This window comes from Panthera tigris, chromosome A2 (assembly GCF_018350195.1).
Source record: "Panthera tigris isolate Pti1 chromosome A2, P.tigris_Pti1_mat1.1, whole genome shotgun sequence".
NCBI lineage: Eukaryota > Metazoa > Chordata > Mammalia > Carnivora > Felidae > Panthera > Panthera tigris.
The window spans coordinates 8,306,392-8,546,615 of NC_056661.1; the positions used below are offsets into that span (position 1 = coordinate 8,306,392).

Consider the following 240,224-nt stretch of genomic DNA (forward strand, 5'->3'; position numbering starts at 1 on the left):
AGGTTTTCGTGCGGACCTAAGTTCTCAGCTCCTTGGAGTAATTATCAAGGTATGCAAACGCTGGGTCATATGGAAGACTATGTTTAGTTTTATAAGAAACTGCCAAACCGTCTCCCCAAGTGTCTGCGCTCTTTTCCATTTATACGAACAGTGAAACAGAGTTCCTGTTGCTCCACATCCTCACCAGCATCTGGCGTTTTCCAAGTTGGACTTACACTATTCTAATAAGTGTACAGTCGTATGTCACTGTTGCTTTAATTTGCAATACCCTGAACATCTTTTCATATGCTTATTTACCATCTATAGATCTTTGGTGAGGTGTCTGTCCAGGCTTATCCATTTTTTAGTTGGGTTGTTCATTTTTTTTTTAATTGCTTTTTATTTGTTTTTGAGAGAGAGAGAGAGCGAGCATGTGTGCAATTGGGGGAGGGGCAGAGAGAGAGGGAGACACAGAATCCGAAGGAGGCTCCAGGCTCTGAGCTGTCAGCCCAGAGCCCAACGCGGGGCTCGAACTCACGGACCGTGAGATTGTGACCTGAGCTGAAGTCGGATGCTTAACCGACTGAGCCACCCAGGCGCCCTAAAGAATTAGACATTAAAAAAAAATTTTTTTTTTTTACATTTATTTTTGAGACAGAGAGAGACAGAGCATGAACGGGGGAGGGGCAGACAGAGAGGGAGACACAGAATCGGAAGCAGACTCCAGGCTCTGAGTCATCAGCCCAGAGCCCGACGCGGGGCTCGAACTCACGGACCGTGAGATTGTGACCTGAGCTGAAGTCGGATGCTTAACCGACTGAGCCACCCAGGCGCCCTACAGAATTAGACATTTTAAAATGAACAATTCAGGGGCACCTGGGTAGCTCAGTTGGCTAATCGTTGGACTCTTGATTTCAGCTCAGGTCATGATCTCATGGTTCATGAGTTTGAGCCCTGCATCAGGCTCTGCACTGGTGGTATGGAGCCTGCTGGGGATTCTCTCTCTCTCTGCCCTTCTTCCATTCGCGCTCTCTCTCTCTCAAAATAAACAAAAAAAAATAAATAAATAAAAGAAAAAGAAAATGAGCAACTCAGTGGTATTTAGTGCATTCACAATGTGTAAGCTCCGCGTCTATCTAGTTCCAAAATATTTTCATCATCCCCAAATAAAACCCTGAACCAATCAAGCAGGTATTCCCTCCCCCTTCTCCCAAGACCCTGGGCAATCTGCTTTCTGTCTGTATGGATTTGCCTATTCTGGGCATTTGCAACAGACTGTCTGATTTCTTTTATTTAGCACGGTTTCAAGGTTCACCCACCTCATAGCATGCATTAGAACTTCATTTCTTTTTGTGGATGAACATTCCATTGAATGTGTACACCACAGTCCATCCATTCATCTGTTAACAGACACTTGGACTGTTTCCAACTTTTAGCTTTGGTGAGTAGTGGCACAGCAATAAATATTTGTTTTCAAGTATTTGTTCAAGTACCTATTTTCTATTCCTTTGGGTTAGATACCTAGGATGTAGATGGTTTCTTAAGGTCACAAGACTGGAAGCTAAGGGTGTGAATACAGATAGGGGACCAAGTCCTGGGGTAGTTCGTTACCAAGAGGTGAGTGGGAAGAAGAGGAAGCTACAAGGGAGCCTGGGAAAGAGCAGCTATTGGCATGGGAAGAAACCCAGAAGTATATGAAGTGTGCGGTGCGTTGGAAGCCAAGTGAATACAATGTCTTTTTTTTTTTTTTTTAAATTTTTAATGTTTATTTAGTTTTGAGAGAGAGAGAGAATCCAAAGCAGTCTGCAGGTTCTGAGCTGTTAGCACAGAGCCCGACGCGGGGCTCGAACTCGTGAACCACTAGATCATGGTCTGAGTTGAAGTCAGACGCTCAACCGACTGAGCCACCCACCCAGGCGCCCCATGAATAGAATGTTCTAAGGAGGTAACGTGTCAACTGTTGCCAGAGGGTCAGGGAAAGTGAAGATGAGAATTGACTCCTGCGTTTAGCAACAGGCAGGTGCCTGTGAGCTTGAAGAGTCATTCCAGTGGAATAGGAAAGGCCTGAAAAGAGCAAATTTAATAGAAGTTAGAGAAGACCTAAATAAACAGATACACCATGTTCATGGATCAGAGGATGTAATATTAAGGTAACAATTCTCCCCAAATTGGCCTACAGATTCAATGCGATCCCACTCAAAATCCCAGCAGTTTTTGGTAGAAATTGACAGGCTGATTCTAAAATTACACAGAAATGCGAGGACCTAGAGTAACCAAAACAATTTTTAAAAAGGGCAAATTCGGAGGAGTACCTGATTTCAAGACTTATTATAAAGCTACACTTACCAAGACAGTGTGGTCTTAGCATAATGTAGACTTATCGATCAATAACAAAACCTGGGAATCCAGAATCAGACTCATGCTTCAACAGTGAATCGATTTTGACAAAAGTGCCACAGTAATTCAATGTGGGAGCAGACATTTCAGGACTGGGGCTGGGACAATTAGATATCCCTCCAGAAAACAATGAACTTCATTTTAACTCACGCCACACATGAAAATGAACGTAACACGTATCGCAGACCCTGAGCGTTAAAGGCATCAGTTTTATTTACACTGGGATCCCAACGTACAGCCACGAAGCACTGGTCTACGAAACTGTTCCCGATAGACATCTTGCCCTTAAAGCAGGACTCTAGCTCCTTCCTTGCCGCCATTCTCATGTCCTCATGGTCTCCCCTGCAGAGAAAGCTGCTCACGCTTTCACCTCTCAGGTCTATTTCTTCAGCTTCTATCCATTCTACCTCCAATTTCCTCCACCTCTCTCTACGTCTACCAACCTCACCCTACCGTAGGCCACCATCCATTCTACCCCGGGCCGTGGCAATGGCCTAAAGGGACTCATCACCTCCCGTCCTTCTTCCCCTTCAGCCCAGACTCCACCCTGCAGCATGAGTAACTGTGGGACTCTCTTGATTAAAGCCTTTCGAATACTTCCCCAACTTGGTCAGGGAAAAGCTAAAGAGCCTCACCGCAGGCTACGAGGCCCCGCCCAGCGTAGCTGTCGCTGATCTGCCCTCCTCAGCCAAATGGGCCTTCTTCTGTTCCAACGCTCTCTTCCTCCTCGGGGGCCTGGTACATCTTGTTCCCTCTACCTAGTGCCCTCCTCCTCCCGGCCCTTGCTCATCTTTTGCGACTTGGCATAAGCGCGTCTTTCTCCGAGAGGTCTAGCTGACTTGAGTGCTCAACTCCAGGAGGGTCCCGTTATGATCTCTGCGCTGTGGGCCTTTCTTCCGTTGCACTTAACATTTTCCTATCATGTATTAGCTGATCAATATGGGAGACGGTCACCTGAACTCACAGATTGTCCACATCACGACCAGGACACTGTCTGCTCAGCGTACCACTGGAGGCCAGGGACCAGCTCAGTGTTTAGTACATCAAGGACGTTTAAGAAACACCACCTGAGGGAACGAGACTGAAATTCAGACCCCACTTGCCCATTTCATGTGCATTATTCAACATCATGAGCTAAGGTTCAGAAAACTCCCAGGTGGCCTGCTTCCACAGATTCCTCATAAGGAATCTGTGGAGGGGAGTGTTGTTATTGTTTCCATCGTACAGGTGAAGAAAGGAAAGTGCAGAAGAGTCCAGTAAATGTTTCTGGCAACACCCAGCTACTACCAGTGGAGTCAGGTTTTGGGTCCAGGTCTTTTCGGACTCCAGCATTGAGATCTCACGGTCTACCCAATATTGCAAGTGTCGTGGGGAGCAGTATGGTGACCGGGATGGGTGGGGTATGGGCTGCCCCCGTTGCCAGGGCTGGACCAGCCTTGTCCTACTGGCCATGGCTGAAGATTACTGAACGGGGAGGATGAGAGGGGAGCCGGGTCCCCACTCTGAACTAGAGGGACCAGGTCCCTAGCTTCTGCTCCCAGCCTTCAGATACTAGTGCTTAACGTTCCTCAGCTCATTTCAGGTGTCTCCTTACTGTCATCCCACGTAGCCCCCGGGGTGAACATGAATTCAGAGTCTATTTTTCTAAATAAATTGGAAAACCGTACCAAAAAAAAAAAAAAAAAAGCAGCAATGAGCTAATGCAGCCATGATACACACTTAATTGGCAATCCATCTGCATTATTCTTTCAATTAAAAAATTTAGGGGCACCCGTGTGGCTTAGTCGATTCAGTGTCTGACTTCGACTCATGTCATGATCTCCTGATCTCCTGACTCATGAGTTTTGAGCCCTGTGTTGAGCTCTGTGCTGACAGCTCAGAGCCTGAAGCCTGCTTCAGATTCTGTGTCTCCCCCTCTCTCTGCCCCTCCCAAGCTCATGCTCTATCTCTATCAAAAATAAACATTAAAAAAAATTTTTTTTAATTAAAGTATCACATAGGGGGCGGCCGGAACACCACAATGATTTATCTGTACGTAGATGTAAATGCTAGGTATTCAATAGTGACTAAATTGGTAACATCTTTACCATTTATTTTATTTTAAATGTTTATCTTTGAGAGAGAGAGACAGACAGGCAAAGCACAAGCGGGGTAGGGGCAGAGAGAGGGAGACACACAGAATGTGAAGCAAGCAGGCTCCAGGTTCTGAGCTGTCAGCACAGAGCCGGATGTGGGGCTCGAATCCACACACCGTGAGGTAATGACCTGAGCTGAAGTCAAGAGTCCCACGCTTAACTGACTGAGCCATCCAGGTGCCCCACATCTTTGCCATTTAAATTGAGGGTAAGAAGGCAGACAATAAAAAGGGCACTCAAACATGAAGGAAAGAAAAAGGAGGCAGTGACCAAAAGGAGGTGAGGCTTGAGGTGATTCTGTCGGCTGAGACCTGAAGATTAAGAGCAGGCTTGAGGGAGGCAGGAACAAGGACAGGCTGTGGGCCCTGACTTAGGGGAGCACTTGACCACTCGGAGAACTGAAACAACTGGAGACCCTTTCAAAACACAGAGAAGAGGCCTAGAGGCTCAGGTCCTTCACACTAAGAACAAGGCTCTTTCATGTTTTGACTCCAACATCTTCCCAGGGACGCCTTCTCTGGCTGCTCCATTTAAAATTTCCACGACTCTCCACGTTTCCGTCCCAACACAATGTATTTTACTTATTTCTCTTGCCTCTCGCTTGCCTTCCTAGTTCCACAACGGTTGAGATCGTCTGTGCGGTGCCACAGCACTTGCGTCCTAGGACTCAGTAGTAGGTCAAAAATTATTTGCCAAACCAACAGTGCTAGGTAAGTTCTAAAAAAAAAAAAAAAAAAAAGGCCACGATCGAAGGCCACCTGGCTTTGCTGAACAGACCCCGCCATCCCCCAACCAGAAATAAAAAAAAAAAGCAGCTCCCAGACCCGCCCTTGGCCCCAGTCTAGCCTGCCCGCCTCCCGACCTTACGCACGGCCTCGGGTCTTCATCTGCGGGTCTCAAAGCCCCTCGGCCAACCCTTCCCTGCAGACCCCGCCGCCATTCCATCCCATCCCATCCCCCAACCCCCCGCCGCAGCCGCGGGAACCAACGCAGCCACCGCCGCAGTGGCGCCCGCTCTGCGCATGCTCGGCAGCGTGGGGACGCAGCGTGAGGACGAAGACGCCGGTGCGCATGAGCAAGACCTTCCCGGATTGAGTCGCGGGGGAACATCTGGAGCGCCAGCTTTCTCTGGTCCCGCCTACCTCCGCTAGGCCCCGAGCGGACGCGCACGCGCGCTGGGAGCGGAAGGGCGGACGGGCGCGCGCACGAGGCCGGGCGGGCGGCGGAAGCGAGAGAAGCCGACCGTAGGGGGGAGGGGAGCTGGCGAGTGCGCGCGCAGCGGGGGCGCGGGCGGCGTGGGGGGGCGGCCGAGGCGAGCGGGCGCGCGCGCGAGACTTACCCTCTCTCGGCGGCGGTGGCGGCGGCGGCTTCTTTGTTTCGTGAGGAGAGGCGAGGCGCCCACTCTGCCCCCGGCCCCGCGCGGAGGGGCGGGGGCGGCGCCGGGAAGGCGACGGCGCCGGCGGCTCTCGGTAAGGAACGCGGGCCGCGGGGGGAGCGTGGCGCGGGGCTTGGGAGGACGGTTTGAATGGAGCCGGGGCGCCGAGGGGGGAGGGGGCCGCCGGCGCCCACAGCGGGGCTGGGGTACGGCGGCGCCCGAGGGTCAAGAAGCCTGGCCGGCACCGCGCGCGCGGAGAAGGCCACAGTGTAGCGAGGCCGCGGCGGCTACAGCATCCGCGGGCCGTGGGGTGGGGGCCCGGGCCGCGTGGAGGCCGCGCGCGCGCTCTCGCCGGGGTCGCCGGACAAAGCTCTCCGCCTCCTCGGCGGGCCGGTGTCCCGGCCCCCAGTCGCCGTATCCGTCGCGGCAGCAACAATAGCATGGCGTTGGGGCTTCTCTGGCTACGTTGTAACGGGTCCGACCCAAATGTCTTTTGGGGGAGGTGGCGGCCGGGGCTCAGTAGGAAAAACCCCAAATGAGTCTAGTGTCGCCTGGAAACGAGCATTAGCATTAGCAGCCCCTTTGGGTTAGCCGACCTAAAATTTTATTTAAGAAAATCACGTAGTCTAGATTTTTCAAGGAAAAGTAAAGAACTCCCCCAACCTCTTGCAAGCGGCGACTTCAAAAATGTTTGCCCTAAAGTGGGGAGTCTAGAGCGAGTGAGGGAGGACGGGTAGAACTGTTTGCTCTTGAAAGCATTGTTTTTGTTTTGCATCCTTTCGCCTTCCTTCCAATTGATTTTCCAGATTAAGGCTTTTATTTAAAACGTGGGCCTTTCGGAGAGTGTTTTGTGGTGGTGTTGAAGACACGAGTCTTGGTTTTTTTTGCCCCCAGTGAATCCTTGGGGGAAAAGTAGGGAATACGTGCAAAAGTCACTTCCTAGGAATTTGAAACAAGTTTTCAATTTGAACTGACAGACCGGATTGGAGTTTGCTTAGGGTCGATGTCGGTCACTTAGCTGTGTGATCTTAGATAAATAGCTTAATCTCTCTGAACCTTTTAGTTTCCTCATTTGTGAAATGGGGATAATGCCACAAATAGAGTTGGTGAAAACCTGTAAAATGGTTTCTGATAAGTGGGAAGTGCTGTTGTTAATTGTCAGGCCCAATCTCCTTCATTTTTTTTTTTTTCCATGTTTGTTTATTTTAAGAGAGAAAAAGTGTGAGTGGGGAAGGGGAGAGAGAAGGAGAATCCCAAGCTGGCTCTGCAGAGCCTGAAGGTGGGGAGAGGGGGTTGGTCTCCACCTCAGCTGAGATGCTTAACAGACTGAGCCAACCCAGGCACCCCCTCCTCCTTCATTGTTGAGCAAATATTTGTTGAGTCCCTACTGGGTGTTAGATGGTTGGTGATTGGATGCCCTGAGGAGCCTCTCCAGTCTTGTAGGGGAACAGATGGTAAAGGTGGGAACAGCTCCCTGTGGCCTGTCATGGAATCCTCACTACCCTTCCTGTGCGAGGAACACAGTAGATGCACGGGGGAGCGATGGGGGCCAGAGATCATCGAGATTGTGTGGAAGAGGGGGCCTTTACTCAGAATCAGGGCCAGTGCATTTGAGCCCTTGGACCGGTCGTTGCTGTGCAGTGCTACACTCGCACATCACCTTGATCCTTTCTTGTGTAGCAGTTACCCCAGTTTGTAATTATTCATTCTTCTCTGAGGGCCATCAGAGCAGGGATCATGTCTGCTTGGTCTCCCAGAGTGTCCCCTGGGTCTGGCACATAGTAGGTCCTTAGGGAACATTTGTGGAGTGAATGAGGAGAGCCCCGGGGAGGATGGAGTGGATTTATGTGTGAAATGCTTGATGCAGGACTGGGGGTGGGTTGTAAGCAGTAAGCGTTCGTTGCCCGTGTTGGTTTAACAGGCCATTGTCGCCAGGGAATGAGGGTGTGGGGTGGTGGTCAGGACTGCTAGTTCTGGAATCAGACCTCCTGGATTCACACCTAGCTTTCTAAATCCTAGTTTGACCTCCAGCAAGGCATTTACCAGCAGGTCCCCCCACTTGTGAAACAGGTATGACAGCAATGCTGCCTCAAACAGTTGTCAGGGTTGAGAACATGACATGGGGAGCCGCTTCACACACTGCCGTCACTATAGGGAACACTCACTTCATTGGAGGTGATGTTGTTTGTTGTGTGTACGTGTTTATATATATGTAGACATATATATGTTGACTATCTAAAAAGTGAGCAACATAATTTAGAATCATTCTATATCCCAAGAAGCCCAGGTTTGATGAGCTGGTTATATATATATTGTAGTTTCTTTAAAATTGGTGCATACATACTTATGGCGATCATAAATGCTCCTCTCTGTGCCACATACCTTTGTCACACCTTATGGACCCTCAGAACACTGAGAGGTAGCCCTAGACCAGCCCCTTGTCTTCTCTGTTATGGGATGAGGTGTGTTGGGTGAGAACAGCATTCTGCCGGTGAAGCAACTGACATTTAGGGATATTTCTTCACCAAGGGTTCTAGTCAGCCTTGTGGGTTTGACTCCTGGCTTTGCCACTTTCCCTCTTGGTGCCTCAGAGAAACGGAGGTGACAGTTCCCAGCACTTAGTGAATCCTCAGATGTGCCAGCCAATTTTGGCCTCAGTTATTAAGGCTGCCGTCACACAGAGGGACCCATTCACACCCACCATAGACAGAACACAACATGAATGGCGCCCCCTGGAGTTGTGCAAGAAGTTCCCCAGCCTCACATTCCCCATTCGAACAAGTGGGCTTTGACAGCCTGCCACAAGCCAGGCCCTGACGGAGGCTGGGGATTCAGCCAGGAACAGGCAGACAAGGGCCCTGTTCTCATTCAGTCATATCTATCTCCTTATTTGCAAAGGGAGACAGTAATGGTACCCAGCTACTAGGATTGTTGCAAGGACTAAACAACGACAACTGTATAGTGCTCAGAACAGTGCCTGGCACATAGTGCTAAATAGTTGGTAGCTATTGTCACGTGTTAGGGTTCCTACAACACCCTGGCAGGTTGAGATACAGAATACATTTTTACCCTGTTGTGAGAGTTCTGTATGTTTTCAAAGTGGTTCAAAGGAATCAGCTCTTCTGTTTTGTCTTCCATCATTGAAAACTTGTAAGCGTGTGATTTCACCATAATGCGTTGGAAAGAGAGGCGTGTGCTCGGTGGCCTTGGTTTTGGAAGATATCAAGTGTTTGTTTCCCATCTCACATATTTCCTCATGACTTGTAACATTGATTGGAACACTTAAGAGAGAATTGAAGTTAAAAAAAATCAAATCAAAGGGATGTGCAAAACCTCCAGTAAAGGGGAGGTAACAGCTGCCAGAATCTTGGGGGGAAATGTCTGCGGGGGAGCACATCAGAATCAGGTCTGAGGCTAAATGGAGTTGCCATTGCTGTCACCCTTACGGAGATCATCCCTAAGAAGCATAAGGCTCATCGATATGATTGGTAGTATCTTAGTTGGAGTTTTTTGTTAACTGCATGCTGATGATACTAATTTTTCAGGACATGGATTTGATGGGTATGAGAAATTTGACCTCGAATCATCTTCATGTAAGGGAATTGGCCTTGAGGGTAGTGCCGGGTACCCAGCTGGGTTTGCTGAGCAGTTGGATTGCACAGGGCAGAAAGAACGGAAGGGATGCATCCATTTCCTTACAGTTCCCTCAGAGAAGGGGCTTTCTTTAGAAAAGAGGTAAGTGTTAGCACGGCATAAACCAGCCCAGGCCCCTTCGATGCCTTTGCGGCTAGACTGGTCTCCAGAGCTTTGCCTGGGGACTGTTACTTTGTTAAATGAAGCATGTCTTCATTTTCGCCTGTGGATACTTGTTACTGTCTGGGTTTTGCTCAGTGTGTGAGATAAAGGAGGACGGACCCCATTTTTAGTAGCAATGGGCTTTAAAATGGCTCCTTGGGATGGTTTAAGTTCTCGTTTCGCTGGTAAGTCATGCCCCACTGGCTCAGGAAGCAGGTGGCTGCGTGGCAGTTGCTGCCTTACCTGTTACAGAGGGGACGGGATTTGACGTGTGCCACCTTGATTTGCACCAAAAGTCCCAGTAAAGGGGCACGGTGGGTGGTGTCATTGTCTTAAAGGTGACGATGCAGCACAGGGGTCTGCTTGTTGGGCCCTGAGAGCTACATCTGGCCCTGATGACTGCTGGGTGTGCTTTTGGTCACAGCCTGGTCTGCTGTTGTGCTGAATGCCCGTGCCCACCTCCTGGGAACACGCTGTGGATATTCCTGCCTGTCAGAGTGCTTCCATTTGCCTGCACTTTGCACCCTTCCGGGCTGTCCTGCCTTTTGATACTTAGACTAAATTCGTTACTCAGGCTTTGGAGTCAGACAGACTTGAGGCAGGACTCTACTTCCTGTGTGATGTTGGACCAATGACTTAACCTCTCTGAGCAGAAAACCCTTGGTCCTCCCATAGCCTCCCCAGTTGGCACCTCCAGTCACCAGTATCGAACCAAAGGATGTGAGGTGAAATCCAGCCTGTCTGGGCTTTGCCAAACCTGGCTCAAGGCAGGGGCAGGCGGGGGGGGGGGGGGGGGGGGGAGGGGGTAGGGGGCGCCTTTTATATTTCAAAAGATATGTGCTGAGACCCTGTTGGTTACCTTGGTCACCACTGACTCCTTTCATTCTTTTACCCTTACATCTGTTCCATCACTGTGTCCAGAGAAATCTTCTAAAACCATCATCAGACCGTGTCACTGCCCTGCCCAGAACATTCCAGAGGGTTTCCCTTGAACCTAGAATAGACTCTTACCTCCTCACTGCTGCCCTTCAGGCCTGCGATCTGCTCTCCCCGCTCATCTCTGACTTCGTCTCCTGCCGCATCCCTCCTCTGCTCTAATCCAGCACAGTCCCGTCCCGGGGCCTTTGTACTTGTTGGTGGTCCCTTGCCCACCCACTGGATGGTTGGCCTCCCTTTCCGCTTCAGGTGTCTGCTTAGATGTATCCCCTCACTGAGCCCGTCCCTGGCCACTATGATTGAAAGAGTGATTCCTGCCAGCTTGATGGTTAACCCTGCTTATTTTTTTCACAGTGGAAGTTCATACCACTTCCACCCCCCCGTAACATCGTGTCATACTTATTTGTGTGCTCGCCTCTGTCACTCTGTTGTCAGTTCCACCAGGAACCGTCAGTTCCAACGAGGCAGGGATTTTGTTGGCTGCTGGATGCCCAGTACCTGGTACTTTGTTCAGCACAGAGTTGGTTCTCAGTCGATATTTGAGGTACCTGGCAGGGTCTGTCACAGGTAGAACTCCACAGGTATGGCCACCATGCCTCCCTGGCCATTCTTGCATTTTGTGTGCCGCTGTTATTGGGGGGACTTCTCTCCTGCCCTCTCCACAAGTTGTGTGTTGTGCTCTGTGTTGACTATACAGCAGGTACCACAAGAGACCCAGCAGCAGGTCATGACATCCACCCAGTGTGACTTGATCAGCCTTAAAAAGAGAAAAAGGAGAGAGTCTATCCATGTTTCACAGGGAACGTGGTCAGGACAGACTTGTAAAATTGGTTGGATTTACTTGATGTGTGTTTGCTGGGTCATGTCGTGACCGACGACCGTGGTCAAAAGAGTTTGACAAATGCCCGTCTAGTGGATAGATCGGAAAGTGTTTGTGTTCTCTCAGTGGAGACACTGCATCTTCCTGCTGGATTAGAGCATGAACTCCACAAGGGCAGAGAACCGGCCAGGTTGTCATCATGTCTTCACATCTTCTGGTGTGTTTTATTTAAAAAAAAATTTTTTTTAAATGTTTTTATTTATTTTTGAGACAGAGAGAGACAGAGCACGAGCAGGGGAGGGGCAGAGAGAGAGGGAGACACAGACTCCGAAGCAGGCTCCAGGCTCTGAGCTGTCAGCACAGAGCCCGACACGGGGCTCGAACTCACGGACCGTGAGATCATGACCCGAGCCAAAGTCAGACGCTGAACCGACTGAGCCACCCAGGTGCCCCTCTTCTGATGTGTTTTTAGATGAGGAGGTGCTCTTCAAAAAAGTTTTTTTTAATGTTTATTTATTTTTGAGAGAGAGTACCTGTACGGGGGAGAGTCAGAGAGAGAGAGAATCCTAAGCAGGCTCCACGCTCAGCGCAGAGCCCCACTCGGGGCTCGGTCTCAAGACCCTGAGATCATGACCTGAGCCAAAATCAGGAGTCAGATGCTCAACCGACTGAGCCACACAGGTGCCCCTGAATGAAAAATTTTTTAAAGGGAAGGAGGTGTGGATTCCAATGAATAAAATGATGCATAATTCCTAGTGTTAAAAATAGTACAGTAGACTCCCATATCCATGAGGCATACGTTCCAAGACACCCCGCCCCCAGTGATTGTCTGAAACCATGGATAGTACTGAACCCTATCTGTACTGTGTCTTCTTATACATGTATACTTACGGTAAAGTTTAATTTACAGTCGAGGCACTGTAAGTGATTAGCAACGTGAAAATTAATGACAGGAAACCTCATTTAAAGTGAATGGGGGAGACAGAAGGGGTAGCTCTCAAACCCCAACGCTTGTCATTGGTTGCAGACCCAACAGGAACACACCTACCTTGCAAGTCAAAGCTTGCAGGTCACAGTACTTGACTACCCCAGCTGAGGAAGAAAGGTTTCTCTTCTGCCCCAGCAACAGCCCAGCCAATGAGAGACTGTCACAACTCAGCCAGTGAAACACTACTACACTTCTACCTGCCCCTTTGCTTCTAGTTTATACCAGCCCTCCTGACGCCCCCCATTCCTTCCATAAAAGAGCGTTCTTCTTTGTTCCCTAGACTTGCTTATGGTTTTGCCATAGTTTGCTTGTCCGGATTGCAATTCCCTGCCACTCCCAAATAAACCCATTTTTGCTGGGAAGTTAACTGACAGTTTTATTTTTAAGGTAAACAACAACAACCGATAATAAAATGGAGCAATTGTGACAATGTACTGTGATAAAAGTGTGTCAGTGTGTTCTTTCTCAAAACACCTTATCATACTGTACTTACTGTTCTTGTGACCATGCGAGGTGATAAAATGCCTGTGTGATGAGATGAAGTGAGGTGAGTAATGTAGGCGTTGTGATGCACCGTTAAGCTACAATTGATTTTCTGGCAAAACCCAGCCCGGCGGGGTCAGGGGGGCGGGGGGTGCAGGGATCATCTGCTTGCAGACCACGATTGACCCTGGGTAACTGAAACTGGAAAGTGAAACCTGGATGGGGGGGTTTGAGGAGAGGAACTACTGTACTTAGTAACATACAGACTTGGTGTGTTTACGTTTTAGGTAGAACTGATAAGACATTGTAATTAATTACCATGACAGAGGTTTTTGTTTGTTTCTGAACTATATTCCTTTTTAAATGTAGGGCAAGGTTTTGCTACTTAATTATATTGCAAAGAAAATGCCCAACAGCCAGCTGTGGAACAGCCAATGTTGAGGAAGCACCGTCTCAGGAATAAGCTATCCATATGTTCCCTGAGACAGCGGATGCCTCGTCCCATACGTCCTTTCAGGTTCACAGACCAGTGCGCCCCACACCATCCGTTCGGGTGTGGACGCTTTGCTTAGTAGAGTATGGGGGGAAACCTCATTTTGTAGTTTTAATGTAACAAATAAAGCTGCTTTTGCTGAAAGGCATCCTGCCCAGCCTCCTTGATGAGTCTGAGAACCCTGCCATGGCTTGACCACAGTGTGTCTGCTGATGAGACACGTAAGGGAACAAATTTCTCTGTGCCCAAAAAGCAACGTAGCAGCTTTCCTGGGGCCAAACTTAAGGACAGTGCTCATTTCCAGGCAAGATGGGAGAAGAAAACCCACATACCATAATCCCAGCAAGCAGAGTTTAGAGGGTCCTTATCGCCTGTTAGCTGCCGTCTGTCTTGCTGCAGTGGGTGGCCACCACCATTCTTTTTACTAATTTTCTTTTTTCAATTTTAATTCCAGTATAGTTAACATACAGTGTTATATTAGTTTCAGGTGTATGACGTAGTGGTTGAAGTGGGGTGCCTGGGTGGCTCTGTCCGTTAAGCATCTGGCTCTTTGGCTCAGGTCATACTGTCACAGTTCGTGGGTTTGAGCCCTGCATCGGGCTCTGTGCTGGCAATGCAGAGCCTGCTTGAGAATCTCTCTCTGCCTCTCCCCAACTCCTGCATTCTCTGTCTCTCTCTCAAAATAAATAAAGTTAAAAAAAACAAGAATTACAAATTACTCAGTGTTGGGGCGCCTGGGTGGCTCAGTCGGTTAAGCGGCCGACTTCGGCTCAGGTCATGATCTCGCGGTCCGTGAGTTCGAGCCCCACGTCGGGCTCTGTGCTGACAGCTCAGAGCCTGGAGCCTATTTCAGATTCTGTGTCTCCCTCTCTCTGACCCTCCCCCGTGCATGCTCTGTCTCTCTCTGTCTCAAAAATAAATAAACGTTAAAAAAAATTAAAAAAAAAATTACTCAGTGTTCATCAGGGCAAGTATATTAATCTCCTTCACCTGTCCCACCCATCCCCCCACCCCCCCTCCCCTCGGTAACCACCACTTTGTTCCCTATAGTTAATGAGTCTGTTTTTTGGTTTGTCTCTTTTTCTCTTTCTTCATTTGTTTCGTGTCTTAAATTTCACATACGAGTGCAATCCTATGGTATTTGTCTTCATCTGACTGACTTCGCTTAGCATTATACTCTCTAGATCCATCCATGTTGTTGCAACCATGGGTCTTTTTTATAAGAGCAAAGCGAAGGGGGGTATGAAAGAAGAAGACCTACTTCTCAAGCAGTCTGGTTCCGCATTTGAACGTCAATAGATGTTTCTATTTTAAATGATGATTTTGATGAAGTTGAAAGTAGAAAAGAATGCAATCCTCAAATCCTTTCATCTCTTTTATTTCCACAAAGGCACCCCCCTGGCCATCTTCTTCTGGGTATTTATTTCCCAGGTCTTTTTCTGATCTAGGTAGGTTGGTTGGTTGGTTGGTTTTGGTGTTTTTTAAAAAGAACACATAGGATTGCAAAAGTAGTAGAAGGTTATTGTAAAAAAACAACAGCACACCGACACAAAAAACACCAGAGCTCTGTGATGTGGAAAGTGTCAGTTCCCCATCATACGCCTCCTGAGAGAGCTGCCGGCCGCTGCCAACCACAGTTTGGCACGTTTTCTTGGGACCGGTCTCTACGTGCAGATGAGCTCGCGTACGTTCTTCCTCTCAGCAGAGTGGGGCTTGGGCCAAGCACACCTTACGTTGGTGCCCCCTTCTTTCCTCTGCTTCATCGCGGACCTTCCTCCACATCCGTGTGCACGAAGCTACTTCATTCATGTTTGATAGCGTCTCGCTTCTGGGGCGTGGATAGTGTGGGGGTTCTGATTGTTCAGCACTTGGGGTGCTCAGAGAAATCAAGGTGATAAGACCGCGTCACTTCTAGACCCGTTGGCCCTGGGAACCCATTTTTTTTTCATCCTGTAACCTGTCGAATGTCTTAGCTTTCAGGGTTTTGATTCTTGCCCCGGAGTAGTTTTATCTGCCATCACATTCCTTTGGGCTGCCTGCCCAGATTCCCAGGTTCTGTTCCCTTCTCATGGAGCCCCCAGACGCACTTGACCCACAGGCCACACACGCTTAGGCTCCCAGAAATACGTGCTAGTGGTGGTACTGTTTGTCCCCTTGTGCTGCTTAGGTGTGGCTGACTGGTCTGAGATGGATTTCAGTGTTTGTGTTTAATTACCTTCTTTTTTCCAGCCCAGACACCAAGTGACTCATCACAGGGAGACTTGCAGGAGTCTGGTCTGAATGATGGAAGCCACCTGAAACCCTAGGACCATAGGACAACCTTGGGGACCCAAGGAATTTGCTGAAAATGCCAAATCCTCAGTTTACTGTATAGGAAAGGTGGAGGTGTTTGGTGATGAGGGAAGAAGGGGTGGGGAGAGGGCTGGGCTGGTCCTTGCCCTCAGATCCACCTCCCTTCTGAAATTTCTGGCCAAGCTTTCAGGCCCTCCTGAGCGGACACCACGCTGGATCGCAGTAGTGCCCTGTCCCATATCATACGCAGCTCCCTCGAGGGCCAGGCCCACCCCTGCCCTTTAAGAAGGGTTGGCTGGCCAAAAGGGGCTTGATGGCGGGTAACAACACCGCATTTGTGTCCGCGGGATCCGAGAGGGCAAGGGAGAATTTGCAGCAGCTCAGATCTTGCCTGTCGATTGCCAGGGCGGACCTCATCACTTGGGACAGCCGGTCTTTACACGGGGCCGCGCGGCCTTCAGGCAGCCAGTGTTCTTCCTCCGGTTCCGCAAAGCTGCCTTGTGCAACCTCTACTTCCTGGGTTTGTTCCTGAGCACTTCTGGACAGGAGCATCCTTTGAGGTTTGTCCTGCGGGGGAGGCTAAGTTTAGGAAGCACGTTCTCCAGAGCAGTTACTTACTCCGTGGCTTGGTTTACTCATGTCTTTATGAGAAGAGGAGGCCGCTGCTTCTGGGTCAGTAGTGACAAGCAGTAAGCGACCGCTCGGTGAATGTGGAGGCCCTGGATTTCGCCTGCAGTGCGGCATCACTTTCTGCCTGTACGAGCCTTGCTTGCGTTCACTCGAGGGATGCCGGCTGTGACCCCTGAGGGGGGGATTGGCCTCCGCACCAGCCTACGGAGGAGGAAACGGGCTGGTGGAGGTTAAGTCGCCCACTTAGGATCATGTGGTTGGCAAGTGGTAAAGTCCACACGCAGCCCTGCCTCCCCGCTCTGGCTGGGTCATCTTCCCTGTGGCTTCTTTGTGACTGGTAACATCCTCAGCAGTTGTAAATCCCTAGGGAGCGGAGCAAGTCACAGTCTCTCTGGAGTTGAAAATATCCCTTTCCTTCCTCTATCTCCGTGACCTTGAGATTGTAAAGGAAAACCGATTTCCTCTGCTCACAGCACTCTAACACCAAATGTACGGGTTTTCCACACCGAGCAAGTTTCTGCAGATACCAGCTGAGTGTCCTACACTTCAACTCTGACACTGATTACCCAAAGTTAGTGCAGACCTCAGAGGTTGGGGGCTCAGTCCCACAAGACTGCCCCCCCACTGCAGGCACCGGTCTCAAGGAGTGGGTCCCCAGGTTACCCGCACTTCTGTCCAACTTGGTTACAAATGGGGTTCCCATGACCCTCTTCTCAGGTTTAATTATTTGATATAATAGCTCACCAACCTTGAGCCATTTACCTATGTTTGCCAGTTTATTATAAAGGATATTGTAAAGGATAGGGATGAATAGCCGTATGAAGAAGTAAATAAACTGAGATCTAGAAGGATCCTGATCCCAGGAACTTCTGTCCCCATGGAGTAGGAATGCACCATCCTCCTAGCACATGGATGTGCTCACCAACCCATAAAGCTCTCCTAGCCTCTTAGAGTTTTTATGGATGCTTTATTATGTAGACGTGTATTAATTCACTTTCCAATTCCTCTCCCCTCTTTGGAGGATGGGGCTGAAGCTTCTAGTCATGGTTTGGTCTTTCTGGCAACCAGCCCCCATCCTGAAGCTATCCAGGAGCCACCCAGAGTCCCTTCATTAGAATAAAAGACCCTCCCATCCCTGAGGAAACCCTGAGGGTTTTAGTCAAAAACTGAAGGCAGAAACCAAATACATGTTTCTCACGATCTCAGGGAGACAAAAATTTTCTTGAACAGGACGCCAAAACCATTAGCCATGTAAGGACAAACCTGATAAATAAGACGCCATTAAAATAAGAACTTCTCTGGGCACTGGGTGTTGTATGTAAGCGATGAATCATGGGAATCTACCCCCCAAACCAAGAACACACTGTATACGCTGTATGTTAGCCAACTTGACAACAAATTATATTAAAATAAATAAAAAATGAAAAGGCAGAAAATAAACAAGAACTTCTCTGCGTCCCGAGACACCCTTAGGAGAATGCAAGCAAGGGTGAGACCCAGACTGGGAGAGGAACCACACATATCCCCAAGTGAAGCATTAGTGAGAACAGGGCCTCTGCAGAAGTGAGTATCTCCGTGGCCAGTCAGCATACAGAAAGGGATTCGATGCCATTGGTTGCAAGGGAAATGCCAAAGAAAATTATAAGATACGATTATACACTCACTGGAACAGTTACAAGTTACAGGGACCGACAGTGCCGAGCGCCAGCGTTGACAGAGAGGAGCTGGAACGCATTACCCTCTGCTGCGGGGATGGCGGTGTGTGGGACTGTGGTCCTGATTTGGAAAGCTGGCGATACTTACCAGAGCCAAATTTATGCCTTCCTCTGACTAACGGTTCCACTCCTGGGTCCCCAAGGAAAATGAATGCGTGCGTCTGCCAGATGACGTTGGTAGCAGCTTTAGTCGCGACAGCCCAAACCTGGCCGCACAGGGTCTGCGAATAGGAGAGTGGGCAGATGAAGAAGAACGAAGGACCACCGTCCCAGCAACGTGGGTGCCCCTCGCAGAAGAGTCAGAGGATACCACCGTGGGTTTTTCTTCCTTTTTTTTTTTTCCAGATGCAGTTCAGTAACGGGTGAAACCGAAGAGTGGTAGAGGCAGAGCAGTGTTTCCCTCTGGGTGGGGTGGTCTTCATGGGAGGGGCCCAGATGCCTTCGAGAATGTCGGAAGTGTTCGGTCTGATCTGGGATTCATCCAGCCATACGCCTAGGTGTGCTGACGCTCCGTGCGAGTGAATCCGATGCTCCCTCTTCACGCCCGGGACCAGAGAGCTGCTCCCGTTCCACTTTCCTGTCCTCTCCATCATGATGCTGGGGGCCTGTCGGTACGCGTCTGCGTGCAGACGCCAGCACCCTGATGGGGCGCACCAGGGTTTGGGGGGGCCCACCCCACTGTGCTACTCAGGAAGGTTTTGCATTGTGTCTGTACTTTTTGGGTTCCTTTTACTGTCACTCCCCACGTGTGTCTGAGCTTTCAGTCCAGAAATGAGTTGGCTGCCGGTGACTCCGTGCACTTACCTGCCTCATCGCAGCCTGACGCTTCAGAGGTGACAGCTTCTGAAGCAAATGCCATTTGTATTATTTTTATTACTTTATTTATTTATTAAGGATCATTTATTTTGAGAGAGAGCGCGTGCATGCGTACACACATGTGGGAGACAGGCAGAGAAAAGGGAGAATCCCAGACAGGCTCCACGCCGTCAGGACAGAGCTGGACTCGGAAATTGATCTCACAAACCATGACTGCATGACCTGAGCCGAATAAAAGACTCAGACTCTTAACCGAATGAGCCACCCAGGTGCCCTATTTTATTTTTTTAATGTTTTATTTGTTTTTGAGAAAGAGAGAGTATGAGCAGGGGAGGGGCAGAGAGAGAGGGGGAGACACAGAATCTGAAGCAGGCTCCAGGCTCCAAGCTGTCAGCACAGAGCCGACGTGGAGCTCAGACTCACAAACCGTAACCGTGAGATCGTGACCTGAGCTGAAGTTGGACACTTAACCGGTTGACTGAACCACCCAGGCGCCCCGCAAATGACATTTTTAAAAGCCCGTTGTGGGGGCTCCTGGGTTTCTCAGTTGGTGAAGCGTCTGACTCTTGATTTCGGCTCAGGTTATAATCTTAACGGTTTGTGGGTTTGAGTCCCGCATTGGGCTCTGTGCTGACAGCGCGGAGCCTGCTTGGGATTGTCTCTCTGCCTCTCCCCCCACAAATAAATAGACAAACTTAAAAACTAAAAAATAAAAAAAAATTTTTTTTAATCTGTATTTAATTTTGAGAGACAGAGTGCGAACGGGGGAGGAACAGAGAGAGAGGGAGACAGAATCCAAAGCAGGCTCCAGGCTCTGAGCTGTCAGCACAGCACGATGCGGGGCTTGAACTCACAAACGGCGAGTTCATGACTTGCGCTGAAGTCGGACGCTTAACCGACTGAGCCACCCATGTGTCCCTAAAAAAATTTTTTTTTAGGAATGAAAAAATACAGGGGCACCTGGGTGGCTTGGTCAGTTGAGTGTCCAACTTTGACTTAGGTCATGATCTCATGGTTCGTGGGATTGGTCCCACATCAGGCTCTGCACTCTTGGTGGGGAGCCTGCTTAGGATTCTCGCTCTCTCCTCCTTCTCTCTCTGACCCTCCCTCGCTTGTGCTTTCTCTCTCTCTCTCTCTCTCTCTCTCTCTCTCTCAAAGACGGAAACTTAAAAAAACAGATACATTTAAAAAAAAGTTTCTTCTGAAACCCTGTACTTCTCAAAGGTAGATGTTGCCATATTTTGGCACAAAATTATTATCTGATGTCCTCCAGCGTCTTCAGCAAACTTCATGTGTCTGCTGATGAAGTTAGTGCTTCTGAGGGTGGAGGTAATTAATGTCTAGAGGTACGCTGCATTTTGATGGGAAGAAGGTCTGACACTAAGTATCAACTACTTTTAGAAGAACCATCATTCCAAAGACACTCCCCAGTGTTTGCTCTTTGGCACATCTGCCTTTAGGTAAGCAGATGACATCATCCCTAGATGACGTTCCCTAGATTTTATTTTGCTGTTGGTTTCAGTTGGCTTGACTTAGAATAGAGACCTTCAGGGACCCCTGGGTGGCTCAGTCGGTTAAGCGTCTGACTTCAGCTCAGGTCACGATCTCATGGTCCATGAGTTTGAGCCCCGCATCGGGCTCTGTGCTGACAGCTCAGAGCCTGGAGCCTGCTTCGGATTCTGTGTCTCCCTCTCTCTCTCTGCTCCTCCCCTGTTCATGCTCTGTCTCTCTCTGTCTCAAAAATAAATAAACAAAAAAAAAAAAAAAAAAGAATAGAGACCTTCAGTTGAGAAAGCATCCGTGAGCTCCCAGATGCCACGGGACTCCTTTGAGTATTTTCGGGGCCGCTGTCTCTCTTGTCACCTCGCTGCAGTCTCTCTGGGCCTGAGAGGCCCTGTGGGCGCAAAGGGTCCAGAGGGGTGCCCTGAGGAGCCATCTTCCTTGACCCCGGCCGTGGCTATGTTCATGTCACTCAGGTGTCCACCTGTGAAGTATGACTGCAGGTGCGTCTTGCCCTAGACAAACCCTGGGCTGGAGGTTTCAGACTTGAGAATCAGCATTTTAGAAAACGATTGGGATACAGGTCAGCCACGTGGCAGAGCCTGGAGCGGCGTCTGGAGGTAACAGGATCCTAGTTCTGTAGCAGAAGGTAGGACTGTTCACACATGTCTGAATCAGGTCTGATTTTGCTTCTAAATGAATTTGTCTCTATTTAAAAAAAAAAAAAATTTTTTTTTTTCTTAACGTTTATTCATTTTTGTGAGACAGAACAGAGCGTGAGCAGGCCAGGTGCAGAGAGAGACGGAGACAGAATCCGAAGCAGGCTCCAGGCTCTGAGCTGTCAGCACAGTGCCCAACGTGAGGCTCGAACTCACTAACCTTGAGATCATGACCTGAGCCGAAGTCAGATTCTTAACTGACTGAGCCACCCAGGCGCTCCACATTTGTCTCTATTTTTTAAAAGTTTGATTCTCCCCGTCTCTGGGCTTACGGGATTTTGGATTTGTGAGGAAGGGATTGTGAGCACTTTCTTGAGCAATTGGGTCTGTTCCTAGTCAGGCTGGTGCGCTGGTCACTGGTCCATGCCCTGCCAAAGTTTCTGATTCTCTCTGCTCTGATTATTTAGCCATGAAACTGGGACAAAGACGTTTTGGCTTTTGATCGATTACCCAGGAAAATATGCCCATCTTTCAAATGAAAACTTTACTTTGTTTTAATCAAGAGAATTAAAAATGTTCTTAGACTTCTTAACAAAACTTATCCTTAGAACCAGAAGAGCCCAGTAAAGTTTCGGGACAAAGAGAGTCACTCCCAACACCAGAAAAGTCTACAGAAACAAAGCCCACATTTGAGACATGCCAACAAGAGAGGGGCTTTTAAATAACTCAGTATGTGGCAGAATGAGAGAACACAGCAGAAATCCACTAGAAATCCTTTTGAAGACTATTACATGTTAAAGGTGGTCCTGGGTAGAATTCTATGAAGAGAAGCGTGCCTAGCATGTGCTGAGTAATACTGTTGAGGATGTGTGCGCCTGCGTGTGGAACAGTCTAGAAGGGAGGCAGTGAAGTGTGGTGGGAGTCCCGGCAGCCACATGAGGGCAGCTGTCTGCCCTGGCCGACTCAGCTCCATCCTTACGGCTCTGGTGGTGGCCCACGTCTCTGAGGAAACCCCCAGCCCCTTCTTCCCACCCCCACCCCCGTCACCCTGCCTGGCTCGGATAAGGAGGGCTTGGTTGCTCGTTGCTCTCTGCAGGGCTGGTAAGCACTTCACCTCTGCGTGTCTGGTGTGGTGCTGGGAGATTTTAAGTTCTTGTGATCTTGTGTTTTCTACCTTTCAGCTCTGAAGATGTATTCCTCTATCATCATGAAAGAAGTTCTTAAATTGAAGAGAATTGTATTTAAGGCTATATGTAACTATACAACAGATGAAGGGTTACCTGAACCTAGAACCCTTACTGTTGAAAACCGGATGAAATTTACCAGCTCGTGGCCCTGTCTTAGCAAGCATAATTAATCACCTTACCACCATCATTAGATTTTTTTTTCCCCCTTAGCATGTGTTTGGATCTCGTCGTGGCTCTGGGTCGTAGTTCTGAGCATCAATTTTCAGATTATGGAAACTTTCGATGGACTTTAGACACGTGAATATCACTGTGGAAGTATCTGAGCTATCAGAGCGCCTTTATTTGTGTAATAGTTTAAATGAACCTACATGTTAAACTTGTATTCATTTAATTTAAAAGGGACTTGGTCTCACCGCCTTAAATGGGAAACCGGCATCACTTGCCATGAATATTTGGTTTTGTTGAGTGTCCCAAGGCCCAGGTGGATACTGTCGCCAACAGAGGCTTTGAGTCTTAGTCTTGCTCTCCCTTTTTGTCAAATCGGAAGATGGCAGGTGTTAGGCGTGAAGGGTGTATCGGCACCACCCTGAGATGTTCTCTTTGCTGTGATCAGAATAACAGCAAGGGAAGTGAATCCCCAGGTGGGGCAGTGGCTGTATACCTCCACCTCCGGAGTCCCATTCCTCGGGGGAGACTGTGATCTGATTTTGTATGCCCGATGTATTATCTCCTCTGAGAAGAAGGGAGGAGAAAGGTCCGGGTGGTGGGGGTTGCCCGTCAAAGGTGACAGCTCCCTGTCAGATTGGTGCTGCTTACGATACTACGTGTGGCCCTCCCTTGCCAGCTCTGACTCTCCCTGGTGGTGGCTACGACCCCAGACTGACCAAGACTTCTTTCTAGCAGGAGACCACTGTCTGCAGCTCCTGTGAAGATGTCCACTCCAGACCCACCGCTGGGCGGAACTCCTCGGCCAGGCCCTTCCCCGGGCCCGGGCCCCTCCCCTGGAGCCATGTTGGGCCCTAGCCCAGGCCCCTCGCCGGGCTCTGCACACAGCATGATGGGGCCCAGTCCGGGGCCTCCCTCAGCAGGACACCCCATCCCGACCCAGGGGCCTGGAGGGTACCCTCAGGACAACATGCATCAGATGCACAAGGTAGGGAGCCCGGGCCCACTGCCCGATTGGCTGGGTCTGCGTGATCAGCCGTGCATCCTGGCTTCTGCTGCCAGCCCGCAGCCTTCCCACCGTGTGTCTCCCACGCCCAGCATTCCACGTGGGAAACGCGCTAACACTGCTCCAGGGTTGTCTTTCGTTAATGAATAAAAAGTGCCCAGCTCCTTAAAAAGTAGCTGTGTCACTTGGTTTCCCGCACTCACCTGTGTAACTTATGAAGCAGAGCAGTGGGTGCCCCTTGTCCCTACTCGATCCTGCACTTGGGCGCCACTCACTGTCATAACGACTTACTTGAACTGATCAGGGACTTTTTTGCCAATGGGGTGTAAAAAAAGCCTCCCAACACAAATAGTTTTTCTTTCTCCCTGTGTTCCTGGGTGGTGGTTGGGGAAGCGAGGAAACATCCTCTTATATGTATTAGCATCTAAAGGAAAAGGTGATGTGTTCAAGTCTCAGAAACCACAGGAGACCCTCGCGGAATATGCAGAGTGTGTGGCCTGGAGGTCAGGGTTCTGTGTTGACCCCCATAGCCTTCCTACCAGGGCCATCCATGTGTTTGTACCCCATTCCACTTAATCTCCCCCCCCCCCACCGCTGCCCCACCCATTAGGTGTAGGTGGTTATTGTGCCCATTTTACAGATGAGGAAGTAGGCTCTCAGAGAAATGGTCCCTCACTGTGTCCATGGCAGAGCCATCTTGTCCCTCTGGGTCCTCCCTGCCTTCCCCATCTCCTACACGTTTTTTATTTTTATTTTTTTTTTAATGTTTATTTATTTTGAGAGGAAGAGACAGTGTGAGCAGGGGAGGGGCAGGGAGAGAGGGAGACATAGAATCCGAAGCAATTCCAGGCTCTGAGATGTCAGCTTAGAGCCCGACATGGGGCTTGAACTCATGAACCCCAAGATCATGACTGAGCCAAAGTCGGACGCTCAACCTACTGAGCCACCCAGGTGCCCCTCCCACACATTTCTGGCAACAGTATCTTTCTTGTCACTTCCTGGGAAGCTGTTGGTGAACCAGCCCCCTCCCTCCCCTCACTGATTTAGTCTGGCTTCTCCAGCACAGCCTCCTCTTTCCCTCTCTGCCCATTTTGTTTTTTTTTTTCTCTTATCACTGGCACACACCCCACACCTACCATTTGTCCTGCACAGTGTTAGGAGCCAGGGCCCAGGGGTAGCGGGACACTCCTCGTCTGCGGAGAAGTTCGCTTCCCGAGGGCTGCACCCTCTTCCTGCGTATGAAGCTGCTCCTCGTGGTCCCAGCCAAGCACCCTCTCTTCCTCCCATCTTCCTTCTCTCATGGCACACACTGGGTTGTAGTCAGCTGGGCCACCCATTAGACTGTTCCCAGAGACCGGGATATTTGGGCCAGTCAGGGCCTAGCAGTGTCCTGGAAGGGTCCCGGAAGATGTCCCCTTCACCAGCTATTGCAATAGGGGAAGTACTTAGTGCTGAGGGAAAATGGGCATCATCGCTCCACAGAGGACCGATGTGCCTCTCAGGAGGGATGGAACCATGCCACAGACAGCTTTCCTCCCAACTAGTAGGCTGGAGGCTGATCTCAGATCAGCGAGGACACCTAGTGTAGTGTAACCATACTTATAGGCAGAAATTTCTCTTTGTCCCTCTGACTTACAGTCTCCCAAGGAAGAGGGTTCCTGATCCAAAGACTTGTCACCAGGTCTCCTTGTGACAATTAATGGGGAGCTTGGTGTCCCAGTCATAAACAGCTCCTCACCAGGAGCTCATGTCCTTTCCTCATGGGATTTTGGCCATCTGAAACTGTCTCCTGGCGTCCTGATCCATCTGTCCCTTCGCCTCCAGACCTCTAGCCGCCTAAGTGGTCAGCCATCGCTGTGTGACATTGCTTCATGCATCTACTTGGCACTTAGTGTAGGTATCAGGACCGTAGCTTGGACCTAAGCTGCTTGGTCACGTTGGCGATTCAGTATATACCATGGCGACCTTGGGTGGACATTTTCAGTGGCACTGAACTTCTCTCGGGTGGCCCTTTGCCTCCTGCCTCTTCCTGTTCCCTCTCGCTGATCTTGCCTTTTCATCGTCCCCTCTTACAGCCAATGGAGTCCATGCACGAGAAGGGCATGTCGGATGATCCCCGCTACAACCAGATGAAGGGAATGGGGATGCGGTCGGGGGCCCACGCAGGGATGGGGCCCCCGCCAAGCCCCATGGACCAGCACTCCCAAGGTACCGTTTGATTACTCTTCTTTCCTTGTATGTGTTGTCCCCCTGGGTGCCCTGAGGTCATTTTTCTAGTTGGGTCTCCCGTAGGCACAAACAGGGTAGACCTGGGACAGTTCAGCCCTTGGGAGACTGTTGGGCTTGGGGTTGGGCTTGGCTGGTGCCCGTCTCAGGCCAGTCTGTCTTTGAGCAGCCCCGGGAGTGGGGACGCCAAAGGGGTGGATACATGTGAAGCACTGGAGGTTAGATGGGGGCTGAGCAGAGTGGGCGCCTCGGGCTGGCAGCTCCCAAGCTACCCAGGAGCATATTAAGGATACACCTTCCCGGGCTCCACTTTAGCTTCTGCGACAGAATCTTGGGGTGGGGGTGGGGCTCTGCTTTAACAAGCCTTCCAGGTGGTTTTTCTGAACAGGGCAGCTTGAGAATTGATGGAGTATGTGATTTCCTCTTATCGGTGGGAAGCTCATTGCGCCCAGGGGCTCTACATGGGGGTCAGAGGAGCATTCTGTCCTAGCTGAGGGGCAGGGGGCGGGCCTGAGGGAGGCCTGGATCTGTGTAACATCCCAGCATTGACCCTTGGCGACTTGCTGAAAGCTGAGCCAACACCAAACCAGTTGTGCCGGCCGCTGGTCAGGCTGCCAGCGCGTGTCCTCTCTCTGGGCACTTGTCATTTGAATCACAGGAGTAGAGTCCCTTGGCCACCCCCGTCTCGAGATAGGAGCTGGTGTCAGCGCAGCCAAAAGGTTGCCGTCTTTGCCTTAGACGTCCTAGAATGTGTGTTGCCGAGTGACCACTTGGATCCACGTGGCCCCACAGGTTACCCCTCCCCTCTGGGTGGCTCCGAGCACGCCTCCAGTCCGGTTCCAGCCAGCGGCCCATCCTCAGGCCCACAGATGTCCTCTGGGCCAGGAGGGGCCCCGCTGGACGGCGCCGATCCCCAGGCTTTGGGACAGCAGAACCGGGGCCCGACTCCGTTTAACCAGAACCAGCTGCATCAGCTCAGAGCCCAGATCATGGCCTACAAGATGCTGGCCAGGGGCCAGCCCCTCCCCGACCACCTGCAGATGGCGGTGCAGGGGAAGCGGCCGATGCCCGGGATGCAGCAGCAGATGCCAACGCTACCTCCACCCTCTGTGTCCGCAACGGGACCCGGCCCCGGCCCCGGCCCCGGCCCCGGGCCAGGTCCAGGACCAGCACCTCCAAATTACAGCCGGCCTCACGGTAAGACCCACCGTCCACAGCGCTCGGGGTAGGGAGGGGACTGAGCGAACCGACCGGGATGGACACCGGTGTCAGCCGACCTGGGCCGTGCTGCCCGCGTGCGTCCCCCCAGAGACAGCGCGGCGTCAGCACTCGGCGCTCGGGCAAGCGGGGCTGCCAGCGCGATGCAAGTTCCTCCCGCCGCCTCTCCGCTCTCCTCCCCCCACCCCGACCTCTCGTCCACACTGAGGGGCTGTTGTTGGCTGTGTCCCCTGGAGCCAGGACTGCCCGTGCGGGTGGATGCGGGCATAAACACAGGATGCCTTTTATTCTCTTGTTTCTCCCCGTGTGCAGGTATGGGAGGGCCCAACATGCCCCCCCCAGGACCCTCAGGTGTGCCCCCTGGGATGCCAGGTCAGCCCCCCGGAGGGCCTCCCAAGCCTTGGCCTGAAGGTAAGTTTCCTCTGTCTTGGTGGCGTGCCTGTTCCCTGCTCTTCACGAGCTTGCGCCATGCAGAACCCGAGAGGGGACTGAGAACAAGTCCTTGCCTTTTAGTTTTCTTTGTTTTAAATATATATATTTTTATAGTTTATTTATTTATTTTGAGAGAGAGCATGAGTGGGGGAGGGACAGAGAGAGAGAGAGAAAGAGAGAATCCCAAGCCAGCTCCATGCTGACAGCATGTGGGGCTCAAACTCACAAACCAGGAGGTCATGACCTGAGCTGAAGTCAAACACTTAAATCACTGAGCCACCCAGGCGCCCCAAGTCCTTGCTTCTCTCTGCCTTCTTGGGTCTATCTGTCCCTGGTCCGTTCCCAGAGGTTTAAGTTTGGTTCCACTGCATGATTCCCACCCCACCTTGTCCTGTGGGTCGTGGTGATCCTGGGCTGTCTTTACCAAGAAGAGAAGGGTACTGATGAGCGAGTCCATTGTATGACTGCAGCGAGGCTGTGGGGCGGCATTGCTGTAGCCATGAATACCAGCCTTCAGAATTTGGGCCTCCGAGCCTGGAGGCCACGTGTGACCCCCTGGCCTCCTGAGAATATCCCCCAGTGCTGTGGGAGGCAGGCAGGGTGACAGGGTGGCTCAGGGTTCCATTTCTTCTGTGCGCAGTCTCTGTGTTTTGTGTAAAACGTGGTCTTAAGTATTGGAGAGGCACATCTGTTGGGATGAAGCATGGGCAAAACCGACTCATTCCTCATCCTCTCGAAGGACGAGGTTTAGTGATGGGCACTGAAGAGCTAATTGCCTCAGTAGGCTTCCTTTGGCACCGGATGACAGTCCGGGAACCTCTGGTCCTAGGAGGCCATACGCGGCAAGACCAAACCTGTGAGCGGTGCTTGAGCAGGCGTGCCTTCGGGAAGGGGCACATACGCTGAGATCTAGAGGAAGCAGGAGGGAGTGAGACCCCTGAACAGGAAGCAGCGTGGCAGCCTGCACGGGCTTAGTCAGCCACAGGGACGAGCTTGTCACCGGGGCAGGGAGTGCCCGGCAGGCTCTTCATTTACCCCTGGAATCAAGCCAGAATTCAAAGCTCTGTCATCGCCGCTTGACCCCTCTTTCCCCCACCGCCCCCAGGACCCATGGCGAATGCTGCTGCCCCCACGAGCACACCTCAGAAGCTGATCCCCCCACAGCCCACGGGCCGCCCCTCACCAGCGCCCCCTGCCGTCCCGCCCGCCGCCTCCCCGGTGATGCCGCCCCAGACACAGTCGCCGGGGCAGCCTGCCCAGCCTGCCCCCATGGTGCCCTTGCACCAGAAGCAGAGCCGCATCACCCCCATCCAGAAGCCTCGGGGCCTGGACCCTGTGGAGATCCTGCAGGAGCGGGAGTACAGGTGAGGGAGCGGCTGCCTGGGGCCCCTCACTCGGGGCGGCCCTGATGCGTGTCAGTTTGGCTCACTGTTCTGAAAGCAGTGAGGTATGTGACCAGAGAGCTGTCACCAGCTGCCTGGTTCTCTGTATAAGTACATATCCTTCCAGAGAAATCTGGTGAATGCCTGGGCAGCCCTGTGGTCCCAGGTACTCCATGGCGTGCACACCGTTCCTCCGTGGGAGCATAGCTTAGATCATTCTCTGTTTGTACAAAGTGAGCTTTTCTTTCTTTCTCTCTTTTTAAGTTTATTTATTTTGAGAGAGAGTGAGTGTGTGCTTTGTGGGGGGTGGGTGGCAGAGAGAGAGGGAGAGAGAGTCCCAAGCAGGCCCCACACTGTCATTGCAGAGCTTGATGTGGGGCTTGAACTCAGGAACTGTGAGATCATGACCTGAGCCAAAATCAAGGGTCAGACACTTAGCCGACTGAGCCTCCCAGGTGCCCCAGTGAGGTTTCCTTTTTTGCACGCATAGTATCTACCTGGGGGCTATACCATAATTTATTCAGCTGTAATAAGGGATGTCAGGTTGTTTTGAATCCCCGCCCCCAATCTTTTGTTAAAATAGTACTGTATGCACATGTGTCAGAATAAATCCATAAAACGGCCATTGCTTGGGTATGGGGGACACATGCAGGGAAATTTTCCGAGAGTCTGCAAAATGGCCCTCTGCAGAGGCTGTCCCAGTAGGTGTGGGAATGGAAGTGCCCGTTTCTCCTTGCTGTTGTTCGGCTCATGAACACTCCACAAGCAACCGGTCAAGCTTTGTGATGGGCCCTTCCCAAACATCACTAGTTGTTGGCTGCTTTGCCAAGGCCTTCTGGGTGCCAGGGGCTGGCTGCGGTGCCAGGCACACAGCAGGTCTGAATCACTCTGTCCCATACTGCTGGGGCACCTCAGATTTGCCTCCTGAGCACCCTGTACCTCCCTCCCCCTTTTTTCCATTGCATTGATAACTTATTCAGGGCTGGCCTCCCTTGACGAATGTAAGCTCCATGAGGGAGGGCTGGGCCTCGTTCGCCGTAATCCCCAGATGTATCAGGAAATCTTTGCCCAGTAACAGTCTCCAGAATGCCTCCCCAGCTGTGATGTGCTCCGGAGCTCCCACCCCTGTACCCAGGCACCTCCCCTCCAGCTGCATTTAGACAGCTTAAACGTGGCCTTTCCGGATGTCCTCCTGTCCCTCCCTCCACCGTTTCCTTCCAGTCTCTGTTCCACGCACCTGGCAGCAGCTCATTGGGCCAGACCCTGCAGCCCCTTGACTATCGCTCGCCCTCCCTCACCCTCCGTGTCTTCATCTCAGCTTTCCTCCTCCGTCCCAGGAACTGGTGGCCTTCTTCACACTGTGGACGCAGCCACCTGGTCTGCCCCACCTATACACCCTCAGTGGTGCAGTCTGTTTGCCACACGGCAGTGTGAAGTCTCTTCTAAGTGACTTCTTTAGATCTCTTCCCCAGGTTCAAATCTGCGATTAGTGTCCCATTGCCCATCCAGGAAGCGCCTTTTTGTTTTTAGTCCCTGCCCGAGGCTTTGTCCTTGCCTATTCCACTCTCCCTGTTCCTCTTTCTGTTGAGTAAGTTAGACTCATTACTGCTCCAGGGCCTTTACAGAGGCTGGGCTTGATTCTTTGGCTAATTTAGGCCTAATTGCTGAGGTCACCTGCCCAAAGTGGCCCTGTCCACCTCCCTCACTTCCAGCTCCCTTCTCAGAGTACATGGTACTCTCTGGAATCAGTGTAAACATTTTTAACTGCTTTATGGCCTGTCTTGTTGATAAGCTTGTGAGCTCTATGAGAATAACAAATATCCCTGTTAGTCTTGTTTAGTGCTAAGGTCTAACACCTGGGTCAGTCCCTGGCACACAGTAGGTGCTTAATAAATATGCGAAACACTGCGAAGGGGGATTATCGCATTTGAACTTTAAGACCAAGCCTGTAGGGTTGCTCTGCGCATTCTCCCTAGGTGAATTAGAGACCCAGGGCTGGGGTAGAGACGCTGGTCTGCCTCCATAAGCCGCTCACACTGCTGGGATGTCAGAAGGCAGGTGTGCCCTGTCGGGTTCTGGTTTCTGTGCCTGTCTTCTTTATGTGTTGTGCGCTGTGGCTGGCATCCTTTATTGAGCTATTTCTTGTCTCATCACCGGGATCTGCCTTCCTTGAGAGGTAGGTTCTCCTGAAGCTCCACCTTTAAAGAGAGGGAACAGAGGAGCTCCCGTGAATAGACAAGATCTCTCATCACTGCTCTTTTCTTCTGTCTCTGTATCCCAGGCTGCAGGCTCGAATCGCACACCGAATTCAGGAACTTGAAAACCTTCCCGGGTCCCTGGCCGGGGATTTGCGAACCAAAGCGACCATTGAGCTCAAGGCCCTCAGGCTGCTGAACTTCCAGAGGCAGGTGGGCACAGGTGCAGGCCTGCTGCTTGAGGAAAAGGGCCTTTTCTCCTATTTGCCAGGCAGTTATTAAATGCGCCTTGACGTTGAGAGCAGCAGTGTCCTTGCGTCCTCATTAGCTGGCTGCGCATCTCTCCTCTCGTGCCGTGTACAGCGGTGGGACAGTAGCCATTCTTGGGATGAGTAGTTGTGCGTCTTCCCTAAGACACCACATCGCATTTTGAAACAGTAGACTTAAAAATGGGCCTGTTTCTGAGGGTGCTTTAATTTTGAATGACCCGTAAGAAGTATTTTCTGTGGGATTGACGATAGGCGAAGCTGGAGACCTCTGAAGGTGTGAGAGAACCTTCTGCTGGGTGTCCAAAAGCAGTTGTCTCCTGACCTGTGCTTGCGCTACCCATGGGCCCCCTCCAGATGGCATTTAGCAAGGATCCTTCCGGAAATCCAGAGTAGCGTTCTGTCTAGCTTGGGATGTGTAGTTACTCGTGGACCTGACGGAGTTGTGTGCGTCTTGTCTTCCTCAAGCTGCGACAGGAGGTGGTGGTGTGCATGAGGAGGGACACCGCCCTGGAGACGGCCCTCAATGCCAAGGCCTACAAGCGCAGCAAGCGTCAGTCCCTGCGAGAGGCCCGCATCACCGAGAAGCTGGAGAAGCAGCAGAAGATCGAGCAGGAGCGCAAGCGCCGGCAGAAGCACCAGGTGCGGGGGCCCCACCCAGCGCGAGGCTCGGCTGAGCTTGCACGCTGTGGAGTCTCGTTTGGTTTGTGTCTGAGCGTGCTGCCTGTTTGTCTTTTCTGCTCGCCGTAACGGTATTCTGGGCACCGAGAGTATGTCCGTGGACAAAACCAAATGGCAGTGGGAGGACGGGCCATAATCACATATACCACGTTGGGAGGTGGTGGAATATGAGGAGGCGCAAAGCAGGGGTGGATGGAGGGTGACGGAGGGGCTGTTTACACAGTGTGGATCTGAGTGGAGACCTGAGGGAGGGTAGCCACAGGGACATGTGGGCAAGCAACTTTGCAGATCCAGGAGAAGATGCAAAGGCCCTGGGGCTGGAATGTGCCCTGTGTTCTCTGACCAGCAGGGATCCCAGTGTGGGGAGAAGGGGAGGATGGGGAGGTGACGGGCAGAGCTTCTGGGCCGAGGGCACAACTTGGGCCTTTGCTCTGAGTGAGGGGGGAGCCGTGGAGGGTCCTGAGCAGAGGAGGCCGTGATCTGACTTTACTTTCACAAGACCAGTCAGGAAGACCAAATCTGTCTGGAGTAGGATGTGGGGATGATTCTGTTTATTTGCTCATTTCCTTTTTTTTTTTTTTTTTTTTTTTTGGTAAGTTTTTAAAATTTTATTTTGAGAGAGAGTGAGAGAGAGAGTGGGAGAGGGGCAGAGAAGGAGAGAGAATCCCAAGCAGGCTCCATACTGCCATTGCAGAGTGCAACACAGGGCCTGAACCCATAAACCACAAGCTCATGAGCTGAGCTGAAATCAGGAGTCGGATGCTTAACCGAATGAGCCACCCAGGCGCCCCATTTGCTCATTTATATTTTCTAAAGGTCTTTACTCCCTATCTAATACTGGTAACCACTGTTAGCAAGGGTTTTTGGTATATATCATTCCAGGTAGCTTTCTTGTGCGTGCACAGAATAATTAGAAGTAAAGTAGCCACCTGTAAACAAATACGTACACACGTTCTGTCTTTAATTATTGTGGAAGCGTGATTTTTAACACGTATGTTGTGTTCCTCAGTGTGTCCAGCATCCAGTAACTTCTGCAACCATTTTCCTGTTCGGGCACAGGTAGCATGTTCTCAACCTTCCAGTGTTAAAGAGAACGCTAAACTGGGCATTCTTGTATTTGAATTCTGTTGGCCAATGTCTGCTCGTTTTCCTTAAAGTAAATTCCTGGCAGTGGAATAATTGGTTGGAGGGTCAGAGCGTTTCGAAGTGGTTACGTTCAGTGCCAGGTGGCTCCAGCAAGGCGGCTTGCCCTGTTGTACACGAGGGAGGGCCCTTCCCACCGGTCACCGGCATGGAGTGTTTCCTTATCCAGAGAACGCCGAACCGCATAGGCAGACGGTGTCCTGGTACTGTTTTGGTTATGTCCTCTTGGTTTTAAACCAACTGCCTTTAAAGTTTTGTCTCGGCTGGGGCAACACTGTAGTGAGCCTGTGGAATAGCCAGTCCTCTTTTCTGTGTGTGTTCCTGCAGGAATACCTCAACAGCATTCTGCAGCATGCCAAGGATTTCAAAGAATATCACAGATCGGTCACAGGCAAAATCCAGAAACTCACGAAGGCCGTGGCCACGTACCACGCCAACACGGAGAGGGAACAGAAGAAGGAAAACGAAAGGATTGAGAAAGAGAGAATGCGGAGGCTCATGGTAAAGTCCTGCCTTCGTGACGTCGTGTCCCTTTGTGTGTGCTTTGGGTGTGACAGACACCAGGGATCGATGACCCTGTGTTCTGCTGAGGCGGTTGACTGCTCGAGTTAGCGTTGGGACAGAGAGAAAGAACGGGCTTGGGTTTGGGCCTCCAAGAGACCTGGTCTGAGACCTTTGCCTCTTCATTCCACCAGTGATCAGAAGACCTTAGGCTGGCTAGCTTGTGGCTCTGTGTTCTGCCCAGAAAAGGGAGGGGGCACTGACTCCAGGTTCGAGAGTGACCGATGTGATCCCTGTCCTCCGTCCCACCCTTTGTGTCTGGCTATTCAGAGGCGATTCTCCAGCTGGGCAGATATTGGCAGGCCCTGCTCTAGGCACATGGCCACAGGAGTAAGAAGCGTGCAGTCCCTACCCTCACGGCTGCCCCCACTGGCCCTAGAGAGGCAGGTGCCCAGGCGGAACCAACTAGATGATTTTGGATGGTGTGAAGTACACTGACAAGAAAGAGGCGGGACGAGGGAGTGGGGGTTTATGGGGTGTTCTGGGAGGGTGGCATGACTCCCTGGACGAAGTGCCTCCCAGGGATAGAGGAACCAAGGTTAAGAGCCTGAAGTGGCAGAAAGCCAAGTGCGAGGCACAGCAGGCAGCCCTTAGAATAGCGTGGTGAGGGCATGAGTGATGCCAGAGTCCCTAGGGCAGTCCTGTTGGGCCTTGCAGGCCATGAGGAAGGCTTTAGATTTAATTCTGAGCATGAGTGGGAGCCACAGGAGGCTATAAACTGGGGGTGACATGATCAGGTTTATTATCAGAAAGCCAGGAGGGGCTTGCTGCACGCGTCTGTGATGGTAAAATGGCCCAGACCAGAAAGAGTGTTGGATTTGGGGTGTATCTGTGGACACAGGGGCCAAGACTTGCTGTTGGCCTTTTCAGATGACCTCTGGCAGAAGCATGTCTGTCTAGCAGGCCCCCTCAGGGTCCGCCCTGGGTAGAGGTTGAGGAAATACTGATGGGGGAGTCGATAGCTACGTGGAGGGTGTGTATGCAGCACGGCCGTGGTGGAGGCCCAACACTCCCTTAGTGCGGGCTGGTGGCCGGTTAGCAACCCCCAGTGGCCTTCTTGACCCCGGGTTCCCTGCCGTGGGCGCTAATGGACGAGCATGTGTCACTTGCAAGCAAACGCCATAACCTTGCCGTTCTGCAGGCTGAAGATGAGGAGGGCTACCGCAAGCTCATCGACCAGAAAAAGGACAAACGCCTGGCCTACCTCTTGCAGCAGACGGACGAGTACGTGGCGAACCTCACAGAGCTGGTGCGGCAGCACAAGGCTGCCCAGGTCGCCAAGGAGAAAAAGAAGAAAAAGAAAAAGAAGGTGTGCTGGGACCCCGCCCCGTGCCTGCCCTCCTGATGGGACCCGAGCAGCTGTCTTGGTGCGGGTGCCGCTGCCTCCCCAGGCAGGGAGTGACCATGTCTCCCTCTTTACTTCCAGAAGGCAGAAAACGCAGAAGGACAGACGCCTGCAATCGGACCTGATGGCGAGGTGAGGAATCAGGGGCTTCCTGGAAATGCCAGCCCAGCCCTGGGAGCTTCGATCTATTTCCTCCTTTACATTTTTATAGCTGTTTAAAGCTCACCAGAGCTCTGTGACAGTGGTAAGAATCCACATCTGTCCCCTGCCACGTCCCACCCCTCCTCAACCCCACCCCCAGGAGGGTACGTGGTTAACTCCTGGGTGTGTTTGCTTCCAGACTTTTTTCCTTTGCACATGCCATTGTTTTTCAGTGTTCACTCTCTCATAATTACAGGCCACAGGATTCCTGCCTACTCCTCACCTGGGTTCCCTGTTTCCACACACCACTTTTTCCAAAACCGTTTGGGAGATGCAGACAGGACAGCCCTTTACCCCGCACTATATTTCCTAAAAACAAGGTCTGTCTTTTCCATGGATGCAATAATACTATGATTAGATCCACAGCTCTTATTAAGGTTTGGCCAGCTGTCCCTTTAGTGTCCTTCACGACGACTCCGTGGCCGAGCGTCTCATTCAGTGACGGTCTGTCTGGTCTCCTTTGATCTTGAACAGCTCCTCACTTCTTAGCCTTTTCTGACCTTGGCATTTCTGAAGAGAACAAGCCAAGTATTTCCTATAAAGGCTTTTAGTTTGGGTTTGACTTGCTATTTCTCTTTTGGCTAGATTCAGGTTATGTGTTCTTGGCAACAAGACCCAGAAGTGACGCTGTGTTCTTCTCCGTGCGTCACGTCGAGAGTGCATGGCGTAGACTTCTTCAGTCACTGGTGACATTGACCTTGATCCCTTGGTGTCTGCCAGGGCATCTCTGCTGAAAAGTTACTGTTTCTCATTTTGTGATTATTAAGTACCTTCTGGGGAGGTACTGGAGGCTCTTTAAACATATTTTAACTCCTCAAACTTCTACCCACTAGCTTCTGTATCCATTAATGACCTCCGCCTATATCCGTTTTTGCCACGATGGTTACGTTATGGTGATTTCCTGCTCCCCCCATCCACCCTGATTTCTTCTGCATTTTGTAGATGACTTTCTACAGGAAGGAAAAGCTTTTTGTCTTCTTTCCCCTGTGGCTCTTGGAACAGTTTGCCAACCCCTTGTACCAACTCATAGGATTCTGTTTTAGTTTAATCCTTACGGTCATTATCTTGAAGTTCAAATTGTTTGAATTTGGGCCAGTAGGAGCCCCTTCAGATTGGCTCACGTATCTTTTGAGGGCTTCCTTACTTCTTGCACACTGAAATGGCCCAAGTTCATCTTCTGCTTTCTCTGCCCAAACCCTGGAAGTCAGTCATTTCTCCACGGTGCCTTGGTTCTTTTTACCAGAGAAGAATATGTAAAAAAACAAGATCTCTCTTTCTTTCTCTGTCTCCATTTCTGTTTATTCTATACGTAAGTAAGGTAAGTTGGCAAGCCCTACGCCCAAGTGTGGCTTGAACTCACGATCCTGAGATCAAGAGTCACATGCTCTACTAACTAACTGAGCCAGCTAGGCGGCCATCAAGATCTCTCTTTAGATGTGATTATTGGTACAGGTTGTCATTGCTTCTAGGCCCTCTTAGCAAAAAGATCTAGGAAATCAGTTTATATCTGCATCACTAGTTCTATATATTCAGAACCTTCAGTTCACATGGATACTTCTGTGTGTATCCTTCTCTCTTTCCATACCGTAACAGCCTGAAACCTGGCTTCCATTAGCCATGCTATATTTCCTTATTTGCTCAGTCTTAGAACATACAGGAAGTAATTCAGAATTGCTAACTTGCACCCTTCTGCAAAGGAAGCCTCCTGGCTACTTTAGTTTGTGTTTGGAGCTATTCAGCCTGAAATTGTGTGCTTCAAATACTGCATTTGAAAGTTACTTGGAGGGGGCGTCTGAGTGGCTTGGTCAGTTGAGCATCAAACTCGATATCGGCTCAGGTCATGATCCCAGGGTCATGAGATCAAGCCCCATGTTGGGCTCCGCGTTGGTCTTGGAGCCTGCTTGAGATTCTCTCCCTCCCTCTCTCCTCCGCTCTCCCTCTCTCTCCTGCTCTACGCCACCCCACCCTGAAAGTTACTTGGATTAGTTTTTCTCTGTGCTCCCATTAGTGTGGGTTCCTCCATCCTTGTTGGTTTTACTTATTTACTCATCATTTATTTCGTATGTGAAACGTGACTAGCCTGCTTCTAAAAGTCAGAACTGGGCAAAGTGGCCCACTCAGGGAGGGGCTGCTGTCCCCACGCACCGTTTTTTCTACCACATTCCTACCCGCCTCCCAAAAGCAGCCATTCTCACTCAGTACTCTCATTTGGGAGAAGGACGTTTCAAAGGGACAGACGTAAATAAGAGGCGTTTCCTTTCCCACCGCCCGCCCCCACGCCCTCCTCACTCCCACCTCCCAGAGGAAAAGTGTGAGTAAGCGTCGGGGTGTTGGCTCTGGGGCCTTTTCTGTATGTGAGCCACCAGATGGTTTTCTTTTTCCAGCTTTGCATTCTGTCTCTGACGTCTTCCCACATTAGCTCACACACGCTCTCCTTATTCTTTGCAGTGTTGCCGAAATGTAGTATTTCTCGCAGAAAATACCTAAATGGTTTGATGAGAAGCGGAAGCCCCTGTGGCACCTGCTCTCACGAGCCTGCATGTTGAGCCCTGGTTGGTCTTCCCTGCACTTCCAGGAATCTTTATGCCTGTGTCCTTTTTTGGGTTGTTGTAAGACCACTTGGGGCAATCTGGACATTAAGCTAGACTCTTTCCATTTAGCACAGTATCTTGGGCCACTGTCCATATCAGGCCATTCATTCTGTTTTAATTTTATCATTTCGATGTATTGGAATCTCATTCAGCTTTCAGACTGGTAGTTTAGTTCGCTTCCTATTCGTAACTGTCTGGAAGGTCCTGCACTGCTTGGTCTTGATGTACCACCCCCTGCTCCTTCCCTACTGGTGGCTCTTTCCCATGTTCCCTTACTCCTGTGGCACACGCTGTTGTGAAGAGCCTTCTTGTACGGTACCTTCTGATGCTCTCTCCTGGGCAGCTTGGCCTGCCCTTACAAAACACCATGGCCTGGCTGGCTTAAATAGCAGACTTATGTTCTCACGGTTCTAGAGGCTGTAAATCCAAGATCAAAGTGCAGCAAGGTCGGTTCCTGGTGGGGCTCTCTTCCTGGCTTATAGATGGCTGCCTTCTTGCTGTGTCCCCATATGAGGCGAGAGAGCAAGCTTTGCTGTCTCTTACGGGGGCACTGTCCCATCCTGAAGGTCCCACCCTTGTGACCTCAGTGAACCCTCATTACCCCCCAAAGGCCACATCTCCATGTAGAGCCACACTGGAAAGTTGGGGCTTCAGCATTCGAATTCTTGGGGGCAAGGTGGGGGGGACACCATTCAGTCCATAGCAGATGCATACCTTTTCCTGTAGGCCAGATTCCTGATGGGAGTGACTGGCAATGAACACAGATACGTATTTACTTCATGAGATTCCTATCTTAAATGTTATATTGAAATTTTGAGAATGTGGGCTGGCATTTTACTACAGCAGAAAGCCTTCGTAAGGCCATGTGGGGCATTCAGGGGAAAAAGTCCTAGGGCAGAAGAGTGCAGTAAAGGGAGTTCTGTTGGGTAACCTGTGGCCGTGCCTCCTATTTGCTTACAGTAGCATCACTCAGTGGTGACCGTGACTTGTGCTTGATCTCAGCCAGTGGTTCTCAGCCTCGGCACATGTGAATTGCCTGGGAGCTTTTTAAAAAGGCCCAGAGCAGTTGAATCAGAATTTGGGGGTAGGGAGAAGTGCAGGCGTCAGCCCTGTTAGCCACTCCTGGGGAGCATTTGGGGGGTGAAAGCCACTGATTGGGACTGATGCAGGCAGTCTGCAGAGCCTATTCATGTGACAGGTGGTTACTGTCACCTTCCATGGCGGGCAGCTTTGAGGGGGAGATTGGTCGCAGTCTCTACCTAGGAAGCTCATCTCTACCTAGAGTGTGGGCCATGTTGACGGTGAGTGTGACACTTAGAGGGGCCGAGGGGGCGGGGATCAGTTCCTGGAAGATGCAAACGAAAGTTTAAACAAGAACCTCCTCCTCCTCTTGGAGGTTTTCTCCAGGAAATTCTAAGGAGCAAATGGAGGGGGGAAATGTTCTTCCAATGTTGACATCTCAAAATGAGAAACTGAGAAATTCCGTATTTGTTGGTAAGAGGAAGGTAGTTGTTTTGTGTTTCAAATATTCTAGTTAGCTGTTTAACAGAAAAGGATGAGGATATTTGAGGAGGTCTACAAAGGGAGTATCAGTTGAAAGAATCAAGGGCCAGAAGAATGTGAATAATGTGGTCATTTGTGTATAAAGGGAGAGAAATGAATCGTTGTGTCTTCTGCACGGAATCGGTCTGTAAGGGTGCATGGGAAACAGACACCGGTAGGCACCTGCGCAGAGAGCTGTCAGATGGGGCCTGGGGGCGGAGAATGGGGGCGGGGGCGGGTCCGCACCTCGTACCCTTGTGGATTTTGAACTACGTGAATGTATTAACGTATCTGAAAATGAAATACCGTGAGGAAGCAGCAGTCATCCGGTGATTCTGTGTTATTACTGGATTATTAATATGTCATTAATCCATTTTCACAACCAGTGGCCATGTTTGGTGCCATTTTGGGGGGCATGGAGTTGGGAGGGCGCTTCCCCAGTTGGCCCTAGTTGGCAGAAGCCTGAGGTACGGATACCACAGAATCTCCGGTTACACATGTGACTCTTTTTCAGCCTCTGGATGAGACCAGCCAAATGAGTGACCTCCCGGTGAAAGTTATCCACGTCGAGAGCGGGAAGATCCTCACGGGCACAGATGCCCCCAAAGCAGGGCAGCTAGAGGCCTGGCTTGAGATGAACCCCGGGTGAGTGGGGCCTCACTTTCAGATGCAGCCAGGGGTCCTGAGCTGGCCTCGTTCCAGGGGCACTCGCAGCTGGGGGGTGATTTGGCTTTCCTTTAGGAACAAGCCAGTTTGTTGAGGAAAGTAAATCCTATGGGTTCTGGGGAGATGTATATTAAATCTTGACTGTTTTTTCTAGGTATGAAGTAGCTCCAAGATCTGATAGTGAAGAAAGTGGCTCAGAAGAAGAGGAGGAGGTAAGAGTCCATTTCCTGGCCGTCGTGGCTCTCGGTGCTTTGTTGTGGTAACTTCCACACCTTGGGCATCCGTCACCCCTTTGCATCGTGATCGTTTCCTGCTCTGGGTGGGCACCGCGTGGGGCAGGAAGCAGGCCCAGGGCAGCTGAGGCCCCAGTCTTGGCTGAAATTTGGGGCTTTAGAGCTGCACTTTCTAGTAGGGTAGCCCCTAGCCACATGTGACTCTTTCAATCTTAAATTAATCAAATTAAATAGAATTTAAAACTCCCATCCTCAACTGTACCAGCTGCCTTTCAAGTGCTCGACATTTGAAGCTCCGCCCTCCAGAAAGATCCGTGCGAAGTTGTGGTCATTAGATCGTGTACGTTATCGCCCATTATAATTCCTTCTTTGGAAACATAAATGGTTGCATTTATTGTGTGAATTCTCTGAGTCATTTAATTATGCCATGTTGAGGTGATATTTCCTTGGTTGCCAAAGCTGTAAACGGAGAGCCTCATTCCTCTCTCCGTTCCAGATTGCCTCCTTGGGAAGGATAACTCAGGGAACGGTTTCATAAGGGGGCGTCTCCATCATTAGCATCCAGATGGGGACTCTCTGTCACTCCCCCTTCACTTGTGGCTTAAAGTGTCTTAAAAGGCTTTTTTCAGGGCCTTAAAAAGCTTTGCCACCTTTTCACAGGCGTTTCTTTGATTGCTGTTACAGTGGAGCATTTTGTTCAAGTTAACTAACCGTTCTGATATTTTCTGTGAATGTTTTGCATTGTTTGCCCATTTCTAATCAGTTACGAGTGGTTTTTTTGCTGATTTTTAAAGTGCTCTTCAGATATTTCCCCCAACCTGAAATCCGCATAGTATTCACCTATAATCTTTTGTTTTGTCCTGTTTTTACTCTCCTTCTTGCCACTTGAGGTATCTGGGGTTTATTGTGTGTAGGGCCTGGGACAGCGCTCCCTCCCTACCCTTAAGAGGAATGCTGCAATTCAGTGATTTGTAGTAAATTTATAGACTTGTGTATTCACTACCACACACCAATCTTAGAATGTCCTATAATCCACAAAATCCCCTTCCTCCTGGTTTACAGTTTGTTCTGACTACTTCCTACAGCTCTAGGAAACTGCTGATTGACTTTCTGTCTCTGTAGATTTTGCCTTTTCTGCATATTTCATATAAATGGAGTCCAGTAACATGTAGCATTTTGTATCTGGCTTCTTTCAGCTAAAATGTTTTTGAGGCTCATCCACGTTGTTTGTGTATCAAGAGGTCATTGCTGTTTATTCCTGAGTTCTGTTCCCTTGTATGGTGAACCCCACTTTATCCACTCACCAACCGATGAGCATTTGTGTTGTTTCCGTTTTTTGCTGTTATGAGTAATGTTGCTATAAACACTTCATACGTTTCCATACGTGTCTTTGTGCGGACATATGGTTTCATTTCTCTTGGTAGATACCTGGGAGTGGGATTGCTGGGTCATATGGTAAGTTTATGTTTGCCTTTCTGAGAAACTGCCAAACTGTTTTCTGAAGTGGTTATACCATTTCACCGGTTCCAGTTTCTCCATATTCTCGTCCACAGTTGGTGTTATCTGTCCTTTCGATTATATCCATCCTGGTGGGTGTATAGCAGTATCTCACTGTGGCCTTAATTTGCATTTTCCTAGTAACTAATAACGTTGAGCATTTTTTCATATGTTTATGCACCATTCATGTATCTTCTTTGGTTGAACGTCTATTCACATTTCTTGCCCGTTATTAATTTGTTGTTTGTTGTCTCATCATTGAATTGAATTCTTTATAAGAATTCTTTAGGGGCGCCTGGGTGGCTCAGTCGGTTGAGCGGCCGACTTCGGCTCAGGTCATGATCTCGCAGTCCGTGAGTTCGAGCCCTGCGCCGGGCTCTGTGCTGACAGCTCGGAGCCTGGAGCCTGTTTCAGATTCTGTGTCTGTGTCTCCCTCTCTCTGACCCTCCCCTGTTCATGCTCTGTCTCTCCCTGTCTCAAAAATAAATTAAGAAAAAAACAAACGTTAATAAAAAAAAATTTTTTTTTAAATTGTTAAGTAATTCCTAGTTTCACTTTAAAAAAAAAAAGAATTCTTTATATATTCTTGGTACATGTTCCTTATCAAATATGTAATTTACAATATCTTCTGCCAGTTCCCTAGTCAGTTTGCCTTTTTTTTTTTTTTTTTTTTAAGTTTATTTGTTTTGAGAGAGACAGAGCGTGAGCAGGGTACGGGCAGAGAGACAGGAGAGAAAGAATCCACTGTCTGCGTAGAGCCTGATGTGGGCTCAAACTCACAAACCGTGAGATCATGACCTGAGCCAAAACCAAGATTGAAATGCTTAACCAAGACTGAGCCACCCAGACACTCCAGTTTGCCTCCCCCCACCCCCAGTAGTGTTTCTTCAGATGCAAAAATGTTTTAATTTTAATGAAATCCAGTTTATCAAATTTTTTTGTTCGTGCATTGGTGTTTTGGTGTTACATCTAAGAACTCTCTGAAGTCACAAAGACTTTTCTTCTATGTTTTCTTCTAAAAGTTTTGTAATTAAGGCTCTTACATTTAAGGTCATGGTTGAATTGACTGCCACCTGTGGTCTGAGATACAGGTCTAGATTTTTTTTTTTTTGCGTATGGATATCCATTTTATCTAGCACCATTTGATGAAACGACCACTCTTTTCTTCTTTGGTTAGTCTGTGGGAAATCAGTTGACGATAAATTAAGGGTTTTTCTGCCTCTCATTTCTTTTCTATCAATCTTCATGTCTTTGTGTGACTACCACTTTACCTTGATGATTGTAGCTTATAGTAAGTGTTATTCCTTCACTTTTGTGACTTCGATTGTCTATTCTAGATCCTTTAGGTTCCTATATAAATTTTAGGGTCAGCTCATCAGTTACTACAAAAATGCTTGCTAGTTTTTTTTTGTTTTGTTTTGTTTTGTTTTAATAAAATTATCCTGGATTTTTTAAGTTTGTTTATTTATTATAAGAGAGACAGAGACAGCACAAGTGGAGGAGTAACAGAGAGAAAGGGAGAGAGAATCCCAAGCAGGCTCCACAGTGCCAGCGCAGAGCCTGATGCAGGGCTCAATCATGAAGCTGTGAGATCATGACCTGAGCTGAAACCAAGAGTCAGACGTTTAACCAACTGAGCCACCCGGGCACCCAGGGGATTTTTTTTTTTTTTTTAAGTTTATTTAGTTTGAGAGAGACCGTGGACGTGCACGTGACCAGAGGTGGGGCTGAGAGAAAGGGAGAGAGAGAATCCCGAGCAGCAGAGTCCAAAGCAATGCTTAACCCCAGGAACTGTGAGGTTATGAGCTGTCAGCACAGAGCCTTATGGGGGGCTCAAACTCACGAACTGTGAGATCATGATCTGAGCTGAAGTCGGATGCTTAACCAACTGAGCCGCCCAGGCGTGCCCCATTTTGTCTCATATTTTTTAACTTTTAAGTTGATTGTCTGATTTTCGTTTCTTACCTATTAATATGATTTATTATGTAAGTTAATTTTTAGATAGTATACCAAACTTGCTTCCCTAGGATAAGTCCTACTTTGTCCTGTTGTATAATCTTTCCTGTGTATCGCAGTGTGGCTACTATTTTGTTGAGGACTTACGGGTCTATATTCATGTGTGACATTTTTGTCTCGCTTTGTAGTTAACATTGGCCTCAGAATGGATTGAAAAATGTTCTCCTGTACTTTCTGGAAGAGTTCATGAAAGTTTGGTATCCTTAATCTTAACATATTTGGTAGAATCACTGCTGAAGCCATCTGGACTTGGCCTTTTCATTGTGAGAAGATTTTTATTTACTGATACAGTTAGCTATTGAAGATTTTTTTTTTCCCCAAATTTTTCAATTTCTTGACTCAGTTTCAGAAATTTATGTCCTTATCGTATTTCTGTGGTTTCATAGTGATCTCTTTTTCATTGCTCATTTTGGTGATTCAGTAATTTGTCTTTCATTTTTTGGTAGTCAAAGTTTAGTTTACTCATTTGAGACTTGTTTTCCTGGTGTACTTGTTTAAAGTTACATTCCCTTTAGGCACTGCTGAAACTACAGCCCGTAAATTTTGATATGTTGTTTCTGTTTTTATTCAGTTCAAAATATTTCCTAATTTCCCTTGTGATTTTTTTTTTTTTTTTTTTTTTTACCATTAGGTCTTTTTTTTTTTTTTTTTTTAATTTTTTTTAATGTTTTTATTTATTTTTGTGACCGAGAGAGACAGAGCATGAGCAGGGGAGGGGCAGAGAGAGAGGGAGACACAGAATCTGAAGCAGGCTCCAGGCTCTGAACTGTCAGCACAGAGCTGGATGCAGGGCTGGAACTCACGAACCATGAGATCATGACCTGAGCCGAGGTTGGATCCTTAACTGACTGAGCCACTCAGGTGCCGCAAGAGTTTTTCTGTTTTTGTTCTCTAGTTTAATTTTCTCGTGGTAGGAGCGCACACCTGGGTGGTTCAGTCATTTGAGTGTCTGACTCTTGATTTCGGCTCGGGTCATGATCCCAGGGTTGTGAGATCAAGTCCCGTGTCAGACTCCATGCTGAGTGTGGAGCTGCTTAGGATTCTCTCTCCCTCTGCTCCTCTCCCCTGCTTGTGTGCATGCATGAGCCGCCCCCCAACCCCGATAAATACATAATAATAAAATAAAGTAATTTTCTCATGGTGTAAGATTACTTTGTATGATTTTTCTTTCAAATTTACAGAGACTCATTTTATGGCTCAGCATCCTATGGAATGTTTCATGTTCACTTGAAAAAGGATTCTGCATTTTTTTGGGTGTAGTGCTCCGTAAATGAGAGTTCAGTTGGTGGATAGTGTTGTTCAGGTCCCGTATATCCTTGCTGACTTTTGTTTAGTTGTTATGATGTTGTTGAGGACGAAATGGGAAAATCTCTGTTTTTGTTGAATTGTTCTCCTTTAAATTCTGTCAGATTTGCTTCATGTATTTTCATGTTCTATTGATAGATATGCTTAGTTGTTCTGTCTTCCTGATATATGTGATATTTTATCATTATTGAATATCTGTCCTTGTCCCCAGTAATATTTGTTTTGAAGTCTGTTTTGTCCAATGTTAGTATAGTCCCTCCAACTTTCTTATGGTTACTGCTTGTTTGTGTGGTCTATAGTTTTCCATTCTTTTACTTTAAACCTGTCTGTTCATTTGAATCTGAAAGAGCAGGTAGCTAGATCTTGCTTTTTAGATCTAGTGTGACAGTGCCTGCCTTTTGATTGAACCTTAGACTAGTCACATTTAATGTAATTATCAATATGACTGTGTTTACATTTGCCATTTGGCTATTTCTTTTCTTGGTCTTAGGTCTTTTTGTGTTCCTCTGTGCCTCTTTTTGCTGCCTTTTGTGTTCAATATTTTTTATTGTACTGTTTAATTTCTTGTGTAGACTTCAGTTGTCACTGTACCTTTTTAGTTATTTGTTTTGTAGTAGCCCTGGGGATTACAATATGCATCTTAATTTATCATAGTATGTTTCAGATTAATACCATCTCCATTCTGGTAAAATAGAGAAATTTACGTTCCAATGTAGCTCTGTTTGCTACCCTTCCTTCCTGCTCTGTTGTCACATATGTTACACCTGCATATGCTCTAAACCCTACAATGCAGGCTTCTAATTCATACTGCATGGAATCTTATGATTTGGTCTGAATAAGTTAGTAGAGAAGAAATAAAGGAAAATGTATTTATAGAGTCTTTTTATATTGATCCATGTGTTTACCATTTTTAATGCTCTTTATTTCTTGGGGTTTGAGTTACAGTCTGTTAGCAACAAATTCCCTCAGCCTTGGTAGATCTGGGAGTATGATTTCTGAAGCTTTGACTTTGGAAGGATAGTTTAGTTGGACACAGATTTCTTTGTTGACAGCCTTTTTCCTTGTGCATGTGTCATTGCACTGCTTTCTGGTCTCTCTCAAATGAGAATTTAACCACTAATTGTAATGACGCTCCTCTGTACTTGATGGTTCATTTTTCTCTTTCTTGCTTTCAGTATTGTTTGTCTTTGGCTTTTTTTTAGCAGATTGATGGTGAACTCTCTTTATATTTATTCTCTTTAGTGTTTGTTCAGCTTCTTGGCTGGGTAGTTTCCACGGAAATCTTTAGTAAAAGGCGAAAGATTTATACAGTCTGAAGAGAAACCAGAGTATTGGCTGGGTAGTTTTGTGTTTTTCATCAAATTTGGGGCTTGCTGTCTTTTATTGAGATTCTGTATTTGTTGACTTATTGTGCTTAAAGATGGTTTCCCATGGTTCTTTGAACATATTTGTAATAATAATTGCTTCACAGATTATATGCTAAATTCAACATCTGGGGAAAGAGACAGGTTCATTTGCTTTTTCACTGAATACTGTAATCACCCTTTCCTCTTTCGCTTGTCTTCTAATGTTTAGTGGAAACCTATGTTTAGCTACGCTGTATTCTGACTCCCACCCCTGGGTGGTGGTTTTTGGTGGTGGTGTTTGTTTAGTAACTTACTTGGGCTAAATCTGTGAAATTCTTGCTCTGGTGGCGTGTGCTACCTTTGGTGTCTCTGCTCAGTTTATTTTTTTGTTTTCTCATTTTCATTTTTAATTCTGGCTTTCTAGGAATAGGCCATGTTTCTTTGTAACTTAGTAGTTATCCAGTGATTGGGCAGTGATTGTGCTCGGACCTCTTGAGCCAATAATACAGCTTCTGTCTCTGGCAGATGGATAGAATGTATAAAGGAACACATTCCAGGTTCAGGCCGTTTTCAGGTCCACCCTGGCTTTTACTTTCTGTGAGGTCCTTTTGCATTTTCTGTGCACCTGGTCACGGGCTCAGCCCGTGATGCGCTTTCCCAACCAAAGTAGAAAAGCTGGCAAACAACCCCACTTTATTTCAGCAGTGCCAGTGGCTGGTAGGGGCAGTGCCCACTGCTACGAAATGACCGCGTCCCCATCAGACTCAGCTGCCGGTGCTGTTGGCCTGGCCGCCCTGGCAGAACCTTCAACGTGGAGCCAGGGGACGGAGAGATGGAAGCGGACCCAAGTGAGAATGCTACCGTCTCCCACTCTTCTTACCCGACGTTCAGCGGTTTCTCAAGCATTAATACTTCTCAGGCCCCCAGAGCTCCGAAATGGTTGCTCTTGCCAATTTTGTTCGGCTTTGAAGATGGGTTTCCAGGAGCGAATTTGTAGACTTCCTCCCTGAGACTTAGCTGGAGGTCCCACCCCATTTTAATTCCAGACATAGTATGTCAGCTAGGAAAAGTCTGTACCAATTATGATTTTTTTTTTTTACCCAAAATGTTTGTGCTATTATCACCTGTTCATTATTCCGAGTGATTTATAAAGTTATTTTGCATTCTCCAGGGGACATCCCATGGGATTTTGATTGGAATTAATTAGTAGTTTCATCACAGATACCTTTTAGTTTTATCGCAGTCCCATTGTACATCAAGACAATTATCTACTGGCACTTTGTCTGATTTACCAGGGAATACAAGAATGGTTTCACATGGGGAAGTACATTCGTGTGTGTTTTGTCAATATGTCACACAAAATCCCTTAATCACGTCCTCCGTAAAGGCTGAAAAATCCCAGTAATGAAGAGTAACTGATTTATTATTATACCTAACTTATAAGTTCATAGAAAACCGCTTGGTAAACTAGGATGCCTATTATCAACAGCGTTATTTGACCTAGCGCAGACGTTTTAGCCATGTCGATAAAGCCTAAAGTAAGTCAGGAGCAATAATGTCGAAAATTTGCTATCGAGTGTTTAATACTTAGAAAAATCCAAGAGAAGCAAATCAGAAATGGCTTTGAGTATCAGGTCGGGCAAGGAATAAGCTTGGTAGTATGCATTTTGTGATGGGAAGGCACGGTGCAGGAGGAATCTACTCTACTAGTAACAAGAATCCAGAGTCCCTTGAGGTAGCCTTAAAGAGAAGTGTCTGTATTCTGCTAGGAAAACTGAAAATCATAGCACTGAGGAGAAGAGCAAAGAGGAGGCACGACACATTCTGGGATAGTAAGAGGGCATGGAAACAGCGCCTGCTCCCAAAAGCATTCTCCCCCTGGGAGCCCTCTGCCTGTCCCTGTGGGGTGGCCTGAGGTGACGTGGGCTTGTGTCTTGGTAGGAGGAGGAAGAGGAACAGCCGCAGCCAGCACAGCCTCCCACCCTGCCTGTTGAGGAGAAGAAGAAGATTCCAGATCCAGACAGCGATGACGTCTCGGAGGTAGACGCCCGGCACATCATTGAGTAAGGCATCCCTCCCCAGCCTCCTACTCTGCCAGCCCCCTTTTCAGGGTGGCAGCAGAGGGCTGTCAGGACTCCCGCCTCTCTACGGACGGCCCTCCCTGCTGTCCAGCCCGCAGACAGCAGACATTAGGGACTGTAAACAGACCAAGTGGATTTACTTCGGATTTCAGTCACTTTCATAGGCGTTGAATAGTCAGTCTGTCCGTTGACATGGTTCATCTTGTGCTTAAGAGGTAGTTAGTTATACAACAACAGCCACCTCAGGCTGGGTCCCCAGGCCGCCCTCCCCACCCCACCCCACCCCCTCCCTGGAGGAGACTGTTTCCAGCGTCGTGTGTCTTCGGAGACAGTTCGTGCAGCAGCAAGCAAAATGTGTGCATGTGTTTCTTTTTACTGGTACACGTGTATCTATCCAGGCCCGCTTTTCTGCCCCTGGCTTTTTTCACCGAAAGTTTTCTCTCGGAGGTGACGCTGTGTCTGTACGCAGTGTCGTCAGTGACGTTGTGTGTTACATCTTCGTGCGTTAGCCCGTCCCTAGTGGCGCGCATTCATGTTATTTCTCATCTTTTGCCCTTAGAGGCACAAGTACAGTTAATATATCAATGTAGTTGTTGCTTATGGTACGCAATTAATGGATGCTTTTGAAAAGAAACTGAGAACTGAGAGTTGTGTACGCTCTAAATATGACAGACATTCATCTAGAGCAAACATGCAGTCCTTTGAAATCCTTAGAGAAGTAGGGAAAAGCCCACTAAGCTCACTGACAGATTCTTAAGGAGATAGAAAACCAGAAACCACAGCACACTATAAAACAGTGTGACAGAAGTCGGATCACGTGTGTCTGTCACATTCATAAAATGTAATAGTTTAAAGTCACTTTTTAGGAGCATCTGGGTGGCTCAGTCGATTGAGCCTCTGACTCTTGATTTTGGCTCAGGTCATGATCTCACGGTTTGTGAGTTCGAGCCCCGCGATGGACTCCGCGCTGACCGTGCGGAGCCTGATTGGGATTCACTGTCTCCCCCTCTCTCTCCCCCTCTCTTCCCGTCTCTCCCTCTCTATCTGCTCTTCCCCCGCACATGCGTGTGCTTACGTGCACTCTCTTGCCCTCTCTAAATAAAAAATAAAGTCACTTTTTAAAAGAATTCCAGGTTAGATCATAAAACAGCCGCAGTGTAAATGATTCTGGTCTTGTGTGAGGCTGTTCAGTGTGCGCTTTCATTTTAGCCTCACGAGCGCTCAGTAGAGAGAATGGGCTGGAGGACGGGCCTCTGGCTGAATGATGCACTCTTTCTGTGACGTGGCAGTGACTTGATTCCTGTTCCGGGAATGTGGGGTCGGGACCCACGGCCCCTGAGCCCAGTCTTGGGCCCCCCTGGATTAGTAGTTGCTGCCTGGCCCTCCCCCAGACTGTCTGGCTGCACTTGGGCTTATGTGATGGCTGTCAGGCCGTGGGTCTTTGGGCAGGAAGCATGTCGTCACAGGTGGGAATGTGTGTCCTCACGGTGTTTCCATCTTAACTCCCAGGAATGCCAAGCAAGATGTTGATGACGAGTACGGTGTGTCCCAGGCCCTGGCACGGGGCCTGCAGTCCTATTACGCCGTGGCCCATGCTGTCACCGAGAGAGTGGATAAGCAGTCGGCGCTCATGGTCAATGGTGTCCTTAAACAGTACCAGGTAAGGTCGGAGGGGCACATCCACACGGCACTCCTGGGGTTTCCAGGGTGTGGGTGGCTGCCGAAGTCACATTCCAGTCTTTGTCTCTGGACATTCGCTCTTCCCCTCTGAACCTCCGTTTTCCTGATCTGTTAGCCTAGCCTCCAGAAGGAGTTGAAATTGTGCAATAAATCTGGATCTGCTGGGTGCTTAATGTATGCCGGGCAGAACAGGAGGCTGCTATCTGTTCTCTTCTAAGCGCTAAACAACCCTATTTAGTGCATGCTTCCATCTCCGCATTTGGCGGACGTGGGGGGCAACCGAAGAACAGAGAGGTGCAGTGATTCTGCAGAATCACACAACTCGGGAGTGGCCAAGCCAGGACGGGCCCAGGCGTGGGCGCACGGGTGCTCAGCGCGTGTTCCCCGGAGCCCTGCAGTGAGGCAGTGAGGGCAGGGAGCTTCAGTGTCGGGAGCCGGTAGCCCTGCTTTCTGTTGGCCGTTCCAGGTAGGAACTTACCTGTTCGGATGTGGACCAGAAAAAGAGATTTTATAGACACATATCACCGGCAGGGCAACCCTGTGATTTTGCAGGAGTGATTGCTGAGGATAAGGATAAGAAAGGACTGGGCTGATTGACAGCGAAATACCAAAAATCCCGATGACCACGGGTGGTTCGTGGCCAGGACAGACTTGTGCCTGGCCGTGCTGAGTCTCTGAAGCGCGGGGAATGCTCTCGTACCCGACTCGGGCTTCAGTCCCGGCCGCTTGCCTCTCTCCATGCAGATCAAAGGCCTGGAGTGGCTGGTGTCTCTGTACAACAACAATCTGAACGGCATCCTGGCTGACGAGATGGGCCTGGGGAAGACCATCCAGACCATCGCCCTCATCACGTACCTCATGGAGCACAAGCGGATCAATGGGCCCTTTCTCATCATAGTACCTCTCTCGTAAGTGCTCTCGTCCCTGGGGAGTCTGGGAGGGTCCAGCGGGAAGGCCACGCGGCTCGGGTTCACGTCACCTCATGGCTTCTTGAAAGACCCCGTCTCCAAATACAGACCCATTCTGAGGGGACTTGGGGGGTGGGGCACACAACTTAGCACCCGGCATCCTTCTTCTGGTTTCCAGGGGCAGGATGGGAGAAGGGTGGGTGATGGAGGGCCCGCCTGTCATCCCTATTGGGGCAGCTCTCACAAGATGACCTTGGAGTGCTCTTCAAGTCCACCAACCAGCACATTGCACACAAGGTGTTGCGGGAGCCAGACCGGCTCCCGCTAGCAGAGCGGAGGAGAGCCATTTGAGGAAATATCACTACCTCTTTCTCCCCGGGGCACGGGGCCCTCTGGTCCACCTCCCTTCCTGGCTGTGGCAACCCCGGCACTTAGTGTGGTAGGCTCTGGGTCCTCCAACCGAGTCCCGAAAAGGCTCTCACTCACCACCTCTTGGCACTGCTGACCTCCTCCTCCCGGCAGGCAGCCATGTGGGGCCAAGATTCACCAGCTGCCCTGGGCGTCCGTCTTCCTAGGTCAGCACTGCCACAGCGTGGTTCACCTGCCCCAGAGCTTTTCGAGAAGTCCTGGGGCTGGTTCTCATTGACCCCAGCTCCGGTTTCGTGTCCTGCACCAAACCAGTCCCAGGCCAGGGGACGGTCCACCCTGATGTGGCCAGGCATCTGTGTACGCGCTTGGCCTGGCCCTGGAGGGAAACCCCCTGCCTTCCGCCAGCACTCAGCAGTGACCGCTTCGTCCTCGAATCGGCTGTCCGGGCTGAGCGCTCAGGCCGATCCCACAGGAAATACCCTCCCGCTTTGAAGGTGGCCAGGCTGCCAGAGGCCACGTAGCCACGGCTGGGGGTCCCAGAACTCTCCCAGCATCTGCTTGGGCAGGTTTATTTCTTCCTCCTGCTTTCCCTTCCTCGTCCTCGTGTGAATTTGGCTGTGCTGCTGGAACAGAGCTGCGCAGAAGGAGAACTGTTCGCGGCGGCAGAAGGGCCCAGGCTGAGGACGGATGGCCTTGCCTCCCTCTCCCCCGCGGTCAGACCCAACCTCTCAGCTTTCTGTTGCATTTCTCCATGTGCCGTCTCTCGGCCCACCAGGGACTGAAGTCCCCCCCTTTTGGGCCCCTCCCCCCAAGGGGTAAGGTGTGAGCTCATCTCTACCAGAGTGGTTCACCCCTGCGTGCTGTCCTATAACGTGGGTGTTTCGTTTTCATTTTAAAATTACTTCATTTATAAATAGTTGCAAAATCAGAATAAAGATTTTCTGTATGCCTTTCACCCAGCTTCCCAAATCTTTGCAGCTCCAGGGCAGTTCTAAAGGCAGCACTGGTCACGAATCTAGAGACCTCATTCACGTGTTGTCTAATGTCCCCACCGACGGCCCCTTTCTGGTCCAGGCTCCTACTTTTGTTGTCGTGTCTCCGCGACGTGTCTGTGACATTTCTGCAGTCCGTCTTCATCCTCGATGATGTCGACACTTGAATTCTGCTTGGGCGTTAGTAGGCTGTCCCTCAGACTTTGTTTGTGTTGGATGCCTGGCCCTGAAAGTCTGGTAAGAATCCCCGAGAAGGGATGCTGTGCCCTTCCTGGGGCCATGTTTCAGGAGGCACGAGAGATTGAGAGGCCCGGTCAAGGGAGAGGATAACTTTGGTCTCTGTTATGTGGTGCCTGCTGGTTTCCCCGTGTGATCCTAGGAGTTTTCCTTTGTAATTCAGAAGTCCCTGGTGGGGAGGCATTTAGAGTCCATGGAAGTGTCCCATTTCTCATCACACTTTGCCCAGAGATTTCTGCATCCATCAGATGAGTCTGGCTTGAGACACCTACCCCAGCAGGAAGGGCTGATGGTGGTTTTCTTTCCAGTGCACCTCCCACACTGTGGGAGATCCACCGTAAGGAAGAACTGTACCTTCTCCATGTACTTACTGATGTATATAACTTTTTTTTTTAATTTTTTAAAATGTTTATTTATTTTTGAGAGATAGAACGTGAGCAGGGGAGGGGCAGAAAGAGAGGGAGACACAGAATCTGAAGCAGGCTCCAGGCTCTGAGCTGTCCGTACAGAGCCCAATACCGGGCTCAAACTCACGAACCATGAGATTGTGACCTGAGCCGGCCACTTAACCAACTAAGCCACCCAGGCGCCCCTGTTTTCTGTAACTCTTACCTGAAACTGGCAGAATGGAGACTTTATTTTCTTGGTCAGATTATTCCAGATTTGGCCTGTGGAGACCCTTCAGGTTGGTTCCCGTTTCCTTCCGACATGTCCCGGTCACTGTGTCATGCTTGGTATTGGCTTGAGAATCGTTTTAGCTTTCGAGAAAAGTTGTAGAGGTACTACTGAGAGCTCTGCGTGCCCTCCCCCGGTTACCCTGTTGTGAATAACATCTCACGTGACTGGTACGTTTGTCACAACTCAGGAGCTGGCACTGGCACATTACTGTTAACTCCAGCGTTTACGCCCCTCTCTCTACTTTTCTCCTGGCATCTGGCTGCTGTTCTAGGACCCCACACTGCAGTCAGCCTTCTCAGAGCCTTGGCCTTCTGTGGCCAGCAGGCACTTCTCACATTCCATGTTTCTGTTCGTCTTGACGGTTTCAAGGAGGACAAGCCTGGTGTTTTGTAGGATGTCCCTGAATCTGTCTGTCTGGTGATTTTTTTCATGCTTGGACAGGATGCTCGGTTTGGGGGCTAAAGAACACAGGGGTAAAGTGCCCCTGTTGTGACATCATATCAGGGGCAGTTACTGTCACTGTGCCTTGTACTGGTGATGTTGACCTTGACCACCAGGTTGAGGTCCTGTTGGTCATGTGTCGACACTGTGAAGTTACACTTTCTTCCCCCTTCCATATTGTATTCTGGAATAGTCACTGAGCTCAGTGCCCATATAAACGAGCAATTAAGCTCCACCTCTTTGAGGGAGAAATAGTTCTGTAAATTCTTTAGAATTCTTATGTACAGAGGAAGTATTTCTTCTCCCCATTTAGTTTATTTAATCATTTTAACCACCTTTTTTTTTTTTTTAGCATTATTTATTTATTTTGAGAGAGAGAGCGGCAGAGGGGCAGAGAGCAAGAGGGAGAGAAAAAATCCCAAGCAGGCTCTGCACTGTTAGCACCAAGCCCAACGTGGGGCACTATCTCACAGACTGAAATCATGATCTGAGCAGAGATCAGGTGTCAGATGCTTGACCGACTGAGCCACCCGGGGGCCCCTATTTAATCGTTTTACGTCAGTGTGGACTCATGGGTACCGAGTTTAGACCTTGGTCTGTACAGCAGTAGTAGTTTATCTTGTGGCTCGGATCATTCCAGCTTTGACCGCGGGGAGCTTTCAGTTGGGGCTACCGTGTCCCTTTGATAGGCCCCCATCATTGGGGGGTATCGAGGCACCTAGTTGTTTTTGGTACCCAAAGGTGCCCCCAGCTCAACTTGTATACTTCCTGCCTAAGGCCTAGAATCGGCCATTTTTTCTAAGAGGCCCCGGTGTCTCTTCTTAGAGGTCAGTATTAGAGACGAAGAGCTGGGTGCTGGGTGTGCCTGGTGCCCCCGAAGTGTCGTCGCTGGCGGGCCCTGTCAGCGCACAGCTCTGGGCGATAAATATACGCGTTTATCTAACGTGATTTCTGTGTCTGGTCACGTCCAACGGCTGTCTCTGCCTCAGCCACAGAGCTCTTTCTGGGCTTTCTTACTTGTTCATCTGCAGTGTACGTGGATGGCTGTGTGTGCACGTACAGCAGTTTCCAGGTAGTTCGTCTGTGCGAAGCAGCTTTACCGATTGGAGTACCGTGTTTAGATCCAGTTCCTTTTGTCTTGCGGCACAGTTTCCTGTCAAAATAACTTTTCCCAAGGTTCTTTAAGTTGGCTTCAGCGAAGGGACGCTGTGTGTTGATCTTCAGGCTTTTTACACCCACGTCCCACCCAGACAAGTGCCTGGTCGTTGGAATGACCTCTCCTCTGGGCCAGAAGAGCTCCTTTTGCCCTAGGGAGCTGTTTTAGACATTGAGCGTCCAGCTGTCACATCTACCCACTGAGACAAACGAGTTTCCTCGTCCTGCCTCCCTCTCGATCTCTGTCTCCCAGCCTGTCTCCTCAGTCTTCCCTGCCCCCAGCTCTCTTGGGTCTTCCCCCCCCCCCACTGCACACGTTCCCCACACCTCAAGTTTTGGCCCTCAGCTTCTTTCTTGGTGCCTTGACTGTACACCATTGCTCCATACAGTAGAATCCAGACTTGAGAGACTGGACCAGGGCAGTCTTGCTGATCCTCGGTAAGGGGTAACCTAGAGCCAAGCCATCTGAGGCAGGCCCAGTGGCCCCAAGATGCCAGGACCCACGCTTTGACAGTTTTTTTTGCTCAGGACTTTTGCTTCTAGCCTTCTTACCTCGTGGTTGCAAAATGGCTGCACTGCCTCTGTCATTTCATATGGGTTCCCAGGGTGGTGGACAGGGCAAAGGGCAGCTGACTGTGTCCACCACCACCACCCCCACCCCCCCCGCTTCTCCTCCCTCCTTTGAGTACTTTCCCCAACAGAATCTTGAACTTCATCTCATTGGCTCCAACTAGGTCCTCCCTGTTGGCCCTAGTTGCTGAGGAGCCTGGGAGCTAGGGGTTTACGATGAAGACGGTACCACCCTCAGTGGAGCTTCTTGCAGTGGAGAGCTGGCTGAGCCACAAGCAGTCTCTGCCACTCGGCCTCTGAGTCCTGTCTTTACAAACCAACCAGACTAGACTTTCTGAGTAAATTCCCTTTCTCGCCGGAAATTGTATATCCCAGTGTTTCCCAGGGAACCCACCCACCCCCTATGAACTTGGCTTTATTATTGTCGTCACCCTCCTGAGGCTCTGTCTCACCGTCCCCGGTGAATCGTGCCTCCTCATCTACCCGCCAGCCACCCCCATGCCTGCTCACGGCTGCTTCTTCTCTCTCCCCACTCTTCCTGGCCTTGCTCCTCCCATGAAGGAGCAGACGAGAGTCTGTGTTGCTGCCCTGCACCCAGCCCTTCACCCGAGGCCGGCACACTCTCCCCATCTCCGTTGTCTCCTGCTGGGCAGGAACCTGCAGGGGCCGCCATTTTCATTTCAAGGTGCACAAAGAACGTGTGGTGTCTCCCGTGCTCCCCGGTGTCCGGAACACACTCTCCAGCACGGCTCTGAGCCTGAAATGAGCCACTGTGGGTCTGCGGTTTTCCTGGGAGCCGGCTCACGACGCGTGGCATGTTCTCATAGGGGCCTGGGACTCCACAGCAGTGACAGGACTGGTTCCCAGGTTCAACTCCTGGGTCTGGCCTCCTGCAGCCACTGGTTTCAGCCCGGGGCCGCTCTAGGCTCCTCCTACCCAGGGCATCACCGCCTCGTCCCCCACGCAGTCGGTTACTTGGCCAGCTTGAGCATCACGGCCAAGTCGGCCTCGTGCCCCAGCGAACATTGGCTTAGACGGGAGCTGTTGATGAATGAATTAGCACCTGACTGTCCCTTCCTTATTTCCATCAGCACATTGTCAAACTGGGCATACGAATTTGACAAGTGGGCCCCCTCCGTGGTGAAGGTGTCCTACAAGGTACGTCACAGCCTGAAGAGATGGACGTGGATGAGGGCAGCGGAGGGGTGGGAAGGGCAGGGGAGGGGTGGGGGAGGACAGGGGAGGGCAGTCCACTTGCATGACTCACAGGGTGCGTATGCCCACGTTTTTCTGTGCTGTACACACGGGACCATGCTATTCGTGAGGGGTTTGGATCGTCTATTTCACGGTGATGCTTCTTTTTAAGTGATGCCGTGGACTCAACATGTGGCATCCGGTGACATCAGCACATTCACTGCAAGATTTTGTTCTTGTCGCCCCGGCTTTGGTTAAAACCCATTCACGTAGAAAGACTCAATGAGTGTACTGTGGTCTGTGGGACATGGGACTTGTTCACCCCGCGAGGAAGACACTCATTGTGCCTGTTGTGTCAGTGGGGAAACTGAAGCAGAGAGGGCAGCCCGGTTGTGTCCTTGGCTGCCAGGCTCCTAGGTCCAGGCTCTTCACCCTGTGCTGGGAGGCTCTGGGCCACATGATGTGGAGGAGGGGGTCCCGACACCAGGAACAGTGTGGGCAGGGGGAACTTGGTGCATTTAAGGAGCTAAGAATCGTTCTGCTGGCAAGAACTTCTGGGACCCAACAAAGCTCCGTCAACCTGGAACGTGAGCCTGGAGAAAGCACCGTGTCTACATCCTGGGGCCCTGGTCACAGGCTCATTTTGGAGTTTGGAGCTGGGGAGGGGCAGGGCAGGTCTGCTAACCGGGGAGAGGGCTGGAGCTATGTGTCTGGGAGTGCTCACGGCGCCCGCACGAGCACGAAAGGCCCTGGTTTCCAGCTTCAAGGCCTCAGAGGAGGCCTGGGAAGAGGAGGGAGCTGATGGGCCACTGAGCAGGGGGCAGGTATAGCGCAGGTGACAAGTTGGAGGACAGGCCCCACAGCCTTGCCCGGCGCCCTTCTGTGGCAGCCCCGGCGAGGTAGGTGTCAGCCGCCGTGGCCTCAGGAGGCTGAGACGTGCGTGCCTTCTCTCCCTCGCAGGGTTCTCCAGCAGCCAGGCGTGCTTTCGTCCCCCAGCTCCGAAGTGGCAAGTTCAACGTCTTGCTGACGACTTACGAGTACATCATTAAAGACAAGCACATCCTTGCAAAGGTAGTATGTCCTTGTGTAAAACACACCAAGCCCCAGACAGTCATGTGATGTCAGGGAGCACCTGATCCAGGGTTGTCGTGTGTGTGTCATGCAAACTAGCTTCTAAGAACTTCTGCCCAAAGAGCTTACTCACATAGGGTATCTCCTGACCCGTCACCAGTCCTGTCCTCATTGTGCCTGGCAGGGTAAGGGTGAGGCCAGCCTTGTCTCTGCCTGGGTCTGGTGGCCGTGGCCTTCCATCCCGGGTGGCTATGCCACCCCCACCGTGGCCCTCAGGACCCCAGCCCACAAAGCAACTATGATTTTGGCATTCAGGGCTGAGGACTCGTGCTCCGTCGGTCTCGGGCTGGCACGTGTTTGCTGGGGGTTGTGCAGGACTGGAAGCCTCTTGAGTGACACTGTTGTGAAGGCAGCTGTAGTCAGGCCATCGGTGGATCACTGAGACCATACCCTGACCCGGGTATAAAACACACATGGTCCCTTGCCTACAAAAAGGTCACTTTTCCTGGTTTGGAGGCTGAAGATGATGCAGGTGTTCTGACCACTAACCATCCAGCACAGGTTAGGTCGAATGATCGAATTTTTGACTCAGGGATGGAGGTGTTCACAGGTCACCTGTCGGGACTTTGTCGCTGTGACGATTCGGGTGCTCCATACCCATCTCCGGTGTACAGATGAGGGGACTGGGGTCCATGAGCAGGCTCTTCCCCTCGTGCCTGTGGTGCAGGCCACCCCTTCCAACCCTGCAAAGCCTGGCCCGTCCCAAGCCTGAGAAAGTCCTTACCTGGCAGCGGCATTAATGGATGTCAAGGCCAAGTGACGGGGACTCCTCCTGGGAGACGGCTCCCTTTCCCCTGCCCCTGTCAGCTCTGCCCTGTTCAGTCCGGTCACCTGACACGCATCGCCTGTCTCAGGCGTCACTGTGTCCACGGGAGGGCGGAGCTGAAGCACGGAGCAGTTGGGAGTCTCGTCACGGTGTCCTGCAGACTCAGGCTCACCGTGAGGCTGGACATCGAGCCAGTGTCTGTCGGTCCTGTGGTCACCAGCAGGCTCTGGGAGCTCCCATTCTGAACTTACCTGTACTAGTACTGCCTTGAGAGGCACAGCCTGGTGGTTGGAAAATGTACCCACTTCTGAGCCACATCCCCTGTAGACCCCCCCCCCACCCCCAGCCCAGGGCCCTCTAATCGGCGAGAGGTGTGTTATTTGTAGTATTTTTCTGTGCTGCGTCCAAGCATATGTAATCTGGGGGGAAACCAGAGTACCTTCCTGCAAAGTGCGTCGTTCGCCGGACAGCGGGTCATGGGCATGTCTTCTGTGTGTCTGCACCGCCTGCTTCACGGAGGCCCTGTTACGTGGCTGTCGCTTGTCAGGGGAACTTGTTACGCCCATGTTCTTCACTTAAATCTGCTGTTCCGGCTGGAGGCTTGCCTGAGAGTTGGGACATTCTTGCTAAGCTAGGGGCGACCCTGCTGTTTCCCATCCCCCCCCCCCCCCACACACACACACACACACAACCTCCTACTCTGGGGCCCCACAGATCCGTTGGAAGTACATGATCGTTGATGAAGGCCACCGCATGAAGAACCACCACTGCAAGCTGACGCAGGTCCTCAACACGCACTACGTGGCCCCCCGCCGCCTGCTGCTGACGGGCACGCCGCTGCAGAACAAGCTGCCCGAGCTCTGGGCGCTCCTCAACTTCCTGCTGCCCACCATCTTCAAGAGCTGCAGCACCTTCGAGCAGTGGTTCAACGCGCCCTTTGCCATGACTGGGGAAAAGGTGTGTGTGTGTAGTTGGCTCCGTGCTGGCGGTAGGTAAGGCAGGGAGGGGGGCCGTGGTCATGGGAACTTTGCCCAAGTGGACAGTCCCAGGCTCGGCTGGCTTCTCTCACGTGTCCACTGAGTGCCCACAGCGGGCCAGGCTTGCGCTGGATGCCAGGGCGGGAGGCCATGTCTTCATGGGGCAAAGCGGCCCCGGTGCCGAAACTGAAGGGCGGAGATCGTGAGAGTGAACTCTGGGGAGTCGCTTGGGGATTTCCTGACCCTGTGCCTCAGGTCCAGGGTGGGGACAGCAAGGAATATGGCCCTGGGGTAGCTGTGGCGCTGGGTCCACGTCCCAGGGGTCCTGCTGGTCCTTCTAGAGAGTTCAGATTTCACCCCAAGGGTAGCAGCAGGCTCAGAAGATTTTAGTTAAAACAGCAACACAGTCAGATTCTGTATACTTTGTTTTTAACAAGCGCTGTGATTAACGCCTCTCGATGTCTATATGGCTGTCAGCCTTCAGGCTGTCAGCCTGAAGACCAGACATTGGCCCGAGGAGCCAGGTGTTTATTGCTTGATGAAGTCTCCAAGCCGGCTCCCAGTGCAAGCCTCCTGTGCTGTTGGGGTTTGAGGGGGGCTTATGGGCAGGTCATGTTTTCTGTCGAATGAAGCTGCATGGCTAGAACCTGGTAACTGAGGAATGGGACACAATTGCAGAGGTTGGAGGTTAATGAGGAGTGTTACTGCCCTCGGTGGCTGGGCTCCCTGGGGCCACCAGTGTTTCTGGCCCGCCAGCTGGTTCCCAGTCCTGAGGGTCTCCATGGGCAGGTCCAGGTCAGCTGGGGCCACCTTACTGTCATCCATGAGGCCCCCTCTCCCTGGCTCCAGTGGAGACAGAAGCCCTTCTGAAGGAGAGACTGTGGCTTTTCCAGGAGGAGCCCCCAGTTTTCAGACCCCCAGGACCCTCATTCCAAGCATATGGCTCTTGTTTCATTTATTTTCAAGGTTAGCAGCAGTTCTAGAACTCTACCATGAGGTTATCAGGGGGCCCAAGAAAGATAACTTTAAGTCTGGTCTATTTGACTTTTTTATTTTTATTTTTTATGTTTATTATTTTTGAGAGAGAGCATGCTCGCGCATGAGTTGGGGAGGCAGAGAGAGAGGGAAACACAGAATCCGAAGCAGGCTACAGGCTCTGAGCTGTTGGCACAGAGCCTGATGCAGGGCTCAAACTCACAAGTTGTAAGATCATGACCTGAGCTGAAGTTGGGCACTTAACCCACTCAGCCACCCAGGTGCCCCTTTTTAAAAAAAAATTTTTTTAACATTTATTTATTTTTGAGAGACAAAGAGAGACAGCACGAGTGGGGAAGGGGCAGAGAGAGAAGGAGACAGAGAATCTGAAGCAGGCTCCAAGCTGCGCAGGGCTCAAACTCATGAACCATGAGATCATGACTTGAGCCGAAGTCAGATGCTTAACCAACTGAGCCAGCCAATTTTTGAGAGTTGAATTTGTTAGCATCGTAGCAGACACCTTGGGAGAGCAGCATTTCTTTACCTCCGTCCCTGCTATGCTGAAATAAGAGAGGATTTAGGGCTTGCAGCAACAGAGCCCCCCCAAGAGGATCATTCGTTTTACAGCAAATGTTCTGTAAATGTGGTTCTGTCCCACTTTCCTTGGGATATGTTGGCGGGTCTCCAGACACATGAGTTTCTATTTGTGGGGAAGCAGCCTGGTGTGCTGTGTGTTTCTTTTCCTAGTAAGGCCTATGGGGTGTGGTTCCCTGGAGCCTTGGTTTCTACACACTAGGAATTCCGTGGAAGGTCCCAGATCCTTACACTTTTCTAAAGGAAGGGGGTGCCCCACCACGCCCCTTAAAGCATAAGGCATCCTGAAATAGGTGCTGAGGGCAAGGTGACTCTAGATGGCCCTGTGCACCCCCCTCACCCCATCCCCACCCCTTTCCTTTGGAGGTAACCTCGGTTTGCTTGTCTCATGGGGGTGCCAGGTGGACCTGAACGAGGAGGAAACCATTCTCATCATCCGTCGTCTCCACAAAGTGCTGCGGCCCTTCCTGCTCCGGCGGCTCAAGAAGGAAGTCGAGGCCCAGTTGCCCGAAAAGGTAACAGATAGTTTTGAGTGGACAGAGCCATGGTGCAGTGTCATGCCAGGGGTTTTTCGGCGTAGGACCGGTCAGGTGGCACTCAGGTGATCATGGCCCTGGTCTCGCTTCGGCATTGTAGTGTCCATGGGGTGTGAGGACAGCCACTCACTCACACATGCTGGGTCTGCAGAGTGGAGGCGGGTGTGGATCAGAGCGGGGAGGCCGCCTGGCATCTGTGGATCAGACGCCTGGGCAGGTCCTGTGCCATCACATCCTGCGGTGCTTAGAGGCTGTGGGCTGCTCATGAACCCGCTCACCCCGCAGGATGGCTCTGGCTTCTTGCTCAGGGTCCCAGTCCCCCAGCTGTCCCCCTAGACACCCTCTCCTCCCCCCCGGTGGGACATGCATTACTTGCCCTTGGTTTTCTGGTGGACTGGAGAGAAGCTTTGGGAAAGTAGTCAAGTTGCCCCTTCTGGGTCAGCACGTCCTGTGTTTCTCTGTCCCGCTGTACCTACCACAGCCTGTCTCTCCTTGTTCCCCAGCTGTGGGGACTCCTCACCGTCATCCACTTATGCCCTCATTTGAGCACGTATCCTGGGGCCAGGTTGTCTCTGAGAGGTTCAGAGGCCAGTGATGGGCTCAGGCTGGGCGTTAGGCTCAGAGGTTCTGAGCTCTGACTGGTGACGTGTGTCCCCTGCAGGTGGAATATGTCATCAAGTGTGACATGTCTGCGCTCCAGCGTGTGCTCTACCGGCACATGCAGGCCAAAGGGGTGCTGCTCACCGATGGCTCCGAGAAGGACAAGAAGGTTAGCCATGGGCCCCTCCCCTTCCCCACCTGGAAGCCCAAGGCAGGTGGGTTGGGGCCAGGCCAGGTGTTTGGGGCTTGAGCACATTGTCACCACCTGAGCCTTCTGTCTCCTTGGAGTTTACCACTGAGATCAAGACCTTGTCTGGTGGTGATCTGAAGGGCGTCAGATAGCTGCAGTTTAAATCATACCTGGTGGGAACAGGCATGCTCAGTAAGGCCCAATGGCCCATTTCCAGGGATTCCCCCAAGACCCTCCCAGTGTGTCACTATCTGATGTCCTCTGCTTATGAAATGCTGGCCTGCCGCAGATACATCTGTCAACAGGGTGGAGCCCCGTGCTAGTTATACCGTTCCAGTGAGCCTCCCCTTTCCAGCTGGGAAAGAACTGGCTTAACAGCCATGGCCACTGAGCCCCTTCACCTTGGCAGTAAAAGCATTTGGGGTGATGTGAAGTTTGAAGTGGATGGGGTCTGGGCAAGCTGCTACCTTCTGGGACCCCACCCGCCCCAGCTCCCCTCATAAGGACAGAAATTCCCTCCTGGGTCCCTTGATTCTGCTCCCGATGCCTCCCCATTGGCCTACCTCCCCATTTCTTCCTTTCCATGTTTTCTTTGGGCCCTTTCTCACCTGAGCAGTTGCAGCAGATACCCAAGCCCTGCATCCTTCTCTCTGTAGCACGGGTCTTCCCAGGTCGTCAGGGCCCATCTGGCTGCAGCCCCTTAGAGATTCCCGAGTCCCCCAACCAAGAAAAATGTTTGTCATTCAGCCTCAGCTCTTTGCCAGTCTTCCTTCCCTTCTGTCCTCCCAGCCTTTCCAGTGTGCCAGGCAATCTCTTCCCCTGGCGCTGGCTCTGGGCCCTCTGTGCCTCCCCGGGAGCTAGCCCCCTGCTCCCTCCCGACTGCTCCGCCACAAGCCATACCTCCCCTAAAGTGCCCCCTTCTGGAGTCCTTCTCCCCCCCACCCCCCCCACCCCACCCCCCCCACCCCCCCCCCCCGTCCCCGCAATCTGCTCCAGGGACAAGGCCCAACATGGGAGCTTTTCTTCTGCCTTCCCAGGGCAAAGGTGGCACCAAGACCCTGATGAACACCATCATGCAGCTCAGGAAGATCTGCAACCACCCGTACATGTTCCAGCACATCGAGGTGAGGCCCTTCTCCAGGGATGGCAGGCCTTCCGTCCTCCAAGCCGCATCTGTCTGGGCTGAGCCCCTCCGCACACAGAGTTAGCCTTAATGTTTATTTATTGTTGAAAGAGAGACTGAGAGTGTGTGAGTTGGGGAGGAGCAGAGAGAGGGAGACACAGAATCCAAAGCAGGCTCCAGGCTCTGAGTTGTTGGCACAGAGCCCGACTTGGGGCTCAAATCACGAACCGTGAGGTCATGACCTGACTGGAAGTCAGACACTGAACCGACTGAGCCACCCAGGTGCCCCTCCCTGAAGCTTTTTAAAAGATACTTTATAATACTTTGAGTAGGTAATGTCTGTACTTACCTTGCTGTTGATTTTCTGTGTGTAAGTGCTTATTGTAAACAATCCAAACAACGTAGGAAAACGTGATAGAAATGAAAGCTCCAGAAAGCCTAACCCCAGATAGCTGCAGAAAGCATTCAGAGACTCATCTTTGTGGTTACTTTCCCAAATAATCCTGGTAGGGTCCCTCTGCCTCTGCTGGTTGGCATACTAGCTTTTGCCGCTCAGTGATGTGGGAGGGGCCATTCCTGTTTGGAACGTTGAGAGCAGCCTCCCTTTTCGTGAAGTCTCTGGGTCAGAACTTTTTGGGGCCACGGTACCCTTTGAGAGTCTGGATTCTTCTGAATTGCACACGTGTGTCTGTACTCACTGGCATAAGGTCTCAGGATCTTTGCAAACCCCCTGATGCCCCTGGGATTCCATTTCTCTGCTCCAAGAATGGTCTCAGGCGTACATTTTGGTGGTTAACGGTGCTGTCCTGTGACTTACTTTTCTTTGGAGGAGCCTGAGGAAAGGGATGTTGGTGGGATGCAAAAGCAGTGTACAGCGTCTGGGTGTGGCCTCAGAGCCACTGTGGGTGACCTCTGTGCACCAGTGTGAGGGCTCGGAGGTGTGGGGCCTCTTCCTGCCCTGCCCTGACCTATCTCTCATTCTGTTGCAGGAGTCCTTCTCCGAGCACTTGGGGTTTACCGGTGGCATCGTGCAAGGGTGAGAAGCTTCCCAGTGAAGGGGGTGGGCACACGGTCCACATGCGGGTCTTTTGCACTTCTTTGGTTGGCTTTATCGCTCCTGTGACCTTTGTCCAATTTCAGAGGCACCGTGTTCGTGGCAGTAAATTTAGGAAATGTAGACAAGCCCAAAGAAGGGGCTGAAAATCCTCCATACCTTGAGAGTAGGTCACCATTAATCGTATGAGGTAGAGCTGGCTTCCCGGGCCCACCGTGCCACATCCGGGCTCTGGGACCCTTGACAGCCTTATTAACCACTCTGAGCCTACGCTCCGTCTGCTAAGAGAAATGGTATTTGATCCACCTTGTCACGGGAGTGTTTTCTCCAGCGTTGTTCATGAAGTCCAACCCAGGCTTCGTTAAGCCCAGGTGTGGCTGTGGGTTCTACGTCTGGATCTCAACGTTGCAAATAGCTTTGCTGTGGAGCTAAAGCCACCATCATTTCTCTGGGCTAGTAAACTGCTGTGAAGAACAAAGGCATCAAAATAAAAGATGAAAACGTTCTTTAGCTATGTGTCTTTTGTACCAAATTGCATAATTGGGGTGTCACAGAGTTGACTTCAGGTCCTGGCCCTGGCATATCCTCAGCCATGTCTCGCTGTCCCCCTGGCCTCAGTCTGCACAGCTGTAGACCAGGGGTTGTTGGCTGGAGTGAATGAGAAAAGCGGCATTGGCCCTGAACCCTGCATGGGGTGCGGTGTGGGCACTCTCCAGTGTGAGCCTTTGCTCTTGGAGGTTCTCTCAAGGAATGGGGAGGAGGCCTAGCTTCCTGCTGTCCCAGCACGATTGCTGATCGCGTCTCTTCTCATTCTTAAAAGTGTCTGAGTTGGACGACAGTCATGTGCTCACCCTTGATCAAGTCTGGCCTGAGCATATTTTAGTTGGGTTGAAATGGCTTTGTGGAAACTCCTCAGGGGTGAGTGGGTCTACTTAGGAAGCCACTTCTGTGCCCATGATCGTGATGACCAGCCTGCCTAGGCGCTCAGGTCAGCCTGAAGATGGGAGCCGTCTCCTGTCTGCAAAGCACCGCTGTTAACATTATGTGCGTTCTTTCCCCGCTCCCTCCGCTCCCCAGGCTGGACCTGTACCGCGCCTCGGGGAAGTTTGAGCTTCTTGATAGGATTCTTCCCAAACTCCGTGCCACCAACCACAAAGTGCTGCTGTTCTGTCAGATGACCTCCCTCATGACGATCATGGAAGATTATTTTGCATATCGCGGCTTTAAATACCTCAGGCTCGACGGTAAGTGTGACCGAGAGAGACGCTTTTTGAGGGGACTCATTATCTGCAGCTGCCAAAGCTTCTGGCTTGTACCCCGTCCCTTACAAGGCAGAGCAGGGCCTGGAGCTTGGGTCTAGCATCAGGAGTGAGCCTGCCACGTTCAGTGGTGCAGGCCTGTGGGACTGGTTGGCAGAGGAGGTTGGCCAGCCTGGGTCTGACACCCCGTTCTCCCGAACACGAGGCTCCTGCTCTGCGCACTACACATCTGGGTCCGGTGTTCACAGGGTTTTACGCAACAGCCGTGTTTTGGTTAGAAGCAGCAGAAATCGTATCCCGTGGGCATGAGGAAGAAGTATTCGGGGGTTATGTTTGCTTCGGTCACGGCTGGACCCACGTGTCTAGAAGATACTGATGAGCTTTTCTCAGGCTCTTGGCTCCACTGTCCTCCATCTTGGCTTCCTGCTCAGGCATCCTGTCCAGGCTCCCCTGATGCTCTTTCAGCAAAGTCCTCAATGGTCCCCAACAAAGGGTGCAGCCCATCTTTTCCCTCAGAGGTCCAGGGGCTGGCTCTCATTAGGTTGTTGTGAGCCACATGCCCCTCTCTCCAGTGCCACGTGGTTGTAGAGCTGTCACCGGTCAGGCCTGGAGCCCACGCCGGAGCCACGTGCACTGAGAGTAGCAGGCGAGGGAGAGCGGGAAGCTGGGGATGCAGGATGACAGCAAGTTCTTCTGGGAATAGTGCTTGTCTGAGACCCTTGTGCTCTCATGGCCTTTATCCCAGCCCACGGGAGCTCCAGAGCGGGGGTGGGTGCTCAGTGAGATGGTGACAGCATGCTGGACGTGTGGTCTGACGCTTGTCAGGTGGCCAGGAAGGCCCCGGTCTCTGTGCGACTGCGGGAGCACTCGGGCTCCTGAGAAAAGTGAGCTTGGGGAGCCGCTGGGTGGAACACAGTTAGGCAGGTTGCTTCTTTCCCACAGCTTCTCGGAGCTTGTATTGAAGCTCATTGCCAGGTGCGTCTGCCTGACAGGATGCCCCAAACTTCTGGGCCTTCATTTTGTCTATTGCCGTGCAGCTGGTGGAACTGTGGTTTCACACACCACAGACCTGTGGTCGCTGGCTGGTCGCCCATCGGTCTCTGCCCTCCCCGCCCCCACGCACGGCCTGCCTTTCACACCTGTCATGCCTTCCTTCAGTCTGGTCTTGGGAGTTCCGTCCAGGGCCACCTTTACAAACACAAATGACAGCATGTCTCCCTGTGCCCCTGACAACAGGACAGCCCGGCCTCTCCAGCCGCCTCACCCGTCCTTCACGGGCCAGGCCTTTGTGAACCCTGGTCCCTGTCTGTGTTGCTAAGTCAACCCTCAGAGGAGGGGCTGTAGGTAGAGAGCATATTCCCACCCGCCACGGCATCTGTTCATTTGCTCCGTTTCTTTCCTTCCCCGTGGTGAGGAGGGGACTTTTGTCTGTCGGCCACAACTGCACAGTACCCACGTGGTCACGGACAGAAGCTCTGGCAAAGAACAGATAAGAGGTGGGGGCTCAGCAACACGTTGTGAGATGGAGTCTTCCACCGTCAGCGGTGAGAGTGAAGGTGCCGGGGGGGCCCTTCTGCCCTGGGGCCTGCCCCGTCCCTGCTCCAGGCCTTGCCTGTTCCCCCGGAAAAGGGCAGCTGGGGGCACGTCTGGAGCCCAGGCTCCTGTGGGCATCGGGCCTCCATGCTATGTGTCGTGATGTGTAGGTAAGCAGCTAGAAGCACTGGATATTCATTTCATCACCGAAAATGACTCCTGATTTTGCCACGGGCCCCTTGGCTCTGAGCTGGCAGCAGGCCAAGCAATTTCGGTGCCCCTGTGCTATTCATGGTGCTGAGGATCGTGTCTTGGCTGGTCACACCTGAGTCCCTAGGGCTCCGTGAAGAGGGAAAGCCATTCCCGCCTGGAGGGAAGAAGCCCTGTTATGAGGCACCTGTGTGCTTGCCTGTAGCAGGTTCTCCTTGTGAACAGAGAAGCCCCTTGTAGTGAGATCGAGGCGGGCGCCAGCCCTCTGGCCGGTCACCCGTTCCAGGCTCTGTGCTTCGGCACCCACCTGGTTCAGTGCTCATACTGGGCTCATTTTACTCCCAGGTGACACAGCAACCCATTGGTGCTCACTTTCCCGAACCTCTCGCTAATCGCACTGATGCCTATGTGTTGAGCAATTACGGCGCTGACCCAGGAGGCCTCTGGGGGACGTGCGCAGGCACTATCCCTGCGCTCCAAAGCAGGTGTCTCCCCTGTCTCCTCTCCATCACCTCCCTTCCCCGCGCGGTCGCCCCTGCTGACCCCATTCTCCCCGTGCCCTGCAGGAACGACGAAAGCAGAGGACCGGGGCATGCTGCTGAAAACCTTCAACGAGCCGGGCTCCGAGTACTTCATCTTCCTGCTCAGCACGCGGGCCGGGGGGCTCGGGCTGAACCTCCAGTCAGCTGACACTGTGATCATTTTCGACAGTGACTGGAACCCTCACCAGGTACGAGTGGGCTAGCGCCCCGGCAGGGAGGGGACTCGAGGCTGCACGGAGACCCTGCTTGCCGCGAGTGGCTGCGGCCCCCACAGCTCCTGAGGCTTTTTTACAGAAACTCAGAGGGTATTTTTCTCTGTTTCTCAAAACATAGAAATTTCTTTGATTTTGGAAAAAACGTACTCCGTTGCAGTTAAAAAAAAAATCCTGAATTTTTGGAAATACGTAAAGAAAGCAGAAAATAAACCCAGTCTTATCAGCTGTCGGTAATTGCTGCTTTTTTAGTGATGCAAGCCTTCCAGGCTGCGTTCTGTGTGAAGTCTCACACAGTTGTGCTCTTAAAAACATTTGGGGGGCGCCTGGGTGGCGCAGTCGGTTGGGCGTCCGACTTCAGCCAGGTCACGATCTCGCAGTCCGTGAGTTCGAGCCCCGCGTCAGGCTCTGGGCTGATGGCTCAGAGCCTGGAGCCTGTTTCCGATTCTGTGTCTCCCTCTCTCTCTGCCCCTCCCCCGTTCATGCTCTGTCTCTCTCTGTCCCAAAAATAAATAAATGTTGAAAAAAAAAAAAAAAAAAAACATTTGGGGCCTCTGTGTATGCTGCTGCTTTTCTTTCTTTTTTTTTTTAATTTTTTTTAACGTGTATTTATTTTTGAGAGACAGAACATGAATGGGGGAGGAGCAGAGAGAGAGACACACACACACACACACACACACACACACACACACACACACAGAATCCAAAACAGGCTCCAGGCTCCGAGCTGTCAGCACAGAGCCTGACGCGGGGCTCAAACCCGCAAACTGTGAGATCACCTCCTGAGCTGAAGCTGGATGCTTAACTGACTAAGCCGCCCAGGCGCCCCTCTTCTTTCTTATCCATATGCCCTCTACGGGGCTCCACGACACCAGCTACAGAGAAACAGGGTGTTACAGATAACAGCAGTTTTTAATTTTTCCCAATGTTTCATTATAAAAGTGATCATTTTTTAATGCAGATATCAATAACGCGAAATAACAGTCCTTTTTTCCTCCTCCCACCAGTCTCAGCATATGCCAACATGTACCCGTATGCACACAGGCACGTTCGGCTTTTGACACAAAACACAGCATGTTCTAGCACGTGCTTTAGCAGCTGGTGTGTTCTCCTCTCGGTGCGAGCACACTGGGAGGCCACACAGCCGTGTGCTCAGCTGCCAGGTGTCCGGCCATATGGTGGCCCTGAGACTTTACTCAGACCGCACTTGGCAGGTGTCTGGGTGTTTCTCAGCGTGACCACTTAGGGAGCCCTGTTGTCCCTCTCCTGGAGTATTTGTATGAGGACTCACTGGCCAGTCTACCCTCAGTGGTGGGATTGCTTGGCCCGTGGCCATGATCTCTTTATCTTCTATTCACTTGTGCCACAGTGGCCTCCAGAAGGCTGCCCTAGGTTTCTCCGGTCCCCCCCTCCCCCCACAGGGTACGAGCGTGTCCTTCCCCACAGCCTAGGGGCACTAGTCAGCAGTGTGGGAATTCTAGCCCATCTGATGGGCCGATGCTCTGGTTAGTTACTAGCGACCCTTTCTACCATCAGCCTGGGGCGTACTTCTCACCAAGACCTCAGCGACCAGCCAATTTCCTGAGAGGTGGTTGGGGCGTGTGCTGCCCCCATCAGCAGGCAGATAGTGGGCAGAGGTCCCCCTGGAGCCCTGTCCTCTGCCACACTAGGGGCATCAGAAGCCACTAAACTTCCTACAGGGCCTAGGGCACATGATCTAGTGCTTACCCTGCGGGGAAGCATACTGGCCGAGCCAGGGGCATTCCTGTCTGCCCCACCCCCCACCCCCGGGCCAGGCGTGGCCTCCGTCAACCCCATGGGGTATGATTCTTGACCGTAGGCCCACATCCCTCTGGCCCAGATGCAGGACTTCACGGGAACCCTCCTGATTTGGGGCTGGGGGTGATGATACAGAAGTGTTGGCAGCCACGGCTACCACTTGATCAGAGCTTCACTGTGCGTCACGCTCTGGGCTGAGCGCCCAGTGCCATTTAGCTCCTCTCCCCACACGACAGCCAGGAGAAGGGCCCGTGTCAGCAGAGTGAGTCCTGAGGCTCATAGAGGTGGGGCCTCGGCCTGGGCTGCACATAAGGGAAGTAGCAGGGCCCGCAGCCAAACCAGGCACTGCCAAGATGCTGTCCTGCTTCGGTCATGTCCTGTGCATGGTGTCCTTAATGCATACGGCCACGCCATGCACGGGGCCCTCCCGGGGTAGGTGAGGGGTCCTGTGTCAGCTGTGACATGAGCTGCTTGGGAATATGACCATCCACGACTTGTCCTCCAATTGGCGCCTTCCACCTGAAGACCCGTAGAGTCCCAGTAAGGTGGGTAGGGGCGATCCCGGGGTGACGTCATCCCGGCCCAGTCTTCACGTTGCGTTCCTGGGCTCCCAGCTCGAGAAGCTGCTGGTTGGGGCAGGCAGGCAGGAGAAGGCAGGCACATGAGAACCGGAAAGCCTTTCCCGGTGGCGCCGCGAGGTTGACTTCGTCTTAAAACGGCGTGTAGCTGGATCGGGACTGACCCACGTCTCTTCCTCTAGGACCTGCAAGCCCAGGACCGCGCCCACCGCATCGGGCAGCAGAACGAGGTGCGAGTGCTCCGTCTCTGCACGGTCAACAGCGTGGAAGAGAAGATTCTGGCCGCAGCCAAATACAAGCTCAATGTCGACCAGAAGGTGATCCAGGCCGGCATGTTTGACCAGAAGTCCTCCAGCCATGAGAGGCGCGCCTTCCTGCAGGCCATCCTGGAGCACGAGGAGCAGGACGAGGTGAGGGCAGCGCCGGCCCCGACCCCCTCCCCGGCGTGAGTGGTGGACGCATGAGCGGCTTTCATTTTTGTTTTTTTACCTTTTTTGCACTCTTTTTTTTTTTGCATCCCTTTGGAGTAAAGGGAGTGTGGGCTGAAAGGAAAGAGGATGAGTACTTGCTTTTTCTTTGAAGTGGTTTTTTTTTCTAAACTACTGGTGAAAGGCGCCGGATTGACAGCCCTGGAGCCTGAAGTCCTCTATTTATCCACAGAGCAGACACTGCAGCACGGGCAGCGGCAGTGCCAGCTTCGCCCACACTGCCCCTCCGCCAGCGGGCGTCAACCCCGACCTGGAGGAGCCACCTCTAAAGGTGAGAGGGGTAGTTCAGTCTCCACGCCCATCCGGTCCTCGGCTTCCCGGCTGAGACGGCCAGCAAGGGCCCTGACCCCACGGAGCGTGCGTGTGCGTGTGCGTGTGTGCCTCTCGCTGCCGCGTGGGTCCCCATCCACCGCAGCCGGACCGGGACCGCCAGCTCGTTGCCCGTGGCCTGCCGCCGCCCAGCCCGGCCTCTCCGCACCCGAACTAAATGTGTGCCACCTTCTAGGAAGAAGACGAGGTGCCCGACGACGAGACGGTGAACCAGATGATTGCCCGGCACGAGGAGGAGTTTGACCTGTTCATGGTAAGCGCCGCGCGGAGGCAGAGGCACTGTTCCCGCCTCACGGGCTCACAGGGTGCCCTGCGGCTTCACGCACCCCACCCTGTCAACACGAGATCGAGCAAAACGTCTCGGTGACGGTGGTGTCCCCTGCGGGTAACGGAGCCAGGGGCGTTTCACGAGGTGGCCGCACACTGCCTCCTAAGTGACCCATTTTTCTTCTGTGGCTTCCAAGGAGTGTTGCAGCAGTGGTGGTGCGCGCGCACACATGCGCACACACGCGCGCACACACACACACACACACACACACAAACACAGGGTCCCCTTTGGATCCTCAGTACTGCAGAATGCGTGTCCTCCTGAGTCCTTTGCCCTTGAGGCTCCCTTTCAGAGGGAGTTGACACTGTCCCAGGCCAGTGGTCAGTCACAGGTGCTCCTGAGCCCTGGGTAGAGAGCACTGGTCAGCATGGAATCAGAGTGTGGGCCCTCAGCCTCTCTTCTGCCGTCTGTTCTGGAATTTTCTGCCTCAAGCCGGAGCTCCTAGCAAGGGTCTACTATCAGCACCGGGGCGGCCTGGCCGTTGCAAACTCCAGAGCCTCTGTTGAGCTGCCTTGTAGCATCTGTGTCAGGCAGAGAGGCCTCCCCTTGCCACGTGCCCTTTGTATGCACGCAGCTCTCCTCATGCTCACGCCTCTCTCCCTCTGTCCCCTTGCCCCGCGTCCCCCAGCGCATGGACCTGGACCGCAGGCGTGAGGAGGCCCGAAACCCCAAGCGGAAGCCGCGCCTGATGGAGGAGGATGAGCTCCCCTCGTGGATCATCAAGGACGATGCCGAGGTAGAGCGTCTGACCTGCGAGGAGGAAGAGGAGAAAATGTTTGGCCGAGGCTCCCGCCACCGCAAGGAGGTGGACTACAGCGACTCGCTGACCGAGAAGCAGTGGCTCAAGGTACATGCTGGAGAGGGCCAGTTGGGGACGGGGTCGGGGGAGCAGAGGCTAGCTGCTGTACCGTGGGCCTCATCCAGAACCCGAGTGGGCTCCCTTCCGGCCCCTCTTGGTTTTCATTAGTGACGGTGATGCCTCTGGTGTGGGGTCAGCTCGTTCGGTTCCTCCAGACCCGCACAGGAGAGAGCGCCCACGTGGCCCCGAGGCAGCTCGGGACTCACCACTTAGGCGTAACTGGCCTCGGCTCTGCGTGGTCTTCAGGGGTCACTCCCCCATCAGTGGGAAAGGCAGCGACGAGTTAGTGATCGAAATGCCCTGCCACACGGTAGGGAGTGCCAGCCGGGATCAGACAACCTCACTTTGGGCACTTTGCCTCCCAGAGCTGGACTCCTCACCCGGCTGTGGTGGAGGGAGGAAGCAGGTCCCTACCCAGGCTCAGCATCACAGCTGCTCACAAGTGACATGGTCATGGTTTTCAGCAGACGCGCCTGGGTCCCTGGCAGCAGCAGGTGTAGGCGGCTGAGTCGGGGCCTCGGGTCTGGTCGGCCCACTGTGCCAGCACAGGTGGCAACGGAGTTGTGGTGACAGGTCAGGCCTTTCCCCAGGCTCGGGGCTCTGAGTGCAGAAGTGATGGCTGGGAATCTGGCCATGGAGTTTGACAAAAATGCCCATGAAGCAACACTTCCCAGGAAAGCAGGTGGGGGGCGTTCAGGTTGCCTTGTTGATTGGCACACCCCGGGATAAATGATACTGCCTTGCCAGGTCTCCAGTTGCACTCCCTGGGGTTCCTCCTGGTTAACTATGGGCCCCAGTGGTTCCTCAGTGCATGAGGTCCAGCAGCCCTGGCCCCATCCAAGAAGCTCAGAACCACCCAGACTAGTGAGCTTGCCCGCTGAGCTGTGCTCAAGAGGGGACCACTGAAACATGCTGGGGAACCAGGCGACCCTCGGGTGGGGCAGGTGGCTTGTCCTGCTCCTCACCCTTCAGCCCCGAGCTCCAGGGACGAGAAGAGAACCCCAGTTGATGGAGCATAGGCCCAAACACAGACCTGTACGACTCCCATGGTCGTACACTCCCACGGTTGAGACACGGGTGCCCTTTAAAAAACAGTTGCCCGTGGGCTAGTATCATTTTTTTTTAATGTTTATTCTTGAGAGACAGAGACAGGGTGTGAGTGGGGGAGGGGCAGAAAGAGGGAGACCCAGAATCCCAAGCAGGCTCCAGGCTTTGAGCTGCCAGCACAGAGCCCGACGTGGGGCTCAAACTACAAACTGTGAGATCATGACCTGAGCCAAAATCAGATGCTTAACCGACTGAGCCACCCAGGCGCCCCTATCGATTCACTTCTTTTTTTTTTTTAATGTTTGTTTTTGAAAGAGAGAGAGACAGAGACAGAGCATGAGTAGGGGAGGGGCAGAGAGAGAGAGGAAGACACAGAATCCGAAGCAGGCTCCAGGCTCTGAGCTGTTAACACAGAGCCTGACATAGGGCTCGAACTCATGGACTGTGAGATCACGACCTGAGCCTAAGTCAGACACTTAACCGACTGAGCCACCCAGGTGCCCCTTTTTTTGTTTTTTTTGAAAATAGAATTCATATACCACTAAGCTCACTTAAGCTATTCCGAGTTGTGCAGTGGTCACCACGGGTCAGCTTAAGAACATTCTTGTCACCTCAGAAAGAAGCCCCATCCTCTTCAGCTACCCTTCTGTCCCTTTATTCCCACTAGCTCTTGCTCTGGACGTTTCGTATAAATGGAGCAACGTGCTATCCTTTGGCGTCTGGCTTCTTCCAGCACACAGACTCTTTCCAAGGTTTATCCATGCGGTAGCCAGTATCATTCCTTTCCAAGGCCGAGCAGCATTCTGTTGGACAGATAGGCCACACGGTGGTGATGTCTCTGTTCGTGCAGACACTTGGCCTGTTTCCACCCCTTGGCTATCGTGAACAACGCTGCTGTGAACGTTGGTGGACAAGACTTTGTGAGGAAACACGTTGTGATTTCTCTCACATAGATATCTAGAAATAGAATCGCTGAGTCAGATGGTAATTTTGTGTTTAGTCTTTTGAGGAGCTGTCAGACTGTTTTCCAAAGCGGCTGAGCCGTTTTGCTTTCCCACCGGCAGCATGTGACAGATCCCGTTTCTGCATAACCCTACCTATATTTGTCACCTGCCCTTTTGATTGCAGTCATTCTGGTGGTTCTGAAGTGGTAACTTCGTTGTGGTCTTTATTTGCATTTTCTTGGTGCCCAGTGGGGTAGGACATCTCCTGATGTGCTTGTGGGCCATTTGCGGATCTTCTTCAAAAGTCATTTCATCAGATGTATGGTTTGCAGGTATTTTTTCCTATTCTGCGGTTTATTGTTTCACTTTCTCGATGGCGTCCTTTGAAGCACAAACGTTTTTAATTCTGACGACGTCCAGCGTATCTATTTTTCTCCTGCTTGTGCTGCGGTATGGTGTCTGAGAGTCCACTGAGAAATGCAGGAGCACAAAGATTCACCCCTGTGTTTTATTTCAAGGGGTTTTAGAATTTCAGCTTTTACACGTGGGCCCATGGCCCTTTCCGAGCAGTTCTTGTTTAGGGTGTGAGGTAGGGATCCAACTCCATTCTTTTACAAGTGGACAGCCAATTGTTCCAGCCCCATTTGTCGAGAAGGTGATGCTTTCCCTACAAAGCGTGTGCCTTTTTGTATGTCATACCCGTTAAGAATTTGCATTAATAAAACAAAAAACAAAACACGTTTGCCCCAAACAAGTACTCTCTTTTCTTAGTGCTGGCCCTTTAACTGGCCTCACTTTTCTGGCAGCCGCTCTGGTGCCACATGTACCAAAACTCTTCAGAATGTTGCTGGCATGTACCCTTCTGACCTGCGTGTCCGGGCCTCAGGACCAGAGACCCTAGTCTTGCGTCCCTAGGGTGGCTGCGACAGTGACCACAAACTGGGTCACTTAAAACTACAGCAGTGTATTCTCTGACGGTTCTGGAGGCTTAGAGACTGAAGTCAAGGTGTCAGTAAGACCCTTTTTCCTCTGAAGGTTCTAGGGGAGGCCCCTTCCTTGCCTCCTCCAGCTTGCTGTGGCTCCTTGGCCTGTGGCCCCATCGTTCGAGTCCACCATCTTCCGTGGCCTCTCCCCCGTGTGTCTTTGTGTCCTTTCCTGTCTCTCTCGGGGACATTCTCATTGGAGTTCTGGGCCCACCCTGACACAGGATGATTTCATTCTGCTCTTTAAGTAATTACATCTTTAAACATCCTATTTCAACATAAGATCACGTTCTGAAGTTGGACACGGACATGAACTTCGGGGAACACTGTTCCACCCTCCGCACCCACCCTGGGCTCCCAGGACATGCCCTCCCCCGTGCCAACCTTGCAGTGGCTCCTGCCTGCCACGTGCTCTTCCAGCTGTTCCTTTGGCCTGGATGCCTTACCCACCCCCTCCCTTCAGATCTCAGCCTGGTGCTACCTCCTCTGAGGTGCGCCCTTGACCCCCGACCTGGGCACGTCTGCCCCACCATCAGAGCACCACTCACCCTCCTTCTTGGCAGTCGACACGCTTTGTGCCACGCTTGCAAGATATTTGTCTGCTTACGCTCTCTCCTCTGTGAGGGGTTTTTTCCCCGCTGTGTCCTCAGCTCATGGTCCTGTGTCCTGCTCACGGTCACAGCTGACACGTGTGAGGAGACGACCAGCACATCCCTGTGAGTCCCGCCCCCACTCCCTTTCCTGATTCCGGGCTCCCCTGGAAACGTGGCTTCTTAGTTCTTTACTTGCGGGGATAAAATGTGCAAGTTGGTTATTACCTTTGAGAAGTATGAAGTTGGTATTGTTTGAAAGTTAATATCGTTCAGATACAGCCTCTTCTGCTCAGCACTTCCACTTCCACGAATCCATGTACAAGCCACACAGCTGTCAGTCGTGGCATTGGTTACACTGGCACCCCTCCCCCAAACAGAAACCCCCTAAACGCCCAAGAACAGGGGATGTTTAAACGAGGGTGTGTCGTACAATGGAATAAGCAGACATTGAAAATTACGTTGCAGAAAAACGGCAGGAAATACACCCAGGATCTAGTAAGGAAAAACATGAGTCCCGTTGTGGTATGTGGATGTGACCGTAGCTCTGTCCCCAGTCCCGCACGTGTTCGTGGGAAGAGCCGGGAGCATCCTGAAGGCGGCTGGCAACGCTGGCTGCACGCAGCGTGAATGTACCTGATGCCAGTGAACCGCACGCTTAAAAATAGTTACAGCGGTCAGTTTTCTGTTCTGTATGTTTTGCCAGATTTTGAGAAAAATGCAGAGGGTCTAGTGCCACTGTGGGTGGAGGGATTCCAGGGTTCAAGTCTTCAGTCTCCATTCAGTGAGGATATGCCTCTAATTGCTAAAGAAATGCGACTGTCTGTTTGTTAAGGACAGGCGGGCGCCAGGGCACACGGAGGCACACAGGCCTGCCCTGGTCCCCCGGGGCCCGTCGAGAGCCCCTGTGAGCGTCCCGCCCAGCTGTGCCCCGCGGGTCTGCGCCGCGGCCTTTGCCTGTCGACCTCGGTGCTGGCTGTCCTATTTTACCACTATTGACCCTGAAGGCCATCGAGGAAGGCACGCTGGAGGAGATCGAAGAGGAGGTCCGGCAGAAGAAATCCTCTCGGAAGCGCAAGCGGGACGGCGACGCCGGCTCCTCCACCCCGACCACCAGCACCCGCAGCCGCGACAAGGACGATGACAGCAAGAAGCAGAAGAAGCGCGGGCGGCCACCCGCCGAGAAGCTCTCCCCCAACCCTCCCAACCTCACCAAGAAGATGAAGAAGATCGTAGATGCCGTGATCAAGTACAAGGACAGGTAAGTCGGGGAGCATGGCGGGCGGGCCTTGGGGGTCCTCGGAGGTGCCTCCAAGCCGGTCGTCGGGTCAGTCCCTCCACGAGCACCGGCTGCCTGTCCTTGTCCCGGGACCCTGCCCTCCTGAAACATACTGTCTGCAAGAGGGAAGCACACGGTGTCAGCTCGTGGTGGGGAGGTAGAGGTAGAGACACCTTTTCAGGGAAGGTGACATTTGAGGGCAGCCCTGAGGAAGGGAGGTCTGGGATGAGTGCTCCAACAGAGGCAAGAGCCGGTGGAGAGGCCTCAAGAGGCCAGGGGTGAGCGAGGTGGAGAGGCAGGGGTCTGTGCTGTGATGGGCACCGATCGCACGGATGGCGGACGATGGCGAGGAGGTCCGAGGGGCGAGAGCACGGAACAGGCAGCTTTGTTTCTCTAGACTTTCCACCGTCTCCCCACACTTGTGTGACCAGCAAGCCTGGTTTTCGTTCTGGCCCTCTTGGTCTGGGCCGTCACGGGTGGGCTACACGTTGAGAAGACAGACCGGGTTCCACTCGAGGAACACACACACACCAGATTCAAGACTGCGGCAGATCCATTTGTGGATCACAAGTACCATATAAATAGCAAAATAACGTCCTCCCAGGCCCTTCAAGGGAACAGGTGCACATTCTGCCAGCTCGAGGCAGGTCGTGTGGACTGACAAGAGGTGGCTACGGGTACGAGGCCTGTGCCTTGCTCAGGACTCAGGTGGTTCTGCTCCCCTTTCTGGCCCAGACCGGCCAGTACGGCTGTTCCAGTAACGGGAAGGTTGTCCAGCTTGACTTTATAGTAACACTTGGCACTTAGTCGTTACGCGAAGTAAGGATAAGCTGTAATCTGTAGGAGGGAAACGTGTCAGGGTGTAAGCCGTCAGCATATCATTTGGAGAGGCTCTTACCAAGTGTGAAATTTTGGGGGGTGGTGATGTTATAATACCCAAACAAAAGATACAAGTTGCCTTTCAAAAAAGAGTCACTGCCCCTCTCCTGCTGGTGTGCACGCACACGCTCTCCCTTAAAATAAGTAAGACAAACTTTAAATAAATAATAAGAATAAAAAAGAATTCTTTATTATTAAGAGGAACAAATGGCTGAGAAAGGCCTATTGAAGTTCAGCCACTCATTCTCAAAACATAGCTGCGGTATTGAGAAGAAAATGCTGAGCTAATTTGCAGGCTTCACCTTTGAGGCAAATGCCACACAAAAAACATAGAAGACTCACAATTATTTAAAATACGGAATATGCAGGGGTCACCTGGGCTCAGTTGGTTGAGTGTCCACCTCTTGATTTCGGCTCGGGTCATGATCCCAAGGTCGTGGGATCCAGCCCCACGATAAAACATGGAGTGTGCGAAAATCAGTGAAAATTATAGACCCCAGTGTTTTCTTCCCAATGATCTTCTTGCGAGGGAGTCTTAAAATTGTCAAAATGAAGAAGAGCCTTGAAGGTTAGGGGGCAAGGATGGACTTCTGAGAAAGTCCTGCTGATCTTTTGGATATCCAAATGGAGAAGATGAACTTTGACCCTGCCCCACACTTTACCCGTATGTTAACTTGAAATGGATACCAGACGTGAACGTGAAAGGGAAAACAGTTCTCGAGGAAGGCGCGGATGAACGTCTTCCTGGCCTCGACGTAGGCGTAGACTTCCTGAACGGACACAGGCACTGCTGTCCGTAGAAGACTCATAAATTCGGCTTCACTGAAACTAAGAACATTGGTTCATCCGAGGACGCCCTCACAAAGTCAGTGGGTGCTCCCGCAGGCTGAAATCTTAAAATGGGCAAGAGTCGCAGACGGACTCCTGGAAGAAGACATCCCAGTGACCCGTGAGCGTGTGAAAAGGTGGTCGGGATCAGTGCACAATGTCGAGGGAGCACACGGGAAAACCAGAGGCGCTTCTTTCTGTAGGCTCACCGGAATGGCCAGAACCGCGTTAAGAGCCGGCAAGGACGTGGAGTAGTTGTACCTACGTGCCGCTTCCGGGGGTGGACGGCGCTTTGGCCGTAAACCTTCTCACCCAGAGATCGTTGAGCCACGCATGTCACCAAAAGACACATACAAGCACATGTGCGTAGCAGCCTGGATCGTGACCGCCTCAAACAAAACAGCCTGGTGTCCATCCGTAGGAAAACTCTCTCAGTGGTGGCCTAATCAAAGAGCAGAATTCCAAAAACCCCCGGACAGACATTCTGACGCTCCCTGGGAGAATCTTCTAGTCATTTTGTTTGAGTGAAAGAAGCCAGACGCCGACCGATACCTACTGTATGCTTCCAGTTATGGGAAGTTCAGAAGCTGACCCATGGTGATGGGTATCGAACAGTGGTTACCTCAAGACGTGAAAACATTACACATTCAAGATAGGTGTGCTTTCCTGTATTGTGTCACGCCTTGGTTTAAAAGAAAAAAAAAAGATACTTGGAAGCAGCCAAAAACGTGTCCGTTTTTTCAGTCATCCTGTGACCTTCTGAGCATCCTTCTTCGTTGTGTATCATGTGAGAAAAGAGGAAGTGGTTCCCCCGGCTGCTGCCAACAGTTGTCTTTCCACATCTGCAAGAGTTTTTCTTGCACGTGCGAGATTGAGTGATTAGTCAGCCATGACACTAAACCCGGCTCTGAGGGCTCAGTGATCCCTTGTTGAGACTGTTCTCTTGCAGGCGGCTGAGATCCTGGTGGGGACTCCGGGATCCAGTTTGATGAAAGGCCCCGGCTCTGGAATCCCAGAGCTGCACTCCCAGTCGACCTGATACCCGCGTGGCAGGGCGCCCCGGTGGAGGCCTTGGTGCGGGGTTCACACTTAACCCCGCGTCTTCCCGCAGCAGATGGCGTCACAGGACTGGGAAGAGACGTGGGGGAGTTGCAAGTGACCTGGTACACATGGTGGGTAAAGGAATCCTCCCCGTGCTGACATTGAGAAACCTTTGGTTCACGATTGGAGCACGTCCATCGACCTGCTGCTTTGCTGTGGTCACACAGAAGATCAAGCAGGGCACTCGGAGACTCGGGAAAATAGTCTCATTTTCTTGCTGAAAAAGTTACTTCATCGCAAATACTTTCAAAGATGATGTTTGGGTAAAAGGCTGACCTGTTTAATGGATGTTTTTGACGTTCATTAACACAGAGTTTGAAACCCTGGGGAAAACAACAGTATGGTTCCCCTGCGTTGAGACAATTGGGTGAGAAGTGAGACCACTCTCACCCCGGACACCAGCCGCGGAGCTCAGGGATCCAGGACTACCCTGAGGCTGGCCAACTCTCTAGGCGGACCCTGAACTCTCTGAAAGCTGTTAAACTCACAGATTCAGTTTGTTACAGTGAAAGGACAAAGATTGACATGGGGGCCAGAGTCCCAGAGAGTTCTGTGTGCGGGTTTTCCAGCCACCCTCTCCCCCGAGAGTCGCTGACAGCAGATTTCTCCTGGCGGCATTAAGAGACAAGACACGCAGGGCGCTGCCAGCCAAGGAACCCTTAACGTCTAGAGTTTTTATTGGAACTTGTTCATAGACACGACTGACCACCCACGTGACTGGCCTCAGGCTCCAGGCCCTCTGTGGTTTGAGCTGACACCACACTGACCCATCGCCACTACCCTAAATCACATTCTTAGACTCTCTGGGCCCGAGGACCCCAGGTAAACAAAGGCAGCCCATCAGGCAGGACATTTCAAGGGCTGAGAGTTCACCTCCCAGGAGCCTAGGGCAAAAACCAGGCCTCTCTTCGGACCAGGTGAAATTCTTAGGGCACGCTTGTCAGGCACCTGGAAGGTTCTGAGGGACCAGCTACTGTGCCACACCAAAAAGAATAAGAACGGAATAAATTTGGAAGTAGCCTAACACACGCTTTCTTGTCTCAGACTGCCAACATAACTCCTTTCCAGAAGGGACCATGAAAGATTTGTATTAAAAATTATTTTTTATTTATTTTATTTTTTTTTACTTTCCAGAACTTTTTAATTAGCTAAATTCTATACTTGAGTTAAACACGAAGCCTGAGGACAGAACGAATCGTTAACAGCTTGGTTCCTCCCGGGCACCAAAGAATAATTACAGGACGTTGTCAGCCTTTGGATTCGCCGTGTCCCGAGTCTGCCTCGGCGGGCAGGAGGCCCTGGTGCTGCGGTTTCCCCCCCAGCGCCTGTGGGAGCCGGGGCCACGTCTCCACGCAGCCATGTGACGGCAGCGGTTCTTCTGCACCTCTGCTGCTGTGTGTGAGCAGGGTCACCCTTCTGTTCGTTGGCGTCACTCCAGATGTTGCTTTTGATTACCTACTTCGAGGTCTCCCCCAGGTGTATTTAAACACCAGTGCGATCACATTTGACATTACCTTTGTGCTTCTGCCCTCATCTACCAAAGGTAACCTCCTGATCGAGAAACTTTCGGTCCCTTCGCACCTGTTCCCACTAGGGCTGCCACACCCGTCCCTCCCAAGGCCCCTGTGTCCAGTGTGGCCTGAAGAGGTGTGCCACAGAAGCAGAGCCTGAAGATACGTAGGGGCCTGCACCTCTTCCAGGGGAAGAGGAAGAAAAGAGTGTCCTAGGCAAAGGGGACAGGAGACGCCATACACAGGAGTCCTGAGGCCAAGGGCATGGGCATCCTATGTCTAGAGGAAGCCAAGGAAGGCAAGGGAGCTATAATGGGCCGCTCCCATGTTTAGGACCCCACAGGGTCCCTTCTCCTTGGTGCTTGAAAATCTCAAACTGCATCAGGGAACCCTGTAATTAACAGCCAGAATTGGAACCAGAATTAAGAACGTAAGTTGGAGGGGCACCCGCGTGGCTCAGTCTGTTGAGCGTCCAACTTCAGCTCAGGTCATGATCTCACGGTTTGTGAGTTCGAGCCCCACGTCAGGCTCACTGCTCTCAGCACGGGTCCTGCTTCAGTTCCTCTATCCCGTCTCTCTCTACCTCCTCACCTGTGCTGTCTCTCTCTCAAAAATAAACAAACGTTAAAAAAAGAACATTGGAGGTAGGGGTTTTCGCTCTAAAATCCAAACATGCAGGGGCACCTGGGTGGCTCAGTTTGTTGAGCGTTCGACTTCGGCTCAGGTCATGATCTTGCGGTTTTGTGAGTTTGAGCCCCTCATCAGGCTCCGTGCTGACAGTTCAGAGTCTGGAGCCTGCTTCAGATTCTGTGTGTCTCTCTCTTTCTGCCCCCCTCCCCAGTCACGCTGTCTCTTTCTCTCAGAAATAATAAAAACATTAGAAAATGTTCGCAAAAAATAAGATCAAATAAGAACAGATGAGCTAGGCACAGGTTCCCGGTCAGGTTGGGACCTTGTCGTGGGGCTCGTGTGCTGCCAGTTGATGTCTCCATCCCTTAATCTTTCAGAGGGCATCAGCAGAAGCGAGCCAGGGTATCTGGGCACTGTCTCCAAATGCTGGTCAGCAGGTGTGTGCTCTGGAGTGTGTACTTGGTGCCTTGGGGGAGGTTTTAGAGAACTGCATCTGCCGGAAGGAGCCATTTAAGCAGGCAGGCTCCAGAGGACCCTCCATAGAACCTGTGCTCCCCACGGGGGTTTTGAGCTTGACCTTTACCAGCGATAGGGCAGAGTCACAACTGCTGTAAAGATCACATGCCGAGCAGCGGAGGTGTCAGTGCCAGGTTTCCTGAACTTGACCATACTGATGTCACAGAAGAGAACATCTTTGTTCTTCGGAGATCCTTGCAAGTTACTCACGATGGCTCAGAAAGATGGTGCATGTCTAGAGGCTTCCCCAGCTGAACCTCCCATGGCTGAACCCCGCTGAGCAGCCCCTCTGGACCCCCTTCCCCCTCTACCCTGCCAAGAGGCAGCAACCCTAAACGGGCCAGAGGGCTTGAAGGTCACAGAGATCTGGGTTCCTCATCCATGTCCATGTCTCCATTTCCGAGTCCGCAGCACAGAAGGGGAATCCCCTAAATGGGATTATAGAGACCCCGAGAGAGACGTCGCGGGCCAGCCATGCCGCCCGTAGACCAGCCCCGAATCCATGTCCATGGTGAAGGGCCCCGGCCAGAGCCGGGGCAGCAGCAGCCTCAGCCTGGGCCTGGCAGCCACTGCGCAAAACCTGCAGTCACGTCCCCCGTGCCCTCGCAGGAGCCCTGCACCTCCCTGATTAGAATCAAAGAGAAGATGGCTTTCAGAGTTGAAAGGTTTGTACCTTTGATTTGCAAGAAAACCGGGCAGTGTAACAAGCCCCAGAGAAGGTTGTCACCCCCGAAGCGTCCCCCCAGGAGAGGTGACTGCAGGTGGCAGCAAGCCCCTCAAGATAGTCCCCTTGTGGCAGAAGAGAGGGTAGCAGACAGCCCTTTGTCTGGAGTCCAGGCTCAGAATGGGTGTGCCCCAGGAGAAGCCAGCCCTCTGCCCGTGGGTCCAAGTCTGGGGTCAGCACTTCTATCTGGCCCCCAGCCCAGAGCCTGTCGTGAGAAATGCTGAGGTGAGATGTCTTCCGAAAAGTACTGATCCCCGTCATCAGGGCCCAGGCCAGGCTGCGGGCCCAGTGGGGGCTCTGAGCCACGGGAGGATCAGCCCAGGCAGCTCTGCCGCGTTGTGCCGAGTCTGCCGCGTGCAGTTGCACCTGCCCCATTTGTCAGCCTGCCGATTCCGTCTGAGGCTTCACTCCCTGCTGGTGAGTGGTCAGAAATGGAGCACACCAAAGAAAAGAAAACGGCGCAGCGGTCTTAGAAGGCTCTTGAAACTAGAATTACAGGCGCGCCTGGGTGGCTCAGTCGGTTAAACGTCTGACTCTTGATGTCAGCTCCGGCCATGATCTCTCAACAGTGAGATCAAGCCCCAAGTCAGGCTCTGTGCTGAGCACGGAGGCTGCTCGGAATTCTCTCTTTCTCTCTGTCTCTGTCCTATGTGGCTCGCATGTGCGCACGCATACATCGGTCTCTCTTTCTCTCTGAAAATAAACTTAAAAAAAAAAGTAGAGAGGCGCCTGGGTGGCTCAGTTGGTTAAGCGTCTGAGTCTTCGTATTGGCTCAGGTCATGATCTTAGTTTGTGGGATCGAGCCCCACGTCAGGCTCCACTCTGACAGTGTGGAGCCTGCTTGGGATCCTCTCTCTCCCTCCCCGCCCCTCCCCCACGTGCGCACACACCACTCTCTCTCGGCACAAATAAACATTAAAATATTAAAAAAAAAAAAAAAACAGAATTACATATAAGCTCAAAAAAGGACAGGACTCAAAAAACTGGACTCCAGAAATAAGTAGATCGGGGTGAACCAGTCCCACCCTCTGCTTCCCTCAGAATCCCATGTCAGATCCTTCTTTCTTTTTTTTCTTTTTTCTTTTTTTTTTTTTTTTTAAGTTTATCAGAGCAAGCTGAGGAAGAGCAGAGAGAGGGAGCGAGGGAGACTCCCAGGCAGGCTCCACACTGTCAGTATGGAGCCTGATGTGGGGCCTGTGTGAGATCCTTCTAAAGTGCTCATGCATTTCAGCAATGTGCTCCTTCTCTATGCAGGGAAAATAATAAAGAAATGGTCTTGGGGAGCCTGGGTGGCTCAGTCGGTTAAGCAGCTGACTTCAGCTCAGGTCACGATCTCGCAGTTTATGAGTCTGAGCCCCACGTCCAGCTCCTTGCAGACAGCTCAGAGCCTGGAGCCCATTCTGTGTCCTCCCCTGCTTGCGCTCTGTCTCTCTCTGTCTCTTAAAAATGAATAGGTGTTAAAAAGAAAAAATTAAAAACATGAGATACAGGTTTCATCAAACTATATTAAAAGACGTGTGCCCCCAGGTATGTCGTTGGCTCATTTGAAACTGTGGGCTCATCAGACACTTAATCAGCATCATAACCTATAGCCAGTCTTGGCCTTGGCACGTGCACCCTGAAATAAAGCTTCCCCCGGTTCTGGCTACTGGGAGAGCGTGGAGGGCACAGGACCGATGGCCTGTAGACCATTGTTCTCAGTGGACTCGTTGCTGAACATCATTTCCTTTCGTTGGTGCTGGAATCAGAATCACTTGTGTGCCACGCGGCCCTAAGACCCAACGCTCAGGTTACCCTTTCGGGGGGTACACGCGGCAAGTGGAGGCTCTTCATAAACTTTTGTAGTGTGGCAACAGACTGAACCTAGAAAGCGACTCGACTGATCAAGTAAATGAATACGTTCAAATCATTCCACTTTCAAATTTTGTTTATGGAATACCTTTTTTTCCCTTAATGTTTATTTATTTTGAAAGAGATCGAATTCCATGCAGGCTTCTCCACCCCACGCAGGCTCAACACAGAGTCCAATATGGGGCTCAGTCTGAAGAACCATGAGATACGACCTGAGCCAAAACCAAAAGTCAGACGTTTAACTGACTGAGTCACCCAGGCGTCCCTGTGGAATACCTTCTGAATTGTCTACAATTCAGAATACCCATGAATTGTCAACAGCTAAATCAGTTCTGATTTTTTTTTTTAATTAAAAAAAAAAAACTTTTTAAGGTGTATATATTGTGAGAGAAAGAACACTCACGAGCTGGGAAGGGGCAGAGAGAGAGAGAATCCCAAGCAGTCCCCGAGCTGTCTGTGCAGAGCCCAACGTGGGTCTTGAACTCATGAACTGGGAGACCATGGCCTGAGCCAGAAGCAAGAGTCGGACACTCAAACAACAGTCACCCAGATGCCCCTGCAGCTAAATCAGTTTTGAAACACCTGAGCTCCTCTTATCCAGGACCTTGTAGGCTCGGTTAATTGATGGAGGGTCCAAAGAGAACATGGTCCCGGGGCTTAAAGATGTCACAGGAAAATGGTCTGAACTCGACTCTGGGAAGGCAGGCAGGGCTGAGGGACAGAGAGGGAGTACTTCCTGGCAGATCAGGAACACTTCTGTACTGGACTAGAAGGATCTACCTTGGGTACCACCTTTGGTTAATTGCTTGTGAAGTCTGGCCCACCAACTGTATGTGTATCACCTGTGAATTAGGAATGCTATTTTTAGATTTGGAAAATTTCAAAAAAGAATATTATTCCATGACATACAATTCTATGAAATTCAAATTTCATCGTTCATAACAGAAGTGGTGGTGGAACACAGCCAAAGCTCACTTTTCTGCGTGTTGTCTGTGGCCACTTTTGTGCAACAGTGGCAGGAACTGAGTAGTTGTGACAGAGACGGCATGGCCCACAAAACCTAAAAGATTTATACCCAGTGGGTGGGTTGCAGAAAAAGTTTGCTGACCCATGATTTTCAGCAGCGTATGGGAAAGGGTGGGAGAAGTCCCCGACTTAGTCCGGGGGGGGCGTGTGCCCAAGCCCTGCCTGCCACCAGCTCTCACAGCCTCTCTGGTGTTTCAGTCTGTTAGGGATATGGATGGATGATGTCTTTGATGCAGAGAGGTCGCGGTTCTATCCTTTTGGGGGGCAGTGGTGTTCCCGGTAGTTGCTGCCAGTCTTTTCCGGAACAGGGAGGTGTATAGATGACGGTGTTGGGGCGACGAAACACTCTTATTCCGAGCTGACCTTCGTCATAGCCGAGTTTGAACCCTGCTCCTCGGCCCTGAGGCTTTCACCCCAGTCTGTTTCTTTCATTCGGCTAACATTGAGTTCCTGCTGTGTACCAGGCTTCGTTCCAGGTGCCAGAGATAGAGCAGCAAATAAAACGGCGAGGTCACTGCCCTCATGGCCCGTGTTCTAGTTCAGCGAGGACACAGACACACAGGATCTGGTAGGGTGGAATGACCACTGCTCCGGGTGACTGGCTTCATCTCTAATTCTGTAAAAGGGTTGAATTGTCTGGCGAGCCTGGGTGGCTCAGTCGGTTAAGCGTCTGACTCTTGGTTCAGCTCGGGTCATGATCTTGCAGTTCTGAGTTCGAGCCACACATCGGGCTCTGTGTTGACAGCGCAGAGCCTGCTTGGGATTCTCTCTCTCCCCCTCTCTCTGCCCCTCCCCTGCTCAATCTCTCTGTCTCTCTCAAAATAAATAAACTTTAAAAAAAAAGAAAGGAAAGAAAGAAAAACATTGAATTGTCAGCGTTTCTAGAAGAAGACGCAATACCTGTGTGACAGGGCAAGAGAAACACCAAGTGCAAAAGGAAGTATTAGTAAGTCGGAATTTGATTGAAAGTTAGGTCCATTCACCAAAAGACACCATCGAGAGAATAAGAAGACACGTCACAGACTGGAAAAGGTGTTTGCGGTGAACCTGTCCAGCAAAGGCCGCTCTGGGGGAGGAGAAAGACGTGAACAGGCAGTGCCGGAGAGAGGTTGCCGGTGACCGTTCCGCCCGTGAAAGGGTGCCCGGCCTCACTGCCCGTCAAGGGACCGTGAGTTAAAACCACAGGGAGATACCGGTTCACAGCCGGGTTGTAGAAGAGCCATGCCGAGGAGGGCTGACCGTGAGCACAGCAGACAGGATGACAACAGCCCATCTGCTGCTGAAAAAGGCAGCGGGGGGCCCGTCCCCCCACCCGTATCTCGTGAAGCTGAATGCCCCCTACCCTGCTGTCAGGCACTTCCGGCTCCAGGCGTATTCCCCACAGAAGTGCAAGGCAGACACTCGGACGTGAGTGTCTGCAGCCACCTGCTTCATGATCCCCAGAACCGCCACCGCCCAGGTCCTGGCCAGCAGCACATAGACAGGCGGACCGTGTGGCACGTGCCAGAGGGACAAATCTGACAGCGATGAGGGAGGCGGCCAGAACTGGGAGCTTACCATGCGAGATCCCGTAACAGCAAGTTCAAGAAGAGGTCAAGCCCACCCAGGTCCCAAGGGTCTGGCAGCCTGGCACACCTGAAGATCTGTGCCTCTGTCTTACGTCTCCATCATTCTTTTCCTTTTTTTTTTTTTTTTTTTTTTTTTAGTTTGTTTATTTTGGGAGGGAGAGTGGGGGAGGGGTGGAGAGAATCCAAGCAGGCTCCGCGCTGCCAGCACAGAGCCCCATGCAGGATTCGAACCCACGAACTGAGAGATCATGACCCGAGCTGAAATCAGAGTCGGATGCTTAAACGACTGAGCCACCCAGGCGCCCCTCCGTCATTCTTTTTTATTACACTATATGAGGGGACCTGGGTGCGGGTCAGAGAACTGAGGGCTGCAGCTGGGTCTCCCTGGGAGCGGTGGCTTTGATGATTCTGAGGAGGTGGAGAGAAAGACGCTGATGTTAGAGGCCACGGACAGCCCACACTGGAGGGACAAGCTGCCACCAGAAGGACTTTGGGTTTTATGCTCGGGGAGGTAGGCAGCCGTGACTTGTCTACCTCTAATGCAGACGTGAGGAAGGCTCTTGGCCCCAAGCCTGCCGCCGCAGTCATGGTGGCAGGGCAGGGGTCTCCAGAGGACTCCTGAGGATAAAAAATGACATCTCGGGGCTTTGTGGATTTCCAAAAGGTCTTTACTATTCGAGAGAGGGTGGCTTTAAAAGTCCCCCGTCGTCCTGGTGCGCTGTCCCTCTGTCACATGCTCCCAATCCCAGGCCATCCGCACTCAGAGCTCACTGCACCAGAGAAACGTTAGGCAGGGTGGCCAAGCGGACCTTTATCCTCAGTGACGCCATTATTCTAGAGGTTTGTAAGACGGCCCCGTTGCTCGCTGTCCTTTCCTTTCTCCAGCTGTTTCTTAGCCCGGCGGAGGAGAGAGGGTTTTATTACAAAACTTTTTTGCACTGTATTCCAGCACTAGAGTCCTGCTTCGTGAGCTCCTTCGAGGGCCGCGCGCGTGTCAAGGCTCAGCCACCATGCCACCAGTGAGCACGTGTGGCCGACGGAGCCCAGCCCTCACGCCCCGTGCGGCACAGTCTCCACACCCAGTAGCGCGCTGCAGAGTGAATCTTGCGGGTCAATTGGCGTCTCTAAAAAGTGAAATGGAGAAAACCTCAGTCTGTCTCGCTGAGGAAGGGAGTCCCTTGTGCGAGAGAAATGCCGTTAGTGTGTCTGACCGTTCTGTCGGCATGAGGAGGAGGAGCTCTTAGGAGGTTACGGGGGAGATCGCGGGATGCGTGCAGGTTGGTGGGCGGTGGGCTGCGGCTCAGGTCTGCCTGGCCCAAGGAGAGCGCCCGGGGCCTCCTGATACCTCCTGGCGTTTTTGGAGTTGATGCGAACAAGCTCCCGTTCTCTGTGGCCAAACCACCCCCGGCCATTTCCAGGAGAGGGGAAGCCTGCGACTCCAGGCAGGGGCCCACGGCCTGGGAACGACGGCCCGCGGGTGGCTTGCCCTCCCCTATCTGTGACCCGCTGGACCCAGTATGGGGCAGGACGTGGCTAAACGCTCAGCCCGGAAGGAAGGGGGAGGCTGGCACTCACTGAGCGCAGGCATCCCCGCTTGGCACAACCTGAAGGACGGGCTGGAAGGCGGAGGCCCGAGGCGGGCTGCGTCTGGGCACGGCTTGCCGAACCTCCCACCTCCACGTGCTCGTTGCAGCAGTTGGAATAACAGTTTAGGGAGAACGTGTATGTCAAGTGCCCGGCCCAGAGCAAGGACCAAATGTCCGGTGTCTAGAGTACAAAAGGTGCAGGGACTGGATTCCAGCTCCTGTCTGTCGGGCCTGCACCTCGGGAGACCTCAGCCGCGGGAGGCGGGCCAGGCACTCATGAGGCACAGGAACCCCAAATGGGCAAAAAGCTTCCAGAATCCCGGCCTCAGGGAGGCTGTCTTGGCAAAGCTGCTGCTTTTCTTTTTTTTTTAACGTTAGATTTATTTTTGAGCGAGAGAGCCAGAGTGTGGGTGGGGGAGGGGCAGAGAGAAGGAGACACAGAGTCTGAAGCAGGCTTCAGGTTCTGAGTTGTCAGCACAGAGCCCGACGCGGGGCTCGAACTCACAAACCGCGAGATCATGACCTGAGCTGAAGTCGGACGTCCAACCGACTGAGTCCCCCAGGCACCCCAAACAAAGCCACTGCTCAACGCAGTTGTGATGTTGGGAGCATCCAGCAGCAAAACTCAAAACGCAATCGTGCTGGTACTACTGACTTCCAGAATAGTAAACAAAAAGGAGAACGGGGTGCGTTCAGTATGTGCAGACAGCAGGCTGGAGAGGGTGGGCTGCTCTGTCCTTCTAGAACTCTCTTGAAAAGAAGAGAGGAAGTGCTCATGAGGAGGCCACAGTTGCCAGGAGCCAAAGGGCCTCAGCCTGCCGGCAGCACTGAGACCCGGTCGTCCATCTCACAGAGGTGACTTTGAAAAAGCCAAGTTGCTAAGCAGTTGGAAAGGAGCCCAGGCCAGGGGCCAGACACTTGGGCGGTGGGACCCAGATGAAACCACAGCCAGCGTGTGTAGGGTCCTAGGTGATGAGAGAGGACCTGCAGAGCAGGGCCTCGACCAGGTCACCGGCTCCCTGGGTCCCACGAGGCAGGGTCCCTGTCCTCCAGGGCTGACAGAGCAGAAGGGGAGACTGAGTTCCTGAGAGTTGACTTCTCCCATCTGCCAGTCCTTGACGTGCCTGCTCCCTCCCTCCTCAGGCAGGCCCCAGGAGTGCTGTCCCTCCGAGCTCCTGTCCCCAGACAGAGCCAGGCGTGGGCATGGCACAGCCTGGTGGCCGAGTGCATGGCTCCCCCAAAGGCGAGGCCCAGGAGACCAGTGTGAGACCCCACCACGCCTCAGGGCCGCTCGGGACGCGGCTTTCCTCTGCTCCCCTGTGGAAAACCAGCGCTTTCCCAATAGCAAGCACCAGTAAACTGCTTTTGTCTTCTGTTAGCGTCTTTCCAGGGGGCATCTTTCTTTTCCACGGGTTTTTGCTAAATTCTCTGAAGTTCACTGCAACATAAGCAGATTTTTGTATCATACATAATTATAATTGTGATTCTGCCTCTTTCGAGTGCCAAGGCTTTTACGGTATTTGGCGACATTCCCTCCAGGGGCAGGGAGGATTGGGGTGAGGGCAGAGGCTGGATTCAGATGCATCCCCGGCCTCTCTGTGCATGGTCGCCTCTCGAGAGAATGTTTCAGAACTCACAGGAAATCACTCCTGCACGCATCGACCCTCTCACCCTTTTTGTCCTCAAACAATGGGCGCTGGCCAAGTGGGGGCTCTCCCAGCAGGCGGGGCCTGTGAGTGACGCCCGCTGTGTCCCTCCTTGCAGTAGTAGTGGACGTCAGCTCAGCGAGGTGTTCATCCAGCTGCCGTCCCGCAAGGAACTGCCCGAGTACTACGAGCTCATCCGCAAGCCTGTGGACTTCAAGAAGATAAAGGTAACCCTGGCGTGGGATGTGGGAACTGGGGTTTCTCTGCAGGGATGTGCCTACATTAGTGTTTGGGGGTCTGACCCGGTACCTTCCATGGGCACCCCCCTCTGGGAGCTACGAGGAGTGTGTGAGACATGACCAGGAGCAAACTGGGCAGAACCCAGACCGTCTGACCGGGGACCCAGTCACGGGCTCTTGGGGTTCCTCGTGGCCTCAAGAGACCCGTAGTGCAGGTTGGGGGAGAGGGTCCCACGGTCGTGTTGGTGGGCAGCCAGCGTTTGAGGCTCCTTCGGGATCACCCACGGCCTGGGCTTTGGCCAGGCAGCTCTTGTGTTCAGTGGGCCTGAGCGTCCAAGTCTAAACAGAGTCACCCGGAAGACTGGGCCGTGACCGCGTGAGGCAGAGGGACTCCCAGCCCCAGGGTCCCTGGGCACAAGGCAGATTCCCAAGGTAAGGCTGCTTCTCGAACCCTGCCCGCAGGAGCGCATCCGCAACCACAAGTATCGCAGCCTCAATGACCTGGAGAAGGACGTCATGCTGCTGTGCCAGAACGCTCAGACCTTCAACCTGGAGGGCTCCCTGGTGAGGAGGCGCCTGGGGCCGAGGGCAGCCGCTCCTAGCTTTGGCCACCTTCACAGCTAGGCCCCAAGCCAGCCTGCCCCTCGCTCCATTTTGAATTGACTGATTTAAAAAAAAAAAAAAAAAAAATTCTTGGGGAGCCTGGGTGGGTCAGTCAGTTAAACGTCTGACTCTTGATCTGGGTTCAGGTCTTGATCTCACAGTTTGTGAGTAAGAGCCCCACATTGGGCTCTGTGCTGACAGCATGGAGACTGCTTGGTATTCTCTTTCTCCCTCTTTCTCTGCCCTTCTTTGACTTGTGCTCGTGAGCTCGCTCTCTCTCTCTCTCTCTCTCTCTCTCTCTCTTGCTCTCAAAATAAATAAAAACTTTTAAAAAATTCCCAACAACTTTGAATATTTTGCCAATTATAAAAGCAATGTAGGGGTGCTTGGGTGGCTCAATCATTTAAGCGTCCAACTCTGGATTTTGGCTCAGGTCATGATCTCATAGTTTTTGAGTTCGAGCCCCAAGTCGGGCTCTGCCCTGACAGTGTGGAGCCTACTTATGATTCATTCTCTCTCTCTCTCTCTCTCTGCTCCTCCCCTGCTCTTGCACTCTCTCTCTCTCAAAATAAATAAACGTTAAAAAAAAAAAAAAGGCAATGTATTCCTTACTAAAAGGGGCAAAGAGAATAACAAGCAGATCGGAGGAAATAAACTCAGTCCCATCCATCCAGGATGACCCTATGAGCAATCCAGTGTACATGTTAAATTTTATTTTGAATTCGCTAGGGACTCCCTTGAAAGGAATTGTGTAGATACGTTCTTTCCTGCAATGAGATTAACATACACATACAACCTCACGTTAGCAAACTGTTCCTAAGTGTGTCTAGGGTAGATGCCTCCTGGAAAAGGGATTTTACACTCCTCTAAGTTTGGGGGAAACACTGCCTTAGACAAGGGACATGTGTTTCCAGCAACTTGAAAAGCAAATGCTCTCTGGGATTCTTCAGAGGGAGGAAGGAACCTGTAGCCGTTCCTAAACTAACACACCCACCCTTTTCTCCGGGGCCATTTCATAGGCCTCCTGTTCTCTCAGGAACTGATTGGGAAAGGGTTACTGAGATGACACTCTACCCTGTACAGGCTGTCCTTGCCAGAGGGCAGGGCCCGTGGCCCCAGCTCACTCAAACCCCACGTCTCCTTCCAGATCTACGAAGATTCCATCGTCCTACAGTCGGTGTTCACCAGTGTGCGGCAGAAAATTGAAAAAGAGGACGACAGCGAGGGCGAGGAGAGCGAGGAGGAGGAGGAGGGCGAGGAGGAAGGCTCCGAGTCTGAGTGTGAGTCCCCGCGGTGGGTGCTGTGGCAAGCCCACGTCACAGCCAGGCAGCCCCCGGCCGCCCCTGGCTCGGCTTGCCGTTCTCTCCCCAGCTCACGTCTGTCTTTCTTTTCCCCCCCACTTTCTGGTCCCCCCCCCCCCCCCCCCAGCCCGCTCTGTCAAAGTGAAGATCAAGCTCGGCCGGAAGGAGAAGGCACAGGATAGGCTGAAGGGGGGCCGACGGCGACCGAGCCGCGGATCCCGGGCCAAGCCGGTGGTGAGCGATGATGACAGTGAAGAGGAGCAGGAGGAGGTGAGCCCCCGGAGCCCCGGCCTGAGCAGGAGCAGGTAGCCAGTGGCAGCTGGGTCTTGGGAGATGCGTCCCCATGCCAGATCCAAGACCTCTGGCACGGCCTTGGGAGGGTCAGTGCTCTAATAGCCCTCCCCACGGATGGGAAGGCTGAGGCTTAGGATCGTACATGGCACATAGCTCGAGACCCAAGTCTGTGCGACTTGGGCAGCGTTGCCTCTCCAGGACACCAGGGCCGCCATGCTGAGGCCAGCGGTGCCGGGTTTGTATCGGGGGCGGGGTCAGGAGACGCTGGGGTTGAAGATGCCACCAGACTGTCCCCCGTCTGTCTCTCTGAGCAGACACAGCACCCTCGGTAGCGGAGGCTTTTGGCAGGCCCTTGCCCTGTGTAATCTATGGGGAACACCCCGAGGCCTCCGCCCGTGGCTCCGTTCCGGCCTATGTAGGATGATCTCCCAAGAATGGTAGTGGATAAAAACAAAAACAAAAATGCCATGATCTGAAATTACAAGACCCGTGAGCGCTGCCGCGAGTGGAATGTCGGTGCCGCGTTCCCTCTGCATTGGGGAGAAGCTACGGGAGCATCCAGCCCACGGTGGGCATTTTTGTGGGCATGGGGGGGTGGCAGACCCACCCGCTGGGTTCAGATACGCTTTGCCCTCTGGCTGTGGCCGGGATGTTCGGCCCTTCCCCGCACTGGGACCTGGGATGTTCGCTTCACTTTTGAGCCTCAGTTTCCACTTTCACAAAGCGGGGAGGTCAGGAGGATTACGTGGTGCTTGGCCCAGCGAAACCGCCTCAGGGCCCTTTTCATCGTTGCTATTTTTCTCATGCCATTTTCAAGGATAGCAGCAAAAACTGCTACCTCGGGAGTAAATCTGACTGTGGACATACATGATGACCTTATGAGGAGGACATTAGTGGTGTCCTGAACATGGAGGGCTGGCCTGTGTTTCTGGAGAAGAGGGTCTGGGCTGTGAAGCTCCCCATCTGCCCAGCCGGATCCAGCAAAGCGTTTTGTGGCCCTTGCCAAGCTGTTTAAACCGTTCACACAGAAGAGCAGACCTCTTACGTAACCAAGGTGGTTTTGATGCCACAGGTCGGGGGCACAGGGATAGGCACACGGTGGTGGGAGGAAGCAGAGAAGGCCCAGCGAGCCTCCCAGATCTCGAGGAAGAGTCGATGGAGGCGCGGGGGCCAGTCCTTGGGAGCAAATGACATTGAGATTTGGCCGTGGCAGTGGGGGTGAAGCCAAAGGCTGCCCCGCCTCTGGCCTCACACCCAGCCAAGGCTGTTCAGTTCCCGAACGTGCTTAGAGCCCAGGTAGGCCCCGGGGAGGGGACAGGTGCCCTCGGCTGCAGGGCTGACTTGTGCTCTCTCCTCCTGTCCCCCTCCAGGACCGCTCAGGAAGTGGCAGCGAGGAAGACTGAGTCCCAACATTCCAGAGTCTCGACCCCGGGCCCCTGGTTCCAGAGCCGAGGCGGCGTAGCCCTTAGCAGTAACGGGTAGCAGCAGATGTAGTTTCAGACTTGGGGGAAACTGTATAAACGAAAATCTTCCATATTTATACGGCAGAGAAGATGTAGGACTGTTTGTGTCTGGCCCCGTCCCGGCATCAGTAGCGTTTGTAACAGCATTAACTGTTTAAAACAAGAAAAAAAAAAAAAGAATTATGAATTGGGGAACACGCGACACCTGGTTGTCTTTCCTTTCCCGGCAGTACTGTTGCGGCCGCAGTTTGGAATCACTGTAGTTTAAGCCGTGGATGCATGTTTTTGTAGCCGTCCACTCCTTGTACTGTATTTTATCGGACAGGTCAGACTCGCTGGGGCCGGGGTCCGCAGGCCCGGCGGGGGTATGTCAGTGTCACTGGATGTCAAACAGTAATAAATTAAACAGATGAGAAAACTCACAGCCTTGCCTTCCGGTGGACTCATTCCCTGCTCCCTGCATGGTGGTGAATGCCTTGGGGGCGGGGGGGGTGGTGGGAGGGCGCCTCGCCTCGGCCAGGGCCCTGTCCTCCCATCACCAGATCCCACAGGACCCACTCCACAGGGAGGACACCGAGGCCCAAGCGGAGGAGAAGGACTTGCGCAGTCCTCATACCATCAGATCTGCAGCTCAGGCTCCCGGAGCAGACAGCTCAGGGCCTTCCCTCCCCGCCTGCAGCCAGGGTGGGGCCGGCAAGACAGCCATGTAAACGGGCAGGTGCCACACAGAGGCCCGGGCTGTTACCTGGGAAGTCCAGGGCATTGTGGGAGCCCAGATCATCAAAGAGAGCTCCCAAGTCCAGAACTTACGTTGTTCTTTTCTATGCTTTTTGTCTCTTGATTAAGATCCTCTCTTCATGAGTCATTGCCATCGCATTTGCCTCTCGTTCTTCGAACACTGTTCCCTTCAGTTCCTTGAACATGTTTATAATGGCTGCTTTGAAGCCCAACATCTGGACGCCCTCAGAGAAACGTTCTGTTGACCATTTTCCTCAGTGTAAGTCATGCGATTTTTTTTTTGTTCAAAATGGACATTTTATTTGTACTTATTTTTTGTTTTTAAAATTTTTTTAATGTTTGTTTTTGAGAGACAGAGTGTGAGCGGGGGAAGGGCAGGGAGAGAGGGAGACACAGAATCTGAAGCAGGCTCCAGGCTCTGAGCTGTGGGCACGGAGCCCTACGCAGGGTTCGAACCCACCAACGGTGAGATCATGATCCGAGCGGAAGTCGGACACTTAACCGACTGAGCCACCCAGGTGCCCCCAAAATGGACGTTTTAAATAATATATTGTTAACAATTCGGAGTCATTCCCTCTTCCCCCATGAAGAATTTCGGTGGTGACAGCTCTACTTTCTTTGTTCAGTGATTAACTGATCTAACCCTGGAGAGTGTTTCCCCCACATCGTGTAGTTGCTGATGTATCTGCTCAGGTTTGGGTTTTGGTTTTGAAGCAGGTTTCCTCTAGCAGGCCTCTAGCAGGCCCCTGGTTCGGCCTCGCTTCCAGATTAGCCAGAGACAGCCACCTGAGAGTCACTGAGGCTCCGTGCTGGTGGCCCTGTATATATTCGGCAGCTTGCAGGCTGGACCTGCTTCGGCTTCCTGCCGCGCTCTCTTAGGGTCTCTCAGCGCATGCGCGCAGCCTCGCACCTGCAGGCAGCTTTCTGGACCCTTGCAGTATGTGGAGCCGTCACTGGCTGCCTCATTCACCAGGCCGCTCAACCGCTGCCCAGTTTGCCAGTCTGTGGCAACCACGATCCCAACCTCAGGCTGGTTAGGAGAACTTGGCCTTTCCCATTCATCCCACAAGGAGAATCCTACCTATTTCCAATCTGCTGCTGTTCATTTCCAAGGCCGGGCGGTGACTTTCAGGTCCTGGCCTGGCTGGCAGGAAGCAGCCGCAGGCAAAAAGTATCCCAGCCTCCCATCGCTCTCACCTGCCATTCCGATTTTCCTGAATAAACACTTTTTTTTAAAGACAATTTTTTAAAGTTTATTTATTTTGAGAGAGAGCAAGCATGTATGGGGGAGGGGCAGCGAGAAAATCCGAAGCAGGCTCTTTGCACTGTCAGCACAGAGCCCGACACGGGGCTCAGTCCCGTGACTTGCAAGATCATGACCGAAGCCGAAATCAAGAAGAGTCTGACGCTTCACCGACTAAACTACTCAGGCACCCCAATAAACACTTTTTCATTTGTTGAATGCGTTTGATCAATCTCAAGGATCCTGAAATGGTTGTCTGTGCGAACCCTGTCTAGTTTCATTGTTGCTTTTAGGGCGTGCATTTGCCAGGATCTTCCCTCCCCATCGGTTTGGAAGTCCACATTTTTTTCGTTTGTTGTAATGACTTTGCCTTTATTTCAATAGATGTGAATTTATTTTAGTGCTTGCAGAAAGTCACCTCACCACACTCTCGATTTCAGGATGTTCAGGATGAGGCCAGTTTAAAAATGAGTCCTCTGAGGAGAGCAAAAAGTACAAGTGGAACTTTGGTATGACAAAATGTCGTATGATCCATGAATTGGTATAATATAACTTGTTGGTGAAAGACACCAAGATGCAAAATAATACTGAATTACTGGGCACAAGTGTATACATCTCGTGCAGAGTCTAGAGTTGGGGCCTCACAGTGTTGGAAAACCCATCCACCTGTGTTGTTCCTCTAGCAACAACCAGACATATGTCCAAGGTCACCTCGTGGCCCAAGATGGCTGCTGGTACTCCATCTATCCATTCCACCTTCCAGCCACCAGTAAGGAAGCAAGGGGAAAGAGAAGGCCCCACCCCGCCCCTTAGAGACCCAGTTTGGAAACTGACATATCACTCTCTTATGCCCTTTGGCCACAACATAGTCATGTGGCCACACAAAGCCACACAGTAAGCTGAGAAATGCAGCCTTGCTTCTGGTACCTACGTGCCCAGCTAAAGTTAAGGACACGCAGTTTGCTCACTGCCTGCTGGATGGTGGTTATGCCCAGGTTTCAGATGAGAAAACAGGCACAGAGAAGGGAAGTACGTATTTGCCCCGAGGCTGCACTGCCAGCCCTGGAAGCAGTGTTGTCAGGCCATACCCCCCTGCCTCCCAGGTCTGATGGTTGTGGGTTTGAATCCTGGCCCTGCCACTCCCAGGCTGTGTGGCCTTGGGCAGCATTCAGCACTTTCTGAGCCCACTGGGAGATAAGAAACCAAAAGGTACTTGGGAGGGTTCTACTTCCTTCTTCAGGCATTCCTCCATTTTCTATGGTGACAACAAAAAGGAAGATAATTTTTTAAGTGAAAAAAGTGGGGGCGCCTGGGTGGCTCAGTGGTTAAGCATCCGACTTCAGTTTAGGTCATGATCTCATAGTTCACGAGTTCGAGCCCCACGTTTGGCTCAGCACTGACAGCTCAGAGCCTGGAGCCTGCTTCGGATTCTGTGTCTCCCTCTCTTTCTGCCCCTCCCCGACTTGTGCTGTTACTTTCTGTCTCTCAAAAATAAATATTAAAAAAATGTTTTTGTTTTCTTGTTTTTTTTGGGTTTTTTTTGTTTTTTTTTTAATAGAGAAGAAGAGTATAGACCTGGAGCACCCGGCTGGCTCCATCAGTGGAGCGTGTGGCTCTTGATCTCAGGGTCATGAGTTCCAGCACCATATTGGGCATAGTGTTCACTTTTAAAAATAATAAAATTAAAAAAAAAAAAAAAAAAAAAGGTGGGATGTAGACTCCCATAGGTGACAGAAGGCCACAAACCTCTCCCACCCCACGTGCACTTCTAGAACCTTGCAACTCCCCCATTCGATTTCATTGGATACGGAGTCTAATTCTCCTCCCCTGGAATTTGGCTTGGGACCTGCTGGTCACCCGCAGAGTGCAACGCAAGTGACACAGGGCACCACAGCTCCGCCCTGTTTGCTGGAAGGCTCCCTCCAAGGTGCCAGCTGCCTGGAGGCTGAGGAAGCCAAAACAAGCTGATGCCGAGAGACCCCCCTAAGATCTGCACAATGAGGGGCGCCTGGGTGGCTCAATCGGTTGAGCATCCGACTTCGGCTCAGGTCGGGATCTCGCGGTTCGTGAGTTCAGATTCTGTGTCTTCCTCTCTCTGCCCCCTCTCTGCTCACGCTCTGTCTCTCAAAAAGGAATCAACGTTAAAATTTTTTTTTGTTTTAAATAAAAGATCTGCACAACGAGAAGGAAGAGGTGCCTGGCCAACCCCCGGGTTCTCAGGCTCCAGCCCCTAGCTCTGTACGCCTGCCCAGCTGAGCCCTTCCCCCACTCCTGGCACATGGAAACCCTGAGAGAGAATAAAAAGGATTGGGTTTTTTTAGGCACTGAGCTGTGGGGTGATTTCTTAGGCAGCAGCAATAACTGGAACATCCTGAAACAAGTTTTCAGAGGACACGGGTCTAATTAACCCGGACAGATCTTTAGAGCATTCCTCTGAACCGAGTTACTGCCACGTGAATGTTTAGAGAAAGTTCTCTCAGGATGCACCCCAAGCACACGATGTCCGGAACAGCTGTTAACTCCCGGGACCGGGGACAAGACAATGGAGTTGGGAGCTTCTCCAAGCTGATGAGGTTCTGGACACCTGTCCATTATAAGAACCATTTCTTTCTTTTCTTTTTTTAATGTTTATTTCTGAGAGAGAGACAGAGCACACGCAGGGGAGAGGCGGGGGGGGGGGGGGGGGAGTACACAGAATCCGAAGCAGGCCCCAGGCTCTGAGCTGTCAGCCCCGAGCCCGACACGGGGTTCGAACCCACGGGTCAAGATCATGACCTGAGCCGAAGTCGGATGCTTAACTGACCGAGCCACCCCGGCGCCCCAAGAACCATGTCTTAATTCCTCACCAATGTTTAACTCAACAGAAGATTTCTAGGTTATGTCATGGTCTCGAAGATTTCTACTGCAACCAGGCCATTCATTTTTGGGGGGAACGTTAATATTTATGAAGTGGCCAAGGCCCACATGATCATGTTCCTCCCACACCTGACTGCCCCCCTTCTCAAGTGGCCCCAGTGGCCCCCATCAGACCATCTCAGCTGTCATCCCTTTCCCTGAGGCTCCACCACCCGGCCAGTGTCCCAGCTCGGGCCATTCTCCTAAGTAACTTCAATCTACTCACCTTGCCCTTTGTCCACCCCCGGCCCCCACCTCGAGCTGCAGCCACCATCACGGGTGTGATCAGCTCCTCCCTGATTCCCTGGCTTCCACTCTCTCCCTGCCAGGCTGTCCTTCCCACATGGCCAGAGGCGTCTAAACTCTCAACTCCTAGGTGCATGTGAGCCCCAGATCCTCTGAGCTGGCAACTCTCCAGCCATAAGCACTTTAAACCTCAGCCACCCTGAAATTTTACACCACACGCTCACTGGTGTTTGCCCAAGCGCTTTCTTCCCATAATGGCCCACCTGGCAAATCTCCTTCCTCTGAGCCTCATCTCAAATGTTGCTTTCCTGCCCCTTCTTGCCTTCCTTGATATCCTGGGAGAGGAAGCAAATAGACCCTCCTGAAGAGAATCCTAAAAATCGTTTCTTTCCCAGAGGGCCCGGGTAGCTCAGTCAGTTAAGCATGACTCTTGGTTTTGGCTCAGGTCATGATCCCACGGTTCGTGGGTTTGACTGTTTGTGGGTTCGAGCCCCATGTCTGGCTCTGCACTGGCAGTGCAGCCTCTGTGCTTGAGATTCTCTCTCTCTCCCCCTCGCTGTCTCTGCCCCTTCCCGGCTTATGCGCACGCACTCTCCCTCTCTCTCTCAGAATAAATTTGAAAAACGTTGGTAAAAAATAAAGATAAAAAACAGTGATGAAATACTTTATTTATTTATTTATTTTCATTATTTGGCCTAGCCAATTGGCAACGGTTTGTTAAATGCTAACACACAGTGTTGGCAAGGCGGTGGGCAGGCAGGCTGACATCAGTGCAGCGATAACCTGGATACGGCTTTCCGAAAAGCAAGTAGACAAGATGACTCAAAATATTTATACTCCGTTCTCAGGAATTTCCCTTAAGGAAATCATTAGGGATACAGTCCGTAGAGAACAGGTATCCTTTCCATGGGTTTGGTGGGAATAAAAGTGCTCAACAAGGCAACATCAACACCCATTAGGGTTTATCCAGAAGATACTGAATAGCCATTAAACATATTATGGGCATGAGAAAGGGCTTATATATGATACAAGGAGGGGGAAATGGGCTATAAATGGTATTGTCCAATAAAATTTGAGTTAGGGGCGCCCGGGTGGCTCGGTCAGTTAAGCGTCTGACCCTTGATTTCAGCTCAGATCACGATCTCCGGGTCCATGAGATCGAGCCCCGCATCGGGCTCTGTGCTGACAGTGCAGAGCCTGCTTGGAATTCTGTCTCTCCCTCTTTTTCTGCCCCTCCCTCACTCTGTCTCTCAAAATAAATGAATTTGAGGGATAGAGAGAGTCAGAGTGTGAGTGGGGGAGGGGCAGGGAGCGAGGGAGACACAGAACCCAAAGCAGGCTCCAGGCTCTGAGCTGTCAGCACAGAGCCTGATGTGAGGCTTGAACTCCCTGACTGTGAGATCATGACCTGAGCTGAAGTCAGATGCTTAATCGACTAAGCCACCCAGGTGCCCCTAAGCATTTTTTTTTTTTTTAAAGAATTTGAGTTAAGTCTATCGTCTTATTAATTGTATTGTACTAATGTTAATGTCCATAGTCAATAAAGTACTATGGTTATGTAAGAATATGTAAGATTATCTACCATTGGGAAAGGCTGGGGGAAAGGTCCATGGGACCTCTCTGTACCATTTTGCAACTTCTGTGAATCTATCATTATTTGAGAATAAGAGCCTAAAAAATTGTCTCATGATGAAACCTGGTTATATGTTGCTGTAACAAACATTCTCATCGTCTAATTGGGATCTATCAACAAAGGGTGACTTCTTTTCTTTACATACTACAGGGTCGTATAATGGTAGTTACCCAGGGACCCAGAAACCTGGAGGCTCTGACTTGACAGGCGCCTCCATAGTCACCAAGGCAGGAAAATGAAACTTAGAGCATCTCCCTGAAGGTGACACTTCTGCCTAATGTCTTTGGCTGAATCAAGTCATATGGCCACCTATAGCTTCACTCAGGGACAAAAGGAGCAATCATTTTGGGGCCTAGAAGAACAAGTTTAGTGAGTACCACAATGTACATAGGAAACCATCTCGGGGCGCCTGGGTGGCTCAGTCGGTTAAGCGTCCGACTTCAGCTCAGGTCATGATCTCACAGTCCGTGAGTTCGAGCCCTGCATCGGGCTCTGTGCTGACTGCTCGGCCCCTGGAGCCTGTTTCAGATTCTGTGTCTCCCTCTCTCTCTGCTCCTTCCCCATTCATGCTATATATCTGTCTCTCAAAAATAAATAAACGTTAAAAATTGTTTTTGAGAAAAACAAAAGAATCTCGGGGGCCTGGGTGGCTCATTTGATTGAGTGTCCAACTCTTGGTTTTGGCTCAAGTCATAATCTCACAGTTCTGAGTTCGAGTCCTGCATCGGGCTCTACTCTGATAAGGCAGAGCCTGCCTGGGATTCTCTCTCCCTCTTTCTCTCTGCCCCTCCCCCACTTGTGCTGTCTCTTTCAGAATAAACTTTACAAAAATAAGTAAATACAAAATAAAAAATAATCCCATTTCATAAAGATATACATTACACATATATAAAATAGATTACAGGAATAAATAATACACACGGTGATGACCTTGAGTTGTTTGCGGACGTCTCTTCTTGGTAATTTCTATGTTTTTCTGTTTTCTACTTTCTAAAGTTTTTACATTTAAGCATGTGCTGTAATCCAAGATCATAATGGAAATAAATAAAATTTAGATCAACCTCAGAGAAATAGTCTAAGTAGGAGACAATGAGGATGAGAATTTGAGGAAGTAACTCGGTGGTGGTTTTTCTAGCCCCAGGCGTTTGTTATTCAGTCTGAGTCTCATTGACATTTTATCCAGTGGGATTCTTGTTTACAAATGACATAAACCAGCCTGGGTGGTTTTTGAATCAAAAGGACCATGGGGGCTGGATTCCTAGCCTGGCTCTGGAGTCAAAGTCTTGGGTGTGAGGATAGGATTGGCCGATTCCAGGTCACATGCTCGTGTTCCTGTGCAAGCGATGCTGGGAAAGCTCATAGCTATCCTTTAGAATTTCTTTCTTTTTTTAATTAATTTTTTTTTAATGTTTATTTATTTTTGAGACAGAGAGAGACAGAACATGAACGGGGGAGGGTCAGAGAGAGGGGGAGACACAGAATCTGAAGCAGGCTCCAGGCTCCGAGCTGTCAGCACAGAACCCGACGCGGGGCTCGAACTCACAAACCACGAGATCACGACCTGAGCCGAAGTCAGATGCTTAACCGACTGAGCCACCCAGGTGCCCCAGAGCATGCGACTCTTGATCTCAGGCTCGTGAGGTTGAGCCCCACATTGGGTGTAAATAAACTTTAAAAATAAAAATAAAAAGGTGGTCCTGAAGCTGACCTCCGTTGGCTTTCTTCTCAACCGTTCTCAGTATGTGGCTTTCACCTTCATGCAGGTGGGACAGCGGCTAACACCTCCAGGCACTGCCGTAACATCCAGACAGGAGGAGAAGAAGGTGGAAAAGTCAACAGCCAAAGAAAGCATTTCTCCTTTCAAGGATTGTGTTTTTACAGGAGCAGGCATTTCCACCTGCTTCACTGATTCCAACTGGGGCTCAGGGCTACCAGCAACAGCAAGGGAGTCTGGATCAGTATAGCCTGGGTACATCACAGCCTGAAATGGGAGCGGGATTTTATAGAAATAAACAAAGGAAAGGGATGTAAAATGGTGCAGCTGCTGCAGAAAACCATATGGAGTTTCTTCAAACAATTAAAAATAGAATAACCGGGTGCCTGGCTGGCTCAGTCAGAAGAGCGTGTGACTCTTGATCTTGGGGTTGTGAGTTCGAGCCCCGCATTGGATGTAGAGATTACTTAAATAAATAGAAGTTAAAAAAAAAATGAGGGGCGCCTGGCTGGCTCAGTCGGTTAAGCCTCCGACTTCGGCTCCGGTCATGATCTCACCATTTGTGGGTTCGAGCCCCCGCAACGGGCTCTCTGCTGTCAGGGCCTGCTTGGAGTCCTCTGTCTCCCGCTCTCTCTGCCCCTCCCCCCTCTCAAAAATAAACATTAACAAAAAAGAAGAAGGGAAAGAAAAGGCACTGTAGTTGCAGGCAGCTAGAAGTATCCATTTTCCCTGCAAACAGGTGTGATGTACCCCCTCACCTCTGTGACGCAAGACCATGAGTTGCAGTCAGTTCAGCCAAGGAGCACAGAGCTCCGATTCCAGGCCGTCAGGCCCCTGACTGTTGTAACATGCAGAATGGGAAGGGCAGGCACAGGTCTGCGGGGCCCCTGGAGGGCTTCTCCCGGGGGCTTTTTCTCCCTGGATTCCCATGGGTTCCTGGCAGCCAGGGTAGGGGCGGCCTGAAAGACAGGGCTGGGAGGCCGAGTTGCCCTTGACTTAGACCCCGAGGCCAAGGCTCACCCTGGCTGACGCAAGAAGCTGTAGGAGCCAAGGTCTCATCCGTGGCTTAGAGGAGATTTTCATAATGTGGGTTGTTTTTTTTTTCTCATTTATTTATTTTCCTCCCTCCTTTCCTTTCCTCTTTCCTTTCTATTTTTATTTTAATTTTTCTTCTCCTTTCTAATTTTTCATCACGGCAAAATACACATAACATAAAATTCCCCACCTGAACCATTTTTTTAAAGGTTATTTATTTATTTTGAGAGAGAGAGAGAGAGAGAGAGAGAGAGAGAGACCGTGAGCAGGGGAGAGGCAGAGAAAGAGGGAGAATCTGAAGCAGGCTCTGTGATGCCAGCGCAGAGCCTACGCGGGGCTCGAACTCACGAAACCGTGCCGTCATGATCTGAAATCAAGAGTCGCACACTGACTGAGCCACCCAGCGCCCTCTCCCCCCCCCATCTTAACCATCTTAAGTGCACGGTTTGGTGGCCGGTGTTATATAATCATGACCATATCCACCTTCAAAACATTCCCAAACTGAAATGCTGTCCTCATTAAACACTGCCTCCTGGTAACCACCATTTTCTTTCTATCTCTATAAATCTGGCCCCTCCAGGGACCTCCTCTAGATGGAACTGTACAGTATTTGTCTTTCCGTGACTGCTCTGTTTCACCTTTTCCTGAATCGCCTAAGTGGTGCTACATCGATATGACGCATCCTGGTAAGACGTCGAGCATCACAGGACACGGTGAAAGACACTTTCCCACCTGCCTCCTCAGATCGGGACCTAGGGGTATGTGCCTCCCAAGGACGTTGGGACCCCGGTGGCGTCTCAAACTAAATGTAAACAGAATCTGACGGTCATCCCCTCCGTGGCCGGACCGTGGTCCAGCCTGATCTGATCATTGCTCATCGCTGCGCTTGAGTCTCCTAGTTCCCGCTCTGTCCCCCCCACAGCAGCCAACAGGCGCCTGGGAGCACCCAAGTCCTGCCCCTCCTCTGCTCAGAACCCTCCGTGGCTCCGACTTTTGGGGTAAATGCCAGCGTCCTCCCCACTGCCCACAAGGCCTTGCACAACCTGTCCCCATCACCTCTTCTCACTCACTCTAACCCAGCCACACTGGCCTCCCTTCTGGAATGTTCTAACCTCGGTCCTACCTCAAGTACCTTCTACCTGCTAATCCCTCTGCCCACATCGCCCTTCCTTTGGCCAGGTCCTTTTTGTTATTCAGGCCTTCGCTTAAAAGCCCCCATCCTCAGAGAAGCCTCTTTCCTTTTCCCATCTAAGCTCAGCCCATTGGTGTGAGGGACACTGCTAATATTATCTATCTTGCTCTAGGTGGTGGTTACACAGATGAGTACCTATGAAATAAGTCTCTGAAGGGGTGGGGGGAGGCACCTGGGTGACTCAGTCAGTTGAGGGCTCGACTCCCGGTTCGGCTCAGGCCATGATCTCACAGTTTGTGAGTTCGAGTCCCGCATCAGGCTCCGCTCCAACAGCAAGGATTCTCTCTCTAGCCCCCCTCGGTGTTCTCTCTCTCTAAAAAATAAAATGAGGGGCTCCTGGGTGACTCAGTCGGTCAAGCGTCCGACTTCGGCTCAGGTCATGATCGCACGGTTTGTGGGTTCAAGCCCCGCATTGGGCTCCGTGCCGACAGTTCGGAGCCTGGAGCCTGCTTTGGATTCTGTGTCTCCCCCTCTCTCTGCCCATCCCCTGCTCATACTCTGCCTCTCTCTGTCTCTCAAAAATAAATAAATGTTAAAAAAATTTTTTTTTATTTTTTATTTTATTTATTTATTTATTTTTTAACGTTTATTTATTTTTGAGACAGAGAGAGACAGAGCATGAACAGGGGAGGGGCAGAGAGAGAGGGAGACAGAATCCGAAACAGGCTCCAGGCTCTGAGCTGTCAGCACAGAGCCCAATGCGGGGCTCGAACTCACAGACTGTGAGATCATGACCTGAGCTGAAGTCGGACGCTTAACCGACCGAGCCACCCAGGTGCCCCCCCAAAAAAAATTTTTTTTAATTAAATGAACTTAAAAAAAAAAAAACTAAAGCCATGTACAACTCTAAAAAAAAAAAATCTATGGAGCTGTACACATAAGGTTTGTGGACCACATTGCATGTATATTTTATCTCCATGCAAAAAAGTCATAGGGGTGCCTGGGTGGCTCAGTTGGTTAGGCAGCTGACTTCAGCTCAGGTCATGATCTCACGGTCTGCGGGTTCGAGTCCCGCAATGGGCTCTGCGCTGGCAGCTCAAAGCCTGGAGCCTGCTTCGGATTCTGTCTCCCTCTCTCTCTGCCCCTCCCCTGCTTGCTCTCTGTCTCTTTCTCAAATTAAAAAAAAAATAATAATTAATTAAAAAAAAAGAGTCATAAAAATAGACACTTCCCACACTAGCCACTCTTGTTTCATATTATCCTCTCGTGTTTTGAATCTGGTTATCCCAAACCATCTCACTGATTTGTTTCATGCTATCTCCTGCCCTGGAACTTCAGCTCCAGGAGGGGTGAAGTCTTGTCTCCCTGGGGTCCTCAGCACCATAGAACGTTCCTGGGACACAGTAGACACTCAGGAAATTTTTGTTGAATGAGGAATAAAGACAAGGAAACAGAGACCCAGAAAGTGATTTGTCCAAGGTCCTAGAATTTGGCCCGGCCAGATTTCCCATACCTCTGAAGCTTTTCCAGCGTCTTCCAGATATTTCAAAATTCAGAAAACTCCCCATGTGCGGGCAGGCTGTAAGCAATGCATTTCACATGGCTGTATTTCATGAAACGTGACAAGGTGCAGACTCTGAATGACCAAACCTTGCATTTCAGGATTCGTGTGGATGACGAACTGGTGTGAGTTAAATATAAAATATTACCTAAGAGGCATAATCCCCACTCATTCCCGCTCTCCCTGCCCCCACCTCACCTCTTGCCCAGGCCTCTCTCCCACCCTGTCCCATGACCGAATTAATGAATCATCTGCCCAAATTACCACGTTAAGCATGCATCTCTCAGCTCTGTGGCCTCAAATGCTTCTCACTGCCCTGGAAATAGTTTCCTTCATTTGAAGGGCATGCCAAGGCCTCTCGGGTGTCCATCCTCATCTTCTTTCAGCCTTCCAGGGTTCCACACGTGTGCCCTGCCCTTCAGCCCACCTTTCCCTGTCCCCACCTCAGTGCCTCTCCTGCCATGCACAGTTGGGCAGTTTGAGGTTCAAAGAACAATTGAGCGGAACGTACAGAGATTTCCCACATACCTCTGCCCCCCTACAGTCACGGCCTCCCCACCATCAACATCCCCACCAGAGTGGTGCATTCGTTACAATGGAGGAACCCACGCTGACACGTCATTGTCACCCAGCGTCCATAGTTGACATTACGGTTCACTTTCCATGTTGTACGATGTCTGAATCTGGACAAAGGTATGACATGTAGCCACCGTTACGGTAGAACATGGAATCATTCCACGGCCCTAAAAAAACCTCTGGCCTCCGCCCATTCACCTTGCACCCCCCAACCCCCCCACCCCCAGATCCCTGGCAACCACTCATCGCTTTACATGCCCATAGATCTGCCCTTTCCAGAATGTGACACACACAGTTGCAAGTGTGGAATAGCTTGTTAATACGCATTTATGGTTCCTGCAGGTCTTTTCATGGCTTGAAAGCTCATTTCTTCTTAGTATGGATATTCCATTGGCTGGATGTGTCATGGTTTATTTATTCATTTACCTGCTGAAGGATATCTTGGTTGCTCCCAGGTTTGGGCTGTTATGAATAAAGCTGCTATAAACATCCGCATGCAGGGTTTTTAAAAAAAATTTTTTAACATTTATTTATTATTGAGACAGAGAGAGAGCTTGAGCGGGGAAGAGCAGAGAGAGAGAGAGAGAGAGAGAGAGAGAGACAGAATCCAAAGCAGGCCCCGGGCTCCGAGCTGTCAGCACAGAGCCCAACACGGGGCTCGAACTCGTGAACCCCGAGATCATAACCTGAGCTGAAGTTGGCCCCTCAACCGACTGAGCCACCCAGACGCCCCACCGACTGAAGTTCTCATGTCATTTGGGTACATAGCAAAGAGTGATTTCTGGATCATAGTAAGAGTGTGTTTACTTTCGTAAGGAATTGCCAAACTCTCTTCCGTGCCTCACCACCAGTGACACACCACGGTTCCAATTTCTCCACATCCTCACCAATGCTTGTGCTTTTCTGGTTTTGGATTTTGACATTTTTTTAAAAAGGTTTATTCATTTTTGAGAAGGAGAGGGCAAGCAGGGGAGGGGTGGTGGGGCGAGGGGGGGACACAGGATCTGAAGCAGGCTCTGCGCTGATAGCAGAGAGCCTGACACGGGGCTCGAACTCATGAACCGTGACATCAGGACCTGAGCCAAAGTGGGATGCCTCACTGACTGAGCCACCCAGGTGCTCCCTTTTGTTCGATTGTTAATCGGGTCCTTTCGTTGTTGAGTTGTAGGGGGTCTTTACGTATTTTGGATGCTAAACCCTTATCAGATGCAGGATGTGCAAAATATTTGCTCCCATTCCATAGGTTGTCTTTTCATTCTCTTGAGCGTGTCCTCCGATGCGCGGTAGTTTTTGATTTTTCTGAGATCTTTTCTAAAGATTTTTCTTTTACTGCCCGTGCTTTTGGTGTCGCGTGCAAGAGATCATTGCCAAGTCTACTGGCATGAAAGTTTACTTCTATTTTTTCTTCTAATAGTTTCATAGCTTTAGCTCTTCCTTTTACACCTTTGCTCCAGTCTGAGTTCATTTTTGTATGTGGTGAAAGTAAGAAGTGTCCAACTTTATCACTGTGCACATGGCTATCCAGTTTTCCCAACACCATTTGTTCAAAACACTGCCCTTACCTTATTGAATGGTCTTGGCACCCTTACGAAAAATCATTTGACCGGACCTGCGTGGTTTATTTTGGGCTCTGTATCCTAGTCCATTGGTCTATGTCCGTCTTTATGCCAACACCACACCGGTTTTGTTGTTGTTTTTTGTCTTAAGTTTCTTTCTTTATTTTGAGATAGTACGAGCAGGGGAGGGGCAAAGACAAAGGGAGAGAGAATCCCAAACAGGCTCCGCACTGTCAGCTCGGAGCCTGATGCGGGGCTCAAACTCATGAACCGTGAGATCATGACCTGAGCCGGGATCAGGAGTCAGACTTTTAACCAGCTTGAGCCACCCAGGCGCCCCAATACCACACTATTTTGATTACCGTGGCCTGAAGGGAAAGGAAGGGAACAAGAGAAGAAGGAAAAATGATGTAGTTGTAACAGAAAAAAAAGCAAATCCATATATGGTGCTTATTTTGTGCCAAGCGTGGTTCTAATCAATCACTTTATACATCTATGTATTACTAATTTATTTAATTGTCAAAACAACCCTATGAGCTAGTCCTGAATGGAGGCTCCTGTAAGTGGAAGCAGAGAAATTAAACAGCATGACTCCATTCTTAAGGCAATATATGACCATGGCCATGTGTGTGGCAGGGACAGAGTGGCCTTGCGATTTCCACGGGGAAGGTCAAAGAGAGACCTTGTCCAGGCCTAGGCACCCCCGAAATGTTCTTTACAGAGCTTTCATGGCCCTTTTCCACGCCTGCCCTTACATCTATGTAGAATTAGCTTTGAAGACATTAAGCCAAGTCCCTTCCCAGGAGAGAGCTCCTTCCTGGTAAATTTTTTCAGCCCTGATGGGGAGAAAGGGCCTCCAACCACCAGGTGAATAAGAGAAAGCTGGGCTCAAAACCAGAAACTGGGCTTGTTAGGTGTTGTAACTGTTTTGAAGGGAAAGAAAACTTAGTTTTATTTATTTGACAAAAAAAAAAAAAAGTAGCATGTGGTCTTAGGAACGGAATTTGATGATGACATTCATAAATGTGGCAAAAACTCCCAGAACCTGCCCATCCTTACAAATTTTCCCAGGTGATTGTTAATTATCTCAATTGACACTCCCCGCCCCCCCCCCCGCCCCCCCATGGAACCTGCCATGTAAGGGAAGCAAGCATGATTTCCTCTCCTTTCCTCGTTGGAAAAGCTAATTTATTCACCCAGGGTCTGATTCCCAAGCTGGAGCTCCAGACTGCTCTTTCTTACTCTGGATTAATCACGCGTTTCCTTCTGAGGTTTCAATCGTCCCCTTTCTGCCTCCTCTCATGGGTTTCCCCATAAGCCTGCTGAGAGGTTAGTTCACCCTCCCAGGATCAATGTGTAAAACCCCAGAGAATTCTGCTCATTCCTGGAGGACCCTTCCAAGACTGCCAGACCCTTAATGGGGTTCAGGCAAGATTCTCACATGTGCCTTTTTGGCAAGGGGCTGCTGGCATCTCACCCAAAAGAGACTCGATTCTTAAAAGCAGCTCTCCATCAGCCCTCTGTGATTAAGGCAATCAGGTTCAACTCTGCAAGCTGTTTGGTTTTGATTTTGCTTCGGGGAGAGGAAGCAGCCTGGTTGTTCGAGTCCTTCTCCTAAAAGAATAAATCAATATTTATGTCCAGACCCCGACTGGATCAATGATTTTAGAGATGTTTTTGCTCATATTGATCCAAACGCTGGATTCACTGGATCAGTTGGGGGCTGTAGTTTTGTGAAGATTTTATTTAAATTCCTCACTGATGAGTATTTTGAAGAACACTCCGTTAACATCTCTATACGATTCCTAGAAAGGCAAAGGCAAGTAGGGAAAGGCGACGGTAAAGTTTCCGATACGTCCCGTTTTCCCTTTGGAGGCACAGGGGGCGATGGTCATTAGCCTATTAGACGATTCGGGAGCGAGGTTTGGAAAAGACTGGAATCCGACTCAGGGCTTCACGGGTTAACAGCCCTTGTAACATCGGCCGTTCGAAACTCCTCCTCTCGAAACTCCTCCTCCCGCAGTGAGGTGAAGATATTCGAAAATCACCCCACTGCAAACTCCTCCCCCTGCGAGGAAACTCACATTGAAATGCTGCAAATGACTGGGGCCCCGCAGGCAGTCGCCGCCGGGCCGCGCCAAACCCGGGTTTCCTGTGCGGACTTTGCGGACCCAGACTCGGGCCGGTGTTTTACGGGCGGAGGCTTGGGAGCATGAGGGCCGCGGGCTGGGGGCTGAACTGGGCCGCCGCCCTGTTCCTCGCAGCGGTGGGGACGGCAGGTAAGGCTGGCTCCAGGCGCCCGCGTGCGGTGCGATGACCCCCCAGAACTTGGGGAGCCCCTTGGTAATTTGCGGGAAGGATGCGAAAAATGCCCCCATCCTTTACGACTTGTGGGAAAATGGCACGAAGTCCTTCCCAAACGGCTGGAGGGAGCGCTGAGGGTTGCGAGGGTTTGGGGATGTGGGGGAGTCAGGAGAAGCGGGGTGAGGTTTTCCCCACAAGTCTCCGCCAGAAGGGGGGACCCCCCTTATCTTCCCTCAGACCGGGACACGGGGCTCTCCAGCCCTAGGGAGGCAGGGACCCCCCCCTCCCCCCGAGCTGTTGTAGGGAGAGGACTAGCAGAAGCCCTGGGGTCCCTGCGGGCGCCCCTTTGCGCCCGCCCGCGGACAAGTACCCAGGCGCCCCAGGCAGCTTCGTATTGCGCTAGGGAGGCTCCGGACCGCGGAGCCGGACGCTGCGATGCCTCGCGGGCGCTACACGCGCGCTTCTGCCGGTGGCCACCGCCTCCAGCCCCGCCTCCGGCTTCGAGGGCCAGTCCCCAAGCTCCCATTGGGCGCGATTGGAACAGGCGAGCCTCGAGCCACTCCCCTCGGCCAATGGGAGTCGGCGGATGCGGCGGGGCGGGGCGGGGCTGGGACGAGGGCTGGGCGGGGCTCGAGGTGCGGCTTGGGACGCGCGAAGCACCTGGTTCCGTGAGGCGGCCGAAGGAGTTCCCTCGCGTCCGTCCAGCGCTCCTGTCACAAAGGCGACGCGTCCCGGGCCCCCGGAGTCGCCTCCGTGAGCATGGGCAAGGCGCCTACCGCGCTCCTGGGCCGCCTTCGCGCAGCCCAAGGTTTCCTTCGAGATCTGGCCCGAGCCCATTTCGTCCCCGTGGCCGCCGTCGCTGCCCCTGCCCGAGTTCACATCCGTGTCCCCAGGCCACCCCTCAGGGCCTACCTCCTTCCCTGGTTGAACCGTTGCCTCAGAAATGCCCGCCCCTCTTCGGTCGGAAGCGGAGACCTTCCACCCGGGCGGGGATCGGGAGGCGCCGACATCGGATGGATCCCTCAGGGTGGCCCTGTTTGTTTCGAAGCTCTGAAGGGGGGGTTCGACGACTTTTTTCCTCTTCGGGGGTTTCAGGGGCGTTGAGATTTAGTGAAGAGACTGGTTGGTGCCTGCTCCTGAGTTACCCGGTGGCTTTAAATGAACTGCCGGAGGCATCTGACCTCGCCCTGGATATTAGATAAGTGATCTTTTTCCTACTTAGAACCGGAGCAGCCCCTAAAAGAATCGGGGCTGCCTAGTAACGGGATTGCCGGAAACTTTTCCACGGATGGGGCGGTGGCTTTGCGTGGGGCGCTTTGAACTCTTGGAATTCCTGCCCGTGACGCATCAGTTTTGGCTGAGAGGCGAGGAAGGGAGTTGATGCCATACAGCTGAGGATTATTGAGATAATTCTGCCACCCAGTTGTGTGAAGAGGAGGGAGTGTGGCTTGTCAAGAGGCACTTGGTTTGGCCTGTGTTTCAAACGCTGATGGGCTTCATCCCTAGGAGGAAATGATGGCAGTGATGTCTTGAGCAAGATGGGTTGCTTACTTTAGTTTTCTCTCTCACCGAGTGGCTGAGGATCTGATGTAATCTGTGTTCGCCAGGAGGCTCTGAGACCCGAGGGGTTCCCCAGACTCCTGGGAGCCAGCAGTTCCTCTGCTCTGGTGTTAACCTGATGATGTATATTTGTGGCAGCCCTGTTTTGCGCCAGCTCGCTCCTTAGCGGTCTTTAAAGCATTTTGGGGAGGTGGCAGGGGATAAAATTTCTTGTCCCGTTTCCTTGAAAATGGAAGTCCTTGGAATCCGAGCTGCATGCGTTCACTTAGCTGGGTCAAAATCCGTTATCTGCGGAGTATCAAGTATGCCCAGGGCACACCCCAATTCAGAAAAAATAGAGCATCCTGCGAAGAGTTGTCTCTGCCTTGGCAACATGCCCCCCGGGGGGATTCAGTGGTCATTGCTGGTCATGCTTTTCTTCTTGGACAACACTGGCAAAAAGGGAGATTTTTTTGAGACTGCAAAGCTTCAAGGGGAACTACCTGGCTCATTGTGTCTTTCCAGGATATTTCTGCTCTTATCTGTAGGGTTCCTTCCCCGGTAAGATCCAATTCTAGATAGCTTTGTTGCTCAGTGCTTTGATGGCCCTCACATCCCGTGTTAAGTACATTAATAGAGTCCACACTTTACCCGGCTGTCAAGCAAGTGACATTTGTTGCTAAGACACTGTGGAACTTACCAGCAATGAACAACCACAGAAACAGGCTACCCCACCCCGAAGGAGCTGACTGCAAAATCTTCCATCGAGATCACCCCTGAGGAAAATGCCTTGAGATCACCTAGTTTGGAAAAGAGCCCTTGGTAAATTGATTTCTTGTTCATTTTCAGCTGAGTCCGTTAGCTCTGGCCATTTTTTTTTTCCACGGAAATGGTTCTGTCTGTAGTTTTGATGGCCCTCAACAACAGCTACCTTCGGTAGCATGGGAAAGAAAACATCGAAAGCATTTTACCACCTCATTTGTGTGCTGGTGAAAAAGCAGAAATGTGTATTCTCCTTTTCTGTTTCGATAACCTTGTTCCTGGCTTGTCACTCGTGACAGGAGAGATTTAAAGGCTATTTAGAGATTTGAGCGTGGGGGCCGGGGGCCGGCAGGGGTACGGGTGGGTGTGGTTCTTGTGCAACCCTAGCAGAGAGGAGTTCAGGGGTGGGGTGCTCCAGGTTGCTTTTACTGAAATTAGATGAAACTGACCAGGAAAACCAAGCCTTGATTGGGCAACAGGGAGGAAGCAAGAAAACCCTGTGGTTTCTTTGGGTGATGGTGCTTTAAATTGGACTGGTTCTGGAGCGCCTGTGTGGCTCAGTCGGTTAAGCGGCTGACTTCAGCTCGGGTCAAGAGCTCGCGGTCCGTGGGTTTGAGCCCCGTGTCGGGCTCTTGTGCTGGCAGCTCGGGACCTGGAGCCTGCTTTGGATTCTGGGTCTCCCTGTCTCTCTGCCCCTCCTCCCTTGCTCTCCCTTGCTCTCCCTTGCTCTCTCTTGCTCTCTCTCTCTCTCAAAAAAAAAAAAAAAAAAGAAAAAATCAACATTTAAATTGGACTGGTTCTGACCCTTTGCCAGGATGGTGTTTTCTGCTGTGGGGACACCCATCTGATGGGGTGTCCCTCGGTGCTCCCTGTTCCTGATCCCCGTCCCCACCAGCAATGCTACTACTACTATTTCCAGTCTTTCCTGTAGCACGTTCTGGTGGTAAAATAGAGCTTTGTGCAAAGGTTGGCAGGCCAGAGCCGTGGATTAGTGGTAATGGAAGTTGTGAGCCCCTAGGGGAGGAGGGGATGACAGAAGCTTCTCCTCCACCATCCTCACTGCGAGTGCCCCTGGCCTGAACTTCCTTTTTAATTTTTTCTGAGTCCTGGAATTCCAATCACTCTTTTACCCACCCTGTGTGCCAGCAGCGAGCAGTGAGTCATATCCCGTTGTGGGTACAACTACGATTCAGCTATGAGTCAGTGCAGTGTGGGGCGTACTGTAGAGGCAGGTCTGAGAGACTCCTCCTGTTCAGGTCACTCTTTGGACAATTCGATTCTCAGGATGTGTAACCACAGCAGATCCCAAAGCTCAAGGCATTCTCTTCTCTCTTACTTTCTGTCTTCTACTCGTTCTCCATGACACCTGGGGGCTCTGCAGCATGGCCACCTCAAGCGTGGCCTTCTTGTAATTCAGTTACCAGGTTCTTTGATTTTTTTTTTTTTTTTCTAAGAGCTTCTTAGATTTCTCTATTGGTATCCCCTCTATTCTCCTTTCAACCCCGCCCTCAATTTTCTCCTAGTGTCATCTGACTGGTTTCCTAACCTCTGGCAGAAGCACTGGACTTGAACTTTGAAGACCCAGAGTTTGTTGGCTTTTTTACTTATTTATTTATTATTAAAAAATTTGTTTCTAAATTTTTGAGAGAGAGCGGGAACAGGGAAGGGGCAGAGAGAGAGGGAGACACAGAATACAAAGCAGGCTCCAGGCTCTGAGCTGTCAGCACAGAATCTGACGTGGGGCTCGAACCCATGAACCGTGAGATCATATTCTGAGCCAAAGTCAGACTCTTAACTGACTGAGCCTCCCAGGTGCCCCCCAAATTTTATTTATTTATTTGTTTTTAAATTTATTTATTTTGAGGGGGCAGGGAGAGAAAGAGAGAGTGAGTGAGTATGAGTGGGGGAGAGGGAGAGAAAGAATCCCAAGCAGGCTCCACACTGTCAGCACGGAGCCCGACGCAGGGCTCGAACCCACGAGCCGTGAGATCATGACCTGAGCCAAAATCAAGAGCTGGATGCTTAACTGACTGAGCCAGCCAGGTGCCCCGGAAGGTGGTTTTTTAAAACTGGGTCCCAAAGTCCCTAGCCCCCAGAGCCCTCAGGCCAGGTTCAAGATTGGGTTCAAACCTAGCTGAAATATTCGAGGGGGTCTGGAGGTCTCTGGGCTTATCTACTCCCATTGGAATGACCAAAGATAACAAAAGGCACTTGGGAAGGTTAGAGAATTAGCGTAACTAGCATGAAAGTCAGGCGTGTGCAGCGACTGGCATTGCAATTATTTCACTTAATTATTTTTTCTTACCTCTTAAAAAATCTCAAAAATAAAGCATTCCTTGAAGAAAAATGACGCTGAAGTGAATTGGCCACTATTCCCTATGCAGAAGCACAGATAAGATTCTGTTTCTCAAAAAAAAAAAAAAAAAGGACCATACTGAACTATTACAAACTATTCTGAACCTTGTTTTTCTCCCCCCCAGTTAACAAAATACGGGCACCTGGTGGCTCAGTATGTTAAGTGTCCAACTTCAGCTCGGTTCATGATATCGCAGTTCATGAGATCGATCCCTTCGTCAGACTCTCTGCTGTCAGCATACAGCCTGCTTCAGATCCTCTGTTTCCCTCTCTCTCTGTCCCTCCCCCACTTGCACATGTTCTCTCTCTTTTTTTCTCTTCTAGGGGCACCGGGCTGGTTCAGTCGATGGAGCCTGTGCGGTCTTGGGATTGTGGGTTCCAGCCCCACCATGTTGGGTGTAGAAATGGCTTAAAAATGAAATCTTACAGGGGTACCTGGGTTGTTCAGTCAGTTGAGTGTCTGACTCTTCATCTCAGCTCAGGTCTTGATCTCAGGGTTATGAGTTCAAGCCCCACATTGGGCTCTGTGCTGACAGCTCATAGCCTGGATCCTGCCTTGGATTCTGTGTCTCCCTCTTTCTCTGCACCCTCCCCCCCTTACACTCTCTCCTCTCTCTCTCTCTCTCTCTCTCTCTCTCTCTCTCTCAAAAGTAAATAAGCACTAAAAAAAAAAAAAAAAAGATAAAACAGATGTTCCAATCAGATATGATGGAAAGTCAGGCAAAATAAATACAAATAAGTTATCAAGAACACTATTTGAATTGTGGTTTCATGTGCCCAACTGTTAATGATTAACCCAGCCTTGGGGTGCCTGGCTGGCTCAGTCTGTGGAGCACGCAACTCTTCATCTCGGGGTTGTGGGTTCAAGCCCCATGTTGGGTGTAGAGATTAGTTAAAAACCTTTAAACAATCAAAAAACTGTACAACATGACTTGAGATTTTAAATCTAAGTAGGAAACCATCATGAATAAGATTTATTTATTTAAAAAATTTTTAAATGTTTATTTAAAGAGACAGAGTGTGAGTTGGGGAGGGGCAGAAAGAGAGGGAAGCACAGAATCCAGAGCAGGCTCCAGGCTCTGAGCTGTCAGTAGGGGCTCAAAGCTATAAACTGCGAGATCATGACCTGAGCTGAAGTTGGACACTTAACTGACTGAGCCTCCCAGGTGCCCCTATGTATGTATGTATGTATGTATGTATGTATGTAGCTAGCTAGCTAACTTGCTAGCTAGCTAGCTTGAGAGGGGGATTGAGGGGCAATGGGAGAGAGAGAAAAAAATCCCAAGCAGGCTCCACACTCACTGTGTAGCCCTGTCCCACAAACCTGGGCTCATAACCCGAGCCGAAATCAGGAGTCAGATGCTCAGCCGACTAAGCCAGCCAGGCACCCCAATTATTATTATTTTTTAAGTAGGCTTCACCCCTAGCATGGGAGCCTGACTCAGGGCTTCAAACTCACAACCCTGAGAGCAAGACCTGAGCCGAGGGGCCCTTGGGTGGCTCCACTGGTTAAGCATCTGACTCTTGGTTTTGGCCCAAGTCATGATCTCACAGTTTGTGTTTGAGTCCCACTGTGGGCTCTGAGCTAACAGCTCGGAGCCTGCTTGAGATTCTTTCTCTTTCTCTCTCTCTCTCTCTCTCTCTCTCTCTCTCTCTCTCTCTCTCTCTCTCTCTCTCCCCTCCCTCCCTCCCTCCCTCCCTCCCCTGCTTGTGTGTGGGCGCACAAGTGCTCTCTCTCTCTCTCAAAATAGAGACAGAGAAAGAGAAAGAAAGAAAAAGAGAGAAAGAAAAGAAAAAAGACAAAGACCTGAGCTGAGATTGAGTCTTGATAGTTTGAAAACCTCTTAGTGACATAAATTTGGATCCTTACTCTCAAAGGAATGTGAAGATTTAAAGTTACAAATAGACCAAGGAAACTGGTAGTTACCACACCTCTATCTATATTGAAGTAGATTAAAAGACATTCTAGGGGCACCTGGGTGGCTCAGCTGGTCGGCTCAGGTCATGATCTCCTGGTTCATGAATCAAGCCTGGCATCGGGCTCTGTGCTGACAGTGCGGAGCCTGCTTGGGATTCTCTGTCTGCTCCCCCAACCCAAAAAAATAAATAAACTTTAATGATTTCTCAGAATTTTGTCTCTTTTTATTTCCTCCCTACCTACTAGAGAAGGCCCCTCATTTTTCCTTCAGCTTGATGATTTAATAGTGTCAATTTTCTTCATTACTGTTTCCAGCACAGGTTTGTAATATGCTTTATTCGTGTGCAGGGAAGGATTTTTTCCCCTACCTTAATGGACCCATACCATTATGTCAAGTTTTACACATTGTTGGCAGGCCGCTCTTCTAGATCCATTCTTTGCAGCTTCCACTATACTTTTGGTTTATGAAATTTGTTGTGTGTGTTCTGTTTCCTGGGAAGGATCGGATTCATTCCTCAGCTGGCAGGAAATAGACACACACAGGTGACGTCGTCAGTTTCTGGTTCTGGCACTGAATGGTGTTTTCTCTTCCCTTCTCTCTCAGTGGGGGACAAATGTGGGAGAAACGAGTTCCAGTGCCAAGATGGAAAGTGCATCTCCTACAAGTGGGTTTGTGACGGGAGCGCCGAGTGCCTGGATGCCTCAGATGAGTCCCAGGAGACCTGCAGTGAGTCCCCTTTTCGAGTAACACGCTTCCTGCCCTTTTTGATGACAGTGGGTGACAGATGAGGTGGAAATCAGTCCGCAGATTGATGTGTTCAACCATGAATTGGGACTTGGGAGAAGAATTATTTCTGGAACTTAACTTTAACAACTTAAAAAAAAAAAAAAAGTGAAATTTACATAAGATAAAATTAACCATTTTAAAGTGACTAGTTCAGTTGTATTGATACAGTCACAATGCTATACAACCACCACCTCTGTCTCCTTCCAAACCTTTCCATCACTTCACGTCTGATTTTTTTTAACAAGCTCCGTCAGATACCCTTCATTTTGACCCAGAAAGGTGGGCGTGGCACCCTCCTTTTGAAAACTGTTTTTCCTCTGCAAAGCGGGGGCTGGTGAGGCAGACCGGGCTTCCCTTAGAGTGAAGGCTCGATCCCGTTTCTCCCACAGTGTCTGTCACCTGCAAGCCGGGGGACTTCAGCTGTGGGGGCCGTGTCAACCGCTGCATCCCTGAGTCCTGGAGATGTGACGGCCAGGTGGACTGCGAGAATGGCTCGGACGAGCAAGGCTGTCGTAAGTGTGTTCCTTCCCCTGCCCGCCCCTACCCCTCTGACCTAACCGGAGCCGCGGATAGGCTGCTCTTCACCTGGCTCTGTCTCTTGGGGTCTCATGCCAACCCCCCTCACACTGTACGAACCCCACCTTGCCCAAGGGGCATTGCAGCGGATAGTGATGGCATCACGTCTACGGTCATCCGCACATACAGCGAGGCTGTCTTGCCCGGTGTCTCCCCCAACCACATGGCACACGCTCTGGTGAGTCGCCGTGACCACCACCAGCCACGCTGGGAGGCTGAGTGCACAGTAGGTCCTGCCTGGCCGAGACCTGATCACCCAGCTAACCATTGACGAGAAGAAAAAAAGCTTCACCAAGTTGAGGGTTCTGCCAAGAAACAAGGGGGGAGCGCACTTTGGAGAGCTGGGTGCCTGTCCTGACTCTTTCATGTTAGTTGGTTAGTTTTTAAACTATCATTTTGGGGCACCTGGGGGGCTCAGTCGGTCAAGTGTCCTACTTCAGCTCAGGTCATGATCTCACAGTCCGTGAGTTCGAGTCCCGATTCAAGCTCTGCACTGACACCTCAGAACCTGGAGCCTGCTTCACATTCTGTGTCTCCCTCTCTCTCTGCCCTTCCCGTTTGCCCTCTGTCTCTCTCTCAAAAGTAAAAACATAAAAAAAAATTTAAAAAAAAACTGTATTGTTTCTTGTTTTAGATGTATTTGTTTATTTTGAGAGAGAAAGAGAACAAGCAGGGGAGGAGCAGAGAGAGAGGAAGAGAGAATCCCAAGCAGGCTCCACACTATTAAGCATGGAACCGGATGCGGGGCTCATACTCTTGATCCCCTGAGATCATGACCTGAGCCGAAATCAAGAGTCAGATGCCTAACTGACTGAGCCACCCAGACACCCCTTTGTTTTTATTTTTTTTTAATGGAGCAAGGTTCCATTAAATAACAAAGATAATGTCAGATCTTCAAGTTCAGAAAATGTAAAAATCCAGGATATTAAAAAAAAAAACAAAAAACAGCACATGAGTGTTCACATACATTTACTTTTTTTAAAAGATTTTATTTTTAGGGTGCCTGGATGGCTCAGTAAGTCAAGTGTCCGACTTGGACTCAGGTCATGATCTCACCGTTGGGTTCCTGAGTTTCAGGCCACCCCCCCGGCCTGGGGCTCTGTGCTGACAGCTCAGAGCCTGGAGCCTGCTCTGTGTCTCCCAGTCTCTCTGCCCCTTCCCCACTCGTGCTCTGTCTCTCTCAAACATTAAAAAAAAAATTTTTTTTTAATAATCTCTACACCTAGGGTGGGGCTCGAACTTACAGCCCTGAGATCCAGAGTCACAGGCTCCACCTACTGAGCCAGCCAAGCGTCCCCACATACATTTACAACCCTCCCGGGGTTCGGTGTCCTCATCTGTGGAATGGGCTGCTACTGAGGAGGAGAGGCTCTCTGGTGACCCCGTTGTCTTTTCCCATCCCCCTCCTTCCCCTGCAGTGCCCAAGACGTGTGCCCAGGATGAGTTCCGCTGCCAGGACGGGAAGTGCATCTCCCTGGAGTTCGTCTGTGATTCGGACCGCGACTGCTTAGACGGGTCCGATGAGGCGTCCTGCCCCGTGCCCACCTGCAGCCCCGCCCACTTCCAGTGCAACAACTCCGCCTGCATCCCCGAGCTGTGGGCGTGCGACGGCGACCCGGACTGCAAGGACGGCTCAGATGAGTGGCCGCAGCGATGCGGGGGCCGCAACACGTCAGCCCCACAAGGGGACGACAACCCCTGCTCGGCGCTGGAGTTTCACTGCCACAGTGGCGAGTGCATCCACTCGAGCTGGCGGTGTGACGGCGGCCCTGACTGCAAGGACAAGTCTGACGAGGAGAACTGCGGTAGGGGCGCCATCGGGGGTGGGTCCTCTGACCTGTCCCTGTGTTCCCCCCTGGTGTGGGACGGGTGGGCCTTTCGGTGGTTAAACAGTTTCAGATCACACAGCAAGAAAGTCCATCTCGTTTCATGTTTCTTCCAGTGTTACTGATCACCTGGAGAAGAGAGCATCCCTAAAAGGAGGCGTTTTTTTTTTTTTTTTTTAATTTTTTAAGTTTATTTATTCATTTTGCAAGGGGTGGGGGAGGGGCAGAGAGAAAGCAGGTGAGAGAGAATCCCGAGCAGGCAACACATGGCTTGAACTCACAAACCGCGAGGTTGTGACCTAAGCAGAGATCAAGGGTCAGACGCTTAACCCAACTAAGTGAGCCCCCCAGGACCCCCAGGAGACTCTGTCTTTAACACTTACACAATAAGCTCTTTTTCCTACAAGGGAGCAAGCTGCATGTTGCAGTATTATTTTGGTCCAGAAAGGATTCTGGGCTCCAGGCCTGGCTGGTGACCCCCAAGCTTTGTGACCCTTGGCCAGGGACCTAACCTCACTGCATTGTGTTCTCCTCCCCAGTAGAATGGGGCAAAGGCCTTGGACTTTGCAGGTTTCGGTTGGAGTCCAGTGCGTCCCAATAGAACTCTCTGTGGTGGTGGAGACGTCCCACGTCTGTGCTGACCAGAGCAGTCCTTGCCTCCCAGTGGAGCTTGTGTGACCAGAGAGTGGAGTTTTTTGTTTTATTTCACTTTAATGAATTGAAAGTTAAGTTGCCACACGTGGTGAGCGGCTCCCGTGTAGGAGACCGTGCAGATGAAAGGTGTGTGGCCCAGGCCCCGTGTCCGTGCTTCCTTGTCATAAAACTAGCGACGTAGAGCTCCTGTGAATCTAGACCAGGGTTTCATGTTCCTATTTCTTGGTATCTTTGCCCAGGTGCGCTCTCCCTAGTGGTAATCTCTGGGGAGATGTAATTAGACTTTTAAAAAGTTGCTTGAAAAAAATCTTAAATTATTTTAAAGTTTATCGATTTATTTTGAGAGAGAGAGAGTGGGAGGGGGGCAGAATGAGAGGGAAAGAGAGAATCCCAAGCCGGTTCCTCACTGTCAACACAGAGTTCGACACAGGGCTCGATCTCACGACCCGTGAAATCATGACCTGAGCAGAAACCGAGAGTAGGATGCTTAACCGACTGAGCTGCCCAGGTGCCCGTATTTATTATTAATTTGTTTACTTACTTAATTTTTTAAATTTACATCCAAGTTAGTTAGCATATAGTGCAATAATGATTTCAGGAGTAGATTCTGGTGATTGATCCCCTAAGTACAGCACCCAGCGCTCATCCCAACAAGTGTCCTCCTTAATGCCCCTTACCCATTTAGCCCATCCCCCCACGCAAACCCCTCCAGCATCCCTCAGTTTGTTCTCTGTGTTTAAGAGTCTCCTATTTATTTTTTTAAAGTAACCTCTGCACCCAACGTAGGTCCCAAATTCATGACCCCAAGATCAAGAGTCACATGCTGGTCTGACTGAGCCCTCCAGGCACCGCTAAATGGCACGTTCTTATTTATTTTTTATTTACTTATTTTTTGAATGTTTATTTTTGAGAGAGAGCTGGAGCATGAGTGGGGGAAGGGCAGAGAGAGCGAGCGAGAGAGAGACAGAGAATGAATCCCAAGCAGGCTCCATGCTGACAGCGCAGAGCCCAACACAGGACTTGATCTCATGAACTGTGAAATCATGATCTGAGCTGAATGAAATCAGGAGTTGGACGCTTAACGGACTGAACCACCCAGGCTACCCTAAAAGTCACATTTTAAAATAATGGATGACTTTGTACATGATCTGTACTAAAATTTTTTTTAATGTTTGTTTATTTGTGAGAGAGATGGCATGTGAGCAGAGAGGGGGCATGAGATGGAGACAGAGAATCCAAAGTAGGCTCAGTGCTGTCGGCACAGAGCCCATTTTAGGCCTCAAACCGTGGACCTTTGAGATCATGACCTGAGCTGAAGTTGGATGGTTAACTGACTGAGCCACCCAGGCGCCCCCGTACTAAAACTTAACACAGACTAACTTAATTCTCAACTTGTGAGCAGGCTTCCCCCGCTCTTTACAGATGGGGAAACTGAGGCCCAGAAAGGCTGAGTAACCAGTGCCTTGGTCCCTTGCAGAAACAAAAAATTTGTCTTTTTCCCCACATGTCTTGTAAACTCTGGAGCTGTTTTGCAGTGATGGGCCGTGTTGTACTTGGTGATGCTGATAGCATTGGTCATAATTTGTCCTGCCTCTGTCTAGATTGGGAACATGCCATTGCTTTTCTGCTGAGAGTGGCCTGTTGGCTCTTCCAGCATTGTAATAAGTTACGTGTCCTTGGGGCGCCTGGCTGGCTCAGTTGGTAGAGTGTGGGACTCTTGATCTCAGGTTGTGAGTTCGAGCCCCACGTTGGGGGTAGAGATTACTTAAAAATAAAATTGGAAAAAACCAATTATGTGTTCTGAAAAAACGAGTATGTGGAAAGAGTGGAGAGGACTCCCAGAAAACTCACTGGTTGCGTAAGGGTGCTCCCCACCCCACTTTCCTATTTTCCAAACGTTGCTCTGTGACTTCGGTAATATTTTTCCGGGATTCTTCTTCATTGAGGAAAACAGTACTTGCTGCCATGAAAGAAGCTTTAAAACTACATTGGCGGGGCGCCTGGGTGGCTCAGTCGGTTAAGCGTCCGACTTCAGCTCAGGTCATGATCTCGCGGTCCATGAGTTCGAGCCCCGCGTCAGGCTCTGGGCTGATGGCTCAGAGCCTGGAGCTTGCTTCCAATTCTGTGTCTCTCTCTCTCTCTGCCCCTCCCCCGTTCATGCTCTCTCTCTGTCTCAAAAATAAATAAAACGTTAAAAAAAAAATTAAAAAAAAAAAAATAAAACTACATTGGCAGGGGCACCTGGGGGGCTCAGTTGGTTAAGCATCCAACTCTTTATCTTGGCTCAGGTCATGATCTCACAGGTTTGTGCGTTCGAGCCTCGCATCGGGCTCCATGCTGACAGCATGGAACCTGCTAGGGATTCTCTCTCTTTTCTCTCTCTCTGGCCCTGCCCTGCTTGCTCGTGCTCTCTTTCTCAAAATAAATAAATGAACTTAAAAAAAAATTAAATAAACATTTATAAATAAATAAATCTACATTGCCTAAAATTTTGAATATGAAGACCAGTGTTCCTGGGGTGAGAAGCAGGTAAAATGACGAGGCACTGTCTCCTGCTCATGGAGGTCGTAGAGTGTGTTTTTTCACCGCTAATATCTTTCCTGTTACAGGCTGTCTCTGATGCCCAAGGCAGCCAGGAAATTTCTGTTTTGTTGTTTTTTTTTTTTTTTTTAATGTTTATTCATTTTTGAGACAGAGCATGAACGGGGGGGGGGGAGGGGGGTGCAGAGAGAGAGGGAGACACAGAATTGGAAGCAGGCTCCAGGCTCTGAGCCATCAGCCCAGAGCCCGACGCTCCAGGCTCTGAGCCATCAGCCCAGAGCTGACGCGGGGCTTGAACTCACGGACCGTGAGATCGTGACCTGAGCTGAAGTCGGACGCTTAACCGACTGAGCCACCCAGGCGCCCCAGGAAATTTCTGTTTTAAAGGTGGTAGTTGAGGGGCGCCCGGGGGGCTCAGTCAGTTAAGCGACCGACTTCGGCTCAGGTCATGACCTCGCAGTTTGTGAGTTCGAGCCCCGCATCAGGCTCTGTGCTGACCGCTCAGAGCCCGGAGCCTGCTTTGGATTCTGTGTCTCCCTCTCTCTCTGACCCTCCCCCACTCACACTCTGTCTCTGTCTGTCTCTCTCTCGAGAATAAACATTAAAAAAAAAATTAAGACAAAACAATAAAGGTGGTAATTTATTTTGTCTTCGCGGTTCCCTTGAGAAAAACCAACATGTGCCCTGTCTTTCCCAGCTGTCGCCACGTGCCGGCCTGATGAGTTCCAGTGCTCGGATGGGACCTGTATCCATGGCAGCCGGCAGTGCGACCGGGAGTATGACTGTAAGGACATGAGCGACGAGCTTGGCTGCGTCAATGGTGAGCTCCTCTCGGGTCAGCCCTGCGTGCGCTGTGCGTCCTCGGGCAACTTACTCAACCCCCCTGAACTTCACTTCCATTTACCTGAAAACATGTATGTTATGAAATCACCTGCTTCAGGACTGTGAGATTTAACGAGGTCAAAGTGTGCAGAGCTCCTGTCTTTGAGCTCAGGGGTAACACGGTACAGTTCGATGTTAAGCACTTTCCTGAGCTTGCGGTGGAGGGATTCCCCTCCTGGGAATGACCCCCGAGAAACTCGCACCTGTAATCAGAGATGGGCTCAGGATCACGCAGAGCAGCACTGGCCTAACAGCAAAATACTAGAAGCAACCCAGGTGTTCATCAGCAGAGTTAATTTAAAAAATTGTTTTAAACTGTGGTGAGACACGTGTAACACAAGGATACTAGTGGGCTTATTTTGTTGTTGTTCTTAATTTTTTTTTAATGTTTATTTATTTATTTTTGAGAGAGAGACAGAGCATGAGCAGGGGAGGAACAGAGAGAGAGGGAGACACAGAATCCGAAACAGGCTCCAGGCTCCGAGCTGTCAGCACAGAGCCCGACGCGGGGCTTGAACTCACAAACCGTGAGATCATGACCTGAGCTGAAGCTGGATGCTCAACTGACTGAGCCACCCAGGCACCTCCTGTTTGTTTTTGTTTTTGTTTTTTTAAGGGCGTGCACACGCACAAGCAGGGGAGGGGCAGACAGAAGGAGAGACAGAATCCCAAGCAGGCTCTGCGCCATCAGTGCAGAGCCTGATGCAGGGCTTGAACTCACGAACCGTGAGGTCATGACCTGAGCCAAAACCAAGAGTCGGATACTTAACCGACTCCGCCACCCGGGCGCCCCAATGAACAATATTTTAAACACTGTATCCTTGTGGGGCGCCCGGGTGGCGGAGTCAGTTAAGTGTCCAACTCTTGATCTTAAGTCTTGATGGAGAAAAAAATATTTTTAATTATAGTACTTAGAGACTGAAACAAACTTTTGTGAACAAGAAGTTAAATTCTGATAATGGACTTTTTAAAAATTGTGTTGGGGTGCTTGGGTGGCTCACGTGGGTGCCTGGGTGGCTCACGTGTACGATTTCAGCTCAGGTCATGAGCTCATGGTTCGTGAGTTCGAGCCCCGCATTGAGTTCCCTACTGTCAGTGTGGAGTCCGCTTTGGAGTTTTGGATCCTCTGTCACCCTCTCCCTTTGTCCCTCCCCCAATTGCACGCACACGTGTGCGCGCTCCCTCTCTCTGTCTCTCTCAAACTAGCTAACTGAATAAAAATTGTAGTCACCTGCGTATAACAAATTTTGCCTTCGTCACCATTTTTAACGGTTTATTTCTGTGACACTGATTACATCATGTTTTATTTATGAATACATTTACATATAATCTCGTATAAATGAACTATCATGTTAATAAAGAGTAGTAAGCGGGCTCTTGCAGCTCAGAAGCACCTGACTCCCTTCTCTGGCTCTTAGTGACGCTGTGCGAGGGGCCCAACAAGTTCAAGTGCCACAGCGGCGAATGCATCACCCTGGACAAAGTGTGCAACTCGGTCCGGGACTGTCGGGACTGGTCGGACGAGCCTCTGAAGGAGTGCGGTGAGCCGAGGGATGCAGGTGGCTCTTGAACTTGTGGGGAGCCGGAGTGGGACTCAGACATGGATACTTTGGGGCTGCAAGGCTCCTGCCCAGCCGTGCCCGTGAGTGCTTTAGCTCCGGGGCAACACGGACGTGGGGGTCCTTGGGGATAAGTGGCTTTGTTTCCAAGCCTGTGTTCACATCTGTAGGATGGGACAGTGATGGTTCACATACCCTGCTGGGGGGTGGCTGATGGGATGCTTGTAAAGTTTCAGCAGTGCTCCGTGAACCATAACTATGTAAATATTTTGGACTTTACCAGCTGTAAGGTCTGTCACAGCTATTCAGCGGGGTGTTACAGCAGGAAAACGGCATACGGATGTACACGCACGCGCACTTGAATGCGTGTGGCCGTGCTCCAAGAAAACCTTATTATGGACACCGATGTTTGGATTTCACAGACCTTTTATGTGGCACAAAATGCTGGTTATCTTCGGATTCTTATTTTTCTTTTCAACCATTTAAAAACCGTAAAAACTGTCCTTAGCTTTCGGGCAAGAACAGATGGTGGGTTGGCTTTGGCCGAAGCCCTGTGAAAAGCGCCAGGTCGTGGATGCTGGACCTTAAGCGCCCTGAGTCCGGTCCAGCACTGTTGGGCAAGTGATTTAGCCTCGCCTGGGCCTCAGTTTCCACAACTGTAGTTGAGCTATCTATAGGGCTGTTGGGAGTTCGTATATGCAACCGTGGAACACAGTTTTTATTTTTTTATAATCAAGAACGTTTTGAAATGTGGTTGACAAAAAAATAACGTTTAGATTTACCTTCTTAACCAGTTTTAGGGGTAAAATTCAGCAGTGTTAGTACATTCGCGTGGTCCTACAGCCCTCACCGCCATCCATCTTGAGAACTTCCTCATCTTCCCAAACTGGGCCTCTGTGCCGGTGAAACACTGACTCCCCGCCCTCTCCCCCAGCCCCTACCCCCCCCCCCCATCTACTTCCTGTCTCTGACTTTGACTCCACTAAGGACCTCCTAGGAGTGAATCCTCCAGTGTTTGTCCATCTGTGCCTGGCGTATTTCAGCGGAATGTCCTCCAGGTTCATCCGTGGCATTGCACGTGACAGTGGTGATTTTAAGACCTTTTAGGGGACTTGGTAGTTCACTGGCCTCCACGTCATTGTGGTGATTACGATAAGGCTGATGAGATAGCGCAGGGAGGCTGATGACCTGAGCGTGACCGGTCTGTGTCCCTCCTGTCTCAGAGACCGACGAGTGTCTGGACAACAGGGGCGGCTGCTCCCACATCTGCAACGACCTCAAGATCGGCTATGAGTGCTCGTGCCCCGAGGGCTTCCAGCTGGTGGACCAGCGAAGATGTGAAGGTGATTCCCGAGCCGCCTCGGCCCTTTCCCCTCGGGTGGTGGCCCAACCCTCTGTGCCTCAGTTTCCCCCTCTGTTAAGTGGGCACGAAAGCGGTCCTGACCTCACAGGCCTGTTGGGAGGATTTGATGAGGTGCCAAATGCAGGGGCCATTCTAGCACAGGCTTGGCCCCTGAGGAGCACCCTGGCCTTGCCTTTGGGGATTAATAATTAAGAAAGAAATCTCGGCTGACGCAGCCTTTGCTCTGCTTGGCTGCACACCTGAGGTGAACGGGGAGGTCAGGGTCACTGCTGGAGAGGACACTTGGCTATTTCAGTGTGTTCGTTTCTGAACCTGATGGTCACCAAGACCCTGCCACTGGGAGGGATGGCTTTCGGTGGGAGCCCTCACTCCCGTCAGCACCCCATGAGGAAGACGCCCCAAACCCCTTTCTGTGTCCCGGCTTGCAGATATCGATGAGTGTCGGGATCCCGACGTGTGCAGCCAGCTCTGCGTGAACCTCGAGGGCAGCTACAAGTGCGAGTGCGAGGCGGGTTTCCAGCTGGACCCCCTCACCAAGGCCTGCAAGGCTGTGGGTGAGCCGGGGGCGGGGGCGGAGACGGCGCCGGGAGCAGATGCGGTGGCGGGTTTCATCATGTGAACTTTGCATACACTCCAAAGACCCGGGCAGACCGTGTGCCCTCTGGCAGAGGGATGAGCGGCCCAGTTAGGAACTCGCTGGGAGGCTGCCCGCACATGTCCAGCTTCTCTGGGGACACAGGTCAATTGCACAGGGAATGGTTTGCGGCCCCCAGCCCGGCCAATGGCTTTAGGGGACAAGAGGTGAAAAGCAATGGCCCTATGAAGGGCCCGCTCCCCCTCCAGCTGTTTTGGGAGGTCTTTTTGTTTTTTGTTTTTCTTAGAGCTAGAGCATGAGTGGTAGGAGGGGGAGAGGGAGAGGGAGAGAGAGAGAGAGAGAGAAAAGGAATTTTAAGCAGGCTCCATGCAGAGCCAGACATGGGGCTCAATCCCACAACCCTGGGATCATGACCTGAGCCCAAACCAAGAGCTGGATGCTCAACTGTGACTGAGCCACCCACGCACCCCTTGCTGAAATATTTTAGATCGCCTTCCGTTTCCTCAAGGATCTGTTTTAACCTTGAAGTTTTTCTCCCCTGTTGTCATCCCTTTGTGACCGTTCCTTGGGCTCCCTCTGTCACACCCCTGTGTGTTTCCTGGTTCTGGGGAAAACTGGGGACAGAGATCATAAAACCCTCTAGGATTTGAGATATTACTTTCATTCCAACCTGTAGGGCCAGTGTCTATCCAGATCCTTCCCAGGGGTAGGCGTGGTGTTGTGGGGAGGGGTCCTGAGTGAGGTCCGTTGTTCCCGTGGTCAGCTCATTGGTGAATGTCAGTGTCATGGTTACAGCACAGCCACCAGAGTCCGGACAACGTGGGTTTGAGTCCCAGCTCTGCCGTTTACTAGTTGGTGTGACCTTGGGCTAGTCCCCTCCCCTCTGAGCTCTGATCCCCTTCTGTATAAAGGGACTTTGACAACACCCCCGGCCTCCTAGGAGCGTGAGGATCAGTGAGGGAAAACGTGATATGAACAGCACTGAGCAGAATTTCCTGCCCTAAGGAATCCCTGTGGACACATTAACTTATCATTTCTTCATATTTATGTTCCAAAATGTAAAATGCTGGGGACCCAGTGTTTTATTTATTTTTTAAAGTTTATTTATTTTGAGAGAAAGAGAGAGAGTGCATGAGCAGGGGAGGGGCAGAGAGAGAGAGAGAGAGAGAGAGAGAGAGAGAGAGAGAGAATCCCAAGCAGGCTCCAGGCCCTGCACTGTCAGCACAGAGCCAGATGCGGGTCTCGAACTCACACACTTTGAGATCGTGACCTGAGCCAAAGTCAGACGCTTAACTGACTGAGTCACCCAGATGTGGGACCCAGTGTTTTAAAATGTAGGTTTTGTTATCATTCGAGCATGGTGAGGCCAGCAGATCAGGAGACGACCCCACTGGAAAGATTGGTGGTTACAGTTCCCAAGAGGAGGGGGCGTGGCAGCCCCAGGGGCCATACGGGGAAGCGCCAGGTTGCTCCGAGGGAGAGTGAGAGGGGGCACACGTGGGCTGGAGCCTCTTGTGGTTTCCTCAGGCATGAGGTGAGGCAGGGTGAGCAGGCTCACGACTGGCTGGACGGGAGAATCCCAGCAGGCTCTGGGGCCGGGGCACTGCTCGTGCTGTCTGGTGTCTGTCCCAGGGTGACCCGGGCAGGCGGGTGGATAGTGGCCCAGAGTGCGAGAGCCCAGTAGAGGGGGTGGCAGGTGTGGGCTGGCTCGTTTGCACTTGAGGCGGGTTGTGAACAGTCCCTAGGAGCTGGCTGGCCCTGGGAGGGGCTGTCCCTTCTGCTCTGCAAGGCCCAGGATGTCAGGGCCTCAGAACCACATGGTTAATACACTAGGGGGGCCTTTTCCGCCCCATCCTGGGTGTCTTCTCTGGTTCAGTCAGACCCCAAAGGGTGACAAGCGGGAATCGGGGGGTCCTTCTGCTCCCCTGAGCGTCCTTCCTGTGTTCCCAGGCACTATCGCCTACCTGTTTTTCACCAACCGCCACGAGGTGAGGAAGATGACCCTGGACCGCAGCGAATACACCAGCCTTATCCCAAACTTGAAGAACGTGGTCGCCCTGGACACCGAGGTGGCCAGCAACAGAATATACTGGTCCGACCTGTCCCAAAGGAAGATCTACAGGTGAGCCTTGGAGCCACACCCAGCGCTCAACCCCCGGTGGCGCGGGGGCCCCTCTCACTGACGCTCTCCTTCCCCTGCTCCTCCCCCTCAGTACCCAAATCGACAGAGCCCCCGGCTTCTCCTCCTATGACACCGTCGTCAGCGAGGACCTCCAGGCCCCCGATGGGCTGGCGGTGGACTGGATCCACAGCAACATATACTGGACAGACTCCATCCTGGGCACCGTCTCCGTGGCCGACACCAAGGGTGTGAAGAGAAAGACGCTCTTCAAGGAGAAAGGCTCTAAGCCACGTGCCATCGTGGTGGATCCCGTTCACGGGTGGGTGCTGCTAAAGCCGAGGGCCACGGAAGGAATGGAGAACACGGGCGGGGTTCAAGAACTGGTCAGGGCTCCAACCGGGGGAAGGCGTGTGCCCGAGCTGGACTGTCCCCAGCCACAGCGGCTCCTGCTCTCAGGAAAAAGCAGGACCTGAACAGTCGCCCTTCCCCCACCCACCCTTTGGGAGCCAGGGGCCGATCCCTCTTGAGGTTCGCTGTGGTCCCCGAGATGGGAGCGGGCCCTGGAAAGCTGTGCCCTCAGGACAAGAGCCCCAAAACCAGAAGTTAGAATATGGATTTTTTTTTAAGTTTATTTATTTACTTTGAGAGAGATGGTGTGAGCAGGAGAGGGGTGGAGAGAGAGGGAGAGAGAGAGAATCCCAAGCAGGCTCCATGCTGTCAGCACAGAGCCCGATGCGGGGGCTCAAACTCACAAGATCATGAGATCAAGACCTGAGCCGAAACCAAGAGTCAGACGCTTAACCGACTGAGCCACCCGGGCGCCCCAAAGTAGGGATGTTTAAAATGGTATTCAAAATTAGTACTTATTTAAATCCCGATTTGGGATTTTATGGCCGAGTATCCTGTGCCTGGGTAGGAAAGGTCAGAACAGTCAGCTCTGATGGTAGTTTTGGGGAGGACGTCACGGGGAGTGAAGGTCGCCACGCCTCGGAGCCCCCGGGAGGGTGTTTGCAGGGCCCGCGGCTGACTCAGCAGCTCGGGGCCCACTTGGGGGGTACCTGTGTCCCCGCCCCGTGTACTGCGCCTGTTACACCACACCTGCTGGGCGTGGAATTGCACAATTCTGGAAGGGCAGCCTGGCGGCAACAATCAGAGGAAAGGGGAACTCGGGAGAGAAGCACGAATCAGGTGGGCTAGAGCTGGGGTGCAGGTGGGCCTGGGTCCCCACTGAACAAAACATTTGTTCTCGTTTGGCGGAGGGCCACTCGGTTGAGTGACTTTATTCCCGCGGCTTTCAGAAAGAGAGAGACTCCCGGAGAAAACCCCTTAGATACAAGTCGTGGTGCGTGCGTGCGTGTGCGTGCGTGTGCCGTCTGCTCTTGTGTTTCTTTCCCCCCGCAAATAGCCACACGTGATCACACAGTGTTCATCTGGCTTTTTCGTTTGGCGTATGGGGTTCATTCCCTGTTGGCTTGTTGAGCCACGGTTTCCTGGTACCCAGTGTGTGGAAATTTAGTTATTTTTCCCCCTTACCTCACACAAAGGCTGCAGATACCTTTGAATACCTTTGAATGTGAGTCACTGCAGTTTACCTGCAGGACTTGTAGATTCTAGATTCTTCATTCCGGAAGTTGGATTACCAGCTCCGGGGGGTACGGGCGTGGATAGAGCAGCCAATTGTCGTTCACCTGGATTGTGAAACCGACCCTCCGTCCAGAAGGGCACCCGAAGACTCCTTTCCCTCACTGTCGGCAGCAGGTTTTCACTCTTGCCAGTCATTGTGGGGAGACTGCTGGTACGTTTGTCTGCTTGTGAGTTCGAGCATCTCTTCAGAGGCTCAAAAGCCATCGGAGATCCGCTTCTAAGTGTAGATGGGAAAGCAGCGAACGCAGGCACGTGCGCAGGGATTTGTAGCCCCACGTTCGCAGCTGCCAGGGTATGGGCCCCCCCGGCGGACGAAGGAGAACTAAATGTGGCCCGTCCACCCAATGGCATTTTAGTCTCAAAAAGGAAGTAAATTCTGGCACCAGGGATGAACCTTGGGGACATTATGCTAAGTGCGAGAAGCCAGACACAAAAGGACACATAGTATAGGATTCTACTTCCAGGGGGTCCCTAGAGGAGTCCCATTCATAGAGTCAGAAAGCCGAGTGGTGGGTGCGGGGGGCTGGGGGAGGTGGAGGCGGCATTTAATGGGGTCAGAGTTTCAGTTTGGGAAAGTGGGAAAGTTCCGGGGATGGCTGGCGGGGATGGCTGCGTGGCGGTCTATGTGTACTTAATGCCACTGGCTGGATACTTAAAAACGATCAAGATGGTTTGGGGCGCCTGGGTGGCTCAGTCGGTTGAGTGTCCGATTTCAGCTCAGGTCATGATCTCACGGTTCACGGGTTCGAGCCCCGCGTCGGGCTCTGGGCTGATGGCTCGGAGCCTGGAGCCTGTTTCGGATTCTGTGTCTCCCTCTCTCTCTGCCCCTCCCCCACTCATGCTCTGTCTCTCTCTGGCTCTCAAAAACAAACATGATAAATAACAATCAAGATGGTTTATGTGGCGTATATTTTGCCACAATTAAAAAAATCGTTTTAAAGCAAAAAAAAAAAAATTATAAAATTAAAAATGTATAAAAGCCTTCAGAAAGGCTGAAGGGTATACATTACGGGTCCCGGTCCTGACGTTGGAATCAAAGTCTCCCTTTGTTCTTGAAGGTTCTAAATCCTGCCAGGTCTCCCTATGTTGCAGGCACTAGGGTAGCAGAAGAACCAGTCCAAGGTCTCCTTGGGGGGGCTTCTTACAATTCCTGGCCTGCTGCTCCAGATGGAGGCCGCTCTTCGGGGCACGCTGGGCGCCTCCCCCACTGACCTTCTCCTGTTCATGCTACTCTCCCACCAGCTTCATGTACTGGACGGATTGGGGAACCCCCGCTGAGATCAAGAAGGGGGGTCTGAACGGCGTCGATGTTTACTCGCTAGTGACGGAGGACATCCAGTGGCCCAATGGCATCACCCTGGGTATGTCCTTGGGACCGTGGTCCCTGGGGTCCACACGGCCCCGGAATGGGGTTGTCACTCATACATGGTGGTGGGTTGTTGGGGCTACTTTTCTGGGCACATCTCTGCCGGGTCCTTGGGGGTGCTCCTTCCTGCGGGGTGTGGAGTGGCCAGGCCCGGGCCCCTTGGGCGTCGACGTGTGACCTCTCCTTGTCCACTGTGGGTTCTAGATCTTTCTGGTGGCCGCCTCTACTGGGTTGACTCCAAGCTCCACTCCATCTCGAGCATCGATGTCAACGGCGGGAACCGCAAGACCGTTTTGGAGGATGAGAAAAAGCTGGCACACCCCTTCTCCTTGGCCATCTTTGAGGTGGGGGCTGGAAGCAAGTGGTTGCTCCTTGGGCGCCTGAGGGGATTCACATCCAAGTCCCGGTTACTGAGCACGACTGACATAGGAGGCATAAGCGCTCGGGCTAATGGGTCAGCCCACATTGGCTAGTTCATCCAAGCCAGGACTAACTTAGAAGACTGTCTGTGGCTGTGAAAAGGTCTTAGATCTGGAGTTATTTCTATTTTCTTCTCATCAAAAGAGTCAAAGATTTGTTGCTTGGTTTTTGGGTTTTTTTTTTTTATGTTCATTTTTTCTTTGAGACAGAGATCACAAATGGGGGAGGGACAGAAAGAGAGGTTGAGAGAGAGAATCTCGAGCAAGCTCCATGCTGTCAGCACAGAGCCTGACGCAGGGCTAGATCCCACAAACCATGAGACCGTGACCCGAGCCGAAATCAACAGACGCTTAACTGAGTCACCCAGGGGCCCCCCACGTTGCTTTTTTTTCTTTTCTTTTTTTTTTCTTAAGTAAACTCTACCCCCAGTGCGGGGCTCGAACTCACGACTCTGAGATCAAGAGTCACACACTCTCTCAACAGCCCTCCGAGCACGCCCTCTCCAAAAGAGTCTTAGAGTAGGAATTCTCCCTTGGAGGCCATCTTGCCTCCCAGGGGACATTTGGCACTTTCTGAAGACTTTGCTTGTTGCACTTGAGCGGGGGTTACTAGTTCCTAGTGGATAGAGGCTGGTGACCACCCTTCAAAGAGAAGAGGGGACCAGCCAAAGTGGGTTGTCTGGCCCGAGTAGCGCCACAGCGGAGAACGGCTCTGAGGCAATGTTGCTATATTCGTACACCCGTGTTCAAGCAGCAGGATCCACAACAGCCCAGAGGTGGAAGCGACCTGGGTCCCATCAGAGCTGATCTGCTAAACAAGATGTATATCTATACACTGGAATGTGATTCAGCCTGAAAAAGGAAGGAAATTCTAACACATGCTCCAACACGGACGAGCCTTGAGGGAACTAAGCCAGACACAAAAGGACAGATGCTGTAGAATTCCATTTTTTTTTTTTAAACTTTTTAAAGTGCGCATGCGGGCGAGCAAAGGAGGGGCAGAGAGGGAGGGAGACCGAATCCCAAGGCGGCTCGAACCTCAGATGTGGGGCTGGAACTCATGAACCGTGAGATCATGACCTGAACTGAAATCCAGAGTCAGAGGCTTAACCAGCTGAGCCACCCATGTGCCCCTGTAGAATTCCACTTACATGAGGTCCCTAGAGGAGTCCCATCTATAGAGACAGGAAGTAGATGGGGGGGGGGGCTGGGGGAGGGGGGGGAGTCAGTATTTCATGGGGACAGAGTCTCAGTTTGGGAAGATGAGAAAGTTTGGGGCATGGGTGGTGGGGAGGGCTGCACAACCATGTGAATGTATTTCATGCTACTGAACACACTGAAAAAGGGTTAAGATGGTCAGTTTTGTGTGTATTTTCTACATTTAAACTTTTTGGGTTTTTAAAAATGTTTTTATTTATTTTTGAGAGAGAGTGTGAGCAGGGGAGGGTCAGAGCGAGAGGGAGACACAGAATCTGAAACAGGCTCCAGGCTCTGAGCTGTCAGCAGACAAACTGTGAGACCGTGACCTGGGCCGAAGTCGTCGGACCCCCAAGCCGACTGAGCCACCCAAGCGCCCCACAATTAGAACTTTTTTATTTTGTAAAAAAATTTTTTAATGTTTATTTTTGAAAGAGAGAGAGAGAGAGGGGGGCAGACAAAGCATGAGCAGGGGAGGGGAGAGAGAGAGGGAGACCCAGAATCCGAAGCAGGCTCCAGGCTCCGGTCAGCACAGAGCCTGACCTGGGGCTCAAACTCACGAACCGTGAGATCACGACCTGAGCCGAAGTCAGACGCTCAACTGACTGAGCCACGCAGGTGCCCCAAAACTTTTTTTGAAGAAAAAATAAACGAGGCTAGTACCACCTAGTGCTGCTTCTTCCCGGAGACTCGTGTGCCCTCTGCCCATGGTTAATGGGATCTGCCATCTCTTTTCATGCCCACGTAGGATAAAGTATTTTGGACGGACATCATCAATGAAGCCATTTTCAGTGCCAACCGCCTCACAGGCTCAGACATTAGTCTGCTAGCAGAAAACCTGTTGTCCCCGGAGGACATTGTCCTTTTCCACAACCTCACACAGCCAAGAGGTAAAGACGGGGTGACTGCCTCCCCCCTCCGCTTCCCTGCTGTTATTTCTGGAACTTTCCAGAATTTTCTAATCTTGTTCTCACCCTGACTCCCTGCCTCTTCCGCCTCAGGGGTGAACTGGTGTGAGAGGACGGCCCTCCGCAACGGTGGCTGCCAGTACCTGTGTCTCCCGGCCCCACAGATCAACCCCCACTCACCCAAGTTCACCTGTGCCTGCCCGGATGGCATGCTGCTGGCCAAGGACATGAGGAGCTGCCTCATAGGTAGGGGCACCAGCCTGGGCACGAGTCCTGCTTCCGCCACCCTTGTGTCTGTAACACTCGTGAATCTCCCGTTTGGAGTACAACCAATGATGGAGTAACAACACCGTTATTAGCGGGTTTCAATTTTCACTACGTTGTTTTTCTTTGTGGCCAACGGCACGCACTTCCTCTCCATTGTCACGAGCAGCACAGTTATCAGAGGGGCACTTGGGCCGCGGGGCACTCAGGAAATGTTTCTTCTTTCAGAGCCCGAACCTGTCGTGACCCCCCAGGCGACCTCCACGGTCACGGTCAGGCCAACGGTGCGCTCCACAGCCATGAGGACGACAGTGCGCCCCCCAACCGCGGAGCCAAAGCACACAGCCGGCCCGTGGTCCGTGGCCAGCCCTGAGTTCACCACGCCTGAGATGGTGACAGTGTCCCACCAAGGTAGACGTCGGGACTACCCTGGGCCCTGGTTTAACAGCTCGGGCATCTCGATGGGCCAAGGAAATCTTGGTGAAGGGATGGAGTGGGCTTAGCTTTCGCCCCTGCACTTTCTGACCTGGCCTGTGCCTCGCGGAAGCCTCCGTTCCCCTCTCTGTTAAATGGGGCTGATAACAGTGCCCGCCAACCCCCCCTAAGGCGTGTGAAGGCTTTGGGTGCGTGGTGGCGGCTTATCCCAGAGGCCTCCAGGCACAAGGACCTGAAACATTATCGAGGCCCCTTTGATGACCTGTTTTCAGGCACTTGCCCAACAGGGCCAGGGTGAGGCGGTGAGGTACTCCCTTGGGCACCATCTGAGGGCGTACCAAAAGCCCAGCACTTAATATTTTACTACATTATTTTTTTTTAGTATTTTTTTACTGTTTATTTTCGAGAGAGCGAGCGAGCGCACTCATGACAGAGCATGAGCAGGGGAGTGGCAGAGAGAGAGGGAGACACAAAATTGGAAGCAGGCTCCAGGCTCTGAGCTGTCAGCACAGAACCTGAATGCAGGGCTTGAACCTGTGAACTGTGAGATCATGACCTGAGCCAAAATCCGATGCTTAACCTACTGGGCCACCCAGGTGCCTCTTTAATGTTTATTTTTGGGAGAGAGAGAGAGAATGAGCAGGGGAGGGGCAGAGAGAGGGACAGACAGAGGATCCAAAGCAGGCTCTGAGCTGACAACAGAGGGCCCAATGGGGGGCTTGAACCCACAAACCGTGAGATCCTGACCTGAGCCAAAATCAGATGCTTAACCGACTGAGCCACCCAGGTGCCCAACTACATTAAAAAAAAAAAAAAATCACCAAACTGTGGGCCGTGGGCCAAACACTTGGTTTTGTAAATATAGTTTGATCAGAGCCAGGGTCTCAAAGAGGCAAGTGTAGAGTCAGATCCTGTCTTCCTAAAAATGTGATCCTTTGTCATGGGATCTCGGCCTTAATTTTTATTAAACAGAAACCAAAAAACACCACACACATTAGGATGTTACTTGATTACTAAAGTCTTTTTGGTGAGAGGCAGGGGGGAGGCTCTAAGTTTTTGCTTGTGGGTAGTGCCTCGTTGTCCTCACCCTACCAGTCTCAAGGTCAGAGCTGGGCTCTCAGTGAAATCAGTGGAAGACTTGCCATTCATCTCTTTGGCCACCAGAGGGCCCCTGTCCCGGAGTTCAATCAGCTAGAAAATGGAGCCCCTAGACTTTTTTTTGGCCAGAAAAAAAAGGGAGGCATCAGCAAGTTTCAGACATTTTCCCCCACTCAGAGTAGCTAAAGCCCCTGTGCAACCATAAACAAGGTAAAGCGGGGACTGCTGTGGTCAAGGGAGGCCGGGAAACCTTTTTGCTTGGGGGTGCCCCTGCTTGAAAACCCATTTCCCAGACAGGCCCGTCTAGGGCGTCTCGATTTTGGTGAATGAGTCCTTTTAAGGGAAAAACTTCTCAAAGATCTTGCTGCTGCCTTATTTATTTATTTTAATAAATTATTTATTTATTTATTTACTTTGAGGGAGGGGGAGGTGCAAAGAGAGAAGGAGAGAGAATCCCAGGCAGGCTCTGTGCTCAGTCTCATGAACCATGAGGCCATGACCTGAGCCGAGATCAAGAGTCGGATGCTTAACCGACTGAGCCACCCGGGCACCCCACCTTAAGTTATTTTTGTTAAAAGTTTTCTTAAATCTGAGCCGATGTCAAAGTAGAAAGTCCATGCACCCAGGTGGGGTTGACTTTAACTGGTGACCTACGTACATGTGGCCCAGGTGTGGTCTTTCAGTCTTCCCAGCCTGTTTGCCTGCTTGAAGGACTTTAAACTTTGATTTGCACGGGGCCCTAACAGGGCTCAGGTGCACATTCATGGTTGCGTAACGAGGTCTCCCCCAATATTTATTAACTGGGGACAGTTGAGACAGGACTAGGGCGCTTCGGCGCGATCCAAGCCAGGCACTGGGGTTGCTGCACGATATGGAGTCACGTGGTGGCCGCTGCCCCACCCAGAACGGTCTCATTTCCATCAAATGCAGACCCAGGGTGAAAAATTCCACCAGCGGCCTCACCAACTGTTGAGAACGTACCTGCAGGCTTTTGCCTCCCAGACCGTTGGCCCCTTTCCCAGAGCCTCGTAACACCTGGCTGAAGGGCCCTCTTAAATCCGCTCCATAACCGTGTCTGCTAATGAATAAGGCCCCAGCGTGGTGCCTCCCAAACCCGGGAGTCCCTCCGAGTCGCTTTGAGCTTTTAAGGACGCCGAGCAGCACCAGGCGTTTTTCTCGCGCGTGTCGGCGGCCGCACACCTGCCGCGTTTTCCGTGGCCCTCGCTGTGGATCCGAACCTCACTTTCTCCCCTCTCCCGAGCAGCCCTGGGCGACGCTGCCAGCAGAGGAGACGAGGAGAGACCGAGGAGCGTGGGGGCCCTGTACGTCATCCTCCCCATCGGTAAGCCCATCGGGCCCGCCCCACTTCCCGGCTCCCCGCCGGAGGACCGCCCTGCCCAGCCAGCCGGTCCGGTCCACCCGTACGCCCAGGATGGGGGCGCCCCCCCCCCCCCCGCCCACGTGCCCTGTTCATCACTGCGGCCCCCTTTGTAGCTCCATTCACTCAACAAATCCGGTCGAGCTCCTGCTATAAGGCCGCTTCTGGGCCGTGGGGCCGCAGCTGTCCCCGCCGCTGGGTCAGCTGCGGGAAGGGGGCTGCAGGGAAGGCCTCCCGCCACCGGAGGGGCGCCTCCTGGCAAACGGTGCTCTTGTAGGGGGAGTTTGGGGGGTTCTACACCCCCCCATCCCTGTCCATCGTAACTCCGTTAGCATCACACCTGATTTTCCTTTTCTAAGGAAATCCTTCTGAGGTGTCCCTTCCCCACCCCCAGCCCACTCACAGGACCTGCACTTTAGTGCCCAGTGGCCGTCTGGCTCTGAGTTGACAGGTGGCAGTGGGACCCTTGCCTCCCGAACAAGGCCCCCACCCTGTGTCCTCCCAGCAGAGCCTGAGGCTGTCCCACGCCCTGGGCAGTGGCCAGGGTTTTTGTTTGTTTTTTGTTTTTTTTTTTACAAACCTGGGCTGGGTGAGCCCTTGGCTGTCCCCTGGATCTGGGAGGGGCAGGGCGCACCACCCGGGGGTCCCCTCATAAACAAGGCAGAGAGCACCCAGGTGGGAGAAGAGAATGAGTTTGGCCGTGTCCATAGAGAACAGTCCCATTTCTGAAAGAGCCCTGTGTGTGGTGACTCAGAAGCACCTGGAAGAATCGACTGCGGTCGGGTATTTCCGGGGCGAGCCAGTCACAGCGGGCTTCGAGTTGGAGATTGGTCATGTGTATGGATAGGTTCCCCACCCCCACCCCACCCCCCCGACCCCGCAGTGGACAAGTATGGCTTGAAATTGGAACAAAAAAGCCCTATAGAAGTCCGAAGCCGGGAGTTTGCAGGCGGCATCACTTGGGGACGTAGGGCTCTGGGGCCACCTGCTGACCGGGCTGGCCACCTCGCCCTGCAGTGCTGCTCATCCTCCTGGGCTTCGGGACCTTCCTTCTCTGGAAGAACTGGCGGCTGAAAAGCATCAACAGCATCAACTTTGACAACCCCGTGTACCAGAAGACCACGGAGGACGAGGTCCACATCTGCTGCAGCCAGGACGGCTACACCTACCCTTCGGTGGGTGCCCTGCGCCGCCCCGGAGGCCCCCTTCCTCCCTGCAAGGCTGTGAGGTCCTCCGGGATGCTCCCGTGGTGGGGGACCGGCAGGGGGACAGGGGATCGGGGGAGGAAAGAAAACGAGAAAGCCAGTGGGGGCTGGGAGGGAGGGAGGGAGGGAGTGCGATTTTAGATAAGGCGGCTGGGGCAGGTCTCCCTGTGCAGGGACAGCCCTCGAGCAGGCTGGTGTGCTTGAGGAACGCAGAGGTGGCCGGAGCGGGGACTTGGGGGCTGTCGAGGGAGGAGCCGAGTGACAGGGACCATGGCAGACGGAGCAGGGCCTTGTGGGCCATGGGGAGGATTCTGGCTTTGCTCTTAGAAGGTAGGAGCCACGAAGGGTTCTGAGCAGAGGAGGGACTTGACCTGGCTCAGGGCTCACAGGCGCCCTCCCCTGGCTGTGGGAGGAAAGACCGAGCCCCAGGTCGGGAGCCCAGAGCCCGGGGTGGAACCCGGTGTGCTGGTTCAGGCCCTCGATGGGCCTGGCTGGCCGCGGGGTGGGGCCGGGAGGGAGCGAGGCATAGGTGGCCTCTTGCCATGTTTACCGAATGTGGGACTGATCGCTTCCGGCGTTTATCTTTCTGTTGACAGAGACAGATGGTCAGCCTGGAGGACGATGTGGCCTGAGCCGCCGCCTCGAGTCCCGTGCTTCCCCGGAACCTGCTGCCCGACGCGGGCAGGAAGAACACTTTCTCCCAGGACCCTTGACCCGCGCCACACCCTTCCTCCTGGTCCCTGCAAAGAAAGAAGTGACCGAAAGCACTGTTGGTGGCCACAGCCTCAGCGCCGGCAGCCGCTTGGCCTGCCTGCCAGAGCTTTGTTTTATATATTTATTCTTCTGGGAGGCAGAACGGGCTTCCGACGCCGCACACGCAACGGGTTGGGGTTGGGTTTTTTTTCTTTCTTTCTTTCTTTCTCTAGGAATAGCGGAGAAGAGCAGGCCAAAGGAGCTGGGAGGACATCTCTGTCCCCTCCAGGGACCGCTCACTTCTCCCCCCGCCTCCCGACGCACTGACGGAGGAGCACGGGGAGAGGCGGTACATGGCTTTGAACCGCGAGAGCAGGCGCTACCCCCGAGGTCCTGGGTAGCTGTCGGACCCCCGCCTCTCTAGCCCGAGCCCCCAAACTCAGGAGTAAGTGCGTTCACCCCTGCCTTGCTGGACGGCCAGAGTTAGCTTTTGCTCTGCTCCCCCCAGATCTGGATCAAACTAGGGTTTCCCCAGCGAGGTTCATGCCCTCCCTTGACACCAGGACTCTGGCGTCGCTGTGGCTCTGGCCAAGTGCAGCATCCCGGTGGGGGGGGGGGGTGGGCACTGAGGCCCCCCCCTCCATTCCCCGAAACCGTGACAGCTCCCAGAGAGAGCCCGAGCCACCGATCGTCCTTAATATTTATTAAGTGCCTGAGCTACCCGTTACCCGAGGCGCGAAGGCAGCGGCCGCCAACCTCTAAGAGCACCCGTCGCTCTGGGTGTGGCTGTCTGGACCCCAGCTCCTTCCAGGTCCCCTTGCACTTTTTTCGTTCGGGGCCGTATCCTGCGTCAAGTCGACGTTCTTACTATTTTGCACTGGTTTCTGTTCCGGGTGGGAGGGGTCCGTGCGGATGAGCCTGCTGTCTGGGGCCTCCCTCCCCTGCCCCCCCAGCACATCAAAGTCACAATCACGACTCTCCGGCTCGTGTGGCCGCTTCCGTGCAGATGCCCCTGGGCCGTTAATTTCCCCCCCCAGAAGACGGTTCGCTTTAGCCCTGCAAGGCATCCCCTGGATGCCCCTTGGCCATTTTTATGGGACTTCGGAAACCAAACTTTCTGATCCTATCACACATGTCACACGACCAAAGAAAGAAGTGCGAGCCTCTTGTGGATTCCTGCCTAAAGTCCAGGGAATGTCCACGTTCACTGCATGACCACTAAGCACTGCGTCCTACTCTGCAGGAAACTGTGAAAGCCTTTTCTCCTTCGGAAGCATGTAAATAAACTGCTGTACAGATGCGGGGGTGGGGGGGGCGCTTTTTGTTACGTTTGCACTTTGTATATTCGTTAGACATTTATCACTTATATATATGAAACAGAGATCTATTTATTTTTGCAAACCCTGGTTGCTGCATCTGTGACCCCTCTGGGGGCTCTGCATTGGGGGGAAGTTGTCTCTGAGACGCCTCTTAACTTTTGTACAAAGATGATTCGTGCGGGCTTCGCGCGAAGCCCTTCAGGAGAAATGGGTCTGTGTCGGGTTGTTTTGGGGGATGGGTACCGCTTTTTACAACCACTGTATAGAACGTTTTTATAGCCTGAATGTCTTACTGTGATCGATTAAATTTCTTAAACGAACCGCTTGGCTCCTCCTGGAATGCTCTTTCTCCCCCCCTTGTCTGGGCTCCTCCATCTGGACGTGGGCCGGACTTTCCCAGGAGGCGGTTCTGGAAAGGGAACATTCCCGAGAGCTCAGGACAGGCTGCGGGCTCCGGGGCGCTTCCCCGAGTTGGGATTTTTTGCTAAGTCTGCACGCTCGTCGCACTGAACTACATCTACTGGGCGGCTGCGATACAGGCGAGGGCCTTTTTATTTTATCCACTGCAGTGGCAAAGAGAAGAGTCTGCCCTCAAGGAGCTGACAGCTTAGAAGGGGAAATGGAGGCTGACGACGACATTAGTTTGGAAGGATGTTAAACAGGGCAACAGGGAGAGAGAAGTGACTGGCAGGGAGAAGATTCCCTTAGGGGGGAGTCCGGGGAAGGATTCTCTCAGGAGGTGACGTTTGAGCTGAATCCAGAAGCACAAACGAGGGGAAGAGTGTCCGGGGCCGAGACCTTCGCACTTCGCTCAATCAACACGAGTGATTTGGAAGGAAGCTTCCCTTCACACCCGTGGGCTCCGGGGGTGGTTTGGTGTAAGTTTTCTTACAGGAGGAGACAAAGGCTAAACACCACCTAATTAGTTGCTAAGATACAAACCAAGAGGGGGCGGGCGGCTCAATCCCTTAAGCCTCTGACTTCAGCTCAGGTCATGATCTCATGGTCTGTGAGTTCAAGCCCCGCGTCAGGCCCCGTGCTGACAGCTCAGAGCCCGGAGCCTGCTTCGGATTCTGTGTCTCCTTCTCTCTCTGTTCCAACCCCCGCCCATGCTCTCTCTCAAACATATTTTTAAAAATTTAAAAAGATGTAAAGCAAGAGATTTCATAACACAAATCCAAATAATCGTGAGTTCCGGCGAATCTGCCCTCAAATTCCACTGTGGCGACATCTGGCTAGAGCTGTGGGCGTCCAGGTACACGCACCCCCATTCTCTCGTGCACCCAGGCTTTCCCGGCGTCTGGACCCGGAGGCAGGTAGGGCCCCTGTCCCTGAACATCGCAAGTCAAACCACAGTCTAGACGTAGCAGCTGGGGTACAGTCAGGAGCACAGCAGGTCAATGGATGGAACTTAATCCCGGGAACCAAGTATAACAGATCAAATGGGGCAAACCGTAATGACAGGCCACCTCGCGCGATCAGGGTTCCGGTCCAGGTCCCTAGAGGAGTCCCATCCGTAGAGACAGGAAGTAGATGGTGGGAGCCAGGGGCTGGGGAGTTAGTGTCTCATGGGGACAGAGCTTGAGAAGAGCTGAAAGTTCTGGAGACGCATGGTGGGGATGCCAGCCATGGTAACATACTTGATGCCCCTGAATTGGACACTTAAACAGGGGTAAGATGGCAAATTTGATGTTTATATGTATTGGGACGCCATTTAAAATAATACTAAACGATCATTGTTTTTTTGAAGATGGAATTGGGAGGGCGCCTGGGCGGCTCAGTCAGTTGAGCCTCTGACTCTTGATTTCAGCTCAGGTCACGATCCCGGGGTGGTGGGATCGAGCCCCATGTCAGGCTCCATGCTGAGCACGGAGCCTGCTTAAGATTCTTTCTCTCTCTCTCTCTCTCTCTCTCCCTCTGCCCCTCTACCCCACTAGCGCTCTTGAGCTCTCTCTAAAATTTAAAAATAAAGACCAAACAGGAGAACAATGAGATAGCCAGAAATGAGCAACAGTGTAAGGTGGGGCTGGTGTTACTGGAACCCAGGAGGGAAGCTGGTGGGAGCGTCCCAGGAGACGCTGTCTACGGCAGAAAAAGGGGGTCGGCGTCTCCCCTCCTCCCGGCGCCCTCTCCCACCAGCGCCCCCCACTGGCTGAACTCAGCAGGGCCTCGGGATCGGGGTTCCCTGTCTCACAGGGCAAAGGGAAGGCCGGCAGGAACGGGCTGGGAGCAGGCGACCCAGTTGAGCCGGGAAGGAGAACACCCTGGGTCGGGCCACCTAGGTGGAGACGGGTGACCTTGGGCCCATTAGAGCCTCAGTTTCCCCAGTTGAAACTGGGGTCAATGCTAACCCCCCACCTCCCAGGCTCGGGCCGTGTAGGGGGCTCTGCGCATGCCTGCAGGACACCGGGAGCGGCAGGGACTGTTATCTTTTCTGTGTCCACAGGGTGGCACTTCCTTCCTTCCTTCCGCCTTTTGTCTTGGGAAGGTTCCAAAATGCCTCTGGGGGTGAAAACTGAACAGACCGCACAGGAAGCGTCGGGGCCGCACACGGACGGTCGATAATTGGTTGATTGACTGAGTTCATGCTCAGCCGCGTGGCAAACGGGACAAATGAACATAAATGGCTTGGCGAAAGGAAGGGGCGTGGAGGTGGCCCGAGGATGCAGCGGGGGGTGGGGGGTGGGGGTCCCGGGCCAAGGGCACACGTGAGAGTGGCCAGAGGTGATGGCAGTTTCTGGTGTCTGGCTCAGGCCAGCCGTTTTCTGTTGAAACAGGACCAGTGACTAAAATCCTTCCCGGGCGCTCCCACCGCATCGCCGAATGTGGCACAGGCACGTGGGACTCGGAGCTTCACGACAAGAGCATACCCTTCTTGTGGGGACATGCTCCTTGGTGTGGCCCTCTGAGGAGAGGACAGTATCAAGCGCCCATTTTACAGATGGGAAAGGGGAGGTTCGGGTCACCGAACTCGGGGGGTCGGGGAGGGGGGACCCAGATGCCACGCCCACGCTTGCCTCTCCCTACTGGCTGCGAGGAGCGGGGGGGGGGCGGCGACGGGGGGACGGATTCCCTGCGCTCAGAACAGGGTCCCCCGTTGGAAGGCCCCAAGTAAGACTGCCCTGGTGCCAGCTCCCTGGTCTGCGGGCTCAGTGCCACCGGGGTGCGGGGTCTGCAGGGGCGAGACGCCTTCTGCAGCTGGGGGTGGTCAACCCCAGCACAGGGTAGAGGGGGCTGGCCGTCCTGTCCTCCCGGCTCTGGGCGCTCAGTAGCTCTGACCAGGACAGGGTCGGGGGTGGGAGGAAGCTGCTCAGCTAAGCTTATACCCCAACCCGTGTCCTCTGCTGCACCCCCCCCCCCCCCAGCCCAAACCACAGCTGCCTGTGGTGAGTCAGGCTGGAGCCTGCGGGGCTGAGCCCAGGTCCATGGGGGAGAGGGGAGAGGGGAGGGCTGCCCTCCCCCTGCAGCCTCCCCCGCCGTGGGAGTCAGTGCCCCGTTCCCTGCCCCAGGAAGTGAATTCCCGGATGTAGGGATGAAGGAGAGGCCGAGGGCTCCGACTGTGGCGAGCCCCGGTCACATCATCCACCCTGCCCAGCAGGGCAGCCGAGTGGGGTGGAGGGGTTGGAGGCGGGGCCGCCCCTGGGACTCCTGGCTCCTACCCAGCCTCCCCTCCAGGCAGTTCAGGTTTCAGCTCTGCTTCCTGCCCTGGGTGGAGGGGCTCCCTCCCACCCGAGCCCCGCCCTCCCAGGCCCAGCTGCTCTGCTTCCCCCAGCCTCTGCTCCCACGCCGCGCCGGATGGAGCGGGGAGCTTGGGGCGGACAGCAAGACTAGCCCCCTAGAGACGCTGGGCTACTGCAAGGTGGCCTGTGTTAAGAGGCTGTCGTCAGGCTCCCTTTTCCTGAGCCCCGACTCTGGGGTCCTGCCTGGAACCTGAAGAGTCTCTCCAGCTCTTACTGTGGACTGCAGGCCCTGCACGATCAAGCAACCGCTTCCCTTCTCCCAACCCCATGCGATCGACCGAGCCCCTGCCTCAACGTTCGGGCCTCCCAGTTCCCCCAGTTCTTTTTGCACTTGTTCCCTCTGCCCGGATCACTGTCTCCACACTTTTGTCCCCCGGGGGGGCTCAGGTCTGGGCTCCAATGACACCGCCTCACCAGGGCCTCCTACAGAGCCTCCCCCAAGAGCAACAGTATCACGAACTGAAAGTTGAAGTTAAGTACACAAACTCTGGATCCAGTTCAAACCCTGGCTCTACCATTCATTGGCTGTGAAAACATATACAAATAACTTGACCTCTCTGTGCCTCGGTTTCCTCCTCCGTGACACAGTAAGTCTTGGCCTCCACTGGAGTGTGGCTCCCTGATGGGGGGCCCGGCAGGTCACAGACGCCCAGTCCACATTTCTGAGTCAATTGGACAGGCTGCCGGGAGCTTGGGACCACCCAGGCCCAATGAGGGCCACACATAGTGTCCCCAAGACCCCAAGGATTGCCATGACGATGCCCTGCAGCCAGTCCTCCCAGATGGTCCCCAGCCAGTCCAGAAAGATCAGATCACGGCTTCACATCCAACAACCGAGGTTCAAATACAGCCTTGGACACCTGTTCCCTGGGCACACGCACTCGCCCACCCCGTTGATCTATAAACTAGGAACAGGTCTGACCATAGCTCACACCAGGATGGGGCATGGGGGACCCTGGGTGGGCCGACCTGCCCATGGCGACCAAGGCCTGCCGATGCCGGGTGGGGACCCTCGAGGGCAGCCAGCCTTAGGGCTTTACCGCCTTAGCTCGCACTCAGCATTTCCCTGGCTGTTCTCCCCGGAAACCAATTACAAGCCAGGTCAGCTGGGCATTCCGGTATGTGACACACCGCCACCTATCACTAGTGACTTAGAACTCTGGCCTCCCGGCTCCACCAACATAGACATGAGTCCCAGTCCTTGCTTGGCCTCTTTCAACCTTGAATAAGGGGCAACCACCCCAGAGGCTGTTTCTCATCTGAAAAGCCAAGATGCTCTCCCATGGACCCGATAGCCCCACTGTGGGGGGTTCAGGTTCCACGGGTGACTTTGGGCAAGTGACTGGACCATGCCATGCCTGTTTCGCCATCTGTAAGATAAATATTCCTTACTGGTTTGTGCTGGTGCGGGGCCCGTGCTGGCCCTGGGGGGTTGGGTGCAGGAGGGGGAAGGGGGTCAAGCCTCAGCAGTATTTTTTTTTTTTTTTTAGGTTTATTCATTTTTGAAAGACAGCGAGAGACAGAGTGCAAACAGGGGAGGGGCAGAGAGAGAGGCAGATACAGAACCGGAGGCAGGCTCCGGGCTGTCAGCACAGAGCTCGATGCGGGGCTCGAACCCACAAACCGTGAGATCATGACCCGAGCCAAAGTCAGAAGCCCAACCAACCGAGCCACCCAGGCGCCCCAAGCCTCAGCTCTAAAGGCGCAAGACCAGTGACCTGGCTCCCCACTCCCTGGTCCTGGGGACCCGAATCTCGCTTCCAACTCAACTGGGTTGGGCCCAGCACCCGACATGCCTGCCACCGGCCTCCAGGACTCAAGAGCTGGTGACCACCGCTGCCTGGGCGGCTCTCGGAGGGAGAACAGGCAGAGACGGGGGTAGGGGTGCAGACCGGAGGCTGTGGGCCTGAGGCTGTCCTGCTGGCTGTCCCAGGCCTCCTGCCAGCGCTGGGCAGTGAGTCAGAGCCCAGGCATGCGGAGGGCCCGGGCCTCTCCAGGCCCCTGTGAGCTCAGGCACTTCCCTGAACCCGCCCGCCAGGCCACGTTCCTTACCCACTTGCTCACTCCTTCGGCCAGTCCCTGGGGCTGCCTGGGGAGACAGACGTACACAGCCGCTCCGAGCCTGGGTTCGTGCGGCCTCCCTGAAGGGACCTTCTTCCTCTTGGAGAAACTGAGCTCCAAGCAGGCCAACACCTCCTTGGCCCCCTCCCAGAACGAAGAGCGATTGCTTAGAGAGGGAGAGGAGGCCCACGGAGGGCTTTAGGGCCTGGGCCAGGGGCGCCGATAGGCCTGGTCGGTAACAACGTCCTGCCCCGCTGCACCTGCTTTCTCTCCCAGGCAGGCCAAGGTTTGATGGGCTGCAGGTTTGTTTGATTAACCGCGAGGCTGCAAGCCTCATTGCCTGCCCCCCGGCTCTCGGCTGGGCTGGGTCTATTCTAGCATGCTCTCGGGGGCCCACCCGGGCAGACAGTGCTCCTGGCAACACCTCCACCCCACCCCCACCCCCACCCCCGCCCCGCCCCGCCCGGGCGCAGGTGAGCAGGCCGAGGCCAGCTGCGTCAGTAGGAAAGGCCACCAAGGTGACAACAGCTACTCGGCCGACCAAGTGTGGACGCCTGGCCGGTTCTTGGCTGAAGCCGCAGGGCTGGGGGGCTGCCTGGTGCGTGCTCCACGTTTGTTGTGATGGAGGGGGCGGGGGGAGGAGGGGAGAGTCCTCCTGGCAATCAGGGGGTGGGGACCGGAAAGCTGCTGGATGTCCCGGAATGTCCAGGGCAGCCGGCACCACACAGAATGACTAGCCCTGAGGTCACTAGGGCCGAGGTGGGAAAACCCCGGTTGAGTTCAAGTCTTCTGCCCTTTGGGGGCCGATGGTACAAACAGGAGGCTCTGTGCCCATTTCATACCGTAAAAGACCCTACCGATCTTGCAAACGAAGACCGCTCAGGAAGACTTATAGGAACGTTTACTTGAACATGTAAAGCCGAGCCCTTGGCAGGAAAGCAGGGCCTCTGAGGTTCTGGGAATCTTTGTGAACCGAATGAACTGGTCCTTCTCCCTACAGCCCAATAGGCAGGCATCCTTGCCCGAGAACCTCCAAGGGTGACCTGAATGGACTCTTTCTAGTGCCCATGATGGGCTCAGATGCTGCTAGAACTTACTGCTTACTGTTCCCTCTGCCTAGAACGCATCCTCCCTGATGAAAACAACACTTACTGTACCATTGCACTTCCTAGAAACAATTCAGTGATACGGAGGTGCAGGAAAACCTACTGACAAGGCTGTACCCAGAAGGCAGCCTGCGAGGTTCAAGGAAAACCTACTTCCCCTTGTCTACCAGGCAGCCAGGCTGGCCCTCAGCTTCCCACTCTTCCTTTATATATATTATATAATAAATTATATATATATATATATATAAATTTTGGTAAATGCTTATGCTTTTTTTTAACGTTTATTTTTGAGAGAGAGAGAGAGTGTGCATGCACATGTGAGCAGAGGAGGGGCAGAGAGAGAGGGAGATGCAGAATCCGAAGCAGGGTCCAGGTTCTGAGCTGTCAGCACAGAGCCCGACGCGGGGCTCGAACTCATGAACTTGGAGATCGTGACCCGAGCAGAAGTTGGATGCTCAACTGACTGAGCCACCCAGGGGCCTCACATTTTGTTTTGAGAGAGAGAGAGAGAGAGAGAGACAGACAGACAGACAGACAGAGAGCGCGCACGCACAGGGGAGAGGGGCAGAGGGAGAGAATCAAGTAGGCTCCATGCTCAGTGCAGAATCCGATGCAGGGCTCGATCCTGCGACCCTGGGAGCACGACTTGAGCCGAAACGAAGAGTTGGATACTCAACCGACTGAGCCACCCAGGAGCCCCCATGAGCTTCCCATTCTCAGTGGTACCCCAAATCAGAGGATGGGGGCTAGGTGAACGCAGACTGGCCTGGGTCGTGCGCTGCCATCAGTTAGGATTTCCTTTAGCTGTCCGTGATAAAAAAAGTAACAATGGCACACACGAGGTAATTTAGTCCCCCCCCACCCCCACGTAGAGTCCGGTGCGGATACCCAGTTCCACCGTCGTCAGGGGACCAGGCTCCCATCACCCCTAGAGGACTGTATCCCTCCTCACATGTGTCAACGGGACTGGCAGGGCTCCAGTCAGCACTTCCAATTCCAGAAAAGAGAGGGGAGGGGAAAGAAAGGGTATATTCCCTTGCCTTTTAGGGATCCTTCTAGAAGTCTCACACATTTCCGCTTATATTTCATTGGCCGGTACTTAGCTGCAAGGGAGGCTGAGAAATGCTTTGCTCGGGAAGCTACAAGGGCTCCCTTACTTAGGGGGAGGGGGGCCCAGGATCAGGGAGGCGGCCCGCGGGCTCCGATACACAACCCACCCCCCTCCCCGAATCTCTTCCTCATCGACTCCTTGTCCTTTCTGGTCCTGGCACAAAAGTCGCCCCTGTCTCTGTCCCCTCCCCGGCCAGGGTCCCGTAGCAGTCCTGACCCTCTCTAGCTCAAGGGTGGCGTCCGCCCCGACTTGACTCCTTCCTTGGCCGAAGGGATCCTCGTCCCCTCCGTCTGTGTCTTGGGCACCCGGCACGGTTCCGGGCGCACGGTGGCACTCGAGGATGGGCCCTGAGCGAATCCCAGGCGACAGAGCCCTGGGACCTGTCCTCGTATGCCGCGGCGCCATTCGCACAGTGTCGTCACAGATGTGAAGCAGCAGCCTGAAGTCCCGTTAGTTCTCTAGGGTTACTCGGCCAGGGCCAGTCCAGCCACTGAGGCCGCGGTCAGGGGCCAAAAGAAATCTGGTCAAAAACGCGTCTCTGGAGAAACATTTAATTTTCAGCTCCTCTCCCCGCTGAGGCACCGACCACCCACCACACTGACTCGTGCCGTGTGCGGACGCGTCCTTGAGGCTCCGGGCTACCAGTCCGTGTCTACCAAGTTCCAGAGATAGTCGCTGATGAACTTCTTGGAGAGCTGGGTGCTGTCCAGCTGGACAGGCTGGGCGACGCTGGGGCCGTGATGAACTGGGGGAGATGTAAGGAAACCTGACGTACGCAGCCCTCCCCGGGACCCCGTGAAGAAGTTGGAAGGTATTTAGAGACCGAGGGGCGCCTGCGTCTCAGTCGGTTCAGTGCCCAGCTTCGGCTCAGGTCATGATCTCATGGCGCATGAGTTCGAGCCCCGCGTCGGACTCTGTGCTGACAGCTCAGGGCCTGGAGCCTGATTCCAATTCTGTGTCTCTCTCTCTCCCTCCCTGCCCCTCCCCTGCTCACGCTCTTTCTCTCTCAAGAATAAACATTAAAAAAAAAAAAATTAAAAAGAGAAAAAGATATTTAGAGACTGAGGGGCGCCTGTGGCTCAGTGGGTTTTAAGCATCCCACTCTTGGTTTCGGCTCAGGTCATGACCTTGCGGTTTGTGGGTTCGAGCCCCACGTCAGGCTCTGAAAGTGCAGAGCCTGCTTGGGATTTTCTCTCTCACCGCCCCTCCCCGACTCACTCTCATGCTCGCTCTCTCTCAAAAATAAACTTAAATTGAGAGACAGAGCATGAACAGGGGAGGGGAAGAGAGAGAGGGAGACACAGAATCCGAGGCAGGCTCCAGGCTCTGAGCTGTCAGCCCAGAGCCCGACGCGGGGCTCGAACTCACAAACCGTGAGATCGTGACCTGAGCCGAAGTCGGCCGCTTAACCGACTGAGCCACCCAGGCGCCCCTTTTTATTTTCTTTAATGTTTATTTTTTGAGACGGAGAGAGACGGAGCACGGGCGGGGGAGGGGCAGAGAGCGAGGCGGACACAGAATCCGAAGCACCTCATTGGCCAGTTGTGAAGTGTGCAGCTCAGTGGCATTCGGTGCACACACGTTGTTGTGCAGCCCTCCCCACCGTCCGTCTCCAGAACATTCCCAGAGCCCGAAACTGTGTCCTCGTTAAACACTGACTCTCCTCCCCTCCCCTCCCCCAGCCCCTGGCACCTGCCATCTACTTCCCGTCTCTACGGATTTCACTCCTCTAGAGACCTCTTGTAAGTGGGATCAGACAGTAGTTCGCTCTTTGTGTCTGGCTTATTTCACTTAACATCATGTCTTCTAGATGGCCAGAATTTCCTTCCTTTTTTTAAAAAAGGAAGGAAATTTAAATGTAACTAATTTATTAATATTACTTATTATTGTTTACTTTATTATTTAATCTATTCATTTCAATTTAACTAATTCATTTCAATTTAACTAATTTATTTAAATTTATTTTATTGAAAAATTCTAATATTTATTTATTTTTGAGAGAGACAGAGACAGAGCATAAGCAGGGAGGGGCAGAGAAAGAAGGAGACAGGATCCGAAGCAGGGGCCAGGCTCTGAGCTGTCAGCACAGAGTCTGATGTGGGGCTCGAGCCCACGAACCTGAGATCGTGACCTGAGCTGAAGTTGGACACTTAACTGACTGAGCCACCCGGGCGCCCCCATTTTTTTTTAATTTTAGAGACAGCGATAGAGAGCGAGCACAAGCAGGGAGAGAGGCAGAGGGAGAGAGAATCCTAAGCAGGCTCCAGGCTCAGCACAGAGTCCAACACGGGGCTCGATCCCACGACCCTGGGATCGTGACCTGGGTTGAAATCAAGAGTCGGTTGCTCAACAGACTGAGCCACCCAGGCGCCCCTCCTTCCGTCTTAAGGCCGAATACTATTTTCTTGCACGGATATACCACATTTTGCTTATCTGGCGCTTTGCTGATAATTGGCGTGCTTCCACCTTTCGGCCACTGTGACCACCGCAGTCACGAACACAAGGGTGCAACCCAGAAGGGGGACTGCCGGGTCATATGGTGATCCTACGCTTCATTTCTGAGGACCTGCCAGACTTTTCCACGGCGGCCCAGCCCTTCACAAGGCCGCCGGCAGCACACCGGGCTCCGCGTTCTCTGCAAAAGGATACTGCCTTTGACCATCCCTGGCTCACACTCATAGTCCCACTCAATTTTACTAATCTGGCGATAAAGCTGAGCCACATACCTGTATGAGAACATGAGAGAGAGAGAGAGAGAGAGATTAAGTTACCCCAGCGTAGACTCCAACTCAGGGCCGCGGGACGACCCACGTGCACACAGGGCAGGCACCACCACACGCACTGGCGGGACCTACACGGCCGAAGGGATGGTGACAGTCGTGTCTTCGTCAACTTCCCTCTCCTGCCTCTCGAGACTGGCCTCGGTCTCCTTGAGCTCCTCCAGCTCTGTGGTGAGCTGAGTAAAGCAGGCAGTTAAGGTCACCTCGCTCTGGAAGGGGGGCCGCCGTGGGCCCAGGGCTCCGAGCTGGGTTCCCAGCACGACCCAACGGGCACCCCGGCGGTGAGCCCGAGGCCCGGCCGTCCGCGCACGCAAGCAAGGATATAGGAGGCTGGCCTTCAGACGGGTGTCCTCCTCGCCGGCCTTCCGGAGCTCAGCTTCGAGCTGCTGCAACTCGGCGCCCCCCTGGTGCGCCCGCTCCTTCGCATCCAGAAGGCTCTGGGCCACTTCTTCTTCTGCGGCCAGGATCTCTACGGGGCGGGGCGGGAGAGAGAAGGCTGAGACCCTTCGAGGAGGTCTCTCCAGGGTCTGGCCTTGCCCCAGAAGAGCCCGAGGCCTCCACCGCGACCGTCCTCACTTCCCCGTCTACAGCTCCCCAACCCATCGGTCCTATTTCCAAAAGCCCACGTTCTGGTGGTCCACCGAGACCTTGCAAAAGTGCTTCCATTTCACCAAAACACATGTGGAGCCTCCACAAAACCCCACAAAGGAACGAATGAGTGAAAGCATCTTCTTCTTCCTTGACAGCCTCCTTTCTTCCGACTCTTCGACCCACCTTGTACTTTTCTCTCCGCTCTGGCCACAAAGACACCTCACCATTCTGCAAACATGCCCATTTTTCACAGGCCCGGCCTCCACCGGCCCGTCCTCTCTGAGATGCCCTTATGCTCCCACCCTTCGGGCGCTCGGAGACCCAGCCTTCGAGACCTGCTGGGTAATACACAACCGGGCAGCTGGCGTCTTACACTCCCCGTATATCGCCAGCGCCTAATCAGAATAAACATGCTTTGACCAAAACATCCAGAAAGATCAAAAACACCCTAGCAAGGTTACCGTGTTCCTTCCCATAGAGCTGGAGGAACCTGCCGACTCAGGGAAGGCACAGATGGAAACACTTCCCAAAGGGCAGGCGTTTAAGTGTTTACAAACTTACATTGAGTTAATTTTTAATCAAGGTATTACACGTATATGGCTGTGAAAATTTAAACACACACAGGCCCCCCCCCCCCCCAGCCTCCCCACGCCTCTGAAGCAGCCACTTCCAAATCATCACTGTTTTCTCTGGCATTGACGTTCGTGTTTCTAAATAATTTGCTTATGCTGCTATTTCTTGATTTGTCTGTTTTAAACAGTGCCTGCTGATTTCCTGTTAGGATAGCCGAGGGTCTGGCTTTCTTCTGCAGCCTTCCTGCCCCTTCTCCCCACACCCTCCCCACAGACAACCTTGTTTCCTTGGATTCTTCCCTGGGAGTGCCCTCTTCCCCGGGGGCACTGTCACAAAGTACCATTACCTGAGCATGTGCTGAGTGCTGCAGGATAGCCCTGGAGCCCCTGTTCAGTATGTTCTCAAAACCCTCTGAGGGAGGTGGCTTAACCCCTGCCCCCATGGAGAGATGAAGGACAGAAGCCTGAAGATATTAAAGTGACTTGTCCACAGGCACATAGCTCTGAAGCCTGGATCTGAACTGGAGCCCTTTAACTCAAAGTCCCGGCTCCCTGGAACACGGACTCTTGTCTCCCTGGCCCCAAATCCATTCATTCTGCTGAAGCCCACGCAGGCAGGGTAATAATGATCTTCTCCCCAAACCAATCAATGGAGGGGGAGTGAATGGAGTGGGGAGGAGAGAGAGGAGGAGGAGAGAAGGAGAAGACTCTGGCTGGGGCATCCATCACACTTAGAACAACCTCCAAACTCCCGGGGTTGGGGGCGTTCACTGCCTATAGGGTCTGGCTACAGCTCATCTTCCACTTTCTCCTGGGTGTCCAAGTTCACTCCTACCTGGCGACCTTTGCCTTTGCAGTTACCTCTGCCAGGAACACTCTCCCCCCCACCCCCAAGCCATCCCCTGCCTAGCTCCTAGATCATTTCAGTCCCAAGCCAGACAGCACGGCCACATAAAACATAACTGTAGAAAGACTTAAAAAAAAAAAAAAAAAAGAAAGAAAAACAAAAACCTGGCACCGAAACCACTATGGAAAACTGGATGAGTCTCTCAAAAAACGAAATATCAAACTGCCATGTGATCTAGCATGGGAAATACAAAATAGAAAAATACACAAAGAAAATACAAATTTTCTGGGAAAATACAAAAACTGGAAGCAGGGACCCAAAGAGGTATTTGTACACCCATGTTCATGTGTTCATGGTGGCATTAGTTACAACAGCCAGACCCTGTTCATGGTGGCATTAGTTACAACAGCCAGGGTCTGGAAGCAACCCAAGTGTCCATCAGTGGAGGAATGGACAAAAAAATGAGGTATGTCCGGACTATGGAATTATTCATCCCTAAAAAGGAAGGAAATTCGGGGCACCTGGGTGGCTCAATTGGTTGAGCGTCCGACTTTGGCTCAGGTCACGATCTCAATGTCCGTGAGTTTGAGCCCTGCATCGTTTGAGCCCTGCATCGGGCTGGCTGCTGTCCGTGCGGAGCAGAGCGAGCTTTGGATCCTCTGTCGCCCCCTCTCTGCCCCTCCCCAACTTGCACTCCCTCCAATTTATTTAATCCTCACCATAGCCCTGGATCCCTCCCAAACCTCCTTGGATTTCCGCTAAAATATCATCTTTTCAGAAAGTTTTCGCTGACTCATCCCAAAGCATCACCCCTCCCTCCTATACAACCTAGTTTCCTAGCCCACCATCTCCTGACATATCTATTTTTCTTTCTTTCTTTTTAAAAAATGTTTGTTTATTTTTGAGTGGGAGAGGTGGGGCGGGGACAGGGGGCCAGAGGATCCAAAGGGGTTCTGCACTGACAGCGGAGAGCCCGATGGGGGGCTCGAACTCACGACCAGGGCGAACTGAGCCGAAGTCAGATGCCAAACCAACTGAGCCACCCAGGTGCCCCTCCATTTTTCTTGTTCATCGCCTGACCACCCCACCACTAGCATACCAACCCTTTAAGGGATTGTCTGTTCTGTTCTCTGCTTCCAACCCGGGGCTGGCACTATGCCTGGCACACAGCAGGTGCTCAGTAAAACAGCTGAACCTCAGTAAGTGGGGATGCTGGGATTAAAGCCCAGCGCTTTGACTCCGGAGCCCCAGTTCGAACCTTGAGTCCCCCAGCTCCTGCTCGTGGACCGCTCGGAATTTGCCAGTTCCTGCCAGCTCCTATATTCACCACTAACTCTCTGGGAGGTGGCTGCCATCCTGAAGTCCATTTCACGGGTGGGGAAACTGAGGCCCAGAGCGGGCAGCGCCCAAGGGAGAACAGGGGAGGGATGGGGGCGCCCAGGAGGGAGGGTTTCGTCAAGGCGGACCTCCCGCCCCCTCCCATCACACGAGCCCGGGTCCCGGCCGCCCCCGGCCCCAGCCCTGACCTCGCAGCCGTTGTTCGGCGCTGTCTTGCGTCTCCAGCAGCCGTTCCACCACCTGCTCGTGGCGCCCCAGCAGCCGCCGTTGCTGCGCCTCCGCGCGGTTGGCGCCCAACAGGCTCAGCAGCCCCTGGCTCACCTCCTCCATGTCGCGGAAGGCCGCCATGACTACGCCAGGGCCAATCCCGCGCAAATTTAACTGCCCTCATTGCCCGCCCCTTCCCCGGAGAGCCCTGTTCCCATTAGCTTGATCTTACGTCAGTCATCAGAGAATGGGTGGGACTTAGCTTCAGGTCTGGCCCAGTGCGCCTGCGCCAGCTCCTCCGTCCGTCTCAGACAATGGCCAATGGGCCGCAGGGAGCGGGGGTGTGTGCCTGCGGGAGTTCTGCGTGTTGCGCCTGCGCAGGTCGGAAAGCGCCTGGCTGATAATGAAGCTGTTTATGAGTCCTTAGCTGCAGAGACCGTACTGCAGCCGGGGCGGGGTTCTAGGGGCGAAGCGTTGGACTGCATTTCGTTCTATAGTGCGTGCGTGGGATACTCACAATAAACATAATAAATAAGTAAATTTCCTGAGAGGCTACATAGCAAAATGGAGCCTGCAACTAGATTTATCGGATTCGAATCCCACTTACTAGCTTTGTTACCTTGGGCAAATGACTTCATCTCTTTGTGCCTCAGTTTCCTTCTCAGGAAGATGAGGGTCACGATGGTGCCCACTTAAGAGTTGGCGCGAGGAATAAGTGAGGACGGTGCCTGGTATTCAGTAAGCAGTATATTAAGGCGTTAAATAAAACATACGTAGAACACTAGCAGGTAAGGCACTTAGCCTAACTGGGACCAAACACAGCCTAACTGGGACCAAACACCATACTGTGTGAAGGGTTAGGGTAGAGAAAAGACAAGCTGCACATTTATGTGGCAAGTTCCTCAAACTGAGGTAAAGAAATCAATTCAACAGGTCATGACCAGCATTTTCTACAAAATACAATGGGGGAAAAAATCTGTGCACTGTGTACTGAAAGTTAACTATTGTTTTGGGAAACTCCAAAATTCGCATTTGTGCACTGGGCGTGGCAGATTATATTTGCAAAAAATGGCTACAGAAATAGTTCCAACCTTGCCACTCCCCGTCGAGAGGCAGACTCCCATCCTCCTCCTTTTGAACCTCAGCAGGACTTTGTGCAACAAATAAAATGTGGCAGAAAGGACACTGTGTGAATTACTACAAGCCTTGATCAGAAACTAGGATACGGTCTCTGCCTGGGGCTAGCTTGTACTCTCTTTTGCTCTCTCTTAATTTTGGGATACTTTCTCAGAGCCCAGCTGCTGTGTTGTGAGGAAGCCGAGGTGAGTCTCACAGATAAGGTCACAGCAGAAGACAGAATCCAACCATCAGACAGGTGAGTGAGGGAATATTGAAATCATTCCAGTCCGCAGCCTCCCAGCCATCCCAGCTGACACCGAGAGGGGCAGGATCCTGCTGAAACCAAAGATCTGTGAGCAAGATCAACGCCATTGTTGGGGCACCTGGGTGGCTTTGTCTGTAAAGCGTCCCACTTTGCCCCAGGTCATGATCTCAAGGTTCGTGAGTTCAAACCCCATGTCAGGCTTTGCGCTGACAGTGCAGAGCCTGCTTAGGATTCTCTCTCCCTCTCCCTCTCCCTCTCTCTCTCTCTGCCTCTCCCCCACTTGTGTGCTCTCTCTCAGAGTGAATAAACTTGAAAAAAAAAAAAAAGATCAATGCCATTGTTTAAAGGCAGTACATTTGAGAATTATATGTTACGCAGCCATAACACCTGGATCACTGGGTCACATGTGAAATTTCTGTCTTTATGGAGGTCACACAAAAGATATCAGAGGCCACTGATCTAATAGCAAGACCGCACCGTAAGCAAGGAAATGAATGAACGGGGTCACTTTAGATACGAACAGGTGCTTTGAAGGCACTCGAACAGGGTCCGGGATGGCGTCACTAGGGTTTGAGGCGGGGAAGGAAGTGACTTCAGGTCAGGTGGTCAGGGACGGACTCCCTGGGCAGGGGCCATATGAACCATGAACCAGGATCTGAGTGATGAAAAGCTGTTGGGAAACCAGCGTCAGGCAGAAGAAAGAATATGCAAAGGGCAGGGTAGTGGGGAAATTTTTAATTTGTTTAAGGAATAGTGAGGAGGTCCAAGTGGCTGGAGAAGAGTAGGAAGAGGGTTTCGGGGGGCCCTGAAACTCTATTCAGGTGTAACAGGAAGCATTAAGTAGGATTTGCCAACGGGCTGCAGGTTATAAGGAAATTTATTTCTATCTGCCATTTCCTTCTGCCTTTGTTTCCCACATCAGTGCTAGTGGCCAAGAGGGGAAGGGACAGGCACGGAAGTGAGGGGCTCCATGAAGCGAAAGGTTTAGGGGAGTTCTCAGCAGCTGGGGAAAGGGCCCGTGGAACTATCGAAAAGATGGGCGCTTGGCTGTGAGTCTGTAGAGATGTTTAGGCTGGGAATAAAAGCCAGTTGCCGGGATGCAGCCGAGAGTAGATGATACCACCCTGGAACAGAATAATGAGGAGGAGGGTCCAAGGACCAAGCTCGGAGACCCCCCAACTGTAGAAATTACAGAAAAGAGGGGGAAGCCAGGAAAACAGAGAAGGCACAGCCAGGGAGTTAGGAGAGAAGCTACCACAGAGCAGTCAGGTCCCCAACCACAGGCCTGGGGCCACCTTCCTCCTCAGAGCATACTTTCATGAAATGGTTTTTGCAAAGCAACCCCCCCTCCCCCTCAAGGGCTGTTTTTATATTTTTACAGTGGTCCGGCTGGGGACAGCCTTCGGACGAATATATTTATGTAGTCTCGCCCAGGTCACAGATCCCTTTGAAATCAGACAAAAGCAAGGAGACAGGCTCTTCCTCGAGAAACACACCCAACATCCATGCGCTTTTTGGATTTAGTGCATATTTTGGGTTTGGGACCCCAGAAGGCCAGCCCCAGGTTTTTAGGTGAGGAATCTAACTGCCCAGCCTGTCTCGTGGAGTCGCTAACAGATGTAGAAATGAGGACACTCTTGCAGAACTATCAGTGCGTGTGGGCATGGAGCTGGGTCCCCTGGGTCCCCAGAGACAGCAATGGTGGCCAGCGATGCTCACTCTTCCCTTGGCTGAGCATTCGTGCTAAGATTGGGGACAGGGGCTCGGGTGCTCTGAGCCTACAGGTGGTGAATTACTTAACAACGCAGAGTGAAATAAAGAGAAGACGTCAGGGCTTCCGTAGATTACCCGTGACCTTGGCAAGCTCTTACCCTTTTCTAAACCCTGGGCTAAGGATAGCTCTCTCAGCTGGGGTGGGATGAGAGAGTTCCCCTCTGGAGAACTGAGGAGTAAGAGACCTTTAGCTCAGAAACATACAACGTCGTGTAAATTTCTGGGACTTGCAAAACCTTCTGAAAGCCACCCATGATCTCCTGGTGGAACAGTCTAGAGGAAAAACAGAGGAAGACGTGTAAGGAGAGCACTTGGGAGGAGTGAGGGGAGGGACCCAGGGATGGGCAGGGAGGGTGCCCCACCTCGTTTTGTTGCTGGTGACACAGGGATATTGTTTGCCAAAAGCCATAAAGCCGTACGCTTTTTTTTTTTTTAATTTATTTATTTGTTTTGAGAGAGACAGAGACAGTGCCAGCAGGGGAGGGGCAGAGAGAGAGAGGGAGAGAGAGGGAGAATCCCAAGCAGACGCGGGGCTCGAACTCACAAAACTGACATCATGACGTGAGCTGAAACCAAGAGTCAGACGCTCAACAGACCGAGCCACTCGGGTGCCCCAATTTTTTTTCAAGGGCGATTTTGTTGATCTTAAATTTGTTCATTTATTTTGAGAGAACACGAGCAGGGGAGGGGCAGAGAGAGAGGGAGCAAGAATCCAAACTAGGCTCCACACTGCCAACACCTAGCCTGATGTGGGGCTCAAACTCTCAAACCCCAGAGATCCTGACCTGAGCCAAAGTCAGACGCTTAACCGACAGAGCCTCCCAGGCGCCCCAAGCTATACACTTTTGTACACGATTTGGGCACGAAATGTACGTATACGATACCTCGATAAAAAATCAAACGGCAAAACAAAAACTTAAAGATCCAACCTATTAGAAAAAGGTTTGGCAGGAGATAACCCCAAAGTGTTGACGGCAACAGGTATTTCAGCCGAGGGGGACCCTGGCACCTTCCACCGTGCCAAACATTTCTGTAGTTTTAGAATTTTGCCTTTTACAATTACTATGGATTGTTTTGCCACAAGGAAAACAATGAGTAAAGATTTTTTCTGAAGTCTTCACGGTGGGTGTCCATTAAAACTTCTTGTAACAGTGGCAATGCATTGGATTTCTGCAGCTCAATACAATGGCCGCCAGACGCTTGTGGCTATTGGGCACAGATTTACTATAACTCATTTATATTTCAATGGAAATAGACACATGCAGACACATTTATGTTTAAATGGAAATAGGGGCGCCTGGGTGGCTCGGTGGGTTAAGGGTCCGATGGTTGATTTCCGTTCAGGTCATGATCTCACAGTTCATAGGTTCAAGCTCTACATCAAGCTCTGCGCTGACAGTGTGGAGCCTGCTTGGGATTCCTTCTCTCTCTCCCTCTCTCTGCCCCTCCCCTGCTTGCTCTCTGTCTCAAAATAAAAAAACTTTAAATAAATAAATGGAAATAGCCACTTGGGACAGTGCCTGTGTAGTGCAAAGAAAAGGGAATTTACTGTGACTTTCCTGTTGCCTTGAACACTAAAATGAACCCCTTTCTTTCTTTTTATGTTTATTTTTTGAGACAGAGAGAAACAGAGCATGAGTGGGGGTGGGACAGAGAGAGGAAGGCACAGAATCTGAAGCAGGCTCCAGGCTCTGAGCTGTCAGCACAGAGCCCAACACGGGGCTCGAACCCACAAACCGTGAGGTCACGACCTGAGCCGAAGTTGGACGCTTAACCAACTGGGCCACCCAGGCGCCCCTATTACTTATTTATTTTTAAATATTTAAATGTTTCTTTTTTCTTGAGAGAGAGAAAGCACGACTGGGGAAGGGGCAGAGAGAGAGGGAGACAGAGGGTCTCAAGCAGGCTCTCCACTGACAGCACAGAGCCCGATGTGGGGCTTGATCTCACCAACCTTTGAGATCATGACCTGAGCTGAAGTCAGACGCTTAACTGAGCCACCCAGGTGCCCCTCTTATTTATTTGAGAGAGAGCACAAGCAGGGGAGAAGGGTAGAGGGAGAGGATCATAAGTAGGCACCACGCTTAGCGCAGAGCCCGACTCAAGGCTCAAACTCTCAAACTGTGAGATCGTGACCTGAGCCGAAACCAAGAGTCAGATGCTCAACCAACTGAGTCACCCAGGTGCCCCTAAAAAGCGATCTATTTTAAAGCTTAAAGAGGATTCCCTGGGAATGCAAGCTGGTGCAGCCACTCTGGAAAACAGTCTGGAGGTTCCTCAAAAAACTAAAAATAGAACTATCCTATGACCCAGCCATTGCGCTACGAGGCATTTATCCACGAGATACAGGTGTGCTTGTTTCGAAGGGACACATGGCATCCTAATGTTTACAGCAGCACTATCAACAATAGCCCAAGTATGGAAAGAGCCCAAATGTCCATCGATGGATGAATAGATAAAGATGTGGTATATATGTGCAATGGAATATTACTCGGCAACCAAAAAGAATGAAATCTTGCCATTTGCCACTACGTGGATGGAACCGGAGGGTATTATGCTAAGTGAAATTAGTCAGAGAAAGACAAAAATCATATGACTTCACTCCTATGAGGACTTTAAGAGACAAAACAGATGAACAGAAGGGAAGGGAAACAAAAATAAGATAAAAACGGAGGGGGACAAAACAGAAGAGACTCATAAATACGGAGAACAAACTGAGGGTGACGGGAGGGTTTGTGGGAGGGGGGATGGGATAAATGGGTCAGGGGCACTAAGGAATCTACTCCTGAAATCATTGTCGCACCAGATGCTAACTAATTTGGATGTAAATTAAAAAAATAAGAAATAAAAAAAAAAAAAAAAAAAAAAAAACTTAAAGAGGAATGCAGTGAACCAAAGACCAGACACTGATGCGTGGATATTATCATAAAGTAGCTTTATTAAATTCCTTTACCTTCTAAAAAACGATTATAAAAAGGAATACTTCATTTAAGTGTAATACTGTCTTTATGGACGTACCGTGGTCGGGAAGTGAAGTTAAAGGTCATGAATACACGTGACAGGAGAACAGGGGACAGAGGCGGGATGTCCCTGTAGCCTAGCATACCAAGCCCAATGGGTATGGGGAGAGGGGAGAAGGGAAAGCAGGGATAAATATGGACTTATCTGGGGAGCGGCGTCGATGAGCTGCTTCTAGGAGCTTCGCTTGACCATACCGCTGGCTCCGGGGCCAGACGCACAGGTACACAACTTGTGTCCCGCTTCTCAAAGCTGCCCAAAGTTGTGGCCTTCTGTCAGACACCAGCAGTTGTCCCCAGTAGGCTTTGGTTTTGTTTTCTCTCCAGTTGGCACACACACGCACACGCACACACGCACACGCACACACGCACAATCTAGGGTGTCTCCTTCAACCATCCAAACCCTTTTGTCTTAGGTACCTCCCTTCAGTCAAAATCAAAGCAAGCCAGACTCCATCAAGCCAAGAAACCTACTTCTGTAGGTGAGAAGCCAGCGCTTTGCTTTACCGAATGACCACGAGCAAGCGCTCATGGGCCGAGCGGACAGAACCGGACAAGAGAGGACAGGACACCTATCAGCCAGGGATCTTACTCCCTGTCATGAGGCACTTAACTTCTCAAGGCTCGGAACCCCTCCCCCCCCCTTTTATTGTTGTTGTTGTTGTTGTTGTTCACAAAAGGAAGGAACTGGAAAGAAAACTATGTGGAGATTCTGAGGACAACACAGGCCATGAAGGAAACTGCGTGTGTCTGGCGAGCCCTATTTCCAGCAGGCTCTGTTCCAGGCAGCTCCGGAAAGCCTATAGGTTGTTGGGGGAAAAAAAAAAAAAACCCACACAACCCCCCCCCCCCCCCCCCCCCCCCCCCCCCCCCCCCGCTGGCCCTTGTTTGGTTTTCGGCAAAGCCCTGTCTCTTTAAGTTTGCACTGGGAGCCCTCAGGGGGGCAGCCAACTTTTAATTGTGTGCACATGGGGTTTCTGGAGCTTGCCCTGTGTGCTGCCAGCAAGTACATGTCCTGTTTTGTCTTTTTTTTTCCCCCTTTGCGGAGAGAAATTGTGGAGTCTGGGGAGGATGAGGACGGCCTGCTACCAGGGTTCTAAGCCCGGGGACTCAAACAGCTGCTCTGGGAACCGGATTCATTTCCTGAGTCCCCAGGTCTGAAGGATTTTCTAGGAAAATTAATATTTGCCAGGGCCTCCACGCGTGGAGGGGACGGATTTCTGGGTGATCTCTCGATGTCTCGGCTGCGGGGTCCTGAGCCGCCCCGCCGCCCCCCCCCCCCCCCACTTGACTGAGGGTGACACAGGCAGTGGCAGTGAGACAGCAGAACAAAAAGGACTGAGCTCCCTGCCCTGGGTGACAAGGACAGAATCTGTTTTGCGAAGAGACCAGAAGACAGTTCCCCCCCCACCCAAGAAAGCTGTCTGGGGAGGGCAGGGTGGGGGGAAGGGGGTAGTGGACAAAACACTATTATATACCAGACAATTAAATGTGGGGCGTGCGAGGGGGGCGTTAAGCCACTCCGGACGTGACCCGTGCGTAACAACATTCAGGATTAAAATGAAACTATGCGATTCCAGTGACTTTCAGATCTGGCAACAAGTAATACGATTCCCGCCCCCCCCCCCCCCAATGATTCAAAAATACAGTATTTTTCCCTTTCGCCCTCCTCCGTCCGTAATTGTCAGTTGATTGTTCTCAACGTTCTTCATAAACCCACGCCCCGGCCTCGGCCGCTGGCGCCAATTTATGTAAGAATTTAGCTCCGGTCTGCACCGTGGCTGCTTTGAACTGGTGTACCAGGAAAAACACGCTATAAAGCTGGAGTCATGTTGCTGTTGGGGGCTCCTCCTGGGAAGCAGAAGAAAATCCCACTTGCCTTTGTGACTCGGGCCTCGGTGGGTATGGGGGGGGGGGTGCTGGCGAGGGAGGAAGGAGCAGACGAGGGAGGAGGGACGGTTCGCTCTGGGGCTGGCTGGCCCTCCCCCCGGGCCTCCCTCCCGGCTACTCTTCGGCAGAGGATGACGCAGGACTTTCGTCATCTGACATCGGGGCAAACTGAAACAAGAAGCAGAATTCCTTTTGTTTGGCATCGTTTCAGATGCCTACAAGGCGCCAACTTTGTTGGCTGGCCCTGTGGCTGAGATGAGCGGACAAGGGGAGACTTGGTCCCTTGGCCTCAAGGAGGTGACGTTCAGAGAAGCACACGAATGCAGAGGAGGATTTTCATCACAGATAAGGGGTGGAAGGGAATGAAAGTAGAGAGCAGGCAGGCAGGGACGGGGACTTGCAGGGCGCAGTGATGTGGAGCACTCCGGCACAGGAAACCGCAAATGCAAAGGCCCTGAGGCAGGAGCAGCGGCTACTGGCCAAGCAGACTGAGCAAAGAGGGAGAGGAAGGAGAGTGGGGCGTGGTGAGGGTAGTCACGCAGGGCTTGGTGGGCTTTGGGGATGACTTTGGCCTTTTCTCCAAGTAGGGTGACAGCCACAGAGGGCTGTACCCTCACTTGGGTGTTCACGGTGACCTCCGGCTGCTGTGGGGAGAACAGACTGGAGGTGGCAGTGAGGGCGGGAGCCGGGGCACCAGGGTGGAAGCCAGTGGCAGTGGTCCAGATGGATGGTGGTGGATGACTGGGGCTTGTCCCCCAGGGATCCCTGGGAGCAGGACCGCACATCACCCAACAGGACATCGCCTGCTCCTATCATCCCCATCTTCCAGGTGAGGAAACTGAGGCCCAGAGCTCTTCCCCAGGTGACGCCCTGAGCGCCACAACGGAGTCCCAGGTGTCCTGACACCCTGGGGAATGAAGCTGGAAAAGCCTAAAGTCTCAGGGAGAATCTGGAAGTCACGTGGGAGACAGATGGCTGTTTGGGGGATCACTGCGCTCAACAGCCACCGTGCCACCCTCGAACCGGGCCCCAGACACGCCTCAGGGAGGCCAAGTGTGAGGCAGGAGTGAGGAGGAGGGAGCGGTGAGTGTCCCGCCCAAGGTCTGGAGTCAGAGGGACTCCAGGGCCTCCACCCCTTCTGACCTGTGAGACCTTGGGCCAGGGATGTAACCATGCTAAGCCTCAGCTTCCCCACCTGAAAAATGGAAATAATAACTACTTTATGCAGCAGAATCAGGCTATTGTGGAGGGTTCAAGAAGTCATGCCTGAGAGGCATTCAGAGGACAGACCATCAGACTGGAGAGCTCGTCTCTTCCATCAGACACTCACGCTACACTAAGTATCAAAGTTATCTTCCTGTTAGGCTTTCAGAGAGTGTGTTGCTAACAGGCATGATTTCTTAAAAACCCTGGCTCGTGTGGTCACATAAGGAAAATGCCAAGTTAGACCCCAATTGGGTTTCTTTACAGTGAGACATCTCAAGGCCTTTGACACGCTTCAAATAAAAACCAAAGTCCTCACCGTGGCCCACAAGGTCCTGCGTGATCTCTGGTGTCCCCTCCCTGCTCTCCCCGCCTCCCACTGAGGCCCTCGATGCTCCTCAAACACACCAGGCATGCTCCCGCCTCAGGGCCTTTGCACGGGCTGTTCCATCTGCCTGGACAGCCACACGACTCGCTCCGTCACTTCCTCAATAGCTCCCCATCTCTCAATGCCCCTCTAACCTTGTTTTAGATTTCTTTCCGGCAGTTACCATCACCTGGCTCTGATACGTCGTCTTGTGTATTGTGTATCTGACTACGACGCCTGCTCTGTGAGGGCAGAAACGGTTTCCTGTTTGGTTCAGGGCTATGACTGCCAGGGCCTAAAGCAGGATGTGTCATGCGATAGGTGCTCTGTAAGTATTTCTCGAATGAGTGAATGGGGATTAAGAGCATGCATTTGGCTCGAGACAGATCCGGGTTCGAATGCTGTTACTTGGTCTCCGCTGTCCGCACCTCATTTCCTCATGGGGGCACCAGGGAGGTTCACCAAGCAGATGACTCTTAAGTCCTTGGCACGGGCCCCAGACAGCGTCAGCCCTTTGTAACCGCTTGTGCCTTCCCAAAGCCCCCCACCGGCCACAGCGTCCAGGGGTTGGCACTTACCGAGCACTTGATGTTCATGCGGGAGTAGAGCATGGATGCAATTTCACTCTGCCCCGCGTCCAAGGCCACCATCAAAGCTGTGCTCCCGTCCTGTAAAGATCCACTGCTATGATGAGGCCCCGAGCTGTGCTCCTGCCCTCCCTGGGGTGCCCCTGGGTGGGGACTCACGCGGTCAGTGAGCGAGATGTCGCAGCTGGGCACAGCCAGCAGGAGCCCCGTGATCTCCTTGTGGCCGTGCTCACAGGCGCACATCAGGGCCGTGGAACCGTCATCATCCTGGACGTTGACGTCTGCTTCACAGGCCAGCAGGGCTTTGACCACATCCACCCGCCCGTGGCTGACCGCCAGCATGAGGGCCGTCTGCCCCGCCTGGGTAGGGCAAGGAATAGGCTTAAGGACCATGTCATCCCGGGCATCCTTGCTCTGGAACCTTCCATGGTTCCCGAGTACTGTGATGTTAACAGGATCTCTACTTGCTGGCCTCCTTCTAGATCTCAAACAATCCCTCCCACCACCGGGCCTTTGCACTGGCCGGTCCCCTCCTCCTCCTGCTGTCTCCTTCTCATCCCTCACATCTCGGCTTAAATGTTTCCTCTCTTGGGAGATGCTATTTGCCTACCCATCCCAAACCCCAACTAAAGCAGGTTCCTAGCTCCTGGGTGTAAATATATGTAAAAATTTATTGAGCTAAGATGTCTATGCTTTTCTGTATGTCAGCTAAGCCTCAGTAAAAATCAAATCAATGTTGGGGCGCCTGGGTGGCTCAGTCAATGAAGCGCCCGACTCTGGCTCAGGTCGTCACCTCACGGTTTGTGAGTTCGAGCCCCGCGTTGGGCTCTGTGCTGACAGCTCGGAGCCTGGAGCCTGCTTTGGATTCTGTGTCTCCCTCTCTCTCTCTGCCCCTCCCCTGCCCGTGCTCTCTCTTTCTCTCAAAGACAAATAAACATTAAAAATTAAAATAAAAAATCCATGTTCATTAGCGGATGAGTAGAAAAAGAAACTGTAGTATACCCATACTAAAGAATATTAGCCTTAGGAAGAAACGGAGTACTGATGCGCACTGCCCCGTGATGAACCTTGGAAATATTATGCTCAGTGAAAGGAGCCAGACGCAAAAGAACACATACTATGCGATTCTATTTATGCAAAATATCCAGAATTGGTAAATCCGTAGAGATAGAAAGCAGACCGGTGGTTTCCAGGAGCAGGGGGAGGGAGATGGGAAGTGACAGCTCACGGTGCAGTGTTTCCTTTGGGGGATGATAAGAATGTTCCGGAAGTAGATAGAGGTGATGGTTGTACAACATTGCGAATGCACTAAACGCCAATGGATTGTGTACTTTAAAAGGGATAGTCTTTTTTTTAATGTTTATTTATTTTGGAGAGAGAGAGAGAGAGAGTGTGAGCAGGGGAGGGTCAGAGAGAGAGGGGGACACAGAATCTGAAGCAGGCTCCAGGCTCTGAGCCATCAGCACAGAGCCCGATGTGGGGCTCGAACTCACAAATCGTGAGATCGTGACCTGAGCCGAAGTCAGATGCTTCACTGACTGAGCCGCCCAGGTGCGCCCCCCTCTTTTTTTTGAAGTAAACTCTACCCCCAACGTAGGGCTCAAACTCACGACCCCAAGATCAAGTCACATGCTCTGCCCACTGAGTCAGCCAGGCGCCCCTAAAAGGGATAACCTCGTGTGAATTCCACCTCAGGTAAAATAAGTAAACCACGGAAATTTTGTTTTTAAAGAAAAGCTAAATCAATAAAAAAGCAAGCAGGGTCTGCTGTCGTTCTGCCCCACGACAGCGCCCTGTTCCTCTCCTTACTGTATTCAGGCTGTTGCAAATCCCTCCCTTTCTTGCTGTCCCCATGGAGCCCTGGCTACTCCCTCTGCCCAGACACCGGTCCTCACTCCAGTCACCTCCATGCTCTCCCGACTTCTGCTCCCCAACATGCAGCCGAAGGGACGTTTTAAATCAGAAAGCCGGCCGTGCCACTGCTGTGGTTAAATGCCCCCGGTGGCTTTCTGCAGCCCCCGAGTCCAAATCCGCCCCAAGCCTCTGTGCTGCCTGGAACGCTCGCAGTTCCCAGAGCTCCAGGCTGGCTAGGGGGCTTCAGGAGGGCGGGCTCTGTGCCTGCCTGTCCACCATTTAGGTCCCCGGCGCCCAGCAGCCGCCCAATGAATTACCAAGCAGGATGTGGGATGGCGTCGCTTTAAGAAAGGTGGAGGATCCCTCCCACACACCCTGCCCCGTCTCTGCCGCAAGGCCCCGTATCAGAGGCAGCCTGGCAGGCAGGTCGTTAAGGATGGGGTTCTAGACCTAGATCTGGGTTCAAATCCCACCTCCTCTAGTCCGACCTTGAGGAAATGAGCGCTTCTCTGAGCCCCAGTGTCCTTGTCCTGTGGAGGGGGGATTCTCCCCCCTGGGCACGGAATGAGACCAAGTCTGGGCTTGGTGCACAGCCAGGACTTAGTGAGCGGGAAGGGCCGCCTGGGTCTGCGGCACTGAGGGGTCTTAATACCTGGCTGGCTTTGGCATTGACATCTCCGAGCCGGAAGAGCTGCAACACGGTCTCGAGGTCATCCTGGGTCTTCAGAGTGGCCAGGGCAGTGAGCATGATGGGGCTGTAGCCAGCGCGGTTCTGCTTGTCCACCTGGCAGACACCTGGCAGGGGCGGGGGGAGTGGCAAGGAGGACATGAGCCATCAGACCCCACTGATCCCGGCCAGGCCTGCCTCAAAACCAGGGGCGGGTCCGTGAGACACAGGCAACACCCCCCCACCCCCCCACAGTCCAGCTGTGCCCGGATTCCTCCCTTTTTCCAGGCCGAGAGCCCCATCCCACCCCACGGTCTCCCCCCTCCACCGTGCCACCCCATTAGATGAGGGACTTCTAGGAGGGGGACTGCGTCTCCTCCATCAGACGGGCTGGGTGGTGTCTCCTCTACCGGACAGGGAAGACAGCGTCTCCCCCATCAGACCGTGAGACCAGGGTAGCTGCCGGGGCCCCCCTTGCTCGCCCGGGGCCCCCTCGTCCTGCTCCACGGGCTCACCGCTGTCCAGCAGCTGCCGCACCACGGGGAAGTTGGCGTGGGACACGGAGTAGTGTAGAGCGGTGTTGCCATTGCCGTCGGCGATGTTGACCACGTAGTCCAGCAGCCGCGCCGACATGGCCCGGAAGGTGACCAGGTGGCGCCGCACCAGCTCAGGGTGGGCGTCGCTGCGGCAGGCCAGACGCAGCCACTCCTGTAGCACCGTGGTGTAGGCCACTTTCTGGACACGGGGGGCGGGGAGGAGAGGGGTCTGAGGGCAGTGGCGGCCCGCTCCCCACCGCCCCCAGACGGAGTCCCAGGATGGGAGGGCGCACGTGGACACCCGGACCCAGAGCCTGAAGGACAAGTGGGGACAACCCTCCCCAGGTGAGCCCCCTGGGCTAGAAAGCACGCGCCCCCAGCCGGGACAAGGACCCTAATGGGAAGTACGGACGCTCCGGTCCCAGATGTGCCCCCGAGGAGGGCGTGAGCGTCTCTATCCCGGGTACGTGGTCTTTAGAGGCAGGTACGGACACCCATAAAGAGAAATGCGGCAGCGCCTCCCTTCAAGCCCCCCAAAGAACAGGAACCAGAGGCCAGGAGTGCTAGCAGGGGACCGTCCTCGGCCCCTCCCCCGACCCTGGCCCCTCTTCAAGGCCCGTGACTCGAGTACCAACCCCCACAACCCCCCTAGCTCTCGACTTGGATTCTGGCGTCCCCTTGAAGCAGGTACCGGGAGACCATGCAGATGGGGAGAAGCTGGGGTGGGGGTGGAGGGGCCCCGGGACCCCATCGTACCAGCTCCCGCTCACTGAGGGCATTGGGGTTGTCCAGATACTTTTCCAGGGCCAGGCAGGCTGAGATGAGGTCGGGGCTTAGTTCCATCCTGCCAGGGACAGACAAGAGGGGAGTTTGTCTTGGGAGCACTCACCTCAGCCTCCTAGGTGACCCCAGACATGGGGAGCATGCAGATCCCAAGAGGAAGTCGACAAACAGGCTAAAGTTTATTCCAAGTGGGCAGTGGTGGATAGAAAATCCTCTCCCCAGGGCAGATTTTTCCCCAGTGGGGGGGGGGGGGGGGGGAGAAAAAAGACACAAACAGGACAGGCAGGTGGCACATCTGTCCCAAAGAGAGTGGGGTGCTTTAGCACAAACTTTGCCTGTCCCTTAAATTCTAACCCCCAACAGCCCAAATGACCCCTATCAGGCCCTTTATCAAAGCCTGCAGACCTTCAGATGACCGGGAGAAAATGCTTGTTCACTAATTCAGACTAAGGTGTGCATGACCGATGGGAGGTTCCCTCAGACGGCACGAATGGTGAAATCTGAGGCAGAGGTCACCCACCTTGCCCTGAGTCCCCCCTCCTCCCCCAAGAAAACTGACCGGATCTCCTCCTCTGCATTCGCTCCTGACACCCCCTCCTCCACCAGCACATGCTGAGGCTCCCGAGACGGCTGGCACTCCTCCTGGCTGGTCTTGGCCACCGCTGTCCCCGAGGGCCTGAGCTGGGGGGCTTCGGCCACACTTGGAACCCTCTCCTCTGGTCCCGCGGCCTCGTTCTCTGTGCTCTCGTTGTCTGAGAAGTTCTCTGCTGTGCTGGAGTCCTCCGAGGAGGACTCGTATCTGCGAAGGAAGGATGGGCGGAGTGGGGGAGACATCACAGGACGGAACAGGACGTGGCAGGGGAGGGGCACAGGGCTCTGACTACTGGGCCGCTCTGGGCCTTGGTTTCCCCATCTGTTAAATGGGAATAGTGGCAGTAACAACCTCCCGGGGTCGCAGGGATGTGCCCTACAGCACCAGACCTGGCACACAGTGGGCACTCAACAGACACTAGCTCTGACTGTGATCGTGCTTGGGGTGGGTCAGGGAGAAACACTGCTTGTCACCTTCTACTCCTCGGTACCTCTTCCCCCTTTACCCCTTACACAAGGGCTTCAGACCCTCACCCCTGCAGACAGGACCCAGTTGTGCTACTTGCTGCCTCTGGACAGAGTCTAAACTTTTGGGCCTGGCATTCGAGGCCCCAAATCATCCCTGTCTCTACCACGTCCTATGCGTCTTGCTTTTTTTTTTTTTTTTTAGTTTAATTTGAAAGAGAGATAGAGAGCAAGCAGGGGAGGGGGCCGAGAGAGAGGGAGACAGAATCCCAAGCAGGCTCTGTGCTGTCGGGGTAGGGCCCAACGGGGGGGGGGGGGGGGGTCTCAAACTCATGAACCGTGAGATCGTGACCCGAGCCCAAGTCAAGAGTCGGATGCTTAGCAACGGAGCCACCCAGGCACCCCACCTCCTGCTTCTCAGGCACAGTCACTGCTTCCTCCCACCTCTGAGCCTTTATCCAGGGTGTGCCCACCCGCAAGAGTGCCTCCCAGCCCCCACTCTTCACTTTGCTAGCACCCTCGGCCCCGCCTTCAGTGACTTCCCCGAGGACATCATACCGCTCTAAGGGTCCCCACCCCCTATCAGGGCTCCAACCGCACAGGTGTGGGAACTGCCCGAGGCCCCAGTGGATTGGGAGCACCACTGGGGCAGGATGCAGAGTCCAGCACTGGAGCAGCGTGGAGTAGCGTGGAGTAGCGTGGAGTAGCGTGGAGTGGCGTGGAGTAGCGGTTACAGCACAGGCTCGGAAGCCTGGCCACCCGGCAGACACGCGGTCGCTGTGTGAGCTCCAGCAAGGCATTCGGCCTCCAGGGGCCTCAGGGTCCCCAGCCGTCTATCCGCCGTGGTTAAAGGAGGGTAAGGGGCCTAGACCAGGGTGCGTGCGCTCTCGGAGGAACAGGAGGGGAGGAGCTGAGGGAGGGCAGGGGTGTGGGGCGGGCGCTCCTCTCACCCGCCGTTGACCCCCACAAACTGCAGGCTCCTCCGGTGGGCTGGGGGGTCCGCGGGCTCTTCTTTGCGCTTCATGATGGACCGCACGCCAGCCGGGGGCTCGCCTGGGGGGACGGGCGGTGCCTTAAGAATCTCCCGCAGCCAGACCCTGTGCCCTGGGGCCTCCAGTGCCCCGTCCCCAGCGACGGCCACCGTCACTCACCTGCGCCCCCCGCCTCCGCGGACTCGCACGAGGCTGCCTGCCGGGCGGGCTCCGAGTCGGCAGCTTCGTGGGCGAGCGCTGCGCCTGCCTTCTTCTCAGGCTGTGCCAGGGACGAGGCCGCCACCCCTGGGGGCGACGAGGGTGACTCCGCAGGAGCCTGTGGGAGACCTGGAGGGGCAGGGAAAGAGGTGTCACTGAGGATAACAGGGGAATAACGGTGGCCTCCACGGGGTCACACGCCCCGTGGGCTAATGCTGGTGTTGCCTGGTCAAATCCTCCCAGTCCGGGAGATCCGGATCGTCAGAGATGAGGAAACTGAGGCACAGAGGGTTGCCTGAGGTCACCCAGGGAACGAGCGGTAGAATCTGACTCCGACACTGGCCTCTTGCCGGTGCTGGTAGCTGGTCAGGGACACAGAAGATGCTGTCACTCTGCAATCCTGGCTTGTGACCCCCCCCCCCCCCGCAGTCTTGGTAGGAACCCGAATCTCCCAGGAACAAGCTGTGTGACCTCAGGTAAGTCACTTAACCTCCCTGCGCCTCGGAAGAATGACATTTCCTCCACCATGGCGTCGTTGTGCAGACTGAAGACAGTAATTTGGGGCGAAGGGGTTTAGAACAACGCCTGTATAGTGCTCGAGGGTCATTTGTTAATCCAAGAGAGTTGTAAACACTATTTCGATAAGATTTAAAAAAAGTTTCAATGTTTATTTATCGTTGAGAGAGAGAATTAGTGAGGGAGGAGCAGAGAGAGAGGGAGACCCAGAATCCGAAGCAGGCTCCAGGCTCCGAGCTGCCAGCACAGAGCCCAATGCAGGGCTCGAACCCACAAACCACGAGATCGTGACCTGAGACGAAGTCGGGTGCTTAACAGACTCAGCCACCCAGGCGCCCTTTAAGTGTTTTATTTATTATTTATTTTCGAGAAAGACCAAGAGGGTGCGAGCAGGAGAGGGACAAAGAGGGAGGGAGAATCTCAAGTAGGCTCTGCACGGTCAGCACAGAACCCGATGTGGGGCTCGAACTCAGGAAACGGGGATCACGGTCTGAGCTGAAACTAAGAGTCAGATGCTTAACTAAGCCACTGGGGCGCCCCAAGATTTATTATCATTTTAATGAAAGCAAGGCTGTGTTATGGATGTCACAGCTCCTTTCTTCTGACCTTTAAGCAGGAAACAGACACTTCAACCATCAGGAAAAAGAAACAATACAGGTCATTAGAAAATAAAAATTAAAACCCCATCTAGACTGATTTTCAGTTCAGGAAGATTAAAATATTCTGGAAATGAGTGATGGCGACAGTTACATACCAGCGTGAGCGTGCTTAGGGCCACTGAACTGGACAGTTGGCTTATTTATTTATTTAAATGCTTATTTATTTATTTTGAGAGGGAGGGAGGCAGAGAGAGAGAAAAGGAGCAGGGGAGGGACGGAAAAAGAATCCCAAGCAGGCGATCTCATGACCATGAGGTCACCACCTGAGCCAAAATCAAGAGTCTGACCCTTAACCGACTGAGCCACCCAGGTGCCCCTGCACTGGACACTTTAAAATGGGTAAGATGGTAAGTTTTATATTACACATATGTTATCACAATTTAAAAAAAAACAACAAAACCCACGCAGGTTGGCCAGAGGACAAAGGTGACTCTGTGGGCCCTCAGTCCCAAGGGTGCCCAACTGGCCATCTGGGGGTGGGGGTGGCAGGGAGATCCAGGCCTGGGTCACCAGCCTAGAGCCAAGCAGGAAGAAAAGTGCCACTTTGGGGGTGCGTGGGTGGCTCGGTTGAGTGCCCGACTCCTGATTTCCGCTCAGGTCACAATCCCAGGGTTGTGGGATCAAGCCCCGAGTTGGGCTCCTCACTGAGCATGGAGGCTGCTTGCTTGGGATTCATTCTCTCTCTCTCTCTCTCTCTCTCTCTCTCTCTCTTCCTCTGCCCACTCCCCTGTGTGCACACACGCGCGTGCTCTCTCTCAAATAAAAAAATAATTAAAATATTAAATTACATTAAATTTAAAAAGTTTTTAATTTTTTTAATGTTTTATTTATTTTTGAGAAAGAGAGAGAGAGAGAGCATGAGCAGGGGAAGGGCAGAGACAGGAAGACACAGAATCCGAAGCAGGCTCCAGGCTCTGAGGTGACAGCACAGAGCCCGACATGGGGCTCGAACTCACAAGCCGTGAGATCATGACCTGAGCCAAAGTCGACGCTTAACCGACTGAGCTACCCAGGCACCCCTAAATATTTTTTAACAAAGTGCCACGTTGAGCATCCCCATCTCACAACAGGCTCAGGTCCCCCCAGGCCAGATGGCTTTCCTGTCACCACTTCCCCAGGTTGTCCCCTTGCTACCACAGGTCATGGGCTCTACAGACCAATTCCTTCTAATTCCCTTTAACAGCTAAAATTTTTTTGGACAGTAACTACCTCCTCAAGTCCCTAACACTCCACTGGATTTAAGAACAGAGAGTAAATAGTCAGCACAAGCAACACGGAGACCCGATGAGACACTCGGCCACAAACGTGTCTGGTGGCACCCCAGCCCAGGGTGTGGCCAGGCCAGGCCGATTCCGGAGTCATGGCCTGAACCCCTGTGGGGAACCGAAGCGCACCTCTAGGTTTTTATGTGAATCTCCTGATTTCTTTTTTTAAGCTCTATCAACACATTCATATCAAACAAACAAACACACTACGTGGCGAAGCGGGATGGGTCAGGAGGCAGATGGGTCAGATCCCAATGTCAATGTCTGCCCCAAACTCAGGACTCCTCGTTTAAATACCAGGGAGGGTCGAAAGATCAGGGGAAACAACTTTCTGCTCAGTGAAATGAGCCAGTCACCAGAGCACAGATATTGTATGATTCCATTGATGTGAGGTCCTTAGAGGAGTCACGTTCACAGAGACAGGAAGTAGATGGGGGGTGGGGGGGGGGCAGGGGCTGGGGGAGGGGGTGGGGAGTTAGCGTTCCACGGGGACAGAGTTTCAGTTTGGGAGGATGGAAAGGTTCTGGAGACGGGTGGCGTGGAGGGCTGCACAACAGTGTGAATGAGCTTAATGCCACTGAACTGGACGCTTAAAAATGGGTAAGATGGTAAGTTTCACATTAAGTGCATTTTACCACAACGTTTTTCAAAGTGTTAAAAAAAAAAAAAAGGGAAAAAGGAAATAGAGCAGCACCATAGCCCATCTTGCCCCAAGGAGAAAGCAGGTCCTGCTTCCAAAAGCTTGCCTGGCTCCTTCTCGCATGAGGAGTTCAAAGTCAGACGCTGCAATGCTAACGTAACAATAACAATAATAAAACTGATCATATTTATTATTGTTCTTCCACTAAGCAACGGGGCAAAATGATACCACAATTTATACGGAAGAACTGAAACCCATGACCAGCTAAGACAACTTTACAAAAAGGGGCAAAGACGGGGAACCTGGCTGAGGAGAGAGTAATACATTCCAAATGGCCAAACAGCCACAATGGCCCAAACAGCAGGCACTGCTGAGGGAAGAAATGGGCCAATGGAACAGAGGAGAGAAGGCCCTAGCTGCGGGAGCTGGGGTTAAGTAAAAGGGGTTTCCGCAAATTAGCGGGGAAGGTGGCCTCTGTGGTGTGATGCTGGGAAAAAAGCAGCTTACTCGACCCAAGAAAAATCAAGCTGGATCCCTACCTCACACCTTAACACATGAACTCTGAAGGATCAATGTAGCTACAGGGAGAAGATATAACAGAATACCGGAGGCCTCAGAAGGAGAAAGATTCCTTTCAAAATTCCTCAAAGCACGCGGGGCACCTGGGTGGCTCCGTCGGTTAAACATCCCACTTCAGCTCAGGTCGCGATCCCATGGTTCATGAGTTCGAGCCCTGCGTCGGGTTCTGTACTGACAGCTCAGCCTGCTTCAGTTTGTCTCCCTCTCTCTCTGCCTCTCCCCGGCTGGCACTGTTTCTCTCTCAAAAATAAACAGTAAACTTTAAAAAAACTTTTTTTAAAATACAAAATATTAAAAAAAGAAAAATATGATGGGTTTAATCCCTCATGAAGATTTCTATCAGATTAAAAAAAAAACCACCGTAGACAAAGTTAAATGACAGAAGAATACACACTGTGGGAAGATATTCATAATGCCAAAAATGAGCAAGGGTCATCTTCTAGAACAAGAGTCAATAAACTTTTTCTGTGAGGGGCCAGACAATAAATATTCTCAGTTCCGTGGGCCATAAGGTCTCAATGGGGAAAGCGGCTCTGGACAGTATGTAAACGAATGGGTGTGGCTGTGTTCTGATACATTTGAATTTCATATAATTTTGCTCATGTCTATCTTCTTTTTATATTGTTCAACCATTTAAAAACATAAAAACCGGGGGCGCCTGGGTGGCTCACTCGGTTAAGCATCCGACTCTTGATTTCGGCTCAGGTCGTGATCTTGAGGTTCGTGAGTTCAAGCCCCTCACCGGGCTCTGTGCTGACAGTGCGGAGCCTGCTTGGAATTCTCTCTCCCCCCTCTCTCTGCCCTTCCCCCACTGTGTGCATGCGTGCACGAGCACATGCTCTCTCTCTCAAAATAAATAAACATTAAAAATAAGTAAGTAAATAACAACATAAAAACCTTTCTTCGCTTGTGAGCCTATAAAAACAGGCAACGGGCTGGATTTGGCCCAAAGGCCATAGTTTGCCAACCCCTATTCTGGAATATGCCAGGACCTTCTGAAAACTACCCAAGGAAAAGCGGACAAAGGCTACAAATAAGTGACTCACCAGAGGAATCTTATATTAAACATGTATGGTGATGCCCAATCTCACCAAAAATCAAGGAAATGCACATTAAAACAAGGAGATACCATTCTGCACCAGCGTCGATGTGCAAAAATTAGAGAAAATTCCATCTGGGGAAGTGGGCACCTCAGATCCAAGCGTGGCTGGTGAGAATGGACAGGGAGAGCTTTTCCAGAAAGGATCAGACAAACCTTGGAGTGAAGTTGTGAATTCCCTGTGATTCAGCAACCCCAGGGGCCCACCGAGGGGGTATCGGGTAAGAAAAGTGTCGCACACACCTCGGGCAGACGGCTGTGTGGTCATTCCAAGTGACAAACCAGGTTTATAAACATCAGGGGGGAGAGTTCAAAAATAGTGCACAGAGAGAGAAAAAAAAAAAAAGAAACAGCAAGATTTTTTCTTCTGAAATCACAATACCATTTTAGGAAATTAAACATGCCCAGAGCATATTTTTCAAGGACACTGAAATGTCTAAATAAGCTTCTGGAAGGTGGATTGCAAGGAATGATATTTAATGGGCTGGGGTGTGTGTGTGTGAATGGCATAGGGCAGCAGTTGGCGAACTACGGACTGTGGGCACGATTTTTGCATTTTTAAATGGAAAAACAAAGAAGAATGCTATTTGGGACATGTGAAAATTACACGAAACTGAATATCCTACGACCATGCTTGTTCCTTTATATATTGTCCACGCTTACATGCTTACAAAGGCAGAACGGGGGCACTAAACTCATCAAAATGTATACATTTAAATATGCAACATTTTTTTTTGGTATATTAAGCGCATTTCAATAAAGCTTAAAAAAAAAAGAAAGAAAAGAGCAGAATTGAGTCATTGCAACAAAGATCATGTAGCCCATAGAGCCGAAGCTATTTATCTGCCCTCAGCACCGAGGGTGGAAGAAGGTGGAAAAAACATCAAGTAACACAAGAGAGCTGGCATGCACAGACCAGCGGAGATGGTCGCTGTGAGCTGAAAAATTACATTGACTCAGTTTGGGCCTCTTTAAGGCCACAAGACATTTTTAAAAATTTAAATCACTCACCCACCCAGTGTGGGAAGGGAGTGAGGCCACAGGGGAATAAAGCAATTTGGCAACAGACATCACGGTCCTCAAAAATGCTCTTCTGGAAACCTGTCCTGAGAAAACAGAAGACGAAAGGGGTTTCTGCAAAAGGACATCTTTGTGGCATCAATGACAGTAGAGACTGATGTGGCGGTTAAATAAATACTGCATCCCAGGACTTTTTTTTTTTTTTTTTTTGGAGAGAGAGAGAGCGAGAGAGAGAGAGAGAGAGAGAGAGAGAGCGAGAGAGCGAGCAGGGGAGGGGCAGACACACACACACACACACACACACACACACACACACACACACAAACCAAAGCAGACTCCAGGCTCTTTGCTGTCAGCACAAAGCTGACACAGGGCTCGAACTCACAAACCGTGAGATCATGACCTGAGCTGAAGTCGGATGAGCCACCCAGGTGCCCTAGGCCAGGAATTTTTAATAACAGGAAGCAATGCCCTGGGATAATGTTAAATCAAAGAAACCAAGGGCGGAGTTTAAAACCTAGCTTCCTGAACAGTGGGCAGCCACCCCGTGCCTCAGTTTTCCCCATCTGTAAAATGGGGATTAAAAACACCACCCACCTCATATGGGTGTGCTGGGGACACAGATGAATTAAAATATGAAGAATGTCAAAAAACGCCCTGGCCCATAGGAAGGCTACCTAAAGGCTCTTAAAAATCAAATAATGCAGGGTGCCTGCGTGGCTCAGTTGGTTGTGTCCAACTTCGGCTCAGGTCACGATCTCATGGTTCGTGGGTTCGAGCCCTGTGTCAGGCTCTGTGAAGATCCTGCTTGGGATTCTCTCTCTTGCCTTTCCTCTGCTCTTTCTCTCTCTCAAAAATAAAACAAAAATTAAAAAATAATAAAAATAAAATAATGCGAGACAACAAATTCTATCAGCTCCCTGTTGCCAGACCTAAAAAAAAAAAAAAACCAACATATTATCTTCTGCATGAAAAAATTCGGAAGGAACGAAGCAGAAGTGCTAACAACAGCTGGGTCTGGGCGGTGGTGGGTTTATGGGGGTTTTGTTTAGTGTGCCAGATTTTTCTGGACTTTCCCAACTTTCCACAAAGAATATGAATTGCTGTCACAGGGGTAGGTTTCCAACAAACGCAAAGGAAATTTCAAGGCCTCGGAGACCCCACGCACACACATGCCCTCCTGCCCCTTCTCCCACCGATCTCTCTGGAAGGTGGGGGGATGGGACTTTGTGAGGTCTCCAGGCCTCTGCCTGCACCACCCACTCTTGCCAGCCTGAGGGGAAGGCAGCTTCTCACCCTCCCCACCCTTCCGCCCCAGGGAGGGAATTCTAGATGGCGGAGAATTTGGGCTCCTCCCTACCTCCTCCCCCAGGGAGTCCTCCCAGACCTACCCATCAAGCTGGCGGACCTAAACACGTGGTCCAAACACTTGTCAAGTCCTGTACTATCTAATTGCATTTTTCATATTGCTCCTCCCCAGTCTACAAGTTCTACTGGGCCCCCCTCTGATGCTTAGGGACCTCTGGACCGCCCATCTCCAGCCTCATCCTACTCCAACATGTTCAAGATCTTTTTAATGTTGTTGTTGTTGTTTTTTTAACATTCATTTATTTTTGAGAGAGAGGGAGACAGAGTGCAAGCAGAGGGGGGCGGGCAGAGAGAGAGACACACACACACAGAATCCCAAGCAGGCTCCAGGCTCCGAGCTGTCAGCACAGAGCCTGATGTGGGGCTCGAACTCATGAACCGTGGGTGAGATCATGACCTGAACCGAAGTCGGACGCTTCCCCGACTGAGCCACCCAGCCAGCTCCCGGCTTGTTCAATATCTTGATGTCCTCAGGCCCCTCCTCGCCTCAGGACCTTAGCCCCTGCTGGGAACACTCTTCTTCCCACCCCGGTGCCATGTGGCTGATCCTTCTCGTTCACATCTTGGTTCGAAGGGCCAACAGCTAAGCCTTGAGCACCTACTATGTACTTGGTGCCACACGGTGATAGGAACTCACACATATAAACCTCACACGGATCTGGTGACACTGGGTTGTCAGGACCCCAGATTTGCACATGAGGCACAGACAGGTCAAATAACTTGCTCCAGGGCACAGAGCTAGGGGGCAGGGAAATCAGAATTGGAACCGAGATCACCACCCCATCTAACTGCTGCCTACCCCAGGCCCGTCTTATTTGCTTCTAACACGTATTCCCTGAAACGGTATTTCACTTTTTTATCACGGGGCTTCACTTGTTTATTGCAGGGGTTCTGTCTGTCTGGTTCACTGCTGCATCCCCGGTGCCTGGAAGAGTCTGGCACAAAGCAAGCATTCAATAAAAGTCTGCTAGAGGAGAAGACGTTGAAATGAACCGGCACACTCCAGTTCTGCCCAAGCAAAGCAGAGACGGGGCTGGCTGCGGCAAGGAGTTAAGTGAGACACAAGGAAGGACTTTTGGGGGCAGCCGCCCGCATAGAGTGGGAACATCACTACGTCTGTGTGTCCTGCAGGCAAGAAGCCCCACGGCTGCCCAAGGTGGCACGTCTGGAATGGAGGTTGCCTCCCAGAAATCCCAAGGCTGAGCCGGGCAGGGCCTTTGGCTGGGGGCCAGAATCAAAGCGCTGGGTGTTTGTGATGGACGCAGAACAGAGAAGTGGTGTCCAGAGCTGGCCAGGAACAACATGGAAAAGCAAGAAAACACAGCTGGGTCCCCACCCTCCAGTTTGCGCCCTCGGGTCCCTCCACGGGGCTCTGACATTCGAGGCTGGGTTGGGGACCTGAGCGGCACCTTCGAGCCCTGCTGTAGGTTCGGGCTGACCTTGGTTTAGGTCTTGGCTCAGCCACTGCCTAGCTGTGTGACACCGGGCAAGTATAGCTTTTTTCTGAGCCTCAGTTTCCCCGGCTATAAACAGAATTGGCCTGAAAATTATCAACAAGCATTGATTGAGTGTTCACTGCGTGCATCAATTCGCAAGAGTCCCTAGAGGTAGGAGACTAGCGTTATGTCACTTTACAGATAAGGAAGCTGAGGCCTCCAGAGGTGAAGTCCCTCACCCAGGGCTACATCAAGAAGTAGAACTTGAACCCAGGTTGCTTGGGATATTAAAGCCCACATTCCATGAATGAAACGCTTACCATAGCACCTGGCATCAGGCTAGTGTTTGATACAGAACAGTTGTCATGATTATGAATCATTCCGACAGCTTCCGCCAGAAACCTAAGGGTGGCAGCGATGGGGCAGCTGCCATTTTGCACAACCCACATCCCCATTCCTGGCATGAGGACTCAGCACTTTCTCCAGGGGACATCCCTTTTGCTCCCTCAGAGGCCGCAGGACTTGGGTGGGGCTCCTCTACCCCCAGCATCTGGGGCTGGGCAGTGAAGGACACAGCGACTGGCACAGCGATGGGCACATGACTGCTGCCAGTCCCTGAGGGGTACCCTTGGGATTTTTTATTAGCACTATTCAGACTGAGAGGTTCCCCTTCCACTGAGATGAAAGGACAGATGCTTGGAGTCGTGGGGCCACCTGCACTCTGCTAAGAAAGAAGGCCCCAAAGTGCACGGAAGAAGAGAGTCAGAGATTCTGGATGATATTTGAGCACCTAGATCCAGCTATGCCTGAAGCTGTCACTAAGTTACACAAACAGTACATTTCCTTTTCATTGCTTAAACTGGTCTGAAGTTGGTTTCTGCCCTTTACCGAATAAATTGGGAGAGCTTTTGGGCCCAGCAAACCAACACCCTTGGGGGCCCTCCCTCAAGTACCTCCTGTCGTCTGGATACTTACAACGTCCTAGCCAGGAACACACGCACTTAACAGATACCCAATTTCTCTGCATGGTTCCCCACAGCACAGAGTCGGCAGCACAACTGTCCCGTTTTTTTTCCAGAGGACGAGACAGAGGCTCTGAGAGCCGGAGTGGTTGGTCTGATGGAAGGCCAGGGCCGGGGCTGGACCCCGGGCTTCACAGGAACAAAGAAGGCCTCTCCGCCATCCTCCCCTGTCTGCCGTGGCTCACCTGCTGGGTCACTGCAGCTGCGCTCCGTGATGCTGATCTTCTTCACCAGGTGAACGTTGCCGGCGGGCGCAGCAGATGTTGGGAACGCGGTCTCTACCAGCTCGTGGCTACGGAACACGGCAGGGCTCTCCACCCCTCCAGACGGTGCCAGGGACCGCAGCCCTGTTCCATAGGGCTCCAGACTCTGGGCCCGCTGGGCGGGGGTTCCGGCAGCCGTGCTGGCCACCACCTCCACCTCCCGCGGCCCCTCTACCACCCGGACAGTGTCCACTCGGATCGGGCTGTCCGGTGGTGGCCTGGCCTGGGGCTGGGGGTCCGCGTGCCGGGCCTGAGCGGCCTGCAGCTCGTGCAGCGCTTTCTTGAGCTGGGTCTCCAGCACCGTGACCTTAGCGGCGAGGGCTGCCTCGCCGTCAGGCACACCCAAGTCCCGCTCTCGGACCCAGGTGCCCACGCTCCTGGTCTCGAGCGTCACTGGATCTTCGGGGGGCTCTGGGAGGTCCAGGCAGAGCTCGCTGCGGCCCCGGGCCCCCGTGGGATGGCCCAGGAATTTCTGGCTCTTGAGCTGCACCGTGAGCTGCCGTTTCTCCTCCTGCAGCACGGATAGCTTCACCTGGAGCACGGGGATCAGCTTCACCTGCTCCTCCAGCTGCCGCAGCTTCCGCAGGGCACCCGCCATCTGTTCCCGCACGTGGGCCAGGTGCCCGGCGCTAGGAGGCACGGGTGTGGACAGTCCTGAGCTCCGTGGCGTCGGGGGTGGCAGCCCCACGCCCACCAATGAGCTGGTGGAGCCTGCTGCGCTGGGGGTCAGGGAGCCCAGGCCGGTGGGCGCAGCTGCCTGGTCCTCCAGGCGGCGTCGGGCATCCAGCAGCGTGCGCTCCACGCGCGGGTTGAAGCCGGCGCGGGTCTCTAGGGCACCGTACTGCGGGTAGAAGCCGCGGCCGCAGTAGGAATAGGCCGAGTGGCGGCTGTCCCCGCTGGCATTAGAGCACAGAGACTCGGTGGAGGTCCACCAGGAGCCAGGACCTCGGGGCAGGGAGCTGAGGCGGGGCCGGCGCTGCACGGCCACGCGCCGAAGCGTGTGGCCTTTCTCGATGTCATCCACATACTTGAGAAAGTCCAGGTCGAGGCGGTAGCCATAGGGCGTCTCCACAGAGTACGGTGGGTCAGGCTCCCTGGCAGGGAAGGCGGGTGGGGAGGCTGGCCCAGGGGTCCCTGGGGTGTGAAGAAAGACCAGGGACTCTGAACACCGCTGTCCCCTCCTCAGGGGGGAGACTCATGTCCCCAGGAGAGTCCAGGTTTATTTGCCCTAGGGACAGGAGCCCACTGGGTGCTTAATAATGACTCCAGTCTCAGGGCAAGGCCCTGTCACTCTCTCCGAAACCTGCAGGGTAGGGCTGTGCCTACTCCCTCCACCCCCCTCCCCCACAGGGACCCATCTCCCTACTCACACCAGCCCCCTTCCCTGAAAGTCTGTCCCCTCCCCATCAGACCCTCCAGGGTAGAGCCAAACGGTCCTTATTCAGGCCCTTGGGGCAGGGCTGTGTTTTACCCTCAACCACTCCACCCCCACCACCTCCTGCAAGGTTGGGCCTCATCATCTCCCAGACCCCAGGGCAGGGCCCTCTCTTCCTGAGCCCCCTGACCTGGGAAGGGAGCTGGCACGTGCAGGACTTGGGCCATCCTCTGGTCTGCAGAAGCTCCTCAAGAGTCACTTGGGGTCTGTGACTCAGATCACCTGCAGCTTGGGCTGAGGCTTACCTGGGAGGAGGGGTATTGGAGCTTGGAGTCAGGAGGAGTCTGCAGGGGGAGGGGGGGAGGGGGCCACCCCCCCCTCCACAGCTGCCCCCCTCCCAACACTCCCTCTTCCCCAAGTCCGGGACCCTCTCCTAGGAACACACCCGGCCTGGCTGTGGAAAGGGGTGGGGGGCCCCCACGGCCTGGAACAAAGAAACCAAACCTCACAGCCTGCCTGCACATCTGTCCAGCCCCTGGACAGGCTCCAGCTGTTCCCACAGCCCCGCCTCCACAAGGCCCTGGGCCGGGGGGCCCCAAGCCCGACAGGCCCCACCCTTCCTGCACCCCTCCTCTCAGTCCAGGCCAGAAGCTGGCTACAGGGACAGATAGGGGCTGAGATGGGCAGGGGGTTGGGGGACAGGCTTCCTGAGTGCAGGAAAGCCCTCCTGCAAGAATCCAAGGACACAGAGACACAGGGGCAGAGGAGAGATGAAGCCGAGGGTAGGGGACCCCAAAGGAGAGCTGGGTCAGGCCAGCCAGGGTAGGGGGGCAGGGAAAGTTAGGGGGAGGCAGTGAGGAGCAAAGCCTTTCCTCTTTATGGAAACAATTTTCTCTAAAAATAAACAGTTTCGCTGCCGGGCTACACGAGAACTTCCTGCCCCCCCAGGATGCGTCCGGCTCAGGGGCGCAGCAGGGATAGAGGGCCGGGTGGTGTCCAGGGAAGTCATGGGGGTTGTGGGGGGGGGGCGGGGAGGAAGTAAGACAGGGCGCCTGGAGGCTGCAAAAGGGAGGGACAATCAGAGCCTCTCACTAACTCCCCCCTCAGCCCTGGAGGCCGGCCAGGGCCCTCTTGTCCCCAACACTCAGCCTGAGCTTGGCCAGTCCTTTCTGCCGTCTGACCTCCAGCCACCCTGCTCCAGAGGCCCCAGCCCATCCTACCACCAGGCAGGACCCTTTCTGGCCTGTGGGTGCCAGGGCGGTGGGTACCTGGGAGGATGGGCCAGGTGGGGCACTTGCCGGGCATGAAGGCGGGGCTGGGGCTCCGGGGCAGCCGGGCTTGTCCTTGTCTTACACCCTGCTCGTCCCTTGCTTAGTGTCTTGCTTAGTCTCTCCACGCTTCTCTGCCTCTCTCCACGTTCTGTCTCTCTGTGCCTCGCTCCACTTCTCTCTCCGTCTTTCTTCACGTCTTTGTCTTTCAACGCCTGGAACACAGTCACCAATTGTATGAAATCTGGGTTTTCACCTGCTTGGAGGCTCACCCCCTACGCACCTGGGAGGTGATCAAAAACTCTTTTCTGGACACCTGAGAGAGACTGGTGGCAGGAAGCAGGACTGGAATAGCCTGTGGGGGCCCCTGGAGGTGAAAAGCAGTGGGGCAAATAATAGTAATAACTGTAATAATCACCCCAGCAGCTCATTTGATCACAACGTCCCCATCAGGCACACAGTTATTGATTGCTCTGTTTTGCAAATAAGGAATGGGGGGCGGGGTAGGCACAGAAATGCACAGTGACTTGCCCAGGGTCACCGGAGGGGGAAGTGGCTGGGTCTGGACTCGAACCTAAGCCTGGCAGATTCCCCACTATTGGCCACACCACCCCCACCTCCCAATGCCACATCCCTCTGCCCACTTCCAAGAGAGACTGAGGTCTGAGGGTCTCCAGCCATCGGACCGCCCTCTACGTGCGCGGATGACCACAGGTCGAGAAAGCAGAGCGGGGTGGGCGGGGTGGTGAGGGAGGGTGTCTGTGGCTGAAGCCCCTCTCCCTCTATGGGACCCCTGGGATATAGAGAAGGAAAAGCAGGATAGGAGAGAGATGGAGAGAATGGGAGGCGAGACACTCCAAGAGGGGACAGGTAAGGGGGTGCAGGGTCCCAGGCGGGCCCGAATGTCCGGCGGAGTCTCCTTCCAGCCCCACTCCCAGCCAAACCTGGACGTCTCTGGGGTCTCTCCGACCCAAAGACCCCGGCAGGGGTGACCCCGCCCCGTGCAGGGAGGGGGCGGGGCCTGCGGGGTCCCCGGCTAATGGCAAACAGCTGCCGCTCCCCACACCGGCCCAGCCGCCAGGCCGAGGCCCAGCCCGGCCGGACGCCCGGCCGCCTTCCCGCCGTCTGGGGCCTGGCTCTGCTCGGCCACGGAGGAGGGCGAGGGGGGACACAGTGGGGGTAAAGAGGTAGAGAGGAGGATCGAGATAGGGGAGAGGGGCAGAGGGAAGACAGTGATGCGGGAAAGGGGCAGGACACCTGGAGGAGGATGCGGCCGGGGAAGAGAAGCAGGGACGGGGTCAAAGACGGGGAGGGGACAGAGACGCGGGGGAACGAGACACTCCAAGTACGGAAAGTTTAGACCTAGATGGAGGAGTTGGAGGCAGCGGCTCGTAGAGAACGGCGAGGTCGCGTCCCGGGATTGGGGGTGGGTGGGGTGGGGACCACGCTCGAACCCCGAACCGGACTCGAACCCCGACCCAGCCTCGGGTCCTACTCGCCTCGCGCGCTCCGGCCGCCGCCGTCCCAGCGTCCCGCCGCCCGTGCGTCCTCCGCGCGCCACCGCCCGGCCGCCCGGCCCTCGGCGGTGGCTCCGCCCCCGCCCTGCCCCCTCCGGGCCGGCCCCGCCCCCAGTCGCCTGCAGCCTGGACGGCCGTGGGGGGAAGGGGGAGACTGGGGATGCCGGGAGAACGCGATTGCACCTGGACTGCAGGTGTGTGGGTGCGCGCCCGAGCGAACCGGTGTCGTCCTCTCGCCCCTCCTCTCGGAGTCCCCAGGGCAGGGTCCTCCCCACCGCTGCAGCTGGGCGCCGCGGGGGGCGGGGCTGGCCGGGGCCCAGCTCCGGGAGGGCGCGGGCGGCGGCGGTGGCGGCGGGAGGTCACCCCTCCCCCAGCCGGCCCAAGGCTGGAAGCGGCCCAGCACAGGCCTGGTACAGGGTGGCGTGACGGCCGCGCGGTGGGGAGTGGGGCTGGGTCAGTGCGAGGCTGCACAGCCTCCGGCTAAGCCAGACCTGGCTTAGCAGCCTTTAACGGCAGGCTAAGCAGCCTTTAACTGCTTGGTGCCTCAGTTTCCCCAGCTGTAAAACGGGGTTAAAAATGCTTCCTACCTGATAATGGCATTGAGAAGATTCACTAACCAGGAGGCAGGGGCCTGATGGAGGCCCCTCAGGCAAAAGGGCCCATAAATGGGGCAGTGTCTATCTCGGCGCCCTTTAGGGCAGGGCTGAGTACTCTGCAAGGGTTTCACTAACGTTACTATTATTCCCCATGGGCACGTGACGTTGTTATTTGTGTGTCGACTCCTCTACTAGAATGACAGCTCCACAAGGGCAGGAATCTGCCTGTTTGTCACTGCTGTGCTCCAGGCACCCAGTGAGTTCTCAGAGTCTGTCAAAGATCAGGGTGTGCGGACATGACCCAGCTCCCAGGATCCACATCAAACAGGCTGCTTATGAAAACCATTTTAAATTAGAAAAGGTAAGAAGCATCAGTGCACACAGATGGGAACAGAGGAACAGAGGGCCCAGCCCCGTGTGCAAAATGATCACCCCACAGCCCAGTCAGTGTGCAGTGGGGGAAAGGCACAGACGGTGGAGGCCAGGGTGCCGGTTCTTCTGGGCCTGGCTTCAGGCCTCCCAGGCTCAGAGGTCGGCCTTCCGGAAACTTGCTCTGTTCAAGGAGTTCCTGGGGGAAGAATGAGGTGGGTTAACGCGGCCAGAGGGCTCCCAACTCCCGAGTGCTCATCAGCCTCTCCGTCCTTCTCTAAAGTCACAGATTCTCTCTTGGAATCTACCACCGAAGATAGGAATTGTGCCCATTTTACAGACGTGGAAATGGAGGCTCAGAAAGGCGAAGTCCCACGTCTGGGAGATGACCCGGCCAGGACGTGAAGTGGCTGCCCAGAGCCCGCCCGGCACGCATGCATGTCCACAGAGTTGCACGTTTGTGCAAAGCTGTGAGCGTGCACACTGGCGCGTGCGTGGGTTGACACGCGCCTGTATGACGGCGCCCATCTGTGCCTGCCTCTGCCCTCTCTCCGTGGTCGGGGGCGGGGCCGGGCACCTGAGGCCTGCCGTGGGAGGCGCCAGCAGCTGGGGCAGGCGCTGGGTGAGCAGGGGCTGCAGGGCCTCCCGCAGGCGACAGTAGTTCCGCTCCAGCTCTCGGTGGTACTCCTTCTGGTCTGGCCCTATCAGGGCCTTGTTCTTCCGCAGGGCGTCCTCACACCTGGGAGAGAGATGGCAGGAGATGACGCCCGGGGGGGGGGGGGGGGGGGGGTGCGGGGAAGCAAGCCTGGAGGTGGGGGGCAGTCCAGGGGTGGGGCCAGGAGCTACAGCGGGAGTCTGATAGGCGGAGGGCACTCAGAGGGGCGGGAGCTCCATAATGGGCATCGGGGATACAGAGAGGCTGTATGGGGTCAGGAAGGCAGAGCCGTGACGGGGGGGTGGTGGGGGGCGCGGGGGGCAGGCCTACTTCTTGCAGAAGTCCTTGAAACAGAGCCGCAGCTTGTTATGATGCCTGAAGAGTTTGGGGTCTTCCGGGATCTCCGCCAAAAACACCTGGGCCACCTCCAGGGGCCCCTGCGGGGGGGCAGAGGGGCTCATGAGGGTGTCTGCATGGCCCCTGGGGTGCTTCGGGCAGCCTGCAGGCCCCGCTGGCTGTACCTGGTTCACAGTGGGCCCCACGGAGCCCTGCAGCACCATCTGTAGCATCTTGGCGTCGGGCGGGTCCTGCTCGGTGGCGAAGGCCAGCTCCCGTGTCTTCTTCTGCATGTCTTCGATGGCCACCTCCACGGGTGTCAGCACTGTCTGTGGGGGGAGGGGAATGGCAGGCACTGGCTGGGGCCTGAAGAGGTCCTGACCCAAGACGGCCCCCGGGGCAGCCTGGGCCCCTGCTGGGGGCGGAGAGGGGTTCCCAGAGGCTGTGAAATGAACAGTGTGTGGGAGGACTTCTGCCGGCCTGGATCTGGCGGGGGGGGGGGGGGGGGGGGGGGGGGGGGGGGGGGGGGGGGGGGCGGGGGGGGGGTTCTGGTCTCAGCTGCCTGTGTCTGGCTCTGAGGACTCGGGGCGGGTGGTGGGCCAGTCTCAGGCTGGCTGGGTGTGGAAGCAGAGGTTGGAGTCTGAAGACTGGTGTCCGGGCATGGGAGTTTAGGGTCCTCTCACCTCCCCGACCTGGGTGTGGGGGTACTGGGCCTCCCTTGACCTTGGGTCGCCGCACCTGCCCTCCCTGGGGCCCCGCCCACCTCCTCGCGGTGGCACACGCGGATCCGGGTCTTGATGTAGGGGAAGGCGTGGTCTGTGCTGAGCAGAGTCTTGCGCTTGTGCTGCTCTGGCAGGTCCCCGTGCGCGCGCCCGTCAGGCGTGAAGGGCGTGCAGAACAGGAAGGTGCGCAGCCCGTAGTTGCGGTCGAAGTAAGTCACCCGGTCCTTGAGCTCGTAGGTGTCGAAGTGCGGTTCCACGTAAGTGATCTGGATGTAAGCCTGGGACGCAGGGCTCAGGAATGAGGCTCCCACGGCCCCAGTACACACACATCCTCCCTGCAGGACCCCATCCCTGGAGAAAGGGGATTTGGATCTCTTTGGGTCTGGGAGCTTGAAATCTGGGGGGTCCCACATCTCACGTCTCCAGGTTTGTGGCTCTCCCAAGGAAAAGGATTTGGGGTCCCCAAGGGAGATACGCTCTGAAGTTTGCCTCCCTGGATATGGGAGACCCTGGGATGGTCAGGAGTCCTCACCTTCTGTGGGTCAAGCTTGGTCTTGTCCACGGGGTTCGAATCTTTGACAATCTCGACCACGTCCTCCCCAAACCTCTCCGTGTAGAACTCCTGGGGACACGGGGCTGACTTGGGGCCACAGAGGAGCAGCCCCCACTCCGCCCAGGGCAGCCCAATGCCCGTCTACCCCCTACCGCTGGGACGTGCCTCCAGCCGGTGTGAAATCTCAGCCAGCTTCGTGATGGACGGCTCTTTATACACAAACTCCTGCTCGTCCAGGTCGCCGAAGCGGGCACCATAGAAGCCCACACGGAAATACGTCCCGAACACACGCTGCGTCTGGAAGAAGGGGAGCTGTGGCCCAGGAGGCCCCTCTGGAGGTCCCCTTGCCCCACATGCAGAAGAGGTGGGCATGGGCAGGGGGAGCCCAAGAACATGAAGTCACAGGCACAGTTGGGGGGACCCTGAGAATATTGGGGCATGGTCCCTGACGACTGCCAGCAGCTCACAGCCTCTTTGTCCCCGACCTTTATCTCCTGCCTCCCCCAAATCTTTGTTCTCATTTAACACAAGCCCCTGGTTCCCGATTATCCTCGCCCAAGCACTTCTTCAGAGTCTGGATCTCAATATGAAATTAGGATTAGGGCTCTGTTGCTAGGGCTCTGTTGAGTACAGCTGTGTCCTCAATGCCTACAGCGCTGGGTATACAGCAGGTGCTTGATAAATGCTTGAGTGGCTGAGGGGATGCATAGCCCTCTGGGACAGAAGCCCTGGCTGCCTTGTTCCAGGTCACCCCCCCCCCACCCCAATCCCCACCACCGTATACTATCCTCTACCAGAAAGAAAGGGCGTAGCTCTGTGTTCACTCACCAAGGCCGATCCGGGCAGGGTGGGGCGGGCACAAGGGTATTGGTAGGGAAGGGAGAGACATTGTCATGGGAGAGGTCAGAGGTAAGAGCCCCCAAGCTCCAGGGTCCCAGTCTATGCTGCCCCGTGAGTGCCATTCTTTGGGCGGAGACCAGAGATCTGGGACTTGCCTGTCCCACCCGGCCCCCACCCAGCCCTCCCATCTTGGCTCTGGGTTCCTGCCTTCTTTGGCCAGAAAATTCTCCCCAAACTAAGAGATGCCTAAAAATAGACCCAAGTGGGGGAGAGGCGGGAGAGGGGGAGCACTAAATGGCAATAGGGAGCAGAGATCCTGGGGGAAGCTGGGGAGACAGAGACAGACGGATTCGAAGAGACTGACAGAGAGTGTTGAGCAAGACAGGGAGAGAGAAAGAGACAGGGAAAGGGACCAAGAGACAGAGACAAAGAGAAATACAGAGACAGACAAGGAGGGAGTCAGAGCCCCCCCCCCCCCTTACAGGCAGTGACCAAGCTGGCCCTGCCCGAGGGAGGGGTGTCTCTGGAGAGGTCCCAGCTGGGTGAGTCACAGGCTGCCCTCGGGATCTAGGGCAGGGAGGGGGACCTGAGGGACGGAAAGGGGGGGCGGGGGGAAGGGGGGAAGAAGTGGAGGGTGCGTCATCACCTACTGAGCACCAGCCCCTGCGGCCAGGCGGCCATGTTCCTCCAGCACCCCCTGGTGGTCCCTGACCACTGATGACCAGCCATCATGGGGGCCCCAGAGGCAGGTGGCCACTGGGCTGACTCACCTCCCAGCCAGAGCTCTGTCAGAGAGAGAAGGGTCAGAGTCAGCTGAGCCGTGGTGGGGGTGGGAGCTGGGGCGAAGGGCAGGGTCTGGGAGGGCATCCCGACCCACCTGGTGCATGATCTTGGTGAAGGCCTCCTGCAGTTTGCCATGCACGGCAGCCAGCTTCTTGTAGTCTCGGTGGGCTTCCAGGATGGGGATGAGGGTCTTGTAGACCTCGTTCACTGCCTCATAGAGCCCGCCCTAGGGGGTGGGGCACATCAGGATTCCCAGCACCCTCCCTAGTTTTCTCTCCGGCCTGGAAAAGCCCACCCGCTGTGCTACTACCCGTCCTCCAGGGCTCCGTCTTCTATCACCTCCTCCAGGGAGGCCACCCTGATGGGACACCCCATCCTGGGGGTGTCCCCAGATGGGGGCACCAGTCTTTCCACTTGGCCCCCATAGACCCCTCCGTGCTCTCTATCATGCTTATGATAGACTAGGTGCTGTATACATCTGCACTTTACCCATGTTCCTTCATTGGGGGGAGGAGCCTTTTTTTTTTTTTTTTTTTTTTTTTTTTTTTAATTTCACAGAGAGAAAACGAAAACTCAGAGACACAACTCCCCAGGGCCAGGACCTGAACACCAGCCCTTCTGGCCTAGTACCCAAGACCTCCACCCCCAGCTGCCTCTTGGCATGTGGTCACCACCACTCCCGAAGTGCCCCTCACCCACAGCCGGTGCCACCATGAAGCTAGCAGAAACCCTGGGAAGTTTCCTGACCAACTGTGGAGAGGTCTGCATGTACCGTCTGGTTTATTCCCCTGAGGCTTTTGTTTGAGCCTTTAACAAAATGACAATAGTGAAAACCCCACTAGGGGTCTGGCAGCCCAGAAAATAAATCTCACCGGAAAAACCTGACTCCGAATCTGAGTGGGACTCCAGACCTCATCACCAGTTCCCAGAAATGTGGGGACAGAGGAACAAGTAAAGCAACACCATGGGGACACAGCCGGCCTTGTTCAGGCCAGAAAACCCCTTGGAACAGGGGTGCGTGGGTGGTTCAGTCGGTTAAGCGTCCGACCTCAGCTCAGGTCATGATCTCACGGTTCGGGAGTTCAAGCCCCGCGTTGGACTCTATGCTGACAGCTTGGAGCCTGGAGCCTGTTTTGGATTCTGTGTCTCCCTCTGTCTCTGCCCCTCCCAAATTCACACTCTGTCTGTCTGTCCCTCTCTCAATAATAAATAAACATTAAAAAAGATTAAAAAAAAATTAAAAGAAAGAAAATTCCTTGAAACAAAGCTCACATCTCCAACAAATGAAATGCAGGAAAAAGAAACAATTGCTTTCATGCAAGCAAGCAAACTGGGAGAAAACCTTTTTACAACAGTGGGAAATACAATGCCTGAGCCTCAACCTATCAAAGAAAACATTAAAAACCCTTACTGTAAAAATTGGGGAACTGATGCCGTTTTTTGTTTTTGTTTTCTTTCTTTGATTCAAAGAGCCTTAAGAGACTTGTCAGTCACAGCCATTGTGGATCTTATAAATGGATCGTGATTCGAACAAACCAAGTGCAAAAAAACAAATTGTTTTGAGATCATCAGGAACATCCAAGCATGGACTGGTATTCCCGTTAATGGGGCACCTGGGTGGTTCAGTTGGTTAAGCGTCTGACCGACTCAGGTCATGATCTCATGGTTTGTGAGTTCGAGCCCTGCATCAGGCTCCGTGCTGACAGCTCAGAGCCTGGAGCCTGCTTTGAATTCTGTGTCTCCCTCTCTCTGCCCCTCCAGCACTCACACTCTGTCTCTCTCTTTCAAAAATAAACGTTAAAAATAAATAAATAAATAAATATTAAAAATTTTTTTGAAAAAAAAAAAAAGAAAAGAATTCCCATTAATCTGGTCATGCACAACTTGAGTTGTATACCAGGGTTTCATCAACGAGTCTGCACAGGGAGGTACTTGTGTGTGTGATGGTGTGATGGGGAGGGTTTGTTTAAAGCTGGAACTTCTCCAACTCCAACACACACAGAATCTCTGAGATCTTGTGAGAATGTAGGGTTCAGAGGGTTTGGGGGACCCAGGACTCTGCATTTATAACAAGCCCCCAGGTGATACCCATGCTGCTGGTCCTTGGACTACACTAAGGTTTAAAAACAAGAAAAGAAACAAAAAAAAACCCTAGCTGAGTAGTTGTGTGGGTTTCATCAAGCAATTTGTGAAAATTCAGATCTTGGGGCGCCTGGGTGGCTCAGTTGGTTTAAGCGTCTGACTTCGGCTCAGGTCATGATCTCGCAGTCTGTGAGTTCGAGCCCTGCATCGGGTTCTGTGCTGATGGCTCGGAGCCTGGAGCCCGCTTTGGATTCAGTGTCTCCGTGTCTCTCTCTCTCTCTCTGCCCCTCCCTTGTTTGCGATCTGTCTCTCTCTCTCTCTCAAAAATAAACATTAAAAAAAATTTAAAAAAAACAAAAAAAAAAAACCCAAAATACTCCATCAAAACCAAAAAAACAAAACAAAAACACTGGAGGCAAAGAGAAGATGAACCAAGAGAGTAAATACTGGTGGTTGTTGGATTTGAGTGCTGGGTATGGGGGCGATGGTCCAATTTTTTTCTTTTAGGTGTGCTTGAAATTTTCTATAATAAAAAAAAAATTTAATAGCGGCTGAATGTATCGAAGGCTTACTACGTCCAGGCCTCGTGTCAAGGGTTTTACAGGGAGAGTGGCAGGTAACGTGAGCTGGTGAAGGTCCCGGTTGTCCTCTGCAAATCCCCTGCCCAGAAAGGGACCAGGCAGCAGCTTTGCCGTGAGTGTCCCGGAGCAGGCGCTGGGCCCTTCAGCGGATCTGATGGTGCCACCCTGGCCCGAGCCCCAGGTCCCGCGGCCGGCCGCAGGCCTCACCATGGTGAAGTAGGCTGCCGCCTGCTCCAGCAGTCCCACCAGCCCCAGCTCCGTGAAGTGCTTCCCGGAACAGAAGCCCTCCTCGTCAGGCGACAGGATGTCGTCGGAGATGGCCGATTCCTCTAGCACGTTGGATGAGATGTTCTGTGGTGGGAGGCGGCGTTAGGCCCCGGCCCCACCCCACGGGTGCCACCGCCCCCCACCGCCAACCTGTCACCCGGGCAGCTCACCTGGAACGAGACGCAGCCCACGGGCAGGTAGCGGCTGTCCTCCAGCAGGGCGAGGTACTCGGCCACCAGGGCTGCCGCGTGCACCATGCACTGGGCGGCCTCCGCGTGGTTGCCCAGCTCTGCATGTTTCCCTGCCATGTTCTGCAACCACGTGAGCCGCAGGTCGGGGGAGCCCTGGTAGCCGCGGGCAATCCTGGCATGCATGGGTGGGGGGGGCGGGCGGGGGTGAGGAGGTGGGGCACTCACCCTGTCCCCACTGCCTATCCCTCACTTGTCCGCCCCCTTTGCTTGTTACCCCAGCCATCTGCGCCTCTCACCAGCCAGGCTCCTCGGCCAGACCCCCATTTACGTGGGGCCTCCTCACCTATTGATCTGCTCATCTCTTTTCTCATGTGTCCTTCCACTTGTCTCCCACTGACCAGCCAATGGCCTCACCTGCTTAATCTTAAGCCACGCCCTGCTCCCCCATTCCCCTTGCTCGAGAACCATGTCACTGTCCTCCAGGCCCATCCATCCCATCTGCACCCTGCCTTCCGTCTCCATCACCTGTTTCCCGTCTCCTACTCCCCTATTTCTTTTTATTTGGTTCAAAAATTTTTAACATTTATTCATTTTTGAGAGAGAGAGAGACAGAGTGCCAGCAGGGGAGGGGCAGAGAGAGAGGGAGACACGGGATCTGAAGCAGGCTCCAGGCTCTAAGCCGTCAGCACAGAGCCTGACGCGGGGCTTGAACCCATGAACCGTGAGATCATGACCTGAGCCGAAGTCAGACGCTTAACCGACTGAGCCACCCAGGCGCCCCAAGAGATTCTTTTTTTTTTTTTAATTTTTTTTAATGTTTATTTATTTATTTTGGAGAGAGAGAGAAAGAGAGAGCACAAGCTGGAGGAGGGGCAGAGAGAGAGGGAGACACAGAATCCAAAGCAGGCTCCAGGCTCCAAGCTGTCAGCATAGAGCCCGACGCGGGGCTTGAACCCACAAACCATGAGATCATGACCTGAGCCGAAGTCAGACGCTTAACCGACTGAGCCCCCCGGGCGCCCCACCCACTCCCCAATTTCTAACCAAACCCCTCACCTCTCCTCCAAATCACTTCTTTCCTGACCCATCGTCACTAGTTGGTACCTCACCTGTCCCTCCCACCTGTCCCCTTCACTTGTCCTTATTCTCATCTGTCGCCGTCCAGTGTGTGTTCACCTGGCACCCTTTTCCCCGTTCACTTACCTGGCCTCCCCTTACCTGTCGCTGTCACCATCTATTCCCCCATCACCTGTCTGTGCGGGAGAACGGCCGCAGGTCCCGCCTGGCCCGCCTCACCTGTACATGAGATCGATGAGCATCTCCGGGTCCTCCTGATGCTCCTTCATCTTCACCGTGTCCGTCAGGATCATGTGCAGGTTGAACATCAGGTCCTGGACCTGGAGCCGGGGAATGGCCAGGGGCCATTGAGGGCGTGGAGAAGCCACCAAGCGTGCCGGGCAAGCAGGGAGGGCGAAGCACAGGCTGAGGAGGGCGTGGCGGGGGCGTGGCGGGGGCGTGGTCACCTGCTCCGCGAAGGTGCTGTCCCGCAGCCCCACGTCCTCCTCCGCATAGGTGAGGATGGTCTTCAGTGACCGTCTCAGGTGCTCTTCACTGAAGCTCTGTGTCGTCCCCACCAGGGACGAGAGCGACATGGTCACCTGCATCTTCACGCGGGCAAAGTTCTGAGAGGAGCCCGGGAGGAAAAGCACGCCTGTGAGGCCTCGGACCCTCATCCCCGGGGCCTGATTGACCTGCCCGCGCCACCCGTCCCCCCTCCTGCCCTCCATCTGCTGCACTGACACCTCCTACCTGCCCCTCCTACTTACGTTGCCGATCTCGAAATTCTGGCGCATGAGGAGGTAGAGTGAGGCGCTGGCGTGCGTGCGGATGGTGCTGATGCGGCTGCCGCAGTGTCGCAGGAGCCTCAAGCAGAGATCGGCACACAGCTCTGTGTCCTCCTCGAACAGCAGCTCTGGGAACTGTCCCCCAGGGCGAGACAGACACTAGTCGGCCCCTCCCCATTCTGGCACGGAAGGTCCCGGATGGGGGCGGTGGCAGGGGCATCTGTGTTCTGCCCGCTTTGGCCAAGCACAGTGGGCTTTGGAATCAGACCTGGGGGGAAGCCCTTGCTGTGTGACTCTGGGTGAATGACTCTGCCACTCTGATCCTCAGTTCCCTCCTCTGCAAACCGTGGCTAAGGAGGGTCTGTCCCATGGGGTTGCTGAGCACATGGCAGGTGCTCAAGGGCGGTGACTATTACTCTGATAACCGTGACCGTCGAATGGGGCTTACCTTGGACACCAGGGCTCGCTGTGTGGCCAGGCCATGCTGCAAGAAGAGGGCACTCTGGGCACTGCCCAGACTGTACAGCACAACTTTAAGCACTGCGCCTAAGACGCTCTCCCGGGCCTCTGACAGCATGACCGTCTAGGGGGTCAGAAATCCAGCTGTTAGGGACTGAGCGGCTGACGGGGTCAGGGAAAGAGAGGGATTGTATGGCCAGAGATCACGAGGCACGGTGATGGGGTCGGAGGTCAGGGAGACGCTGGCTCAAGCCCTACCTGCACGATGATCTCCAGTGTGTCCAGAACCACCAGGCTTGCCTCGGTCGCCAGGTTCCCGTCCACCAAGGCCTCGTGTTCCATTTCATCCTTGGTCCTGGAGGGGACGGGAAGGGGTTGGGGGCTGAGGTCCAGGGACACCGGTTTTTCTGGAAGCCGGTCTGACCCCAGCAAACTACTTCCTGCCCACACCCACTTGTCCACACGGTCTGAGGTCTGTCTCCAGTGTGTGATGCTCTTCCGCCAGCGAACGTTCTCCTGGTTCCCAAAGGGACTCCTCTCTGAGACACGCGAGGCGCATGTTCACGATGTGAGAAAACACAAAGACGTGACTGTGAGGAGACGCGCTCAGGCGTTAAGATACACGTGTGGGATAACCCGTGAGGACGCTGGGTGACACGTAAGCATGCGAAGGGAACACGTAGTTAAACATGAAGGACGTGTGAGAACGGACAGGGAACACAGACACCCGTGTGCACAGGGATGATGCACACGCTTAGTTCTGGGAAAAATGAGCCAGACATGGAGGTAGGGATGCCCCCCTCCTGGGGTCCCTCAGACAAAGGCTGGGAGCAGCTGGTGGGGACGTGCACAGGACGCATTTCCCCCTCACCACGACTCCGCCGGACCATCTCCTGTCGTGCTCCAATAGTGCCCAAGATGGCTTCCTCCAGACGAGCCTTCATGTCCAGTGACTTCTTGAACGTGAGACTGTTGATGCGCTCAAAGGCCTTTTTCCCCTGTGAGGACAGAGAACGGGTTCAAGGTTGACTCTGCCCTTTTCTGTGGGACCTGGGCTACTTGGTCCCACTCATTCATCATTTCTGACCTCCAGGATCCTGTGCCTGGAGACACAGTTCTCCCCTTTACTGAAAGGTCTTGGCACCTTCCAGAGTCTATTCACAAAGGCAATTCTCTCTTTTCTCTTTGGCTCAGCACAGAAACAGTCCACCCCTTTACCCTCAAACCTGCAGGAAGCTGTGCATGAAGACAGTCCACCCCTTCGCTCCCGCCCGCAGCACCCCAGGGACCTGTACACACGCTCAGCCTGCCTCATACAGCCCATCCCCCACCCCCCGGCCCACCCTCACCCCCACACCTTGTACTCAAAGGCAGCGAGGCAAAGGTACAGCAAGTCCAAGAGACGACCCAGCTGAGGGAGGGCAAGGTCAGCAGCCCAGCGCTGCAGGAGGGCTGGCTCAGCATTCTTCAGGACCCACAGCACACACACCAGTAAGGTCCGGCTGGACTCAGCAGAGAGGGGGCAGCCTGAGCGAGAAGCCTGGGGCCAAATAGGGGAGAAGGTGTTCAGAAGGGGCGGAGTTGATTTTCATTTCCTCCAAATTAAGATGAGAACTGGCCTGTCAGTATATCATTACATAACTTCTATTACCAGGTTGGAGGGTGTCTCTGGGGACCAGTGCCATACTCACTGCCACTGGGCCCTGGGAGATGCTAGCCCGGGAGCCAGGGGCTAGGGGGCCACCAGCGATGGCCATGGCCACTGAGGGGTTGATGGTGCCTCCGATGTCCCCTTCCCCTTCTGTGTCTGAGTCGAGCATCGAGGCCAGTCTTGACCGTTGACCTGGGCCCTCTGCAGGGAGGGGCAGGAGGACAGGAGAAAGAACCCTTGGTAAGTACCGTCTCTGTCTCATATTCTCACCCAAAGTTCACCTCCTCAGGGAAGCCTTCCCTGATACCACTCCCCCAGACCAGGCTGAGGTCCCCCGTCATCTATTCTCAGAGCTCACTTTTTATGCTTGTCGTTAGACATGTTTCTCACGCAACTGTTTGTGGGATCCACAAAGGCCTGAACTCCATCTGCTCTGGCTGCTCCTATATGCTCAACACTTAGAATGTGGCCTGGCCCACAGGCATAGTAAACGTTTACTACGAGGAGGATGATGATGGCGGCAACAATGGCGGTAATAATAATAATAATAATAATAATAATTAACAATAATAAATGCACCGCTATTACCACAGCATCAACTGGCACTTACATAGAGTCTCCGCTGTGCCAGATGCTACTGTAGGCACTTTGAAAATATTAACTCTTAATCGTCAAAACAACCCTGCAACACAAATACTCTTATTATCCCCACTTTATGGGTGAGGAAACTGAGGCACAGAGCGATTATGTCATTTGCCTGGGGTCACGCAGCAAGCTAAATTAGGATCTTAAGCTAAATAGTCTGGTTCCAAACTCTATGATCTTCAAAGAGTAGCCCTCATACCCCCTCTCAAAAAAAGTTTCATCAGAGAGACAGGAGCTGCCGACAAATACAGAACTGGTCTCACCCCAGAGAGTCTTAGAACATTAACTGAGCTTAACTAACACTCCAGCCCAGCTTAATCTAGCTCGGTTCCTGACCAGATTGAGGTGATCAGCCCATTATCCCATCTGCCTAAGAGAGGGAGAGAGGGGCCCTCACTGGGAAAAGAGGACATTGCTTCAGTCACGATGCTTCCTTCACATACAATGTCCAAGATACGATAACGAATTACAAGACAAAGGAGGAGGCTAGAAAATATGATGGACAAGGAAGAAAAAGACAACAGAAGCAGGCACACACACTACCAAATGTTGAAGTTAGCAAACAAGGACTTTAAACCATAAAGTGGCAGAAAAGACGGACAAAGCGGCTACCAAGCTGGGAAATTACAATCGAGAATTGGAATCTACAAAAAAAGAAAAAAAAATCAAACGGACATTTTACAGCCGAAAATGATGACATCTGAAAACTCAAAAGACTGGATGCAGCCAGAGAAGAGATAAGCAAACAGCCTGAATACAGGTGAACAGAAAAGTTTCCCAACTGCAAACAGAATGGAAAACAGAATGGAGCACAGTGGACACATGTGACACGATCAAGAGGTCGAACGTACGTGTAATTGGAGTCCCAGAAGGAGAGAGGTGAGAAAAGGAGGCAGAAAAAAAAAATTCAAGAGATGAAGACTGAGAATTTCCCCCAAACGACAGAGGGGATCAACCCAGAAATCCTAAGTCTGTCTTTCCAACTATACGCTGCCCCCCAGGTGCCAGTGAATGTGGAAGACGAGTGAATGAACACGGGGCTCCAAGCACCCCCTCGCCTGATGCTCCCCACCTTCCTCTCCTCGTATTCTCTTCCTAGAAGATCACGTTAGAGTAACGACTCCCGTTTACAGTGGGGTGACTGCCCCAGTATGCCGCTCCCCAGAGTTTCACATAACCTTAGGAAGTGGCCGAGGCCACCACTGTCCCCATTTAACAGGCTCAGAGAGGCCGATGGCTTTCCTGGGCCCCACGACAGCACTTGAACCACCTCCCCTGACCCCACCACCCGTGCTTTTATTCCTAACCCTGCGCCCCCCTCCCCTTCCCCCGTCCTTCCTGACCTGAGCTCGCCGGGATCCACCCAGCCCCTGGATCGGGTAACCCCGTCCTGCCCCCGGCCCACTGACCAGCAAAATCATGCAGCCGTGGCAGCGTGTCCCGTGCGAGTGACAGCAGGGGTAGGTACAGCTCGGCCACACGGGCCTTCACGGCAGCCTCGGTGTAGCGGGGGTCAGCGTCATGGCCACAGAGCAGACTGTGGACGGCACTGATGGCCTTCTTGTGCAGCAGGGATGCCCTGTCGGGGAGGGAGGAGCTCAGGATGGGGTGGGCGTGGCCCCTGGACCTTTCCACCAGCCCCGGGGGCCAGAGTGGGGCCTGTGCTCACCCCTCGGCCTCAGGTTCCAGGGCCAGCGCCAGCTCCGTCAGCAGGAGCCCAGCCAGAAAGTGCTGTTGCCGGAATGGCCCGCTCAGCTCGAACATGCTGGTCACCTTGGGGTCTGGGGCCTGGCTGGAGAAGGTGGAGCTCTGCAGAGGGGAGGAGGAGGAGGAAGCGGGGATGGCAGGTCAGGGGTCAAGAGTCAGAGGCGAGCGACTGGAGTTACCCACGTGTAAGGTGCCAGGGACTGGAGTCAGAGGTCTGAGAAACAGCAAATGGAACCCTGGTTGAGAGCGAGGATTTAGGGGTGAGGAAGGAGAAGCCGGTCCTCCCGAGAAATTGGCAAGAAGGAGGGGCAGAGGTAAGGGGTCAGGTCCCCCGGGCAGCGGCCCACTGTGAAGCGGACGACTGAGGGACCCACAGAAGACGGGTTCAGGCGAGAGGTCACAGGTCAAGGGGAGGAGCCAGAAGAGAGGCCAGCCCACCTGGGAGGTGGTGGAGGATACAGAGGGCGAGGGCGAGGCCGGAGGCGACAGGGGGCAGCAGGGGAGGTTGAGGGTCACGTAGTGCTCGTGGCTGCACAGGATGCGGGTGAAGTCCATGCGCAGGGTCAGCAGCAACGCTGGGTTGGGGGCCGACTGCAGCCGCGTGGCCACCTGCGGGGTAGGGGGGTCGGTGGGTTACGTTGCTCGGCCCGCCACGCCCACCGCCCTGCCCTGTCACCTGCGGGTGCGCTGTTCCTGCCGGGCCCGCCCCTACCTGCTTGTAGTGGGCTCGGACCAGGCTGAAGACGAAGCCTCGGTCCGCCAGGGACAGCAGATCGCTGAGGAAGAAGGCCAGGCTGGCGTTGAGGCGCTCGGCCAGCTCCGCGTCCTGGGGGCACAGGGTCTGTCAGCCCGCGCCCACGTGTCCCATCGGGCCTCAGTCTCCACACTGGGCCACCAGGGACCTCCAGGACCCGCCTCACTGCACCACGGCCTTGGGGCTTCTTGACGTGCCTTCATTTCTGGGTTCTCCTCCTCTGACTGTCCCTTCCAGGCCCCACGGTTATGTGTCTACACTCCTCGGGACTCTGTTCAGAGCACTGTTTTCAGGGCACCCGGGTGGCTCAGTTGGTTAAGCGCCTGACTCCTGACTTCGGCTCAGGTCGTGGTCTTACAGTTTGTGAGTTCGAACCCCACGTGAGGCTCTGCACTGACAGCACAGAGCCTCCCTGGGATTCTCTCTACCCCTCTCTCTCTGCCACTCCCTCTCTCTCTCCCTCAAAAGTAAGCAAATTAACTTTAAAAAATAAAATAAAAAAGGGGCACCTGGGTGGCTCAGTCAGTTGAACTTCTGACTTCAGCTCAGGTCACAGTCTCACAGTTCGTGGGTTCGAGCCCTGCATCAGGCTCTGTGCTGACAGCTCAGAGCCCGGATCCTGCTTCAGATTCTGTGTCTCCCTCTCTCTCTGTCCCTCCCCTGCTCACACCCTGTCTCTCAAAAACGAGTAAACATTTAAAAAATATATATATATATATGTGTCTATATATATATGTGTGTGTGTGTATATATATATATATATATATATATATATATATATATATATATATAGTAAAGTCATCTTAAAAAAAAAAAAGAGGGACGCCTGGGTGGCTCAGACTCTTGATCTCAGCTCAGGTCATGATCCCACGGTTCTCATGGGTTCGAGCCCTGCATCGGGTTCTGCACTCACAGTGTGAAGCCTGCTTTGGATCCTCTGTCCCCCTCTCTCTGCCCCTCCACCCCTCACTCTCAAAAATAAATGTTAAAAATTCTTTTTTTTCAAAGAACCCTGTTATTTTTCCTTTCATTCGATTTCAATAACACAATATGGATGGCAGAAACTGGCTGCTGACTCCCCTCAAATCCTCTCCCCTCTCAGAGTACTGGAATCTTCCTTCAGAGTTCAGAGCTGGGTAAAGACTACATTTCCCAGCCTCCCGTGTAGCTGGGGATAACCATGTGACCACATCCTGGCCAAAGGGGTTTGGTAAGCAGCGATACGGTCGCTTAAACAGAAGGGACAGGTCCTCCTGTTCCCACCCCCTTGTCACACATCATGGGGCAGGTACCACGTTGAACCGCAATGGCCAGCCAGGCCCACCCTGTGGAACCCCCTGCAACCCACCTATGCTCAGAAATCAACTTTGGTCACATTGAAACCACTTGTGATTATGTTTGGGCAAATGAACCTCTGCCCTACTTGGTACACTCCCAGCAATCATTTTAAGAAGCATACGGGGAGCATCCACCATGTGACAAGTCCTGCAAACCAGACAGACATGGTCCCTGCTGCCTGTCCAACTCACAGTCTTGGGTGGGGGGAGGCAGACAATAAATAGAAGACTTGGAGATACTCCCATGTGCTCTGAAGGAAACTGAACAGGGTGCTGTTTCGAGAGAAGCCCCAAAGACAAGAGAAAGCCAAGAGGAGAAAGGCATCCGGAGCCCAGAACATAGTAAGTGCAAAGGCCCTGGGGCAGGACGTGCCTGGAGAACGTGAGGAACAGCAGGAAGGCTGCTCCTGGCTGATGCTTGCTCTGCCCTCGTGCTCTCATGAGCTGCCCTTGTGCTCTCATGAGCCACTCTGTGGCTTCACAAGGTAGCCTCGGTGGCCCTCACTTTCCTGCAGCCCCAAAACACAAAACACAAACCTGCCTTAGCTCCGAGTCCACGGTGGGGACAGAGACTGGGTCTTCGTCGTGTGCTGAGCCTGACACAGTCAGTGCTCGAGAAAATGTCAAATAAAGCAATGAAACCACTGGGGCCCATCACTGATGCCTCCCTGGCAGCTGGGACGATGCTGCCTCTCGGGGCTGCTGTTCTCTGCAGCCCTTTCCGAGGGACGTTTCCTCACAATCTGGGTCAGCCCCTGGGAAGATAGCCCCTGGGGAGGCCCCAGTGGAACAAGGTCGAGAACTTTGAGACCAGCCCAGAGGTCGCGGGAGATTGCACAAGGGCTGACTTGGGTTGGGCCAGCATTTCAAAAATCTGGAACATTCCTTATCAAATCCAGAAGTCCCATTTCTCCTTAAAAGTCATGCGTCCTGGCCACAGCTAATGGGTACATGCCCTCTAGGCCATCAGAAGCCTCACTCTCCCCAGGTGGTGAGGGCGTGGGCTTTGGAGATGGTGGCTTGGGTTCAAATCCCCATTCTGCCCCTTCTCAGTTATGTGGTATCGGCTTGTGACCAGTCATTCTCTGCCTCAGTTTCCCCATCTGTAAAATGGAGGCAACAATAATACTGACTTCACGGGGGTAGTTGGGAGAATTTAATATGATCCATCTAACGTGTTTAAGATACACAGTAAGCACTCAAATGCCCAATATTGCTACTATTATCATTATTATTATTTCCTGCCTAGCTCCTGTGAACACCGGAATTAGTGATCCAGGACCTGGACAATCATCAAGGTCTGAGAACATCGATGTCCATTTATTGAGCACTTACTGTATTCCAGCACTGTAGTAAGGGCTAATGGATCTGTGCTATCGCCTTCTCACCCTCATCAACTTCCCATTCTGACCTTTGCTCACTCTACTCCAGCCATACTTACCTCCTAACTGCTCCCCTATCAGCCCAGGCATGATCCTACCTCAGGGCCTTTGCACTCGCTGTTTCTACTGCCTGGAAGGCCCTTCCCCCAGACAGGGCATAAAGTGCTCCTTCCCCTCCCTCAAGTCTCCTCGAAACGTCAGCTCCACGAACACATAGATTTGGGTCTGTTTTGTTCACTGCTGTGTCTCTAGCATCCAGCGCAGGGCTGTGCCCACAGTTAGTGCTCAAGAAATGGATGCTGAGTGAACAGGCTCATCTGGCAAAGGGGGTTCGTGGTTCCCCACCTGGCCTGCTCTGCGGCCTCTCGCAGACCCCTCCCACTGAGGCCCTTTCCCTCATACCTTGTATACCCGGGTGATGACTTCCAGGCCCACAGAGCCCACGAGGGCCGCGATGTCGTCCAGGAAGCGCCCAGGGAAGCGAAGCTTGCGGGGCGTGTCCAGCCGCTGGCCCAGAAGCAGGTGCAGGGCCATGCTTTTCACCTGGGGGCGGGGCGAGAGCGAGGGGGGGTTGAGGGACTGGACTGGGGGCGGGGCTCACTAGAAGGGGGCAGGGCTGGAGGGGCTGGGAGTGGTACTTTTGCAGCAAGGAGGATGGGCTAGAGGTGGCCCTAACGGGTCCTGGGTGGGGATTGAGCTGGCAGTGGGCGGGGCCTGAGTGCCTCCTAGGCAGGGTTGGGGAGGCTGAGGGAGCCCGGGAGGGGCTGGAGTTGGTCTCCTGGGGCTAAGTATGGGGGTGGGACAGAAGGTAAGACTTGTGGAGTGGGACTTGAGGGAGCCCACCTGGGTGGGGTTTGGGGGCCCCCCTGGCACCTCTAGAAGAGCTTGGGGGCAGAGGCTCAAGTCTGATCACAAGGGATTCCCTCTCTCTCCGGGGAGATCTCTTGAGAGCGAGGGGTCTCCTCCCTCGTTAGGGGTCTCTCAGCGGTCTCTACAATCTCACAGGGAAGGTGGGGAGGGGTCTTTTCTCTGCCAAGGGGGCTTCCGGGGGCCTCCCTCTGGGGAGAGATCCCCCTCCGGTGTCTCCTGTCTCACTGCGTGGGGGTCTCTTGGGACCATTTCCCAGGGGTCTTGGGGGCAATCTCAGAGGGCTCCTTCCCGAGGAGAGGGCCTCCCCTGGTGTCCCTCGGGCGGGAAGGAGGGTGTCTCACCATAAGCTGGAAGAAGAACCAGGCATGTTGCAGGACCGTCTCTCGCACGGCGCTGCCGCTGACCACCCACTGCAGGGCCAGCTCCTCGTGAAGCAGCTGGGGGCAGGGGCAAGGGTCACAGGGAGCTGAGGGGCCCGCCCCATTCCCTCCTCGGGGTGGGGGGGGAGGGGGCGTGACCGGGATGGGATGCAGCTGCATGGCTTGGGGTTAGTGTAGCCGGAGACCATGCAGGAGGAGAGGGAGCAGAAGGAGTCAGCATGCCCTTTCCCTGGGCCTTCTAGACCCTGCTGGGCTTCGGGGGAGACAAGGCGCTCTGGGGCCAACGCTGTGTCACCCGCCCCCTCCCTCCCACTACCTTCTGCACAGTGGGTCTCGGCTGGGTGGCCGGTGGGGCCAAGGAGGAGCCCTCGAGGTAGAAAGAAGTTCGGCTAGAGCTGCAGTCGATGGCCTAGGATGGGATGGCCGGGGGGGGTCAGTGAGGATGTAGGCAGTATGGACGGGGGACAGGCGAATCCGTGTGGATGGGCCGAGGCGGCATGGACGCGAGAGCAGAGGTAACAACGATAAAGGTGGGTGACGGAGGGGAAGAGAAGCATAGTGAAGACAGAGAAGACGGTGCCCAGCAGGGTGGACGGGAGAGGCGAGAATGGGGACAGGAGCCCGTCGGCGAGGGTGGACGGGACACGGGCACACACCCAGCATGGGCGAAGGCGGCAGAAGGAATGGGGTGCGGGGTGGACACGGTGAAGAGGGAGGGTGCGGTCGAGAGACTCGGGGAGGTCGGGGTGGATGGAGAAGGGCACCGCGGTGGAGGAGAGGGTGTAGACAGTGGAGTGGAGTATAGACATGGGGTCAAAGCGAGGACAGAGGAGACAGAAGAGGAAAAGAACAGGACAGAGATGAGAGGAGGTGCTGGTGAGGCACAGCGGGAGCAGCCGAGAGCCCTGGGTTCCAGGCCCGGCCCTGTTTGAGCCTTGCTTGCAGCCTCGCACGGCCTCGGTGCCCCCATCTGTGAAATGGGGATGGGGACCCATGCTCCCCTCCTCCTTTGCTGGTCAGGAGGTGAGGCCGCTGGCAAAGAAAGGAGGCCCGGAGATGGGGCCGGCCTCACCCCTGGAACCTGCACGGGCCTCGGCACTCGAGGGACCCCCAGCTCCCACAGTCCCAGCAGGGCCCTGGCCCCTCAGAACACACTAAATGGGCCACCCACTGGCAAAGGCCAGACTCAGTGTCCCCTCCTGCCTGCAGTGCACACCCTCCTACACCTTGTCACCTCCTAGATGGTCTCCAAGGCCCAGCTGACACCCCAGAGAACTGAGGGCATTGGGGGAGGCCCAGTTAAAGATGTTGGGAGGGGGCTGGCAGGGCCCATGAACCCAGATTTCCAGCAGTCTCAGGAGAAGACTGTCTACAAGGTCCCATGCTGCCAGCAGTCCCCCGCCTGCCTTCAGTGAAGGTTGCCTGGGTGATGGGCATGGAGCTGGAACGAGGTCTGGGGCCAAGTGTGCAGGGAAACCCCCCCTGCGGCCTGCTCTCCATGGCCAGGGGCTCTGAGCTCGGTCCCAGTGTTTGCATGTGCCTTTTCCTCCACCCGCAACACCCACCCTTCGCTGACTGGCTCCGTCTCACCCTTCAGGTCCCGGCAAAAATGTCACCTCCCTGGAGAGCCCCCCGCCCCACCCCTCCCCCCCCCGGACCACAGAGAGGAGGAGGCTGGTGGCCTCGTTTCTGTTCGTTTCTTTTCCCCGCTTTCACACCCTGTGCTCAGACTCGTGTGTGTGTTCGGTCGGTGTCTGTCTCCAAGGCTATCTGGCAGCGTGGGGGCCAGGCTGGGCTGAGACCTAACCCGAGAAGATCCTGCCTGTGACGCCCTAACTCGTCCCCAGGCTCGAGACCGCGGAGCTGGACACTTTACCCGGAGTCTTTACCACATCTGAAAATTCGGAGCCCGGGGCCCAGGGCGGGCCCAGAGCTGAGGACCCAGGTCTCTCTGAAAGCAAAGCCCCTCCCCGCACCACATCCCTGGGAAGGGACAGAGTAGGGGGAGCTGCCGTCTGCCTGAAACAGGATGGGAGAGCCCAGAGGGTCAGTCCTGGCCCTTTGGCATCATTCAGGTTGCCACATCAAGGGGACAGTTGAGTCTCCTGAACAGAGTGGATTAAGGAGGACATGTACAGGCCATGCAGTGCAGGCAGTGAGGTTATAGTGGCTGGTTTTGCATATTCTTTGCATGCTATTTGCATACCGCCCGGTCCCTTCTGTCTCTGCCTGAGGCTGTGGTCTGTAGGGCAGCAAAAGGCTGGTTCAGACGACTGTGATGCCTACGACACTGACACTACAGCCCCTGAGCAAAGGCAGAAGGGGTCTGCCGCCTCCTTCAGGCAGCCCCCCTAGGTTAGTGGGCCACAGCCAGGAAGGTGGGAGGGGCTCATGCTGAGATGAGGGTCACACACGTGCAGGGGCAGGTAGGGAGGGCACCTGTCTGGGGTCGGCCCCGCAGTAAGGGGGTGCCCGTCGCAGCACAGCCTTGCTGCCTCCTGGAGCATAAGCCGAATTCACCCAGGAGTGTGAGCGGTCGATACCCTGGAGATACACGGGTAGGAGGTGGAATCCATGGGCAGAAGGTAGGGAGAGCAGCACGAAACACCAAGCGTGAACACTGCCCTGGATCATACACGCAACCCCGGAAAATGTGTGTGCACGTCCGTGCGTGGGGTCCAGGCGCATACGCTCCCTGTGCACACACGTGCGTGGAGCGCACATATACATGCGTGGGGTACGTGAGTATATGCCCTCGTGTATACACGCACATGGGGTACACGCATATACGCACCTGCTCCACTAAGCACACGCTGCTTTTTTCAAGCAGGCCAACCTCCAGCCGCCCAGCCTCGGGTCAGCCTCGGAGTATGGAGCCCAGGGCAAAGTCTGAGTCACAGCTCCCAAGCTGTGACAGCCACAGACCAGCCGTGCAGCCGCCCAGACTCAAGCTTTCGTCCATGCTGGTGGTCTGGCGTTTTCTGTCCTCTGTTCCTCTGTCAAAACTAAGATCCTCCACCCGCCCACCTGGCGGCAGTGGCCACTGAGGCTAGAGATCCTGGGGTCCCCGCACCCTACCTTGCTGGCCAGGATGCGGGAGACCTCGTCGTCCACAGAGCCAGGGGCCACGGCCAGGTCCGGGTTGCTGCTGCTGATGCTCTTAGAGCGAGCCAGGTAGAGGCTAGCGGGGCGGCCAGGGCCACGGGCCAGCGTGGCAGCCTGCACTGCCACTGGAGGGGCCCCTGAGGATGGAGGGAATATGGTCAGCCCCCTGCCCCTGATGTCCCGTGGGCCCCCTGCCCCTTCCCAATCAGCCGTCTTTGGTGAGGTTGCTTTCTTTCTGAGCCTCCAGGGATCCTCACCTGTAAACGGGTATGATTATGGGTATGATAATGGCTGCCACCTCGTAGTGATTTGGGGGAGACTGAAACACACTGAGAACAGTCCCTGCGCATAGTAAGTGCTCAGAGGCGTTCGTGGTTATTGCTAATTACTTAGCAAACAGAAAAGAACCCAACTTTATTGAACCCATGTTATATGGATCACTGTACCATTTAATATTACCAGCAGCCCCATGATGGGGTTGCCCTTATGATCCTCGTTTTACAAATGGAAAACAGACCCCGAGAGGTGAAATCACTTGCCCGAGGCCACAGGGTTTGTAGGAGGCGGAGCTGGGAGTTCAAACTTGGGCAGCCTAGCTGAGTCTCTGCCTCAAGCTACTGAAGATGCTTGTTGACCGGCTGAATGAGCCACCAGTCAAGCAACAGAGACCACAACTCCTCTCTTGCAAGCTGCCCAAACCTGCCAAGGCCTGTACAGCCTCTGGGCCTTTGCACATGCCATTCCCTCTGACTGGGACGCTCTCCTCCCTGATATTTCCTGCCCCCCCAGGGCCTCCCACCAACACTTACCACTTGGGAAGTTGGGCTCGGTGCCAGGCAGTCGGAAGGCATAGTGGACATAGGCAGCCAGCAGCGGGCAGTGACCACGGGCATCCTGGGCAGCCTCTAGGCTCCGGTGGACAAGGCTGACCACATGGGCCATTGCTTCGAAGGCCCCACGACCTAGGTTCACTGCCGGGCAGAGCACAGGTCAAGTTCCAGAGCCCTGGGCCTCCTGCCTCCCCCAAGGAACCTCTTATCTCCCACCTTTCCAAGGGGTTGTGTGGCCACCAAAGGGTCACAGTGGACCTGCTCTGGGCCCTGGGGGTTGGGAGCCACTTTTCAGAAAGGAAAACTGAGGCCAGAAAGGAAAGTGAGCTATAGGAGGTCGCCCGGGACCAGGGGACTGAGGGGCCTTTTTCCAGATGGGGAAACTGAGGTCTGAGGGCTCACCGATCTGGCCGCCAATGATTGGAGGCCGCACGACCAGATGCACGAGCTTGTCCAGCACGTGGTGGGAGAAAGCAACAAGTGGCTGGGGGCTGGCGAGGCGCAGTGCGGCTAGGCTGGCCCGCAGCTCCTGCTCCACAGTCCCCTCACTCAGCACGGTGTCCTTGAGGCGGAACGGGAAGGCCCCTTCCTCCAGGACGTGCACCAGAGTGAAGAACTTGTCCAGGTGAGGGTCCTGGGGGTGGGAGGAGCTGGGGTGAGCAGGGTGGGGCCAGGGCTCCATGTCAGGGAAGACCGTAGGGGGTTGCGGGGGTGCGGGGATGCGGGGTGCTCCGTGGGCCAAAGACCAAGGCCAGAGATCAATGAACGGACTATAAACGAGGAAAGAGAGGGGTACCGGCTGGAGGGAGGAGAGAAGGGGAGCGACCAAGGGCCAAAGCCCCAGCTGGGATGGTCACTGGCATGGCTGAGTCAGCAGCTTCCCTGGGAGCCCGGCCTAGTTGACCGAAGTCACGTCCGTGGCCCGAGGCCAGGCCTCCCCGGTCAGCGGGAGCTGTTGCTCAACTCCAGGGCCGGACTCCGGGGTTCCCCCACCCCTACCTGGGGGTGCACAGAGGACACAGCAGTGAGCTCCACGCTGAACACGCCCTTGTGGCCGTCCACCCAGCGCATGCCCGGCAGCGCCACCTGCGGGAGGAACGCACCAGGTGGGGACTGGCCAGCCCTCCCGCACTGATCAGCCATTGCAACACTGTGGGCAGAGCAGAGCCCCCCCGGGGGAGCAGCCGGGTCCCCTGCCCAGCCCAGGGGGGTGAAGATGGGAGGCAGCACTATGGGGGTCCACTGGGTAGGCTGCAAGCCTGGGGTACTAACGGAGGAACAAGGAAAGGAGGCCCGGGGTGAATATTATTGAAGGGAATGAATCAGGGAAGAGCGTATGGGCTCTTGGACTTGAAGCTCCCAGGGCATTAATGACAGCTCAAGGGTAAGTGGGAGGGTGACAGCATTCATGCGGGGGATGGGCCCTGGAGGTACTCCTGGGGTGATCGTGGTCAGAGAGGCAGGCAGGATTGCTAAAGGGGGACCGGGGCAGAAAGGCAATGGGAACAGTGAGCGCAAAGGCCACAGGGTGGGGGGTGGTAACGAGGCAAGGCTAGTGGGGGACACGGAGGGACGCACGGAGCAGGAGACACAAAAGCAGTACTGCGGGGTGACGAGGGGTCCTGGAGGTCGTCACAGAGGACAACAAGGATCCCGGGAGTACTGATGGGAAGGAAGGCAGGACACGGATGGGGGACCATGAGACGGGAGCCTGGGGTGTCATCAGAGGACAAGGCACTGGGGGGCGGCTGCCAGGGCACGTACGTCTGGAGTGAGCACAGAGTAGCTGGGCGGGAGCTGGTCCACGGACACAGGGAGGCAGAAGGGGCCGGTCCTCAGGCGGCCGTGCTGCAGCAGCGGGATCCACTGGGGAGAGGCCAGGGGTCAGCGATGGGGCCGGCCAGAGGTGAGGCGGGCTGGGGGTATGGGGGTGAGGGCGGGCGGGGGTCTCACAGTAAAGCCCACGGGGGTCTCCAGTGCGGTGCCCGGCCGGGGCTGGCAGCTGACGTGGTAGAAGGTGAACAGCAGGTGGTGGTTCTCGGTCACGCAGGCCGGAAGGCGAAGCTTGAACTCCTCGTAGAACTCTGGGGACCTGGCAGGGGGGTCTGCTGGGGGCTGGGAGGCCCCTTGCCTCCTTTGAGTGTGACCCTCACCCCACCCCCTCCTGTGAGTGTGACCCCGGTGCCACCCGGCCCCACTGTCGGCTCCCTGCCTCCGGTTCCCCTACGAGGTCTCCTGGAGGTGGCCTGCTCCCCTCCTCTGCCCCTGTCCCCTGTCCCCTGTCCCTGCATACTTGTTGTGGTAGACCACCGGTGTGAAGGCCTCGCGGGTGAATTCGCTGCAGCTCGACTTGCCAAAGATGACCTGGGGGAGGGCGTGTGTGAGGGACCTGCCGGGGACAGCCCACCCGGGACGCCCCGCCCTCCTCCCCCAGGCCTGGCCACTGACCGGCAGGGCCTGGCTGGGGTCCTCGCCCGCCATATACTGCACTCGCACGGCGAGGTTGCGCACGGAGCCCTGGCGGCTGCTGAAGTTGAGGCAGTGCGGGTACACGTACAGCAGGTTCCTGCGGGGGCAGGGGGGCATCAGAGGGACAGGAGAGGCCGGGCTACTGGCACAAGCCGGGCCTGGGACACAGGGGGAGAGTGGCCACGCAGCTGGGACACTGAGGGCGGGCGGTTATGGGCACCAGGCGGGAGATGTGACTGGCAGAGAGCGGGGGACAGGTGGACACCCTTAGAGCATAGGTGGGGGGACAGTGCAGCAGAGGGTGGGAACACAGAGGGACTTTGGGGGCGCTCATGAGGCGTGGGGAGGTGCCGAGCAGGGACAGATGGGTGCTCGGGCTCAGGGTTCCAAAAAGTGGCCCAGGCAGCCACCTGGGCTGACCCACCCCTCCCTGGGCTCAGGGGCCTGACTGCCCTTCCCGCGGGAGAAGCCACTAGGGTTATGAGGCCTATCTCTCAGGTGGAGACACTGAGGCCAGAATCAGAAGTGGGGGGGAGGGGGGATGAACGTTACTCCCATTTTACGGGGCGGGGGGTGGCGGTAGAATAGAGGCACACGCCCCACAGTCATCCAGGGAGCAAAACAGCAGTTGGCACTGCTCCGGGGCACATGTGGGTCCTGGAGCCAGGCTGTATGGCCTCGGGAGAGTCTTTGCCACACCTGTACCCTGCCCCACACCCCCAGCTTGCAGCCAGGCCAGCGCAGACCCCAGCATCACAGGCCTGCGGCAAGGGTGTGAGCAAGTCAGCTACCATAACGGCAGCAGAAAAGCCATCCGGGGAAACCGTCGGCGCTAAGACGCTCACTATTATCATCCGCTTCTGCTGGCCTGTTACTGTCGTCACCCCTTCCACAGGTGGGGAAGCCGAGGCTCAGAGATGCAGGTTCCCCTCCGCGGGGCCCGGGCCTATCCCCTCCCAGCGCCCCCCAGTCCACACCTGGCCCCGAGCCCCAGCCAGCGTGATCTCAGCGTGGCCCAGCCGGACATTCGCCTGATGCAACGGTCGCGCCACCGCCAGGCCCTTGCACAACACGGGGCACGCAGCCGGCCGGTTAACGATTGACCGGGGGTTATTGGGGTGTCAGGGCATAAAAGGTGGCGGCAGTGGCGCCGTGGCCGCAGCCTCAGAGCCTCAGCCATGCCCGTGCTCGCACTGTGCCTGCTGTGTGCCCTGGCCACCGAGCCCTGGCCCTCGTCTGCAGCTCCCGTGGGGAGCCTGGAGCCAGCACAACATGAGGAGCTGACCCTGCTCTTCCACGGGACCCTGCAGCTGGGTCAGGCCCTCAACAGCGTCTACAGGGCCACAGAGGCACGGCTGACAAAGGCTGGGCACAGCGTGGGCCTCTATGGCCAGGCACTGGGGCTTCTGGGGCAGGAGGTCAGCCGGGGCCGGGATGCAGCCCAGGAGCTACGCACAAGCCTGTTGGAGATGCAGGTGGGCGCTGCACCTGGGGCACCGTGGGGTAGATAGGAGTTTGCAGCACAAGTGCCTAAGGTAACCGACTGTCTGGGTTTGCCCAAGATTGAGGGGGTCCCAGGAACACAGGACTTCCAGTGTTAAAATTGGGCAAGTCCCAGGCGAACAAAGGCAAGTTGATCATCCCACTAACATCCACTATTTATCGATCAGATGGGAGAGGATGCCCTAAAGCTCCAAGCAGAGGCCACAGCCCAGGCTCTAGGGGAGGCGGCGCAGGGACAGCGGGCGCTGCGGGAGAGCATGCTGCGGCTGGAAGGCCAGCTGAGGGGCGCTTGGCTGGGTCATGCCCAACAAGAGTTTGAGGCCTTGAAGGTAAGAGGCTCCCAGCCCTGGTGGAGCTGGGACTCTGATTTCCCAGGCAGAGCTTGCTTCCGAGCTATCCCCAGGTCCGTCTCCCGGTGCCATGGCCTCCCACCTATATGACCCTGGGCAAAACCCCTGTCCCCTCCCATGCCCCAGTTTCCCCACTTGCAAATAAGCGTGACAACTGACGTCTCAAAGCGGAGACAGGGACTCAATACAGACAAAACGCTCCGCATGGGACAGGGGACATGGAAGTGACTCAATAAATGTATACAGTTAAGAGTAACCGGGTCTGTGTCTCGAGTGCCCAGTAGCTACCCAGCCCTGCCTTTTGATAACCCATATCATACTTATAACAAGTAGAACATAGTATAACAAGTCCCATTTCATCCCCATTTAACAGATGGGGAAGTGGAGGCCAAAGAGTAGCAGTGAATGGCCAGGTCACACGGATACAGTCTGAGGGGCAGACGGCCCCGGGCGGCGTCGGGGGATGGAGGTGGGGCGGCCCCGGCTGAGGGTTCCGTCCTGACCCCGCAGGCCCACGCTGACAAGCAGAGCCACATCGTGTGGGCCCTCACAGGCCACGTGCAGCGACAGAGGCAGGAACTGGCAGCACTGCAGCACCGGCTGCGCCAGATCCAGGAGAGGTGAGCCTGGAGGGGGCTGGACGCACAGGGCAGCCTGACGGCAGGTGCGCGGGGCAGCTGGGTGGGGACCCCTTTGCCTGGGCTGAGCCTGATCTCCCTCCCCAACCCCCCCAGACTCCACACGGCGGCACTTCCAGCCTGAGCCTGCCTGCGTGGAACTGAGAACCAGTCACACAACCGAGGGACGCTTCCTTCCGTGCCCCATGTGGCCCCTGCACAAGGAGCTGCCTGTCCACTGGGGTCGGCCAGGGTGCTTCTGGCCACGGAGCAGAGACAGAAACAGGCGGGGACACAGGCAGAGGACATGGCCCCGTCGTGGAGGGGTGGAGGCAGGACATGTGATCCTTCATGCTTACACACCACCCCCCCCGCAATTAAAGCGGAGTAGTGCCATCTCACTCTACGTGTCTCTGTGCGTCTGGGAGAAAAGGTACCTTGCTTTGCAGGATGCACGGATACCCCCATTCACGTGCCCAGCTGGGCCCTGGAGGTTGTACCTGTAGCTGGTATGGGGGGCGTAGACCTCACGGGCGGGGAACTCCAAGATCTCCTTGGTGGGCCGGCCCCTGGGGTCTGGGTAGGGCTTGACATGAAGCAGCTCCGGGGAGAGGCAGAAGTGCGGGTTCTCGGGAGCCGGGGAGATGTCGATCTTGAGCTGGGCTGGGGAGGGAGTAGGGGGTTTGCACCTGCCTGGAAGCCTCCCAGCCCAGCCCCACCCTGTCCGGGCTTCAGGATCAGAGCTCTGGCTTTTCCATAATGCCCCCTAGTGGCTGTCCTTCAGGTGCTAAGGCCAGCGGTCATCCTCAATTGCTGTACCTTGCCCTTGCGTTTGATCACCTCTGCCCTGGGGACCCAGGTCCCCACCGCCACCATGTCCCCCATTTGACACACGATCTGTCTTATTATGTTTCTTGTCTGACTCCCATTAGGGATCCCTGAAGTCAGGGATTTGTGTATCATGGTCACCGCGAGGTCTCCAGGGCCTGGCACAGCAGGTACTCCGTGTGGGTTTGTTGAGTGACTGCGTGAAAGTGACACCTCTCATTTAGGAGGTGTGGCACGCACCAGTCACGGGCCGCAGGCGCCGCAGTAGAGAGGATGGGCGTCGCATGTCAGCCAGGAACTTGAAGAGGTCCTCATCGCTGAGCCGCTCAGCTTCCTGCACAGGACACGCCCGCGTAAACTGGGTCCCTGGGGCCTGTGCGCCCACAGTGGGGTGACAGGGGTTGTGCCTGGGCACCCCTCCCTCAGCCCACGGCCATGACACCTGCCTGCTTAAAGAAGTTGGTGACAGTTAGCGTGGCTGGGCGGAAGCTGGCGAAGCTGCAGGTGTCATCCCCACCACTCGTCCGATCCTGGGGCCCCCGACGGCGGCGGTCAGTCCAGGCAGGTCGGCGCTCTAGGGGAAGTGGTGACAGTGATGGAGGCGGCAGAGATGAAAGAGAGGCGAGGAGGGCCAGAGAGACGCGGGGACTCAACGTTGTACCAAGTCCAGCCAGCAGAGGGCGCATCGTCCCCTCCCCGGTAGCCCCGCCCCTGGCCCGTCAGCCCCGCCTCCTCACCGCCCTCGGAGTCCGAGTCGCGGTCCGTCTGGCAGGCGCTGCTCACGATGTTGGCCAGGTGAACGGCGGTCCAGGCGAAGGGCATGCGGTAGCGGCCCAGGCGGGTGCAGAACTGCTCGGCTGCCAGGCGCAGCTTCTCCAGCTTCTCTTTGTTCTGTGCGGAGACCCCCCAAGCCCCCAAGTGCTCAGTGCCCCAGGCCTACCGAATCCAGGATCCGCCCTGCCCGGTGACCCCTTCGCCACCCTGCTCAGCCTCCACCTGCTTACCTTGGCCGTGTCCACCTCCTTCATCACCATGTATGGCTCGCAACACTCGCTGATGTCCCCCTGCTGCAACACCTTCTCCAGCTGGGGGGCCGGCAGGGCCAGTGAGGCGCTGCTGGGACCCCAGCCTCCCACCCCATTCCCACCCACTCACCTGGACCCCTCACGGGCCCTCAGACACTCCATCCAGCTAGGACTTTTGCTCCAACACCTCCCATGGTTCCCACTGTCCTCGAGATTGAGCAAGAGTTGGCTTGCCCCGCCAGCTGCCCCTCCCCATGCTTTGAACCCACTCCAAACCCCCGTCTCCGTAACTTCCCTACGTTTATACTTTTGTTAGTATAAACAGAGGCCACTCCAAGCATGGCTGGACCCCAGTCCTGACCACCTGGAGGGTATGGGAGCCCGAACAGGTCCCTAACCCATGGTGTACTTCAGTTTCCCCCTCTGTAAAATGGGGGGGCCACGGCAACCCCCACTTCCTGGGGCTGTTGTAAGGATTAGAGGTGGCAAGCCCTGCGTACCCTGACCGACCATGAGCCGTGCCTGCCTGTAGGTGCTCAAATAATGCCGTTAGCATAACCTAATAGAACGTTTTGGGGAAGGAAATTTGAGATCACTCCTAGAAACAGAAAATCTCACACAGATGTGCCAACTAGGTCTTTCTTCCCCTGATAAACTGAAAAACTCCCAACTTAAAAAGAGTTTCAAATGTTCATCTGCACGGGCCAGGATGCCGTTTCTCCCCAGGCCGCCCACTCATGGGTCTTGGCCTGGCTGTCACCTCTCCACGGAAGCCCTCTGTGATTTCTCCCCACCTGGGTCGTGTGAGGAGCCTCTTCTGGGCTTGCCCAGCTGCCTGTGCTTTCCCCACAACACACTCATCACCCTTCTTGATGACGTGGCCATCTTCTTCCACGAGAACAGGGCCCACGCTGCGTTTACCATTATCCGGCGTTTACCATTATCACCCCCTGGCCCAGCCCCAGCAGGCACCTTGATGACCAGGAAGATATCAGGTGAGGGGTAGGTCACGGAGAAGATGGCAGAGCGGGCCAGCGTGGAGATGGCAGGGTGGGTGCCATGAGCCCGCAGGAGCCCCTTCACAGAGTCCGAGTTCAGGTCAAAGTAGAAGTTTTCTGAGATCTGGGGACACGAAAAGCAGCTGGGCCACCACCTCCAGGAAGCCCACTGCGGTGCAACAAGGAGGAGGGTCGGGGTAGGAATGGGAAGAAAGGGGCTCCTACCTTCTTTTTCTCCCGCACATCATACAGGGCCAAGATGCCAAAGATGGGCTCGATTTCGATTTCAAACCTACGGTGAACGGGGACTCTCTGGCAGAGGCTGTCCCTAATACTTGTACCACCCACACACCCCAGTCCCTCTTGAGACCCGGCCCAGCCTTGGTGCATCGTGGTGGGGGGGCATCTAATTTCCACTGGGCCACAAAGAATTGCTGCTTACCGGCTTCCAGGAAAAGCCTGTCCCGTTTTGCAAATAGGGAAACTGAGGCATGAAGCCCCCACCCCCCCCCAGTAACTCACACAGAGCCCTTCCCCGAACATATGGCCCTTGTTCAGATGGGATGGAGGAAGCTTTTGCCACGAGAGTGCCCCTCATCGTGAAATTCTCACCTCCTGGGCCTTGCTGTGCCCCCCTCTCTGGGGTGTCCTCTACCCCCCTGGGCTGAGCTCTCACTTCGCTTGCCTGCACCGTCCCTGTAACCACCTTCCCGTCTTATTCTGCCCTGCTGGCCCCCACTCACCACGCGAGCCCTAAGGAAGCATTTTAAAACTTAAAATGTGAGGGACGCCTGGGTGACTCAGCCGGTTAAGCGTCTGACTTCGGCTCAGGTCATGATCTCACAGATCGTGAGTTCGAGCCCCGTGTCGCGCTCTGTGCTGACAGCTCAGAGCCTGGAGCCTGCTTCAGATTCTGTGTCTCCCTCTCTCTCCGCCCCTTCCCCACTCACACTCTGTCTGTCTCTCTCTCTCAAAAAATAAACATTAAAAAAAAAAAAAACCTCAAAATTTGAGGCTCCCCAGTGTGCTGAAAACAAAATCCTACAGGGCTCCATCCCGCCCACCTCTTGGCCTCATTTTTCCCCTCTCCAGACATCTCCCAGCCTTTGGGTGTGCCCTGTCCTCCCACCCAGAGGGCCCTGTATGGTCATCCCACGGTTACAGGTGCTGGATACGGTAGGTAGTGTTTGTTGAATGACTGGATATTCAAAGAGCTGGTTCCCAACCCTACTGCTTGGGACGGGCCTCAGGCCACACCAGGGCCTCCCTTTCCTGCCCCCATCCAGGCAGGAACTCAGGGTGGGGAGGGGCAGTGCTGGGCTTAGGTCCAAGGCCACATCCTGTTCAGCTCAATTCCCACGCACTTCTGGCTGCTTCCCGGGGGGGGCTGATGTGGAGGGGGCCTCGGTCGGCTAGAAGTCAGGTCCAGGGTCACCAGCGCCCCCTCTGGCCTGGGTCGCGGCAGAGCCAGTACCAGATTCTGGCCTCCTAAGTCATGTGATCTCGGGCACAGTGACTTCCACCCTGTGCCTCAGTTTCCCCACCTGCGCCTACCTCACAAGGTTGCGGTGAAGATTGGAGGTCGTACGTGTGCAGGGCTGAGAACGCAGCCCGGCACATAGTTGGCGCTTAAGGACCCGGTGGCTTTGAATAACGAGAAAAGGAAGTCATTTCCCACCTCAAAGCGCACGGATGACCTCACGGGTCTCAGGACCGCACACGGTAACAGCCTGGCTTGAGTAGTGGGCCCCAAGTGTGTGCCCGCACCATACCCCACGCGGGGCCTCGCGGGTCTGGAGGGAGGCGTGGGTCAGCACACTTACTTCAGCGACAGACACTTGACCAAGATCCTCTGTCCGAAGTGCTCACGGGGCGGCTCGGGGCGGCTGCAGCGTTCCACGGCCTCATCCTGCCAAGAACCGGGGAGGGCAGCTGGGACACATCCGTTACGAAGGGCTTGGAACGCGGGGCCCGAGGCCAGCTCTGCCCCCCGACCTGACTTAAGTTTCTTTCAGTTCCTGTCTCTGTGCTTTGGCACATCCCATTGCCCCAGGCTGGAACCCCCTTCTTCTCCCCTCCTTGTCATCGTCCAGGTGGCGGCTTAGCGGGCACTTCCTCCCTGATCGCTGAGGCCTGAGCAGGGACCTCGTCCCGGTGTTCACAATGTCACACGGCCGGGACCCAGAGGGCCGTGTGAGGGCCAATTACCGGCAACTCATCATGACATTACTCCATCTGGATTGCAATTTCTTGGTAGGAGGGTCTCTCCTCCACAGGGCAGGGACGGAGTCTACCCTGTTCATGGCTGGACCTCCAGGACTTGCCATTCGTGTCGGTCAAGCAAATACAGAAGTATACAGTAGGCACCTCCTCAAAGTTGGTTGGATAAACACAGACGTATACAGAAAACGTTCGATTAACACTGCCTGGACATTCACAGGGGTATATACTAGGCTCCCGACAAATACCGTTGAATAAACGTAGGAGTATACAGTAAGCACTTGATAAATGGCTGGATGAAAACACAGGTGTCTATACTAGGTTCCCAATAAAAGTTAGTTGGTAGGGGCTGGCTCGGTCAGTGCAGATGTGACTCTTAGTCTCAGGGAGGCGAGTTCGAGCCCTGAGTTGGGCACAGAGATTATTTAAAAAAAAAAAAAAAAAAAAAGCCGGTCGGATAAATACAGATACTGGAGACATATTAATTGCTGAAATGCTGTTTGATTAAATAAAGGACTATAGGGGCACCTGATGGCTCAGTCGGTTGAGTGTCCGACTTCGGCTCAGGTCAGGATCGCACGGTTTGTGGATTCGAGCCCCAAGTTAGGCTCTGTGTTGACAGCTCAGAGCCTGGAGCCTGCTTCGGATTCTGTGTCTGCCTCTCTCTCTGCCCCTCCCTGGCTCACATGTGCACACACGCACGTTCTCTGTCTCTCTCCAAAATGGGTAAACATTAAAAAAAATTTTTTGTAAATAAAGGACTATACAATAGGTATACAATTAACATTGTATACCTCTATTGGTTGAATAGAGAAGTATATAATAAGTGCCCAATAAATGCTGGGTGGATAAATAAAGGAGTATATATAAAATAAAAGCCACTGAATAAAAATACACGGTATACACTAGGTGCCCAATAAATGTTACCTGGATAAATATACTCATATATAGTAGGTGCTCAATAAATACCAGTTTGATTAAATTGGTTTTTTTTTTAATTTTAATTATTTTTGAGAGACAGAGCATGAGAAGGGGAGAGAGGCATAGGAAAGAGAGAGAACCTTTAAAAAGAAACCTTTTTTAAAATGTTTTATTTATTTTTGAGAGACAGAGTGTGAGTGGGGAAGGGGGAGAGGGGGAGAGAGGGAGAGAGAGAGAGAGAGAGACGCCGAATCAGAAGTAGGCTCCAGGCTCCGAGCTGTCAGCACAGAGCCCGATGCGGGGCTTAAACTCATGGACCGCAAGATCATGATCTGAGCCGAGGTCGGACACTTAACTAACTGAGCCACCCAGGTGCCCCCGAGAGAGACAGAATCTTAAGTGGCCTCCATGCTCAGCACAGAGCCCAACATGGGGCTCAATCCCACGATCATGACCTGAGCCCAAATCAAGAGTCAGACACTCAACGGACTGAGCCACCCGGGCACCCCAATTAGATTGTTTGACTAAAGAGAAGGCTACACAGCGGCATATATTAAGTATTGGTTGAATGCATATAGGAGTCTGGTAGGTGTCCAATAAATGCTGGCTGGATAAATATAAGGGCATGTAGTAGGCATCCAATAAAAGGAACTGAATTTTAAAAAATGGGGGTATACAGTAGGCAACCAGAGAACGTTGGTGGGATACCAACATACCACATAGGGTCAGTAGCATGGGTACTGGCCTCGGGGCCCGTGTGGGCCTGTGGGCACCCACCTCATCGGGTGCTGGGTAGAGGGCCAGCAGGGCGCGGGGCCGGTGCTGTCGCCGCAAGGCCTCGTTCCGCCGGTCCACATCTTCAGGGGCTGTGCGTTCCAGCAGCGAGGGCAGCAATGAGTCAGCTGCCAAGTTCCTCAGGTCGAAGATGCCAGAGGCCCCACTACTTCGAGGGGTGTCATCCAGGGAGCCCGAGGAGTGGCGGGGGTCATCCTGCCAGGGGAGAACGCACAAGCACTGAGCGCCAGCTGGATGCACCTCCACCCCACTCAGAGGCGTCCTCATGCCCAATCAACGGATGGGAAAGCTGAGGGTCATGGGGTGGGGTTACCACTACAAGGGTCACTGTGAGGCTTTGCTAAGCCTCTTTCTAGAACCTTCCGCCCCTCCTTCACCATTGTTGGAGGAGGCTACTCCTAAGCTTACGTACTCATCTGGCCAATCAGAACATGACATCTGCCGGCCCCAGGGATTGGCGGCAAAGTAAGGCCATGTCTGGGTTGGGCCAATGAGAGCCTTCCGTGATGCTTTGCTCACTGTTGTCAGGGGAGGGAGAGGTCTTCCCATTGGAGCTGTCACTGGCTCAGGGCCCTGTCTCACCTCCTAGACTCGGTTGTGGTCAGAGCCAGACTACCCTGGTTCAAATTCCCACTCAGCTCTGTGACCCTGTGTCCCTGAACCCAACTCAAAGGCCCTCAGCTTCCCCACCTACATCTAAAACTAGTAACAATGGAAACGATAACAATAATTCTTGGTAGGATTATCGTTGGCATAAAGTAGGAGCCCAGTGAATATTGGTTGACAAAATTTCGGCTCAAGACCCACCAGGCCAGTGACATTCTCCTAATCACCGCGCTGTGCCTTGGTTTCTTCCTTTCTTTCTCTTTTTTTTTAAAAAAATATTTATTTTTGAGAAAGAAACACAGAGCGTGAGCGAGAGAGGGGCAGAGAGAGGGAGACACAGAATCCGAAACAGGCTCCAGGCTCTGAGCTCTCAGCACAGGGCCCGACGTGGGGCTCGAACTCACGAACCGCGAGATCACGACCTGAGCCGAAGTCGGACGCTTAACCGACCGAGCCACCGAGGCGCCCCTGGGCCTCGGTTTCTTATCGGCAAAACGGGTGTTGCCCTGCCTCACGGGATGAAAGATGAGGACCAGCAGAAAGTATTTAGTACACGCTAAGCACTTAATAAATGTTTATAATTATTACCCTTAACTTTTAACCCACGGGGCTGATACGTTTCCTTTTGGAGTCGAGACTGTTTGGGTCACTGCCCGTCACATGGGACTGACAGCTGGGGCCTAGAGCTCACACACACCCCTAAGGTGACCCCTGCCCGGGGCTCCCTCACCGAGTCCTCTGGGCCGGACCTCTCATCCCCAGAAGTGTCCTGCTCAAAGACCTGGCGGGTGAGGCCCTTTTGCCGCTCTCGCTGCGTCTCTGTGGTGATGGGGCTGAACGCTGCACTCAGATGCTGGTACCTGGGAGGAGGTAGGGCTGGGCGGGTAGCAGGGAGAAGGGCACACCCCCCCTGCAATACACCAGAGAAGATCCACCAGAGAAGTCTGGCCGTCCTTGTGGGGACAGTGGCCAACACACAGGAGGACTAGCCCAGCGGGCTCTCCTGGGCTCAGACCGGGCCTCTTGACCCTCTCCCCTGAGCTGCCCCCCAAGCCAGACCCACCTCCTGTGGGCGATGATCCAATCCTCCGTGTACATCTCCACCGCGGCCCTCACCTGGGCATCCAGCTTTCTGCACAAAATATAATCAGGGTAAACAGAGGCAGGGCACAGTGTTAATCCTTCCAGTGGCCTGAGGTGGGTCCTACCCCCCTGCCTGTTATAGAGAAGTGGAGACAGAAGCTCAGAGAGGGAGGGTACCTCACCCAAGGCCACACAGCCGAGCCAGGAGTTGAACTTGGGGCCATTGGAGCTTGACGGAAAGGGGGTGCTGGTGAGGGGCATGGAGGCAGAACTGAGTTACAGACAAGGAGGGCACGGCGCCGAACGCACCCATCCTCGGGGGTCCCGGGCTCCGTGGTCCGGCATTCCCGGGGCTGTAACAGCAGCTCGAGGTCATCAGCTGGAAACTCGGCCAGGTCCCGGAGGGGCCCGGGTTCGGCATCTGGAGGCCGGCTCAGGAGCACATCCTCGAAGTCCAGGGGCTCAATGACTTCAGTGAGTGGGACCTGGGTTGGAGCAGAGTGGCTGTGGCCCCCGCCCTGGGGGCTGAGAGTGGGGGTGAGCGTGGGCTTGGGCTCGGGTAAGAGGGCGGTGGGAGCCATAGAGAGTGTTGGAGCTGTGAGGAGCCAAGGAGGACAGTGACCTCAGACTCTCTACCCGCATCCCAGAGCGGCCTGCCCCGCCCCTCTTTCCAGGCAGGAAATCACACCCTGTGCCTGGAGGGGCAGGGCTCTGCTGGAAGGAAAGGCATGTGGGCTGCAGCAAAGAAAGACAATTCCTAAGGCTCCCTCCCTCTCCCAGCAGCTGGAAGTACCTCCCATCCCCCAACCCTGCCCGGTCCCCATCTGGGTGGTCCAGGCAGCAGGAGGTGGGGCGACCTCAGGGTGACCACCCACGGGGCTGCAGCGAGGGGACTACCCTCCCCACTCACAGAGAAAGAGAGTGGGGACAGTCCCTCCGGGCACTAGTGGGAGGGGCGGGTGTGACCAAGGCCCGGCAGAGGGGATTCCCCACGTCCCTCGTCGGCCAGAGAGCAGGGTCCTGGAGGGGTCACCTCCCAAACACGTACCCCCAGGGAGCCGCTGCTGCGTCTGCTGGAGTGGGGGGAGCCACTGCGCTCCCGGGACACCTGCTTCCGTACCTCCGCAGCCACCGTCCTGCGGGGACAGAAGGGGGCCACTGGGGACACGAACACTTGGGCAGTGGGGCCCGGAGAACTCCACTTCGGGCCAATAAATCCCTTCTCCGAGACAAAAATCCAGGCTGTGGAAGGGAAAAACCAGGCCACGGACCAGGAGAATCTAGGCTTCAGAATCCACGGATCTCAGCCCAGAGGTCCCAGGACCACCCCCAAGCTGGGCCTGGGGCCCTCCCAACCCCCACTAAGCACAGATGGAAGGAATTGCTCCCGGCAGAGCATGAGGGTCACAGATCCTTCTCTATCCCTGGCACCCACCAAGGGTCTAAGTCCTGGCTGGCCGGCTCCCTGGTCCCCAACCTCCGCTCCCTCATCTGGGGGACCCGCGTCCACCCTGCCTCCCATCCAGAATATGCGCCCCGTCCCACCCTTGCTGTGGGGCTTTGGACAAGTTACTCCTGCCTCTGAGCCTCAGTTTACCCATCTGTACCTGAAGGGACCTCACAAGGCTGCTGTGCAGAGCCGAGCAGGGGGCTCGGCATTCAGGGATCACTCTGTACCTCATTGTCAGGGAATCAGAGACAACGCTGAGCATGTGTCAAGAGGCCAGCAGGACCCGCAGGGCACACGCAGGAACCAAGGTCCATGCGGTGGCCTTCTTGGGCCACCTGTATCTGTGCCGGCCTTCACAGGCAGGGAGGACAGGGTGAAGAGGGAAGACCCACGGGGGAGGGGGCCAGCAAAGGAATCTGGGACTTGGTGGGGTCGGGGTCCCCCAGGCACTCAATCCCTTCAGCTGAGCTTAGAAGGAGGGGAAGGAGAGAGAGCCACACAGTTATCTGCGGAAGAACATTCCAGGCAAAAGGTACGGTAAGTACAAAGACTCTAAGGCTGGGCTGTGAGCTCCTAGACCCCTGGTCCCCCCGGGGTCTCTATGAAGGCAGGACGAGGGCTACGTGTCCCCAGCAACAGCCCCGCATATAGTAGCTACTCAATAAATATTTTAAAACGTTAAGCTATGTATTTTTGAGAGACGGAGGGAGAGAGAGCACAAGGCGGGGAGCGGCAGAGAGGAGCACACAGAATCTGAAGTAGGCTCCAGGCTCCCAGGTGTCAACGCAGAGCCCAACACGGGGCTCAAACCCGTGAACCGCGAGATCATAACCTGAGCCGAAGTCAGACGCCTAACTGGCTGAGCCACCCAGGTGCCCCTCAATAAATTTTTCTTGGTGAAATGAGTGAATCCCTCCCAATCTTCCCCCTGGTCCAACTTGACTGAACCCACTGTTAGAAGCCGCAGACATTTTAGCTGTGTGGCTTTGGGCTGGTGAACACCCTTTCTGGGCCTCAATCCCTCTTAAAATTGAGAAGGCAATTGCCTGGGTGTTTGGGTCTTACTCCCTTCTATTTTCCACTTGTCTGTGTGCCGGGGAGTTTTCCTAATAAAAAGTTATACCCCCAAAAAAGCACGATGCTGGGGCACCTGGGTGCCTCAGTCCATTAAGTGTCCGACTTTGGCTCAGGTCACCATCTCATAGTTCATGAGTTCGAGCCCCGCATCAGGCTCTGTGCTGACAGCTCAGAGCCTGGAGCCTGCTTCAGATTCTGTGTCTCCCTCTCTCTCTGTCCCTCCCCTGCTCGCGCGCTCTCTCCCTCTCAAAGACAAATAAAATAAAAACATTTTTAAAAATACAGAAAAAAAAATTTTTAAAAAGCACTATGCCGATTGCCAACCTATGGCCCGTGGGCCACCGATGAAATGGATGCGTGCAGTGGGGCTCAGGTAAGACAGGTGGGGGCGGGGGTCATCTGGAAGCCTCTGAATTCAACTCTGTGTAGGTCAAACAAACTTGACCGTGACCCTGATCCAACATGGGGGCCTCCAGTGGAGACCTCAGCCTCACTCCTCGGTCTCCGCGTTCTATTTATTTTCTTTGTTAATGGTCTCAGAGTCTTGCTTCTACTGGTTGGGGTTTAGGGGGAGATGATGGAGGATCTTCTAGGAAATTCAAAGGTTGTGCAAAATGAGGTATGGACCCTCAAGTTCCCAACGTTGGGGCTGCCTCTTCTGGAAGCCTGGGCACACAGGGTCTTGGGGGATGATTTATGAAAGACGCCAGGACAGGGCACCGGTCTGTGCCCTGGTCCCAGACGTTCTGCAGCTGTTACCCCAGAGCAGGGAGAGGGGAGGAGGGAGGGCGGGGCCACTTCATTTTGTCTTTGGCCCTGGAGAGATGTCCCCAGAGTGGAAAAAAGGCCAGGTCCTCAACACCGTGGCCCAGGGGCCAGTTTCCCGTGTCACAGGGCTCTGCGCTTGGGAGCTGGGCAAGCATGGACGGGTGGCAAGCACCCCCTTCTCTGGACCTCTGGGCTCAGGACAGTACCCACACCTTAATGAACTGTTCTGAGTGTAGGGCTTGGCACACAGTAAGTGCTCAATTAAGGCTTGCTGTAAGCATGTTGCCTCAAAGGGATCCCGAGAAACTGGAATCTCTGGATCTTCTTTTTATGCCAAAAGGGGGTGAGGCTCAGAGAGGGGTGGTAAGGTGCTCAGGGTCACACAGCAGGTGGCCAGGATCAAACCCCTGGGGGCCAGAGGGCAGGGTCTGTGCCCTCCAGCATCTGCCATTCCACGTGGCCTGTGATGGGGAGCAGGGCCGAGAACAGGGGCTCAACCTGCCTCTTCCATGTCCACACTCGCCCCCACAGTGGTCCCATCCAGCCTCCGGGTTTCGGCACCATCTAAACAATGACAATCCTCGAGTCCGTTCGGTGGGATCCCTGCCTCCTTTGCGTGCCCTCGCGGGGTCCTGCAGGCATGCGCCATCACCGTAACCCTGCCTTCCCAGCATCCTCCTGTCTCCCTAAGGGCAGCCCCGCCCTCTGGGGTGCTCAGGACCCGCACCTGGGAGGCACCCCCAATGCCCCTCTCTTTCTCATCCCCACATCAGATGTGCTTCAGACGCCCCCGTGGAGCACATTTTTAAAAAGGAAGCAAGACGTTGAGCTGAACGTGGTGGTTTTTCTCAGGAAGGGATTTCAGAATTGCAATGGCAAAAAATGTCAAGATCAGGAGGTGGGTTACAGCCGCCGGTGAGATAAATCCTCCAACGGGGAAAATCGACAGCCCTATGTGACACTGTAGAGACGCTCAGAGGGGAAAGGGTAAGCAGTGGCGTCACTGGGAAATTCATGAGAGACAGTGGCCCTCACCCCAGGGCTGGCCACATTAACAGAAGTCTAGCCTCACCAGGGAGGAGGATAAAACCAGAACCAAGAATGGCATAAGCCTCTGACGTTACGTGTTCCCACCTGTGTAAAAAGCGAGAGAATAGGGGTGCCCGCGTGGCTCAGTCGGTTACGCATCCGACCCTTGATTTTGGCTCGGGTCGTGATCTCGAGGTTCGTGAGTTCAAGCCCCACGTCGGGCTCCGTGCTGACAGTGCGGAGCCTGCTTGGGATTCCCTTTTCTGCCCTTCCCCCGCTCTCTCTCTTTCTCAAAATAAACAAAACTTAAAAAAGAAAAAGACTTAACTTTTTTAAAAAAGAAAAGACTTTTTAAAAAACTTAAAAAAAAAAAAAAAAAGCAAGAGAAGAATATGAATCCTTATAAAACCCCAGTGATTCCTCCTTATACCCCACCCCTAGCCTTCCTGGACCATCAGAACATTCTAAAGACAAAGAATCAGGGGCACATGGGTGCCTCGGTCAGGTGGGCGCCCAACTTCACTCGGGTCATGATCTCACAGTTCGTGGGTTCGAGCCCCGCATCGGGCTCTGTGCTGACAGCTCGGAGCCTGGAGCCTGCTTCGGACTCTGTCTCCCTCTCCCTGCCCCTCATCTGCTCACGCTCTGTCTCTCTCTCAAAAATAAATAAACATTAAATAAAGACAAAGAGTCTGCCTGCCTGTGAGGATATGAAGCCACAGGAACTCTCATCTGCTGCTGGGGGGACAGGGGTGGGAGGGAGCCATTTCCTTGAAATCCCAAAGACCCCTCTGGAATTTTCAACGCATGTCTCATTGCCCTCCAACAAATCACTACTTCGAGAGTGACCTGACCGCTTTGAGTCCAGCCTGCAACAGTTAAACACATGGGGAGCCCGGGTGGCTCAGTCGGTGGAGCATGATTTCAGCTCAGGTCACGATCCCAGGGTCGTGGGATCAAGCCCAACGACGGGCTCCGCACCGCGTTTGGGGCACCTCGGTGGCTTAGTTGGTTAAGTATCCAACTTCAGCCCAAATCATGATCTCACGATTCATGGGTTTGAGCCCCGCATCCAGCTTTGCACTGACAGCACGGACCCCGCTTCAGATTCTGTCTCCCTCTCTCTCTGCCCCTCCCTCACTCGTGCTCTCTCTCAAAAATAAATACAAACGTTTTTGAAAAGTGTAAAAAAAAAAAAAAAAAGATTCTCTCTCTCCCTCTTTCTCTGCCCCTTCCCCACTCGCTTGGGTGTGGGTATGCACTCCCTCTCTCAAAAATAAATATAATGAATTAATTGATCTTGAGGTCATGAGCTCACAGCTCGTGAGATCGAGCCCCACGTCGGGCTCTGTGCTGACAGCCGAGCCCCCTTATGATTCTTTCCCTCTCTCTCTCTCTCAAATTAAATGCACTTTAATTAAAAAAAGAATACTAAAAAAAAAAACTAGCTACACCTATGTCAACAGGCTCTGGTGATTCCCGACGGGACGAGCATACAATAAATATATTGTAAGTACTGGCCATTACCACCGTTCCATATCGTACTTTACTTTAAACAGTACGAGTGAAAAAACAAACAAGTTATATTGTGCACAATAGCGTCTGTCCACGTTATTTACATTTATAAGAATTTATGGTTTTAAGTGATCTCCCCAAACTCTTTTCTTTTCTTTGAGAATCTGTTCATTAGGAAACTGGGGGACTGTTTAATATTCGGGTTAACACGGCCCTGCGGAGTGAATGACTGAATGAATGAATGAATGAACAGATGAAAAGAGGTCCAGGTCTGAGCAAGGAGACCCCGGTGTCCACTGGGCTGCAATGGAGACCCTGTCGGAGGATGACCGGAAGCCTTGAGCCATTTGCTTGTGGTTCCCTGGGGCCCCAGGATCATTCTCTGCTCTTCTTACCCTGGGCCCTACAGTGTCCGTTCCCCAGGACTTCTCTCATTTATTTGAGTGGAAGCCCGGACCCAAGGACAGAGACCGCGTGGCAAAGAAATGGGTTCGGAGATGCCAAAGGTCCAACACAGACAGACAATTCAGGAACATGAAGATAGCAGAACACAAAAATCGCCTGACCGCTATGCTCCTGACCCATGGCTACACCCTTCAGAACGCTTCGTGACTTCCACCCCGCTCAGGATTCAAGTTAAAGTCCTCGCCACAATCCACAAGCTGCAAGATCTGCTCCCCCTGTCCCCTTCCTTACTCAGCTGCAGACTGGCTGCCCTCCTCAGATGATCTATAAATACACTATGCCTGCTCCTGCCTCCGGGCCTTTGCACTTGCTTTCTCGTGTTTGGATTGCATTCCCCCCATGTTTGGGCACGGCGGCCTCCCTCACCTTCAGATCTTTGCTCCAATGTTCCCTTATCACCCCAGCCTTCCTGACCCGCCTCCCAGGTCTAAAATGGCTCCCATCCTCTTCATCTCCTTTCCCTGCCTCGTCGGTCCCCACAGCGCTTATCATTAACATACAATCCATTTTATCGTGCTACCCCTCCATCTACCCCACTGTATCTGCCCCCCAGGGTGGGATCTTTTCTTGTGTCTCCATCACGCCAGCTCTGGACCCACAGGGTGCCCTCTCACTTGGGCGGGGCCAAGACAGGTCCCCTGTGGAGAGGACCCCGGGGCAGTCTCTGATCTCTGACTGGCTATGGAGGCAAAGAGGGGGAGCAGCTCTCCAGCCCCAGTCTGACCGCCCCCCTCGCAGGCTGAGTCTCTTACAATCTCCAGTGGCCACGGAAATGGATCCCCCAGCGCCTGGCGCCCGTCCCCTCCCCCGTCTGCCCACCAGCTGGTTCGGTCCCCAGCCCCCACTCCCTCCATTCAATCACCCATCCATTCCCAGCGCGTCCAGCCGGTGCTGGGAGAGCCTGAAGCAGGGCTGGGGGCGGGGGGACATCCACAGCTGTCCCCCGCTCCCCAGACAGCTGGGCACGGGACGCTGACAGTGGAAGAAGAGCACGGGAAACTTCCCGAGGGGCCTCCAAGGCCCCCAAGAGCACCATCCCCGTTCCCAAACCCCGGCGCCCGGAGCATCCCCACCCCACGCCAGTCGCACGAGGGTGGGTCGCAAAGGTCCCTCCCGCTCCCACGCCCTGGGGCTCAGAGACCCGGGAAGGTCTAGACGAGGAGGGGCGCGGAGGGCTCCCGTGACACGCTTTCCCTGCGCCGCCGCCTCCAGGAAGGCCCCCCGGACACGCCCCCACGCGTCCCCCCCGGCTCCCAGGGCGGCCCTCGGCTCAGCCGCCATCGCAGCCGCAGCCCCGCCGCGGCCCCGGAGGGACCCCCGCCGCGCCCCCTCCCGCCTCCCGCCGCCCCCCGCCCCACCCCGTCCCCGGCCGGAGGGAGCGGGTCGGACTCGGCCAAGGCCGAAGGGGCTTGAATGGGGGGCGCCCGGCCGGGGAGGGCGGGGCTCGGACACGTGCGGGCGGCCGCGCTACCTGTTGATCTTGTGCGCGAAGGCGCGGCGCTCGGCGGCCGCCATGGCGCCGCGCGCGTCCCGCCGCCGCCGCGCGCACCGTCCCCGCCGCCACCGCCGCCGCCGCCGCCGCCGCCGCAGCCTCCCGGTTCTGGGCTGCCCGGGCTGGGCGGGGCCGGGGCCGGAGGCGGGGCCCTTCCGGGTGTGCCGGGCGGCTCCGTGCTGCCCCTGCCGGCCGGAGGGGCGCCGGGGCCCCGGACCGCCTCCGCGCCCTGGGGGCTGAGTTGGGGAAACCGAGGCTCTCAAGGGCGCAGGGAGGGAGAGACGCCGGGACCGAGGCCGGGGGTGTCGGACCCCGGGGGACGCTCTTTCTGCCCTCGGACTAATCACCGCGCTAATCCATAATAATAAGTATGATCTCGAGCATTTATTGAGCACAGCCCTGCAAGTCACAGGTGCAGGCGGAACTATGGTTTCCCCATTTTACAGATGGGCAAACTGAGGCACGGAGGTGTTCAGACGCTCGCCCAGGCCGGAGTGATCGCAGGGGTCTCCGAGGCCACTATGGGATGTGCCCTAGTCCAGGGTGACGGAAGCAGAGGGGTCCAGGGGGGCTCTGAGGGGCCGGGCGATGTGACTGGCGCCCGAGTGAGCCAACCCAGGAGGCTGGCCCGGCCCGGCTGCTTCTCCTGGAAGGAGGATGTGGGGATGTCTCGGTTTCCTTGTGGTCTCAAATCTCTCCCCAGAGGTCCCTCTCCCAGCCCGAGTGCAGCAGTCTCAGAGAATTCTCCAGCCCCCGCTCATCCTCCGGATGTGCCAACCCCTCGCTCGCCACCACGCCCCCGAGCCTTTGCACTGGCAGGTTCTTCCTCCTGATGGCCTTTCCAGCCCTGATCAGAAAATGTCCCAGGCAGAACTGGGGGCTGAATAATACGAGAGCACGACTCTACCTTAGGGCTTTTACGTGTGCTGCCCCTCTTCCCGTGTATGGGTATTAGCGCCATCCTCCCTCTTACACACGAGGAAACTGAGGCCCAGGGAAGCAGAGGGACTTGCCCTAACTAGGCAAGTGGACCGCTGTCAGATCCTGAGGCCAGAGGAGGGAGGCCTGGATTGTGGGGGAACCCTCATACCCTGCCACTCAGCCCCAAGCTCAAGGGGGCACAGCTGGGCTGCTCCCAGCCTGGCGTGTGACATGTGTGTCTGGCAGCAGCCCACGCGCTTGCCTGAGTGGTCCAGCCACTTTGACCTGGGAGCTGCCGGGTGTAACCCCGCCCAGCACTCTCTGCCACGCCCCACCCCGTGTCACCCTCACCCCAACCATCAGCCTCCTGGGCTAAAGTCCCTGCCTCGCCTTTGGGCTTCTGGGAGCCAGGCTGGGCAAGAAACATGGAGCCGAGCAAAGATTGGTGGATTTCTCCCCCATTCCAGCCCCGGCCCCCTCATGCCTGGTCTCCTGGCTCCTGCCCTCACCCCTCGAAGTCAGGTCTCCCTTCAGGGTCCAGAAGGAGCCTGGGAACACCAGAGTCAGATCGGGTCCCTCCTCCGCTTAGAATTGTCAAAGTCCTTCCCAAGGCCCAGGAGAGGCCGTGCCTGACCTGCCCTCATCACCTCCCTCCCCTCCCCCACTACAGCTGCCCACCCCCTCAACGCCCTCCGAACACTAGAGCACAGCTCTATCTTTGCACATGCCGTTCCCCTTCCCGCACAGGGGTGCCATCACCACCCCACTTTTACAGATGAGAAAACTGAGGCCCAGAGCAGCAGGGCGACTTGCCCAGTTTCACCCGGTGAGTCAGCGTCAGATCTGTGATTCCAGATTTGTCACCCAGGGAGCCCGCCCGCCCCGGGGAAATGTTTGTTTCTAAATAACCGACAGAGTCCCGGCCCCCGGCCAGGCTGTGGGACCCAGGGTAAATCTCTCAACCTCTCTGAACCTCCATTTCCTCATCTGCCCCATGAGGGCTTGTGGCCCGGCACAGCCTGAGGCACAGACATCGGGAGCTCAGAGCTCCAGGCCCTTGGGGGAGCTGATGTCACACGGGAGCCGGCGGAGACTATGAACCCAGCGATTCTCGAAGCCCTGTCTGGGTCAAAAGGCTGCTTCAAAGACCCTTCCAAGTAAAGGCCATGCCCCAGCTAGCTGCCCCCCTGGAGCCTGCTGCCCCACTGGTGCCTACCAGACCTGATTGGCGGGGCAGTTCCTCTCCAGGGTATGCCAGGCCTGACTCAGCCAGGCGGGGCTAGGGTGACCCAGGCAGCTGCTCAAACAGAGGCCAAGCTTGATGGGGACTTTGGCCTCCTCTGGCTGCAGTGAGCAACAGTCTGTAGGATATGGGGGGAAGCACCTGTGTCCCCGGGAGGAGGGACAGCACGGGTCCAGGTGGGAGATGGCTGGGCTGCGGACAGGTGGTCGAACCTCCGTGCCAGTGAGGGAGCGGAGCTGAAGATCATCTCTCTTCACGCCGATGCCCCCTGCTGTTCCCACCACCTAGAATGCTGTTCCACTCACTCCTTGTCCGCTTGACCCCTTCTTCCTCCCTTCAGTCTCAGCTTGGACATCTCTGCCTCCTACAGCTGCTTGTGCATCCCCAGTCACACCGTGTCTAAGTGGCCGGCCATTCGTCTCCAAGAGGTCCCCACCCCCGGGGCACATCGCTGGCACGAGGTGAATATCTCTTTCTAGCCTCTTGCTCCTCCATTCCCCTGACGTGCTGCTCAGTGTTCGTTCCGGGACGTCACTGTTTGAGTCCGTGTAGCATTATAGTGTTCTCGCCTCTCTTTCTGTGTGGGGTGGGAGGCCGCTGCCTGCACACCTCGGCACAGGCCGTACCCCCTCCTGGAACACTGTTTCCCCTACTCTGCACCTGAGCGAACTGCTAACTTCCATTCGTTCTTAGATCTCATGCTTCTTGGAAGCCTTCCTTGGCCACCTCCCTTCCCTGCCCAAGCTGGCTCAGGGGTTCCTCTGGGACCTCCTGCCTCCAGCCCCTGGGGTTCCCCCTCACAGCCCCCCCGATCACCCTCGGTTGTAACGGCCTGATTCCATGATGGCCGCCTCTCCCACTCATAAGTCAGCTTCATGAGGACAAGGATTTTTCTCTGCTTTATTCATTGCTGTGTCCCCAACGCCTAGCATGGGGCTGTGCATATAGTAGGTGTCCAATAAGAGAATGAATGAGGCAGAGTGGTGCAGGGGTCCAGTGGCCAGAGGACCCTGATGCCCCTCTGTCCCCTAGTGTCTACCGTTTCCACCACCAGTGTGGTGGGAGAAGCCAGCCTGATGGCGGGGGTCAGGGGGAGGATCAATGTCTCAGCTGTCCAACCTGGGTGAGGGGTGCTGGGGGCAGGTAGAAGAAAGCTGAAGTGGGCACCCACTGCCCCCTGGTGCCCATGACAGGAATAGCAGGATCCGCCAGCTCAGGACATTTGCCCTGCCCTCCTCAGCTCTACTGCCCACAGGCAGGGCACGCTCTTTCCACAAGGAAAGGGAATTGGGGATCGTAAGCAGGTAAGGCCGGGTGCCGGGAGCGGGATGCAAAGGACATCCGTTCAACAGGCATCTCCTCAGCTCCTGCTGTGTGCAGGCTCCAGCTAACCCTTGGTGGTGGTCGGGGGGGGGGGGGGTGTCATCACCCCAGGTCATCGATCTGCAGGTGCAGGAAACCGAGGCCGAGAGGAGCAACCACCCAACTCAAAGCACACTTCTGAGTTGTAAAACTTGAACTCGGGTCTGTCATGTTGAGGGAAATCTCTCCCCTCGTTCTTTTTTTTTTTTTAATTTTTTTAAACATTTATTTATTTTTGAGACAGAGAGAGAGCATGAACAGGGGAGGGTCAGAGAAAGAGGGAGACACAGAATCTGAAACAGGCTCCAGGCTCTGAGCTGTCAGCACAGAGCCCGACACGGGGCTCGAACCCACGGACCATGAGATCATGACCTGAGCCGAAGTCGGACGCTTAACCGACTGAGCTACCCAGGCGCCCCTCTCCCCTCGTTCTTCAGATGCATTTTGGCAACCTGGTGAATCAACCTGATGAATGAATGAATGAATGAATGAATAAATGAATGAATGAATAGGTATCCTGAGGTAGGTGGCGGACTCAGAGTAGGAATGGCCACAGGAGGGACTTGGAATCCAAAGAGACCTGAATTCCAGGCCCCAGCTTAGCTACAGCCGGGCTGGGTGACCTGGGGCCTCTCTGGCCGTCAGTTTCCTCATCTGTGAAATGGGATGTTACCCCCAGAGCTGACCCTATCGGGCTGTGATTGGGACCCCTGAAGTGTTGTCGGGAGAGCACAGAACCTGGGAGATCCTGCCCTTGTCACATTGTTTTTCCTGCTGCTTCCGGAGCTGGGGAAGGAAGCTGGGAGCCGACTCAGGCGCTCCAGGCCTGCCTTTGGGAGTTATAGTCACAAAGACAAAGGCTGGGCCCAGAGAGGCCAGAGGGGCAGGGCACCGTCTTCCTGTTTTTCTTTGAACAGATGGCCCAGCCGCCGGATGCTGGTCTGTCTGGATGCTTGTCCATCACCCCTGGAAATCATTCCTGTCCCTCTCAGTGACACTCTGCCAAGTTAGCTCCCTTTCTGTGTGCCCTTCCTGCACCCCAACCTTCAGGGGGTTTCTGCCAGGGTCCCCAGGCACCCAAGGGGTTTGCAAATAGAATTCAGGCGCTTATGAACTGGGAGGGAAAAACTCGCATCACGTGTGCTCCCTGGCTTCTAACGATAGCATTCGTGAGAGCTGCCCCCCACCCCCCTGCCACCTTGCTATTCGAGGTGTTAAGAAAGGCCCAGATTCCATCACAATCAAAACAGATTTTGATACCCATATCCCAATGTCATGGGTTTGTAATGGGTTTCCTTCGCCATCCTAGCTGTTTGATTTATGAACTTACATACATCCCCTTGTAAGGGCCCGGGGCACAAAAAGGTACCCCTGCAAATAAGAGAAATTTTTCAGCAGGCCCTTTCCCTGCTCAAAGGCTGCTCTGGCTCCCCATTGCCCCAGAAAGGAGCCATGGTCTTCCCTGTGGCTTACAGACCCCCTCAGCTGCTCCCTACAGCATGCCCCTCCCCTTTCTCATCTCCTTCCTTCCTTCCATCATTTATTCCGGCAGCATTTACTGAGTGCCTGCTGTATGCCAGGCACAGGGGACTTCTGGAAGGAGGTGATGTCAATGCTGGTGTCGGCCAGGCCGAGTTAGGGAGGGAGGGAATTCCAGGCCGAGGGACCAGCAAGGCAAAGACAGAGAAGTAGAAGGTCACCTGGGTAGAGGGCACGGGGGGGGGGGGGGGGGGGCGGGGGAGGTGGGGAGGAGAAGGGGGTGGGTTTTCAAGGCCTCCCAGTGGGAGCCCCGGGCATAGCCCTTCAGGTAGTGGGGAGCCATGGAGGGGCGCAGAGCACTGCAGGGATACCCTGTGGTTTGTTCCAGAAAGATCCAATGAAGAAAAAGAGATTAGACACTCAGATGCTCGGGTTCAAATCCTACATTTTGTCTCTCAATGTCAGCCATAAAAGCCTTTTTTTTAATTTTAATTTTTTAATTTTTAATGTGTATTTATTTCTGAGGGAGAGAGAGACAGAGTGCAAGTGGGGGAGGGGCAGAGAGAGAGGGAGACACAGAATCCACAGCAGGCTCCAGGCTCTGAGCTGTCAGCACAGAGCCTGACATGGGGCTCGAACCCACGGACTGAGAGATCATGACCTGAGCCAAAGTCAGACGCTTAACCGATTGAGCCACCCAGGTGCCCCAAAGTCTTTTTTTTTTTATGCTTATTAGAACAACTAAACTAAAAATAACGATACCAAATGCTGATGAGGATGCAGAGAAAATGGACGTCTCAGACGCTGCTCGTGGCCATGCAAAATGGTACAGCCATTCTGGAAAAGTTTGTTGGTTCTTAGAACACGAAACACGCAGCCACGCATCTGACCCAACCATCCCACGGCCACAGTTTTAAAAATGCAAAGTTATGTTCACATAAAAACCTGCGTATAATTGTTTTTTTTTTTAATTTTTTTTAATGTTTATTTGTTTTTGAAGGAGAGAGAGAGACAGAACGTGAGTGGGGGAGGGGCAGAGAGAGAGGGAGACACAGAATCCAAAGCAGGCTCCAGGCTCTGAGCTGTCAGCACAGAGCCCGACACGGGGCTCGAACTCCTAAGCTGTGAGATCGTGACCTGAGCTGAAGTTGCACGCTTACTGACTGGGCCACCCGGGCGCCCCTATTATTTGTAAAAGCTTTATTCATAATCACCAATAGCTGGAAACAACCCAACTGTCCTTCAATGGGTGATGTGAAACCTACTAGCTTCCATGCGTACAATGGAATATTCTTCAGTAACAGAAAGGAACAAACTATTGATACAGGCCACAAAGCTTTATGCTCAAATGCTTTATGCTGCAGTGAAAGAGGGCAGACTCAAAAGGCTACATATTGTATGATTCCATTTATAGAACATTCTCAGAAAGACAGAACTCTAGTGTGGGAGCCCAGATCGCAGATCGCGGTGTTGGGCTGGGTCTGGGGCTGGGCTGGGGGGAGGGGCTGACACTAAGGGACAGAGGGAGGGGGCTTGGGGGGGGAGTTGGGGAGTGTTGGGGCCCACCAGCAGGTGAGCCGACGATGACCACCCAGGAATCAGGGCCATGGTGGGGACACCCAGGCACTGTGGGAGCCCCGAGGCCATGTTCGACCCAGCCGGAGTGTGTCGGGGGTGGGGGGTGGGGGTGGAGCGGGCCTCTACGCTGGGGCTTAAAGCTGTGCTGGAGGCAGGCAGGTGAACAGCCTTCCGGGCAGTGGGAAAAGCATAAGCAGAGGCCCAGAGGAGAGGCATTCAGGAAACTGAGGCACTGATTCGAAGGGAGTACAGAAGGTGTTTTTTGTTTGTGTTTTATTTTGATTCACCCACTTTTGACATGGAAGCTAGAAGCCCGGCAGCGGATGGCAGGGTGGACCTCGCTACTCCCCCCACCCCTCCCCGCTACCCCACCCACCCCTCCCCGCTACCCCACCCACCCCTCCCCGCTACCCCCCACCCTTCCCCGCTACCCCCCCCACCACCCCCCACCCCCCACCCTTCCCCGGCAGCTCCAGGCCGGTCCTACCTTGTGCTGTAAACCTAGGCTGGCTCCATCTCTCACCGGTCCCATTTTACCGACGAGGAAAGCGAGACATAGAGAAGTAGTCCTTTATCACCCGACGTGACCTCGAGGACAACTTGGGCACAAGATGTGGCCAACATGCAGACACCTTCGTCGGAGAGTTTTCTCAGGAGGCTGCACAGAACAGGAGAGAAATGTCTAAGAATGAACGCCCCCTGGGAATAGCCCTCAGCCGATGGGGGTGGTGGACGAGAACCCCAGCTCCCTCACCTGCGGGGGGGGGGGGGGAGACTGAAGTACGCGTCCTATGCCATCTCCTGGGGATCCCTGGCGGGACTGAGCCCCTAGTTGCCTGTGACCCTAGACCTGCCCCCCCTTACTGACTGCTTTCCCTTCTCACTTCCTTTTACAGACTGAATTATGTCGCCCCAAATTCCTACACTGAAGCGTATCCCCCAGTAACTCAGAATGGGACTGTATTTGGAGATAGGGTCCTTCAAGAGGTCATTAAGTTAAGGGGCGCCTGGATGGCTCAGTCGGTTAAGAGTCCGACTTCGGCTCCGGTCATGATCTCGCAGTTCACGAGTTCGAGCCCCGCGTCGGGCTCTGTGCTGACAGCTCAGTCTGGAACCTTCTTCAGAGTCTGTGTCTCCCTCTCTCTCTCTCTCTGCCCCTCCCCACTCATACTCCGTGTCTCTCTCTCTCTCTCTCTCAAAAATAAATAAAAAACTTAAAACGTCATTAAGTGAAAACAAGGTCTCATTAAGACAGAACCATCCCAGGGGCCAGAAGATGGCATGGGGGTCTAGAGTCTTGGGCAACTGGGATTAACGGGCCAGGGCCAGCCATGCCAAGAGGGGACAGGGTCCCCTGCAGGTGGGTGGGAGCCAGACCTCAGAGCTACAGAAGCCACAGTGTGTGCCTCAAAAACCCAGGAGGAGAAGCTTCTGATGTGGGAAGGACCACAGGAACCTCCTTTGCGGTTTCGGGCCACAAAGTAAGGTCGTGGCACGTTGCTTCACCACCACAAAGGAAATGGTTACTAGTTCAGGGCTGGGCTGAGCTGCAGGCTCTAGGCGCCTTGGGA

At 53.6% G+C, this 240,224-nt stretch overlaps 6 protein-coding genes, 2 long non-coding RNA genes and 1 pseudogene across 26 annotated transcripts; 4 read left to right on the plus strand and 5 right to left on the minus strand.

Annotated features, from left to right (window-relative positions):
• The first annotated feature begins 5,820 nt into the window (after positions 1 to 5,820).
• On the plus strand, positions 5,821 to 95,619 carry SMARCA4 (SWI/SNF related, matrix associated, actin dependent regulator of chromatin, subfamily a, member 4). 8 transcript variants are annotated; one of them, XM_042978189.1, is made up of 35 exons: positions 5,821 to 5,980; positions 23,101 to 23,353; positions 25,447 to 25,579; positions 26,390 to 26,794; positions 27,128 to 27,226; positions 28,353 to 28,611; positions 30,911 to 31,037; positions 31,559 to 31,732; positions 33,242 to 33,415; positions 34,617 to 34,784; positions 34,902 to 34,952; positions 39,669 to 39,799; positions 39,975 to 40,032; positions 48,159 to 48,280; positions 49,808 to 49,958; positions 50,723 to 50,886; positions 56,420 to 56,486; positions 57,483 to 57,593; positions 59,134 to 59,376; positions 61,367 to 61,480; positions 62,163 to 62,270; positions 63,329 to 63,415; positions 64,404 to 64,450; positions 65,546 to 65,712; positions 68,037 to 68,200; positions 70,764 to 70,991; positions 71,242 to 71,340; positions 71,575 to 71,652; positions 72,356 to 72,574; positions 77,149 to 77,411; positions 91,414 to 91,522; positions 91,997 to 92,098; positions 93,285 to 93,417; positions 93,566 to 93,708; positions 95,103 to 95,619. In XM_042978189.1, exons 2-35 carry the CDS (start codon positions 23,132 to 23,134, stop codon positions 95,133 to 95,135), a joined length of 4,953 nt encoding a protein of 1,650 aa, XP_042834123.1. In that variant the 5' UTR covers positions 5,821 to 5,980; positions 23,101 to 23,131; the 3' UTR covers positions 95,136 to 95,619. The 8 variants fall into 8 exon arrangements, with proteins under 8 accessions (XP_042834123.1, XP_042834122.1, XP_042834124.1 ...); XM_042978188.1 differs by having other exon boundaries at positions 23,104 to 23,353; XM_042978190.1 differs by having other exon boundaries at positions 23,104 to 23,353; positions 91,417 to 91,522.
• LOC122236865 lies at positions 46,115 to 46,202 on the minus strand (annotated as a pseudogene).
• Positions 95,620 to 104,459: 8,840 nt separating the features above from the next.
• LDLR (low density lipoprotein receptor) lies at positions 104,460 to 143,553 on the plus strand. Of its 7 annotated transcripts, none has more exons than XM_042978197.1 (19): positions 104,460 to 104,538; positions 105,280 to 105,457; positions 119,007 to 119,129; positions 119,579 to 119,701; positions 121,184 to 121,570; positions 125,484 to 125,606; positions 127,087 to 127,209; positions 128,451 to 128,570; positions 129,019 to 129,144; positions 131,136 to 131,307; positions 131,399 to 131,626; positions 134,194 to 134,312; positions 134,522 to 134,661; positions 136,682 to 136,823; positions 136,935 to 137,087; positions 137,334 to 137,516; positions 139,903 to 139,980; positions 141,034 to 141,191; positions 141,818 to 143,553. In XM_042978197.1, the coding sequence occupies exons 2-19, from the start codon at positions 105,373 to 105,375 to the stop codon at positions 141,851 to 141,853; spliced, it is 2,619 nt and encodes an 872-aa protein (XP_042834131.1). In that variant the 5' UTR covers positions 104,460 to 104,538; positions 105,280 to 105,372; the 3' UTR covers positions 141,854 to 143,553. The 7 variants fall into 7 exon arrangements, with proteins under 7 accessions (XP_042834131.1, XP_042834134.1, XP_042834132.1 ...); XM_042978200.1 differs by having other exon boundaries at positions 105,280 to 105,385; XM_042978198.1 differs by lacking the exon at positions 104,460 to 104,538 and adding an exon at positions 104,574 to 104,750.
• Positions 111,174 to 112,375, minus strand: LOC122236581. The gene is made up of 2 exons (XR_006214673.1): positions 112,199 to 112,375; positions 111,174 to 111,592 (listed from the first exon to the last, which is right to left on the minus strand). It is a non-coding gene; the product is annotated as an uncharacterized LOC122236581 (long non-coding RNA).
• An 8,233-nt stretch (positions 143,554 to 151,786) lies between the features above and the next one.
• SPC24 (SPC24 component of NDC80 kinetochore complex) lies at positions 151,787 to 157,767 on the minus strand. Of its 2 annotated transcripts, none has more exons than XM_042977292.1 (5): positions 157,568 to 157,767; positions 154,356 to 154,500; positions 154,107 to 154,211; positions 153,901 to 153,977; positions 151,787 to 151,996 (listed from the first exon to the last, which is right to left on the minus strand). In XM_042977292.1, exons 1-5 carry the CDS (start codon positions 157,725 to 157,727, stop codon positions 151,890 to 151,892), a joined length of 594 nt encoding a protein of 197 aa, XP_042833226.1. In that variant the 5' UTR covers positions 157,728 to 157,767; the 3' UTR covers positions 151,787 to 151,889. The 2 variants fall into 2 exon arrangements, with proteins under 2 accessions (XP_042833226.1, XP_007079375.2); XM_007079313.3 differs by lacking the exon at positions 157,568 to 157,767 and adding an exon at positions 157,300 to 157,561.
• A 6,870-nt stretch (positions 157,768 to 164,637) lies between these two features.
• KANK2 (KN motif and ankyrin repeat domains 2) lies at positions 164,638 to 186,617 on the minus strand. Of its 3 annotated transcripts, XM_042978203.1 has the most exons (13): positions 186,404 to 186,617; positions 185,326 to 185,440; positions 183,683 to 184,894; positions 173,855 to 174,022; positions 173,654 to 173,756; positions 172,207 to 172,446; positions 171,621 to 171,708; positions 170,844 to 171,063; positions 170,314 to 170,456; positions 167,967 to 168,167; positions 167,799 to 167,888; positions 167,376 to 167,462; positions 165,758 to 165,818 (listed from the first exon to the last, which is right to left on the minus strand). In XM_042978203.1, the coding sequence occupies exons 2-12, from the start codon at positions 185,360 to 185,362 to the stop codon at positions 167,382 to 167,384; spliced, it is 2,583 nt and encodes an 860-aa protein (XP_042834137.1). In that variant the 5' UTR covers positions 185,363 to 185,440; positions 186,404 to 186,617; the 3' UTR covers positions 165,758 to 165,818; positions 167,376 to 167,381. The 3 variants fall into 3 exon arrangements, with proteins under 3 accessions (XP_042834139.1, XP_042834138.1, XP_042834137.1); XM_042978205.1 differs by lacking the exons at positions 165,758 to 165,818; positions 167,376 to 167,462 and adding an exon at positions 164,638 to 165,611; XM_042978204.1 differs by lacking the exon at positions 167,376 to 167,462 and having other exon boundaries at positions 164,638 to 165,818.
• Positions 186,618 to 188,084: 1,467 nt separating this feature from the next.
• LOC122236582 lies at positions 188,085 to 189,311 on the plus strand. Its single transcript, XR_006214674.1, has 3 exons — positions 188,085 to 188,114; positions 188,712 to 188,877; positions 189,169 to 189,311. It is a non-coding gene; the product is annotated as an uncharacterized LOC122236582 (long non-coding RNA).
• Positions 188,871 to 232,093, minus strand: DOCK6 (dedicator of cytokinesis 6). 3 transcript variants are annotated; one of them, XM_042978208.1, is made up of 50 exons: positions 232,050 to 232,093; positions 225,323 to 225,410; positions 224,584 to 224,759; positions 224,255 to 224,323; positions 223,922 to 224,051; positions 222,568 to 222,780; positions 220,473 to 220,558; positions 218,875 to 218,941; positions 218,624 to 218,773; positions 217,631 to 217,711; positions 217,364 to 217,517; positions 217,073 to 217,200; positions 216,867 to 216,960; positions 216,299 to 216,461; positions 213,308 to 213,425; positions 213,153 to 213,223; positions 212,813 to 212,951; positions 212,624 to 212,725; positions 211,859 to 211,945; positions 211,262 to 211,493; positions 210,839 to 211,000; positions 210,003 to 210,166; positions 209,364 to 209,468; positions 207,241 to 207,333; positions 206,886 to 206,981; positions 206,077 to 206,217; positions 202,914 to 203,027; positions 202,640 to 202,810; positions 202,164 to 202,303; positions 201,904 to 202,073; positions 199,890 to 200,050; positions 199,556 to 199,738; positions 199,070 to 199,196; positions 198,653 to 198,737; positions 198,457 to 198,553; positions 198,188 to 198,322; positions 197,722 to 197,874; positions 197,419 to 197,577; positions 197,192 to 197,292; positions 195,875 to 196,067; positions 195,645 to 195,788; positions 192,869 to 193,000; positions 192,762 to 192,776; positions 191,317 to 191,442; positions 191,131 to 191,220; positions 190,640 to 190,876; positions 190,062 to 190,205; positions 189,871 to 189,977; positions 189,463 to 189,624; positions 188,871 to 189,084 (listed from the first exon to the last, which is right to left on the minus strand). In XM_042978208.1, the coding sequence occupies exons 1-50, from the start codon at positions 232,091 to 232,093 to the stop codon at positions 189,042 to 189,044; spliced, it is 6,342 nt and encodes a 2,113-aa protein (XP_042834142.1). In that variant the 3' UTR covers positions 188,871 to 189,041. The 3 variants fall into 3 exon arrangements, with proteins under 3 accessions (XP_042834142.1, XP_042834140.1, XP_042834141.1); XM_042978206.1 differs by lacking the exon at positions 207,241 to 207,333; XM_042978207.1 differs by lacking the exons at positions 207,241 to 207,333; positions 209,364 to 209,468.
• ANGPTL8 (angiopoietin like 8) lies at positions 214,491 to 216,097 on the plus strand. Its single transcript, XM_007079312.3, has 4 exons — positions 214,491 to 214,803; positions 214,999 to 215,160; positions 215,692 to 215,801; positions 215,916 to 216,097. Exons 1-4 carry the CDS (start codon positions 214,507 to 214,509, stop codon positions 215,941 to 215,943), a joined length of 597 nt encoding a protein of 198 aa, XP_007079374.2. The 5' UTR covers positions 214,491 to 214,506; the 3' UTR covers positions 215,944 to 216,097.
• Positions 232,094 to 240,224: the final 8,131 nt, after the last annotated feature.

Coding starts and splice junctions, on each gene's coding strand:
- SMARCA4 (XM_042978189.1), top strand. CDS start 23,132: ATGTCCACTCCAGACCCACCGCTGGGCGGAACTCCTCGGCCAGGCCCT. Junction 25,580..26,389: donor CATGGACCAGCACTCCCAAG/GTACCGTTTGAT, acceptor GTGGCCCCACAG/GTTACCCCTCCCCTCTGGGT. Junction 27,227..28,352: donor TCCCAAGCCTTGGCCTGAAG/GTAAGTTTCCTC, acceptor CACCGCCCCCAG/GACCCATGGCGAATGCTGCT.
- LDLR (XM_042978196.1), top strand. CDS start 112,401: ATGGGAGTCGGCGGATGCGGCGGGGCGGGGCGGGGCTGGGACGAGGGC. Junction 119,130..119,578: donor TGAGTCCCAGGAGACCTGCA/GTGAGTCCCCTT, acceptor TTTCTCCCACAG/TGTCTGTCACCTGCAAGCCG. Junction 128,571..129,018: donor GGACCAGCGAAGATGTGAAG/GTGATTCCCGAG, acceptor CCCGGCTTGCAG/ATATCGATGAGTGTCGGGAT.
- SPC24 (XM_042977292.1), bottom strand. CDS start 157,727: ATGGCGGCCTTCCGCGACATGGAGGAGGTGAGCCAGGGGCTGCTGAGC. Junction 153,978..154,106: donor GTCACCATCCCTTCGGCCGT/GTAGGTCCCGCC, acceptor GTTCTCATACAG/GTATGTGGCTCAGCTTTATC. Junction 151,997..153,900: donor GCCAGGGATGGTCAAAGGCA/GTATCCTTTTGC, acceptor CATCTCCCCCAG/TTCATCACGGCCCCAGCGTC.
- KANK2 (XM_042978203.1), bottom strand. CDS start 185,362: ATGGCCCAAGTCCTGCACGTGCCAGCTCCCTTCCCAG. Junction 174,023..183,682: donor CAGCTGCAGTGACCCAGCAG/GTGAGCCACGGC, acceptor CTGCCCCTCCAG/GTCTCCCACAGGCTCCTGCG. Junction 167,889..167,966: donor ACATCTCGCTCACTGACCGC/GTGAGTCCCCAC, acceptor GGATCTTTACAG/GACGGGAGCACAGCTTTGAT.
- ANGPTL8 (XM_007079312.3), top strand. CDS start 214,507: ATGCCCGTGCTCGCACTGTGCCTGCTGTGTGCCCTGGCCACCGAGCCC. Junction 215,161..215,691: donor AAGAGTTTGAGGCCTTGAAG/GTAAGAGGCTCC, acceptor CTGACCCCGCAG/GCCCACGCTGACAAGCAGAG. Junction 215,802..215,915: donor CTGCGCCAGATCCAGGAGAG/GTGAGCCTGGAG, acceptor CAACCCCCCCAG/ACTCCACACGGCGGCACTTC.
- DOCK6 (XM_042978208.1), bottom strand. CDS start 232,093: ATGGCGGCCGCCGAGCGCCGCGCCTTCGCGCACAAGATCAACAG. Junction 202,074..202,163: donor CTGGAACCTGAGGCCGAGGG/GTGAGCACAGGC, acceptor CCTCCCCGACAG/GGCATCCCTGCTGCACAAGA. Junction 189,085..189,462: donor CCTCCCACGGCAGGCCTCAG/GTGCCCGGCCCC, acceptor TTCTTCCCCCAG/GAACTCCTTGAACAGAGCAA.